The sequence below is a fragment of the Podarcis gaigeae genome (assembly GCF_964106915.1).
Source record: "Podarcis gaigeae genome assembly, chromosome: 7".
NCBI classification, from domain to species: domain Eukaryota; kingdom Metazoa; phylum Chordata; class Lepidosauria; order Squamata; family Lacertidae; genus Podarcis; species Podarcis gaigeae.
The window spans coordinates 46,012,647-46,217,199 of record NC_139683.1 but is presented as its reverse complement, the minus strand read 5'-3'; the positions used below and the strand labels follow the sequence as shown (position 1 = coordinate 46,217,199).

Genomic DNA, 204,553 nt, shown 5'->3' with positions numbered 1-204,553 from the left:
CTTTGTTTCATTTGCTGTGCACTGGTGTTTTTAATTATACTTGTTTGCTGTCTTTTAAAAATATAACACCTGCCTATATTAAGGTTTGTGATTTTTAATTACTGTTATCGTTATGTTTCATTAATATTTCATTCATCATCATGGATGCCAAAATGAGAGAAAGGTGATACATCAGTTTTATAAATAAGTAAATAAAGTTCTCTGTCTCAGCACCCTGCATGTTTCTTCCTCATAGAAATCGCTGATGCCGCAAAGGAAAGTGGTGCTGGTGTTTTTGAGTATGCGCTTTCATACTGTTTCTCTAACTCATGCTCTGCATTATAGACTGTTAAATTCTTAAGAAACAAAGCAGTCAGTGTGTCACTGTCAACAGGTTCAAGATTACAACCCATAGCTCATGTTCTCTCTCTGTCTCTCTCTCTCTTTATGTAGGAGTAGGAGTGGAGTGGGGTTTGCTGATAGGTATTTGCGTCTGGAGTCCTGAGTCTGCAAGGAAGAGAAGTACTACCAATATGCTCAATTCCTGATCTGTGCCCTGAGGCCGGGCTGTTTTTTTTGCAAAGTACCATTGTAGTTTATCGCCTCCAGAGTGTTCCTCCTAGGAGTGTGTGACCTGTTGCATCTCTGCCACATTATTTGGGGTGGCCCTGTGTGGAGTTTCTATACCAGGCATAGGCAAACTTGGCCCTCCAGATGTTTTGGGACTACAACTCCCACCATCCCTAGCTAACAGGACCAGTGGTCAGGGCTTATGGGAACTGTAGTCCCAAAACATCTGGAGGGCCGAGTTTGCCTATGCCTATTATTTACTGATGGTGGTGTGCTGTGATTGTGTACTGATTACACCACATCCTCTGCTCTGTCATGGTGAGATGGGCAGTGTGCTCATTTTCACAGAGGCACCTTTTAAAATACCGGTATATTCTCCCTTCCCCCTGAAGCCAATGAGAGGGAAATTCTTCTCAGTTGGAGTATATACAGGAATACAACTAGTGCTTTTTTTGGGGGGTACTCAAGGGTATACAGTATTGGCACCTTACCCCCCCCAATGGTAAAAGTGTGACACTTACTGTAATAGCTTCATGGTGAGTACCAGCACCTTTTTTCCCCTTCTTTTTTTTTTTAAAGCACTGCACACAACCACAATACAGCTTAGGATATGGCTTAAGTCTGCTCCTTCCTTGTGCTGTCTGTGTACCACCCATGACCGTTTTAGCCATTCTGCTGCCCTATCTCCAGCTGTAGTACAGCTCTGTCTACAGAGTGTTCTACCAGCATATTTTAGGTGTATGCGTTGCGATGGTAGATCTTCTGTTCCACCACCATAGCAGAGTTTCCATGAGACCCTATAACTCCTCAGTAAACAGATTTCCAGTCTATGGACAAATGTTGCCATGCAATCATCGTTCCCATATTCAAGAAAGGCTGTAAACTTGATCCAGCCAATTACAGACCAATCAGTCTCTTAAGCATTATTAGCAAACTTTACGCAACTCACTTACGTGAAAAGTTTGCGGACTGGCTGGAATGGGAGCACATCCTTAAGGAAGCCCAGGCTGGTTTCAGGGCACATAGATCAACTTTAGACCAAGGACTGGTATTGCAACATCTAGTGGAGAAATACACCTCAAAGAAAGGAGGCTCCCTCTATGTAGCCTTTATAGATTTCAAATCAGCTTTCGATTTGATACCCCGGCACAGACTTTGGGAAAAATTAAGTGCCACAAACATCGACAGACGTCTTTTGCTTCTTATCCGTAGACTACATGAAAACACTCGGATCCGTGTTAGATGTGACCGTTATGGGAACCTATCAAAGGAAATCCAAAGTTTCCATGGTGTCAAGCAAGGCTGTGTTCTTGCCCCTATTCTATTTAATTTCTACATAAACTCCTTAGTCAGAAAGATGGAGGATGCAAGTACTCATCCCCCAAACCTAAATAATATACCAATCCCAGTCCTTTTGTACGCAGATGATGCGGCACTTATTTCCTTCTCTTGTGTGGGTCTAAGAAAACTTTTACGAGCTCTTACAGAGTATTGCGAAGCTGAACACCTAATAATAAATTACACTAAATCAAAAATTATGGTGTTCTCCAAGAGAAAACTCCGACATAAATGGAAAATTAATAACCAACCTATTGAGCAAGTAACATCCTTTAGATATCTTGGAATAATCTTTGATGAGAAGGGATCCTGGTGCCATCAGATTAAGAATTCCATGGCAAATGCGCAAAGATCTTCCAGAGCTATCATAAGATTCTTCTATAGAAAAGGAGGTCAATATGTTCCTGCTGCCTCCCAGGTCTTTGTCGCAAAAATACTTCCACAACTGATGTATGGCACCCAGATATTTAACTGTCAAAAACTCAAGTCCCTGGAATCTGTACAAACTAAATTTTACCGCTCCCTACTAGGGTTACCTACCTGTGTTTCCAACACAGCCATTAGGCTGGAGGTAGGTCAACTCCCTATCAATGCCAGGATATGGATCCTGAAGATTCACTTCTGGCTAAAACTCATATTTTTCCCAGTGGGAGTGGCTCCATTGACTCTATTAGACCCGTTCCAGTCTAAATGGAGATTGTTGCTCTATGAAAAATTGAAGGGCCTGGGGCTTTCCCCACAAGAACTTATAGCCTCAGGTTTTGAAAAGGCTAAAAGGATGGTGAGCCAGCGAATAGGAGATGTAGAGCTTCAGGACCATATGAGCAAGATAGATAAATATCCAGCCATCCAAGATTATGGAAAAGGGTTCAATCTAACACCATATTTGCTGGATTTACAAATCGCAAAATACAGGCGGGCGTTTACCCTTACCAGATTTGATGTACTGCCATCTGCCTTACTAAAGGGCAGATACGTGGGCAAACCCTATGCTGAACGAGTCTGCCCATGTGGTCTGAAAGAGGTGGAAACGGTTTCACATGTGTTGCTACACTGCGACCTCTACGGGGATATCAGGTCACTGTTTATTTCCCCTATCGTTCAGAAATTTCCAGGTCGATCTGAATCTCAGCGGCTGAAAATCCTACTAGGAGATAAAAACCCAGAAGTAACACTGAAAGTGGCCAAATTTTCTGCAGCTGCGATCAAGCGGAGGGCTTTAGCTGTAAAAAAGTAAAAGACTTGACCCCTGGACAAGCCCCCTCATTTTTTAAGTCTATACATATATTGTAGTGCGTGTGTGTGTGTGTGTGTGTGTGTGTGCATATGTGTATTGCTTTTATGTATAATTTTACAATTTTTAATTGACACCATTACTCCCCTTGTAAACTATCGTTGTTTTTTCTGGTCTATGACCGTAATAAATTAATTAATTAATTCATTCATCATCAATGTTGCCATGCAGTTTTGAATGGCTGTCTGGACAAACTGCACATAATTTTTGTGATGCTGCACAAAAATTGAAAACTACTCCATTGTAGTTGTTCATATAAAGAAGTATATCCATAACAATAAAATTATCTTTTCCAGTGTTAAACAGCTTAGAAAATATATTTACTCAATAATTTAGTCTCAGTTTTTCTCTCATAATCCTATTAGTTCTGTGGCCATGCTCCTGGTCCCAGAAATATAAAAACACACTGTATTGCCATGAGCAGTTATTGAATCCAGCATTAGCATCTGTTAGTCTGATACACTTCAATGAAGGTTGTCTTGATAACAAATGAAATAGAAGAATGATATCAGGTAATACCATCTTAGAATCCCCTCCACACTTATTCTAGATTGCACTTCATACATATCTGTGTTAGACAGTCAATCTGACTCAACATTAATTCCAATTATCATCTTCCCAGCAACTCAGTTATCTACTGTGCTAATGTCTTTAGTCTTCTAAGAGCCTTTCTCTTGAACCATCATTAAGGGCTCCGATATTTTAAATTCAATTGCCTGGACCCTGGTGCCTAGCCTTTAAAACATCAAATGGTGGCCTTTGTTGCAAAGCAAATAGGTGCACGTTGCACAACCATTTTGATTCTCAGTTCAGAAACATGAGAAAGTTTCTAGCCTTTAGGCTCCAATCCTAAAGACGCTTTACTAAGTAGTAAAAAGTAAAAGTAAACGGTTAAGTCCAACCAAAGGTGACTATGGGGTGCGGCACTCATCTTGCTTCAGGCTGAGAGAGCCAGCATTTGTCCTCAGAAAGCTTTCCGAGTCATGTGGCCAGCATGACTATACCGCTACTGGTGCATGGAGGACTGTGACTAGTATCAGAGTGCACAGAAACGCCGTTTATCTTCCCGCCGCAGGAAGGGAAGCATCACTGGGCCAGGTGCAGTTTTCTTAATGATAAAAATATATAAGACTGTACATAGGGCCCTCCCCCCCCCATCAGGGAAGGTGAGGCAACCACCTCAGGGGGCAGGATCCACAGGGGCAGCAGATTCCAATGCAGGTCTTAATTCCCACCCACCCCCTTGTTCCCTGGCAAGGAGGTGAGGCACCATTTTGTGATTTGCCTCAGGTCCCAAAATGTCTTGGCCCGGCTCTCATTGTGCTGGTAGGGTTGCAGAGTACAACTGAAAAGATACTGCATGCCTATTTGCTAAAGACTTGGCAACTTGCAACTCTGTCAGCAAACAAAGGAGAGCTTTCATGGTCAAAGGATTGGATTTCATGTGCAATACATCTCCTAGGTCTTCCCTCTTCCACTCCCTCTTCTATTGCTGTATACATTGTATATAGCATGACCCTAAGCATATTTACTAGAGGGAAGTCCCAGTATATTGAGTGGGGCTTCCTCTCAGATAAGGATTGCAGCATTAATGTTTGTTGCATGTTACCATTAGGTAGGGTGAAGCAGCTGCCTGAAGCAGCAGATCTGTGATCTAATAAAAGGGCAGCAAGTTGTTGGTTATTCAATATAAAATTTTTATATATTTACTGCCTCAGAGTGGGAGGGATGCTTGTAAGATTTTCTGCCTCAGGTCCAGCCTTGAGTACTGTCTACTTTGAGTGAGGGGACTGCAGGAAGAGCCATTGACTGTTTTGCCTCAGGCATCAAGATGTCTTGATGCATACAAAAATATCAGGACAACCTATGCAAAAGTCTTCATTTGCATAATTTCACAGAAATTGCACGTTCTTATAATTTGGACTCCCTGCTTGTCAATGTTTTTCACAGGGACAAGCACAAAGTAAGAGAAGGGATTTTATTTTACTTTTTATTAAGCAGACTGAAAATAAAAGTCTCACTCTCCCCCCCCCCCCAATCTCTTGTAGTGGGATCTAAAAAGGTTCACAATATTTTTATGTTAACAAATATATAATCAGATAAGCACAGCACAGTGTGTAGACATAGGAAGATTTTAGACTGCTGAAAGGAAATGGAGAGGAACTTTCTTAATATGCAAAATGGTTGACTCATACGTGGCTCATAGCCATATAAGTGCTTGCAAAATCGTTTCCTGGCTCAGCCCATGGAGTGACCACAGAGAAGTCAAAGGATAGAGAAAACAGGGTGGCAAAGGAGGCTCTTACTAAATAACTAGCTACAGGTTTTTTTTTCTTTTCTTAAAAAGACCTGGCAGCAAGCACAGGATGTGATGTTTGAAATAAAATGTCTAAAAGCAATTATGTGTGAGTGTAGCTTTTGTTCTGATACATTTGCTCTTGTCATTAGTTGTTTTTCCTTCATCCTTTGAACCAGTAATATAAAAGAATCTTAGAATTAAAAGATTTTGTGTTGAGGGATTGAGCATATTTTCAAATCTCACATTGAGTAAAAGATTCCTGCAATGCAGGGAGTTGGACTAAATTATCCATGTAGTCCCTCCCAACTCTATGGTTTGATGAAAACAACATAAGGCGTATCTAAGACCATGAAAGGGATGCGGGTGGTGCTGTGGGTTAAACCACAGAGCCTAGGGCTTGCCGATCAGAAGGTCAGCGGTTCGAATACCCGCAACGGGGTGAGCTCCCATTGCTCGGTCCCTGCTCCTGCCAACCCAGCAGTTCGAAAGCACACAGTGCAAATAGATAAATAGATACTGCTCCAGCGTTTCCGCGTGCTGCTTTGGTTCTCCAGAAGCGGCTTAGTCATGCTGGCCACCTACTTGACCCAGAAGCTGTACGCCGGCTCCCTCGGCCAATAAAGCGATATGAGCGCCGCAACCCCGGAGTCGTCTGCAACTGGACCTAATGGTCAGGGGTCCCTTTACCTTTAAAACCATGAAACTGAAGCTGAAACATATTTTGCAACAATACTTTATGAAAATGGAAACTTATATTCTCAAATATATTTTAATTAAAGTGGTCATATGTGTGTGTGTGTGTACACACACTCTCTCTCTCATGGGTGTTATCAGGGTCTTCCTGTGTACAGTCTGATCCACCGCATGTTTCCTCAGTGTGTTAAATGGGCCTTCCTCTCCACAAGGCACCCTAAGTACTTTCGTCTCACTTCTATTAGGCTCATTTCATCATTTTCATGATGAAACCAGACAAATACCACAGGGCCAAAGTGATGCCCCATCATTTTCATTACGAAACCAACTCATTGCCAGAAGCAATGTCTAGTGAAAGTTAAGGACTTGTAATTCCCACTTTCAGTTGGACACTTAAGCTTGTGGTGAAATCTCTCTATTTAAATTTAATTGGTCTTTTAATAGTGTGAGCTTATAGGTGCCTACTGGAGCATGCCTGTTGTCTTTGTCCATGGAGTTTTCTTGGCAGGGATACTGGAGTGGCTTGCCGGTTCCTGTTCCAGGTGGATCACATTTGGTCAAAACTCTCCACTATGGCCTGTCCATCTTGGGTGGCCCTGCACGGCATAGCTCATAGCTTCTCTGAGTTATTCAAGCCCCTTCACCACGGCAAGGCAGTGATCGATGAAGGGGTAGACCCTGATGTTGGAAAAGATTGAGGGCACAAGGAGAAGGGAATGACAGAGGATGATATGGTTGGACAGTGTTCTCGAAGCTACCAGCATGAGTTTGACCAAACTGTGGGAGGCAGTGGAAGATAGGAGTACCTGGCGTGCTCTGGTCCATGGGGTCACAAAGAGTCGGAAGCCACTAAACAACAACTGGAGCATACTTCCAGTTAAGTCTGCGTTGGGTTGCAGTCTCAGAATTACTTGGGAGTAGACATATATAGGATTGTGATATAAAATGCTCAATTGAAGCTGAATGCAGATTTCAGTCAGCAGCTTCATATTTTCTGTAAAAAACAACAACAGCTTAATAAGTTAGAGTCTGAATTCCTGATCCCTTTGACACATCAAAAATAACTTCTGCTTTCCTGGAAACTATACTGGCATCTCTCTCTCTCTCTCTCTCTCTCTCTCTCTCTCTCTCTCTCTCCCTCTCCTTTTTCTTAAAAAGTGTGGCACTTACTGTAACAACTTCATGGTGAGTACCAGCACCTATTTTTCTAGAAAAAAGCACTGGGGTGTGTGTGTGTGTGTGTGTGTGTGTGTGCGCGCGCGCGCGTGCATGCACGCACGCATGCACACACACACACACCCCGCCTGATTGTTACAAAACAACAACCTCAAAGAAGTTAACTTGTACTGTACTTCTAAACCATATTTATTTTGAACATGACACTACACTGTTATATTTTTTTAAAAAAGGGAGGGAGACTGTCCCGGTGTGAATAACAATTTCTAAATAAAAAACAATGCATTGCTGTGTTAATTGTGTCAAAGCTAAATTAATTCCCACCTTACTTTAAGCTTGAAAAGATAAAATCCTACTGTACTGTACAAAATCGTGTAGACACGATATGGTGTATTCTGTGTTTGTTCAGTGTTTACTTTCATGGGGCAAGGTAAAAATGTCTCCTACAATGACAGATACAAAGATTGAGATTTGGAGGCTGTATCTCATATATCAGCTTTTTCTGTTTCATTCTGCTAAGTCCATAGGATTTGCTTAAATCTCTCTCAGAAAATAGAATTTGTCAGAATGGATCATTAATTCACAGAGACAAAAGGACACTAGAATGAATGACAGTGCAAAAACACAAAAATACACAAAATCCTGGTGTGGGTTTGCAGATATTTGCACTTATTTAGGACAGACCCCCTCATCGTGTGAGAACTGTGGTGGGGTATATAATCTCAGGGTGTATTTTGTGGTGATAACTCAGTGATTAATTGCATTTATCCACTGAGTATTATATCAGAGCCTGTAGTCAGAGCTACATTCCCACAGAGATCACTTGTTGCATTCCAGACTTCTACACAGTTTCTAAACAGCTGCTACATGACCATTTTTATGTGTCTAAAAATATACCTTGCTTCCTAGAAATAAAGATTCTATCTCAAGATTGTTACCAGGATGAGATGCAACCCTTGATCAGTAACAAGTTTAAGACTTGCATACTTACCTCATCTAACATAGTGGGTTTTACTTCCAAACAGATGCATGTTGCACTGCCAAGCATTGCAAGAACTAGAACTGAGCTACATACAGGCCTAGGTCATATCAAATTTTAATGAGATTATTGCAACCCCCTTTCTTCCTCTAGTAAAAATAATAATAAAAATCAGGAACTGTAATTCAATACAGTGGTACCTCAGGTTAAGAACTTAATTCGTTCTGTAGGCCTGAAACTGTTCTTAACCTGAAGCACCACTTTAGCTAATGGGGCCTCCTGCTACTGCTGTGCCGCAGGAGCACAATTTCTGTTCTAATCCTGAAGCAAAGTTCTTAACCTGAGGTAATATTTCTGGGTTAGCAGAGTATGTAACCTGAAGTGTAAGTAACCCGAGGTACCACTGTATCATGACCTCAGATGCAGCAGCCACTTCAAATCCCATCCATATAACTAAAGTCAAGATTATTTACCCCGGTGTGTATCATATTATTTAGCTAATTTGTGTTTATTTTGTCATCCATTAACCAAGTTTTAAAAACTCCTATTGAAGCTCTCCATAGTCTGGTTTCATCTTCACCATTCAGAATAATCTGGTGCCCAGAAACCATGGCAGGATTTATGAGATGACCTCTTTTACTGGGCGAGTCACTATTTCAAAGATGTTGTTGTAAGCTCTCAAGTTAAACAAAACTCTTATAGCATTTCTAACTACTTCGTCACTGGTCAGATACATATTTAATCACCTGCCCTTACCTGTTCATACTGCTGTTCATACTCAAAGCATCTGTTTCAATGATATTGTGAAACAAATTCAGATTTCTATTCAATACGCCTTTTTGCCATTCAAATTTATTACAAACCGTTGGTTTGATATGAAAGAACATGGCACCCAAAAACGACACAGTAATTTAACTTCCTTGCTCCCATGGCTGCACGATTCCATGGGTAACACCTAACACCCACCATGTTAGAGCACTGATATGAATTTAAGAAGCTGAGTTCAAACCCCTAGTGAGACAGAAGGCTGCTAGTTGCTTTTTGGGACATCACTATATCAGCAGTAACTCTGCATCTGTAAACCATAAATAGGTAAACATGTTTTGTTAGGGTTAAGGTTGTGAAGGTAAAATTCTTCTTCTTCTTCTTCTTCTTCTTCTTCTTCTTCAATTATTGTTATTTCAAATAATGGGCTATGAGGACTTGATTATAATTACTAAAACATAGATTGTCCACAGCTCAGTGATGGAGTCTCTGTTTGACATGCATAAGGTTTTAGATTCCATTTCTAGCATCTCAGATAAAGAACTGAGAGAGCTATTCCGGAAAAAATGCATTTGCAGGCAATGCATACAATACTGGGTAAATGATCCAATGCTTTCACTCAGATGTGCTCAGATGGAGTATTCGTCAAAGCAAGGTTAAATATAGTTCTGAACAAAACCAAAAGTATTTTCAAAAATAGGAATGTGAAGAGAGATATAATTCCAGAACATGGACCATAAAGGGCCTCCCCCTTCCCTCTGCTTTATTTTTTTAATCACTGATGGTGGATTTGGCTGACCTGACTGAAATGTGACCTAAGGCATTTCTTATTGCTTTGGAAACTGCATCAACATACTTGAACTGATGTCGTACTTACAGAGAAACTGGTGCTTCTATTTTTAAAATAAGAACTTTAACTTTTAAAAAATATAACCTTGAAGCACAAGCTTTTCTATGATTGGGGGGGGGGGTTGTTTGTTTCCAGGCTGAACAGAGTGCAGCAATTTCAAAAGTAGCAGAAAGAACAAGAGGTCAGATTGGGTCAGCCAGCAAAAATTAACCGCGTAGGGCTTTTCTTGGTAAGAACACATTAGTATTAAAAGCAGTTTTAAACTGTGTAACTTAAGAGACAAATGTAACCTATTTGCTTTTTAAAAACTTCTATGGCATAGGAAGTTAATAATTCTGGCAGTATAGAGAATTAAAGGCATGATCCAGCCAAAGCTTGGCATTTCTAAGATCTATTGATTTTATTATTTTTTTAAAGAGAGATTATCCAACCAGGTTGACACTTCCATTTAAACCGTGGGACTTATTAGGGCTCTTCCACACTTCTGTTTGTCCCATTATTTCTAGGCACAGGCCCTAGAGTGGTTTTTCTTTTGTCCCACCACTTTCCCTAGGGAAACCCACTGTTTATGGCTAAATCGGAAGAAACATCAACTGGGTTTTCTGCAGATTTATGTTTGTTCAGATTCAGATTCAGCCGTAAACAGTGGGCTTTCTCAGGGAAAGCAGAGGTACAAAAGAAAAACCTCTAGGATCCATGCCTAGAAATCACAGGCAAGCAGATGTTTGTTTGAGTCCTTATACAGTCGTTACTAGGGACGTGGGTGGCGCTGTGGTCTAAACCACAGAGCCTAGGACTTGCCAATCAGAAGGTTGGCGGTTTGAATTCCTGTGACGGGGTGAGCTCCCGTTGCTCAGTCCCTGCTCCTGCCAACCTAGCAGTTCAAAAGCACATCAAAGTGAAAATAGATAAATAGGTGCCGCTCTGGTGGGAAGGTAAATGGCATTTCCGTGCGCTGCTCTGGTTAGCCAGAAGCAGCTTAGTCATGCCGGCCACATGACCCGGAAGCTGTACGCCGGCTCCCTCGGCCAATAAAGCGAGATGAGGGCCACAACCCCAGAGTCGGTCACAAGAAGACCTAATGGTCAGGGGTCCCTTTGCCTTTACAGTCTTTACTGGCAGAATTGTGTCAACAACAACAACAACATTTGCTTAAGCCTCCCCCATTATAACTGTTTCAAAGAGGGAGATTTAAACTCATTAGATTCATCTGTTACCTATCTTCATATTCACAATAATTTGTGCCATATTTTTGATTTATACTGTCTGAAAGCACGAACAAAAACAGTTTAATATTGCCATACTTTAAGGCTAAATAATATAGCAGAATGATGTCTACTCTGTAAACTTAAATCTAGCAATGTCCTGTTTATGTTGCTACCAAATTGTTTAACCAGAGCAGGTAGGTTGCTCAAAAATAAAGTTGTGCAAAAGAATCCAGTCAAAGTACACCAAGGGACAGGGGAATTACATGCCCCTTTCAGTGCCACCTTTATGACTGTGCTTATTGGGAATAGTAGGAGCTAAAGGAAGATGGAAGACCTCTTGTTGAAAGAGGCAAGGGAGGTTGAGTCACCAAGCAAAGAATCCATCTGAAATTGGAGTATGAAGTTCAAGTGAAATGCTAGGATCTCCTTTGGTTTTGGTACTTAGTGTTCCATAGGACTGCATAAAATTTGGGGCCGTGGTGCTCTGTGGTACTTAACTCTTTTCTTCCATGCCCTTTCTCTGATGTAAATCATCCAATTATCTGGGGTTGAGGTAAAGCGGGGCAAGAGAAGACAGGTTCAAATGCCATTGTTGTCTCTCTCCCACCAGAGCTAAGGGGTGAAAAGGCTTGGGAGGCAAGGACTGAACACCCTTTCTCCAAGCACAACATTCCTGTTCTTCAAAAGAAAAGCCATAGGAGATCCTATTCATGAATCTCCCTTGACACACGTGTTCTGGCCCTGGGTAATTCACCACCTCTGAGATGAGGCATGAATGAACAACAAAGTCCATCAGGGTCCAATTACTTGGGCTCACCAAGGGAACAAGGGGCATCTCAAACTATTGACCCCATCAGGGTATTGCTAATGTGGCTCTGACAATGCAGTCCTAAGCATTCTTACTCAGAATAAAGTCCCGCTGAAGCTATGGAGTTTACACCCATGTAAGTGTGCACAGGAGGGCAGCCTGAGAAATTATATTTTGAAATGTAGGTGATGAAATCAACATGGCCAGACAGGGGACCTATCCCCTCAAAAATCCAAAGGGGAGAGGAGTATGAATCACATTCTGAGTAGCAGTGGTGAAAAGGTGAAGACACACTACAGCATATTTGAGGGTTTCACAACTAGCAACTTTGAGGAAGTTAAAATCTTACAAAAACCTGGTGGCATCCTGTTTTCCCTCTGCATAAACTATAGATCAAGTGAAAGGATGCATCGTCTACAGGTCCACACACGCTGCTCTCAGGAACACGCATTGAGAAAGGGAGAGATCCAAAAACATAGAAAACTGCTTAATACTGAGTCAGGTCATTGGTCCATATAGTTCAGTACTAGCTAGACTGACTGGCAGCAGTTCTGCAGAGTATGGGACAGGAATGTCTCCCACTTCTCCCTGGGACCTTTTGCATGCATATAATCTGCTCTACCACTGACCTGATCTTCTGGATGGAATAAATCAATTCAAGCCTCAGACAGAAACGTCCTTGCTTCGAATAATATTGTAAGCCAGTCACCTCATAGCCCCAAACCCTGGGTCTGCTCAACCGGGCCCTGGATGTCCTGTCCCTCCCTTGGTTAACCTTTTAAAAAAGAGCAGAAACAAAAACACTTTCCTTACAGGGTGGCTGGGCATGCTGCAAAGTGTGGTGCTTGTGAAACCCCAGCTACCACCCATCTTATTTCATCCAGAGACAATTTTATATCATGGGCCTCTGCCGCAAGTAAGTAGCAAGACCCCTGCTTGCTTCCCTAATGTCATGAGTACCATGGACAGCGGTAGCATGAATACCATATTTTTCCATGTATAAGATGACCCCAATTTTTTTGAACCCAGCATTAAGAAAACAATATTTTAAACATCAAACAGGGTGGCCGTGTGTGTGTGTGCCACCAACACCTGAGATGGCCCAAAGTTGTTGAGCATTTTATTTTTTTAGGAGATCACCAATGCTGGGCACCTGGGAGGCAGAGTGGGTCCGACGCTCCAGCTAATTCCCTTCTTTGCATTCACCAACCATACTGAAAATGACCCCCAATCTTTTTTGAAGCAAAAAATACCATTGTCTTATACCGTACACAGAGAAATACGGTACTACGCGTATAGCCTTTGATAAGTAAAATAAGACATACCGCTGATAGCAGCCATTCACTCAGGCTGCAATACTGGTGTCACCAACATTGTGCTCATGTTCTTGATAACTTCTTCTGGCATTTAGAAAGCTATCTTTTCCCTGTCTGTAGTGATTGGTTTCCAATCAGCTCAGTGGTCTTAAATTGTCTACTACTACAGAAGTCTCTGTGTCAAATACTTCCCACCTCCTCATTTGTGCACTTCAGGGGATGATATAGAAAGAATCAGTCTTCTTGTTTTTATTTTAAAGTGACCACAGCTGCCCATGACATCTAAACCAGGGGTAGTCAACATGGTGCCTTCAAGATGTTATTGGACTACAGGTTCCCATTAGCCTTGGGTAGCCAATGGTCAGGAATGATGGGATTTATAGTCCCACAATGCCTGGCAGGTACCACATTTGCTGTCAATGCTTTAAATTATGGTTATTGATTAAAGGTAGGCTCTAATCAACATTTCAGTTCCGAAGCCAGAGTTTAAACAAAGCATAATTTGCTGTGTTCAGATGTCACAGGGTTTGTTTAAAACCATGCAGAAGATTTCTGTATTGTCCTCTGAGATGCAAAACACATGAAGAGGAAGGTAGAAGCCTGAGGGTCACAATGACTCATGCATACAAGAAGCCATCATTTCCTATTATGTCTGAAATAAGATTATATCTCCAGTAGTTTTACATTTGCATCTGTTGTATACAGAATGTATGAAATTCACATCTATTCAAATCTATTATAAATATTTAATAAAAACTACTTTAGCCAAGAAGCATTTCATATACAAAATACAAAAAAAATTGCATGTATCTTTAATGTCTTTCCAAAATGAAAAAAATATAATAATGTCTATTTCTTAAAAGCTAGGAGAGCTTGTATTTATGTGTGCTTTAATTATGAGGATTTAAAAAGAGAGGAGAAGTAGAGCATCTTTAATATTTTTAAACTAATTTGTTTTGGGGCTAATAGCAGGCCCTTAATGGTTATCCCTTCTTGTCAACTGCTGGCATTGCAAAATCAGAAATAAAGCAAAACAAACAATAACAACACTTATTCATCCCTTCCAAGTAGGGTTTTGTTTTGTTTTGTTTGGTTTTGTTTAATCTTCAGGAAAGTTCCAGGTTTAAATAATGGAGACAGTTGCTTAACATATAAAGTTCGCTCTTAGGTCAACTAATAAAAGATCTCTTAAGAAAACTGGCAGAACAGTTAGGGAATAGGCATATGGAATCCTTGGGATTGTACCAAGGAATGCTAGTTCCACAAAGGACACGTGCAACTTTCAGTGCAAAGAAAATGTGTCTGAGGCAACTTTTTTTCACTACGTACTCCTTATACTCCTTATACTCTTTTTAACAATGGCCCTGGGAATAGATGAGACTGTTTCAGCACTGCTGTGGATCCTTTCATGATAGCCCTAGGTACTGTTATTCCAGTTAATACAGCTGCATCATAATTTCCAAAGCTCTCCACTGAGGTTTGAACTTTTATCCCCATTTTGAGGTATGGTTGGAGGCCTCTCCTCCCTTTCCTTCTCGCTGGCTCTTGGCCAAATTTCCACATTCTCCAGTTTTATCCTGCCGCTCCCTCCAAAATTCAGTAGATGGCACTAGCATGCCATATACTACATTGCTGAGGGCGGAGACAACCTGAACCATTGTCCCTTTGTAGGTTTTAGTGATATCTTTTCAGCTTTGCAGACCAAACTCCCTGTAAACTGCCTATTGGTCTGTGCAAACTAAACTACCTAAACACATAGGTTTTGCCACTGATTTAGCAGACTTTTATATACATGAAGTTGTCATCTTATGTTATTTTTACATAACAACTGCAAAGCCATTAACAGCTTTCTCCCTGTTCTGTGCATCCCTGTCTCCATTTTAAATGTTAATTACTTGACTGGCCTATTGTCCTTAAGTTTACAACTTTGGGAGAACATTCAGTTATCTTGAATCATTGCCATAATCAGGGCTTAATCTGAGTTGGGCATAAATGAGCCAACCTTCAGCCCTGGAGTCTATTTAAATTCTAGATAATTGGATATGTAATACTAAGGAAAAGACTACACTTCCCTCTTCACTGATTAGCCACAGCAAGCTCCCACAAATATTGAGCAGTGAGGATCTGGTGGTGCAACTTAGTGGCAGACCCTGGCACCTCAAATTTCAGTGGCACCCTGTGTGATGCCAAAATCCGGTGCCCCCGCTGCCTCTCACCTTCTGTTGGGTGGCATAGTTGCGGCGCCCCCTGTGGCACCCCAGAAGCTCTGCGCCTGGTGCAATGGCACCGGTTGTGCTTCCCTACATCTGCTTTTGCAACTTACTGCAGGCTCAGCTAGTAGTGTATCCCAAAATTCAGCTTATTTTTGAAGCTGCACCTTGCCAGGACAAGATTGGCTCTGAGGAGGGCATCAATGAGGAACTAAAAAATAAATAAGGAACATAAGAAAAATGCTGCCGGATAAGACTAGAGGCCCATTCAGTTCCCACAGTGGCTAACCAGATGCCTAAGAGATGCTCACAAGCAGGACATTTTATCCCCAGGGTCTCACAAATCCTTACTGTATCAACACAGGTCAAACAGATCTATGTCACTTGCTTCCACTGTAAATATTGAAGTATAGTAATGTCATTGTCATCCTGCTGAAGTGGAGTTCATCTGGCTACAGCACATGAATTGCCATGGTAAATATGCAAACAATTAAGGGGTTAGCTTCAGGCATTTTGCTGCCTGAGGCGCAGTAGCAAATGGCTCCTCCCAAGTCAAAGGGTTGTTGTTGCTGTTTTTTAGTCATTTAGTCGTGTCCGACTCTTCGTGACCCCATGGACCAGAGCACGCCAGGCACTCCTGTCTTCCACTGCCTCCCGCAGTTTAGTCAAATTCATGTTGGTAGCTTTAAGAACACTATCCAACCATCCAACCACTATCCAACATCAGGGTCTTTTCCAGGGAGTCTTCTCTTCTCGTGCGGTGGCCAAAGTATTGGAGCCTCAGCTTCAGGATCTGTCCTTCCAGTGAGCACTCAGGGCTGATTTCCTTATATATATTTTATATAAGGGTTATATTCAGCTAAATCCTACTCAGAGTACACCCACTGAAATTAATGAACCAAAGTTAGTCATATTACCGTATTTTTCGCTCTATAACACGCACCCGACCATAACACACACGTAGTTTTTAGAGGAGGAAAATCCGTAGGCATGCCACCCGTAGGCATTCCCTCCATAACACGCACAGACATTTCCCCTTACTTTTTAGGAGGAAAAAAGTGAGTGTTATAGTGCAAAAAATATGGTAATTACCTTCCATGGGTCTACGCACTGAGTACAGCTAGCATTGAATACCAGCCACTTCTGCCAATGTCTGCCATTTTCTCCTCAGTGTCTCTCCTTTCTTGCTCCAGTGCCATGACCATTACCGTTATGCAGCCTGCCTTCTCCTTTGCTCCACCACCCTGACCAAGATTGTGAAGAGGCACTACAAATCCCCAAAAGGGGCTTTGTATATATGAAGAAAGAAGACCCAAACTATTGTTGTTGAAAGATCTAGTAGGCTCAGATGTGCAGTATCCGAGAACTGCAGCTTATGTTTCTTGTTCGTCATTACTCTTCAAAATATGAGATCACCACAGCTCTATACTTGTAAACACTAACCATTTCAAAGGAGAGCATTTATTCTGGCTCGCTTTAACATGCTGCCTTCAGCACTGCTAAGTAGATGATTCAGTAAATCCTCAGTTAATGAACAGCTGTGTCTCTGTGGAGCGGGAGCATTGCAATCTTTTGAACATGTCCCTCTGTACTTAACCTGTATGGTGAGTCAAGAAAGAGGCTGATTCCCCCCTCTGCTAAAAATTGATCTGAGAATATCTTCTGAAAACTTGGCATTCTATTTACAGCATGTGTCCTCCTATATCACTGAGAGAATTGCCAAAGTTTTTTCTGATCTCAGTGCAGATTAGGAGAAATTCTTTTGCTGGCTTCTTCAGAAGAAGAAAATGTATATTTATATATGTTTTTATTGTTCTAATGTATCTTTTATTTTTGTACTAAAATTTATTGGTCTGTGACCATAATATACTATACTTTACCTGGTAGTAAGTCCCACTGAACCCAATGGGACTTAGGTTCATTTTTTTAATAGAATATTTTTATTGGGTTTTCTGCAAGTGTAACAAAATCACAAATAAACAAAAGAGGATAAATACTATAACAACAAACTAAAAAATAAGGAGAAAAAGAAAATAAAAAAGGTTTGCCTCAAAACAGTAACATATCCATAAAATGGGATTATCCTAATCCCATTACTTCCCTCCTCCCCTCTCCCCTGGTTCCTTACATTTCTTTTTTAACTACATATCATTTCTACTCCAAATTTCTATTTTATCCTCAAGTTTACTGTACCATCTCTAAAATTACAAGTGTTTTTAAAATCCTGCCAGTGTATTAAGATGTTTACAGTACTTTTGTAAATATATAATAAACATTTCCCATTCTTTTTTAAATTTCTCGTCATCTTGGTTTCTGAGCTTTCCAGTTAATTTTGCCGTTTCAGCATAGTCCATTAACTTGGTTTGCCAATCTTCTTTGGTTGGGACTGCTTCCTCTTTCCATCTTTGGGCTAGCAATATCCCAGCGGCCATCGTAGCATATGGGGACTTAACGTTCCTCATCATCCTAGAAAAAGATGACAAGTGGAGTACCACGGGGTTATTTTCCCGGGCCCCTTGTTGTTCAACAGCTTTATAAACGACATGAATAAGGGTATTGAGAAGATGCTCGTCAAATTTGACGATGACACCAAACTGGGAGGGGTAGACAAAATCAGGATTTAAGATGACCTCAACAGACTGGAGAACAGGGACCAAACCAACAAAATGAATTTCAATAGAGACAAACATAAGGCTCTGCACTTAGGCAGGAAGAACCAGCTGCACAAATATAAGATGAGGGACACGTACAATAGATTGCCAGTAGTACATATGAAAAGAATCTAGGGTCTTAGTGGACTACAAGCTTACAAAGAGTCAACAGTGTGATGCAGCAGCAAAACAACAACAACACTAATGCTATTCTGGGCTGCATCAACAGAAGTCTAGTGTCCTGATCGAGGGAAGTAATAGCACCACCCTATTCTGCCTTGGTCAGACCACACCTGGACCACACCATTCTGGACACCACAATTTAAGAAGGATAGTAACAAGCTAGAACATGTACAGAGGAGCATGACCAAGATTATCAAGAGTCTAGAATCCAAGCCTTATAAGGAATGCTTGAGGAAATTGGGTATGTTTAGCCTGGAAAAAAAGGAGACTGAGAGGAGATATGATAGCCATCTTCAAATATCTATAGAGTTGCCACATGGAGGATGGAGCAAGCTTACTTTCTCCTGCTCTGGAGGCTAAGACCCGAACCAATAGTGTCAAATTACAACAAATTAGATTCCAGCTAAGCATCAGGAAGATCTTTCTGACAGTAAGAGCTGTTAGACGATGGAACAGATTCCCTCGGAAGGTGGTGGGACTCTCCTTGCTTGGAGGTTATTAAGCAGAGCTTGGATAGGCACCTGCCATGCATCATTTAGTTGAGATTCCTGTATTGCAGAGGGTTGGACTAGATGACCCTGAGAGTCCCTTCCAGCTCTACAATTCTATGATTCTGAGTAGACATGTATAGGATTGTGGCACCATTGTTTTATCCTCGGTGGGAGCCTAACAGGGAATGTGGTGCCACTATTGTCAATTGCTGTAAGGTAAACTGAGAACCCATACGGGCAATCATTCTGCAATTCTTCAGGATAAGTCTATTTGAAATAAAATCCAGACAGACTTCATACTGCCCAGCAGACAGGGTAACCCAGCATGAGGATTCTCTGAGGTAAAGTTAAAGCCTGGATCATCAAATATGTTAAGGCCTAACAAAGAACAGAGACAGATGAGCGGGAAACATTTCCATAGCAGCCAATGCAAGGGATGCCAGGATGGGGCTCCTCATTTAAAAATAAAATTAATGTAGAAGCCATGAATGAGTTACATGGAACTCAGTAGCAGCTTGTAAAATTGGGAATTTTGCCTGAGGGTTCCTTTATTTTCCTTTCCTTACCTTTTTGTTTTTGGTGCCTTTCCATCCATGAGGACTCTCAGAAATAAAAACAATCAAATAAATAAAGATTTTTTAAAATGGTTAAGGGGACAGTGGGCAACCTTGTCTTCGTGGTGCCTCTCCGCCCAAGACATCCTGGACTCCCTTAACTAACAAGGAAGAGCTTGGTAGGTGTCTGAGGGCTGGGATTTGACCTTTTCTGTTCCTAATTATCACCATTCTAGAGAACATAATCAATGTATTTTATTTCCAAGCACTCCCTGCTGCACCGTGGCTCTGAAACAGCCTGTGTTTTATTGAAATGTTGTTATAGGCATGCTGGCCTTCCCCTTCTGTCATTATTACTGTTTTTCACCGGTTTATTTATTTTTCTGACACTTTTCTTCGTTCTGCATTTGGGCTAAATCCAGCATTAAGCCTTTCTGCAATGTGGGTTCATCGGCACTAGGTGTCACAATCCTTGCGTTTATTTTGTAGTGTGTGTTTTTCTAGAGCTGCCGATCAGTTTGTTTAATTAAGAAAGTACCAAGGTGCAAATTATCGGGGGGGGGGGGGGGAAGCTGCAACACACCATTTTAATTTGCCTGTTTGAATTAACCCTTTTCAGAACCACCACCCAAAACCTGTGTAAAGAAATTGAGAACTCAGGATGTATTTTAGGCCAACATCTATTAAAATGAATTGAATGTCATTTAAGGTATCCCATGGCAGGGTGGTATAGAAAATGGGGTAGGAAATGCATTGCATAGAAAATGCATTGTGAATTTTAGTAACTATACTTCATTATTACTGTTCATCTCAAATCAAACTTCTCTCAATATTTTCATGGGCCTGCATTTTCAATATAGCATACAATGGTTAGCTATGCAATGGAAGGATTATTTGGACCGAAAATTTTGTCTGAAAGATGGGCACCATTGTATCCTGCTCTGGCTAAATGCTTCATTAGCACAAAACTGCATATTATACTTATTTATTTTATTTATGTAAAACTTTAACACAAATGACTGCAGGACAGGTCACACTCACATATAAACAATACAATCACTGGGATCATTCAGGATTTGGAACTAAGTGTCATCAGTATATTGATGGCACCCATCTCTGTCTCTCTGTTCCATCAGTATCAGGAGAGGCAGAGACCTAAACTTAAGATTAGAGAAACCAAAATGGCCAGATTCAACCATTCCTGAGCTCAGTTGGATGCTACTTGCACAGGTAGTGTTGGCCAATTTTCTTCATCTGCAGGAGGTGTGGAATGGAAGAGAATTAAAAAATGTGTAATATAGGGGACAGGGGTCTGTCCTGTCCCTTGGTGCATGGCCTGTTCCCTGTGCTCCACACAGCTGCTTCCAAAGACCATGGAGGCTCTGCAGGTTCAGGGTGTGGGTTGGGAAAGGCTGGACACTTATGGCAGAAACCAATTGCTGCCTTGGACCTGGCCTGTTGATGTTCCAATATGGGGTCAGGGTTGTGGCCATGTAGCTTACACAATGAATACCTCTGTCTGGACCTGTTGTGGTACTGTTGAAAAGGTCTTCACTGCCTCCTTGGGCCACGATGATTAGATCCTGAGAGCCAGGAGTGACTTATGAGGCTGGTGATTTTTATGAGGCTGGTGACTTATGAGGCTTGTGATTTGCCATTTTAAAAAAAAGTGCAGTAAGGATTGTGGAAACTAGCATGCAGGCAATATGATAGCTGCTTGCTCCTGTTTATGAACCCATGGAGCCCAAAGATATTAAACTCACTGTTCAGTAAATGTCAAGGCTGAATTTCATAATGTTCTCCCAGAGCATTTCTGTCTTTTGATTACAATCTATGAAAAGCAAGCAAGGTTGAAGCCAGACTGTTGGGTGAGTTTAGTTCCTGTTTACATTAATTGTCAAGTCATGACTGTTGATTTCAGTGGGATTGATTTCAATGGGAAGGAACCAAGTTAAACTAATGCAGTCTGGATCCAAACCATTGTTTTGCTTTTTGTTGGGGGCAATTAAGCAGCAGCCACAAGTGTTGTGTATACACTTAGGTTATCCTGATATTTCCATGTGAAGAATGACTAAGATGCCAAAGGGTTCCTTCCAAGTTCGTTTTTCTGTGTCCATACGGAGTTCCCAGATGCATATGTTTAGATGTTTAAAGATCTTTGCACACAGCTATATGAAACCCACACTCTTAATGAAAACACGTGTACTCATAGCAATTGTGATGCTGTCCTAAATAAGCAACCTGCTCTCTCTCTCTCTCTCTCTCTCTCTCTCTCTCTCTCTCAAAAATGCCTCACAGGAGATGTATGCCTTTGAACTATCTGCAGAAGTGGTTGCATGCCAGTTGCTCAACTTAGGTCTGTTGGGAGAGTGACTCAGTGGGAGGAAAGATAAAGAAAGTATGTCAACACTGGTTGTAAGAAACCTTCTTTCAACTTTCATCTCCTTGAGAACCTTATCTCCTGGATCTACTTCTTTTCTCTGTGGCAGTGGTCTTGAATTATGAAACCCAAGAACTTGATGCACACTCCAGTACTATTATGAAGTGTGTATCTGTCAGATTATCCTCCGTCATCTCAGACACAATGAGATAAAAAGACAGACACAGCCATAAGGAACAGAATTCAGAGGGGGTTTTTTTTGTTGATCTTGCTGCAGAGGCTTCATGACCTTCAGTGAGCCTGCTAACTTCTGTATCTCAATCTTGCATCAACGAAAGAGTGATAGGAATACTTCCCTCCCCCCTGTCTTTGCTTTAACCTTCTGCTCTAGCTTCACTAGCACCACTGTTTCTGCAGAAAAAGGGGGAATTGCACTGCCAAAGTGGTTTAGGTTTTTCAACAAACTTTTGCGCAAATGTAACAGCTTAATTGCACTTCAAGGACCTTGTGGTGATCAGTGCTAGAACAGGTGAATGTATATGAAGTGGGTCTTTTTTTGTGAAAACTTCTACAAGCAACATTAGATTATTTACATCCATCATTTTTATCATGGGAGGGGAGTATGTTGAGATGGGAACAGTGTCTTCAGTTAAGGATGTTGCACACTCCTGCCTGAATCCCCCCAGTTTGAACCCAATTATCACTGTCTCCATCCTCTAGGGTCCCTGGAAGCCTGTGTAAGGCTATTATAATCTATTGCAATAAGAGGGGTGGTGGTGGTGGAATTGATGCTAATGTAATGGATGACATAAGATTTGCAAAGGCGAATTGAAAGCAGCATCAGCAGAGATGAACAAGCCACATTAATCTGAACAGTGAGCTGCTAGCTTGGGCCCTCCTCCAGAAAAGTACAAGCAGTCTGGTAGCCTCGCAATTGGGAATCGAGATCTCTCTAGGCCTTTGACTGTTTAGTGAAGTGTACTAGAGCTCTTTCATTCCCATGTATTAAAATCATCAGTACACTTAGAATTCCAGGGAGGGGGTGGTGGTCAAGCCTCCTCTCTAGGTCTCCTCCAACTGTAGACACCTATGCAGTTGTGGAACCCAGAACTGAGCCCAGTACTCTAGATGCAGTCTCATCTGTGGAGAATAGAGCAGAACTATAGCATGTGGGGGAGAGTGAGTGTACAAGCATCTCTGATGCAAGCCCATTGTTAATCTTCAAGATACTCATGATATATCAAACACACTGGAACTTAATTGTGACTGTAGAAGGAACCTGTGGGCATCTGGGAGGATTTATGTGGATACATGTGCACCCACAGGCACCACGTTGGCGACCCCTGGTGTGCAGGACAGCCTTAATTGACTTAATCCCTTCCAGTTGTTGTTGGGCTACATCATCCCAAGCACCACAACCAACGATCAGGAATGAAGAGATGGTCAGGGATGATGAGAGTTGTAGTCCAACAACATCTGTAGGCTGGGGTGTGATAAAATTGCAATGTGGTCAGCACTTCAGAGGGGGGGGGGAAGTGTCAGGATAAGATGGGTTTATACAATGAACTCTATTGTAGCTTGCAATCCAAATAATATAAAGTATACCAAGTGCATCAAGATTTTTCAAAAACGTACCAGACTGTAATTATGCGTTATTTTAGTTTACACCAACACAGCCTCTGAACTTTGGGTGCAAGGATGTCTCTGCTTTAGGTAATGGAATGTTTTAATTTGTTCTTCTTGACTCACCTCCCCAGCATCCTACTCTGCAACTGCCAGCAAAGTTGTTGCTCTATCATGTAAGAAAAAGAGCTACTTATGTCATTCTCAGCCCCAAGGAGAGAAACAAGCCAAGGGATCATTTCTGGCTAAGCTCTTGATATCTCAATCTCCAAGGATAGAGGCGCTCCCCTTCTGAAGGACAAGCAGGAAGGTGAGGGCGGGGGGGGGGGAGGAATGGGTATGAGGTGGGTGGTCCAACTGAACAAAAGCCCATCTCTGACATCTTTCCCTCCTTCCTTCCTCTTCAGCTTCAAATAAGCCTTCACGGCGGCCTCTTCTGACTCTCACTGCTTTGCTTTCTTCTATACTCCATCCCTGTCCTTTGACCCCCCCAGCTCTAGGCCAAGTCTATCTGTGATCCCGAGAGGAACTCTCCGGCAACATTCTCGGTTCAATTTCTAGCACTGTTGCGAAACCCTCAACAAATTTAACTAGGGAGTAATCCCTACTGAAGAAGGTAGGCCTATTTCCAAGAAAACGTTACAGCTATATCCTCTCATTTGTCCATCATGCCAACCTAAGACATGCAGAAGTGTGGTTTCCAGACCAGACCGAGGCCTACTTAGCTTCAGCAAAGGTAGGCTTGCCACACGCCAGGAAAATTACAGTGGTACCTCGGGTTAAGAACTTAATTCATTCTGGAGGTCCGTTCTTAACCTGAAACTGTTCTTAACCTGAACACCACTTTAGTTAATGGGGCCTCCCGCTGCCGCACGATTTCTGTTCTCATCCTGTAACCTGAAGCGTCTGTAACCTGAAGCGTATGTAACCCAAGGTACTACTGTACTCAGTGGCGTAGCTTGGGGGGTGCAGGGGGGCCGGACGCACCGGGCGCAACATCTGGGGGTTAGGGTTAGGGGGCACAAATCCACGGGTTAGGGGGCGCAAATCCACGGGTTAGAGGGTGCAAATTACTTGCCTTGCCCCGGGTGCTGACAACCCACGCTACGCCACTGACTGTACTGACATGTCCTGGTTTTCAGGTGCAAAAATGGTGTGGGGGGGATTTTGCCGAAGTGGCAAAACGTTTCCCCCCTAAAAGCTTAACAATTTTGGTGGTTTTCTTTAAAAAAAACCCAAAAACCCTGAGCTTTGCGGGTGTCAGGAATTTTACTTTTTGAAATATGGCAACCCTAAAAAGGGGTGGTGCCGTCCCATAGAATCGCACGGGAAAGCTGCAATCCTGGGCACGTTTATTTGGGAATAAGCCCATTGAAGTCAACATTTCCTGCTGAGTAAATATGCAGAGGGGATCCCACTGCACTGCATAGCAAAGCCTCTGCCCATTTTCCTAGGTGCGGAGCAAAGCAAACAAACGCAAGGAAGGTATTTGTTCTGTCCGTTTACAACATCAAATTCAACATCACTTCACGAGTGCCTTGTGGTCAGAAAGCCTCTCCTAATCTAAGTTAGGATTGTGGTCCGTGCGGAATCTGGTGGCGATAGCCCATTCCAGAGTACAAGGTTGCGCTATTGTGCTCGTGTCCGCGCCCCCCCTAACCCACACGCGCGCACAGCCACCCCTCAAACGTGGCCGGAATCCGCGCGAGAGCCACGACTCTTTGCCCTACTTCTTTCTCCCCCTCTCCGGGACTCTTCCTGAGGCGGAAAGGCCACGCGCTACCAAACCCCACTGAGGCGAGTGGGACGTTTTCGACCACGAGAGCCTCAAAACGCCCTTTCCTCGCCCCCAGTCAGCATGAGGCAAGGAAGACGCCTCTCCTGCCTCCCTCCCTCCCTGTCAGAGCCCCCTCGAAAGAGCTCGAAGGACCGAATGGACGCGGAGCCCGAGAGCGCGGCTCGGACGCCCCTGGGTCTCTGCCCCTCCCCCCCCGGCGAGCCAAGAGGGACGGCCCCGGCCATGCCAGCCCCCTGTCTCCGCCCCTCGGCTGGGCCGCTCCTCCTCCTCAGCGCCAGCGCCAGAGAGGCAGCCGGAGAGCGCCAAGCCGATCGCCTTCGGAGAGTTTCGCGGAGCAGCTGTGCGGGAGGGGGCGGGCGGCACGGAAGGCAGAGACGGGGGTCCGGCGAGACCCTCGAGACCCTGTGCTCCTTTTCCTGCTCCTCGCACGGTAAGGAAACACAAGCGACCCCACTTCCCGCAAGGGGGGGGGGCGCTTCGCTTGCCTTTGCTCTGGTGGGATGTTGCAATAATAACAGCGACAATAATTAATAAAAAGCGGCCGGGGCGGGGAAGGGAAGCAGGGGCGGGGAGGAGAGGGGGGTTCGCCGCTCGCTCGTCTCCCGGGAACGGCAGGCCGGGCCGGGCTGCACCAGGAGAGGAAGGGGCTGCGCTTGGAAGGGCTTGTTGAGGGCTGGGGGGGGGGGTCGCCGGTTCTACATTCCCAGTAAACGTCACTACTTTGGGTGCAAAATGCGCCTCCTTGGGCTGGGGTGGTCGGGCTGCTTTGGGCTGAGGGACCCAGCAAAGTCCACTTTTGACCCAGTTGGAGAGAAGGGAGATTGCAAAAGCGGGGGGCGGAGGGAGAGAGGACCCGGGCGGGAGATCGTGGCCTGCCCCGAGCCTTGGTCGTCGTCCCCCCCCCCCCGAAGAAGGCTGCATGTGGGTGTCAGATTCGCCAACAGACGGTGCGCCTAGCCCGAGCCCTTCGCTTCCCCCCAAACTTGCTAGGCCAGCCCTCTGCCAACAGGAGGCTTCCCGCGGAGCGACGAGCCTCTGGCCGCGAGAGACTGATCAACGCGCTCCGAGTGGGGCGAATCGATCCATCGGGGACGAATGAATTAAACCCACGCGGGAGGAAGTGGGTTGGAAACAATAGATAGTGACTCGCGCGTGTTTCTTTGGACTTGCCTTACCTCGCGCTCCCGGGTAGTCTTCTTCCGTGTCGCTAGAAAGTTTTGGGATCCCTTTCAGAGACACGCAGCTGTGGTGACAGTTGGAGGTGACAGGCGCTTCTCTCCGACGGGAGGCGGGCAGGGAGAATTAAAATATAAATAAAGGGAATCGGCAGGAGGGTATTCCTCCTCCGCCCCTTCCTGCAACATTTTTGCTCTTGGCGCTCTTTGGGGTTCATGGTTCTTTGGTGGGTGGGTGAATGAGGATGGCTTTTACGGTACCAATTGGGTTGCTTTCCCCCCAGATGCAAACTACCAAGTACAGATGCGAGGGAGAAAGAAATATATTTAGTGTAAAAAAAACAAAAACAAAAACAAAACCCAAAAAAACAGAACTATGCATAATATCGCTACTGGGTCCTAAATTTACGGGTGTAAATTTGAAGTAGGAGGAAGGTGGTTGCAGAAGTGCCAAAGTCTGTACAGTACTGTACTTGCCGGGAACTAGGGAATTGTTCCAGAACACTCAGGAAAACATTCCTATCCTGAATAGATACCCGGGCTCCACAAATTTTACTGGACTCAATAATGCATGCAGTACCCTGTTTGTTCTCTAGTAATATAGACAGATTCTATGCAGATTTACTCCGTTGATTTCAGTGGGACAAAATTCCAAGTAGTAGGGTTCCAGTCTCTAGGGCTGAATTAAGGACGGCTGGCTGAGAGCAATTATCCTGACAATGCCTTAATCAGTGCAATACTTTGCATATTTTCTTGGAAGTAAATTCCATCCACAGGGTTTAATGGTACTTGCTTCCAGGAAAACTTGTGTAGGTCTGCTGCCTTGGTCTGGAACTCATCCCTTCATAATGCTGATAGTGTAGGATAAAAACCAGAAGAGAGCTGCAGTTGAACTGATTTGCCTGCATCATTTTTTTGGTTTTTTTTTATACAGATGTGAAAAATGCAAAATAGAGCTGTAATCCTATGCATACTTATACAGGAGTGAATCTGCTTGAGCCCAATGGTTCTCAGTAACCATGCATCAATGCCCCTTAATAAAAACAGTCTCATGGAAAAAGTAATGGAGTTCAGATTATTTACTTTCTAGTAAATGACTTATATTTGTTTTGCCATCAAATTTATGTCTGCTGCTAATTTTAACAGCTGATATTTTTAAACATCCCATTTTTACTGCTTACTCACTGTTTGTCAATTCATGTTTTAAATATCACGGTTGTGCTTCCTTTTTATTTGTGTTTTAATGTGTTGTGCATGGGTTATAGGATGTAGGTAACCCGATTCCAATATTATGAGTAAGGACATATATTGTGGTTCAAGACAGATGGTCTGTTGAAGGAGTAAGGGTTAGATATTTAAGAGCTTTCCCATTATTTGTTCTGTTTCCCTCCCAAAGAAACCCAAATTGTGTTGTCAGCAAACCTTTATGTCTGGTGCTGCTGTTCTTGAATGCCACCCAGGACCTGAGCCTGGATGAGGCTGTTGATCTTGCTGGAAATTGGAGACCTCTCTCTTTTGTCTAGGATAGTCAACACAGCACTCTTCAGATGCTGTTGGAACCCAACTGTCATCAGCCCCATCCAGCATCGTACCACATTGACTCCCATTGCCATAGTCTATTTCTGATACCATCTCACCTAGCTGGACAGAATGGCAGTTTTTAGGGACCCTTTTTGGTGTATCATCTATCCTGCTGCCCAACAGTATCCCTGCCACAGGTGATAGAAATGGCCTTGGGGTCCTCCTGATAGCTATAGCTCAGGACTTCATTGTCACCAAGACAACCATGGGTTTGTTACAAGTCATCTGGGCCCTTTCACATGTAGTAGGGCACACACTCAGTGGTTGTGATCAGTTGTATAGTGTGTGTGTGTGTGTGTGTGTGTGTGCGCGCGCACACACACACACACACATACATTGTTTACTATTTCCTTGTCATGGTTATCTGGTAACACTGGAATGGGGAACATTGGGCCTTCCAGATGTTGTTAGACTCAGGGACATCTTGAGGGCCATAGGTCACTCCCCTCTGCAGTAATTTTTAGGCTATTGATGACATTAATGTTTTGGGAGCTGAAGGACTTGTTCAGATTACCTTTGGCATCTGATGGATCCAATGGTTTTCAAACTGCCCTGGGAGATTTTCTTGCTGACATGGCTTGCATTTTTGCTGATACCCTGGTCAGTCTCTGGAATTTGGATTTAATCTGGGTAATCAACCCAGGCTTTCCTAGGTGTTCTGTCCTACTGGTTAGAACCATATCAGCTCCCTTGTTTTCCAGGGAGCTTGGGAATCAGCTGGTGGATTAACTGGGATACAGATGGAGTAGAAGCTGATAACAAGTCTGATGAAACGCTGGCTAGAGCCATTTGAAGGCCTACTTTGGTGGTAAAGGTAGTGTGGAAAAAGAAATGCTTTTCTGTTCTCTGCTAATATTACACCTGTGCTGCCTTAGCCTAGTGGAGCTTTTCTAAATAATAAGACATTTTCTCCATCTCAACCCACGGGCAGATTATCTTCAACAACCAATTGCAGCACCCTTGATAGACATTTTTCAGATAAAATCATCTCCAGTTATTCGGTTACAGGAATAAGCCTATAGATCTAGCTGGTTGGTATTGTATGGATAAATTTACGTTATGGATGTACAAGGCATGCTTGAAGAGGTACTGGCTCTCACCTATCCCTCTAAGTCTTGCCCATTATGGCTTACAAAAAGTAGCTGAGAGGAAGCAGGTGGGGGGGGGGTCTGGGAGGTACCTTTGGAGGCTGGAGCAAGTTTTTCTCGCTTCGTTGAGTGGGGTGGCCATGGAGTTATTTCTGGAGAGCCCCTCCAGCTTCACTTTGTTTTGAGCAATTAAGGTCTTAGTCCAATACTTTTATCTGATACTTCCCCACCTTCTGAGACTAGGTGGATGGTTAATGTAGAGAGGTGCCTGAATTATGGAACATTCTTCTTTTTCAACTCATTGACTTGTCAGTTTTAATCTGCTACTTTACTTGTTTCTTTAGAAGTGTTTTACTATTTTATTTTTATGTGATTTGTTTTATTTCTGTGTGGTTTTCTTGGGAGCCTTAAGGCAAGTGTAAAATTCAGAATACAAATAATGGACTGCAACATAATACTCCAATTCTAAACACATTTCTTTAGTATTAAGTTCCAATGAATTTTGTGGAATGTACTGCCAACCGAGTATGCTTAGAGAGCACAGCTTGAGGCTCTAGTCATAAATAAGGGGTTTACTTGCGTTTAAATGTATAATCTCTAGTTAAATTGTGGTAAGACTAAGTCATGTGTGAAAATATGTAGGTAGTTTATTTGGATGATCTGATGAACAACTATGCTACGTCACTGACACTGGGATCTTGCACTTGACTTTAAAAGTAGCCTAGTGAAAAGTAATGCAATCTTAATGGGGTGAAGGGCAGGTAAACAGCTCATACAGTGTCTTTTTTTAAAAAAACAACAACACCCAGCCTGAAATTCTTTGTAGTTCAAGCTGCAGGTTGCACAATCTAGTTCTGTCCCATTGCATAGAGGTCAGTGGGACAAAATGGTTAAGTACATGTACTTCAAATAAGTGACTTGCATTTTACTTTTGCCATTAGTTCAGTTCAGAAGTGGGAGCACACGCTATTGTTTGCCAGCCAATTTAGCAACCAGAATTTTGGATTTATGGATTGAAAGGTTGATTGATTTAGCTTATATACTCCTTCATATTTCACCAGAAACCTCTAAGTGGTTTACATATCCCAACGACAACAAAAAAATATAAATGTAAATATAAAATACAATACTAATTCCACATTCATAATTCCACATACTACTACTCCCACATTTCAAGTAACACAATTAAGTAATGATAAGTATCTCAAACAATGTATAAATAAATAAATACGAACTACAATCACACTCTTCTTACACTCACCATATCACTTTAGGCACACAATTCTCACTTCAATTTTTAAAAAATAACTAACTAACTAACCAACCAACCAACCAACCAATAAGCAGGTGCAGAAAAACAAATCAACCAAATAAGAGCAATGCAACAACAACAACCCCTCATCCTGAAACCACTAACTTCCATCCAGTTCTTGGAATTAACTAGTTTATTTGAACAAAGTTCACTACATACTTCAAACATCTCTGAACTACACTTGAAAGTAGTTCCAATAATTGCTGGGTGAATGAAAGGTTCATTTTGGTGTAAAATTATGAACAATTCATATTTGTTCCCTCCCTCCAGTCCTAGATTTCATTTAAAACAAAAAGTAAGTCAATCAGACATATATAACAAAAGTTAGAAAGCAAACTGTGGAAGAAATGTTCTGAGGCTTATTAGGTTGATATGGAGGTGCTGCTGTTGCTAAGGTTGCTTAGCGACTTAATCACCATGGTTAAGCAACCAACAGGAAGGAACAAGAGGCATTTCCTGTATTTTCCTTGCTGAAGAATTTTGCTGTCCTCCAATACTGGCACAAAGTGCAGGAACCAAGTGCATGATGCCTTGTGCCATTAACAGCTGTGTGGCAAGCAAAAATTAAACAGGGTTGGCCTTTTCTGGGATGGAAATACAATTTTAGGGGAAGCATCACCTGTTAATATTCTGTCTGTCAAACATTTTCTTATATGATTATGGTCCCAATTTACTTTTAGATCCTTTACTTCATCACACAGCTTGTAACATTCTGAATGCGAAAGACCAACTTTTTATGAACTAAAAAGTTAATTTGGATAAACTTGAACTGAACTACCGTATATTTCAGTGTATAAGACTAGGGTTTTTTTGAGGTTTAAAATTGGGGCTTGTCTTATACATGGGTAGTGCTGAGGGGTGTTTTCTTAATTTGGAGTCCCCAAAAATAGGGCGCATCTTATACACGGGAGTTTCTTATACACAGAAAAATACAGTACTTCATTTTGTAGAAGGACAAACTTAATCTGGAACCAGCTCCTTTTAGACAGGATGAACTTGAACTCAAACTGTTTCCTTTTTGGAATGAACTTTCCAAGCATCGTTTCCACCCAGTTTTTCACCAAGGAAATGCTCCTCTTTTCACCTAGGGAGTTAAGGACCTTCCCCATAAACAGACTCTCTCCCTGCAGGGAGTCTGGCACAGCCACTAGCACACCTAATGCTTACCACCTTGCAGGGGGCATCCCTGTCAGATAAATATAAAAACAAACTCCCTTCAAGAGTAATAATACTCTAAGAACAACACAGAAGAGGATAGTGCCCTTGCTCTTATGACAACCCCAAAGTGAAAACCCAAAAGGAATTATTCCCTTTGGTGTCACCCTTTTGGATCTAATCCCTGCCCACTAGGGTTGCCCAACCACATTATGGTGCCTTGCTTTTTTATATCTATGTGCATCAAATGCATAGGTATAGCCAGAGGGTGCGGGGGGGGGGCAGCTGCCCACCTAAATCAAGTAAATAAATAAAAATACTTAACTAACTAACCAACCAACCAACAAGGTCACAGATAGCTCAGTTCTGCCCCCCCCAAACCAAAGTCCTGCCCCCTAACATAAATCCTGGAGCAAATGATGATCAGTTGCTTAAAATCTTGTCGACCACTGTCACACCTTCATGAGAGTATTAATAAATGAATTTTTTTTTATTAAAAAACATCAACATTAGAAATCAATGTATTCTACAACAAAAGCCTTTCAAGTAAGTGTTATGGCAATTTGAACACAGTCAAACTTATATCTGCTTCATCTGTTATCTTTTAGATGTCAGGTAAAGTCTGTGTGTTTCTATGGACTGCTGGTGGTTGATTAGTTTATAGCTTAGCCTGTTTGGTTCAATGTGTAGAGTTAATTTTACCACTTTTCTCATCATGGAATCGTAGTGAAAGGAAAAAAGTACCTAGTGGAATCCATGTCATTTTGCTCAGTGTCGTATATAATGATGGGTAGGAAACCTGTGACCCTCAGAGTATTGGTGGGCCACAGCTGGTGTTAGGTACATTGACTTAATGTTTCTGAAAGGAAAGCTTGGCAAGCAGTCATTAGCAGAGGAAAAGGAGTGCAGGGGGAGCACATGGCTACCGGCAGCGTGGTCCCGGTAGGGTGCCATCGCGGCTGCCCCCCGCCCTCACTGGGTGCCACATCCCTGCAGATGGCGTGCCCTGCCCCGCCCCTGCCTGCTCTCCGCCACTGCAAGCAGTTGGTAAATCTGGAAAACATCCAGCTACAGCCAGTATGCAGACTGAGTGTGCTGCTTCCCAAGACATCTGTCATAGTGGTTCCATGAATAAATCTCAACTGAGTTTAGCTATAGAAAGTGTTGTGTGAAAACTGTAACAATGCAATTGTAGGCATATTTATTCAAGTGTAAGTCCCACTGACTTCAGTGAATAAAAGTCCTCTGGGTTACAGCAGAGACCCTACAATGAGACCCTATATTTTCCTTTCAATGTTTTCTTTAGAAACATTTATATAAGCAATGCTTTAAATGTCAAACCATATTTTAACTTTTAAAAACCCCAAACTAGGAGTGCCATTTCGAATCCCTGCGACGGGGTGAGCTCCCGTTGCTCGGTCCCTGCTCCTGCCAACCTAGCAGTTCGAAAGCATGTCAAAGTGCAAGTAGATAAATAGGTACCACTCCGGCGGGCAGGTAAACGGCGTTTCCATGCACTGCTCTGGTTCGCCAGAAGCGGCTTAGTCTTGCTGGCTGTACGCCGGCTCCCTCAGCCAATAAAACGAGATGAGCGCCGCAACCCCAGAGTCGGTCACGACTTGACCTAATGGTCAGGGGTCCCTTTACCTTTACCTAAAACCAAAGATTCTTATGGAAATAGAACATACTTCCTGTTTTCTTCCTTTTAGCCTACCTAAACAAGCCATTGCCTTAAAAAAAGACAGAAAGAGTGGGCAGAGTACTGTTGCACTCAAGCTCTGCTTTCAGACTTCCCACAGGCATCTTGCTGGCCACTGTGAAGATGCTGGACTGGATGGGTCATTGGCTTGATTCAGTAGGCTTTCCTTTTCTTCTCAAGTAGAAAGCAGAGTGCAGTCAGATCGTGTTAGCATATTTGCCGAGTCCATGCTTTTGCTTATTCAGGGATCCTTCCCTTCTGAACCTTTGGAACTGCTTCTAGATGTTGGTGAAAAGAGGCAACAGATTCTGATCCCTACATGATGTGCATACTTCAAAGCTTCTGCAAGAAGGGCTTGCCCATTCCTGGCCCACTACTCTTCTCCCTCACTGCCCTAACTAGGGCTTCCTCTCCTTCCCTTGAGGAGCTTCTTCCATGAGGAAGAGATTAGAAGGCTGCCTGTCGTAGAGTGTGCCTTGGTGCGAAGGCAGTGTTACGTTAAGCCAGGCATCCCCAAACTCGTCCCTCCAAACTCCCATGATCCCTAGCTAACAGGACCAGTGATCAGGGATGATGGGAATTGTAGTCCCAAAACATCTGGAGGGCCGAGTTTGCCTATGCCTGTGCAAAGCCCTGCACTGCAATGATCCCCCCCCCCCCATTTTGACTGGCTGAAATGAACTAGGAACAGCACAGCTCCATAATACAGCATGGTTTAATTGAACATCTCTACTTTTTGCCTGGTTACCAGGCATTGTAGTGCCTGATTAATTGGGGCCATTAAAAACAAACAAACCGTATGGTGAAGATTAAAAAGAAAGAAGGGGGTCATAGCTTCATCTTAAAGCACTTGCCTTTAAAGGTACCAGATTCAATCCCCAGTCTCTCCTGGTAGAGGAGAGAAAAATCCTTGTTTAAAACCCTGGAGCTGCACCCAGCCAATGTAGACAATCCTGAGCTACGTGGACAAATGATCTGACTTGGTATAAATCAGTTGCCTAGGTAATACCAACCAAATGTTGTTGGCCCCAGTCAAAATGCATACTAAAAACATCCACACAGTTGTTGTTTTTTAACTTGGGTAGCTGTTGTCTCTCTCCATCAAAACAAGCATCAGGGATGAACATTGCTGGAGACCTGCCAAGGCCTGTGTCTCAGCAGAGAACCCCTTGACCCTCAATTGCTCTCAAAAGCCTGTTTATCTGTGCTCTGTAAGTGAGGGAGCCATGACAGCAGCAGCAGCACCAGGAGGAGCTTCTGCTTACATTATCCTCTTCCTTTGGACTGCTCTGCATATTGGACCCAGATGAAGAGTCCAAGAGAATAGGCAATGGAGATAGAGACAAGGTGGGTCCATTCAAGGTGGCGGGAACTGATGGGTCTTGCCTGGGGATACCCCACACAAGCTGGAATTGGCACTCCTCCCCTTGTTACATGGGATCTTGCTTTCTCCAATTCTCCATTTTTTTCCTGTTGTCATTTCCACTGAGTTCCCTAGTTAATGTTTTTAGGACTGTGCCCTTGACTGTCTGTTTACAGCTTTACGAGATACTTGTACCAACTGCTGGGGCTGCATGAGAAGTATGGCATGTAACTTTTCCCCACTGGAGACGATGTACTAGCTAGATTGCAAAATGATGCTATCAATCAGTCCCTCTAATAACAAACGCGAGTGTTGACTGCTGATGGAAGTGGAGCCAAAACAGGAAAACTGGGAAATAAGAAGGGTGATATCAGTATGTCCAGGGGAACTGCAGGGTTTGCAGAAGCACAAAGATGGTTTTAGGAACCCCCAAAACCTAAGAGAATTACAACTAAAAGGGAAAAGCCCATTGAGTACTGAGCAGACTTAATGGCCACAGATGGTTCAGTGTCGTAACAGTGGAAAAGAGAAAAGAAAGAATAAAAATATAAAATGAAGGGAGGGGGCATGGAATGGTCTCCTGGGGGAGGCCATGGCCAGCTGGAACCCCAGTAAGGACTACTCCTGCTAGGGGACAAGTAGACATTGCAACATTTGGTAGCAGATCTCACATAGGTATAATTTTAAAGCACAGTAGCGAAAGAAGGCATCTTCCCAACTCTGGAATGGGTTTGCTTCAGTGCCATGAAGATTGCATGCTACTCCAGTTGTGGAGCGAACTGTGTACTTACCTGGTGATAATTCGTTGAGTCTTTCTTTGATATGCATTGTACATCCATTTGATCTTTTTTTTAAAAAAAAATCACCCCAAATTCTTTCACATTAAGTGATCAGTCCACTGCTGTGAAATAATTCCCTTCCACCACCCCCGCCTGAGACTGATAGTGGAGAAAGCTGTTACAAAAGTCATTTTGATGGCTGGTTATTCTAGCTGCATACACTTTGAATAGAACGTTTTGTGTCTTGGAACAGAATCCAGCTGTCTGTCTACTTGGCACAGCTTGTGACCAGGAACACATTCTACCAGTTCTTTGAAAACCAGAACATTGGTTTCTGAGTGCAATTCAGGAATTTTGTTTCAGTTTCCCCTCCCCACCCTACCCGAAAGTTCTCTGTGATTGATCGTGACTCTTTAACAATTCCCCACCCCCCACCCCCAATGTTAAGGACAACCGAGAGAGCTGATTGAAATAGCATTATCTGGCTTGGGCTTTGTTTTGCTTTTGAGTCTGGAATCTGTTTAATCTATGTGGTACAGCAACAAAAGGCAGGCTTTGCTGAAATTTAGTACAATACCTTGCATTTAATACATAATCTACATAGAGCAATTGGGATCTAAGAAATTTTAAATAAAGGTTATCACTAGGGTCTCTTCCCTTCTGCAGGTGGAATCACCTGGAAAAAACACTTCTAATACAGATCTTAATGTATTCTTAGCCACTCTTATTCTTCTTCCTAGTGAACTTTTGCAAGCTAGAAGACAAGAGCAGCCTGCCTGTAAAGGTTTCCTTGTTTATTTAATTTGTCACCTCATCCCATCCTGAAGAGATCCAAATTCACAGATGGCTCCTGTCTCCCTTACAAACACTGTCTTGCACACCAGCTGATAAGTCTGTGTTCATAACCTCAGTGTGATTCGCAACTAGCTGTAGTGTTGCTACTGCCACTGATGCCAAATGGGGATAAGGGGAGGGGCCCGACTCTGGGAATAAAGGTAAGGGGTGAAAGGATAAAGCAACTTGGGAGCCAGCTGTTCTCCTGGAATGTCTGGCGAATGGTATTTACAACTTGCCTCGGGGTGATGATGGGCTACACAATGAACTTAATTTCTGAGTTTGGAATAAATATTTCATTCATGTAAAAGGATAAGCACTCAATCTTCACTGGGGTTAAGGAGACCCTTGAGGACGTGGAAGAGTTACTGGGGAGGAGGTCATGCATTGCTGGGATTCTGGTACCTCTGGTGGTTTGGGGTTTGGAGGGGTCAAAGACCTGCTATTATTTCTGCAGCAGAGTCCTGTCTCCAGCATTCTAGAGCTGCCTAATTAGCATGAAAGGGGAGCTTTTTAGCCACAGTATGCTCGAAAGATTGTAATAAAAATGAAAACACAAGGCACTTGAGTTTCAAGAGAATAGCACGAAGGCAGCAGTGTACCTATGGGTTGGCTAGGTTGGCCCCTGCCAAGGGTGCAAGCCCAGGGGGGTGCAAAAATCTCACCTCTCCACTCTGGCTCAGAGTTGCTTTGAGCCTGCCCACTCACCCGGGCAGAAGGATCAATGGAGGAGGAGGAGGAGGAGAAGGGGAAGGAGAGGCGGAGCAGAGCAGACGTGACCCCGATGGCTGCAGAGGAAAGGTGCCATAGCATAGCACAAACCTTTGGAATTTCTGGTCCATGGTCTCTCCAAGCTTTGGAGGAGCCAATGCAGCTCCTTGCCAAGGGTGCAAGGGATCCTAGGCATGCGTCTGCGTTCGGGTTCTGTTATGTACAATGGAACTTCATGGAAAACACAACTTAAGTCACTCTGAAATATGTTATTGGAGCACTCCAAGGAATTTACCCTTGTATGTGCACAGAAAATAGTAGATATTGCTGAAAGGCAACATTGATCACAGTGATGCATCCCTAATTGTTATTGTATAATTATCAGATGATTGTATAATCTTAGAATGGGTGTGACAGTCATGAAGGGACCCTGAACTTTGCATTTGCCTCCCTCTACACTACTGTCTGCTACACTCCTGTTGGGATGGAAACTCCCACCCACAGCTCCACTTTATCAGAAGATGGTAAGAAGCAGCTGTCCTCCTGATTCATGTGTAGTGAAGTGGTCTTGTTACCCAGTCTTCTGCTCAGGGAGTAGCATATAACAAATACAATCTATATAAAAGAAAATGCAAACTTAAAACCATGCAATCTAAAAGCAGCATTGTAGATAAAAATAGCACCAGAAATTTTTGTTTTATTTATTATGTGCACCTTCACCTGATGGTCCCAGGGCAGAGAATACATACATGTACTAAACCCAAAAATTCACAATATAAAACTAAACAGAGTGCATGCACATCATTAGTATTAGCCACACCCGCCAAGCACCTTTTGGTACTAATAGCCCCTTGTGATGAGGAACAAATGTGGCTTTAATGCTGTGGTCCTAGGAGCTGTTTTGTGATGCTATTATTGTGTAAGTTTGGTCACTGAAACTCCCCTTTCTGTCTTTCTTTCTGTTGGTACCTGCTGGCAGAGAGCTAGTAGAAAACAAGATACCTACCACTACCTATGTATGAAGGTCCCCACTACATATATCATCAGTAGGCATGCATGAAAGGATTGGAAAGGAAAAGAAGAAGAATTATTTTAAGGGATCTCATACTCCCGCCCCCTTCATTTGCCCGAATAGAAGCCGCACCTTTAAAATTCAAGGGGGAAAAAAGAAAAAAAGACAATACCTGAATATAAGCCGTTCCCTTAAAATTCCTCAGGCACTCACACCCATTCCGTTTTACCGTGTGTCTGTTTCAGCAGCGATATCATAAAAACCAGTTTCTGTAAGGTTGCAAATTTAAGCCACACTTTAACTTTTCACGGTTGGAATTTGGAAAAAAAGTGAGGCTTATATTCGGGCCAATACGGTAAGTTTCACCCTCATTTCCTGGTTCTGAGACTAGCAGCTGCTTTGGCACTCAGCTTTTTATTGTTGGGCACAGTCACATCAACCTTTTGATGGGTTCAGGATTGGGCATAGCTGTGATCTTGCCCTTTTGTGCTCTGTATTCTGCCATCAGACTGAGATCTGGTATCCATTATATTCCTTGCAAAGAGAAAGGTGCACGTTGTACTCCTCACACAAAGAAAAGGTGCAATTTCTAAAATATAGAAGGCTTGGATAAAGAGGATGGTCCCTCCACCACAACCAGTCACCACCAAGATCATCCAGCAGTTTCATGGAGATTTTCTTGATTATTGGTGTTAATCTAAGTGCTTGCTTAGATTACACCCATGAGAGGCAATGCCTGGGACCAATTTAAAGTGTTCTCTTTTTCCAATAGAGACCCTTTTTAAACAACAGCTGTGTGATTAAAAAAAAATTGACGGACATAGGTACCGTAATTTTGTATTTATCTTTTTGTAAATTGCTTTGAGGTTTTGTTTTGTTTGTTTTTTACAATCAAGCGGTATATAAATACATGTCAGTAAAGGGCTTAATAACTTGAACTAGGCATTTGTGAGAAGCATAGCCCAAAGTTAGGAAATAACTTTGACTCACTTTTATGGATAAATCCGCACCTATTGAATATCTGCCTGTTCCACATGTGTTAAAATCACAGTGGCTCCACCAGGGAAAAAGCAGCAATCCCAGGGTGCATAGTAAGTACCGTATTTTTCGCCGTATAGGACGCACCATCCCATAAGGCACATCTAGTTTTTTGGGGGGGGAAATAAAGGGGGAAAATTATTTTTCCCCCAGGCGCGGGGCTGGGGTGGGGGAGGCCCGCCCGAGCTTCCCCCAACCCCAGCCCCCAAACAGGCAGCTCTCTGCAAGCCGTGGGAGCCCAGCGCTGGCTCCCGCTGCTTGCTGAGAGGTCCGCCAAGCCTGGACGCGCTGAGCTCAGCGCGCACAGGCTTCAGCATGCAGGCAACTCTCCGCAAGCAGTGGGAGCGCTCCCGCTGCTTGCGGAGAGGTCCGCGAAGCCTGGAGAGCGAGAGGGGTCAGTGTGCACCGACCCCTCTGGCTCTCCAGGCTTCACCAAAAGCCTGCATTCGCCCCATAGGACGCACACACATTTCCCCTTCATATTTGGAGGGGAAAAGGTGCGTCCTATAGGGCGAAAAATACGGTAATAGCTATTGCAACAGCTCAGTGTTAGGACCTGTGTTTAGTGTCAGGTTGAGCTCTGCCTTATATAAGGTGAGTTATTTTAAGGTTACCAGATTTTTTTCAGTGAATCCGGGGACACTTTTCAAGTTCAATGGATTTTGTATGGGGACTGATTTGTAAATCCAGGGACTGTCCCCGGGAAATGGGGACGTCTGGTAACCTTAAGTTATTTGCACCAGTATTAAGCTTGCTAAAGAAAAATAATATCTAGTCTCATCATAATTCATGCAAAAAAACCTGAAACCCATAGATAACCATATCAAGTGACAGAAGTAATCCACAATACGGTAATATATTGGGACCGACAGAAATGTTACAAAAACTTGAAAGCTATTTTGTTATGCTTTGGTTAGTCCCAGTGATGATGTTTCCCTGTTGTGAATTTTCCATTTATTCAGACTGGGCTACCCCTAAATTTTGTGCATCAGTACTGTAAGTTCTGTATATTCCAGAGATCTAGGGTTTGCCAGCTTTGTTGCTGGGCCTCTTCCTTTAACAGAAGCTAGGGTTGGGGGAGAAATCGAATACAATTCACATTTAAAGGTGAACCTACCTAATCTGCACTTTCTGAAACAAATACGCAGTCTGAAACACAGGCATTCTTCTAAATTTGCACTTCTCTGAATTTTGCAATGCAGTTCTCCAGCCAAGTAAAGAGTACAAAAATCCATATGCCTCAACATGGGGTCCTTGATGTGTTTTGTACTCCCATCAGCTCCAGCCAGCTTGGAAAACTGGGAGTTGAAGTCCATAACTTGAGGACACCAGATAGGAGGGAGGTGACCTGGAGGACCTGGATGATAATTCCAGGTGTGGGTTGCAATGGAGAGAGAAAATGCAATACAGTTTGTACGTTTCATCAGCACTCATCTATTTTATGTTTTCCCTATTCTCATACTGAATTCCCTATTCTCTAGTACAGTGGTACATTGGGTTACATATGCTTCAGGTTACATACACTTCAGGTTACAGACTCCGCTAACCCAGAAATAGTATCTCGGGTTAAGAACTTTGCTTCAGGATGAGAACAGAAATCATGCGGTGACGCGGCAGCAGTGGGAGGCCCCATTAGCTAAAGTGCTGCTTCAGGTTAAGAACAGTTTCAGGTTAAGAAACGGACCTCCGGAACGAATTAAGTACGTAACCAGAGGTGCCACTTTTTATTAATGAAACAAAACCTCTTTTTATTATCTGCATATGTTTCTTGAGAAGGAGGAGTCGGCTGCATAGTTGGGGCATGTTCTGCTTACCGCAGTCTCCACACAGATCTGCAGTTGTCTTTAAACCAGGATCGTTGCCAAATTGCTATGGCAGTGAAGGGATTTCCAGATGCTCCATACTCTTTCCTTCCACGGTTCTTGGTTCTGTGCGTGGCTAATTCTTATCTGCTTACTGTGAACTGCATCCAAAACATGAATATATGTTCAGTTTTACAAGCTGATTCTGAAGGTTCTTGTGCGGAGGCCAGCCCCTTTTGATGTCAGCCGCACTTATCTCCAAGTAAGCATCCTTAAGACTGCAGCCTTAGCTGACTGTCTTGCTCCCTAACCTCAGTTCTGAGACTGACCTTCACCATTTCCGAGCGCAAATTGTGAGTTCTGAGTAACTCTGTATAATGTCAGGAAAGAGAACAGCTGCTTATCGGGAGAATTGGATTACATGTGCGACATTGAAATAGGTGAGTGGGAGGTTGCCTTCAGCCATTAATGACATAAAAAAGAGCATATGGAGGGAAAATTAGTGTAGTTTGCTGATGAGATTTGGGGAAATATATATAAAAGACTTCTAATTCCCCATCCAGGTTGTAACTGTTACAATACAAATGGTAATGGTGAGTGAATTACTGCTGTGGCAATTAAATGACGACATCTAAGGACGCATTGGATGGGATCCAAAGAGTCTTTATAACTCCAAGAATGCTTATTTTGTTTATTTAGCATTTCTGTACCATTTATCTGCAGTTTTCAAAGGAAAATCCAAGTGCTGCTCAAAATATGAAACCTGCAACAATAATTGGAAAAAAACCACTTTCAACAAGCAATAAAACTTCACAAGTAAACTGAAAAACAATGTTTTTTAAGAGCAGGTGTTGGTATTGAAAAGCACAGGAGATAAGGTCAAACCCTTGCTGTGCCACACAAGACAAAGACTAGTGGGGTGGAGCTGCCATCCTAAAGTGCTCTCTTTTGATAGCAGTCCAGCAATTGGGAACAGATGGACTGCCAGACAGTGCCACATACTCCTGAAGAATTTGATGATCAATTTCATTAGAAGCCACTGAAAGGTCCAGAAGAGTGCACAGTTTCTTTCCCTCTGTTTCTGTCTCCTCTCTCTCTCTCTCTCTCTCTCTCTCTCTCTCTCTCTCTCACACACACACACACACACACACACACCCCAGTTTGTGCATAGGGACAAAACAATGTGGCTTCTCACTTTAGCTCAGTTCTAAACCCTGACTGGACTGAGTCTAGAAAATCCATCCAATACGAGGATTGCTTGTACTGTCTGCTTGATCATTTTCTTCAAGAGAGAGGCAAACTTGACCCTAGCTTATAGTTTTCAGCAGCAGGCAGATTGCTGCAGACAAACCTGTCTCAACAGGTTACCTTCCGTTGTTGAAATCAGTGGTTTTCAACCCTTTTTTGTTGAGGGAACCAATTTAACAGGAAAACAAGTAACTTGGTGAAAGAAATTGGAGGTGGCATGACTTCTCAAGACACAGAGACAAAAAAGAATAAGTAACGATACATTTAATGAGAACAGCAGAACATTTTCTTACTGTGGTTTAGGAGCAAAGTAGAAGAAACATATAGAGTAAGTTTTGCATCATGAAGCTCTTAGGCACCAGCTCTTTTCCAAATGAAATAAGAAGATACAGTGGTACTGCGCAAGATGAATGCCTCGTAAGATGAAAACGTCTTGCAAGTTTGTTTCCTTTTTTCTTAAAACCGCTTGAAGAGATGCAGTTGCAACTGACCGTGCTTCGCAAGACGAAAAACCGCGCAAGACGAAAAGACTCGCAGAACGAATTAATTTCGTCTTGCGAGGCACCACTGTACACTGGTGATTTGGGTCATTAACTTGGAAATCCATGTAGGATGCCATATTTTGGATTTCCCAAAGACTAGCTAGATGGTACATAGGAAACCTTGAGTTGGCGAGGCTCATCTGACTGCAGCAGGAAACCAAGCCTTTAATGTTGTCGGCCTGGTCCTGGGGAATGTTGTGCCAGTAGAGATTCAGCAGTCACTTCCTGTTTTGGCCTTTAAATGTCTGCAGAAGACATTTGTATGCCACCTAGCTTCCACACTCAATTAAGGAATTCATAGGGGCCGACTCCATGGGGCCTGAGGGGGCCTGAGCCCCCTCAAAAATTCGTTTGGGGGGGCTCTGCCCCCCCAATAATTTAAGAAAATTATTAGTTATATTATGCTTTGTAAAATCACAAAATTATGTTGGTATTTTTTATTTTCCTTGTTTGACGATAGTTACCTTTTAAAATACATTCAGTAATGAGTTAAAACAAAGCCACTCCCGATCTAGAGAGGGGGTGGGGTTGCGGGCTCTCGACCCATCAACAATCTCGCGGGGCTGGCGTCAGCCCCGCGAGAAGCGGGGATTCCCCCTAGCTCATTAATATTCACTGCCCACGGCGGCAGCCAATCGGCTGCCGCAAAGGGCGGGCCCTCACAGGTTCACTTAAGGTCGGGGCAGCCCGGGGCTCGCCCCTTTCGTTCCCCCAGCAGCAGCGGTTTGGAGGTCTTGGGCCCCCCCAATATTTTTTATAAGTCGGTATGGGCCCCCCCAATATTTTTTATAAGTCGGCGCCCCTGAAGGAATTACTGTAATGCCAGCTGGTCTCAGATTTTAAATTTTACATGCTTTCTATTGTATATGTGTATGGTTGTTGCAAACTGTTTATATATTTTTTAATTAAAAGCAGTATGCAAATACTTTTAATGAATGAATGAATGAATGAATAAATAAATAAATAAATAGACAGTTCCCTGCCTCATAGGCCAGAACGTGGGTTAGACAAGCTTGAATAATGAGCTTGTTGTGCCTTTTAGGAACAAGAAAGGAGGAAGAGAGTTGTAGCAAAAAAAAAAAAAACATTCCTTGTGAGTGAGTGAGTGAGTGTTTTAAGAAAATAATATTTCTTAGGTTCAGATGTCTGTATCAGTTTGAGTGCAATTTCTTTCCTTAATATGTATGCAATCAGGGCCATATCACAATTACAATACACGTTTAGAATTGTGGTTTGTGCTTATGGTTTTAACTCTTATTTGGGATCAGTTCAAAGTGCTGGAGAACCTGTTTTGAGACAGCATGTGGTTCAGGGAAGCCATTACACAATTAAAAAGGAAGTAAGTCAGGTGGGTCTATAAATTAAATGCAGTAGTTCTAAATGGATTTAATGAAAAAATTAGAATGGACGTTTGTTATGTAGGAAACTGAAAATGTATGCTCATTGAGAATAACGTTAGCAAATGTCTTGCCATTGTTGATTTTATGCTGTATTAATACATATGTTTACTGAATACAAGTTAATGTAAGTTTTTTCAGAAGCCATGGAATGGCTAAGCAATGTAGTTGTACACCTGATTACAATTGTGAAATCAGGTGTGCATGTTGTGTTAGGTATAATAACCTCAGCAGAACCTTTGCATGATCTTACAGGACCTATCAAATTCCATGTTTGTACGTTGCTGAGTGTGTTGCGAATATGTGTGAATACAAAAAATCATTCTTTTAAATATGATTTTAATATACTTTTCTTAACTGGTGATACTGTAAATTATTGCAAGCTGAAGACACTGGCTATCTTGAGATAAATGGTAAGCAAATTATTATTTTAAGTTTTAGGTATTGTGAAGATAAATGGTCAATTTGTTCATTTTATTTTTTAATACAACTGCTTATTTTTGTATGTAGAACTTATGCATAAGGAACTGCTGTACAGGAATACATGCCACTGAGAGAAGCAGACCAAGCTGAAACACATCTGGCATTCCAGGTATTCAACAAACATCATTGAAGAATATTGAGAAAATTAGCAAACTATGCTGAGTTTTTCAGTTTTAGTCCTGTCATTATGTTTTTTGCACATACTGTGACTACATTATTATTATATTTTTAAAGTTCATCTTTTTAGCAATCTGAAATTTGTTTCCTATAGCTTTTGTTTAAAAGTTGTACATCCTTAGTTGTTTTTTTAATTGTATCCTTTTTATTTTTTTCATCATACAGTTTAACTTTTTTGAATTGTTTGTATTCCATAAACACTCATAGGCATTATAGCCACCAGGTTTAGTCTATAAATTGGTTGACACGATAGCATATTTACAGTTCATAGTTTGTTTGCTTTGCCTTTTGTTTCTGTTTCTCACCTTAAAAAGGGGGGCTGGCCACATGACCCAGAAAAACTGTCTGAGGACAAACATTGGCTCCCTCGGCCAGTAAAGTGAGATGAGCGCCGCAATCCCAGAGTCGTTCACAACTGGACTTAACTGTCAGGGGTCCTTTACCTTTAAGAAGCCCTAAATGAGTTGAGACCAGGCTGTTTAAAACACTGTCTCTTGTCATATGAACTCGCCCAAATGCTTCAATTGGCAGCAAAGACCCTCCCATCCCCAGCTGGGGCACAGTGAGTGGGCATACAAGAGGACCTTTTCAGTGCTGATACCATGGCTTTGGAAATCCCTGGAGAGGCAACTAATCTCCTTTTTGCCTTTCAATGAGAAGTGAAGATGCTGCTGTCCATGTGGGTATTGGTTCATTGTTTGTTTCTAAATGTAGAGCCTTCTTAGGAATTAGTTTAAATTTAATGACTTCTATGCTCTCTTTGTTGATTGGAGTGATAATTGCTCCTGCTTTGTTTTTAGCTGTGTTTTATTTATTTTTTTATATTGCTTTGTTGGGTGTCTTTTATGATTGCTCGGTGCTTTGAAGGTCCCATTTTTGGGATGTGAAAGAAGTTGCATTATATGATGATATAAAAGCCTTGTCAAACTGATTTTTTCATAATGACTTTCTTATATAGTGGTTTTGAATGTGTGACAGCTTCTCCCTGCCCCCTTCCCCCCTCCAGCTGTATCTGGTGCTGTTGCAATGTGTGGGAGGCAATGTGAACCAGTGGTTAGATTACATATTCCCTATAATATTTCTGTGGAGTCAAGATTATAGCTCGTTTTAAACGAAATTTCCTCTGCCACTTGCTGAATTGCAATTTGCACAGCTGCTGCAGATCAAAGTTGGCGGAGGAGTATGTGCTTGGAGTTGTTTTGGGAAATCACCCGTTTAAGTTGACATGAGGCTTGGAAACTATTCAAATGTGGTGAGAAGGCATCTCATGCTGCTTGCAGCATCATCAAACGCAGGAAGTCAGGAAGTGGGCTGGAGTAACATATAGAAAGAAAAGGAAAATAGTCTTATTGTGAAAGTTCCCTTCTGTACAGTTACTGGGAGAGCCAACAGGAAAGAGTCTGTTTCTACTACAGTGGTACCTTGGTTTAAGAACAGCTTAGTTTATGAACAACCTGGATTAAGAACGCTGCAAACCCGGAAGTAAGTGTTTTGATTTGTGAACTTTGCCTTGGAAGCAGAACATGTTCCGCTTTCTGTTGAGTTGTGTTCCATTTGTAAATTGAATCCCCCGCTGCTATGGGAAAGCACACCTTGGTTTAAGAACGCTTTGGTTTAAGAACGGACTTCCGGAACGGATTAAGTTCGTAAACCAAGGTACCACTGTACTACTCAGAACACAGAATGAAACAACCTGAGTATTCTCTTTTAGTGCAGAATTACCTCCCACTCTTGGACATAGTTGTAGCTGGTTAACTAAGGAAGGGGACCAACCCCTCCCAAATGAACAACAGTTTAGATCAAAACATACAACATGTGAATACGGGAATCCACAAGTGTACCGTGGCTAGTCCATCCTTAGTGGGGTACTGTGATAATGCCTCTTACACATCACAAAGAAACAGGTGGGTCTACAGCAGCCTCCCCCAACCTGGTGCCCTCCTGATGTTTTGGACTACAGTGCTGGCTGTGACTGATGGGAGATGTACTCCAAAACACCAGAGGGCACCAGACTGGGGGAGGCTGATCTGCAGGTTGCCTTACCAACTGCATAAGACAGTCAATGCTTGTGAAGCAAAGCTCACTTATTACTTTTATGCAGCCTGAACCTAGGCATGTGCATTGGCATAGTTAGCCGCCTGGGTGCCTGGGGTGATGTGTGCGCCCTGTGCCCGGAGCAAGCTGCCCATGGGGTGGGGTGACCTGGGCAGGGCACAATGCAGAGACTCCCCCTCAGCTGTAGGGCGGTTGAGGGGGAGGCAATGGGCAGACGCAAGCCCCACGCTGCCGTTTCGGGCAGAGCATGCAGGCACCCAAGCCACCATGTCAGTCCCAGAAGAGATGTGTGGCTAGGGCAAGCTGCAGGTCCTGCGGTAAGTGCTGCCCCCCGCGATGTGGCACCCAGTGCGCTCTGTCCCCCCCCCCCAAACTATGCCTTTGGTCATGTGTACTCAGGAGCAAGCCTTACTGGGCTTGGAGGAATTTAGTTCCAAATACGGAATGTATAGGAACCCAGTCATCGTGTTTGAACACATCGTTACTTAGGCTATGTTGTCATATTTGAGTCTTTTTCTGCATGCTGTTCTTATCTGGGATTTGGCTGTTTAGAAATAACCGTGGGTTTATTTAGATAGTTTATTTAAGAAGTAGAGTGGTTTGCTTTGCATAAAATGCTTTATTATTTGACAATAAACTGTTAGGAGTTGCTTGCTTAGCGTCTTCATTTCACTGGCACTTGCCAAAGTACGTTGCTGCAGCTGCTGTGTGCAAAAGTGGGTGTGTAACGATGTGGAAAAATCAGATTGCAAAGCAGTGCACATTGACTGCAGACAACTGATGAGAGGAGTGGTCTCTCTTAATAGTTATCTAATACCCTCAGTGAGAACTTTATTGTTTGATCAGACCAAGGTCCATCTAGTTCTGCATTGTGTGTTTCTACCAGGGGCCAGTCAGACCTGCAGGAAATTCACAGCCGGGACAGGAGGATGATAGCTATGCTCTGTTGTTTCTCCCCAGGAGCTGGCATGCAGAGTTATGCTACTCTATACCTGGAGGTTTCATTTAGCATTCATGGTGGGGGATGAACCTTGGGTAGAGTACAGTAGTGAACAATGTGTACATGTAGTATTTGCCACTTCAGCCATGAATCTACATGTATGTGTGTGTGCAAGCACGCGCGCACACAACGAGAGATGGAGGTTTTGTCCCATTTCTGGAACCCTAGAATATATGCACAAGTGACTTGTTGCCACACCCAGTACAGCGAAAGTACCGTTACCAGCTGTGCATGACTTGTCCTGCTCTTTGTCTGCTTGGAACTATACAAACCTCAATTAGTAAAGGCGCAGAAGGGCTCGATGGTCAAGCTGTGGATTTCTTTCATCATTTATTAGAATTGCATTTTAGCTTGTTTTGTTGCATTTTATCCTAGATATCTTTGACATTGAAAGGCAGGATATAAATATCGAAAATAAATGTCTGGGCTGAAATGAGACTGATTATAGAATCCTAGAGTCAGGGGCGGCCTTTCTAGTCCAGCCCTATAGTTGATGACTGAAATCTAGTGCTAGAGAGTCCCTAAAAGATGGGTATTCAACATCTGCTTAAAGACCTCTAGTGAGGGCTGGCCCACTACCCCTCTAGGCAAATACAGTGGTACCTCAGGTTAAGAACTTAATTCGTTCTGGAGGTCTGTTCTTAACCTGAAACTGTTCTTAACCTGAAGCACCACTTTAGCTAATGGGGCCTCCTGCTGCTGCCGCACCGCTGCCGCACGATTTCTGTTCTCATCCTGAAACAAAGTTCTTAACCTGAGGTACTATTTCTGGGTTAGCGGAGTCTGTAACCTGAAGCGTCTGTAACCTGAAGTGTCTGTAACCCGAGATACCACCGTAGTTCAATTATTGAACTGCCCTAGCATCAAGGCATTTCTCCTACTAGTCAGTCAACATCTTCATTCCTGTAACTTTCTTCCTAGTTGTAGTCCTTCCCTTTGGGGCAGCAGAGAATACATGGCCTGTCAAATGTTTTGAAGTAGAGTGCTCTAAAGACCTCTCACAAATTCTGTTTTCTAGCTGAAACATACCCAATATACTTCAACCTTTCCTTGTTTGCCATACCTTTGACCATCATCATTGCCCTTCCCAGAACCCTTTCCAATTTGTCATCCTCTGGGGTAGAGAACACCTTTGAGCCAAAGGGCTGCAATCCCTTGTGGTTGGATTCCAAAGAAGAGTGGTAGCCAGAGGCAAAACGTGGACAGAGCAAAGGATGCAACTCTTACCTTTGCAAGACTACATTCCAGGCATGTGAAACTCGGAGGTTTATACACCCCCACACCCTATCCACCCAGGCAAGCAAGAGGCATAATCACAGTTCAAGAACACATTCCGACTAGGAAAAAGCACTCAAGATGGGAACAGATCAGGGGCAGTGAAGGGTGGGGCCTGAGGAAGGGGGGGGGCTTGGCCTAGAGACAGTCCTGAGGGCTATAGATAGTCATGAGGAGGCTTCATTTCGCTCCTGGGCCTGAGGTTCTCCCCTCACCCCAAATATACTTTCTCCTCAAAGCAGAGTGCCCAGCACTGTATGTGGTCCAGATGAGGTCTGACTATTGTTGTTCTGAATCTCTCTCCCTCTCTCTTTGTGTGTGTGTGTGTGTGTGTGTGTGTGTGTGTGTGTGTGAGAGAGAGAGAGAGAGAGAGAGAGAGAGAGAGAGAGAGAGATCAACACCATACATTTAAAACACATTTTAAGTGCATGGCTCCCCTCAAAGAAGCCTGGGAACTTTTGTTTATTATTTGTGCTGGGAATAGTAGCTCTGTGAGGGGTAAACTATAGTTTCCTGCATTCTTCTTGGGAAGCCATGTGCTTTAAATGTATGGTGTGGTTGTGACCCAGGTCTTAAGCCAATTTACAGACATACCTTAAAAATAGATAAAAGATATATTTAAAACAATGCAAAATTGTTTGGCAGAGGTGTTTTCATCCAGAGGGGAATGCTTGTTGAAACAAAAATGTCTTCCATTTTTTCTGGAAGCATAGTTGGTTAGAGTGTGGTGCTGGCAACAGCGAGGTCGTAGGTTCGAACCCCAGATGGGACAGCTGCATATTCTTGCATTGCAGGGAGTTGGACTAGATGATCCTCAAGGTCCCTTCCAAATCTACAATTCTATGATTTTCAGTACTGGCTAGTCAAGAATAAAGTGAGACTAAACCTTGTTGTGTGACTACACCCATTCTGGCCTCTGATACGGCTTTATATTTTGGTTCGCATCACAGGGAGAAATGAGACAAGCATGGTCTACGCACACTTGGTTCTACTGGTGCCCGCTGCCGGTGCTTTTTTCCTAAAAAAAAAAAAAGTTTAGGGGTACTCTCATTTTCCTACTCATATCGAAATACTGCCCCTCAATGAGGCCAAACTTAGATTCACAAAATGTTTAGGGGCATGCGCACCCCTGCATCCCCCCAGAAAAAAACACTGCCTGCTGCCATTTTGCTCCTCCTTTTCCTCAGTTATTGCCCATTGTAGTGCCTGTATTTATTTGTTTTCCTGTGCTCTCCCCTCATCCAATTTGCTTCTTGCATCATGCCTATTTGATTATAAGTGCAGGGGACAAATGTAGCAACGCTTTAAGTGACAACATCATTGCAGAATAAGACAACCAGGACCTGGCTGCTTTCCCAATTGGTATTGGTTTTCTTTGGAGGTGAGGCTTGGTGGAAATGGACTCTTTAGTCAAGGTTGTTAGCTGAGTTTGGCATATCAGGGAGTCTATGGGGCTGTGTGTCCCAAAGCTTAGGAGTCAAACAGATGAGTCCTTTTTGGGAAAGGCACAGCACAGTCAGTAATGGACACACAAGCTAAATCATTTGCAGACCACATGCTGTGGACAGCTTTACCCCTCTTCCTTTTTTTATTTGACCATATGTTTTGTAGTCTACAGGGTTTTTTCCCCCCACCTAGTGCTGCTGACGCCTTTTCGTCTGGAATGTGTAAATGTTGTCAATGTGAGTTAGAAGGCAGAAGGTGGCCTCTTCTTTTCTTCTTTTTTTGTTTTTAAGTGCATGTACACTGTGTGGACTGAATTCAAGCACACACTGTAGGTACTGCATTGAGTTGGCGAAACAGGATGTGCAAAACCTATTTGGCATCCCTTGTGAAAACAGCTTAAGAATGTGTTGGTAACAGATCAAGGGGCCCCCTACTTTAAACAGATGATCAGCTACTGTCTTGAGAAGTTAGTATCTTTCCATCACATTTTTTGGGGTAAAGAAGATCATAACTGTAAATCTTGTTTTATTGCAGGTCACTCGTGTGGATAATTTTAACTCTGTCTCTTTGTAGCTAGGCCTCTGGTAACCCACTTGCATGAAATGGGGTCAAACAAACCTGTTTGTTCTTTCTTGATCCTAATCTGAATTGAGCCAAAGGGCTCCTTCCCTCTCCTCCCTGTACTTGTCTCATCCTTCATTCTTTCTTCCCCTTCTCCACAGCCAGGACAGTCCTTCACCAGATTTCCCTCTGGGATACAAATGTTGATAGCATTTTGGAATCCCTGTTAGATCTTCTCTCTCTCTACTCCTTGCATCCCCCCCCCCCCCCAGTTTCCAGTGTTTATTCTTGATTGGTGAAACTTGCAGACATTTTGGAGCCATTTAGGCTTTACTTAAATAAAGTAGAAATGTGAAGGATGCAAAGGAATACTCATCTTTGTTTGTTTGTTTGTTTGTTTGTTTGTTTGTTTGTTCTGGAGCTTTAAACACAAATATAATACAATTATACTGGTAAAGGGTGTGGGAGAATCACCCCCCCCCCTTTAATCAAGATACCTTCATTAACTGAGTTGCCTTTACTACTGTGTAAATAATCTAGCAGTATCTTCTAGTGTTTTGCAGGCTGGTTTAGATGGCTGTGTTGTAATCTTTGCAATCCTTGCAAAAAAGTAAACTTGCTAGGTGAGGTTGCAAGCTTTCTTGTGATGTTTATTACTGTTAATTCCCTATGTCAAAGTCTGTATTTCCCCCTCCTCCCTCTCCAAGGTCTCTTGGTATGCATATAGTTCTACTTATGTGCATAGATACCACACAGATAAAAACAGACCCTATGGTTGCAGCTTTACATTGTCATGGTTTTATGTTGCTGGGTTGTTGTTTTTTAAAGGCAGTGTATGTCAGGTTTGCGGTCTGGGGCTGAAGTACTTAGGAAAAATAAGGCAGAAAGCCTTGAACTCTGGCAGGTTCCAGGCACATGTGAATCTAATCATTTCCTTATGTGGCAAAGGAGAATTGCATTGCTGCTTTTGCTTTCTTTTTAAAAAAGAAATGGGGGAGTTAGGATCCCTCTCTGAGAGATCTAGATTACTTTTAAAGAGCTATGTGATCAAAGCTTGGAAAGCGTGATTTTTTTAAAGCTAGTAACTTTAACCATTTTAATCATGTGCTTTCAAGGTTTAAAATGCCAGCTTTAGCGGAAACATTCACAGCTGAGCTGATTTCAGCCCCTCTTTAAAACTCACCATTTTGGAGAACGACATTGTTTTCTTACATTAAATCAGAAATGAGCAGGGGAAATAACATGTAGTAAAAGACTTATGCCTTCTTCAGCTTGTTGCTTAGTAACAGAAAATACCTCCTAAGCTTATTTTTGTTGTGGGGAGGGATGAAACCTGAATCAGTGACCATCTGTCCTGAGATGGTTGGCTTCCTATTGAATTAGCTTTTGTCTCTCTCAAACAATTGGTTCTCTTTAGGGCCCATATACAATCCCAAATACCATTGGTGGCATCTCTTCCCTCTCGAATCCCGTCATTTGTAAACACTGGGTAGCTGTATTTTAACACTGTAGTTTAACTGATAGTAATAACAGACACTCTGGAATTACAGGAGGTAATATCACTGATTGAATAATTGTGCTAAAGCTTTAAGCGCTGATGCCTTTGTGTTTTTTTTTTAAAAAGAGCAGGGGAGCCAATTGGTGTTCTCTGTTTAAAAAAACCAAAACACTTATTACCATTTTAGTTTGTATACAGTATTTTCAAAACAATACAAGTAGAATGCATTGGCATTTCCAACATTTGGTTTCAGAAGTGGATTTAAATAATTTATATAAGGCAGCTGTTCTTTAAAAGTGACAAGCTAGAGATTGAAAATGGTCCTGAATTTATCTGTGCTCTGGCCTTGATTCAAGTTTATCTGTAGGTACAAGCACTCCGAATGGGTAAATGGGCATCTACATTCTATTTCAGCATTGAGGCATGTTGAATGTACTACTGCATGCATAGCCTAGTCATCAATATTTAAGTGGTTGTCACTATATTTTTCAACTCTTCAGTAAATTCAGTTGTCCACCACAGTCATAGATGGTGTGGTTCAGGACAATCTTAAACAATGTTCATAAGATATCCCAGTACTGACGAGGGCTAGATCTCATTAGCTTCAGAGACTGAACCACCTAATTTCTGCTAAGAAAAGAAACTGAGAGATCCCTGCTAAAACACAATACTTATTTGAAGGCGCACATTTTTAAGCATTAAACAAGTAGAGCTGTTCATAAGCATAATATTCTTTTTATTATTTTTTAATGGTAGATAGCAGCATATTCAAGGTGTGTTTTTTTTCTTACGTTGACAAGTTTTTCTGCTTCATGTAAGCAGAACAAATAAGTTATGCTCTTGAGCATAATAATACTTCCGGTTGAAACTAACATTTCAAGTAACATTTTGTATTGTGTCTAGTCTACCAAAACAATTCCTCTGATAATGTATATATTTGGGAGAATTGACAAAAATATTTCATTTGCTATCCTACTTGTATCCTAACCAGATACTTTGTGTTACTATGTTCTTCATAAAGAAGAAGGAAGCACTAGGTTTCCAAACTTTACTGTTGGAAGGTTTACTTTCCCTACTGCTCAGTTTAAAAGACAAAGAAGAAATACTTAGGATCAAGTGGCAACTCATAGATAAGGTTTTGTTTTTGTTTTTAAAAAAGAACATTCTGCCAAAAATAGTAGTATACCCAAAACAGAATAAAATTGGCCACTACTTTCCCACATTACAGTACCATGATCTATAACATTGTTTCTGCTTCTGACACAGATCACGAGTGGCATTGGCAGGTTTCTTTAAGCTTTCTGAGCCTCTACTTCTAGTCTCGTGTATTTCCCAGTCTGTAAAATAGTAATAAACATACAGTGGTGCCTCGGGTTAAGAACTTAAATTCGTTCTGGAGGTCTGTTCTTAACCTGAAACTGTTCTTAACCTGAAGCACCACTTTAACTAATGGGGCCTCCTGCTGCTGCCTCGCTGCTGGAACACGATTTCTGTTCTCATCCTGAAGCAAAGTTCTTAATCTGAGGTAATATTTCTGGGTTAGCAGAGTCTGTAAATTGAAGCGTATGTAACCTGAAGCGTATGTCACCTGAGGTACCACTGTGAAGCTTCATGTTCCCCTCCACCATTTATAAGGGTAGAGAGAGAGGGGGGGTTGTGGGTTTTTAAAAAAAGTTTTTTACCCTTTGTTGGTTAAAGGTTAACTTGGTATACCTACAAAAGTATGCCATTTTATTCCACACATGAGAGAGCACTAAATTACATGGATTATGATTTGGGGTTCAGGACTATAACTCACAATACCATTCAGGGCTAGCTCACTGTGGTTTGCTTGGGAAGTTTACACTGGAGAAAGCAGTCCTATTTGGCATGGGTAATCAAGAGTAAGGCTGGAATTGCTCTTAGCTGTCATTCAGGTTTCCTTTCAAAGTCCAAGGACCCACTGAGAAAAACAAAAAGCTAATGAAAGCTGACTGTATTCCAGCCTAAACCCCGTAGAATCTGAAATGAAGTCCTGACTGTTGGTGTATTCTTATTCTTCTACATTCTAATGGTTACTAAGGTAACTGGTTTTTAGAGGTTTCACATCTTCATTGTCAAGTATTTCCTACTCTTACTGTTACTGTTTTCAAATTAGGGCAATTTGAACAATGCTTTTTTTGAATGAGAACAAAAAGGGGAATCAAATGTTAATTGATGTAATGAATCAGTTGCATTCTCTTTTTATCAACTATAGTACTTTTTGTAGAAAAAGGTAAAAAAAAAAAAGAAGAAGCCCTGTGTCTTCCTTGTCTTTTTTCCTACAGGAGGCAATCAGGATGGAGTAGTAATTACTTTTGAAACGTGTATGCTGCAATAGTGCTGCTAGCTAATAACTCAATCCTCTGATATACCTATTGATAATTGCAGATTGAGAGGTGGATACTTCACATTAAGCATTTTTAAAAGAAGCTGAAAAATTATTGACTCTGTCTTAACCTATGTTGGTATGGTTTGTGCTCTCCTGAGCTCAGTTATTCCGTGAAGAGACAGGCATAATAAATAAAGCTTACTGGCATAAGTGTTACAGTTACTATAGTATGAATTTTAAAATTGAGTTTGATCCAGGATTTATACATTGTGTTAGAACAGACCCACTGACATTTAATGGGGCTGAAGTTAGTTGTGATTCATTTACATTTTATTCATTTCAATGGGTCTATATGTGAAGTATGATATGTCTGGATCCAGCCCACAATATTTATCAGTGAGAGATCCTGAGCTAGACATAATTTGGTAACCCCTGCTCAAACTGGGTGAAATCTAACAGAGTCTGATCTTCCCCTTCAGCCCTCTATGATCCTGAAAAATATGCTCCAGAGGATTGGTGAAACCTCTGGAGCGGATTAGGGGAATGTAAGAAAAGGGAGGAATAGTGGAAGCCCCATGGCATTAGCAATGAGCTATACATGCCATCTAAATCATTGGGATTCTGACCAACTACAGAGTTGTCCTATGAATTGTGGAATAAGGTACTGTACTCCCACAAAAATATTAATGGAGTCAACTTCTGAGGCAAAATTCTGAGGGTTTGGAAGGCTGCATTTGGTCCCAGGGTGCAAGGTTTCTCCACCACTGGTATAGACAATACTGTAATGGTCTGACTTAGGTCACAGCCACACCAGGTATTTGGAACAGCACTATACCACAGTCTTAGCTTCCCCTAAAGTATCCTGGGGAATGTAGTTTGTTAGGGGTGGTGAGATTTGTTAGGAGGCCCTTTATTCCCCTCAAAGAGATACAATTGCCATAGTTCCCTGGGAAGAATTGATTGAACTACAGGCAACCCACTCACCCTGAATTTACGTGGGGGTTACGTTCCAAGGCAATGTGTATTTACCGTATTTTTCCGCCTATAAGATGCCCCCTATTTTGGGGGATTCAGATTTAAGAAAACGGGGGGAGATATATCCATACAGAAGACGTCCCCTAATTTTTGACATTACTTTTTAGGGGGGAAAACGTAGTCTTATACAAGGAAAAATACGGTAAGTGAAATCGCATATATTTGAGACACTATCGAAAAAGCCTGTAAACATCGCATTCCGCCTCTGCCCCGCCCTGAACATTCAGAGCTGTCCAAATTGGCTTAGGTTGGCACCATCCCACCAAATTTGATAAAGTCCTGTCAGATGAGGTGGCAATATTTTCAGAGGTGTCCATCCTGCCCCAAATTGGATAAAGTCAAGTCAAAATCACTTTTCGCTCCATCATCTTGATTCAGAATGGCTGCTGGGTATCCAAACAACAATGAAGACTTTCACTCTCACTTTGGGAGCCCTTGTGCCAAATTTGGAGGTTATATCTCGAGAGGTGGTCGAACCTATAGAGAACACATGGGCATTGCTGTTGTTGGCATCCATCTGCCTTGAGAGACAGCGCATGGACAAATGGACAAACTCCTTTTCACAGTATGTAGTAGACAATGGCATTTATATGAAATACACACAGAGGTTTCTTATTACTTTCCTTTACAAATGACACTGTGAGGAAACATTTTACCACACCTTGATTTAAAATTTGGCAGGCTGCCAGCTAAAGTTGGCTCAGGGTCTGGATCTGGTCTTTGGGCTGCCAGTTTGCCCTTCGTAATATAAACCAGGGCTGTGACAAATAGGGATGGAATTTTCTGCAAATCTTGATGTCAAGCTTATTCACACACAATTGTTTTTTTCCCCTAATTCCTATCTCACTCCTTAATCTTGACAAGAAGCAATTTTCCTCCCTCCAGTTCTGCTAAAATGTGAACAATTCTTTCATTATTATACGTGCATTATTATTTGCAAATATAAGCTTCCTAAAGTAACCAGAGCTTAAACAGATACAAGCAGCAAATATATAACTGTGTAAAATTGTATAAAACTGCACATAACTGTATAAATATACTTACAAAACTATGCTGCAGAAACATTACCTCATGGGGCTTAACCTTTTTATACATATTAAATGTATAACAGGCAAATATATATTTCATATAATTAGTTGGGCTTAAAAAAAAAGAGTGCAACAACAACTCTGACATGAGAGGGCACGCGGTGCAAGAGGCAGTCTGGTGTGATGGGGTCACAAACATAATCTTTTCATAAACCCATCTAAAACAGAATTATTCTCTCTTCCTAGTGGCAACATACCTCTTCTCTCTCATATGCACACACACTCCTCTCACTTCTCACTCTCTCTCTCTCACATCATTCACAGGTGTAAAACTTAGGAGGCAATTTCAGAAATTTGGAGGACTGGCGGAAAGATTCTAGGACGGAGTCCTGCTACCACAGAGATGGCAGCAGAATAAGAGCAACTACTAAAGGAAGAGTGGCCACTGGTAAATTTCTCCCTCTGAACTTTTCACTTGGGTTATTAGTTCATTTATCAAATTTATTGAAGGACTTTATGAGCCACCACCCTTTCCCTCCCGAAAGTTGAGCCGGAACTTCTCATTTGAGAGCTTTTGACTCAGTTCTTAAATTCCAAACAAGATGCCACCACCTTCAGCAAATAAAAAAGTTATTAAACTTCTTTGTAACTGCAACCAAATAATAATCTGGGCTGCATTTTATAAATGCATGGCTTGTTTATGAGCTTGTAAAGTTCCAGTTCCAGTTTACAGGTTGATACCAAACCTGAACCCTTCTCTGACCCATACAAAGACTGTAACGTAGGTTTATAAACTGAAAGCTCTGATCATTGCTATGTTAGTCCTCCCCCTACCCATCAATGTCCTATAACTTTCATCCTGAAAGTAAACATTTGTTCTTCTAACATGCACGCCTGCACTACTGGAAAAGTATCATGGTTTATGAAAGTAGAACCAGTGCATGTCACTTGAAGCTTTTCACGCTGGCATGAAATTAATTTGTAAATGGCCCATACACTTACTATGAAAAGTCAGATTTTCACATGGAAATTTGATAAAAGTTTGTTTTTATCTCTTACTAAGTTTATTTTACTTGGGGAGAGAGGTGGCTACTAAAACTTGTCTGTTAGTTGTTAGGAGATAATTTTTATTGGTAGCTAAAATGATTGTGCCCAAGATCTGACTACTAACACCTCTTCCCCTTTTATAGTAAAGGGCTCCTGCCAACCTAGCAGTTCTAAAGCACGTCAAAGTGCAAGTAGATAAATATGTACCACTCGGGCGGGAAGGTAAACGGTGTTTCCGTGCTCTGCTCTGGTTCGCCAGAAGCGGCTTAGTCATGCTGGCCACATGACCCGGAAGCTGTCTGCAGACAAACGCCGGCTCCCTCGGCCAATAGAGCGAGATGAGCGCCGCAACCCCAGAGTCGGTCACGACTGGACCTAATGGTCAGGGGTCCTTTTACCTTTACCTATAGTAAAGGGAGCAGATTGAGACCATACCTTGGAAGGGACAGGGATCATTTATGATCATGATTTCTTAATTATTATTTTTTAAATTTATATATATTTATATACCACCCTTCATCTAAAGATCACAGGGCGATTCACAACATAAAAATCAAAATGAGAACACAAAATACATAACAAGAAAACCAATAACAAATCAATAACACCCTTCCTCCCACAAACACAATTAAAAAGCCATACGTTGTTTAATCAGCCAAAGGCCTGGATGTATAGAGAAACATTTTTGCCTGGTGCCTATAGATATGTAATGAAGGTGCCAGGTGAGCCACCTTGGGGAGAGCGTTCCACAAATGGGGCCTCACCGCAAAAAAGACCTCTTTCTTGTGTTGTCACTCTCTGAATCTCTCATGGAGGAGGCACACAAAGAAGTGCCTCAGATGACAGTCACAGGATCTGGGTCGGTTCATATGGGAGGAGGTGGTCCTTGAGATATTGTGGCCCTGAGCAGGTTTTATAGGTCAAAACCAGCACTTTGATTTGGGCCCGGAAACTGATTGGCAGGTAGTTCAGGATTGATGTTATATGTGCAAACAGTCTTGAGCTGGTGAGCAACATGGCTGCTGCAATGAAGATGTAGACTCAGGGGCCTATGGAGGCTATCTTGCCATCAGGCCTTTCAAAACATGGAGCCAGCACTAGTTCTGTGTAGATTAAGATGTCAGCCTGCTGATTTCTGTGGTCAGTGGAGGGTTATCTTTTGGATTGTGCCCCTTTATGTGGCAAATAGTGATCAAGCAAGAAACGGTAGACTCTTTCATAATGGGCACTCCTGCTCAAAGTAGAAGGGGGCAGAAAGACAATTGGTTTCCAGTATCTTGGTATGAATACTTATGCTCCTGCTGCGCTTGAGTTCGTTTCTGGTAGCAGGCACTTCAGATAGATCAAGATTGCCCACACAAAGATCCAAATCTAAGCTGAAAGAAGGTGGTCTTTGTGCAGTGGATAGAAGTGGAATAGATATGGAATTCTGATTGCTCTTCTGACTTAATCTGTCTTCTTAAGTAATGCCCTTACATTTTTCATGGTATTTACTTGAGAGTCATTTCTAGATCTTTTTTTGGTAAGAAAAAACTCTTCCAGCTTTTTTCATGTGATATTGTTTTAAAAACCTTGCAATTGGGAATGGCCTTACTTCCTCACATAAGCTGACATTTGAGACAGATGCATCTTGCAACTGTGCCAGCTTCTTTCCAAGGACTCATCAGAGTGAGCATCCTTGAAGCTCAGCATTAGGTACCAAAATTGTCAATGGTAGTCAAGTTGAACACAGTTCTGTGATAAAATTATATTGTTTTCCTGTTTGCTTTCAGTTATGTAACTTCTAACACCTGTTTGCTTTTCAGTTATGTAACTTCTAACAATTTCTAACAGCAATGTTATAACTGCCTTTATTACTTTGTAACTTTAGAAACTTTTAAATGTGTTAATGTCGTCTTCAAAGCTTTTCCATCAGGATATACTAAACATCCAAATTCTGGAAACAAAGAAGTGGCTTCTGTATTGGGAAGAAAGCACAGTTAATCTATTATGTTGTCTGTTTGCTATGCATTTGGACACTTCTTAAGCTATTGCAACCAAATTTTGCATGATATCAAGGAGATCAAGCAGCAGGTTTTCATGCACCGTATTTTTCGCCCTATAGGATGCACCGGCCCATAGGACGCACCTAGATTTTGGGGGGGGGGGAATAAAGGGGAAAAAAATTTATTCACCGCCCCCAGCTTCCCCCGACCCCAGCCCCCAGAACAGGCTGCCGCCCGCAAGTCTGGCGAGCCCGGCGGGACCTCCCGGGCTCGCAAGGCTTGTGGACATCTGCCCGAAGCACAGGGCGTGCTCCGCAGCGCGCCCCGTGCTTCGGGCTGCAGGCTGCCGCCCCAAGCCTTACGCGCAAGGCGGGACCTCCCGCCGGGGACGCAAGGCTTGTGGACATCTGCCCGAAGCATGGGGCGTGCTCCGCAGCGCACCCCGTGCTTCGGGCTGCAGGCTGCTGCCCGCAAGCCTTGGGAGCCTGGCGGGCACTCCCGCCAAGCTCGCTAGGCTTGCGGATAGCTTCCTGAAGCCTGGAGAGCGAGAGGGATCGGTGCGCACCGACGCCTCTCACTCTCCAGGCTTCAGCGAAAGCCTGCATTTGCCCCATAGGACGCACACACATTTCCCATTCATTTTTGGAGGGGGAAAAGTGTGTCCTATAGGGCGAAAAATACGGTACAATTGGATGCCAGTCTGAATCAAAGTGGCAGACTGAATCTTTCAAATGGCACTGGTTTTTTGGTTTCTTAAAATTTCTTAAATGCTGCGTAGAAGACTACTAGTAATGCTACCATCCTATCAAATTCGCAGCAGACATTCCTTCTCATAATGATCAATGTGGAGAGGATGGGAAGATTCATCCTCCTTTTTACTTAAAGAGAAGAGTGATGAGCCAATGTTCGTGCAGGGCTTTTTTTGTGATTTCCTAAATCAGGAGTGGGGAACCTCAGGCCCAAGGGCTGAATGCAGTCCTCTCCATTCAGCCCTCAGAACTAGTCCCAGGCCACATCCCTCAGCCACACACCCATCAGGTGCTTTTGTGTGGTTGGAATCTGTTGAGCTATGATAATGCCTCTTTCTTGGATGGATGGAGGATAAAGAGTTTTGTGTGTGTGTATAGAATCCTCTGACTTTTATGTGGTCAAAATGTAACTGTAGAAAGGTATGAGTAACATGCATTGCCCTGCCCACTTTTCTTTCTGACCCTACCCACCACTGGCAAGCAACTCCCAGAAGATGGTCCATGAGGAAATGGGATGGAGGAAGTTTCCCACTCCTAGGCTAAACCACAGTTAAGTTGGGGTGGGAAGGCTGCAGCCCTTCAGTTCCTTTTTGGACTACAGCTCCCATCATCCCTTACCACTGAAACAGTTCATAGATGCGAGTGCTATCTGTGCAAATGATCTCTTTCAAAGTTTAGCTTCAATTCCAAGTAATGAATAACCCCTTCAGAAGACAGTATTGACTTTCAACTCTCCTCCATACAGCTCTGACACATTTATTTATTCATTTTTAGCTTGCCTTGGCATTTCCCACTTTTGGCAATCAGCTCTAACTAGTTTGTGAGACAGGATGACACCACTGGGCCCAAATAGCACAAGCTGTGTGGGATGCTAACAACGTGTGTTTGCACTCAGTAGTGTTGCACAGATTGTGCTGGGGGGTTGCGTGAAAGGCAGACAGCATCTGACACATTGCCATATGTTGCCCGCCACAGAGGTGATGTTTATTTCCTTCAGCTGTATTGTTCTTCTGCCTGTGTTTGTCTGCATATCATCTTGCAGAATTAATCAGGGTGGTCTTGTGGTCTTAAGTGCTGAACTGATATTGGTTCCTGAATTCTTGCCAAGGTGGTAAATTTGCAGTGAGGATATCTGCATGTTGTCTGTAGTATTCTAGAAATCATTTTACATGCACTTCCAATTGTTGGTGAGAGCTATATTCTTCTCACTTCAGACCATAGTTTGTAGGAACAGAATTCAGAATCAGGAATGATTCTCTTCTCTGAAACTCCAGCTTGTGAGAAACATTGAAATTAATTGATAGCAGTGCAGTGGTACCTCAGGTTAAGAACTTAATTTGTTCTGGAGGTTCGTTCTTAACCTGAAACTATTCTTAACCTGAAGCACCACTTTAGCTAATGGGGCCTCCAGCTGCTGCTGCACTGTACAATTTCTGTTCTCATCCTGAAGCAAAGTTCTTAACCTGAGGTATTATTTCTGGGTTAGCGGAGTCTGTAACCTGAAGCGTCTGTAACCTGAAGTGTCTGCAACCCGAGGTACCACTGTATTTGGGATGAATTATTCCATTAACTTAAAAAATAAATAAATCTGGCTGCCTTATAAAAAATGGTTAATCTATTGCTTGTTCATTCGGAAAGTTTTCAGTGTGTAATAATTTTTAAATGTTATAAGCGTATTCTCCTGGTATTTAACTTTTGGCAGTAAAACACTCTGTGTAATCACATCTGGTTTTGCAACACCACCTATTTCATGCTGAGAAGGCCCATTTCAAATTCTGGATGTTCGTTTCCCTATTAACTTTTGTTCCATTAAGGGCTTATCCACACTTACCTTTCCTCCACTCTTTTTAGGCATGGTCTGTGATTTAAAGCTTCGTGTCCAAGTGCCCCTTCTGTTGTTGCTGCTCTGGAGCTTTCCTTGTGAAAACTCTGTCTTTAAAACCCATGGAAATCCCGAATTGACATTTGCTCCAATTCATCTTTAAAGAGCGGGTTTTCACAAGGAAAGCTTGGGGCAAAAACACACACACAAAAAAAACACTTGGAGCATTAAAGTGTGGACCTCTGCTGTCTGAAAGGAGCAGGGCAAAAGGTAAATGTGGATAAACCATATGAATTAGATGTTTTTAGATTTATTCATGTTGTTGTCACCTTGAACATTAATGAGAATGTCTAATGGTGTACCTTAGTTCCTACCAGTGGTTTGTGGTCAGTGGACTAAGGAGACTAGGCTAGTCCCCTAAATGTTCCTGGTAAATTAGAGTATTAAAGTATTTAAAGCCTGATGCCTCCTTTCCAAAGCCCAGGAAGCTTCTGCCTGGCTTAGGGAGGAAGGGCGATGCTCATGCACAGGACATTTGGACGTCCCGTCGTCCCCCCCCCCCCGCCGGAATCGCCTTTGCATACTCATGTCTCTGGCCCTAACTGTTCCCCTATGAAAAATTTCAATGCACATCACTGGTTTCTACCTTTACAGGGGTTGTACTTGAGACTAAAAATTAGCTTTGCATAATATACGGCTTTATAATTAGTGTGAACATGTAAGATCTAGAGTAGTAGTAGGATACTATACACGTGTTATTTTAACAAAAATGTAAACAGATACAGCGGAAGGGAAGGGCTGTAGCTCAGTAGTAGAGCGTTTGCTTTACACGCAGAAAGTCCCAGGTTCCATTTTTGCCCTTCTCCAGGTTGGGCTGGAAATGTCCCCTTTCTGAAAGTCAGTGTACACAGTAATGATTGTACACAATAATGTGAATCAACACAATGCACTTTCCTTGTGTTCCAGGCTGTGAGCATAGCACTGCAAAAATACAGTTTCCTAAATTTTTAGACTTTAGCTCTTATCAGCTGCCCAGTTTGCTACTTCTGGAAGAGAATGAGGTGTTTAGGAACTTCAGGACACGCTTATCAACCATTTCCTTTGTAACAGGTGAGTTGGAAAAAATTGTATATGTGGGGGAAATACATAGGAGCTTTCCATCAGAGCCTCGTAAATGAGGATAGGATAGAATGGCTCTGCAGTTGGCAAAGAAGGGCCTAGGCACTAGAGCTGTCAGCACCTCTAGAGCACTCAAGAATCATGCTAACATCTTGGCATAATTTGAAGTTGGGCCTTTGGCATGATTGCATTTTCCCTAAGACGTTGGCACTCCCAGTGCTTGGTGCTCCTTTGACATGGTTCTTTTGCTGCACTTTCTATAATTTATGAAGCCGTAAAAAAGTCCTTGTGTAGAGATACTCTGTGGAAGGTAAGAGAACCTCTTTGTGGAACAAATCAAGATTTATTTATTTATTTATTTATTTTTGGTCAGGGAAAAACTCTTTGCCATTGATACATTTGACTTCTCATAAGTACATTTGATTTCTCATAATAGAATGTATAAGATTCAGTAGCATTCCCACTGGGGAATTAATGTAATTCAATCGTTGTTGCAGATTAGGTATGGTTTTGAGAGTCTGTCTTCCTCTAAGCAATGTGCAGTACAGGAGTTTTCCCATCTGTTTACTTGGATTACTGCTGCAACATGCTGTGCTCTTTGTGATTACTAGGAACATGTGAATTGTGAGGGCAAAGAGTCTTAATTCATGATTATGGCCTGTGGTTGTAGAAATGCATGGGTCATGGCCGCTGAATTTTATTAAATTTTACTGGCATCGAACAAAACTAGCTGTGGCTTAGGCAAGCAGGTCTGCTAACTCGGTCTTGTGGTTGCCGATGGATTCTTTGCAGAGGAAACCAAACGTACTCTCTCATTTTTAAAATGTCCACAGCTAAGCTTTATTGACGATTTCTGTGTGGCTCCTCCATTGTGTTTGCACATATTTCAGAAACTTGACACTTTGCTAAACTCTTGGTTTGCAAATCCATAAGCATAAATTTTGCTGCAGGGACTATCTGTCCTTACGGGTGTGGAAATTAGCTATCCCATTCACAGTGAAAGTCTTTTGCCCTGCTAGTCCTTTAATGCAGAACAATGATCCTATGTTGTTTGAAGTGTCTTTGTCCCTGTACATTTTAATACAGGTATATTGGGGAAACTGCCAGTAGGCATAACGGGAAACTGCCACTGGACTCTTTTTCTGATTCTGTATCCAGGTTTACTGTGTGTTTTATAAAGGCTTTATTTTTTGCGGGGGTGCGGGGAACACCACTTGTGTCAAAGTGATTGATCCTTTGTTGTGTGAAATTGTGAAGTGTTTGTTCTTGTATTTCTCAGCAGGATTTGTCAAAAATCTCTCCCACTCCCCCCTCCCCAGAAAAATACAGGCCAAGAAGCTGAGTGTATATCACAAGATAACAGTGGCAGCCACAGCACACCTTTTCCAAGCAATTGCCAGGACAACATTTTAGCCAAAGGGGTTCCTTGGATCCCATTAGTGATCCTTCTACTGCTTATGTCACATGGGAGGGAGAGGAAATTGCTAATCCAGTTTCTTTGTTTGGACATAGCAGAAAACATCCCACCCCGTGTTTCATGAGTGCCACCTCTTACTCGTTGTGTAGAAGAGAGCTTTCAGCAGAAGCACATGCGCTGCTAGCAAAAAGTCCCAGGTTCAGTTCCTGGCATCTCAGAAAAGGCTCTGTCTCAGACCACTAAAAGCTATTGCTAGTCATTGTAGACAACAGCCAGCGAACCTTTTACAGCCTAAGGACTGCATTTCCTTGCGGTTAGCATCCTTGGGACCATATGCCAGTGGCAGGTGGGGCAGTGGATGTGGCTCTTATCTTTGTACATCAGGCTACAGTTAAGCCACACACAAGGTCTGTTTTTCCTATGCGTATCTCTCTCCATCTAGGCAAGCATGACGCATTGTTGCCATTCAAGGACGTATTCTAGCGAGGCAAAAGAATTGGAGGCGTTGCTATGGAGAGTTCCAAGGCCTAGAGAGGCCTGGCAGGCTGCTTTGGGCTCCTGGGCTTGAGGTTCTTTTCCATTGTTGCAGATAAGACTCAGCTGGATGGATTAATGTTTTGACTTGGCTGAAGGGAACATCCTACATTGTCACCACAGCATAACAATCTGTGATGGGAGACCTGTTCTCCTTTGCATCCAATTAATGTTAGCTTTGGGACTGCTTTCAACAATATGTTTTCTCATGTCAGATGCTTAAAACATGTAAAGGGAGCAGATAGAAAATGGCCATAGGCATTTTTTTTTATGAGGGACGCAGGTGGCGCTGTGGGTTAAAGCCTCAGCGCCTAGGACTTGCCGATCGAAAGGTCGGCGGTTCGAATCCCTGCGGCGGGGTGCGCTCCCGCTGCTCGGTCCCAGCGCCTGCCAACCTAGCAGTTCGAAAGCACCTCCGGGTGCAAGTAGATAAATAGGGACCGCTTACCAGCGGGAAGGTAAACGGCGTTTCCGTGTGCGGCTCTGGCTCGCCAGAGCAGCGATGTCACGCTGGCCACGTGACCCGGAAGTGTCTCCGGACAGCGCTGGCCCCTGGCCTCTTGAGTGAGATGGGCGCACAACCCCAGAGTCTGGCAAGACTGGCCCGTACGGGCAGGGGTACCTTTACCTTTTACCTTTATGCATTTTTATATTGCTGGGAATCACAGATGGGCAAAGTACTGTTGTGCTTGCAGGATTCCCACAGGCATCTGGTCGGCCACTATAAGAAGAGGATGCTGGACTACACAGGCCATTGGCCTGATCCAGCAGACTCTTCTTAAGTTGCCTCCAGCACCCTTTTCTGCCATCTTGTGCTCCTCTTCAGTTAGAGAGACAGATCTGCAGCTATTTCTTGGTCCCTTCCCTGCAATTCTTTTTCAGGATATATGTAGTAAAATATAATACCAGAAGAAGGAAAGTCCAGGGCTTTCTCTTCCTCTGCTTTACAGTAATCACAGTGGTACTTCCGGTTACAGACACTTCAGGTTACAGACGCTTCAGGTTACAGACTCCACTAATCCAGAAATATTACCTCGGGTTAAGAACTTTGCTTCAGGATGAGAACAGAAATCGTGCGGCGGCAGCAGGAGGCCCCATTAGCTAAAGTGGTACCTCAGGTTAAGAACAGTTTCAGGTTAAGAACGGACCTCCTGAACGAATTAAGTTCTTAACCCGAGGTACCACTGTACATGAAATTGTGCTATTTCTGTGTAATAGGGTGGGGTGCTATATAATTGTTATGAGCTTCAGAGGTTTTTTTCTTTTGTGTCTGCACTTTGAATTTTCCTGTATACTATACGTTCCTTTCTTCCTTGTGGATTTTTGTTGTTGTTGCAAACCCAGTAATTTTTAAAAAATAGGTGATGATGCTTTTCTTTTAAGGCGTTGCTATAATTTTAAAATACTTTGTTGCTCATTTCAATATCTTAAAACGGCAAGGGGGTAATGTGGTTTCCACACACAATGACAGGAGCCTCAAAATCCTGTCCCAAGACATTTTATAGCAGCAAAAAGAAATAAGTAATTTCCTAAACTTGCCCTTTTTACCTATGGAGGGTATAAAAATTGTTAATGCAAATGATGCTGCCTTCTGTTGTGTGATGGTAATTGGAAATGGATCACTGCGGTTTATGAGGCACTTACCCTTTCGGGTGCACAATAAATGGTTCACTTTGAGTGATGTTTCCTCATATGATTTCCTCTTCTTTCACACCAGAAAAAGTGGGTAGAAGAACCAAAGATAAACATGGAGTTGATTTTGAAGTTGACATAATTTTTGTAAGCTGTGAATTTATGTTTATCATGTGTTTGCTAGAGCAGAGGTAAAGATTATAGGAGGTCATCTTCTTTATACCTTAGTTTGTTTTCTTGGCTTTGTGCTACACCAAAGATGCTACACCATCTTTGATTTCCAACCTCCCACCCCGTTCTTTTATTTCAAACGGTTTCACTTTGTTCTGCAATGAAACCTTTCATTGTGATCCTTTATTTGTTACTCTATTGATGTTTTGGACAGCAGGAGACATTTGAGGATGTTACAATAATCACATCGTACTCTGTTTCATATTTCTCCACATTAACCTCTACAATCTTATTGCAATAATCAAGGAACTGATGAAATTCACGGTGTGAATTTACATATTCTTTACTCATTTCAAATGTTACTTTTAAATCTCCTATGACCCCTCCCCTCCAAAAAATCTGGGGTCACATCTGATTCTACATAGCAGGTCATTTAACACTTTTTGACAATGCTGTGCATAGTGTTAACATATTAACATGCTTACTGGGTTTAAATAATCTAGATATTGGTTTCTGGTGGAGCAGAGTTACTGAAAAATCTTTCAGTTTCTCTGTTGAAGTTCCTGTCCTGCAGCTCAAGTTTCCAAATGCAAGTGAAATGCATGGCAAAGTAAATGGTAGAGTAGGTCTGTTTGATTCTACTCACATAAGTGTAATTGGTTTCTAAGTTCTCACTGTACTTTAGCATGACTGTTTAATGATTTTTCTCTCATCAGTCACTTCTGTAAAGGTGTGATGTTGTTTTACTCAGTAGGCTGTCACTCGGCTTCTTTGCACTTCAAAAAGATCTAAGCTTGCGGATTATGACTTTGCTATTTCCTGTTTAATTGTTATATACTTAAAAGGATTCCTTGTTTTAAAACCGTATGGTAATGAACACAAGTATAAATCCTTCAGACCTGCAAGTCTATAAAGTTTTGATATCTCTTGTCATTCTTCCTCTTCTTTTGAAGATTCGTGTAATCAAATTCTGCATTCGCTTTTCATTTCTGTGGAACAGATCAGACTTGAAAAATCTCTCCACGTTGAGTGGCCTGAAGACTTAGTTGCATGGGGAAAGTAAATCTGGCCCAGAGCATCTTCAGCCATAGGAGCCACTATGTGCTGGCAATTCATGTGAGCATGCAGCACACTTTTCAGTTCATGCAGATTGCTTTCCAGACAAACATTTGCAATGTGGCTGCCTCTCTGAAGGTGCTGTGCTGATGGGCTGGCATGGACTCACTTCTTTGCCTTCTAGCATCTGTGGTAGCAGTGGCCAGCATGTGGCAGGTAATCCATGGCAGCAGCTGCACAGGAGTATGGCAGATGAGCCCTGAAAACTGTGTAGCTGGATGAGCAGCAGACAGGCCACAGTGGCAGGAGGATGGTGTCACCATCACCAGAGGGGTACTAGCTGAAGGATACCTGAAAGACCATCTCACTCTTGAGGGCCTCCTGCAGATACCATCTTACAGGAGGTCCATTCTACCGCAATATAGGAATCAGACCTTTAGTGTTGAAGCACCTACCCTTTGGAATTCCCCCCCCCCTTTAGGCAAGAAACAGATACTGTCTCAGTTGTCTTTTCAGCACCTACTGCAGACTTTCCTCTTCAAATTTTATAATGAATGATTTTAGAGTGTTGTTTGTGCTGTACTTTTGTACTGTTTTATTGTTGTTAGCTCCCTGAGCCCGGCTTCGGCTGGGGAGGGCGGGATATAAATAATAATAATAATAATAATAATAATAATTATTATTATTATTATTATTAATATTTATTTATTTATTTATTTATTTATTTATTTTAAGTAGGTATCTTACTCATTGTGCACTTGAATTGGAATTTTGGCAAACACGCAAACGTCAACACAGCTAATCACAATTCTAAGAATAAATTTAATAAATAATAATAATGCTTATAGACTTAAAAAATGGCACCAGTATTGAGACACACATTCAGTATGACTCTGGACACTGTGTCTGGCCTTTCTAAAACATAAAATGGCACCAGAGAACCTGGATAGCCACGGTTTAGATCAACAGTGGAAGGAAAAACTGTAGTCCTCTTAAAATTGTTCTGTGCTATAATCAAGATGCTATTTTCCACTCCCAGGCTATTGTGCATAATGAGTAATGCTATAGAACAAAGGTAGCCACTGTGGTGTCATCCCAGATGTTTCTGGATTATAACTCCCATAATTCCTTGGCCATGGTGGCTGTGGCTGATGGGAGTTATGATCTGTCCAGCAGCATTTTATTTACAACATTTCTATATATATATAATCTCTAAGTGATGTATAGAAAACTCAAGCAACATCAGACAACTTAAACAACAGATGTTACAGAAATACGCAGATATCATATAAAAATGTTACATTGGACAAAATTAATAATAAATATAAACCAGTATCATTTCTTTCACCTTTGGACACACCTTCCCTCTCAACCTCCTGGCTCTTATCCAGGGTCCAAACACACTCTGAGCTCGCCTGCAATCTGAAGGGTACTACATGGGTTATTCCTGTAGTAGAGCAAAATGATTTACATATTGAGGTGCTGTCAATAAATAAAATGGTCTCACATTCTGTTATGCATTAAGAAATGTGTTATGAAGTTTATTAAGCACTGTAAGTAATAAGGGAGCCAAGATACTCAGAAAGTAAATAATAAATGATTAGGTTCGATATGAAAGCAGATAAATACGTAGAAACAGACTTCCACTACTAAAGTGAATCTGCATAAAAATGTCCACAAATCTTTTCAGTATATTGGCATTTATTTGTAATTTATGATTTGGAGTACATGGTGGAACAACACTGAACAAAATGTACCCCTTGAAGATAAGAATTGTTGTAAATGTCTATGTTGGTGAGAACAGCATGCACTGAAGAAAAGTTATTCAGATTTTTAATCATTTTAATCATTTAATCATTTTAATCATTATCAGATTGAAGTCTTTTGCATTTGTATGTATGTGTTATATATACAAGTATTATTTACATATCTACAGTGGTACCTCAGGTTAAGTACTTAATTCGTTCCGGAGGTCCGTTCTTAACCTGAAACTGTTCTTAACCTGAAGCACGACTTTAGCTAATGGGGCCTCCTGCTGCTGCCTCACCGCTGGAACACGATTTCTGTTCTCATCCTGAAGCAAAGTTCTTAATCTGAGGTAATATTTCTGGGTTAGCGGAGTGTGTAACCTGAAGCAAATGTAACCTGAAGCGTATGTAACCCGAGGTACCACTGTACTATATCTGTAATTTTTTTTAATGGGAGGGAATATTTTCTAGGATTGATCCTGAGATAACTTCTGTTTTGCAGAAGTGCCCCTTCTGTCCATGGAAAGAGGTTTCATCCAGTGGAGGAGGCCTGCTGCAAATGGACAGGGAAGACAATTTTCACTCTGCCCTTTCCAACAGCCCCTTTTCCACCTCCCACATGGTTATAGAGGGTCTCCAAACACCCTGGACCAGATTTTCTAGGTGCTGCTGCTGATTCTGTTGCTATGTGCAACCTGATCCAGTCTGCCGGGTTGGAAATCATGGCAGCTTGAAAAGCAGATCAACCTGTTAAGATCGTGGTGGGTGGGAGAACGGAAATACTTCCTGTTTCAGCTGCTTGGTGGGTGGAAGAAGGGGGTCAGATAATCCATAGCAGCAATTCCAAAATGTATACAGTGGTACCTCGGGTTACATACGCTTCAGGTTACAGACTCCCCTAACCCTGAAATAGTGCTTCAGGTTAAGAACTTTGCTTCAGGATGACCCAGAAAGCGTGCTCCGGTGGCGCGGCAGCAGCAGGAGGCCCCATTAGCTAAAGTGGTGCTTCAGGTTAAGAACAGTTTCAGGTTAAGTACAGACCTCCAGAATGAATTAAGTACTTAACCTGAGGTACCACTGTACAGTACTTGGGAGTAAGTTCCATTGAGTACATCTGGACTTAGTCCCTGGGTAAGTAGGTGCAGGATTGCAGGCTAAAGCAAATATATTTTCTAAAAGAGCTACCCATACACTCAGTTTTCCAGGTGATACCAGTTAACTTATTTGAGAGACAAGTCCAAACTTTACAGGAATATTGGTAGCAACCACAAAGGTTGGATGAGGCTTTTGTTTGAGCCAACCTTACAAAATGGAGACAAAACTTCAGCTATGGGTGAGTAGGAAAGAGTAGAAAGTAGATCATAAAAAGTGAGTGTTTTGTTTTTCGCATATACGAAACACTTTGTCAAGATTAGAGTCTTAGACCTTTGTGAAATAAGAGAGACAGGACCTCAAGACAAGTATAAGAGTAGGCAAGTATCTAGATACGGTAGGCACAATTCTCTTCTCCCTCCCCAAATTTAAAAATTGAAGACCCAGTCCCATCTTTGAAGCAAAAACGTTTCCCTTTGAAGTGCAAGAGTAAGAACTGTCTACCCTCTACAGAAGAACCCTGATTCTTGTGGACTCCCAGTGTTTCCAAGTGTACCATGTACGTAATTGGAAGGAAGAAAATCCAGAACAGTGAGATGGAGACATGAAAAATGCAGTCTTCTCTGTGGGCTTAGCATTTTAGGCTCGCAGGATCTTTAATTTTCACAGGACATTAGTCTCCTGGCTTACCATTTTGAAATTAGTGTACAGTAGTAAGATGTGTGTTTCTAAATAGCATTCATTCAAAATGTCTCCAGGCAACTTACAATTAAAATTCCAAACATGGAATGCCACAAATTCAGATGTGTAAACATCATAAAACCAATACCAACCACAAAACCTGACTGTAAAAGTATAACAACAGAATCCCTGTTCAAGAAACAACCTCAATAAACCTTATTAAGCCACCAGCTGAGAAAATATGTAAAAACTCTTAAAATGGTAAAAGTGTTGCTACCATAAATGTTACCAAACTACTGGAACTAATACTTTAGAAGACATCTGAAGGCAGCCCTGTTTAGGGAAGCTTTTAATGTTTGATGTATTACAGTATTTTAATATTTTTTTGGAAGCTGCCCAGAGTGGCTGTGGAAGCACAGCCAGATGGGTGGGGTATAAATAAATTATTATTACTACTACTACTACTACTACTACTACTACTACTACTACTGGAAAACTGCTGAAAAGCAGGGTGGGTTGGTGGAGAAAAGCCTTTACCTGATGCCAAAATGTGGGCTCTAGGAAGAGCACTCCATTTTTATTTTTATTTGCTTTTTAATATGTTTCTTAAACAAATGACATGTACATGGGTATATATAAATTAATTTAAGCAAATCAAAGCTGTTAAATGGAATTTTTGGCAGGATGGAACTTTCCTCCTCAATATGGATTCCTCCTTCCTTTTCCCTCATGTAATAAGGGGTGGTTGAAGCTCCATTGTTTTTTTGTTTATCTTTATAACACGCACATAAACGGAAATGATTTTGTGGGATGTGGAAAATATGCTGAATTGCAATAATAGGAAAACAGCACTTTAATTGGCCACTAGTAATGATTTATTTTAATAGAGAGCTATATAACCCCGAATGGAGTGCTCCTCAAGTTAAGGACCCTCTAATGCTGGGAAATTATGTGAGATGTCTTCACTCCAAAAGAATGTCACTACTGTAAGAAGTATTTTGGAGAATACAAATACTTTTAAAATCTGTGTTGCTAATGTGCAGTTAAATTGGAGTTCTATTTTTTATCTTTGAAGAGTAGCTGCAGTTAGTCTAAGAGTCTTTTGCGATGATAGTACTTTGTTTTAGAGACATACTTTTGCTGTGAAGCAGCAGTGTAGAATAGCCATGAACTTCAGTGGCTGTGATTTATACTGTAGATATGACAGTGCTTCATTGCATTTTAGTTTTCTTTCACATGCCTCCATTGTCCTTCAGTTGCCCTCTCCTTTAGGGCCAGGGGAGCACTGTTTCTGGGAGAGAACAGGAGAAGGACACTTAACCCTTCTTCTGCCTGCTGCTTTCCCCTCAGCCCTTGTTCCAGATGGAAAGGGAACCCTTTTGTCTAAAGATGTGTTCTTTGGAGGCCAGCTGAATAAAGTTTGTGTGCCTGGGGCACACCACAAAACAATGCTTCTGTTCCCCTTCCCCAGTCAAGGTGCCAGTCTGGGGCAAAGCTGGTCCAGGGTTTTATGTTTTTCCACCAGAGCAAGAAAATTCCAGAAGGACCTCACCCGCCTCCCTGGGAGTAAAAATAGTAGTAATAAATTAAATAGTTCAGTCCTATACATATCTTCTCAGTAGTAAGTCTCACAGAGTTCAGAGGGATTTACTCCAGGTAAGAGTGCATAGGACTGCAATCTAAGTAACTAAAAATGTTCTGCCTTTTCAAGATACTGCAAACCTCACGCTGTCTAATGGTAGGACTGTATCTGAAAGGCCAGCCACTTACCGTAATGGTTCTGTATGCACAGCTGTCCATGGTGGCGCAGGTCAATTCTGTGTCCCGGGCAGCTGTCTACCAGCTTCATCTGGTATGCAGGCTGAGACCCTACCTGCCTGCAGACTGTCTCTCCAGAGTGGTGCATGCTCTGGTTATCTCCTGCTTATATTACTGCAATGCACTCTACATGGGGCTACCTTTGAAGGTGACCCGGAAACTGCAACTAATCCAGAATGCGGCAGCTAGACTAGTGACTGGGAGTGGCCGCCGAGACCATATAACACTGATCCTGAAAGACCTACATTGGCTCCCAGTAGGTTTCTGAGCACAATTCAAAGTGTTGGTGCTGACCTTTAAAGCCCTAAACTGCCTTGGCCCAGTATACCCGAAGGAGCGTCTCTACCTTCATCGTTCAGCCCGGACACGGAGGTCCAGTGCTGAGGGCCTTCTGGCGGTTCTCTAACTGCGAGATGTGAAGTTACAGGGAACCAGGCAGAGGGCCTTCCTGCCCTGTGGAACTCACCCCCCATGACATGTCAAGGAAATAAACAACTATCAGACATCTGAAAGCAGCCCTGTTTAGGGAAGTTTTTAATGTTTGAAGTTTTATTCTGTTTTAATGTTCTCTTGAAAGCTGCCCAGGGTGGCTGGGGAAAAACCAGGAATAATAATAATAATAATAATAATAATAATAATAATAATAATAATAAATGGGGGTGGAGGACTAGTTCCAATGGCAGTCCTCTCTCTTACACTTTACCACCTACTTCACCGGACACAATTTCTAATCCCAAAAGGGATTAAGGAATTTTGACCCTTCAGATGTGGTTGGACTCTGGAGTCCCTTTAGTCCCAGCCAGCATTTCCAGAGGTCAAGTTGTAGTCCAACAACATCTGAAGGGCTGCAGGTTGTCCGTCTCAGGCCTTCTTAAGGGGGCTCCTGATAGGAAGTGCAGTAAAGAGGTTCTGTTGTTAATTTCTCTCTCTTTTTTAAAACAATCTTCAGTAATATGTAAGTTTGGTTCTTAAAATCTTGTGGCAAAAGCTTTAGATTTCATTAGGGCATGTCTGTGGTCGTCTTTTGTTCTGACTGATTTTTAGTGTATAGGATTATATACCAAGATAAAACAGGTATTCATTTCATGGAATTTGCATATCTTTCAGTTGTATAAATTCTGCCATTGTTCTGACTCCACAGTTTCCCATGGTCTTCCCTGTGGACTATCATGAATTTTGCAGGGGGTGCCGTGCAGCTGGTGTGATGTAGACATGAAATCCTATTGTCTGTAGTCTTTAAAAAAAGGAGGCATGCAATTAGAATGTGTTGGGCAATGAGGAACAAGTGTGTCAATCATCTGGGGAGAATGGACATTTCAGAAGTTTGGGTCTGTGTTCAAGTATGTGAGGGAGGGTTTGAGTTGAGTAATCAACTCATTCGATTTTAAGTTGCTTACATTAATTGTTGCTTCATAAGGTTATGCAACCCTTCCCCCCCCTTTTTTGCCTGTTTTACCTATTGCATCATCACATATGTTCAAAAGTTCACTAAGATTTCAGAAAGAAATCCTTGTATAGTAGTACCGGGTCATGTGTTTTCCAAAATGTTTTCATCACTTCTTCTCTAGAGTGAAGAAGCATATGCAAAGGGCCAAAGCATATGTTCTGCATTTAACATAAATGTGAATGTAGCACCTTTTGAGGCAAATGTGAAATTATTAACCCTCCTGCACCTGTAGTCCTGATCTACCTCTGTCCACAGCTGCTATTTAAACATACACACAGTTTGATTTACATTAGTGGTGTGGTAGCCACCAAGTACTGATAGTGCTGAAAGCACTAAACTAGAGTTGGGAAACCCCTGCTCCCAACAGATTTTGTTGCACTCCCAGCTCCCATTAGCCCAAACCTGTGGCCAGTAGTCAGGAAGTTGTAGTCCAGCAACTTCTGGTGGGATGCAGGTTTCCCACACTTGGGATCATGTGGAAGGATCCCATAGCATGGATACTTCAGTTTTGGCTTTGCACAGTGAGAACTGCCTTGGGAGGGGTGATGGTGCTATGAGAAAAGGCCTAGTTTTCCCATCATTACCCACAGCAGTGCCATAGAGGAAGAAGAGATACAGTCATACCTTGGTTCTTGAATGGAATCCGTTCCGGAAGTCCATGCGACTTCTGAAAACATTCAAAAACCAAGGCGCGGCTTCCAATTGGCTGCAGGAGCTTCCTGCACTCAATCGGAAGCCGCGGAAGCCCCATCGGATGTTTGGCTTCCAAAAAACGTTCGCAAACCAGAACACTCACTTTCTGGTTAGCGGCGTTCGGGAGCCAAATCATTCGAGTTGCAAGGCGTTCAAGAACCAAGGTATGACTGTATTGAAGTTGTTTTCAGGCTGCTAAAGGAACATCAGAAGGAACATCAAGTGAGCAGTATGACTGCTTTATGCCCTTTGTTATCCCCAGAGCCTTAAATGTTAACTGTGTGTCATCACATAAATATGCTGCAGCGTTTCATATTTTGATTCTTTTAAATGCAGCGGTTGCCAAAGTGTACCATCCTGGGCCCTGGCAAACTCTTTTTTTAATTAACCGTTCTAAAACGAGTCTCCCCCTTCACACACATAAAGAACAGCTGAAGAGGGCTCTGGTTGCTTTCCTGTCTTGCCCCAGAGGGTTGGGAATAAGTCCAACCATAATTTCTAAATGCAATTAGACAGGAAAGTCTGAATGCAGATGTGGCACAATTCAAGGAGCATCGGTCACGCCTCTAGAAGATATGCATTAGCCGAGGCTCTTGCCCCACTTGCTGAAGTGCTGGCTCCCTTTGCAAACTGAGCGCTCTGCAATCATTCAGGATCCCTAGGGATGTACTCTTGGTTTTCTACGCTCTAGCTCTGCTTAGGAAAGAGAGCAGAGCACGTTAACCATGGGACGTTTGATAGGGACAGTTGAAACTTTTCAGGAAAACTGGTAGATAAACTGCTTAGTTCTGCTTTTTATGGGGTTTCATTAGCCTGCTTTTTTCTAGTTCTTGGAGAAGGCTAATCTTTAGAACATTCTACAGCAGACAGTGCAAACAAATATTTCTATGATGCAAGCCCAGAACCAAACAGTCAAGGTTATAGCGTACAGATAAACTTGAAAAGTTCGCTGAGTTCTCGTATCTTGTGTGTGGCTGCTTTTCTTGGCAGTCTCAACAAAAGGGTGTACAGGATGCCATAACCTTTTGCTGTTCTGGTACAGCTCTCTAAAGGCTCTGGTCTAGCTTCCTCCACAAGCAGGTCACCAAGAGAACTGAAACAAAGGTCACTAAGAGAACTGAAAGATGTTCATCCTGCCCTCCCTGTTCCTAGCAGCCTCTGTCCTGCTCTGATTGTGGTGATTTGGTTCAGGAAGAAATAATTGATGTAAATAAGAAATCCACACGAGTTATGTTTCTTTCCCTGCTTGTACATAGAGTATACCAAAGAACGAGGGGAACATAGAAGCATATATCTATATCATCAATATCTATATCATCTATATCTATCTCTACCTCTATCTCTATCTTTATCTCTATCTCTATATATCTTGTCAATTTGCATATGTGTAATAGCAGTCATCCTAATTGAACATGTATGCAATGCCTCACCAGTCAGCATGACAAGAATGAGTGATGCTTTATAGTATTAAAGTGTTGCAACATATTATATTTATTAGAAATAATTGTCTGTAGCCAGTGGATTTGGAGTACTCGTATCTACTTTCTCCACCCTGTACAAAATCTTATGTACCTCTATCAGGGATCTTCCTTACTCCCCTTTTCTCTAAACTAAGAAGTCCAAAGGTTGTAACCCTTCCACATAGAGGAATTTATCCAGCCTCGTGATCATTTTGTTTGACATTTTTTTAATCTTACCCACCTTTCCAATATCCCTTTTGAGGTGAGGCAGCCAGAACTGTGAACAGTTTTCCAAGTGCAATCACACCATAGATTTGTATGCAGGCATTTTTATTTTCAAGCCCATTCCTAATTATCCCTAACTTGGAATTAACCTTTTTATCAACTGCCACATTATGGGTCAGGTCAATGTTTTCATCAAGTTCATTTTTGTTCAGTAACTGCTATTTCCCCCCCTCTTTTACACTTGCTTATATTGAATCGCATGTGCCATTCCCCCCCCCCATCCACCCTGTTTAGACATATCCTTTTGCAGCTATTTGCAATCCATTTTTGTTTCAACCACACTGAGCAATTAGGTATCATCCGCAAACCTGACCGCTCACTCCTAACCCCTAACTCTAGATAGTTTATGAACAAGTTAAACAAATATACCGGTAATTTTAAGGAAGTTTTAAGGAACTATCTCATCACAGCCTGAAGAAGTAAGCTACAAAGTTCACCTCATCACTCAAGGCAGAATTCACAACCTTTTCTATCCAAATAATAATAATAATAATAATAATAATAATAATTTATTATTTATACCCCGCCCATCTGGCTGAGTTTTCCCCAGCCACTCTGGGCGGCTCCCAATCAGTGTTAAAAACCGTACAGCATTACATATTAAAAACTTCCCTGAACAGGGCTGCCTTAAGATGTCTTCTGAACGTCAGGTAATTCTTTATCTCTTTGACATCTGATGGGAGGGCGTTCCACAGGGCGGGCGCCGCTACTGAGAAGGCCCTCTGTCTGGTTCCCTGTAGCCTCACTTCTCGCAATGAGGGAACCGCCAGAAGGCCCTTGGCGCTGGATCTCAGAGTCCGGGCTGAACGATGGGGGTGGAGACGCTCCTTCAGGTATACAGGACCGAGGCCGTTTAGGGCTTTAAAGGTCAGCACCAACACTTTGAATCGTGCTCGGAAACGTACTGGGAGCCAATGCAGATCTCTCAGAACCGGTGTTATGTGGTCCCGGCGGCCACTCCCAGTCACCAGTCTCGCTGCCGCATTCTGGTTTAATTGCAGTTTCCGGGTCACCTTCAAAGGTAGCCCCACGTAGAGCGCGTTGCAGTAGTCCAAGCGTGAGATAACTAGAGCATGCACCACTCTGGCGAGACAGTCCGCGGGGAGGTAGGGTCTTAGCCTGCGTACCAGGTGGAGCTGGTAGACAGCTGCCCTGGACACAGAGTTAATCTGCGCCTCCATGGACAGCTGTGAGTCCAAAATGACTCCCAGGCTGCGCACCTGGTCCTTCAGGGGCACAGTTACCCCATTCAGGACCAGGGAATCCTCCACACCTGCCCGCCTCCTGTCCCCCAAAAACAGTACTTCTGTCTTGTCAGGATTCAACCTCAATCTGTTAGCCGCCATCCAACCTCCAACCGCCTCCAGGCACTCACACAGGACCTTCACCGCCTTCACTGGTTCTGATTTAAAGGAGAGGTAGAGCTGGGTGTCATCTGCATACTGATGAACACCCAGTCCAAACCCCCTGATGATCTTCTCCCAGCGGCTTCATATAGATATTAAAAAGCATGGGGGAGAGACAGAACCCTGAGGCACCCCACAAGTGAGAGCCCAGGGGTCTGAACACTCACCCCCCACCACCACTTTCTGGACACGGCCCAGGAGGAAGGAGCAGAACCACTGTATGACAGTGCCCCCAGCTCCCAGTCCCTCTAGACGGTCCAGAAGGATGTTATGGTCGATGGTGTCAAAGGCCGCTGAGAGATCCAGCAGAACTAGGAAACAGCTCTCACCTTTGTCCCTAGCCCGCCGGAGATCATCAACCAGCGCGACCAAGGCAGTTTCAGTCCCATGGTGAGGCCTGAATCCCGATTGGAAGGGATCCAAATGGTCCGTTTCCTCCAGGCGTGCTTGGAGTTGTTCAGCAACCACCCGCTCAATCACCTTGCCCAAGAATGGCAGATTTGAGACTGGGCGATAGTTGGCCAAATTGGCCGGGTCTAAAGATGTTTTTTTAAGAAGCGGTTTAATGACCGCCTCTTTCAGCGGGTCTGGGAAGGCTCCCTCACAGAGGGAAGCATTCACCACCCCGCAGAGCCCATCGCCCAGCCCTTCCCGGCTTGCTTTTATCAGCCAGGATGGGCAAGGATCAAGGAGACAGGTGGTCGGTTTCACTCGTCCAAGCAGCCTGTCCACATCCTCGGAGGTAACAGATTGGAATTGATCCCATGTAACAGGACCAGACAGAACTCTAGCACTCTCCCGCCCTGGCCCTGCTCCCACAGTGGAGTCTACCTCCTTCTGAATCTGAGCGATTTTATCTGCAAAAAACTTTGCAAAAGCATTGCAGGAGATCTTGGGGTCCCTACCAGGCCCCGGTGGTACAGGTGGTTCTGATAGATTGCGAACCACCTGAAAAAGTCTCCTGCTGCTGTTTTCTGCAGATGCAATGGAGGCGGCGAAGAAGGCCCTCTTCGCCGTCGCCATTGCCACTTGGTAGGCTCGACGTTGAGCTCTAACCCGTGTCCGGTCTGATTCAGAATGAGTTTTCCGCCACCGGCGCTCTAGCCGTCTCAACGATTGTTTCATCACCCTCAGCTCCGGGGAAAACCACGGAACCACAAATAGCCAGTCACTGTCAAGAAGAACAAGACAGTCAGCCTGATTCCATAGATTCATTTTCATAGATCAGTGAAAGCCACATTCTATCTCATTTAAGATGAAAACGGTTATTTTCATTTTTATAAAATGTGCCTAAAAACTCTTTTCACTTAATACCAGGGTAGTACTTAATTTGTATTTGAAAACTGCCTACCATACAGCTTCAACTGAACAAAGTACTATAGTTTTGAATACTTCATGATATAAAATGACAATTTTGACAGTCTTTCCGTTCCTGTAAATGCCTTTGCCAACCTGGTGCCCTCCAAATGTTTTGGACTACAAATCCCATTAGTTGGCTGAGGCTCCCATTAGCTGGCTGTGAATTTTAATTCAAAACATCTGGATAGTGCCATGCTGGCAAAGGCTGCTGAAAGCACTTGAACTTGAGAAATTTTAATATTGCTGAAGGGCCTGTACTATTTCCAAACAAAAATGAGATGTTGCTCATCAAGGTAATTATCTAGAGATAACTGTAATACAGTGGTACCTCGGGTTACATACGCTTCAGGTTATATACACTTCAGGTTATAGAATCCGCTAACCCAGAAATAGTGCTTCAGATTAAGAACTTTGCTTCAGGATAAAAACAGAAATTGTACTCTGGCGGCTCGGCAGCAGCAGGAGGCCCCATTAGCTAAAGTGGTGCTTCCAGTTAAGAACAGTTTCAGGTTAAGAACGGACCTCCAGAACGAAGTAAGTACTTAACCTGAGGTACCACTGTATAAGGCAGGATTTACAACTTCCAGGACCTGAACAACTGCTCAGATCTTATTTACTGCTCAGTAACTGCTCAGATCTTATTTACTAGGTTTTTATGGCTCTGGAATATTCTTCATTGTACACACAACAGACACCTGGTAATTTTTACCTGCATTGTATTTCTCCTGTTTCGTAGCTTAGTTCACCTTCTGGCATTCTTGCCTTATTTTCATTCTTTGGCTCATTTCTGTCAACTAAGCAAGGTATCTTGTATGCAATTATACAGAATGGGTGGTAGTAACTCCTCCTGATACTTAAAACATTTATGTTGTAAGTGAATATCTACTTTTCTCTCCCCCCCCCCCTTGCCGGTGAACACATTGGTACCAATGGCCCTTGGCATGACTATGCTTTCCAGCTTCGCAATTTCCACATTCTTGCAGAAATGTCCATCCTTTAGCACTTAAAAACTGTTCTACAGACTGCAGAACATTTTCTTTTATAGACTTAACGATATTTTTGTACTACCCATTAATTATATTTCCAGGATTGTTACAAGAAGGCAATGCAAGCATTGCACTGAGTAGGTGATGGAAGCACCAGTGTCAGTGGTGGTGAAGTCTATTTTGTTAGCTCTGGTATAATGTGTGTTCTAGCAAATACATCTGTGACACACGAAGAAATATTCTAGCAACACAAAATGTGCAGACCATAGTGGGGGTGGCACAGGGGTGGTTGTTGCAGGCGCAAAATTGTCAGGGGCACAACATTTCAATACCTGGTGTTGCCTGAATACAGCACTTCCATTGAAAATGTCTTCTCCAGGAAGTGACCTCTCCAGACAACAGAACAAATCTCTTTATTTTCTTATCAATGTGGCTGCACTCTCTTGGGTAATGAGGATGCTATTAGGCAATTGAATGCACATGCATACTCTGTTTCCCTCCGTCCCCCTCTATACGGCTCAGGGCACTATCAACCCATGCTACGCCACTGGCAGAGCAGGCTCAAAAAAGAAAGAAAGATGTGAAGGGCAGGGTGAACTCTCTAACAGCTGGGCATTGTGTTCATCCCTGCTTCTTCAGGGATCGGCTACACAATTGTGTTCCCCACAGGAAACTTGGCTGCATGGCAGATCCAGTTACATCTCTACCAGCACCACACATGTCATATATGATGCCAGAAGTGGGGCATTTGGGCATGGTTCAGGGCAAACTCCCTCATGAGCCCAACTGAGACCCATTCTAGGCTAAATTTGACCTGTTGGCAGAAATCCCCTCCCCTCCTCACAGCTCTATCGACTTGTTATGGCATGTGCTTCCAGATGTAGTTGAAGTTCAGTAGGCTGTTGTCTATGGAAGCATATTCTGTTAAGAAACAGGTGATGTCTAAGAAGTGGCACCACTCTCTAGCAGAGCAAGTCATGTTGAATTTATCTACCATTCCCTTTCATGGGGAGTTGCCTGAGTTAAAGAAAGCCAATTGAGCAAAGAATATGTGGAAGACAAACATACACATCTGTTGGTTTCCCTGCCTCTGTTTCTGCTTTAATATCCACTGCTGGTCCACAAATTTGCTATGTGGTGATAGGCGTGTTTGTTTTTAAGCCAAACTTAGTGGAGTTTTCAAGAGTGTTGTGTATGAATTAGTGCTGGGTATGCTACTTAAGTGGAAACAGGAGATCGCTGGCTATTTGCTTAAGTTTCTCTTGTGTGTATATCTAAAATATAAAATCCCCTTTCAACATGTGTATATTCAAAGTCCCTTGTCAATAAAACTCATCTGGGTTTAAGATCCGGTTTAGTGTAATTAGCTAACTTCTTCGTGGTGCTTTTAGGTTAACTCTAGCAACACAATGGTTGATCTGGTAACCATTATATTTGTTTAACTGCTGTAAAGTAAGTTCCTAACAATAGATTCTTACACTTAAATAGCAGTGGAAGAGGACTGGTGCCCCCATCCATCATTTAGGTCTTCCCCTCCTGCTGTCTCTACTGATAGGCAGTTCTGCTGATGTTGATAGTTGGCAAAAAGAGATAAGGAAGTGGGAATGATGGATCAAAACAATCTTCTGTCCTGCCCCCAAGGAAATAAGAAAACCTCCTCTCTCAAGGAACTTCTTTGTCAAGGGTGCCAAAGATTAATTGTGTTCATGTCACACAGCAGTGTTTCCTCCACTTTGATGGACTAGGATGTCTTCCTTCTGATCTGTGGCAGGACAGACTTTACAAGGGGAGGGGGACCTTAAAAGGCTTTACTGTCATTACCTTGCTGCCTTCAGTGCAAGCTTTGGAGTATACCGCTAGGTCAACCAGTGGCTGTTCAAAGTTGTTGCCCCATGGACCTGATTCCAAGGAGCACTCCTGAGCACTTGCTGTTCTAGGCTTCTTTAGAAGCACTGAGTTCTTTACTTCTTGAAAAGCAGAAAACATTACTCTTTGGAGTGTGTGATTATGATCCTGAAATATGGGCGGCTTTCTTGTAAAACAGTACTGTGCTCCAGGGAAATTCAGATTTTCTCCCTTATCAGCATTTGGCTGTGGCTGACCAAAGGACAGGGAGGAAATAACACCAAAGCAAAATCAGTTATGGAGCTGAGTTCAAGTTACCCAGGTTGCAATTGTATGACCTGGGGTAAATATAGGAAAGTTTGATATCAATTATAGCTGTAAAATAAATTAAAACTGAGATTATTTTTTTAAAAAAATAATAATTAGTTTTTTTTTCTCATCAGAAGTAGAGCTCAGCTAAAGTGCAGATTCTTCTTGGAAAACCACAAGAAATTGCTTCTGTTGAGGTGACCTCCCATTCACCTCCTGCTAGTTCTGAAACACATACAGTACTCCTGCACTCTTCATCCCAAGTACACTGTGTCTGTTTTCAACTGCACACTTCCCAATTTAATGAGAACAATCTCTAGGATGTGTCCAGTGTACGCTCTTCAGATATATACAAAAAGAACATTGATAACTTTGTTGTTGAATCTTGTGTTGCTGCAGGCCACTTGGAATCTTTCCCGAACACTCTCTTATTCTCGACATTTACGGTACTTTTTTAGAAGCAGGTTTGCTTTATATTGGTGAGAAGCCTGAAATCATGGAAATGTACCGGTTGAATCAAAAACATTTGAAAGTAGTTACAGATAGGTAGCCGTGCCATAGTCAAAACAAAAAAAAATCCTTCCAGTAGCACCTTAAAGACCAAGAACTGACTTAGTTGGTCTTTAAGGTGCTACTGGAAGGAATTTTTTTTTATTTGAAAGTAGCACATTTTAAATAAGCACTGTTTTCTTTAACAATTAAACTTTTAAAAAGTACTGTATATTCATTATGGAAATAGGAAAGGGTAGCATGATCTTGCTGTGCTTGATTTTCTCCACCTCTCAACTTCGATAGGCAAGCACTAAATGCCATGTGAGTTGGTTCAATTTGGTAGGCCCTTAATTGCATTTGAAGTACTGTATATTGGCTTGACCAACTTGTCTGAAAGCTTCAGATACAAATTTTGTCCTGTGAAGAATAAAACTATACCGTAAAATTATTTCAGTTTTTCTCTTCTATCTTATCCATCAACAACTAATCATATTGATTAAAAAAACTCTAGTTTCTAGTCCTGTTTTTGGGCTTAGACACAGAAACATAGTAACTGAATGAGCAGACATACAGATCCCCCAGTCTCTGGGTTCATCTATCAGCTGACTTTCTGTCTAGATGTCTAAAGGTAGAAGGTGATTACATCATTACTGTAACAACTGCTGCTTTTTTCTGTTGCTTCTCTTTCTCTGCCCCAGGTTCTAGACCCTGTTTCCATAACAAACATAAATCTGGAACCTGGGATGTAGGGGAAATGCACTGGTCCACATCTGCCATGGAATCTGGAGCCAGAAACAGAGCTAGAGCTGAAGCAGAAAGAGCTGGAGGTTAACAGCTCCCTTTGGAGCTTACTAACCCAGTGAAGGTCCAGAGGAGACTAAGGCTATGTACACATTACTGTTTACTCTGGCTTGAGTGAGCTCCCACCAACTGGCATTTGAAGTCATGCACACATGATGTTATCCGCAGTCCATATCTATCCTGTAGAATCTTGTTCGATACATTTCCCCACTAAACCAGCTGTGTTATCCCATTTGAAAACAGAAGGCACAGTTAATCTGAAGTGTAGACATTTCAGACAGCCATAGCACATGCGCAGCGGACAGCTTCATTGAATTGGGGTTTGAGGGATGCAGGGGCAGGAAAACAAACACATAATACAGATTGGGTGAAGATATCCCCCACTGTGTTTACAGCAATGTAAAAATGAGTATTGAGCCGTAGCACTGGGGGTGGGGTGGGGTGGGATGACCTCACTATGTCTTAGCCTCAGAGCCTCCTTTATATGGTCCTCGCCTGGATTGCTGGCTCAGGATGCAGTCAAGCGGGGTTTTTGTGCAATGCAGGAAGAGGATATGGAGTTTCCACCTACAAGATCCCTAAGTGAACCCTTCTTCCATATCTCAAGTTTGCTGGACACAAGGAAGGGTCTCTTCCACAGAAGTGCCCTGGTGTGGATTTTATATCTTTGAGATATAAAATCTGCTTGTTTCTTTTTAGGCACCAGGTTAAGATGGTGTTTTTTTTAAGTGAGCTGCTGACCTGAGTGGTGGCTGAAAGTTCTGGCTCTTTTATTCTTATTCCAGTTTATTGCTGCTCTTTTGTTCTCAGGTGCCGCTGTTTTTATTGACTACTGTTGTTGGCTAGTGTGCCATTTTATGTGTCTGCTATGTGCTTTTATATTCAAATTGTGAGCCACCAGGATTGCCTGTCATGGACAGAAAGCTGAGATAAATGTGTGAATAAATTTTCCCTGATCAGTGTCGCATATAAACCAACTCTTGGTTTAGCTTGCTTGTGTACAGAGCTGTCTCAACAGGGCCGGTCCTTCCGTAAGGCAAACTGGGGCAATTGCCTCATGTGGCAGGGGCTGAGCCCCAGAAAATTAGTGCTCCCCAAGACCCACATTTCCTTCCTGAAAGCTGCAGTTGCTGTGGATTCTGTGCAGGGCTGTTGCTATCTCAGAATTATTTAGGCAGAGGGATTGTGTGCTATGCAGAAGTTTATTTGTATGTGCTTTAAAGCAAACAAAAAACATTTGGATATGAGAAATTAAAAAATAGGTGGAAGGTTATTTCCTGTTGTCTTAAAAATGTTGTTTCGGACTTTAGCTGCTGCTGCTGCTACAATTTGTTCTTGTCGGTGTATGGTATGTGTTGTATTTATTTCATCATGCAGTACTGTACACCACTCTGAGCACCGAGGCTGAAAAGCAGCTAAGAAATGTATTAATAAGCAAACAGTAAATAAAAACCTGCTGTTTCAATAAATCTTGACCTGAATATCAGTGGTGTCACTGAATAAAGGGCCGTCATCTTAAAAATGGGCTAGAGTTTTAATGCATATGCATCTTTGAAAAAATCACTTGTGGCTGCTTCCTACAGGGAGAATGGTGATTGACTGTGATCTGCTGGCTACATTCTCCATTCATGGAGAACAAGTTACTGAACACACTACCGTTTTCCAAGCAAATACAGAGAGAATGCTGGCATGGGCAAGGTTGTGTTGACCTTACCTAGAGGTCTGTCCACTGACTGACATGTTTCAAAGGTTAAACTAACTGTGGTAGAAATGTAGTCAGTCGCACACTGGCATTTCCCCAAACCACACTGCAGCGTGCAATATCCAGGAGTGCTCTTTGGCAGGGGCCTCCTGCCATTGCCTTCCTGCTTTCTACTTTTTCACTTTAAAAAATGGGTGTCAGTTGTACCAGGGACAAATTGAGCAGAGAAAGAGAGAAGAGGGACCTGTGCTCACCAAAGGACACACAAATAGCATTTTTTAAATCTCCCTCCCCTTTCAATTTTATTATTATTATTTTATTGCACTAATCCCCTTGCCCCCCAATTTTTGTGTGTGCTGCCAGTGAAAGACTTTGGCATAAGGGCCCCCCGCGCCAAGCAGCTGCATCTGGATTCATTGACTGGGAAACCCTGTGGTTCTCCCAGAACTTTTAGTACTGAAGTGGCTCAGGAAGAGAACATGAGAGTTAGATTTGCAACAGTCTGGGATTTCCCATTGTGTAGTGGGGTTCATGTTTTCCGTTGGGGCGCCTATAAGCAGTCGTGTGTGTTTTCAGGAATGTTGAATTAAGAAAAAAATTGATGAGATTGTGACCCGATTTAGCACATTTATTAAGCTTATGTTCAGTCAACAAAAGCTAAAAAAAGAAGAGGTACACTATTAATATTCTTATTTATTTAAAAAATACCTTTCAAGGTTTGTCTTATCGTGAATGAAAATATTTATTTAGGGGGGGGGCACCAAAAAAGCAAACATAATGGGGTTTAAATACTGTATTTATGTTTCAACAAGTTCAAAGCTTTACGGGGGAAACATATTTATCCGAACACTTGTATATATATTCAGGCCTAACAACTTGATAGCATAAGTTTGCCTTGCCTTGTTTACATTTTAAAGCAGAAAAAAATGAAGATATTGGTAACTGTAAATGTCCTCACTTTAGTGTGGGTGTGTAGCTTTTTTTGAGGTAGTGCCTGAAAAAATTAAATGCTGCTTTGGGTAGCTTTCAATTTGGCTGGAGTTACGTTAATAATTAATTGTATAGAATGGTGCCTGCAAGCTTTCTGGGAAGGCAAGGGTTAACTATGTGCTGCTCTTATATTTGTTCTGAGCCCCTTTTTGTGCAAAGTGCCCTTTCTCCATCATGCTGCAGGTGTGCTGTGACTGACTGCAAAGTTAGTAAGAAGGCTATACTCCATGATGGAGATAAAGAGTTAGAACAGTTTTGGTGTCCATTGAGTTAAGAGGGAGAGAATTTTCACTCTTTTGCTAGAGTTAGAACAGTTTTGGTGTCCATTGAGTTAAGAGGGAGAGAATTTTCACTCTTTTGCTAGTGTAGTAATGATTTTTGTTTTATTATTTTCTGAATTTGTATTTCTTCCGAAGGAGCAGGTGCTTGGCTTGACTTCTTTGTTACTAGAAGTCCAAATGTCCTTTGTGGCTAGGAGTGCCTTTAATGAGCTTCATCTGGCTCTCTATTTACGGCCATTCCTAGATGGGGATATCCTGACCACTGTAGTCCACGCATTGGTCACTTGGAAGCTAGATTACTATAATGAGCTCTGGCCTCTATGACTGCCATTGAGTCTGTTTCAGAAACTCCAGCTGGTGCAAAATGAGGCAGTCAGACTGCTGATGGCAGCTTCTGGTCAAGAACATGTGACACCATTGTTAAAAACAGCTGTGCTGGCTGCCTAATAATAATAATACAGACCCAGGTTGAAGGTCCTTGTTAAATTTCTAAAGACCCGAACAACTTAGGTCCAGGGTACATCAGGAGCCTCCTGGTTCCTTATATTCCATCTGGATCCCTGAGATCATATGCAGGAGTGTCATTGGTCACCTGAGTTGGTGGGGCTCATTTGACAACAGCAAAAACTGAACCTTTGCTGTCATTGGCCCAGTCCTGTGGAATAGATTCAGAAGGTGCCTTCTGTGCCAACTTTTAAATGCCTGCTGAAAACTTTTCTATTCCAACAGGTCTACACAGGCAAGTATGAGTACATCCTTCCACAATAGTTAATTGATGCCTATTTTAAACCTTTTGCGGTTTTCATGGCATTTTTTCCGCGGTTTTCATGGCATTTTTGCCTTGGTTCAGTATATCTGAAGGAGCGTCTCCTCCCCCATCGTTCTGCCCGGACACTGAGGTCCAGCTCCGAGGGCCTTCTGGCGGTTCCCTCACTGCGAGAGGCCAAGTTACAGGGAACGAGGCAGAGGGCCTTCTCGGTAGTGGTGCCCGCCCTGTGGATCGCCCTCCCATCAGATGTCAAAGCGATAAACATCTACCTGACATTCAGAAGACATCTGAAGGCAGCTCTGTTCAGGGAAGTTTTTAATATGTGACATTTTAGTGTATCTTTCATCTTTGTTGGAAGACGCCCAGAGTGGCTGGGGAGACCCAGCCAGATTGGCGGGGTACAAATAATAAATTATCATCATCATCATCATTATTATTATTATTGTATTGCTTTACGTTTTGTGTTACTTATTTAAAAATATTGATATATTTTAATGATACAATATATAAACAAACCAACCAATCATGTGCAAAATTGTGTTTTATTGTAACTTTCAGTAGCTGATACCTTTTAAACAAGATACCTAAGGAGCGCTTAGGGCTTTTTAGCTTCAATGGTGCAATTAAAATATGAATGTGTGTCAAAGCAGGCATGTTAGGTCATGTTTACACAAACCGATGGTTGAGAAGCACTGTGAGCCACAGGAAGGCAGCAGCAGCAATTGGCTCTGGAGGCAGCTCTGTTTCATAAATCAAGCCTGAGGCAACCGGGATAGCACTTGGCTGCACCCACTTACTCCGCTGATAGACCTTTGGCAGTTCCTGAGTGCCAGATCTCTCCTGAGCACTGCCTGCTTTACTGTGTCAGCAGCTAAGGCCAGAGCCAGCTGTGCAAGTCTAGAGAGTCGGTAAACACTGGATGGTTATACAAAGCATAACAGTTGGCTCCTGTTGTCCAAACCTGAGATTGTGGTTAAAGAGCTTACATTCTTAAGCAAGATCTGAAACCATAGGATGAGCCTTGGGTTACAGAGTACAGGACTGACCTGCTGGGAAGGCCCTGCCCTACTTCTCTCCAACTGGCTTCTGGTGGGGTCTCACAGGCTCCATAAAGGACTGCTGCTGCTGGGCAGAGAGGGCTCCATTTTTGTTTCTTAAATTGCTTTTATTTTTTTATCTATGTCATTTTAAATTGTGATTGATATTAATGCTGTATTCTTAGTTTTAGATTTTATGATTTACGTATGTGGAAATTGTTTTCCATTTGGTTGTGTACTTTTTGATGTGTTTTAGTTATTGCTTTTGACTTTTGTTATGCTGGTAATTACGTAAATCTTGTAATGTTATAAGCTGCCTTGAGCATTGTTTTAAATATGGAAAGGCGATATACAAATAAAATGATGATGGTGAAAAATGATGATGATCTGGTTCAGACAACATGCTTAGGCAAACCTTGGTTTAGCTGCCGTGCATAAACCACCAGGGAGGCGCGCAAAGTAAGAGCTCCTATCTGGGGAAATGGCCCCTTTACACAGGCCCAGTAAGCCATAGTTTAGCTTACCGTGATGTGTTTACCAGGCCACAGAATGCAACAATTTTACAACAAAATAATGTCAAAAGCCATTTGCTGTCTGAGAGGAGAATGAATTGTTTTGAACCTTATTGATATTTCAGTAGCTGTAACAAGGCACTAAGGTACCCGGACTACGCAATAACAGCTTCTTAGAGGCCATACATGGTTGTCAAGTTAGATCAGGCTACAGCAAGAGCTTTCCAAACTGTCTGTTGTGACACATTAGTGTGCCGGCTGCAGTGTGTAGATGTGTCGGACGAACGTTCCCCACACTCTTCCTGGGGCTGGAAAGGGTTAGGTTAACTTCTGGTTTGCTAGTAAAGCTGAATTACTGTGTCGCTAAATGATGCAAAACTGAATTACTGTATCGTGACATGATGCATGTCCAAAAAGTGTGTCACCAACTTGAAAAGTTTGACTTTGAATTGAAGGAAGTTTCTCTTCCTTGCTTTAGATATGGAATACAGTATTTTTTCTTCACTACTTGCCCTCCCACCACCACCAGCCCAGCAAAAATTGCACTCTCAACACAGTGGATGGTTCTGCAGTTAAGGTTGATACTACTTTTGGAACAATTGCTTCCAAGCTAAGGTGAGTGCCAGCAAACATTGCCAGCAAACATCTGAAAGGGAAGGTTGCTGGTGCTAACAGCATAAACAATTATATTGTCTTGGCTTCCATTTCTGCCCCACAACCAGTTGCATCTCTGAATATTAGGACAGCTTGTATTTCATATTGTAAGGACAGACAGGATGTGTGTTGGATATATAGTATGGGTATAAAACAATATTCTGAAAACAGACAGTTAGTGTTCTTGCATTCCCATAAGCAAAACGCTGAAAAGGTCCACATGAATAGTGGTCTGAAGCAATTTTTTGCCATTAAAATGTATGAAACTGATGGCAGCCAAAGACCTAAGGTCTGCATTTCTAGTGACAATAACTCTTATGGGTCACACCACAACAAGCCATTCTGGTTATGTCAAAAAGGCTGGGAGCCACTGTACTGGAAGAAGCAAAGATCACCAGTGTTGAAGCAATGATTCTTCAACATCAACTTCGTTGGACTGGTCATGTTGTGCGGATGCATGATCGTCTTCCAAACCAACTACTCTATTTCAAACTTAAAAATGGAAAGCGTGATGCTGGTGGTCAACAAAAGAGGTTTAAAGACCAGGCAAATCTATACATATATATATATAAAGTAGTATAAACATCGACAACTGGGAAACACTGGCCTGTGAGCGCTCCAGTTGGAGAACAGTCTTTACCAAAGGTGTCATGGGCTTTGAAGACACTTGAACTCAGGACACAAGGGAGAAACATGCTAAGATGAAGGCACGCTTGACAAATCCACACCGTGATAAACTTCTGCCTGGAAACCAATGTCCCCACTGTGGATTGACGTGTGGATCCACAGTCACTTACAGACTCATTGTTAAAACCGTGTTTATGGAAGACAATCTTACTCGGCTATGAGTGATCACCAAATAAGACGAAGGCTTGGTTAAGCATGCTTGATTTCTGTAGGAGTCAAACATAAATGCCCCATGAATGGTAGAAGGATAATTTGCTTATATAACAACAACCAGTGTTATTAACTTATCCTGTAAGATGGCAAAAGGTTTATTTGTGAGACTTGTAAATCACCTCATTCTGGAACTGCACAGTTGAGTGTCAGACAGTAAATTGCAATGAGCTGGACAGCAAATCTTAAAATCATTACAGGTCTTTAAATTGTCACAAAGTTTAAAAGGGAAAGGGACCAAATTGCCTGGTAAATTGGATGCAGTAAAGAAAGTGTTACCTCCAGTAATGTCTCATGAGTCTTGGTGTCATCACAGTTTCATTGCTTCTAATGCTGCACAGTAAATGTGCGCTGGGTTAATGAAGATCATTTCTTGATGTGTCAGAATGACCCTTTTGTTCCCAATTTTATTCTTTTGTTGCCAGCACCTAATCTGTTTTTGTATTATCAGATTCAGGGATCTCACAATGCTAATTCTAGCAATGGTATTTATCTGGAATGTTGCCTTTTGTTTACTAGTTTTACCAGGCCCCCAGTGCTTTTCTTTGGTCATCTGGTATCTCCCACTAATGTGATTTGCGCTCCTGGGCTCTGCAGGTTGTCATGAGCTTTTATTAGGGAATTAGACCAGGGCCTGCCACCCTAGTCGCTGGTGAATCTGCAGGATAGCTTTTTGTGTGTTTTCTTTTCTTTGTCACCTTCATTTTGAAAACATGAACTTAAACGTTGTGTGTTCCTTCTCATTGTGTTTGATTCTTTAGAATTTATTAGCCAAAAGGCATCCCTCTAAAATTGAGGAAATTTCCACAGCACCAAAGTTTATGTGGTTCTGTCTCTGAGTTACTGTTCCTACAAGTTGGGGCACTTTTCCTGTATAGAGATTTGTCATTGTTTTGACAATCTTGTTTTATATGTAATTACACTGCACATTTGCAATCAATAGGATTTTTTCCCTTTCAAAAATTAGGACCCTTGTCAGGCTGTGGCTTGCTGAAATAAGGGACATTGGTTGTGAAATGTGGTCTTTTTAAAAGAAGGCGAATGTAGCAATCCAGTTTGAAAATAATCTTGAGAATGATCAGCCATTCAAAGCACTTTCACAGCAAGATGGGTAAAATGAATCATTTTACTCTTTTTATTGATGCCAGTTTGGTGTTTTTAGCAGTGGCAAACTTTGAATTTGACTCTTGTGACCTTTGGATCACATACTGAAGCTGCAATCCTGTGTACTAAGGAATAAGAGCACTGAACACACTGGGAATTACTTTTGTCTAACGCAAAACTGATTCAAACTGTGTTTACTTGAAAGCAAATTCTATTGAAATCAGCGGGTCTTACTTCCAGATTAAGGTGGTTCAAGAGTTTGGGGGGGAGGGTAATTACAGCAAAGTGGTGGCTTCAGTGAAAATAAACGTTAAGGTTTGCTGTTGCTTGTTTTAATTCTCAAATTGGAAAGAATGTAACTTTGATATTCACTGTATTTACTGGGCATCATCATTAATCACTAGAGCTAGATTTTGGTGAAACCACAGTGCTTTGCTTTGAAAACCACTCTAAAGAATGCAGTTACGGGATGTATCTGATAATATGGGTTAGACATATAAATAGAGTTGTTGTGCCCTGACAGTTGTTTAAGAAGATGCCTGTGGTGCATAAAATTTCCATTTCCCTTGAAATTGTATGTGCATCTTAGCAAAAATTTGAAATGCATTCTGTGCATTGCCTAGTATAGGGCATGTTGTTAGTTTAAGTGACTTTGTATGTACTAAAAATCAGATTCATTCTAGGGTATAATCAGTGCTTTTTTTCTTAAAGAAATGTTTAGGGGTACTCTCATTTTCCTACTCATATTGAAATACTGCCCCTCAATGAGGCCAAACTTAGATTCACAAAATGTTTAGGGATATGCATACCCCGAAAGCACTGGGGGTCACGAAGAGTCGGACACGACTAAATGACTAGACAAGAACAACATAATATGTAGGACATGGAAAGAATCTGTTCTCACGTATACAAATGTTACACAATTTTAATTCCATGGGTTTCCAGTGCTTAATTAGGAACATTCTGGTTTACAAATAGCTCTTAATTGTAGATTAGATTTAAAGAGACAAATTGTGCAAGACTCTAGTCTGGAACTTTTCTTTGAAACAAAATGGGTTATATACAAAGACTGTTGTTCTCTCTCTCTCTCTCTCTCTCTCTCTCTCTCTCTCTCTCTCTTTTTTTTTTTTTTTTTTACTTATCCAAAGTTGGCAGACTTTACAGCTCTGACCAGAGGCCAAAAGGAAGATAAATGACACCAAACCCTCTTGTATTTTTGCAATGTTTTAAACCCTGGGGTTTAGCTGAAGGGACTTAAGGAGTTTTTGAAGTGCAAATAGGTTGGTGAAGGGAAAGCCCTTTCAGAGTTTCATTTTGATGGATTTTTTTCCTGGGTGGATTTTTTGGCACTGACTGTGATCTGGAAAGCTACAGGGTGTTTTTATTTTGTTTTTGATCAACCATGCAATAAGAACTTGCCATGGGGTGTACTTTTTCTGCATTCATATTGATCCTATTGTGTTTAAAAGTAGTTAATTTAATGGGCTGTTGTTGGGTGTGTGGTTTTTTTTAAAAAAACAACCCACCGAATAAGACATCGGTTAATGGAAGTTGTCGTTTCAAGGTCATGTTCCAGTTCTGGCAACTTCTTTTTTGAATAAAAGGTTCCTGTAGAATAAAGAAATGAGTTTGGATCAGCCTGCTGATTGTGCCTTCTTTGGCTGTGGGGATAATTAATCAATATCCATGTTTTGAATATATGTGGAGAAGCTGTTGCAAATGCAATAAAATACTATGAACACCAGAAACAGGATGATACAGTGGGCACCAAAGAAATGGGAAACTTTAATCAGGACAAAACTAACTTTAAGCCGAGTTGTTTGTTAGAATAGCATAGTAAAATATCACGCCATTGTTGACCTTATAACAAAATAGATACTAACATCTTTCTTTTTTTAAAAAAAGATACCCATGTTAATTGTAGACTTCTGTGATATTGAGGAAAAGGCACTTGTGGATAGAGTAGTACATAATTTCTTAAAGGTTCATAAGTTAACATTATCCTTAATGTGGGACTTCAAAGGTGCACCCTGAACTATGTGCAAGGAACGGCTGACCCATTCTCTTCAATGTCAATGATTACTAAGACCTGTATAGTCTGCAGAGTATTCCTTGATATCGAAGGAAATGAGGAAGTCTCAGCTTTCCATAGAGCATCATGTGCACACCAAAGTCCCCCAGGAGCAATGAACAAATTTGTCCCTTTTCAGTTCTTGAAGTTGCTCATTTTTCAGTCTTAAATTTTGCAACAAGGTGGAATTTTTTTTTTAAATCATCATGAAAATTCATCAACATTTTAGTACAAATTTATCCATAAACATGTGCAAAAATCCGCACATTTTATATGCAGTTTTGACTAATATGCATTTTTAAAGTGATAAGTTAATGTATGTTGTTTTCACTAACATACACATTTGTATGCACACTTCACCCTGGACGTTGCTTTTTGTACACATTACATGGCTGGAAAGCTGCATTGCAAAGTTCAGAGAAATGTGAATTTCCAAGACTGGCTGTGTTTCAGTTCAAATATTCTTTCAAACAGTGTGAAATGTGAACTGAATCAAATTTCTTCTCCCCCCCCCCCCCGCCTGCAGAGGTAGTAGTGTATGACTTAACTGGAAAGCAATGGTAGTTTATGACGTAACTGCCAACTAAAATGCAAATAACATAATTTATGTTTTGAAGAATTCTGTGCACACTAATAGGGCGAATTCTGTGCACACTAATAGGGCACATAGGGGAAGCTACTTCCATGCAAATGTGCATAGGATTATGTTGTACAGTGTACGGTTTTAAATCTGTTTTAAAATATTAAACCACCATAGCTGGTCAAAGTTTTTTTTTTTGGGGGGGGGGTTCTGTTTCAGAACCTCTCCTGTTTCAAAGAGTGTCTAATTAAATATTTGTTGCCTGGGAAAGTTAATTTAAAGGCTTCTCACTTACCTGGAGAAACTAATTTAGCCTGGGTCTCTTGCTACTGATACTGAGTGTTTACTATGCGTCTGTTGTCATGAAACAACCCTAAAGTTTTCTACCTATGTTGGATCATGATAATACATAAAAGGTGGACTTTTTAGACCAAGAAGTGCTAATCTGCTGTGATTACTTTCAGAAGGAAGCTGAACCAGTCTCTCTACTTACCCATATAATTACTGGCAAACTTCAGCTTCAACCTAATCACATTTACTAGGGGGAAAATCTCATTGAACCTCATACTTACTTCTGAGTAAACTTGCTCTGCATGGCAGTCTAATCTGAACATGTCAGTAACTGGCCAGTGACCACTTAGTTTCTACAATTTCTCTGGATTAATCTAAAATGTTTGGATATTTGCATTCTGTCAACCAAAGGCTGCCTTGTTTATTTTAAGGGAACAAGTTCTTCTACCTCTGCTTTTGAAGGAGGCCATGCTATCTCTGCATGGGAAGCAGGCCTACAAAGGTCTATATAGCACATAATTGGACATAATTTGCTAATTCCTCTGTTGGTGCATATGTAAGGGGAGGGGAACTCGCTCAAAATACTTAGTGATATTTAACTCCCTAGTATTGCTTGAAGCCTTGATTGAAGCAGGGGCCCCTTCCTGATATCAATAGGCAGGAAATTGCAAAGTGTAGGTGCTGCCAGGCTAAAAGATGGAATATGGAGATCATGTCTTGCATGTCTTTCTTTGCTTATTTAGTCCTTACCTGGTTGGTCCAATTCCTTAGTGTTCAGTGTTCAATGACTCCATTAATGTAGTTGTATATGTTAGCATATGTTACTGATATATGCTTCCTTGGTGTGTTTTTTTTTGCTGATATTATTTTCTCTCTCTTTTGGAAAGTTTAATAAAAATTCATTTAAAAATTACAGTTTTCATAATACCCTCCACTCCTACTTTACTTTGCAATTCGCTTAAGTTGCAGATGTTTTTGATCCCCAAAACATTTATGAACGTGTAATTTGCTGTTATACTTGTTCTTTATAAGGCTTGGAATGAAAGAAATCTTTAAATTTAGTGGCTGCATTGAGATGTAATAAAAATTAGCATCAAGTGTGCCTCAGATTCATGCAAGCCACCCTTCCCTCTTCAGGATGCAAGGAGGAGACTGGAAGTTTCTGATTCTCTTTTAGATTAACCACAGTTTATCATATCATCTGGACCCTAAACTATGGTTAATCTTAACTATAGTTTGCTGAGACAAGACAGCTTCATAACTAATACTTTGAAGTTTGCTTACTTGAACACTCTGCATTTTGTTGAGCTCTGGATGTCATGATAAACTATGTGCAGCTAATCTACGTGGGGGGGGGGGACTTCCAAACTCCCTCATAGGAGCACTGGCAGGGGAGGAAGAGTTAACAAGCCTATGGTTTAGCTTTATGTTTGAAGAAGGCTAATATTTGACCATGTGTTTAGGGCTCTTACTTTGCTTTCTGTTTGTAACTCATTAGGGACTTAACTAATGCATATGGTGCCAAATGGTATGTTGGAATCACACAAATGTATAATTCATTAAAAATGTTGGACCAATTGATCCATTCCTTTCAACAATACTGTTTTCCCCTTGTTTCCTCATCATAATCAATATTGACTTTTTTCCCTTTGTTGTTTTGAGGAGTAAGTAACCCTGTTATCTAGCAAAGGTTGTTCTGCACTTATAATTTGATTGGGAGGAAATAAAATTTACCCTTTCCCTAGAAAGAAATGAGTACTTTCAGTCCATAGTTTTCTCTTAGTAGAGAGGAATGACTGTTTTCATATGTGGCGTCTCATTAGTTTGTTGCTGGGAGATCTTAATATGACCTTCCTTTGTTAGAGAAGTGATTTATAGCTATTCACAGCATCCTTTTCTTTCTTTTATCTTTCTTTTTTGCATCCCAAGCTACACATTGTGTAATGACTAATTGCACTTATGAGTAAACGTTTAAAGACTAGAGTAAATGTACATGGTATGATTATGTTCTGGGTCTGCTGATGTCCCTTTAATTTCAAACAAACAAACAAACAAAAACAAACAAATCTGCTCTAAAATGTCAGCTGAACCATACTGCAAATGTATTTAACAGTTCTAGCTCTTAAATAAAAATAAATTTTATTTTAAAGTTTGGTTTTTTTACTATTAATCTCCATACTTTGTGTGCATATTAGTAAATACACATCATTCTCCATTACTTCTTGCATTGAAACAAAGTGATTTCCTGAAAATGTGTATTTGGGTTCCTATTGAGGTTGTCCTCTGTTTTAAAGTGCAATTCACAGAGTGGATGAATTGCATGGGTCTCAGCCTTTAGCTTATAAACTGCACAACATAAGTGTATGAAAAATGCAAAGTTCGAAAGTGTCATTCAAATTATTACTAAATTGTTTTCTCTGTAACTGCTTTTCTTGTTTCACATCTGAGAGGTTTACGATGTGGCAACCCTCAGAAGAACGCAGTGTTAAGGTTGCTGTTGTATTTCTCCCTTGAGTTCCTAGAGGTGATGTTATCTTTTGTTCATGCAGCAGTATGGTCATTTCTAAGAGCATCTGTCACTTGAGGATGTATAAGATGGATGAGTCTCAAGTGGACTGCTAGTTGAAGCAAATGGTGAAAATAAGAAAAGACAAAGGGGCTGGAGGCTTTCAGAGCAGGCAGGCAACAAGGAAGCACAGTTAGGAAGGAAGGCAGTACCAAAAGAAAGCACCAAGATGGATCGTATGTTGTCATCAAGACTTTTTAGTAGGTGTAAGAATCAGAGCTGGTCATCAAAATCATGGTAAAAAACATCTCATCAGCTTTTTTATTTGTATTTTGCCATCAGCAGGAGAGTCAGAACGGTGATTGTCTCTCTGTATAGGAAAATAGCCTCTTTATTCTGTAGCACTGAAACAGCATGGTATTTTTTAATGTTGTGTTTTGTGCATGTGTGATAGGCATTAGGCCATACTCTTCAAGCCCTTTCCAAAAAAAAAAAAAGAAGGAAAGAAAGAGCCCAGACAGCTCTACTTCGTGGTTCAAACTGTTGTTGCCTGATTTTCTTCCTTCCTCGTGAAAAAAGCGATTGGGTTTTGTTAGTTGCTTAGTTTAATAGGAAGTTTTGCCTGATTATATCATTAGCACTCGTGCTTTCAGAAGAAAGAAAGCATTTAAATTGTAAACATTTGGAATTACTCCCTGTTGTTTCAATTCAAAAGCTAGCTCCATGATTTCTTAGTGAAGTTTAATTGTGTTTGATATGTCTTACGGAATGAAAATGACTTTATTTATTTTTTTAACTGCTGATGCTGAAGCTGTCTCATAAGAGCAGACTTATACAGATGAGAGTGCTCTTCTACTTTTGACAAGCTTTCAGAGGTGTCAAAACTGTTGGCTTGAATAAACGACTCTGTCAAATTGCTTGCTGTGTTGTGGGGTGGGGGAAGCAGGGGTAGAAAAGGCAAAGAAATTAAGATGATTAGAAGCTTTAAAGCTTCACAAATGGTAGAGTAGCTCCCTTCTCAATGGATGTAAATAATAGATGAAAGACTGAGAATGACAACAAAGGATCAGGGTGCTTAAGAGAATGTGTGCAGCTTGAATAGAGGTCTGTGGCCCAGGGCCAAAGGTCTTAGCTTTGAGTGTAATTAGAAGAAAATACAAAGATGTCATTACTAGCAGGTGAAATGTTCAGCACGTGGCCCCAAAAATAGTGATTTCTGCCCTGAAGGAACTGTATTGTGGACTTCAAAAATAGTAAATAATAAGAAGTAAAGTCTTTGCAGGGTTCTGCAGTTTGGTCAAAAACCATGTAGCTTGACTTTGATGTCCGTCTCGCGTTTGCAGTAGTTTTAAAAACTGGCAGTGTGGAAAGTTGGTCACCTTAGAAAGAGAAAGAGAGAGCAAGAGAGAGAGAGTGCTGCAAATGGGAAATGGGGCAAATAAAGAGTTTAGTGTGACTGACTTGATCCCAGGCTCTTTTGTGTGATAGTGGCAGACCTGTCTCCTACTCTACTGGGAAGCTAGACTCTTAAATTATTCTTAGCACCATACTTTTTGGGAAGCTGTGGAAAGCAGTTAAAGTCTCTGTTTCTACAGTATTCTGCTTCCAGTTCCTCAGCTATACTATTGGCATGATTTTTAAATTGTGTGCTGCTTGAAAATCAAGTTGTTCTGCTTATAGGACACAGTCCAACCGAAAATAATAATTATAGAAAACCTACCCAATAAGATATAATTAATGGAACTGCATATCAAGGTCATGTTCCATTGTCAGCAACTACTTTGAAAGACAAAAGGAAATGTGTTTGGACTCCTGGAGACAGCTGTACGTTGCTCGATTAGATAATAAATAGTGTTTATGGGAGGGTGTTATTGGTTGGTGTTTGCTTTATTATGTATTTTGTATTCTCATTTTGTACTTTTATGTTGTGAAACACCCTGTGATCTTTGGATGAAGGGCAGTATACAAATTTTAATAAATAATAATAATAATGATGATGATGATGATGATGATGATGATGTTCCCAATATGCCATGCTTCATGGAAAGGAGGGGGAAATTACATGACCACATGGTGATGGTGACTTAAAAAATGGATTGTTTAATGGCTTGGACCATGTAGTCTGGCCACACTTTTAAGCTGGGTTTTCCCACACTTCTGCAACCACTCAGAAATCTTGGCAAAGCTTTGCAGAGAGTGTAGCTGATTTCTACAGACAATTGGTTCTCCATGTGGTTAAAACCATCCACGCAGGGAGTTTCTATGTTACCACATGATAGATGGTTATGTGATATCCCACTCCCAAGGATTTAATTGGAATCATTTTAATGCAAGTACACTTACGTTTGTGTCGGCAGTCTATGAATGCAGATTAGTGATGGACTTCAATTTTTTTTCTTTCATTACTGAGTTTTCATCCAACCTTTTCTCCAAGAAGCACAAGGAGTAGCATTGACTCACCTCCTTTCCATTTCATTCTCTCAATAACACTGTGGGGTTGATTAGACAGAGAAAGAGTGACTGGTTGAAGGTCACCCAATGAGCTTCATAGCTGAGTGGGGATTTGAACTCTGGTCTCCCAGGTCCTGACACTTTAACCCCTACACCACACTGGCTTTTCCAAAGCAAGTTTCACTCTGTGGCACACTTCTTAGAACTTGTCACTGGTATTCAGCATTTGATTTCCAGGTTCTAGTATTCTCTCTTAAATGACAAGCTTCTCTTACGCAGAGTTTCTACTCATGGCATGTGAAAACAGTACAACAGTGGCATCAGTATGACAGCTGTATACAGATCTTGAATGTTGTGTTTTTTGACATTGTTTAAATTAGTGGTTGCCTTTTTATCACAAATAACAATATTCTTTCTGTAAAACTATGGGAGAAAATGGATGTCACAGTAAGGTCACTTAGCAGTATACTAGTTGCCCTAGAGAAGCCTCAGGAAGCCACCTCTATGGTTCTTGCTCTGGTTCCATAACAGATTGTTGCTGTAGTTCCAGTCTTTTCTGTTGCTCAACAAGCTTCTGGTACTACAACTGTGGTGCTATATTTGATATTGTGCAACCTTAATTTTTGCCCTTATGCTAGTGCAACAGCCCTTGCACTGGTGGACAGAGGGTGCTGAATCTGGGCCTATGCTCCCAAAATTTGGGTATTTTTATGAAGGGGAAATGTTGCCTGACAAATCTTTTGAGCGTACTAAAGTTAAAATATTTATAAAATTTCACTCTGCTCTTAATCATCCTAATATGCATATAATATGCACCTTAACCCAGGCATCTCTGCTAGTGGCACAGAACTTTAGTTCTATGAGTAAAATTAGGTGGTTTTATTTCAAGTAACAGATTTTGATGTAGCAAATGGAATTATAACTACAAATGTGTATTAGAAAGCAAAGTAACTCCTCAAATATTAAAACTGTTCTCCTGCTCATCAGTGTTAGAAAAAGTTTTAAGCAAATGTCTTCACTATAGCAAATCTGGAGAATGAAAACTTTTTATTTGATTCCAAAAGAAAACACACATTTCATATTTCTTAACTTTTGATTTAGAACCACTCACCCGTGTGTTAGGCCAAATTGACACAAGGGAGTATCCATATTGTATTCAATTGAAATACAAACTGCCTGGAGACTGCTTGATGATCCATTGTGTTACTATATGAAGTGGTTTATTTGATATTTGGTTTTTCAGTATTTTCAGTAGTTTTCAAACGTGAGAGATTGCAATATTTTATTATAGCAGCAGTTTCTGGAGTTTTGCTGTTTCTCAGAAATGTGTTTGATCTATACTATAATTAGATCTATAGCAAAAAATTGAGCAACTACTAAGTGGGTTTGCTATATGAGAATTTTGTTTTCAGGCTTGTTTGTTGCTACAAATAATATTATTGGTTCTCTGTCATTTTCAATGACTTTAAACTATTTTTATTTTATTTTACAGATCTTTAAAACTTTCGCCAATCTGGATCAAGTGGCAGAATACCTTTGAACAATCGTCCATCATGAATACATTTAGAAAAGGTTGAAAGGAATACAAAAAGGTAGTGTTATTTTCACATTCAGAATGCAGCTTGTATAATTATGCATTTATCATTGGTGACTTCCTCGTCTTCAGTAGCAGCGAGAGAAGTACAAAGATGTATTTTTCCTCAGCCTTCTAACATAGACATTTTCCTCAGAAGCATTCAATTACATTATCAATTTCAAAGTTTTAATTTGCACACGAATTCATACCTCTTAGGTTAGTGTGTGCCTCTGTGACATTATTGTAACATAAGCATAAACATCACGATTTATGACCTTGTGGAACCTTGTATCATTCCTAGTTACTTTACACTCTGGTAAAAACCATTAGTCATTGAATCAAGTTACTTATTTGTTGCAGTAAATGTCTTGAAACTTTGAATATGCTGGGTTGTTTTTTTTTTAAAAAAAGCATAAATATTTTTGCTGAAATGTCAAACTAAAAGGTGTTTTTTTTTGTCTTGCACACAAAACTTTCATTTTACATTTCAAAACTACTAGACAAAAGACAGTAAACATGGGCTTTGTATATTTTTAATCATGTGTAATACCAATACTAAGCAAGATACCAGTTTGTATCCATTGTTAGTTATAAAGCAGACCCACACAAATGAATGGATTTAAGGACCTAAGGCCATTGATTTCAGTGGGTCTCTGGTGAATATTCTGCGTATGAGTAATGTTGGATATCACATAATATACAGTCATACCTTGTGTTGTGTTCCGCTCTTGTTACGGACTTTCAGCTTACGAACATGGCAACCCCGGAAATGTTTACTTCCGGGTTTGTTGCCCGCACATGCGCAGACGCCATCTGCATGCTACGCGCAGAAGCGCTTAATTGCGCTGCGCACATGCGCAGAAGAGGCGCTCTAGTTGTGGACTTTTCGGAGTGTGAATGGCACCCCGAAATGGATTAAGTCCACAACTAGAGGTACCACTGTATATTATTAGTCTTTATCTTAATATTGGTTCAGTTATTTTGTATAAACATTTATATGCTGCCTTCCTAGTGCAAAAGGGGAACTATTACCACACATACATATATAAAAAACCCCAAACCATCATTACAGAAGCAAACTAAGAAAATAGTAACAAAATGGAGAACTAGCATTCAAAAAAAGTCCTGCCAAACTCAAAATGTTTTCAGCGGAGAGAGGTGCCATAAATGAGGGAGTATTAGAGTAAAATCGAGTTCTACAATTTGAATGCTGCCCTTGAGAATGCCCCCCTGTGCTTCAGATGGGAGCTGGGCAGCTAAGAGGGCATATCCTGATGCTCTCAGAATCTGGGCAGGAACATACAGGCCTGCTCTTCTATACAAGTCCAAAGGTATTTGTTTAAAAGTGTCAAGCTGAGTTTAGGGAAGATTAGATTTTGTCCAATTCTAGTCCTACTCAGAGTAGTCTCATTGAAATTAATAAACATGACTAACTTAGGTTGATTAATTTCAGTGCACCTACTCTGAGTAAAACTTAGTTGTACAACCCATTGTATTTATAGATCTCTTCATGCATCCAGAGGTGCCCCAAATTGATTTACAGGAATAAAATAAGATATATGTTCCAGTCCTTTGAACCAGGCCTGGGAACAAACTGACAGCCAGTGCACTTGATTTGCTCCGAAAAGATAGTCTCCATCAACAGTTCAGCCACCATCTTTGGTACCACCTACAGTTTTCAGAGGCAACCCTATGTAAAACACATTCCGGTAATCCAATTATGCTGCAACCAGGTCTTGTAAGACTATGGCTGGATCTGCCTTCCCCAGTAATGGGCATAGTTGGCACATCAGCTGAAGCGGGACAAAAACACTACCACTCCCTTAGTATCCAACACTATAGCTTTATCTGAGAGATGTCCTGAACTAACCTGCTTCTTCAAGGTGAGTGCAACTCCACCCAGAATGGTCTGAGCCTGAGTCAGCAAGCTTTCTGACTAGAAGCACTGCTCTCCTGTCTAGTTTAAGTTCCATTTTGTTTACTTATGTCTAGTCTGTTACACTACGAGAAAAGAATTAAAAACAGTTGGCATGGTATTTGAAAACTGTAACTGTGCATTTTTGCAAATTGAAATCAGATATATTCTTTCAACTGCAAACGCTACATTGGTAGGCTTTTTTTTTAGTGTATTAAGAGGATGGGAGATTCTGTGATAGAGATCACCGCTTGTTCCTTCTATCTAGAAATTCATGCTATAATCCATAAACTGTGGGTTCTTTCAGCCCAATGTTTAATGAAAACAAGATTTATGTTCTGCTCTCTTAGAAATATAAAATATGTAAAGATATGGGGAGCTGGGTAAAAAGCAGAAGGGAAAGTATGTGATTGATATTTTAATATGTGGAAGGAAAATAAAGAGGAATCCACTGACCTCTTCCTTGCTACGGGTCAGTTGAAGAGGCTTGATTTTGTTTATATGGAACATTGGACTCCTATTGTCTCTTGTTGTGCTTAAATACCCTAGTATTTCCAAGAGGCCAAAGATCTATTCCTGTTTTATGACCTGTTGTATCCTTAGGGGAGGAGGCCCAACAGAGTATTCAGGCCCAAATGAACAAGAGGGTCATTGCCATAGTCCAGGTCTTAATTGTTGCTTCTTGGTTACCACACAGACAGCAAGCCAACTCTCAGAAAGATTTTAGAAGCGAACATCTGGAGCATAGTAGCTGTAGTGTGGGGTGGGGGTTGGGGAGAAAGGCTCCCTGCATTTTGTTTCACCAGGTGCTAGGAGGAAGCAACATTAGCCTTTTTGGATATGGGAGGCAAGTTCTGTGGCCCCTGAAGTTAGGTTACAACAATTGAAGAGGTCAAAGGACAGCTGAGTGGGGTCAATGAGACACCATGGGGTGTATTTTGTTACTTAGTAAAAGGGGAGACATCCTAAAACCTTAAAGGGTTCTCTTGAAATCTGTGTCGTGAAAAGGTTTTATGGGTCTGATGGTGGAAAAGAAGAAGTGCTGATTTACCTAAGGAATGCTTGCTTTTGTCTAAATTAAAGGATAAGCCTTCCCAAATGTTTGCAGCTGTGGTAGTGCAGTCGATGTAGGAATGGAAGGCATGATTACAGAATTGAAGGACATTCACTTTCACTTCCTAAAGTTTTACTTTCAAGTTGGTTTTTCCCTCCTTCTCATAACGACTTGGGACACTCTGCAGTCCAGATTAATTAAGCACTTTAAACTCAATTGAGTTCAGTGGGAGAGTTGAGAATATGCTTGCTTCTCTCAGTTGAAATGAATGGAACTGGCTATGGCGAGATTGTGCTCATTGTGAAGATGTTGAAAGGAAGAGCTTGCATTTCTAAAAGGAAAATGCTCTTTTCCTCAGAGTGCTGCGTTTGGACCGCCAAATAGCCATTTTTTCTTCAATTACAACTCAGCTTTTGTATGTACAGTATATAAGCAAAGAGTGCTAAGACCAAGAGGAAGGCAAGGGGGTTAAGTTATTGACATTTGCCCCAAAAGGTCGAAATGTGCTCATCAATGAGAACGATAGCTTTATCTGGAATCAAACTATTTGCCTGATATGTTCACCACCTATAGCAGCCAAATAAGTCCTGTGCCTTGCTTGTCGTTTTGCACAAGTGCTCAGTTGCATTGGAAAATATTAACATTTAGAAAATAAGAGTGGTGGTTTTAAAACCAGCAGTTTCTGGTGGGTTTTATTTTGGTGCTGGAGGCAGATGAGAGAAAATTAAGAGATACATACATTTGGTTACAAAACATGGTTATCTAAAGAAGTTTTGACAACAGAACTCTGGAACACTGATTTTTAGTGCTGCCTCTATTAGGAATTTTGGCTAGCCATGGTATTTTTGTTATTCATATATTTTTAGTAATCTTTTGTCACTTATATTGATGTTATGTTGCAAACCACTTATTATTTTATGTGAAAGACAGCCTATAAATATTTGAATAAGATAAATAAGAGGGAACATCCTTCGTCTGTTTCGTGTCTCCCTTTAACCTAAGATATAGAGTTGTTCCATTCTTTCCTTTGTTCTACTTGAGCATATGGAGAGAAACTGGGAAACCCCTGCGGCTCCTCTGATCTTGTCAAGCCTAGGAGAATGGGATAAACTTTTCTCATACGCCTGGAAATTTATGAGGTCCCTTGTTAGCACCTTTAACCAATTCAGGCTGCAATCCTGTATAAATATGTGTTTCATTATTTTTAATTGAAGATTAAAAATGCCTTCTTTTTTTTTTTTTTTTTGCATGATTTTAAAATGTCCTTTTGAGTTCCCCTACCCCCCAGTGAAAATTCATTTTGAAATGGGCCTAGGACTTTTCCTAGCCCTCTGTTTACTAGGGCCTTTGTGGTAAAGCCCCAATAAGCTCAATTAGTAAGTTAAAGTATGGTAAGTTGACGTCATTATTTGACATGCAAGAGTAAGGCACTGCTCGATGCAAATGGTCAGTCTTTAAAGGTAAAGGGACCCCTGGCCGTTAGGACCAGTCATGGACGACTCTGGGGTTGCGGTGCTCATCTCGCTTTACTGGCTGAGATGTACAGCTTCCGGGTCATGTGGCCAGCATGACTAAGCCGCTTCTGGCAAACCAGAGCAGCACACGCAAATGCCGTTTACCTTCCCCCTGGAGCGGTTCCTATTTATCTACTTGCACTTTGCTTTTGAACATGCCTTTGAAATGCTAGGTTGGCAGGAGCAGGGACCGAACAACGGAAGCTCACCCCGTTGCGGGGATTCGAACTGCTGACCTTCTGTTCGGCAAGCCCTAGGCTCTGTTGTTTAGACCTCAGTGCCACCTGCGCCCGTCTTTACTACATTACAAAACGGCTACAGCATGTAAGCCAGAAATCCCTATGTTGATGATAGAGCAGCACTGATTTGCCTGCGATTTCTGTGAATAACTAAGAGTTTTCCGTAACTGAGGTAAATAAGTAGATTACAGTGGTGCCCCGCAAGATGAACGCCTCGCAAGACGGAAAACCCGCTAGACGAAAGGGTTTTCCGTTTTGGAGGCGCTTCACAAAACGAATTTCCCTATGGGGTTGCTTCGCAAGATGAAAAAATCTTGCGAGTTCCCGCGGGTTTTTTTTGCTTTCCCCCCCTTTTCCTAAGCCACTTAACAGTTGATCCGCTGATAAGCCGCTAGACCGCTAATAGCGCTAATCCGCTAAGCTGTCAATGGGCTTGCTTCACAAGACGAAAAAACCGCTAGACGAAGAGAATCGCGGAACGGATTCTTTTCGTCTTGCGAGGCACCACTGTACATGAATTAAATTAAGCATGACTTCCATGACTTTAAAATTTCTGTGCAACAAATAATTATCAAACGTTGTAGAAGGACAATCTCATTCTAGACTTCATTCTAGACTAATGGAAAACTAGGTTATGAGTGCTACATGTTTGTACATGTAAGGAGGATATGTTTGCAAAAATAGTTACATAATTGATGGGGCAGCCTATGGGGTAATTAATCACTATGCACGTGCAGTTACATGATCAGTTTATTATAATAAATTGGCTACAGTTTTGTATAGTGCAAGGGTATGTGTGAGTCTAAGGAAAATAATCATTTCCCATCATCTAGAGCAAGGATGGGGGAACATGTGGCTCTCCAAATGTTGTTGGACTATAACTTCCATAAACTCTGGCCAACATGGCCCAACGTCTGAAGGCCTGAAGCATCCCATTCCTGGTCTTAGGGAATAGCCATTGAATTGTCTGCTTTATTCTCTTTGTGAAGTAAGTTTCTCATCTACTAAGTGGTGTAGCGTGGAGGGCAGGGGAGCTGTGGCCCTGGGCAAAAATTCCGAGGGGGCGCAACCAAGCACCCCTATGCAGGTGCTCGCTCCCCCAGGGACCCCTGCTCTGCCCTGGTAGAGGTGGCAGAACAGCCTGTCAGGAGGCTGCTCCCATCGCCACACAGGCGTGTCCTGGCGGCCCCCATCTCGCCCCTTGCCTGCCTGCCACTGGGCGTCTTTGGACCCAGAGCTTGGCCTAGCCTTCCTGCCATGGCTATGACCCCAGCAGAGGTCAGCGACCACAGAGGCTCCATGCAGGCTGCGCAGAGGGCTTGGTCTGCCTTCCTTGTACTCTCAAGGGTACATTCCTGAGGCCAGGCTGCACTGAGCCCTCCCCCCTCGCTGAATGGCCACCAGGCCAGTGCTTGCTTGCTCCTTGCTCAGCATGCTGTGCTCCCCAGACAGCAGTGTGAGCAGCCCAGGCCCATGGTGAACAGCCACGGATGGAGGGAGGTGGGCAAGGGGTGACTCCAGAGTAGCCCGGCATAGCACAACATTCCTCTCCGCAAACTAAAACATATTTACGACATCCTGGAGCCTGTGGAACTAAAACCTGTGGCTTTTAACAGTTTTAATTTGCTTGATCTTGTTTTATTTAAAAACCTATTTATAAACCAAATTCCTTTTGGAGGAGTTCATTTTTTTTTTAGTTTTATCATAGTTGTTGAAACACGGTTTGCTAATGCAAGAAGTTGAAATGTCTTGCAATAGCCTTTTCAGGCCAAGCCACGTCCTTGAGAGCAAGACTGCATGATGAGCATGTTTAGATGCAATTTTAGGAGGAGCAACTACTACAAGAGCTGGCACTAGATCATTAGTATGCAAATTAAAAAGGCTCTGTGCCAGTATAGAGCCTTGTGCTGTGAGAAGCACTAACTGGGGTGGCCACACACCCATCTATGCCACAACAAACATGAAGTGAAGTTTCAGTATAAAGCTTTTTAATTAAAAGAAGAACTGCCTTTTATCCATGGTTGTAGATGCCAGTTGAGCCCACATTCACGGTGTATTGTAGCAAAGCAGATTTCAGGTCAATGAACCTTCTGCATAATTGGCTCCTAGTGTGTCTAGGACAGGGGTACCCAAACTGAGCTTAATACAGTGTGTTGCAAACTATAACATGCACATACAGACACATATATACTGTCTTTCCCCCAGCAATGGAGAGAGGGAAGAAAAAAGGGGAGACAAACACATACACACAAACACTTCCTTTCACCTTTTTTTGCTGGTTTGTTTACTACCCTCATCAAGAGGTTTGTGCCAACTTGGTGTTATGTTCCTGTTCATATTTTTTGAACTTAAAGGTTGACAGACAACCTTTATTACCACTAATATGTAATGTACTTTACAATGTTCCTGACGTATTTCAGCTTCCTGGATTCCCCCCCCCCCATCTTAATTTAATTTGCATTTAATTTAATTTGCATTCAACTTGCATTTAATTTTAATGGTTCAAAGAACATCAGGCAAAATAGTTGGCCCTCACGCATGTTCACTTCATCAAATCTGGCCCTTTTTGAAAAAGGTTTGGACACCACTGTCCTAAAACAAAGGCCCAGGGGAAGGAGGGGCGACTTCAGCATATGGTGAAAGCTGTGCAGTGAAGATGCCAGACATCTGAGGAGGGAGTTCCACAACTTAGGGACTGTCACAGAGAATGCCCTCTCTTGGCTGCTATTCCCCACTCTTCTGAAGGTTGTGGAACTATCAAGAGCAAGCCCTTTTAAGTGTTAGCTGTTTTAAAATTATATTATGCTGGTTTGATTAGGTCTTTTACTATGGCTCATTTTATCATTTATTTTTCTTGTACTGTAGGATGGTATTTTAATGTGTCTAATTTTTAAAAGTATATATATTAATACCGTATTAAAGCTTACTCCATGAGGACAGTTGCTCTTAAATGCAGTTTGTAAATCTTCTAAATCATTAAATCGAAAAAGTAATTTTCAAAATTTGTTACCAGAAACTGGCACATTACTGGTTGTTGTTTTTTTATAAAGTGGTTAGACAGAAGCATGGTGGAGAGCTTTATTGAGTTATCAGCATGTAATCTAAAAAAAATTGAACATTTATGTTGAGAGTCGCTATCCCTCTGAGTATCAGCTCCTGAGGACAAGCAAGACTAATACAATTATGGCCTGCTAGAGAACTCCCCAGAGCCTTCTGTCTGGATAATGCTGGAGATGGATATCTGGGCTAGAGGGACCTATGATGTGAGTCAGTAAAATGGTTCTTTTGTTTTTATTGGTAAAGTTTTCATACTCTCTGCAAAGTAGGGTTCACTGGGGTTTCTGAAAGGTTGGTGGATCTCTGTGTGATGCAAGCTCAGTTGCATACATTCAGGATGACTGCAATACATTGCACCCCCTGAACTGCTGTCCAATCTGCTGCCACCCCCGCTGCTTTTTATTGCCCCGAACTCTGTTTCCCCTCCTCAGAATTACTGCTGTGGTGGTAGCAGTTGCGGCACTCCTCTTTTTCTTCCTTGGCTTACATTTTAGCTTGTTGTTTCCTTTGCTGCTGCTTCAAAAGCAGGCAGAACCCAGCTTGCACTGTCCACATTCATACTGTACTTTTAAAGCATAGTGATACCACTTTAAACTGTGATAGCTTTCCCCAAAGAATTATGGGAATAGTAGTTTCAGGGTGCTGAGAGTTGTTAGGAGACCCCTATTCCCCTTCCAGAGCTACCCTTCCCATAATATTTTAACAATCAATCCTTCATGACGGGGAACTCTTAAAAATTGTAGCTTTGTGAAGGGAATAGGGGCCTCCTAACAACTCTCAGACCCTTAACAAACTACAGCTCCCAGAATTCTTTGGGGAAAGCCAATACAGTGGTACCTCGCGTTAAGTACTTAATCCGTTCCGGAGGTCTGTACTTAGCCTGAAACTGTTCTTAACCTAAAGCACCACTTTAGCTAATGGGGCCTCCTGCTGCCACCGCACTGCCGAAGCCCGATTTCTGTTCTTATCCTGGAGCAAAGTTCTTAACCTGAAGCACTATTTCTGGCTTAGTGGAGTGTGTAACCTGAAGCGTATGTAACCTGAAGCGTATGTAACCCGAGGTACCACTGTACTGTTTAAAGTAGCATCATAGAGCTTTCAGTGTTTTCTGTGAATGTGGCCATTATGTTGCAGTGTTGATGGTGAGGACCCTGTGTGTGTGTGTGTGTGTGTGTGTGTGTGTGTGTGTGTTTCTCCCTCAGAACAGGGCATTCCAGACACTCACACAGCCTGAAGCTTGGGCCTCAGTTTGCCAAATGGAAGGATTGAGCCTCAAGTTAGAGCTTAAATGGTGTGGGAGAAGCATGTGGGAATCATATCGAGGATTTAGGATCTGGGAAGCTGGGGAAGAACTAATTCTTCAGGTGTAGATGCCAGGCAGGTGGACCTGTAAGGTTTGTTGATTTTCACAAGGCATAGAAAATCCTCGTTAATTCTGATCACAGTTGCATTAAGCTGGATACAAGATTATTGTTGTCCATGATTAAAAATGTACTTTCTGTTATATTGAAGGCAAAGTCTAACCTACTGTAAATTTGCTGGGAGTGAAAAAAATGACCCACCCATGTTATCTAATAATCCTGTGTCTGATTAAAACAAATGGGTCTTGCCATGGCAGTCTGGCATAGCACTTGGGGGGAAAAACCTGCCTGAGGTTTACAGTTACAGTATTTTGCTGGAATACGTATAGTATATTTCAGTAGATGAATCGGATACTAATAAATTATTTTCAGTATGCTGTCATCTCTAGTAACATTGTGAAGACTTACTAGGCTTTACCTATTAATTATCACAGGAGGTGCAGTAGATCCTATCTTCAAAGTTGCCTACTGTATTTAGAAATACAAAGCAAGTTGTTTTGTAAAGGCGAAGCCTTCATTAGGTAAAGGTAAAGGTACCCCTGCCCGTACGGGCCAGTCTTGACAGACTCTGGGGTTGTGCGCCCATCTCACTTAAGAGGCCAGGGGCCAGCGCTGTCCGGAGACACTTCCGGGTCACGTGGCCAGCGTGACATCGCTGCTCTGGCGAGCCAGAGCCGCACACGGAAACGCCGTTTTACCTTCCCGCTGGTAAGCGGTCCCTATTTATCTACTTGCACCCAGAGGTGCTTTCGAACTGTTAGGTTGGCAGGCGCTGGGACCGAGCAGCGGGAGCGCACCCCGCCGCAGGGATTCAAACCGCCGACCTTTCGAACGGCAAGTCCTAGGCGCTGAGGCTTTAACCCACAGCGCCACCTGCGTCCCCGAAGCCTTCATTAGTGGAAGGCTAAAGGTACAAGTTATTGCATAAATTATTACATAAATCCTTTATGTGTGTATATACTGTATACACATCGAAATCCATAATTCATGTTGTTTCCTTAGTACCATGAAAGTATGATATGTATAGTTAAAAAAAATTCCTTGGGTTTAAATTTAGTTTTTTCTTATCAACCTGATACAGTTGTAGCCAAAACATTAACAGTTTGCATTCCACTTAGATCTTTGAAAAACAGCAGAAGCATTCCTGTTCCAAAGTTGCTGAATGTTTAATAATGTCAATTTGGGCAGAAAAGCCAGCCTAAACTAAGTTATTTTAAAATTTTCAAGTTAAGCAGGTGCTTGTAGCACTTCTGTTAAAATAAACTAAATTATCACGATCATATCCAGAATTACTAGCAAGCCAATGCCTTAACACAATTTTTCCTGACTATATGGAATTGGCGGAAATGACTGACAGAATCCGAGACCAGGGAGAAGAGTCAGTGGAAGAAGATTGGAAGAAATTTAAAGATTACCTACAGAAACATTGTAAAATTAATGAATGCTAAAATGATGTTGGGAATGAAATGAAGCGGTTTTAGCAACAATGTTAAAAAGGAGTATGTAAAAATGGATTGTTAATAGATGAAAATATAAAGTTATAATATGTTAAGATAAAGAATTAAGATAAAAACAAAGAGGGAAAGGATTTGCTGAAATAACCATTCGAACTGGAATACAAAAAAGGGAGGTGTGAGGAGGTCAGGGAAACAAGTAAATGAAAGGCAAGACATGGAAAGATGGATTTATTTTTAATTGTTTTTATTTCCTCTGTATTTTGTATCTTTTGTTTTCTTTTTTTCTACTTTTTTATTACTTTTGTAATTTCTTTTGAAATTTTAATAAATATCATTTTTAAAAAAATAACACCAATTTTCCTAAATTTAGATGAGAATTAGAGCAGTGCAGGAATCAGTATTAGGCCACTATCTATGTATTTCATTCTAATTCACTGATTGCCTCTGCTTCAAAACAGTAAGAACCCTGCCAGCACAATTTTGCTGCCTTCTGTGCTTAGACCTGATTTAGCTCACTTTGCATGACATTGAGCCTACCCTTAATGCATATTTTCAAAGTCGATCAGGTAATATTAATGGGGAGGAACTTCAAAAAATACAGATCTCTGGGTTAAGATATTGGCACTAGAAATTGGCTCTGCACTGGGAGTTGTCTGACTATCTATCCTAGGCACGTGCTTCATGGTTCCTGGCTTATTTGACATCTTCACCTTCCTCCGCTCATTTCTTTCTCTTTCGCATTTCTTTCTACTTCATAAGGAGGGAGGCAAGAGCACCTCCTACTTGGGCACATAAGTGAGGATGGAGAATTAAACAGGACCTATAGCTTGCACTTTGCCAGACACATCACCTGCTTAACCTCTCTCTCATAGATATATCTGCCGCGCTTCCTTTTGCATAGCCAGCCATTCCTGTCAAAACAGAATTCTAATCAAGTTTTGTTAGGCTATGGAAGGATAGAAAATAATAAAGCAAGAAGTGTTCCCGAAATACATTGTTTTCACTATTTAACCTTGAATATATCTACTGTATAAGCTTCCTATTCAGATAGGCCTTTGGAAACGAAAGGGCAGGTGTTGTTTACAACTGAGCTGCTATCAGGGCAAACTGTGTTTGGATGCTGGTTTTAAATGTGTGTGTCGTTGCATTTTAACTGTTGTTGTTAACTTATTTGGTTTTTGTTACTTTGTATTCTATAATTATGTTTTTAAAGGTTGAATCCCAGTTTGAGAGAAGGGCGGGATATAAATAAATAAATAAATAAAATTAATAAATAAGATAAAGCTGGCCTTGATCTTTTGCTGAACACTCCCTCTACCCCAGGTGAAATTGGAAATGGCAGTTTTCTTTTCTTTCTTTTTTTACATGGAGACTGATGTACAAGCCGATATATTGCAGCACTTTTCAGTGACAGGAAGAACTCTATCAGTGAAAGGCAGATTGGCCGGCTTGAACAAAAACAAGAACAGTCCGTGCTTTCCATTATGTTGTTTTTATGGTTTTCTTTGCCACTGCTAATATTTTATCCTTCATGTGTGCACTATGCAAAACATTTGTTCATCCATCACTTCTTGTTTCCTGTAATTCTGGGATGTGTGTCTGCATATTAACCCTAAATCTCTCTTACCAACCCTTTAAATTTGTTTTTCAGAACATGGGGAATTCGTATGCAGGGCAACTGAAATCTGCCCGTTTTGAAGAAGCCCTGCACAACTCGATAGAGGCCTCTCTAAGATGCAATAGTGTGGTTCCTCGCCCCATCTTCTCTCAGCTGTATCTTGACCCTGAGCAGCCTATTTTGCCGGAAGGTAATCAAGCAAGTATGGCATATTTTAGTTGCCCTTCTTATCCTGGATAAAACGTTGCATATTTTTCTTTGAAAATAACTGCCTAAATATCTTCTCCTACCGTCACTTAAATGCAGGCCTCTTGTCTTTTTTTAAATAATGCTTTCTAGACGTTAAACCAAAAGTGGAAGAGCTGGACAAAGAATTGATGCAACGTTACACCCAGAATGGAATTTTGGATTTTTCTACTAGCCAAATAATTAATGAAATGGAAGAAGATGAGGATGATGAAGACATGTCTGATTCCAATAGTCCACCAATCCCATATTCACAAAAACCTGCCCCAGAAGGGTCTTGCACTACTGATGGTTGGTTTCAGCCTTACTTATCTAAGACTTAACTTGAATTAGAATGTTTCTTTTGCAAAAGGCTACACATAGGCAGTTATGATAGCATTAATGTATAGCATTTTCCCGAAGGATAGCCATATTAGTCTGCTACAGCAAAAGCAACAGAGTTGTGTGTCATCTTGGAGTTAGCAATGCAATTATGTAAATGTCTACTTCAAAGTTCTACTAAGTTCAACAGGCTTACTCCTGAGTAAATAGATATAGGAGTTCCATCTTGCATAACAATTTTCTTAGTCTTCAAGTTGCCACAAAACTCTGAATTGCATTAATTTAATGTATGCAGCTGTGATTCTGTGCTCAGTTACATGTCCACGGCTTTCCATTCAGTCTGAATGAGCTTTTGTTGTATGTAAAGTAGATGCAAAATGTTTTGATCTTTTTGTAATTCATACGACTTTGAATTGCAAGCAATAGTTGTGACAGTTAACGTTGTATTGCTTGAGGATATTTTAGTGCCCATAGTAGCAGGGTCAGCCGGTCCATGAGGCAAGGTGAGGTGGCAGGATCTGCAGGTGGAGCAAATCAGTTTCCAAGTATTGCTATTTAAATCCAAAATTTTATATTAAAGCTGGGAAATGCTTTAACAAGAAGACTTTAGTAGGCTACAGTGAGCATTTGTAATATTCCTATAAAATTATAAACAAGGCTGCCTTAGTTTGTGATTTTCTGGAGTGTTGCAATAAGATGTGGGCAAATGTTGTTGTTTTTCCTTACCCACACACCTTTGTTCAGTTTCCCATCACCTTAATAGCTGCTGGTTTCATGATTAGTGTCCTTAACAGAGCATCCAGGATATGTGTCAAGCACAAATAATACCAGTCAAGTTGTTTGGTTGTAAACTGCCATTTTTCTGCACTGTGTGAGAGCTGACACCTTAATTTCAGCACCAATTAGGTAGCCAGGTATTTAATACCTGATCAGCTGCTGTGAAGTTGAAAGTGGAAGAGACTGTGAATTGCAATTCTTATGCAGATCTTGGTGGGTAATTTCTTATGCCTTATCTTAAAGCAGCACAATAACAGGTCTGTACCCCACAGAGGGGATGTTAATTGTTAGTGTTAAGAAAAGAGGAGTGGGGAGTGGAGAAAGAGATGCAATCTTTGCTTTACACAGCATCAGTGCTTTTGTTTTATTTTCACAGCTGTGTTGGCCAAACTCCTTTCCTTTTAGCATATGAGTTCTGTGAGGTTTTTAATTTATTTTAGATGAGGTGATTGTAGAATGCAGTCTCTCATTGGCTAAAAAAACAGTCACTGAAGTTTTTTGGAAAGACAGAAATATTTTAGCAATTTGTTCATACTTAATGTCTTTATCGTTTTGCTTTATCATTAACATGTTGCTTTGCATTATTGAAGTGTTCAGCAAACTTTTCCAGTGTGTTACTGGAGAAGTAACAGTCATGTTTCAAAGGCCTGGAAACGATGCCTTATGAGGAACGGCTAAGGGAGCTGGGCATGTTTAGCCTGGAGAAGAGGAGGTTAAGGGGTGATATGATAGCCATGTTCAAATATATAAAAGGATGTCACATAGAGGAGGGAGAAAGGTTGTTTTCTGCTGCTCCAGAGAAGCGGACACGGAGCAATGGATCCAAACTACAAGAAAGAAGATTCCACCTAAACATTAGGAAGAACTTCCTGACAGAAAGAGCTGTTCGACGGTGGAATTTGCTGCCAAGGAGTGTGGTGGAGTCTCCTTCTTTGGAGGTCTTTAAGCAGAGGCTTGACAACCATATGTCAGGATGGTGTTTCCTGCTTGGCAGGGGGTTGGACTCGATGGCCCTTGTAGTCTCTTCCAACTCTATGATTCTATGTTTGCAGAATGCACTGAGGGATTTAGTATTTCAGTGCTCCACACTGGAGGCAAAGATTCATACATTGAATGGTGACCCCTTGAAATTTACATAAAGTGCTCATTCACTTCATCATCCCTCCACAGACTTTTGTGTGTGTATCAAGTCCCCATGAAATAAGTGGCAAAGTTCAAGTACATTGTGTATTGTAAAGTATTTAAAATAATAATAATTCCCATTTGAATACATTTATTATAGAATTTATTAGTTGTTTTACGTTAGCGATGGCAAAGCAATATCCCAAAAGGTGGAGGAATCCTTTAAAACAAGAAAAAATAATAAAATCAATATAGATACCAGTAGTAAAATTCAAGGTATTTGACAATGGACATGGCTATATAATGGTAACTGTAACCATGTGGAAGTTTAATTATTCAGTTGCTTACAAGTTCATTTTAAATTCTATATTCCATGCCTTTAAAGTCGACCAACAAATGTAAACATTCAAAAACCAATGCTTGTCTTTTCAAAAGATGTTTGTTAAAGACAGTGAGGACCTTAGATTCTGGATATCATGATTGATCTGGTTCAGTGGGTCACAATTAGCTAAGTACTGCGACCCCCCCTGTTTTTCAAAAGTCAAGCCATGGACCCCCTACTTTTGAAAATTTCAATATCTCTATTGTAGTTTTTGTTATGTGAATGGTGGTTCAGACTCCCTGGGAAGGTTATGCAGACTTCCAGGGGTCCACGGACAACCAATTTGGAACCACTGGTCTAGATATGGTGTACATGCATTCAATGTAACCATGGATAGTATAAATGTGTATGCCCCTTGTGAATGTAAGCATGTTGCCATCAGTCAGTTATATTAGACAAAATAGGTAATAAACACCTGCTGTCGGTTACATTGTTTGCGATCTAGCAAAAGTTCACTCCAATAGCATACTCCTCAGGCCACTGGGATTCGAATCAAACTATGTCCCATCAACTTCAATAGGTTTTAAGCAAGAATTTTTTTTTAAGATACATGTTTTAATACAGTTTTTATTAAACTTTTTTGTGTTGCAAAACAAACAGGTAAACAGAGAAAAGTGCATCTACACTCTCCATTTTCAATTCATTGTCTTTTTCAAAGTTCAAAGTTTAGTGAGATACATTGTTGTCATAGATATCTTGCATTTGGGGGAAAGGGGGAGGGGCATTTTTTCAGATAATAATTTATAATAATAATAATTTATTATTTATACCCCGCCCATCTGGCTGAGCTTCCACTCTGGGTGGCTCCCAATTGAGTGCCAAAAACAATACAGCATTAAACATTAAAAACTTCCCTAAACAGGGCTGCCTTCAGATGTCTTAGATTAAATAATTTGTGAAACAGAAAGGAAAGTTGGTTGTGTTGATCCGTAAGGGAAAAAATCCATGTTCAGGCCTAATAAAGATAGATAGCCTGGCCATAGTTTTACACACAATTTGAGATTACTCTTGTTAAACTGTGGGGGATGTTGATTCAGTTGCTCTTGGGGCAACCCCATCTGCATTTCTTTAGAAGAAAATGTAAGATTTTTTTTACTTCAGAGAAGTAGATTTGCATTCCTTAATGATTTCTTGCTTTGAGCTAACACTGACATTCCTGGTCCAAAATGCTATTGTCTTTGCTGAGACAATACCAGAAGTGCAAACAAACTCTTGAGTACTTAAGGAAAATAACAATGAACTCTGCGTTAAAACAACAACCACTAATGGTTTGTATCGGCTAAAATGGAACAGGTTGCCTAGCTTCAGAACTTTTCAAATGTTAAGAATATCATTAAATGCTGTAACTCTTATATTCTTGGGAGTTCAGAGGCCAAGTTTAAGCTTCAGCTGTAGATACAAAATAAACAGCAGCTCACATATATTTAATCTTTAATTTCTAGTTATATAAATATATGTGAGCTTGTCTGGGAGCTTTTTATTGACCGCAGAGCAGAGTAAGAATGCTTTGCGTAAAGTAATAAATATATTTGGTGTATTTTCTCTTGGAATGATGCATTTAATTTGAACATGCTTATTTTTCTTTCTATTCCATATTTCCGCTCCCTCTTACCTAAAATGTCCCAAGTAGGAAGGGATATCTATCCATTGTAAAGAGTTGCGTCTGGCCCTCCAGATGTTTTGTGACTACAACTCCCATCATCCCTGACCACTGGTCCTGTTAGCTAGGGATGATGGGAATTGTAGTCACAAAACATCTGGAGGGCTGAGTTTGCCTATGCCTGTCATAAATCCTGGCTATGCCCATGGTGTATTGTCGACTGTTTTAAGTCCTGCGCTATTCTCTTTGCTGATTCTTCATGTGGAAGTTTTAATCTGCCTTTAGATAAAGTAAATCTACCAATGGGGATAAATCTACAGCTTCTTCTGACCAGGAAGACCAGAAGCTGTTTTTCAGTTGCTTCTACCTTCTAATGGGGTAGCAAAAAGCTACCCTTTAGCTGTTACTGGACTACAGCACCCATAATCCCTGACCATTAGCTTTTCTGATTGGAGCTGCTGAGAGTTGCAATGAAAATCTAGTATTAGTAGAGCTTACACAAGTAAACATGTATTACTATTATTTCCTAAATGGAGAAGAAATTGTTGACAAGGATGAGGTTTTTTGGGGGGTTTTAAACCACAAAATTAACAATACTTAACTGTTGTAGATGTAATAGAGCCGTGGAACTAGGAGCAGCTCTCCTCACCCCTACTGCTGATCATAATAGCCGAGAGAGTCTTTTGTGCTGATAAAAGCTTCTTGCAGACAGGTTCAAATACTGTGCTTAAAATTCACTCAAACCAGATGGCTTTAGTAATGTCAAATGCAATACAGTATTTGAACTTTCAAGAGTTAATATTCATTCAGGCACAACCCACATACTGTGGAATAATGATGATGGCAAATAAGACATCAAAGCTGCTTGCTTATCACTTGTGGTATTTGTTTCCCTTATCAGTCATCTCTGGGTAATTCTGGCCATGGCAATGCTCTTTATATAACACAGCAGTAATCACTACTGTAAGTCCCAGCAAGAACGCTGAGACAGTATCCTCAATAACAGCTGTCAAAGATAACTCTGAATGTGTGCATAACTTTATTTAACTTTAGATATTTATATCCCAACTCATCGCAAAACTTTGAGGCAACTTACAATATATAAAAACATAAGAGAATTAAATATAAACAACACAATAGTAGTCAGTTTGATTCCCTCCTCCAGAAAAATGGATTTTAAAAAATTGTGTCCTTCGGAAAGATGATAGTTGCAAATAATAAATATTCAGGATTATAATCCCAATTTATGGGAAATAAAAACCTGGGAAAATATTTCGATGTCACTAAAATTTCCAGTAGAAATATTGGTTTAAAAGGCAAAACAAGTCTGCTTCATTGCCAGTAGTGATCACCCTACAATTCAGTGGGCCAGACTGAATTGTAAAGGGAGAGAGAAACGGGCCTGTACTCCTTCTTTGCGCCTGCCTTGCCTTCCTCTGAGATACACTGAGAAAGCCTCACTGTTAATTTATCAACAGGTTTTTCACAAAAATGTGGAATAAAATTTAATAGCACAAATATTACTGTATTTCATGGTAGTTGCTTAACACATAAACTGCTATCTTCTGTCATAGGTCTACATTTGTTTTATAAATTACTAATTTGTCTAGTGCCCTTTGTCCATACACTTTAGAGGGCTTGGTGAAATATTGAACCAGGGCAGGAAATTGTTCCATGAGATCTTTTCCATGGAGGGCGTGGCAGTATTAGGCTTAGTTGTTCTCCTTAGTTGCTCCGAGTAAGTGGAACAAGACGACAGTAAATCACTTGTAGATATTTCATGATGCATTATTTCTTTTCAGGTTTTTGTCAAGCAGGCAAAGATTTGAGGTTAGTTTCGCTGTGTATGGAACAGATCGATATCCCAGCAGGATTCCTGTTAGTAGGAGCCAAGTCTCCAAACCTTCCCGAGCACATTCTAGTCTGTGCTGTTGACAAGAGGTTTTTGCCAGATGACCATGGAAAAAATGCACTTTTAGGTAAAAGGTTTTCATTAATTATTCTTCATGTTATGATAAATGTATAATTGACCAAAGGTTTGGGTTAATGGTAGGCTAGGCCAATTCAGTACATGAATTTCTCACCGGAATATGCAGACATTCATTTTTAAAGCTTTTTATAAACAAAGCATGAATCCAGTTTTTCAATTTTAATGTCATTAAAGCAAGGGTGGGGAGCCTCTAACTATCCAGATGTCATTAGACTAACTCCCATCAGCCCTAGCCAGCATGGCCAATGGTCACGTGTGATGAGAGTTGTAGTCCACCAACATCTGGAAGATAAGAGGTTTCTTACACTTCTGTAAGATTTACCAAATCCTCAAAATATCCTGCAGTCCTGTACCTACTTAACCTGGTTTTAAGCCCATGGAAATCAGTGGGACTGACTTTTGAGCACACATGTAAAAGATTGCCCTGATTGTTTCTCATACTTGCCATAGAAGTCCATGCCCCATTATGTGCAGCCCATTGTCTGTTGACCAGAGGTTTAAATAACCACTTTCTGCTTAATAGGGGCAGCAAGCAATTGCCCCAGATGAGTGTTTCAGCTCTTGGGTGGAGTTTCTCTAGGCTAGGATCAGGTTTATCAACTGAGGATAGGGGTGATTCAGTGGAGCCTATTTGTGACAGGAATGTAGAATCTGAGATAGTCCAAGGCCAGAGGCAGGAATTTGGTTTGCTGGACACAGAGGGAAGACAAGGGCTCTGGAGTCTGGAACACGCTGGACAAGTATTTTGACCCCTGGGAAAGATGATGCCTGGATCATAACATAGGAGCTCCAGGTCTTCATGACATGTTGCTCAGACTGGGACATCAGTTATACAGAGAAGAATTGCATGTTGTTGGAATCTGGGTGGTGGTGGTGCCTACTTTTTGCTGACTCAGAAATCACCAGCTTTTAATTTCTTATACCAGGGGTGAGGAAATATCTCTCCAGATATTGGTGGTCTGTAGCTCCCCACAAGGTGCCTACTTCAAACCATGGTTTGAAAATCACCAGCTTTTAATTTCTTATACCAGGGGTGAGGAAATATCTCTCCAGATATTGGTGGCCTGTAGCTCCCCACAAGGTGCCTACTTCAAACCATGGTTCATGAGGCTGCTTTGTTTACATAAACCATACAAATATTAACCACAGATCGGGGTTCAGATAACATGCTAGACTGAGTTTAGTGGAAATCAGAAGCAAATACCCTTGAGCTCCTTCGCAAAGCTGCAGTGGAGGAGACTTGGACTGTGTCAGACCAGCATGGCTACCACCTGAATACAAATACTTGTTTGCATACTCAGTTTGCCTTCCACAAATGAAGATATTTTCACATACCCTTTGCACCCTACATGCATTTTAAGCTGTCACTTGAGTTTCTCCCCTCACCAGCATCTTGAGGTTTTATTAAAACATGTAAAGACAAATTCCGCATGTGTGGCCTGTCCCATTTTCAGAACTACATTCTTGGTTCCCCCTACATCAGCTTGTCTGGGGGTGGTTTGGAAATCCTACAGCCCTAAATTCCATCCTATCTGTGCCTTGGCTTGCTCTGAGCTGGAGTGCTGGCTGTTCTTATAAGGCACTCCATGTCCAATCATTTTGAGGAATGGAGGCAAGAAATTGGCTGTTTCCAGAGTTTTCTTACATTTCATATGCACCAAGCTTCAATTTTCTATATTTAAACCCACAATGAATGTGTGAGCTGGTTTGGCAATGTTTTCCAAGTATCCTTACATAAATTATAAATATTACTTCTTGAATAGCTTATAGATAACAGGGCTGAGCAATTCATCAGACCCTTCTGATTGGGCTGTGGGGTTTTAGAAACCTCATAAATTTTCTGCTTAATTCAACAAAAAGTGAATTTCTAGTCTAGAATTACAGAAGAATTAGGTTTGACATGGTGGTGGTACAAATTCCCAAGGACTGGATGCAAGCAAGGCTGAAAGAGTATCCCCACACAAATGTGGTTCACGATTTCAAGTTCTGAACCAAATTTTTCTACATCTGGGAGCATAATAATGTAATATTTTCAAATAATAATGCTGCTGAATATATTAGTTGTGATCATTGTAGCTTGCCTTCTGTCAGATTCAAGAAATAAAAAATGAACTGTTGATTAGGCAGCTAAAACAACCCTCGCTGAGTCCCTAACTCATGGCTCATGTGTTGTGTGGCTCCTGCTGTTGAACACGTTGTCTAAACGCAGATTATAATCACCAGGGGACAATGTTTAGGAGATGGTTTTGTTACACCTCACTGGCCGATTGTCATTTGCCTTCTGTCGTCATGCAAAGTCCTCTTTGAAATCAGTAGGAAATCTACAATGGGTCAAGGATAATATATAGCCCTAACTTTATCCAGTAGAGCCCAATTAAAGATGTAATTTAGGCCACCTTGCGAAACTAGTTTGACCTTATGACCTTTCTTCCCAAGTCTTTTATGTTTAGAAGAGATTACAGTACTCTTTGGAGTGCTGAGCTTTCAACTTCTGTTTCAATGGTACTAAGTGCCTTGCCTCAAATATTTACTTATTTATGTCCTGTCAGAACCCCCTGTAAAAGGGAAAAGTCTGCTGTGAAAACATTACTTCTTACATCAGGGAATTATGTGGACTAGAGAATATTGATTTCTCTCTCCCATCCACTGTAACTACTTTAAATCCTTTTTCCACATAAAATAAATCCAAGGGAAACCAAGGCAGCATTAACAGAAAACTTGAGACGAACATTGGGTTCTGGGTAGAAAATACGATCTTTGCATTCTAAAGCTGGCAAAGAAATATTGTTTTGTGGAAGGATACTGAGGATCTTAATAGAACTATCTGCTCCTCCTAATACTGTAGTGTTATCTTCTAGAATGTACAAGAACAGGTGGAATCAAGGCTGGTGATACCTGGGGAGTAATGATGAAGCTAGATGTCTCTCTTATCTTTTGTTTGTTCTTCAAGCTATTTGTGTGCAACTGGGAATATATTTGTTTCCAAGCAGGAATCTGGTGCATACAATTAGTATAAGAAGCAAAATGAAGAGTTGGAATTGAATTGTTTTACTTCACAGAATATTTTGTGAAGGATTTGATCTGTATTTTCTTTCCCCACCGCTCCTCAGGTTTTTCTGGGAACTGTATAGGCTGTGGAGAAAGAGGATTTCGATATTTCACTGAATTTTCCAACCACATTAACTTGAAGCTCACCACTCAGCCAAAGAAGCAGAAGCACTTAAAGTACTACCTAGTAAGAAGCTCCCAAGGTGTGCTGTCAAAGGGACCTTTAATATGCTGGAAAGGTAACAAGCATCCTGTTAGATACATACCGTTTATTTTGGTTTAGAGAACTTTAAATGTAGCTTGACTAAATAGTAAGTTGCTGAAGACCCAGAAACATAATAAGATGCCCTGAAAGTTCGCTATCCCTGCATGATTGTTTGCATACGTCCATGAACAACTGCTGCAGAAATATTCAGAACAATTGATGACAATGTAGTAAGTGAAAGTATTGGATAGACTAGTTCAATATTTCCTAACCTGGAATGATCCAGATGTTTTGGAACGCAATTTCTATCACTCCCGGCCAGCATGGTCGATGGGGATCTATTGGCCAGAACATATGAGGGGTACCAAGTTGAGGAAGACTAGAGTTTAGAGCTCAGTTTAAAGGAAGTAGAGCATCATGTTAACAACAACACCTTTTCTGATACAGATAGGTAGCCGTGTTGGTCTGCCATAGTCAAAACAAAACAAAAAATTCCTTCCAGTAGCACCTTAAAGACCAACTAAGTCTTTAAGGTGCTACTGGAAGGACTTTTTTTTCTTTTGACCTTTTCTGATACCTGTTCATAAATATTTATTATGTTTTTATCTCACCCTTCCAACAAAGCATTCAAAGCAGCTAACGTAGTTTCCTTTCTTTATTCTCACAACAACCCTGTGTGGTAGGTTAGGCTGAGAGAGAGTAGCCACATTGACATGGTTTATTGTGATGTGCACATGCTGGAACAATGTTCTCCCTGGGCTCACATACTCCACGCGAGGACGAGGACTTTTGCAGCATCTGCTCTCAGTTTCCTTTAATCTCGGGGGGGGGGGGTTGTGTGTGTAGACAAGAGCTAGTGATAAGCCGCAGTCTGATAGACACAATAAACTGATTGAGATTAAAGGAAGCTTAAATTAGATGCTACCAATGTCCTCCTCCGAGCTGTGTGGGAGGAGAGAAGGAACCTGGGCTCGTTCTAGCTCATTCGTGTTATGCCAAACCATGTTTTAGTGTCATGTGCAACACAGTTGGTGTGTGCCTGAGACCATTCATTGTACTTCATGGCTGACTATAGTTAGGTTTTAAGACCCAGGCCCTCCCCATTTGCTGTTTCACACTCTTTTCAACAACACACACTGGCCTTCACTAAACGAACACTAAGAGCTTTGTGAAAACTGCGGAAATAAAAAATTTGGTCAATGTTAAAAGAAAGATCAGCTTCAGCACAAAGAGCCTGAAGTCAAATAATGTGTTTCAAGAACATTTGACAGTGATGGGCATAGATGGACCTATGCCAGAATTTAAACTTTTTCACTTTGCTTTGTGATTGCCTGAGAGATGAGATCAGAGAGAACAAGCACCCTGGGCAAATATTAGCCAGTCCTCTGGATGTTTACAAAAGGCATTCAACTAGCCAGCTATGCAGTGGAATTTCCTAGTTGTCATAATATTCCTGGTCATGTGCAATTGCACTTAGTGTTGCTACTCCCTCTCCTTCCTGCTCTGTCCCCACATGTGGCTTTCAAAAAGCCTTGAGTCTATAACTCTGTGCTTTATTGCATTGCTTCCCCGGTGCAACACCCTAGGTGTTTTTCTGCACACAAGTAAAACACTAGTTTTGCAGTTATGCAGAAGCCCTTTCTTTTGTTGCTATACATTTTTTAAAAATTACTTTTGACTTGCATAATATACCACGGAATGGTGGTGTTATTTGGATTGGTACTGAGCTCTCTTTGTGTGAAGATGTTCTCTCTCTTAAATCACTCTTGAGTTTCCCTAACAAAGCAGAAGGCTCATATTTGCTGCACGGAATTTAACAGCTTTCTTAGCTGAAAACGACCCTTTTCTGACAAAATTCCAAGTGTTGCTTTTGAATGAATTTTTATATCTAGCATTTCAAAAATGTTTAAAAAGATTTGTTGATGTTTTCAAACTTCCTATATTTGCTGAATTGTGAAACCTGGCTGCCTTAATATGTATTGTAGCTACTTCACTTGCAGAATGTAGAAGCAGGCCATCTTCTTCTGCTAGCCATTCTGCTAAACCTAGTTCTTCAGCGTCTCCATCTGTGACCCCTGAGAGTGGAACAGCTAATGGATACAAGCCAGGGTTCACTCAGACAGGTAAACACTATGAGTTAATTGTATCCTAAAGCTGACACTTGATGAAGCAGTGACTGTGCTGTCTGTTATGACTCACATCATATGGCTTGGGGTTTGCCGGAAGCCAAAGGCACGAGCCATCCAAGTGTGAGGAGTCTTCAGCACAGAATGCATCTCACTGTGGCTTGTGCAGAAGACCTTCTAAAGCCCCCCTGAAATGAATCAAGGTTGTGCTTGGGAGATTCCAGCTTATGTGTGTCTCATGCCAAAGACAGATCAACTGGGAAGAAATGTTTTTCCAGCATTTAAATGGTCCAGCGTTTAGGTAACACTACAGTTAGGATCTCAATGAACAGCTGTTTGGATGAAAACTCTTGTTTTATTTTTGGTTATGTTGTGTTTAATAAATTCACAGGCTCCTTTAAACTGCCACTGGTGTCTTAAAGGAAGTAAGTTGCAGGCTCTGTTTGGATGACAATCTGATGCTTCATAAACTGTTTTATAATGCTACAAATGAGCATTGGAGTTGAGTACTTACCCTCCTGGCCTGTCTCTCCTTGCTCCTGTCATGTGCTGGTTAACCAGCATTCAGCCTCTAATATTAAGCCTCTGGTTGTATTAAACTCTAGTTTAATAAAAAGCCAGGATCTTTGCACCAAAGTTGACATGTAGTGTGGGTCGAAAGAGACAGGACGAAGAAGGTGTGTCTGAGTCCAGTGTCTCATAAAAAATAGTATATGTAGCCTCAGTTATCCTAAAAAGACCACATATAGCCAATGCAGATAATTCATTTAACTTTGGTTAAAAGACTGAGAGCAGGCTAAGGGGTCACACACGTCATTCCCCCTCTCCATTATTGAGCTCAAATTTTACCCACCTGCTTTAATGGTACCTAAGTGTTTATCTGACAGCAACTGTTAGCCATAGTTAAGAGTTCTTTTGCACAGGATCATATTTTCAAATGGCATGCTTCAATAAATAAATATAAATGTTTTGTTTTTTTTTGGTACCTATAGTGCAACATTAAGTGGTAGAACAGAGTTGGTACGTTCTATTGAATTGTCTGAAGTCTATGTAGAATTTATATAAGCTCTCGAGGTAAATTGAATTCTTCATTGGCCAGAATCCTGATGAAGAGGGTGTTTTTTTATCACCGGAAAGTTTGTTTTCTCCTACTACACCATATGTCTTGGCCAAATAGGAGTTCTGGGACCACATGGCAGGAAACCAACCTGGTTCCCTCCAGATGTTTGGAACTACAACTCCCATCAGTCCCAGCCTGCTGACCTGGGAAGACTGGTTTGTGCCAATGACAACTCTGGCCATAAAGGTTTACATTGTAACTGTGCCTGTATCTAAGAAAAAGATCAGAAACCAAGACTTGGTTTTCAAACAGCTTAGTTCCTGAACATTTTGGCTTTCGAATGTCATAAGCCTGGAAGTGACTGTTCCGGTTTGCAAACTATTTTTGGAAGCCGAACATCTGACGGGCTTCCACAGCTTCTGATTGGCTGCAGGAACTTCCTGCAGCCAATCAGAAGCCGCAATTTGGTTTTCAAATGTTTTGGAAGTTGAACGGACTTCCGGAATGGATTCTGTTCAACTTCCGAGGTACGACTGTACTTCATTTGTTCTCCAGTGATGTCAACAACAAAAAAATACTGGGTTTCAAAAGTTTGTATTTCGACATATTTGAAGCACTGTAAATCATTCTTACATTGCGTTTGAAACTTCTAGACCAGATTATTAAGGCTACAGCCCTGTCCACACTTTTCTGGGAACAAGACCCATTGATTTCAGTGGGAATTATTTCTGGGTGACTCTACTGTAAGAAGCCCCAAACCCAATGCAAAGAAAGTTTTCTCTGTGTTTTCTGTGAGAGAAGAGAGAGCAGGGGGAAGGGAGAGAGAAATATTGGCTTTGAGGTTTCTTGGCATAGAAACATGTAGTCATAGGAGAAGCTATTCTACCTAGAACAGAGGTGGCCAACTGCCTAGAGACTGCGATCTATTCACAGAGTTAACAACTGGCAGTGATCTACCCCCCTTTTGCAGGGTTCAGGTCAAAGTTCAGCTTTTTTTAGGGAGGAGGAAAGCCCCGTTTTCTTGCGGTTCAGGTCGAAGCTGGTGAGATTTTTGGGGGGAGGAGGAAAGCCTATTTTAGGGGTTCAGGTCAAACTTGTTGAGCTTCTTTGGGGGGAGCCAATGATCTACCACTGATCTACCACAGATGTCCAGTGATCTACCAGTAGGTCACGATCTACCTGTTGGACGTGCCTGACCTAGAATAATGAGTAATCTTATTACACCTACCAAGTCAATAAGCGTACCTTCTATGTTCTCCTTTTGCCTTATCAGCTCATCATGATTTTCATTTGGTTTGTTCTTCCAGATCACTGTTTGTTTGTCAAGTCATAGCTGTCAAACCCTTTTTACCTCCTGCTAGAGTTATAATCTTTCAGTGAAGACACTTATCATGTTACCTTCATCAATAAATACAAATGCCACCTAATATAATAAAAATGCAAGTTTTATTACATACACCAATCCTGAGGAGCCACGGCTTTTGATAGGATATGAGATTTATATTTGTTTATTTAGAACATTTGTATGCTGATTTTCTCCCCAGTAAGCCACAGAAGGCAGCTAACAATAACTCGTTAAAATACCATTAAATCAATCGCAGAAATGAAACTGAAGGAAACAGACAGAAAAATGTTAACTCACAGTACATAACTGGAAAAAACAAGCTACAGCACATTTAAAAACAGTTCAGCCCACTTTTACCAGCACGCCAGGCCAGTCAGATCAAAGCTTCACCAAAAGCAGACCAGAAGAATAAGAAAGTTAAGTGACAAATGTTTGAGTTGTCTTTGCCTGGTGCCTAAAAGAGAATTTAGCAATGTCTCAGGCCAGTTCCTTGTCATTCAAAAAAATGGAGTGCAGAAACAAAAAAGGCCACTTGGAGGGTGACTAGTTCATAGATTCCATGTGTTGAAATCGATTCCCTTTTTCAGGTGCATTCTACTATGCTCATTGGAGACAAGGCCAGTGGGATTAGGAAATACACAAGATGAGTCTGTTAGGAAGGAGGAGGGGCTGGAGTACACAGAATAGCACTTGGCAACTTTCATTTTTGATAGGATATATTGCTGGCTGATATGAATTGTTGTCCAAAACATCTGAAGGGAACCAGGTTGGCAAATGATTCTATATGTAGGATGTACAAGATGACAAGGATCCTTTTCCTCCAACAGTTGGGGATTTCTGGAGGTGCAACTTGTTATGCAGGGGTAAGAAAACTATTCCTGTTGCCTCTTCTACATAACTATAAAATGCACAGGAGTCCTATGAAAACATCCGGTCTCTGAATCTGGATACCTTACTCATGTTTTCAAATGAAAACCGCCATTTTCTTTTGGGGTCCTCACACCCAGTGCTTGTGCATCATTGTGTGTGTTAGGGTTGTTTTTCTAACAAACTTCTAAGCATTGTATATTTTTAACATTGTTGTTCTTATTTATTTATTTTTATCACTTATATGTTAATGCTCCTAAAATTTACTAAATGCGGAAATTGAGAACAAGGCAGCCTCTGCCCAAAGGCTGGCACTCTAAAACGCATAGCAGAAAAGGAAATAGGGCAGGGCAGGGAGGTGAAAAATAAGGCGAGAGCTTCTGTTCTAGAAATGCTGCGTATTGGGCTTTATATTTACACATAATTCCTGTTGTGTTTCTTTGTAGCTACAGAGTTAAGACTGTTGCCTGAATATAACTAACCCGCAGAGATTATTGTTGTCGTTTTAGTCACTTTCACTATATAAGTCTGTACAGTATATGAAAAAATATGACCACTGGTTTGCCTTATATTGCAGCTTTCTAGCTACCTTGGTGACTGGAACCATGATATGTAGATCTTTGTCATGCTGCTGTTAGTTTTTCCAAGCAGAATGGGATATATCCACCCCATATTAGCCCACAATTGAGTGATTCTGGAAGATATGGTAGTGCAAGCGGGTGCTCTTCCAGATTTCTTTGCCATGCTTCCCTGCACTGATCGTTCTCAAAAAGCATCAGTGTTTTATAGCGCAGTCAGACTTTTGGCAAATGATATTAAATTCCTGTGTCTATTCCTCACCGTCATTATTCCAGCTGGCAAACAGCCCCCTTCTACCTCTCTTCCCCTCCCCAGCACTGCACTGGTTGTTCTCAGAGTGTTGTGTTATCTCTGGGGTATTTAATTTCTGCCTTCTGCTTTTTCTCAGTGGTTATTTTCACTGGGGCTGATGTAGGCTGAAACAAACAGGCCCTGTTTACTTTCCTTCATCTGCACAGTGAAATCCAGCATGCATTGTTTTCAAGGAAAAGTCCACTTCAATTAAATGCATGTTGCGTAATCTGTTTCGCTTCTGTTAATTATGGGGAGGCGATGGTCGTAATTATCCAGGGCTTTCCATGTGGAAATCATGATTAGACTGAATCATTCTGTTGCTGATGGCTTATGAGTCTGCCGAGGACTCAGAGGTCTGGAGAAGAATTATGGGCTATCACTGTGAAATGGGAGCATGTCTCAGTTTACCTGCTGTTAATGGGGCACCCCTCTGAATGATAACTAGGCATTATTGAGCTCATCACTTACTTTAAAAGGAGAAAATGGATATTGCCTGAGGTGCTTTATATCCACATGGGGCAGTGTGAAACTGCTTGGTGCAGGGGGTTCCTACACTTTGGGTGCCTATGGTAGCCAGCAAAACAGTAGTGGACGCCAGGATATTTCACCAGTGAAAGAGTCCTGGTATCAACTAATACACCTCTAAAATTGATCATGAAGCCAGGGGTGGCTCTCTGGGTTGGAGTCTGTTCTTGCAGTGACACTGTGCCTTGGAAATGAAGCCTGCCTAGGTGTGAAATCATCCTCACACTGTTGTGCTGCAACTTCGGTTTCCCAAGTGCCTCCAAATCTAGTGCAACCCTGGGAAGATCCCTCCTAAGTTCCTAGGTTGAAAGGAAGGGTGTGTTTATCATATCTGCCAGAAGGTGTTAGAGCCCTCTCCATGGCCAGCATAATTGTGGACTCTAACTTGGAGCTTTCCCAGTCCCCCAGAACCAACTTCGTGATTCTGAGCTTGATGACCCAAGAGGTCCCCTACGGCAAGTGAGGCAGCAACAACCACTAGTAATCTGGTACGTGCGTGATAGGGTTGCCATATTTCGAAGAGCAAAAAAGAGGACACATTTGCCAACTTCTACTTTTAACTATGGATCGCTATGCAGACTCTCATTTTACATACCCATGCAAAAGAGGACATGTCCTGGGAAAAGAAGACATATGGCAACCCTAGCTGGCAGCAGGGAAGAGAAGCTAAAAGGATCTTATCCTGGGATTAAATTGACGTTCAGAACTTGATGGAATGCACATGTCCCCAAAACCTGTTGAAATAACTTGGGTGAGCTAAGCTACTGGCCCTAGCAAATACTAATGAAAATCTTGCGTACTCTCCTGAATCAGGTTCTCTTTATCTTCTGTTCAGCTTTCATAGTTGATTTTCTGTGCTTATGCAGCAGGTGTTGAATTCTGGTAGCCCTAGTCTGGTCAAAGAGGCTTTCGAAACACCACCAACATCTATACTACCGAAGAATAAAGTATGTGGGATTAGCACCCATTCCCTGGGCAGTGCTCCTTCTCTATATCATACCGTATCTGACACCTGTGTCCAGTGTAATTTTTGGCAAATACCAGTAGTTATTTCTGAAATTCTCTGGTTTCTGGAAGCTATTATTTTCTTTCAGATGGTTAGTATATGCTATGGTCAAGTACAACAACAAATCTATAGGATCATGAGTCACTCAGTTCTGATCTTGGCTTTATTTAATTGGGCCGCTCGTGATTTATTTCTGCTTTGCATATCTGATAAATGGAAAGTGTACCTACTTGCAAGCTCTATAAGTTTAATTTACAGGCTTGTATCCACTTACTTAGGAGTAAACTCCATTTAACGCAATGGGACTTATTTTCGAGTAGAAATATACAGACTTGTATGTAAGTCTCGTAAAAGATGAAACTGCTTACTTGGAAGTAACCTTAGTTGAATACATGAGAGTATGTATTAGTAACTTGTTCCAGGATTTAAACCACTTTCATAGTAAGTATTAAAAAATATAAATGCCTTGAATGTGTTATAAGTGGTAAGTATATGATATGTTTGTAAATAATCAGCATTTGCAATGAGCTCATGTAAGTGACATCTTAGGAAAATTTAAAGATAATGTAGATTTTGTAAAGTAGTTTCAACAATCTCTTTGACAGACTCCTCAGTGTTCAGTCCAGCACCCTCTTTGTCTGCTAATTTAAGTGGAATTCAAGATTTGTCTCGGAATAAGAACATAGTGAAACCACTTGCTTTGCCGGTACAACTTGTAGGAAACACATTTGCAACAGGTAACATGTCTTCCCCTGAGTTCAGGAGGGCTGATATAAAGTTATCTGTGTGAGGAAAAGGAGTCAGCTTGCATTCACCTAAATTTATAAAGTTGTATGTTAATTTTCTCAAAACATAAATCCATTAGCTATGCAATTTTCTTTCTGAAACAAGATGCCACAACAATCAAATGTTTGATATCTCTCTAAAAGGTTGCTGTTATCCACACATTATTTTCATAATAATCATACTGATGTGTGTGAGATCTTTATTTATTCTGTTTATGTATTTGTTTACAAAAATAGTTATATACTGCATACAGATCACAGTGATTTACATTTCCTCCAAGGAGATGAAGGTGTCATATCACCCCTTTTAATCTTCATGTCCTATGATGTAGGTTGGGCTGAGAAAGTGGCCGGGTTTGCACATAACACTAAGCCATGGTTAACATTAGCCAATGTTTAGAAACTAACAACATATTGTGACTTAAAAACATGGTTTGTTCATGGTTAATACACCATGGCTAAGCTGCTGAACCAGAATCAGATAATCAAAATGTGGTTTAGCATGACATGCGAACCAGGTCATAGTGAATTGCCCACTGCCACTCAGTGAGCTTCATATCACAGTGGGAATTTGAACCTGGGTCTTCCCAGTTCTAGCCTGATAATCTGACTCTCATCATCAACAGATTAACAGTGCTGTGCACCAATTTATTCCTTTAGTAAATAAAAAATTAACTAAAACACAAAGTCAAAGCAGCATGGGCACTGCCCAAACATCTGGTTTCCACAATTGGTTTGTAGTAGTTGGTAATCAGGGACGCGGGTGGCGCTGTGGGTAAAACCTCAGTGGCTAGGACTTGCCGATCGTATGGTCGGCGGTTCGAATCCCCACGGCGGGGTGAGCTCCCATCTTTCGGTCCCAGCTCCTGCCCACCTAGCAGTTCGAAAGCACCCCTAAGTGCAAGTAGATAAATAGGTACCGCTTTATAGCAGGAAGGTAAACGACGTTTCCGTGTGCTGCGCTGGTGCCAGCTCACCAGAGCAGCTTCGCCACGCTGGCCACGTGACCCGGAAGTGTCTCCGGACAGCGCTGGCCCCTGGCCTCTTAAGTGAGATGGGCGCACAACCCTAGAGTCGGACACGACTGGCCCGTACGGGCAGGGGTACCATTACCTTTACCTTTAGTTGGTAATCAGGCTTGCTAATTCTTGTAATAGGGGACCCTTCCAGAATCCTATGACTGGAAGAATATTAGCACGTCGGGATCACCCCTCTTTCCAAAATGTTCAGTGGTTGGAAAACCTTCTGATTTAAGGTAAAGCCGTAGTTTCACATCCAACAACTGCTGTCATCCCAAAGAGGAGTGGGGAGATCAGACTCCCTCCATCAAGCCCTACTCCTACTAGAAACATGCAAGGCTACCATGGGTGTAGCCAGGATTTTTGTTGTGGGAGCAGAACCAATGTGATTGGTCAGTTAAGTACTTATATTGTTTTACTTGATCTAGGGGAGGGCGGCAGCTGCTTTGGCTATGCCCATGCTGTTTCCCCTTCGACATACCCCCCTCCCATGATAAAAATGATGGATATAAATAATCTCACGTAGGGCTTGTGAAAATTCCTCCTCCTAGGCAACTATTAAAGGTACAGGAGCGTTGTCCTCTTTTGCATCTAGTTGCTCAGGGCACTCTGACATGAACAAAGACTGTATAGAACTGTGCTTGATGAATTTCACCCCTTCCTAGTACATAGATTTCTTTTTTGTATCCAAATTCATATCTGAGCATTTTGTCCAGGTACTTAATGTACCTTCTGGGAAAATAGTGTTTCAGTCATTAAGGCTCTAAATATAGTTGTGTTTCATAAAATGAGACTAAAACACTTAAAAAAATAACAATTCTTGGGGGATCTAGTCAAGGCAAACTAAAATGATCAGATGCCTTTTTACTAGGACTGCCAACAGATTTACCTGAGAGTAAGCTCCACTGAACCGAGTGGGATTTAACTTTTGGGTAGACTTGCATAGGATTGTGCTGATCCCACTTTGTTCTTAACTTTATAGTTTATGCTAGAAAATATAGAAGCCCTACACAACGGTTCAAATGCATAGGGCGCAATTTGTGCACACATTGCTTTTATCAGCTTATTGTAGCCTTTCTAGGTTCTTCAATATGCATGTTCATTTGCCAACAGTCACCTAATGGGTACTCTGTATTTTGTTACATTCAGCTCCCCTGTCTCTGCGTGCCACTGATGTTGCTAGTGGAAACAACCATGGAGGAAGGACTAATGTGATAAGCTCTACAGTCTCCCGACCTGTGCCTCACTCGATGTCTCCTGGCCCTAGCAATGTGGCTGGGGAGCCAGGTAAACAGCAACAACACAAACCCTCTGAATTTGTAATTATTTCAATATAGCCTCAGAGGGTCTGCGGTTAACATTCAAATAATCAGAGTTTTGAATGAATTAGAGTGCTGCACCATATTGGAATGGAGTGCAAAAGAAACACTGTTTGGATGAAACAAGAGGCATTTCAGACACTTAGTGCCTGTAATAATGTTCTGGGCTGCCCCTCAATGTTCCCACTTACAGTGGCCACACCTCCCAGCCTTGCATGATCCAAAAAGAGGGTTGCTTTCCTTATAAGCCCAGCTGATCACTGCACTCTGCAGGAGTGGGCCTCCAGATGGTACCTGATCAGGAAGTCATTCAGCACAATACAGGAAGTGGCAACTGCCCTTTGGAATTCCCTCCTGCTAAATATTAGGCAGGCATCGTCTCTGCTTGTCCTTTTGGTGCCTACTGAGGGCCTTCCTTTTTCAACAAGCCTTTTAAGTTCAGATCATTCCCAGTCTGCACCTGTATTGGAATTGCTTCTTAAATGTTTTTGTGTTTGTAGATGCTTTGGTTGTTTTATCACTTTGGTATGTTTTTCATGGGGGGCTGCTTTTGAGTGGGAAGGCAGGATGTAAATTTAATACCGTAAATTAATGGTGATCCTAATCCCTGATCTGCAATGCTGAGGGAGTGGTGTGGAAGTGTCCCTCCTCTGGATACTGGTGCTGTGGCACAGCCCCTGCTGTACCTGCAGAAGACTTGAGCTGATTTGCATGACTTTTCTAGTGGTAACCAGTAAAAGGCCCTGAAATGGGAGCCTTTCAGAAGCAAAGTGTGTCATTCCAAGATCAGCCGGATTTTTAAGGCACCTCATTTTCTGAACAAGAGTTGAGGTCCCTCTGCTGTGCTAACCTACAGCTGACACAGCAAAATTTTTTAAAGGGAGCAAAAACTCTCCACTTCCTTCTTCCCTGACCAGAAATACATTCATATATGGCGGTGGTTCTGTTGCTTTGAGCAAACCCAGGTGAGAATTAGGATTGCTCTGTCTTTTCCTCCTTGCCTGATTGTGGGTTCCCTGTAACTGGAACACTTGCTCATTTCTGAGGCAATTAAAAGTGTTAAGGGATCACTGGACCTTACTGGGCAAATCACTTATTGTCAAGCTCCCGTTGCACATTTGTTTGGGTTTCTGTTTAAATTAGTGCAAGCTCTCATCTCTCTCTCTTCTTTGTTTCGTTTGTGCATTGTTTCAACCTAGCATCCATGTCCAGTTCTGGGCCCCCCAAGAAACGACACCGGGGATGGTCCCCTGGATCACCAGCCGCTCCTCCTCCTCCTCCGCCGCCTCCTCCTCCTCCTGGCTTAGTTGTGCCTGTTCCTGCCATTCGACCTCTTCCGAGATCAGGCAAGATCCTAAGATGTGCCTTTTGTCCACACTAGATTTGTCTCACTTCTCTGCAACCAAAAGAACTAATAGCACCGTGACCCACCAAAATAACTAATAGCACTGTGACCCACCACTAAGGCTTAAACCCATCACTAAGTGTTTTCAAATGCATTTACAAATACATTATTGAGTTAGATGAGATAATTGGGTACCCCCAATGTCCAGCTGTATGTCAGCATGTCCTCTTCTCCATGACGTGGAAAACTTTACTCCCAAATGTCAACACTTCATAATTGGCGAAGTTCAGTTGTCTTTTGCATTCAGAGTAGACCCACTGAAATCCATGGACACAATTAACTTAGCTCCATAGTGCAGTAGTAAAACTTTGCAAAGCTAAGCAGGGTCCAGTATGGTTTTAAATTGGATGGGGGACTGTGTGTTGAGATTCCTGCGTTGCAGGGGTTTGGACTAGATAACCCTCAGCGTCCCTTCCAACTCTATGATTCCATGAATTTGTTAGTTGGATGTAGCCCATTACTTTAAAATTGCATTCCTCTCTGTGTAGTTACTGCTTTACTGGGCTATCAATAAAGCTAAATGCATTTATCAGTCAAATACTCCATTTGAATCCAATGCAAAATTACATGCATATTTGCACACATCAGCTGTCTCATAGTCCTGTGTTCACAGTGCAGTCATTCACCCATCATTTGCCACTACTTATTACTAGTACTTTGTGCATTCCTTTCTTTTGAGTTTTTCTGATCTGCAGTATACCGGTATTTAAAATTATTAACCCCTATATGTATTCTGGAGCACAGTCGGATTTAACAAGAGCATTTTTGATAGCAGAACATTACAGTCACATTCTGGATGGAAATATGGGTTTAAGTTCCATGCTTCTCTTCCTAAGGGGCAACGTACAAATCCATTCACAACTCAGCAGCTCCAAAAACCAGTATGCATGTGCATCTATGACATGTGCTCCCTGTGCCATTTTTTGCTGGTAATTTTAAAGTCTGAATTTCTATAATGAAACTTCTCTTTATTAGAATATTAAAATTCAGATTGCACATAATTGACATGTACGTAAAATCACATATGTATTTTTCAAACCCATGTCTTGTGGTTTGGAAATATAGTGGGTGATAATCAGTGTTAGTTGTACTCCGAATGGATCCAGTGAAGTTAAGCAACATAGCTAACTTAGGTCCATTAATTGCAATGGGTCTACTCTGAGTAGGACTTAGTTGAGTATCATGCACCTTATGGGCACACATGGGATTTAAATTCTGCTACACAGAGAAAATGAGAAGGCATCTTTTGTGCTCAAGCCACTCCCTCATTTCTGCAGGATTACTTTGAAGTATGTTGTTAATGGATAACAGTAGTCCATACTAAGAGGGTATCAATTTTAAATACCGTAATCCAGTTCCTGGTTGATTAAAAACCCTTGTATAAATCAAGGAAGATACGTGTAGCTTCAAAACAGCAACCTTGTTTTACCTTTGAGCAACTTCGAGATTATTGCAGATCATGAGGGAAGTCTTACAATTACATAAAAGATGAGGATTATATCTAGCTCTTAAAATGCATTTGGGGTCTTCTTTTACTTTAAAAACCACCGTGGCTCCTTCATGATGAAAGCTTAATTTTAATGTTTGTGATTTCAGAAGCATGTAAACCAATGTTCAATTGGCAGACTGTGTTTAGTTCTCTAATCAGCATGTCATCGGTCATAGGTTAGCATGGACTCTCATCCTTTCTTTATGCTGACAGGTAGCCGTAAAAGGTGGCCCCAGTGAACAGCTCCTAGCCCAGCACCTGGCTTTGTAAGAAGATGCATATTCCTCTTTGGCCCCTTTAGTTTTTCCCTTCACCCTTAGCTACAAACAATACAGTAACTCCTTTTTTATATATATAGAAAAAGGTCATTTGTTTTATGGGGTGGAGTTAAGGAAGGGTATTTGGTTCTTTATTTAAATTTGTTATAGCTGCTAGAGGAAATGCAGAAGTGTTTTGAATTTTATTGTGATTAATGATCAGTGGAAATGGGAGGGGTTTTCTTTCCCCTTAAATTGTTCGTAGGGCCAAATCACAGTATGAGTCTTTTAGTAATGGGAGTTTTCTTTCCCCTTTCTGTATTTTATAGAGCCTCTTTTGTCAGTCCCAGTTCCTCAATCAATGTTAACTGGAATTTTACAGCCTCAGCCCATCCCTGCAGGGGAGACTGTAATAGTTCCTGAAAATCTGCTGAATAACTCAGGAGTCAGGCCAGTAATACTGATAGGTAAGCTCAGAATATCAAATAAAACCATCTGATGTTGTGTTTTGGGTTTGTTTTTTGTTTATTAAAAAAAAACACTTTTGAAATCTAAATATTGCAGCTATTCATCTGTGAAACACAGTAAGAATCCAGTTCACTCCTTTTTCTTGCTGGAGAGCAGCCAGACCATTTCCAAACATTCCAAATGTGTCATCCCAGGGATGTTCTGTGTTAACTGAAGAATGTTTTATCATTTGAAACCCATTGCTGAAGCCTAACATGAAAGAGGCTATCTGTGCGTCATATTTGGCTCTTGAGTGAGGAACTAAAGGAAATAAGCTCTTTGTGCAGCCTGTGAGATAATTTATCCTTGACATTAGAACTGTGCTTTAATTAGCAGAGAATTTAATCATTGAAAAGCAGCATTAAGCTGCAACGTAAGAATCAAAAGAGGAACTGTCTTCAACCCAACTCCTTTTGATGCCTATATCTTCAAACCTTAATTTGCTAAATGAAAAAATAGAAAACAACTAAATGAAACAATTGATATTTTTTAAAAAGTGTACTTGTATAAAATATTCCAGCTCCCTCTTATAGGATGTTGCCTAGTTAAATGTAGATGACTGCCATTAAGAGTTTAAGTATAAGACCTTTTACATTCATGCCATACATTTAAAGCATATGGTTTCCTACAAAGAATCCTTGGAACTGCAGTTTTTAAGGGTGCTGTAAATTGTAGTTATGCGTAAGGTTAATTACGTTCCCTAGAATTCTTTAGTGGAAGCCATGTACTTTATACATTGTGCATGTGACCCTATTGGGCCCACTTTGTTGTATTATTTAATTTGGAAATGTCAACTGCAAAGTGTCTTCGGCTCACTCACATCCCTCCCCTCCCCTCTTTACTTCAGGGGAAATGTAGTCCTTTTAAATGTGATTAGTTTAATGGCCCTGTTATTTTTCTGGTGGTGGTTTTTTCTTTCTCTTTTGCAGTTGTGAATTAGGTTGTTCAAAATTATGTCTAGGTTTCTCACTTGTTAAACATCTTAAAAGTGTGTCCATGCCAACTGTTTTTTTCTGGCATTCTGTTGCATGCATCCTGCATCACATTCCCACTGATATCCTTGATCAGAGCTCTGCTTCTGGGTTTTGCAAGCTAGAGAGGGAGCACCTCATTATAACTGATTTTCCCCTGGCAGTATGCCTGAGCAAACATTGCTTGGTCATTGCCCAAGCAAACGTCTCCCATGAAGTGGCGGGAGCTCTTCCAAGGCTAGGGTCCTTGGTTGCAAGCAGAACCTGGCTGGCAGCTTCTGTGTTTAGTCAGTTTCATTGCTAAATTGGGTGAGGGTGAAGATAAAAATTTCCTCTAGTTACTTATTTTCTTTAAGAGCCAAGTGGACAAACCAGTTGCTTGCTTCTTGCCTGTGGGGTTTCACTTTAACACATCCAATGGCAGACACGGGCAGCCCCTGTTAGGCTGGAACACTTATTGGCAAGCCATTGATGTTGACTTGGCCCTGTAGAGTGCAAAGAGAACTATAGAAACTTGCCAACACTGGAGGAGGCTATAAGTAAGCACCTGAGGGCTGCCTAAACTTTGTCTGAAACTTGCCATTCCAGCTTTCAGCTGAGCAATGCAGTGTTTTCCTTGAGCAAAATAGTCACAACAGGCGTACAGGAATAAAGGCGTACCCTATGTCAAAAATTATGGCCATTAACGGACCAAAGAAGCACACTCTGCACCAAGAAAAAAATATTCTAAAAAAGAATTATGTGTGGCATAGGAGTATAGGAAATTGTCTCACAGTGAATCAAATCATTACATGAAGCTCAGTGTTGAATCTATCTGGGGATGCTGGGGATCAAATCTGGGACCTTGTACAGAGAAATCATGGGTTCTACCACTGAGCTTGAAGCCTTCTGGGTGTGTCGTGACCCCTTAGACTGAGCTCTACTGTTAGCATGGGAAGTTTATGGAGCTAGGATTCCAGACTTGGGCATAGAAATAGTAACCAACAGAACAGTACCAATACTGCTGTTAGAATATTTTAACTCATGTTTTTAAATGAGGCAGGGATGCGGGTGGTGCTGTGGTCTAAACCACTGAGCCTCTTGGGCTTGCCGATCAGAAGGTCGTCAGTTTGAATCCCCGCGACGGGGTGAGCTCCCGTTGCTCGGTCCCTGCTCCTGCCAACCTAGCAGTTCGAAAGCACCCCAAAAAGTGCAAGTAGATAAATAGGTACCGCTCCGGCGGGAAGGTAAGTGGCGTTTCCATGCGCTGCTCTGGTTCGCCAGAAGCAGCTTAGTCATGCTGGCCACATGATTCGGAAAAACGGTCTGTGGACAAACGCCGGCTCCCTCGGCCTGTAAAGTGAGATGAGCACCGCAACCCCAGAGTCGTCTGCGACTGGACTTAACTGTCAGGGGTCCTTTTCCTTTACCTTTTAAATGAGGCAAACCTTCAGTTGTGTTGGGCCTGACCAGTCTCAGTAAGGCTGAGACTGGGGTCTTGTCATCTGGGCAGCCCAGAACCTCCAGACACACTGCCCAGGCTTGCTCCCCAAGGAGATCGCTTTGGTTCTGCTAATGCCGTGATTTGACTTCACCCTCAGAGGCGCATTCATTCCATTGCCTCTCATGACAGATGGATGCCAACATGTCTGAGTTTAAGGCCTTCCCTCATATTGCAGGGGTGGGAGACAGCTGCGAAAAGGTTAAACTGCACCTTCTCAAAGCTGCACTGAGGGGCTTCCTCACATATGCTGGCATATAAGGTGTAGTTTGTCCACTAGTTTGCTTCCTTTTTCTTAAAGCCGTTAATACCCAGCGAATCCGCGCTCCACAAGACGGAAAAATCGCTAGACGACACAACTCGCGGAACGAATTAATTTCGTCTTGCGAGGCACCACTGTATATTCATTTTTTTCCATACTGCATTTTTGGCAACATTCCCACAACACTTCTGGAAGAATTAGGCACATGTTAAAAGGCTTAAAAATGTGGTTTCAGAAGGTCTGTCAAGCACATGGGCATAGTCAAGGGTGGGCAGGGGGGCAGTTGCCCCCACAGATCAAGTAAAACAGTAGAAATACTTAACTAACTTGACCAATCACATCAGTTCTGCCCCCTCTATAACAAAAATTCTGGCCCTCCCTAACAAAAATACTGGCTATGCCTATGGTTAAGCACATTTTGTTTTGGGGCAAAATAATGATATGTGTCTCTCTTCCTGCGAGAAGTAGAGTGCTGTTGCTCTACTGGGTGTACCATGACATCTGATTGCCCAGTGGGGGGGGGGAGTGGATTAAATAGGCCTTTGGCTTATTCAGTAGGACACTGCATTCATTCTGCATATTCTAAGGGCTAAACTTCATATTACATTAGCTACATAGCTCCGCCTTTAAGTACAGGGTTGTTGTTTTTTACAAATTGCTAGCATGGGGCCCTTGATCTGAATTGGGACCTTCACATGCAGGGTAAGAGTGAACCCTTACTTCTTGCTGTAGACCCAATCCAAATCGGACTCTATGCCTGAAATTTGCATTGGGGGGAGGGATCCCAGTCACCTTGATGGAAGCGCTCCCCCCCCCCCATGCTAACCACAGACGTAAAAAGCTCATAACTCCCACACTGGCAAGTTGTGTTTAAAAACCCCAAAAACCTCCCACGCTTTATGGCTTATCTTACTTTAAAAAATGTGGAGTTTGGCCCTGAGATGCAAGGATTCAAAGACTTTTCTCACCAAGTTTAAAGCCTCTACGCCACATTGGAGGGATCCAGAGGGCCACTAGGCCATCATCCCATCTTTTATTAGTTATAATAATGTTGCTTTGAATAAATTTCCGTTATTGCATAATTGTTTTGAAACAACTTGATTAGAGTTTTTGTCTTTGTGTTGTTGTTTTTCTGAAGGTTATGGCACTTTACCTTATTTCTATGGGAATGTTGGAGATATTGTAGTAAGCCCCTTGCTAGTGAATTGCTACAAGATGCCTCAGCTGGAAAGCAAAGATTTGGAACTTTTTGGTTTGACTGGGAGTCAGTTACTAAGTGTGGAAAACATGATTATTTTAACAATACAGTATCTTGTCCGACTAGGTAAGTCATTACAAGTGTCTCTGTGTGTGTAACAAATCACTGTTTTTGTTAGTGATAAACCTTCTGCTACTTGTTTCTGTATGTAAATAGACTTCTATGCTCTGTGCTCCAAAAAGTAAATTTAAAATTGCTGGATCTTTAGAAGTTGGTCACTCTGCTACCCTTTTCAGAGTACCTCCCTTTTTTATCCTGCTATTAAAATCTTGCATTTGCTTTGGTTAAACCTACAGTTACAGCAAATCCTTTTCATTCAGAAAGGCTTATAGCTGTAGTTTGTAGCTATTGTTTTAGGAACAGCAAGCAACCGTTTATGTGAAAGCAACACCTATTGTGTAAATAGTAAGCAACGCACAATTAACTATGGGAAGATTAAGAATCTTCTCTATCTCCCTTGTGCTAGGCAGCAGTTCCATTACTTCTGCCATTCCGATGTAGTCACATAGGGATTTTGGAGAGAGGGAAGGTAGGAAAACAGGATGGACTAAGACAAGCACATGCTTCTCCTGTGTCAGTGCAACTTACTGTCCTTATGAAATGTTCAGAATTTGTAAGGTAAGAATCCAATACAGCTGCTTACTACCATGTTGCCCCAAATATAAGCCACACTTTCCCCCCAAATTCTGATTGTGAAAAGTTAAAGTGCGGTTTATGTTTGGAACCTACGGTATTGCTGCTGAAACAGCTGCCCAGGAGAACCATCGGGGGTGCGGGACAATGACGTGCTGTCCCCCCTCCCCACAAGACTCCCAAGCCTCCCTGAGCTGTCAAAACAAAAGGGGAAGTGGGGGAGGCTGCCAGCAAAGCGCTGTGGCTCCCCCCCCCCACAAGCAGCCCGAGAGCGTAGGACAATGGCGTGCAGCCTGCCTGCCGCTCCCAAGCTTTCCCTGAGCTGTCAAGGAAGGAGAGAGGCTGCCAGCAAAGCAGCACAGCTCCCCCCCCCCCCGAAGGAGCACATGACTTGGGACATGCCTGCTCTAATGGATCACCTCTGTCAGACAGGGGGAGTACAACTCTATTAATCCTTCTGCTTTCAATGCTATCAATCCTAATACCTTACTGGACCTCAGTTTTGTAAGAAGCTAATGAGCCAAACAACCCCTACATGAAGCACACTTGTATGAGTTACAGATAGGTAGCCGTGTTGGTCTGCCATAGTCAAAACAAAATTTTTTTTTCCTTCCAGTAGCACCTTAAAGACCAACTAAGTTAGTTCTTGGTATGAGCTTTCGTGTGCATGCACACTTCTTCAGATACCTGAAGAAGTGTGCATGCACACGAAAGCTCATACCAAGAACTAACTTAGTCACACTTGTATGAGTTTTGCCCAGTTCCACATGGAGGCTGTAATGGCTGTAATGTATGACTGTCAAGCATGAGGCAAGTCTCCTGACAGACAAACAGATCGGCTGAGGAAAGTGTGTCTTTCCCTCTTACATCTCTTGCTTTTCTTTTGAGTGAATGTTGAATGAGATGAAAAGAGAATGTGGTTGCCTCCTTCTCCATCCTTCAGCGCATCAGCAACAAAAATGTGAGCATTACAGAATCCCACTTCTGATTACTGCTAATGCTTTAGGCCTGTGGAACAGTTGCTTGCTTCCCTCACGATCTCCAACTGCCTTGTCTCTGGTGCCTAAAATAACATTGTCATAGAGTTGACAAAATTGAAGGAAGTGAAAGGCCTTCTGCTCTAACCATCCACCAAGCAATTCTGCACTCATTAGAGGTCGTTATCACCCCTTGCAACCCAAACTGCTTTGTGCCACCTGCTTAAAGGGGCTTGCATAAAAAGGTCCTTTTGAAACTGTTGCAATCAAGTTGCAATCAAAGCCCAAGCTACAGGTTGCAGCAGAGAAGTCTGCATATTTTTTTCCACTGAATTTCTCTCTCCGTGAGGTAATAATCTCTGCCAGCCACTTTTTGCCTTTTATTTCATTGTATCCATGTTCTTTAAAAAAGCAAAATAAAACTGGAGATGTTTGCTGTGGCCAACTTTGTGCTTTGAGTCCTGTGCTTTTAGATATCTCAGCACACTTCCCTAGTAATTGAATGAGACAGTCTGATGGAAGTGTGGGATGTATGATTACTAGAGCCGTCAAGTACAGCATTTTCCTGTTGCCTAGATTGGACACACAGGGGAATGTGGCTCCAGACAGGGAGGACTTCCTGTTATACCTGCTCTGGAGCTTCTTACCTCTGTGTGTGATGGACATGACCCAAGCTGACCAGATAAAAGGGCTGGCCCAGCAACCATCTTTCTCTTGGACTCTCTCTCTCTCCTGGCTCTTAGCCAACGCATAGCTCAATCTCTCAGACAAGCAGAAAGTCTGAGATGTAACTCAGACTTCTTTTCACTGTAACCACAAGATAAAGCCTGCCTTCAGATTACTGCTGTAAACTGAATGTGAGTAAAACTTTATTCTTACTTTTAAAGATGACTGTGTTGTGTTGCTATTGTTTTAAGAGGGAAATAAAAGGGGAAACTCACCAAGAACAATCTGGACAGGACAAGCCAGACTGGATTGCTTAATTAAAGGATTGTAATGAATAATCAACTTGCTTCCAATAAGTTGCAAAGGGAATGTGCTCTTCTGTTTCCTCACTAGCGTGAATGAGGAGGGATAATATCAAAACAATATATCCTCTCCTCCTACCACAGAAAGAGACTTTTTGATGACCTATTTTGATCGTTTAATTTATCAAAAATTACAGGTCCTGATAAAATACCACTCAGGGAAGAATTTGAACAGATCGTACTGAAAGCTATGCAAGAGTTTACTGTGAGAGAGCAGTCCCAACAAACGAGTGCTCAGGGCATCTTGTTGCCAGCTCAACTCCCGTGGCTTGCCAGGCTAATTGCCAGCGTCTCCCAGGAAATGGTGCATGTAGTGGTTACTCAGAATTCCCTGGCCGAAGGCATTTCAGAAACACTGCGATCTCTCAGTGAAATGAAACACCACCAAAGGCTGCCAGATTACGTTGTTGCCATCTGCGCGTCAAAGACCAGAGGGAACGAATTCTGTGTGGTAGTTTTAGGTGGGTACCTTTCCCCCATAAAACAATATAGATACAACTTTGGTAAGGTGGTGCCTTGCTAACAACCGGATTTCACTGGCAAAACAGAATGCAGGTGCTTCTTGGAGATCTCTTGAAGAGTGAAGACACAGGCACTATGTTAACATGGATAAACATGCACTGTTTGGCTTATTTATTCATTGATAGTATTTCTACCCAGCATTCTCAATTTCAGTATCCCTTTTGTTAGTGTATATCTCTCTAATCTTTGGATTTGGGGTGTTTCTCACCCTTGGGTTGTAACCACTTCCATTTTGAGCCAGATTAAGTTTGTCTTTAATTCATTTACGGTATATATTGATTTGTGCACAGCCACCCAAAAAACAGTATTAGTGATGTCATCAGCATATTGCACCTCTCAGGTGGGTGCCATTGCCATTATAAGAGAACAAGGGAGGTGTTAATGGTGAGTTTTGGCACCTCTTTTTCTAGAAAAATAGAGAAGGTACCAGCACATTTTGCCCCATAACCTTGTTTCTAGGAGGGCTAGAGACTTGCCTTTTTAAAAAATGAAAGCTGAGAGACTGGGGTATCTATGAAAATCTTTGTGGGTGTCGTGGCAGCAACCACTGGAATACAGTATCATTTTCCAGAACTTGGGAACATCCTACAGAATAGCCTTTAAATATTATAAGATTGGGCACCTTTTTTAGGAATGATACTTGCTGGGAAATTATGTAACACAATTTTAAAATCTATTTAAAATGTTGATGAAAATCAGAGGTGCTTTTTGGAAACAAAACAAAACAAAATCTAAACCAAAACTGGTTATAGAGTTTCAGCTCAGCTCTGATAATAGGTTAAGGTTATTTATTTCCTTGCATAATACTGAATGCCAGGCAAATATCTTCCATAAATGTCTTCTTTAAGAGAAATTCCAGTTTGAGAGAGATTAATTTGTACCCTTAAAAAAAGCCCACCTTTTTAATGCAGACAATTTTGTCTGACATTACGGTTATATACATAGTTATTCTTTTGTGTTTACTTGGCTTCTCTGCTCTTTCTGAGCAAGTTATTCCTCTGTGTGACTTCTTTTAACAAGAAGAGCACTCACAGGATTCAGGGGCCAGCCTGACCTTGAGGAACAGCAGGCAAATGATGTGCTGAATTGATGTGAAAATGCGCTCTCTTGTTGCTCCTTCTACTCTCAATGCAGGGAAGCACTTGCTCACACAATACTAAATTTGTGACGGGATATTGTGCTGTTATCTCTGGAACTTAAAATGCTGTTTTTGGCAGACATGCAGCCTTTTTCACATGGCATTAAATGCGCCTTTGAACCTCCCTTACACTAAATATGTGCATGTATGATTGCTGTTAATGTAGGGGTGAACTAATTTTTTAATTGACTGCATATTCCAGCCCTTGTTGCTATATTTGCATTCCAGACGTGGATATTCAGAAATGCACTTTTCTAATACTAATGTGAGTGCTCTTAACACTTGCAGTCTAATTCTTGCATGTACACATTCCAGCAATATTGGGAAAGAACACCCTATGTGCCTTTTTTTCTTTTTTCTTTTCTGTTTTAAAGACTCTGTGTTTTAGGGCTTGCAGAAGGGGTAGAATACCACGTCTGATTTTCAGGGCTTCTGTCCTCCTCAGCACTCTCATGCCAATCAAATTATTCCCACCCACTTCTGCAGACATTTCTATGGCTCCAACTCCAGAAATACAAATATTTCCTGAAATATATTCGGAGTCCTGAAGTGATTTCATGCTCTTTATTGCAGCTTGTAAAACAGTGATTGAATTTCCCCACAAACCTCAGGCTTTTATATACATTATTTACACAATGAGTCCCGTCTGATTGGCTGATTCTGCTTCCCTCCTGGAGCCTGATTGGTCTTCTCCTGCAAGCCAATCAGTTGTTGCATTCTAGGATCCTACCTGCCTATTGTTCTAGGAGCCAAGCTTAGTACATAACATTTCCAAAGCACAAAAAAGTACAAAGAAGAAGATCTGAATAAGTTGAGAGTAGTTATGGGACTGAGACCACCATTTGCACATCAGGAAATATTTCTTACTAATGAGATTTTTTCTGTTTCAGAATATGAACTACCATTAGATATGATGGATACCTGTTAAAAACAACATTTGCGTATCAGCTCCTGCCATTGAATAATAGAGTTGGAGGAGACCACAAGGGTCATCTAGTCCAGCACTCTGCAATGCAGGAATCTTTTCCCCAGGATGAGACTCAAACCCATGACCGTGAGATTAAGACTCTCATGCTGTACTGACTGAGTTACCCAGGTCACTTATTGTGTAGTAAAATGATGTACAACTGTTTTTATCCTTACGTACAGGGGCTTTTTAAATGCTTGGATAGAAGTTCAGACAGATGCACAAGGATCTAAATACATGAAGGGGAGTCATTGAAGGTTATGCATTTGGGGTTCTAGGCTAAAACGTTCTAGGCTAAAACTGCTTATAGATCATTAAGACTGGAGCTGTGACACACAATGTTCTTTATGAAGGCAGTATCATTGTATCAAACAACGTCCTGTGATTCTTTCCTTTCTGTTCTCTAGGTCAGTATCAGTCTAGAGCTCTAGCAGAGAGTATGCTTACTACCAGTGAGTTTCTAAAGGAAATCAGTTATGAGCTCATTACGGGAAAAGTTAGTTATCTGGCATCACATTTCAAAAACACATCTTTAGGTAAGTGAATTAAAATTCCTGTTGTTACTTCTTTGATTTAAAGATCTGTCCATTTCTCTCTCTCATATAAGATAATAATAGTAGAGTTTTTGAGATCTCTTGAGTCAGGAAAGCTCAACGTTTAGTATAGGAGGTAGATGTATAATATAGGAGGCCAACATACAAGGAAGCGAGCAGATAATATTATTCCCCATCCTCAGTTTAAAAGCATCTCTTGCCACCTAATGCTTGTTTTATGAAGTGAGGGCTCCCCCTCCTGTTTCATTTAACATTAATCATTGGCATTCACTGCCGCTTTCTAGACTGGAGAAACCACAACATTAGAGGGGTTGAGTTTCGTTTGTTTACCACATTTCTACATCGTATGTCCCCAAGGCAAATTTTAAAGCAATTAGAGCCATTTTAAGGCAATTTGAAATTTTAATATTATAAAATGGTTTAGTGGGGGTGGAGAGGCCAACATTAAAAGCATACTTCCAGGGAAATCCCAAGTGGCTGGAAGAAAAAAAACCACTTTCACTTTGTTTCAAAATGAGTCCAAGGAAGAACATATAGACAGGTCTCTCCAGGAAATATGTTCTACAGCTCAGGAGCCACAAACAAAAATGATTGCTCTTAGTGGAAGTAAGTCCCAGTCCTTGGAAATAAGGCATTTGGAGCAGAGCCTCATTGGCAGTTCTTAAAAATGCTAAATTGTGGGCTTCATATGGGAAACTAAATTTCCTGAGATAGCTGAGGCCCCAAGTCATGTTGGGTTTAACTGAGCAAAATCAGCACTTTGAATGGTGATTGGAAATAAACTGGTAGCAAATGGAAATTTTCCAGAGTTAGCGTGAGAAGTTCTCAATAGCTCACACCTATTAACAAATGGACATCGGTTGATGTTTCTGGACAGTTTTCAAAGAATGCCCTGTATAGAGTCTAGTCTGGTCTCCAAGGCCAATACCCAGGTCTCTCTCTTCTAGCACAACCGTCAGTCAACCAAAACTTATAAAAGGCATTCTGGGTCATGGAAGCTAACTGAGACACTTTACAGCAATGTCAAGCCCAATAGTTTGCTTAATTTGTTTTGTTTGATTTAAAAATATTTAACATTTTCAGAGCAACTCACAGTTTATAAGTAAAACCAATAGAAAAATCAGCAGCTACAAACAAGTACAACTAAAAGCCTAAATAGAAACAGCACTGAAACAAGTTAAAAGTCCTATACAGATAAAAGAAATTGATTCATTTCAGGATTTCTAAAAAGACCCTTTCTCCTGCTGTCACTTGCTTCAGTTCCAGAGGTGGGCAGTCCTTGGAGAAGTGCTCTTGAAGTTGATCTCAGCATTTAAGCAGGTTCATGTGGGAACAGACATCTTTAGAGAAGTGTAGAGAAGATTATTTTCCTTAGTGGAGAGAATGAGCCCGTCTACCACAAGGACTTCACCAGCTAGCCATTCTCTCAAGTCCTCCACTGTAAATAGCTTTCTCTTGTCTTGACTGAACCATCATTCAGCCCATTAGTGAAAAGGGAAAATAGAATTTAGCATAATCTGCATTTTTGTGATGCCTCCATCTAGATGAACTCTCCCAGTGGTTTTGTTGGGATTTTAAAAAGCATAGAATATAAGCTTGAACCTAGTGGAAATATGTAGGGTATAACTCAGAGTGGGAGCAGCCTTCTCAGCACTAATTCTGGAACCTGCTTGTTAGGAAGAAACAGAACCATCACAAAGCAATTCCATCAATTCCATTGCAAATGTTACTTATTATATGAAGTAACCACTGATGTTAAAAGAGCAGATTGGACAGCTCTGGTTGCCTTTTAACCTTTTTGTTAATCTTCATTTGTTCAGCAGTATTTGGATGGGAAATGCTGGATAGGTGTTCAATAGTGGCATGGTGTTTATTTGCACTGTTTCTTGGAAAGATTTCATAGGGATGTGGTATACCTTTTAATCTACCTTATTGTTCTAAAAGAAAGTTCTTTACTAGGCGATGAACTGGACAAGTTGTTAGAGACAATACAACAGAGACGAGGAGATAACGTCGTAATCCCATTCAATGGGGATGTCAATGAATGTGTGTCATCTCAAGAAGCAGCTGCCATGGTTTCCACCCAAGAATTAGGTAAGGGCTTCCATATGAAAAACAAAACACTTTATGTGGAAACCAAATGTTAGCCTTCACCTGGGAATTGGAGAATATAAAAGACTGCTCTATTAAGATTCTACCCTGCTCTCATTACACTGGCCCAGACTATGAAGCCACAGAAAACATGGTATTTGCTTGGCATAGAAATATTGCCACCGCGTCCTAATTCTGGGGGGAAGAACCAAGGGGAAGTGGTGTCAGTAGTTCTACAGTTGTAGTATCTTCTACCAGGTTTATACTGAATTTTTGAATAGTTGGCTGGCTGCACTAATGTGCAGGATGGTGTGTGTGTGTGTGTGTGTGTGTGTGTGTGTGTGTGTGACTGACTGGGCTCAATAATGCTGAGAGGGTCCAGACAACTACCAGGTCTTCTGCCCATTATTGGGGCCCTAGCGAGTAAAGCTAACAACTATTTTCTGTTAACTGTAAGCTCTTTCAAAGAATCACCAAAAAATGAAATAGCCCAAGTATGGCAAATAAATTCATAGCAGGCTGGTGATAACAAAATGCTATAACAGTAACCACCTATTATAATCTTAGAAAGGTGTTTCCGGTGTGGTATGAATGAAGCAAGAAGGGTGTTAAAAAAGTTTCCTGTGTGGTTTTTGGGTCCACGGAGGGTATTTAAAAAGTGATTCAGGATGTGTTACTGCCCACATCTACTGCGGTTTTATGCGTTAGCAACCAAAACACTTGTATGAAGCTGCTTTTTAAACAAGTCACACTCACTATGTAATATTGCTAATTTTTAAATATTTATTTATCTGCTGTTTCTGGATTGAAAAGTGCTGGGTCCCAAGGTCCATTTTGCTACACTTGTCCCTACACAGAAATGGAATTTCTCCTTCCAGAATATTTAAAAAATGATTTTTGTAATTAGCCTACTGCTTATCTACCAGGCATGAGGAGCCATCCACTTGTGGGTCCCAGTTTGACCTTGTGGGTCCCAGTTTGACCTGCAAGGCCTTTTCATCTACACCAACCCCACCTGTCATGTATATGACATCATATGTGAGGCTGTCAGTGCACAATTAGGAGCCTTAAAGTGCACTCCAGAGTGTTCAATGGCAAGGCAGATTTGCTGTCCCACCTGATCAGCTGAGAGCTTGCTTGAGTCAGCTCTGCTATCAGTTTCCCCATAGGGAATTTCATAGTGTAGCAAAATTCACAAAAAAGGGAGCTTAAAGTCAGCACTTACTGACTTAGGGGTGGTGACTTCAAGCCATGCTTGACTCAACATGGATTTTCCTTTGAGTCACCTGATGTCCTGGCAGTGCCAGGTGACTGACACGCCCCCTTGTCAAAGTGGTCTACTGAGGGTGGCAGAACCCAGTATCTGGCCTGCCTGCCAGATCCAAATCACTACTGATCTGCACACTTCACCTGAGACTAAGTTCCATTCACCTCTCTTCCATGTACTGACCAGGCCTGTTTAGCTTCAGAAACAGAAAATAATTAATGGGCATCTTTGGACTATTTTCTGGCACCCAGAAGCTAAATTGTAGTTCTTTTTTCTCCTAGATTTGGACACTGAAACATTCCAAATTTATCAGCCACAACTCACAATTGCCAGAAAGCTCTTGTCACAGGTATGCGCCATTGCAGACAGTGGCAACCAAAGCCTGGATCTGGGTCACTTCAGCAAAGTAGATTTCATTGTTGTAGTCCCTCGTTCAGAGGTGCTGGTCCAACAGACCATTCAACGGATTCGACAATCAGGTAAAAGAAAGCAAGTAGAAAAGCAGCATATTAAATCCAACAAAGCATTTTATATATGTCTGGACTGAATTCTTAATGAAATAAAACCAAAATACAAAAGATCATGATGTAATCTGTAGCTGTGCTCCTGTGAATTCTGCATCAAAGAAAAGATTATGTCCGTGTCTTATATATCTTACGCAAATCAGGCGTCTTGATAAGCATTTCCTTATTGTTTCATAATTCTGTTTCACCTAATCACTCACTGGCTGGAACATGGATTCTTAGGGAACTGATATAGTGCCCCAATGGAAACTTTGCTTCTGCTTATGGGATTTAAGATTTCGTCTTCCTTGTTAGCCTTTAGGAACTATAAATTTGATTATTTTTTTTAATGAACTAAACACTTTTAGGTTCCTGAATTTTGTGCACAGTATAATTTCTGACATTCATAGTTTTACAAAATACACACAGTGACATTGAACAAATCTGGCAATGAAATGTAGCCTAGGGCATTTGACAGAAGTTACACATATTTGATATATAGATAATATTGTTAGTGAAGAAAGTTTGTTCTGAAGCTGCAGTTAGGCTTGGCTTCCCGCCATGTGCAAACCCAGCATTCTGGCATCATGCTCCTAAACAAGGCAGGATCATAAAACAAATTTTCAATTACAAATCCTGGTTTGGGAGCAATAATCTAGTACACATCACAGGAAGCCAAGTTAATTGTTGCTTCCTGGTTTGATTTACTTGCTCACATGAAGGGAGGTTTGGACAAAATTATCTCTGTGTGACAGTGTGCTACTTAGTCACAATAACCCAGGCTAAACCAGGAATCTTAGCTTACCATGCATGGCATGTGAACACTAACAGAGTTTTTCCTATATGTTGAGTTTCATGGCTGAGTTGGCATTTGATCCCTTCTGTAGCCTGTTTTTGGCATCTCCAGAACTTGTTTGTTTGTTTATTGGGCAAAAGCAAAGTTCCTGTCTCTGCCGTTTCTTCCTCCAGGTGTTCTTGTAGACTTGGGACTTGAAGAAACTGGAGCAGCTTACCAACGAGCTGAAAAATACGTGGTGCGGCTAGACAATGATATTCAAACCAAGTTTGATGTTTTCATGAGACGGGTAAAGCAGAATCCGTATACCCTTTTTGTGCTGGTGCATGACAATGCCCATGTGGATTTAACAAGGTAATTCCTTCAAAGTAAAGCATATATTAACAGTTAATATTATACTGTAGGTTTTCATTCAAATCCTAGGTGTAAGTATGAGCTCTTAGGTTTTTAGTAAGTTGAAACATGTACACCTGTCACTGCAGTACAGAATGAACCATATCTGTCAGACACCTTCCTGCCACATGCTGCTGTTAAAGACACAGGAAAATACCCAAAATGATTATGGCTCTACATGGTGAAAGGCTTGTGTTATGGAATATTGTAGATAAATGGCAATTGGGCAGCCACTTGTGTTCATTGGATCACTTCCATAGCAGCTCCCTCATTTATACCGCCATGGGTTTCAAAAATCCTGCCCAGTGACAGTGGTATGCTCTGTTCTATCTGTACTATCTCGCCAGAGCAGCTTTGTCACGCTGGCCATGTGACCCGGAAGTGTCTCCGGACAGCGCTGGCCCCCAGCCTCTTAAGTGAGATGGGCACACAACCCTAGAGTCGGACATGACTCGCCTGTACGGGCAGGGGTACCTTTACCCTTATCTGCACTATGTCTTGTTGCGACTGACTGCCTTAAGACCAGATTTTGCAAAATGGGCAGAGTCATGGTGTTCATAGCATTAGGATGCTGACAATGGGTACCAGAGATTCAGAATAGGCCATATGATATGGCATGACCCACACTTTAAATTCCCCATTTTGGGGCCTGCATGCTGCTCACCTCTGCTTCAAACTTACTAGCTTTTTCTTTTCTTCCCCAACCTCCTGAAAAACACAAAACCACTTTTTATATAACGGTACCACTAATTAGTAATTTAATAAACAGGCACTGCACCACAAATATTTACATGAAACCTTAATTTGTAGAGTGGAGTAGGGGACATTAAGCCAATATTTGTACACCAACCCCATGTTTAAGTAGTTCCTGATTCTTTTGGCCTAAGTGACTTCTGTAGCTCCTGTTGTAATCTTTTTGTTTTTGTTTTGATCTACAGAACACGAAGCAGACATTAAAAATGAAATGTCTTGTTGCTTTTCCTAGTGCCATCTCAAGTTCTCTATCCCATGGGGAGCCTAGTCATGGACTGGCTGACAGAATGATAAATTGCAGAGAGGTACTTGAAGCTTTCAACCTCCTTGTCCTCCAAGTGAGTTCTTTCCCATACGCTCTTCAAACTCTGCAATCCAGAATCAGCTCTGCCAATGAGGTACACTGGATACAGTTAGGCAACATGGTAAGAGGTCTAAATGTTATAATAGCTTTTAGGAAGCTTTTATGTGCTTTTATGAGCATCTTTGGTCTTTGTCTCTGCTGTTATCATAAAGTGGGAATTGATTTTGTCTGCTGATCTAATCAAGTCTAAAGTCAAGCTCTGATGGCATCTAAGAAGGGATAGGATTCATATAATGCTCAACTTGGTCGCTGTCTTGCCTACCAGTTGCTTCATATGCTTTGGTAAATCCCAGAAATTGGTTGTTAGTGGTGTCAACTTCATTTATTTTCTGTGATGTATAGCCCATCTTTAAACAGCCAATTGACATCCACAGAGTGCTTACAAAAGACTTCAAAAATACAAATACTATAGAACAACTAAAACACCCCACCACTGCCCTATTTAAATTAAGGGCCTAATTCCTCTGTCTCTTTACCCCAGCTAGTACTCACAGAGTACAGTTGGTTTCTGGACTGAAGTCTTCTCTCTGGCCCAGCCCTTGCTTTGCTTCTCATGGACTTGATCGATCTTCAGCCACATCGCAGACTTCTTTCTGAAGAGAATCTTTCACTTTGGTCAGGACCACCACCCTGAAGGCTGGCTTTAGTTTTCTAGCTGCTTGCTTGTTGAAGTTTCTCTACTTTCTTAAGCACAACTCCTCTGGAACCTTCCACCCCTTATTGCACTTCTGGTCCTTCCCATTTTAAACTTTCTTCAGCCTCTCACACTCAGTTGCTTACCAGACTCCTCAGCTTCTGGCAGCTTCTGTCTCTTCAGTTATGTCTCTTCTTCTGTCTTTCCCCTTTAAGCTGTCCTCTGCCTGACTCCACCTCCAACAAATTATTTGGCGCTTCATCTGGCTTTCTATGCTTTGTTGTCCACAGCCTCTGTGGCCACCTCACAGGACCCCCTTGATTTTACCCAAGAACTCTCAGAACACCAATTGGATTAGCCCCTTCTAATGGCTCTGATCACCAGTGACATTCTCTTCCAGTACAGTACTGCTAGCTGCCAAAGGTGTTTCCCTCCTTCCCAGCTTTGGCCACATTCACACCTAACATTTAAAGTGCTAAGATACCACTTCAAACAGTCATGGCTTCCCCCAAAGAATTTGGGTAGTTTATTAAAGGTGCTGAGAGTTGTTAGGACGTCCCCTATTCTACTTACAGAGCTACATTTCTGAGTGCCCTGTGAGGAGATTGTTAAACCACACTGGAAGGGGAATAGGGCAACAAATAAACTGCAGCTACCAGAATTAAGGGACGCAGGTGGCGCTGTGGGTTAAAGCCTCAGCGCCTAGGACTTGCCGATCGAAAGGTCGGCGGTTCGAATCCCTGCGGCAGGGTGCGCTCCCGCTGCTCGGTCCCAGCGCCTGCCAACCTAGCAGTTCGAAAGCACCTCCGGGTGCAAGTAGATAAATAGGGACCGCTTACCAGCGGGAAGGTAAACGGCGTTTCCGTGTGCGGCTCTGGCTCGCCAGAGCAGCGATGTCATGCTGGCCATGTGACCCGGAAGTGTCTCCGGACAGCGCTGGCCCCTGGCCTCTTGAGTGAGATGGGCGCACAACCCCAGAGTCTGGCAAGACTGGCCCGTATGGGCAGGGGTACCTTTACCTTTACCTTTACCAGAATTAAGCATTTAACCATAGTACAAAGCATATCACCATTCATAAGACACTTAAATATTTGCATTAGAATAATAAATGGTTTTTTTTATACGTAGGATGAAAAAAACTCCAGCTCCAGCCAGTAAGAGCTCACAGCAACTTAAATGAATTAATAACTTTAAATGTTAGCAGTGTTTAAAAGCCAGGGGAGGGGGGAGGAGAGAGAAAGGTATTTGCCTTGCACCAAAAATGATAATGAAGTGGGGAGCAGCAATCCTCACTGGGAAAGCCTCACTTCACAGATAGGGTGCCATTTAAAGCTCTCTCCCTGGTTGCCACCTTCCTTACTGCTGATGTTGGGAGCCCCCAGAAAAGAGCCTCAGAGCTAGATCTCAGGTGAATTGTAAGAGGAGAAGATGGTCCAGCAGATACCTGTGTCCTAAGCCATGTAAGACTTTAGAAGTAAGCACCAGCACTTTGAATTGAGCCAAACAGGAAGCCAGTGAAGCTGTTACAAAAGAGGTGTGATGTGAGACCATCTCCTGGTCCATGTTAGCAGTCTACTTGCTGCATTCTGAAATCATTTGAGCTTTGGGTCTGTCTTTGAAGGCATCCCTACATTAAACTACTTCCCTCATAAAGGGATTTTAGGATAAACTAACTGATGTGGAGATCTATAATAAAGGTAAAGGTACCCCTGCCCGTACGGGCCAGTCGTGTCTGACTCTAGGGTTGTGCGCCCATCTCACTTAAGAGGCCGGGAGCCAGTGCTGTCCGGAGACACTTCTGGGTCACGTGGCCAGCGTGACGAAGCTGCTCTGGCGAGCCAGCACCAGCGCAGCACATGGAAACGCCGTTTACCTTCCCGCCGGAGCGGTACCTATTTATCTACTTGCACTTAAGAGTGCTTTCAAACTGCTAGGTGGGCAGGAGCTGGGACCGAACGATGGGAGCTCACCCCACCGCGGGGATTCAAACCACCAACCATACGATCGGCAAGTCCTAGGCGCTGAGGTTTTACCCACAGCGCCACCCGCGTCTGTGGAGTTCTATATAATCCATTATTTGGGACTATTTATAGTTCTTCATTCAGCTACAGAATCTGTGGGCAATATGGTGGTGGCTGTATTGAACAAATGTTATTTCATACCTTGTTTATGAAGGGAAAAGGCCATTTATAAGATGTATGAACATAATGATAATTTTCAAGGGGAAGCGAAAAACACATGTTTTGTATACAGGACAAGTATACACTCTTAAGAATCACATTATTTGCATTATCTCTGTTTGGAGCAGGAGGAACTGAGCCAAGATGAGAAGCTGTATTTTGGCTTGAATGAATACAGCAAATCTCTGCAGTGGGGAATCACAAGCCCTCTTCTGAGATGTGACGAAACCTTTGAAAAAATGGTGAATACACTGTTAGAGAGGTAAATGCTTTTGGAATAGTATTTAGCTAAGTCCATGAGTATGTGTGTCTAGAAAGAGGAATGTCTAATTCCCCATCCTAATGAGCAGTGAGCAGGAAAGGATATTCAGTCCTTAATAATAATAATAATAATAATAAATTATTATTTATACCCCGCCCATCTGGCTGGGCTTCCCCAGCCATTCTGGGAGGCTTCCAGCAAAATATTAAAATACAGTAATGCATCAGACATTATAAGCTTCCCTAAACAGGGCTGCCTTCAGATGTCTTCTAACAGTCTGGTAGTTGTTATTCTCTTTGACGTCTGGTGGGAGGGCGTTCCACAGGTGGGTGCCACTACCGAGAAGGCCCTCTGCCTGGTTCCCTGGAACTTGGCTTCTCGCAGTGAGGGAACTGCCAGAAGGCCCTCGGAGCTGGACCTCAGTGTCCAGGTAAAACGATGAGGGTGGAGACACTCCTTCAGATACATGCTATGGAATAATCTCCACTGAACATAGTGGGACTTAACCTCTGAATTGGATTGGATTGGATTAGACTGTGATGTTTAGGGTCTGTATATAATTCTGCTAGCAGTCTAGAAATGTATGCAAACACAGCGCTTATACGATTAATCATATAATTAAAATGAGAATACTTTTAAGAGTCCCAGGCTATGCCTCTTCCTTTTCTTTTGTCTGATGTTTGGACCCAGCACATACTAACTTGACTAATTAAAACTAAGCTGTGCTCTTTTCAAGGTACCCCAGGCTGCACAGCATGGTGATTCGCTGCTATCTGCTTATTCAGCAGTATTTGGAAGCACTGATGGCCCTCACCACCATGGCCTCCCTCAGGGACCACAGCACACCTGAGACTCTCAGCATAATGGATGACATCATCACTGCACCCGGCAAGGATAAGAATGGCCGTGGCCACATGCTTGTCATCAGGATTCCCTCTGTGCAGCTGGCAATGCTGGCAAAAGAGAGGCTGCAAGAAGCTCGAGATAAACTAGGCCTCCAGTATCGGTTTGAGATCATCTTGGGGAACCCAGCTTCAGAACTTACTGTTGCCAAGCACTTTGTGAAGCGATTAAAGGTTAGCTTAGGTGGCTTGTTTGCTTTTTTGTTACATATTACATAGAACTTACAGGTTTGCATGCAATAAGTGTACTCATGGTCATTTGTTGATGTGTGTTTAAATTTCCCATGGAGAAGAGACAATGTAATAAGCTACTTTTGACCGGATTCACTCATTCAGATACTGCCTTACTGTACCGTGCTTTACAATGTTCTGAGTAAGCAAAAACAGACCCGTTACCATTGAACTCATGTGAAAGTCATTGGTGAATGATTTCATACAGTCCACTTGCAAAGAAAAAAAATACATAGTTGCTGGTGTTTTCAGCTATTATGTCAAACATGGACTTGCTGAGACATCAAAACATTCAGGATTTTGCAAAATGAGACTGTGCTAGCAAAGGAGACCATGGAAAGTCTTGGGAGAAGTAACATGGGGAGAAAGGGGATATGGTGGACAAGAGTCAACAAATAGTGACAGAGTCAAGGATCTTCCCCTGCTGTGTACTCTTGCACAGTTGCAGACACAAAATCTAATGTTAACTTACAAACATGAAGACCCATTGTACAGATAGGGCACAGTATTGGGAATAGGATACTGACCCTATTTGCACATAACATTAAGCCAAACCATGGCTTAGTGCAGGCATAGGCAACCTCGACCCTGACCACTGGGCTAGGGATCATGGGAGTTGTAATCCCAAAAATCTGGAGGGCTGAGTTTGCCTCTGTCTGGCTTAGTGCAAACAGTGGCAGAGGAAGGGGTGTGTGGGCCGTGTGTATTATGTGGTTTTTATTATTTTGATTTTATTCTGTGAACTGCTGAGACCTCCGGGCATAGGGTGGTATATAAAGTCAATAAATAATAATGGAGCAGTAGCAACGAAGTCTGGAGAGGAAGTCAGTGACTGCAGTACTGGGAGCCTTCTCGTTTGTGCTATGTCATCACTTAGCTTAGTGCTATGTGCAAACTGGACTGCTAACTAGCTTGCATTGGTACGAGTGCTGGTGCTGTAACAGCTTTTTGTAGACATTCATTGGATCAAACTCTTAGTAGAACAGAATGCATCATGCAGCTTTCTGTTCATAACAAGTAGCATTATGCAACTTACTTTTTCTGTTAAAAACAAAATAATTCAGTGTTTAAAACACTGAAGAACAAAATGCTCTGTTCGCAAGTAATGAGGTACAAAGAGTGGATGGATTATCAATTTATCACTAGGGAAGAAGCCAGTTTGAAGATAATGTAGTCTGTGATTTGGCAGCCAAAACTCCTATTCATGTCTTTCCCTCTCATTTCAGTCTCAAGTGATGCATCAGCCTGCACTTGAGACAGATAACCTGCTGTTACATACATGCCCTTCAGGATGATTATGCAGTGGTACCTTGGGTTACAAACGCTTCGGGTTACAAACACTTCGGCTTACAGACTTCGCTAACCTGGAAGGAGTACCTCTGGTTAAGAACTTTACCTCAGGATGAGAACAGAAATTGCACAGCGGAGGCAGCGGCAGCGGCAGCAGTAGGAGGCCCCAATAGCGAAAGTGGTACCTCATGTTAAGAACTGTTTTGAGTTAAGAATGGACCTCTGGAACGAATTAAGTTTGAAACCCGAGGTACCACTGTATTTTAGTTCATACATCTGAGCACAGCCAATGGAGCAGAATAATAGAAGCTTGTGGTGTGCTCTTGAGCAGGGAGCTTTGTGAGTTCCCCCAGTGGGCACAGCCCAATTTGTATTATTTCCAGTTATGTGCTGCACATAACTATATTATTTCCAGTTATGCATAGCACCAGAGGCTGAATTGTGTGGAGAAAGGAAGTAGATCTCTAATAGAAGAAATGGCTTCTGCCCCAGGTCAGAGAAAGGAATTAGTCACAGGCCTTTTCACAGTGGAAACTACCAAAAAGCCGAGCCCCATATTGACTCACTTATCCACTGAAGTATTTTAATTTCTGACCTATTCTTTTGCATCGAACGAAAATACTCGTGTGCAGAATATGTATGAGGGAGGCAGAGGTAAAAAAAACATTGGATAGAGAGCAGCAAACAGTAGAGGGGAAGCTGTTGTGGAAAGTTTCTTCCTTACTGTGCACACATGTTCAAGACAGCTTTTCTTAAGATAAACACCCTTGATAGAGACTCCACCTCATTTTTAATGACCACTGGGTGTTGTTGGTTTGTGCTGTGTTTCTGCTTCTTATTTGAAAGTATATGTTCTGCTCAGAGCCGTAGCTACGGAGTGGGTTGGGGGGCTTGCCAGGTTTTTTGCCCCAGGTCAATGCTCCAGCGGGACACCATTGAGGCTCCAAGCCTGTGTGTGTGTGTGTGTGTGTGTGTGTGTGTATGTGTGTACACAAATGCATGTTGTGGGGGTGCCAAACTGGGTGAAATAAAGCCTAGTTTTCCCCCAACTTCTGCTCTTCATTCAGATGGTCATGGTTAGATTCTTTAGCTGCAAATGTTAGCCATTATAGTAGGGGAAGGGAAGCTGAGGGCCACCTTCTGGAGAAACCTTCTTGAGACCATATGCAGGCAGGGCCTGGAGTAAAGTGAATTGAATTTTACCTTTGCAGAATAGCCTGTTTCCTTCACAAGCACGCATCCCTCATCCTACTCTATCCTCTATCCAGGCAAGTAAGAAGCATGATCAGAATTCAAGGACACATTCCAGCCAGGCAAAACCACTCAAGGGTATAAATTAGGGATGGTGAGGGGTGTGTCTTGGGACAGAGTATGTGACAGAGAGAGTCCTGCATTTTGTTATTTCCTTGAAAATACTGTACAGTTCCAAAGCCACGTATACTTCAGCAAGCAGAGAAGGAGGAAATGCAGATATGGATTGTTTTAATCAGGAAATTTCAAAAATAAAAATGTACATTCTTGCAGCAAAATATCAAATAAAACTTGCCCAGTTATTTGGAACAGGTAATGAAGCACAATACAGCTTTAAACACATTGAATTGCAAGGAAAGAAAGTGGTCTACTGCTTAATTCATAGGCAGTGGTACCTTGGTACTCGAACAGCTTAGTTCTCGAACATATCAGCTCCCGAACGCCACAAACCCGGAAGTAAGTGTTCCAGTTTGTGAGCGTTTTTCGGAAGCCGAATGTCCGACGGGGCTTCCGCTTGAGTGCAGGAAGCTCCTGCAGCCATTCGGAAGCTGCGCCTTGGTTTTTGAACAGTTTCGGGAGTCAAACGGACTCCTGGAAAGGATTAAGTTCGAGAACCAAGGTACCACTGTAGTAAGAAAGTATGGTGAACATTTTAAGATGCAGTTGGAAAAGAATAATGATGGAAACCATGGAGAGGTGGAGGGAAGTCCAGTTATTCAGAGAATCATGTGTATGCATGATTATGATTTATTTGTGATGATAATTGTTAAAGATAAAAATGAATAATTTTTTTTAAAAGGAATTGCTCCTCACCCATGCCAGCTATTCATAAAATGAATAGCACACACAGCTTCCTCCCTCCCCCATTCCAGCTGGGACTGCAGCAAAGGGTTAACCTACACCACAAAGCCACAGTCCAATCTGGCTTGCTGTCATCCCAGAAAAAATGAGCTTTGCAAGTCTGGTGTCCTTCAGAGAGATGCAACAAACCTGTCAGCATTCAGCTAGCCTCTGAGAATGACTTAATTTGGATACGTATGCAATGGATCCCAAGCTTTCTTGTTCTTTTCTCACAGGCCTGGAGAGGAAATGAGCGAGAGGATTGGCTTCCTCATACTTACCAGGATTTAGAAGGTCTGCCTTGCATTGTTGTTTTAACTGGCAAGGATCCGCTAGGGGAAACGTTTCCCAGGTATGCTCCGAATTCTACAGTGCAAATGTTATTTCAAAAGCATCTTAAGATATATGCATAACTTCTAACCACTTATTTTACGTGACTATCTGCGAAGGTAACACTTTTTTAGTCTCTCGCACACCCTCATTGTAAAATGCACAATCTCATTGAGAAAATATGTGTTCTTGACTGAAATTAATATTTCAATTATTTATTTGCTTATTCATTTCAATGGTTTCACAATTATTTTATTTAAAAGCATTTATTCTGCTTTTCAGCAGAGTTATCAGGGCAGTATGCAATCATGGTAATAAAACACTGATATCAAAAGTAGAAAATCACACTTGATTAACAGGAGCAGAACAACGGTTTTAAAAAATTCAACAGGGGCATGCTAGCCTTAAGGCTTTAGATAACTCTCAGCCTGGGAAAAGACCAGGGTCCTGATTCACCTGGCCTGGCTGAGGCTCCACTATTCATTGCTACTTCTTCTGCAGGCCACAGGATACATGGATAGACACAGTCAGGCTTTTAAACACAGACTATAATGTATATGAAGGTTTTGACTCCATAGCCAAAGCTTTATGTTGAAGTTTTGCAAACCGTTGTTCTGCTCCTGTTAATTAAGTTTGGTTTTCTACTTTTGATATGAGGGTTTGATTACCATGATTGCATACTTTTATATTTGAAAAAGCTGCTGTTTTGGTCTTTTACATTCCGATTTGTGTGGTTGTGGAGCATGAGAAGCTGCAACGGAATCATTCCCAGACTCTGGGAATTATGGAAGAGCCACATCCTCAAGCTGGGGCAGTGTAGAAGGAGGGTGCTAAGGGCTCTTCCTCAAGTGGGGCTATTGGAGTGCCATCTGAATTGGAGTCCTCCTCAGGCCAACACTGGGGCCTTGAAGAAGAGTTTGGATTTGATATCCCGCTTTATCACTACCTGAAGGAGTCTCAAAGCGGCTCACAATCTCTTTTCCCTTCCTCCCCCACAACAAACACTCTGTGAGGTGAGTGAGGCTGAGAGACTTCAGAGGAGTGTGACTGGCCCAAGGTCACCCAGCAGCTGCATGTGGAGGAGCGGAGACGCAAACCCGATTCCCCAGATTACGAGTCTACCGCTCTTAACCACTACACCACACTGGCTTTCTTGAGGCCAGGGGGGTTGGTACCAAGAAAGGGGGAAACATTTTGCTGTGTCAAATCAGAAAGTAAAAGACCGAAACAGCAGCTTTTTCCAAATATAAAAGATCAAATGAAGACTCCATCCCATAGTTCTATGGATTCCCTCGTTCCCGCATTCCAGTCATCTGCTTTCTAGTGTAACTTGAGGAAGCAGTATGTTTCTTGTGAACTAAAAACTGCATCTCCTTTTTTCCAGTACAGGTTATTGATGCACTTCAGAGTGCATGCGTATTGCTTAAACCACAGCCCAAAATGTTTTATTGAAATAATAATAATGCAATAATGCACCCCTTGTTAAATCCTTATATATTGATTTTCCAGATCCCTGAAATATTGTGATCTTCGGCTGATTGACTCAAGCTATTTAACTCGCACTGCCTTAGAACAAGAAGTGGGCCTGGCATGCTGCTATGTTTCAAAGGAAGCAATCCGAGGACCCATTGTAGCTCTAGACCTTAGTGAAAAGGAGCAGGAAAAGGCCAGTGTCAGTGAGAATGATACGGATGAGCTGCTGATTGACTTGGAGAGACCTCAGAGTAACAGCAGTGCTGTGACTGGAACTTCAGGTTGGCTGTGTATTTACCATTCCATACGGTCCTTGCTTGGGAATGAGTGTCCTTTTTCTTAGACATTGGACTTTGTGGAGGTGCTGAATAGTCAGCAGTTAAGCAAGCAGGAATGTAAGAAGCAATTTCAGTTTTTATAAGAGAAAATAGAAGAATGGGAATGAGGCATAGATCTCAGAGTGGGAAGGAGGACAAGGGGAAGATGGTATAGAGGGGAAGTGGAAAGGAAGTGATGTAAAATCAGACCTTTATTTATTGATTGATTTGATTTGATTTGTATACCACCAATCATCTGTAGAGCTCAGGGGGGTTCACAACATTAAAAATACAAGCTAAAAACACAAACTACATAATAAAAACAAGAAGAAACAAAACACAAAATAATAACCCCCTTCTCCCCAACCCCTTCTGCAAACATATTTAAAAGGGCATAGGATGTTAAGTAGCCCAAGGCCTGGTTGAAGAGGAGCATGTTTGCTTGCTTCTGAAAGGTATTTAATGAAGGCACCAGCCACACCATCCTGGAGAGAGTATTCCACAGGTGGGGAGCCACTGCAGAAAAGGCCCATTCTCATGTTACGGGCCTCTGGTGGAGGAGGCACACAAAGAAGGGCCTCAGATTATGATCGCAGAGTCTGGTTAGGTTCATATGGAGAGAGGTGGTTGTTGAGGCATTATGGTCCTGAAACTGCTTAATGCTTTATAGGTCAAAACCAGTTTGGACTTGAAACAAATTGGCAGCCAGTGCAGTCGTACCAGGATTGATGTAATGGCTTTTCCCATCATAGTGCTATATAAAAACAGGAGAATCTGTGTGTGGTAGGATGCTCCTTTCTGGACTCATGGAGACATTTGAACCCTTTAACTATGGTCAGTTAATGACAAATGTGGGCTATCCCTTTAATCATAATCAGGAGCAGATTAAAGATACTTTGGACATATCGCCAAAGCATGGTTTAACACAGGGGTAGGGAGCCAGCATGCTTGGATTCTAATCTCCATGAGTTTGAGGGATGAGTTTGATAGGTGGATGGGGCATAGTAACGCCAGGTGGCCCGTTTTTACCTGTGTGGTTTTAAATCAGACAACGTGGGCAAAAAAAGTGTATGTTGCCTCAAGGCTTCCCAAGTGCCATCAGTCAGTCCTGCTCATCTGTCAGAGTTAGACCCTATAGGTTGTTGCCTGTGTCAAGACAGGCAGGAATACAGTGATAGGGCCAGCCACACCCGTTAACACTTCAGCCAGTCATCAGACTTTTAAATGAGAATTCTCAGATTTGTAGCAGAAGAAGGTCTGGCTGGTTAGATCTAATTCACTAACTCACCAACCGTTTCATCTCCTGCGTTTTTGTGGTGTCCATAAACAGAATGAAGTCATTTACAGTACACTGGACACTCGGGTTGCGAACGTGATCCGTGGGGGATGCACGTTCTCAACCCGCAGCAGTGTGTCTGTGCACGCGCGGGTTGCGATTAGGCGCTTCTGCACATGCGTGACCCCCGAAACCTGGAAGTAACCCGTTCTGGTACTTCTGGGTTTTGGCTGGTCCATAACCTGAAAAAACGCAACCTGAAGCATCTGTAAACAGAGGTATGACTGTATAAATCTTGTAAGGCAGAAAACGTGTGTGACATTCTGCACTCTAGCTTACTGAGTGTTTTTCAGTTTCTTTCTTTCTTTCAGGTTCTATAGCAGAAAATGGTGTGAGCTCCTCCAGTGCTACAGACAAGTCTCAGAAGCTGCCGCCACCCCTGAACTTCCAGAATGTGGCCCAGAGTTCAGTTGATGAAGGATTTGCTGCCGGGGAGACCTTGAAACAAGAATGTGACTCTCTTGGCAACCAGGTAGCAAGCAGCACCACTTCTAAACTGTCAGCAGCAACCTCCTCCGTCAGCCAGTCATTCCGGTGGCCGGGCCAGTCTGTGAAAGAAGGCAAGGCTTTGCGGGTGTCCTTGCCCCGGACTGTGATCTTATCCAAAGCCGCCTACTGCCTTCTTGGTGCACAGAAGAGTGGGCAGCATCCCTTCTCCTCTTCTCTCTTGCCTCATGCCGATGTGTCTTGGGTGAGCTCTCTGAGGCCTTTGATACACAAGGATATGGCCAGTGAAGAGCAGTCTTTGTACTACAGGCAGTGGACTGCAGCTCGGCAGCACCATGTAGACTACAATAATCATGGAGATACCACCAGCGGCAGGAACTTTCACCCACGGCGGCTGCTTCTAACGGGACCTCCGCAGGTAATGTCCTCTTTGGGACTGTTGTGGCAGCTCTCAAATTTCAGGGTCATTAGGGGTGGGTCAAAATGTTTTAGCAGCTCAGAAGGGCTAGGCTTTAGGGTATAGAAAGGTGTGTTAGGATACACACAAGCATGCCGGTAAGAGAAGTCAACTGTTTTTCTCCCATGCTTCCTTATTATGCTTGCATAATCCTGCAAACCACTGCATAGAACACTTTGGAAAGTGAGAGCAAATCTGGGGGTTGACTTGATATCAGTAGCATATGACCTTACTTTGCTCCTGAGCAAAGTAACTATTAGTGTGATCATTGCAGCAAAGGTTTGCTCTAGATTTACTTACAGTGGTTTGTTGGAGTGAAACAAACTATGATTCCTGGTTCAAATGTAATGCTAAGCCCCAAGCATCATGGCTTGTTTCCTCCTCAAGCAGGTGATAGCGAGACAAAACAGCCCAGTAAGCTTCCTTTATGGTAAGCCACCAACTGGTTTACTGTGAACTGGGCCAATATTGTATCACAGTATTGCTGTATCGGCGTTGCTGCAGAAGTACAGCCTTCTTGAATTAGATATCTATCTAATTCTAATTCTTTTCCCTTTGATCACAATAAGATGGTGTTGCATTATGTGACATAAGATCACATAATGCTCTCTCTGCAAAAGGACAAATACAAAAATGGGGACTTAAACTGCATAGTGACTGGTGATGGTTGTTGAGCCATGCTGGGCCACTTTAGCAGATCTTCAAATGAAAGTTCATAGCAGACAAAAATACTTCTCCGATTATACATTTTTCTGAGAGTTTCCTCCCCTCTTTGTTTAGGTTGGGAAAACTGGTTCTTACTTGCAGTTCCTACGAATTCTCTTTCGCATGCTGATCAGGTTGTTGGAAGTGGATGTGTATGATGAGGAAGATATTAATACTAGTAAGTACTAAGGTCCAATTAGAATTTCTTGTGTAAGGGGTGAAGCTTTCAGAGTGCCCTGGGAAGAGGGATTATTATTTTTTAAAATACTGCTATCAAAGTTTTGTGTACCTTTTGTAGGAAATGTATACTTTTCTGTGCATTCTGCAATTTGTACAAATGAGTGGAAATTGGACTAGAAATACATGAGTTTGTTAGACTTGCATTCTCCTTGATCATCATAATGATCATCATAATGTACATAATGTAACTTTAAAGAATATTTTTGACACAATTGCCTAGCTTTCAAAGTTGCTAAGTTGAACTGCCCAAACTCTGGGGTTTTTAAACTATTCTAACATCTTGGCCCTGTTTTACTCCTAGGAAAGCTACTATCTAGTTTGTTTAGGTTGCTGGGGATTATAACTCTGTGAGGGAAAGAATGTGCTTTGAATGTGCTGTAAAGATGGAATGTGCATGCAACCTCTTAGGACCAGACCTTCATCTGTAAAAATGGGAGCGAGTTTTAAGTTGTTGTTAGAGCAGTTGTGACAACAACATACTGAAATGTGTGTTGATGTGCCTGGAGAACTTAGGTAGTGTAAAAGTACTGTATAAATAGTAAGATTTTATTAGGTATCAGTATTCATAAAATTCCTTTTTCAGGTCATACAGAGGACAAAGAAATTGTCCAGCCTAGCAATGATCAGTGGCCTGATGTTGAAATAATCAGCAAAATGCCTTTTGACCTCAGTGTGCATGATCCTAAATATTTCCTCATGAGTCTGGTATATACAAACCAGCTACAAAGAATAAAACAAGGCAAGTGAAAACTGATTTTGCTGCTTTCTTCTTCCTAGCCATTTGAAACATTTTAGAAAGCAATTGATCTTTCAGTTCTGTTGTGAACATTTAAATAAATAGCAGGAATGTCATTGCCTTTGTTCCTTCATTGTCTCCGTCCACAGAACCAAGCAAAGAAACCAAAGCTGAGGAACACAGAAAGCGGGCTACTGTGTCTATGATGTTGACAAAGTATGCAGCTTACAATACTTTCCATCACTGTGAACAGTGCCATCAATATATGGACATAAACCCTTCAGCTCCGGTACGCAGGGCTTCAAGTCACACAACCACATTAACAATCGTTCATTTTATCTTGGGAACAAGTTAGAAACCTTTACAGATCTGCTGAAAAGCACCCAGAGATCTGCTGGTGGACCTTCTGATCTACCTTCTGCCAACCTTTGCTCCAGATCACTCTTTCAGAGTAGAAGACAATAATGCTTCTAGTACAAGGGGTGGGGAACCTTTTTCCAGCCTGAGGTCCACACCCCATTCTAAGGCAGCCTCCCAAGGGCCACATGCTCCAGGGGTAGGCAGAACCAGAGGCAAGTATAGGCAGCACAATAAATGTGGGTTTTTCCTTCGTCTGGTAGGCTAGTTCTGTGTCAGGGACTGACAACACAGACGAGTGTGCACCAGGGCTGAAGGAGGGCTGGAGTATGACTCGGAAGAGGGAGTCAGTGATTTATGGGGAACTGTTCCAGCCACAAGGCAAGGGTCGGAGGCAGGGGAAGCTCCAGAGCTGGAAGGTGGAGCACAGGTTGGGTCAGAAGAAGAGGAGAAAGAGGCAGGTCAGGCAAGTGAAGGGCCAGGTGCTTCCGCACCCTTTTCTGCACCACTGTCTCCCAGAACCAGGAGAGGATTGAAAAGGGGTGAGCAGAGGACATTGCCACGCAGGCAGTGTCTCTGGCTGCATGCACGCAGCCCATCAGGGGGAGGTACATAAACTGGTCGTGGGGGCGTGGTCCCCTCTTGCTGCAACTGCTTCATGGAACACAGGGCTGGGAATTGCTGCCCAGATGCTAGATTGGTGGTGGTGGGGAGTTCTAGAACTTTAGGAGCAACTGTATGTGTTATCTTGGACACTAAAGAGTTAACTATCTGCCATGTACATTCCTCTGGCTGGGAAGCACCCCTGACATTCCATCACACTCAAATCTTCCTCTGTCCTCCATCCAGGTAAGCAAGAAGCCTTATCAGGCACATTCCAGCAGGACTAAAGAGGGGTGTGACACAGGAGGGTAGCTCTGGGAGAGTTAAGAGGGCGAGATAAAGAGATCTGATCAAGCAGAAATGCCTTAATGCTTTACCAAATCCCAAATTGTGGGATTCTTTAGGAGAAGCTATGATGCATAATGGTTTAAAATCAACATAACATTGTAGATTTGCCCTTTAAAGGGCACGCAGTTTTGCTGAATTGTGTTCTGGGACCCGATCCATCTGTTCAGCTGTAAGATGTATTATTCTGCCATGGCACACATAACCGCACACATGCAGTGCAAGAGGTGTAAGGTGTACCTTGCCCATTGGCTTCCTTGCCCATCTGCTCTGCAACATTTACAAAAAACCTTCTTCAGTTCAGAAAACTTGGTGGTGCTTCTCTTTTTCCGTTAGTATTCAACAATGAGTAAAGACAATGTGTAAAGTAACCAACTTGTCCTAAACGACAGGAGTTTTAAAGCAGCCAGATGTAAGAAGTGAGAATGACAAATGCCCTATACTGTAACCTTGCAAATAATAAAACTGTAGAAGACTGAGCCACTGTAGCTGTGTTCGTAGACTTAGTAGATTACTTTCTGTGCAAGATTTATACAACTATGTTGCCCACACTTGTTGAAATGCATTGGCATGTGGCCTCTCTAGTGGGTTACAATTTCTTTCTCTTCCTTGCATGCAGATGTCTGACTCCACCCTACATGCATTTACATTCTCATCCTCAATGTTAGGAGAAGAGATCCAGCTTCATTTTATCATTCCCAAATCCAAAGAGAGCTATTTTGTCTTCAGCAAGCAGGGCAAGCATTTGGAAAGCATGCGGCTTCCTCTTGTATCTGATAAGGTGGGTGAAATCTGTCTTAGCTATGTAAAACACACCCTGTTGTAGCATAGCTCAGCTCTGAGAAACTGATCTAGAGTCTGAAGTTAGTTCTCCTCTACATTGCTCCTCACCCTCAAGAATCACAAGCTTCTCTGGCCATAAAGTAAGCCTTGAGTTACTATGGGCCATGGATGACTAGGTCTTCACATCAGTAGAGTTACCACAACCCAAGGAAGCTACAAGAAGTGCTCAAGTGAATCCACACCCCTCACTCTTGCTGCATATTGTTAGAAGCTTGCTGATCTTCTGCTTGTTGTTCTGCCGTGAATTGTATATTATATATATATTAACAATCTTTGGCTTCATGGATGAATTCATATGCCACATTCCCAATGCCCCAAACTGCGTTTTGGAAGATTAGGAATATGCTCTTAGCTCATGGACATTCTCTTACAATTTCTCATGCATGGATTCCATTTCATTTCCTAGTTTGCATGACCATAGTTTGTTGTGACATCCAAATTAGGAAAATTCTGGTTAATAGTAAACAAAATTGACCCCAAAGCCACTTTAAACTATACATCAATGTATGGAAGTAATTCCTGTTAGCTCTAAGCATAGCGTGTCTAATTTGGATTTCATTATGAGAAACCAGAGGATGCAAACCAGGAAAGGGAAGAGGAGGCCCATGTCTAGAAGGGATAAAGAGGACAGATAAGGGAGCTTGCAAGCCCAGCACCTGTTTCTAAGCTTCCAGACTGTGGTTTGGAGCACTGAGAACCTTACCTAGTCCAGCATGTGCCCAACTAGATGCCTGTGGGAAACCCATAAGCAGGATATGAGGGCAATAGCTCTCTCCTGCTGTTATTCCCCAGTGACTAGCAGTCAGTGGCATGCTGCCTCTGACTGGTGGTAGAACATGCTCATCATAACTAGTAGTCATTGACAACCTTAATCTCTATCTATTTCTCTAATCCCCTTTTAAAGCCACCACTACATCTTCCATAGTTCAACACTGGGCTTTGTAAAAAAACACTTCTTTTTGACGTAAGATGTCAGCTGCAAGTGAAAACTATTATTAATGTTAGCAAAGGCTTATCAGTATGACAATTTTCACACCCACACCTACACCCACACACGCCTCAAATGTTATTGATTGTCATTCCTTTACAGAATGCTGTGGTTCTCCTTAGTTGTCATTAAAGCAAGCTACTTCGTTTTAATTGAAAGCACGAAGTGAGAGCAAAACAACTTTCTCTCAGTTATGTTGCAGCCTGCAGAGTTTAGGGAACGGGCTAATTTTTTTTTTTTTACCCAGCCTTAGCAGACCCATCAATGTTTCCTATAGAAGTCAGTTGGAGTAATTAATTTCTGTAAATTTGGCAAAGTTTGGTCTAGCAGTGTGTATGTTCTCCCTACAAGAAAGTTGGGTATATCACCTCAGAAACAAAGAGAGACGTGTTGTGCCCAACATATATGAACTCTTCTTTTCTCCTGTGCTGCTAACAGAACATGAATGCAGTAAAGAGTCCTATTTTCACTCCTTCAAGTGGACGCCATGAGCATGGTCTCTTGAATCTATATCATGCTATGGATGGCATCAGCCACCTCCATCTGCTTGTGGTGAAGGAATATGAAATGCCACTTTACCGCAAATATTGGCCCAACCACATCATGCTGGTTCTGCCAGGAATGTTCAACAATGCTGGAGTTGGTAAGCATTTATATAGTCCTATAACTTTTTGATTCTAAACATACCAGTTAATGACATGGAAACATAATTATATGGAGCAGTATCCAGTTAGCATTAAATGTGTAAGTAGTGAAGAGATTTCTTTGTTGTTTATAATTCTTTTCTTATCTATGCACATGCAGGCACTTTCCCTCCCTCCCTCCCTCCCTTTATTCTCTTTGATTTCCACTACAATTTTACTTACATGTACTGTTCTCTATGGCATGTTAATGGACACATCTAAGATGGTCTTGCTCACATTGGGTATTTGGTGTTTGTTGACAGTACTTCTCCTCCTGCCCCCCACCCCAGCTTCTCCATTTTATCCCCACAACAACTCTGCGAGGTAGTTTAGGCTGAGAGATAGTGACTGACTAAAGCTCAGCTTGTGAGCTTCATTAGGAGAACTGAAATTGTGCAGAATGCTCATTCCAGAAATCTGGAAGTAAAATCCGGCCACTCTTCTAGGTTCATCTTGGGCCTCCCAGTTTCATTCATGACTACATGAAGAATAAGATCCCATAATTCAGCTTCACTGAATATTTTCAGAGATTCGAATACTGTTTAAATATATTAGTATAGCTAAAGCTTTGGCAATGCTTTAGAATTTAGTGGACCTAGCATGGTGACTTCCTCTTCAATGCCATGCCGTATGATGGTTCTTTGACCTTAGAAGACATGATTGACTGCAGCCAACACTCATTGGCCAGTTGGCCAGTTTCCAATTAGCCCTAGCTTCAAAGTCTGTCTTTGGACCATTTCATACAGCATAATTCCATTTGATTCCTACCCCTTAGCATTCATAAAAGCCATTCTCCATACTGTCTCTGAGGTCTCTGTTTCCCCCCAAATGGTAACGTTCTATGCTACATGTTTTCAGGTGCTGCCAGATTCCTTATTAAAGAGCTTTCTTACCATAACTTGGAGCTGGAGAGAAATCGCTTGGAGGAGCTAGGAGTCAAGCGTCAGTGTGTCTGGCCATTCATTGTGGTTATGGATGACTCTTGTGTCTTATGGAACAGCCATGTCATCCAAGAACAGTTCAGGTAAGTCAGTGTCTCAAAATTAGAGACTAGGAACTATAGCAGAATCTTGGATCACTACACTATTAGCCCCTTCACGCAGTATTCATGCTTTGACGGGGCAGCAGTGTTGGGTGATGTTGAGATAAGCCCAGCAGCAGCATGGCTAAGCTACCCCTTCTCACACGTGTAACTGGATAGCATGTGTGTTTCTTGCTGATTTGATTTGGAACACTGCTCTGTACTTTTAATATATCTAGTATTTCTACGTTCTAGACCTAGTTTTTTGAGCAATATGAAAAAGAGACAAAGAGTATGATAAGACTGATCATTCCATGCAGCCTAGTATCTCTTAAAGCAAGCACAATAATTTCCAAACAACCCTGTGTGAGGTACAAAGCTGCAGTAGAGTCAGATTGTTTGGTCATAATTTGTTCCTCTGAGTGGAGTTCTGATGCAGTACAATAAAAGATATTTTGCGTTTCATAGTCAGTCCATGGATCAAGGATCAACGAGTAAAAATGTGTCTCTGAAGAGCGTTCTACAGCACATTGAAGCCACACCAAAAATTGTCCATTATGGAATACTGGGCATTCAGAAATGGAACAGCAAACTGAATTTCAGAGCTCCCAAAGCTCCTTTCTCCAGGTGCCACATACATGACTTTATACTACTCAACGTAGACCTGACCCAAAATGTGCAATATGATCTAAACAGGTAGGAAAATGCAACCCTTTTGCTGTCAGATGCTACACTAGTTTTGAATGTACAGGTGTCAGTGAGGCTTAAAGGAAGCCAACCCAGTAAAGAAAATAAGCTAAGTTATTTCTGAGATTGTATTTCTGCCATATACAAGTTGGTGGCTTGAACACTAGATTGAAAATAATACAGGCGTCGACCATTTTAGGTGTGTACAATTGACATGAGATGAGCAGTGCGTGGAAGAAGGCAAAACGAGGTCAAAGCAAAGGCGGAACGGGGAAGGGAAGGGGAGAATGGGTTGGGGTGGCAGGAGGCAGGGATGGAAATGGCCACCACTTGTATATGAAACCAACAAGAAATGGAGGCGGCTGTGTGTGTGTGTGTGTGTGTGTGTGTGTGTTGTTTTGTTTCATTTAGGGCATTTTAGTGGGACTCCAGTTGGACCAGAGAGTACAGTCTTTGAGACCTTTCCCAGCACAATCCCCACTGAAATAGGAGTTTTCTAAGAGCACAGATAATGACATTTTAAAATACCATATCAAGGACAGTTTGCACATGTGCCTTAGGCTGATTAGCCAAGTGTCTTAATATGTTTGTTTGACCTATTTAGAACCTGAAGGTACAGAACAACTGGTAACTGAAAGAGCAGCCTCTGGCTGCTATGAATATGATTTTTTATTGATTTGGCCCTATACAGACACATTCAGAAATATGGTTACTCTAAAGCCTTGATTTAAGCTATTTCCCTGTAAATGGCAGGCTCACAGCATGGTCTGTGGGGAGCCATGGGGAGGCCCACTTTCAAATCCCCACTCAGCCATATAGGTAGTACCAGTCACTGTCTCTTGGCCTGAAGATAAAAGGGAAGGATAAAGAACTATGTATGTAGACTTGAGTTGAATGGAGGAAAATTGGGCTTTAGATGTAATACATTAAATATAAATATATTAGTGCAGAAATTCTATTTTTTCAAGAAAAGAGTGAATTTAACTCCTGCAGACATGCTTCTGTGGTGCTGTCCCTTTCTCCATTCTTCCCACTTTCCATATTGGGCAGCGTCCAGGTGGTAACCTGAGACAAAAGCGTGTTATTCCTTCCTCCTATAAAAATCCTCTCTTGTCTCAGGCTACCACCTGGTAGGGGAGGGGAATACATATAGTGTGTGCTGTTGCCTTTAAGAAATTCCAGGTCACTAGTCAGGTGAGCCATCTATATGTGTGACTGCAAAGGCCATTCATGAGGAACAACAATTGCAGATAAGTGTTTTTGTTGCAGAGAGTTGGTCTCAATATAATTTATGGTAATTAGAAGGTGCGTACCATGAACTAGAAATCAGTGACTTTAACAAATACATGGCCGGTTAAGTAAATCTGTATCCATTTTTTAGGTATTTCTGTGAAGATGTAGATTTTAATCTGAGAACAAACAGTAGCGGCCTGCTTATCTGTTGCTTTAACAACTTCAGCCTCATGAAGAAACACATCCAGGTTGGAGGTCAAAAGGACTTTGCCATTAAGCCTAAAATCATGGTGAGTAGCATCGTTGAACAACAAGAAGAAAACAAAACAGTGTCTTTGCTTTCTTCAGTGACAACAGTTTCATTTTACCTCATAAGAAGAACTCTGATGGATCAGGCACAGGCTCCATCTTGGTCAGTATCCTGTTTTCACAGTAGCCAACCAGATGCCTATGGGACGCCCACAAGCAGGAGGACCCAAGAGCAACATTGATTTCTCTCCACAAGTGAGAAATTCCCAACAACTGGCCTTCAGGGGCATACTACCTGCTTGTGGTGAAATCACTGATGAAGGGGGAAGATTTTTAATAGCTGAGTGATTAGCTATCTCAAGGGGAAGCTGTCTTGGCTATTAGGGCCTCCTAATAATGTACTCTTAGGAGTTTGCAGGGGAGCAAATATAACTTGCAAGAATTAAAATGCATTATTTGACTCCTGTGTATACTAATCTATTTGATATTTGAAACTGTAATCCAGGTCTGCGTGCAAATCCGGGCTTCCAGTCATAACCTTTTTTATCAGTTTTAGGTGAATGATAAAGGCAGGCACACACCTGTTTGGGGGAAACTTGATGATTCAAGGTGTTTCCTTTCATTTTGGCATATTGTTTTAAGAGCATGTTTCTGTCCTCCCAAACACTGATTCCTGACTGCTTGTGCTCTGTCTGTGAGCTCATTGGTGGTGCTGGAAGCTAATGGGAAGGACCTTTGTAGGGCGGTGGGGGGGAGGTGTCTTTATAGCATGTCATGAGCCCATATAACCCTAAATCGGGGTGGCAAACAATATCTGGAGAACCTAGGTTTTTCACCCCTTTCCTACATATTAGGGGCACGGGTGGTGCTGTGGTCTAAACCACTGAGCCTCTTGGGCTTGCTAATCGGAAGGTACAGTGAGCTCCCGTTGCTCTGTTCCAGCTCCTGCCAACCTAGCAGTTTGAAAGCATGCCAGCGCAAGTAGATAAGTAGGTACTGCTGCGGCAGGAAGGTAAATGGCATTTCCAAGCGCTCTGGTTTCCGTCACGGTGTTTTGTTGCGCCAGAAGCGGTTTAGTCATGCTGGCTACATGACCCGGAAAGCTGCCTGTGGAGAAATGCCAGCTCCCTTGGCCTGAAAGTGAGATGAGCGCCCCAACCCCATAGTCACCTTTGACTGGACTTAACCATCCAGGGGTTCTTTACCTTTCTTTACATATTTCCATTGGCCTTAGTTTGTGATGTTTCATTCTGAAACTAAATTTGTTCATTTTTGTATTTTCTCTCTTTTTAATTAATAGTGGCATTCCCAGTAGGACTCTGGGAATAATATAACAGTGAGGCATCTCTTATTTTGTAGTCTGTTAATTTAAAAATGCTAAGCAAATGGCTTAAAAGACAACAAAGGCCCTGTCAACAGGGTTAAGCTACTAAAGATGGGATATATCAAGGGGGTATGAGCCTTTGAGGACCTTTATGTGTGCATACTAGACCTCTGTTCCCCATACATCCTAAACCAGGCATGGCCAAGCTTGTCCCTCCAGATGTTTTGGGACTACAACTCCCATCATCCCTAGCTAACAGGACCAGTGGTCAGGGATGATGAAAATTGTAGCCCCAAAACATCTGGTAGGCCAAGTTTGGCCATGCCTGTTAAACCATTGCTTCTTGAGCCTCCTTTTTGCTCTCCAAGGCTGTCCTCACTCACTTCCTGACTACTCCCCAATAGCACACAGCTTACTGGTGTCTTCCCATCTGTGTAGTCGTCATACGTAGCAGAATATCCATTGCGCAGCAGGGCAACAAGAGAAGTTAAGAAATCTCTTCAGAATGGACTCTGGCCTTTTCTACCTTGCCTGGTCTCAAATGACATGGCCACAGTCTTCCCACCCTGGCACCCAAGTACTATCTTAACCATTGCTCTGCTGCCAGTTGTTGGGCACATAAATGCGAAAATATCCAACTAGTTATATTTAGTGTATACTGTAGCTGTGTATATTTTGTGTGCTGCTTTCGCACCTGTTCACAGCAAGTCAGTACATGCTTCTGAGGAGCATAATGTAGCTGCATGGAGGCCTCTAGTATTAGCTAGAAGTAATGAAAAACTTATTAAAACTTCAGAGAGTAAGTGTTCTTCAAGTCTTATGATTCTTCTCAAGTTTGGCATTGGCACACATTATCCTCAGGCCTGGTGATTGAGATGCTGCTCATTACATTTCACTTTTACATATATATATATATATATATATTTCCTTCACAGGTATCTGAGAGCTTGACTCCCATAATGCCTCTTCAGTATGTCTGTGCTCCAGACAGTGAGCACACACTCTTGGCAGCTCCAGCTCAGTTCCTCCTGGAAAAGTTTCTTCAACACGCCACATACAAGCTTTTCCCAAAGGCTATCCACAACTTCAGAAACCCTGTATTAGCGATTGACTGCTATCTGAACATTGGGCCTGAAGTATGTATCTATGAATCTTACCAATAATCAACTTTGGAAGGGGGGATTCCAGTCATTTAAAAAACAGAAGATGGCAAGGCAACTGTGCCGTGATTTTCTTAGGCCATTAGCTTCCGTTTATGTTGCTGATATACTGATATTGTTGTATTCAGTTGCTACAAGCGGGGACCCATGAAAACTGACATTACATTGCTCATACATTTCTACTCCTGCCCTTTCGTAGGCAGGATGATGCTTTTACATTATTTGTGGATTCATTCAATATTTTATTTTATTTTATGCAGTTACTCCTGAGTTGACTGTTTAGATGTTGGGGGTAGTAACTGCAATTTATTCAGAGTGTTAGTCCACCACTGTTGTGGTGATGTCCCTGTTGGTAAGTTAGAGCATAAAACTTTAAAGAAAAAACAACAACTCAAACATATATAACCATTTTTTCTCATTTCTGATTTAGGTAGCTCTTTGCTATGTCAGTTCACGGCCGCACTCTGTCAATGTCAACTGTGAAGGGGTATTTTTCAGTGGACTACTTCTGTATCTTTGCGACTCCTTTGTAGGAGCAGATTTTCTTAAGAGGTTCAAGTTCCTGAAAGGTAATGTGATTTCTGTTCTGACCTTTTGTGTCTAGTGCTTGCTTAATGGTTTTCTAGCAGAGTAGATTGGGATGGCATTGTCATTACATGCAGGAACTATAAAGCTCGTCCCAGTGTAATGGCAGGTGATATCACCATCCATGCCTGCTTCCTTTTTCTCTGGGGCCTTTTAGAACTGGGAACCATGGTAGTTGGCAGGAGCCTAAAAGACTGGTGGGAATATTGAGGCTCTGCAAGCCAAATCCATTGCAGACACATCCAGGGAAGTACAATCTCCTGGCAACTCAGAAGAGTTTGGATTTGATATCCCGCCTTTCACTCCCCTTCAGGAGTCTCAAAGCGGCTAACAACCTCCTTTCCCTTCCTCCCCCACAACAAACACTCTGTGAGGTGAGTGGGGCTCACCTAGCAGCTGCATGTGGAGGAGCGGAGACACGAACCCGGTTCCCCAGATTATGTGACTGCCGCTCTTAACCACTACACCACACTGGCTCTCAAGGAAGTATCCCTTTTGTGAGTTAGTTAATTTGAGTTGCTTCGTTACTTGTAACTACCTTTTTGTACTTTTTTCTAAGGGTAGAAAAAACATTTGATTGTTCCACTTGCTTTTGACGCCTGGTTAAAGGTGAAGTGGGAATTCTTCTTACAAATATGGTAAAATATTAGTAAAAAAGCATGTTAGGCCTTTTAATGTTAGGTATAATATGGTTACTTAACTCCCATTTAAGACTTGGCATTACAGTTGCAACTGGAAAAGCAGTTCCACCTTGTGGGAGCTTGATCGTTTCACAGGTTACGATGACAGACCGTGTTTGAAGAAACATCACATTATCACTAGTGGCATATTATGGGCAATCTTATGATTAACAGTGTGGTGGCTTTTGGCTTTCTTAGGAAGTAGAACCTGAAAGCTGTTTCCTGAAGGGGATAGTGGAAATCTGAAAAACGTGGGTTGAAGGAGTGCTGTGTACTGTATACAGTGAAATTAGGCTGGGAAAGGTGCATACCTTGTGTATATGTAATATTTCCAAGTAGGAGGGAGAGATATCAGAAAATTAACAAAACCAACAAACATGGAAATGAAATGGTGGTATAAACTGTCCTTTGTTTTTTAACCTAAGGTGCAACCCTGTGTGTCATTTGCCAAGACAGGAGCTCCTTGCGGCAAACAATAGTCCGTCTAGAGCTGGAAGATGAATGGCAGTTTCGTCTAAGAGATGAATTTCAGACTGCTAATAGTAGTGATGATAAGCCACTCTATTTTCTGACTGGGCGCCATATATAAGTTTGAGAGGAAACAAATGGCAAAGGAAAAGAACAGAACCTGACAAGTCGGATTGTGTCTTTTCCCCCCTTTCTTTGAAAGTACAATCACTGTGGAGCAAAGTGCAACCAATATTTATGTTCACTACTCTTAAGGATCCCCCAAATTTCTAACCCAGACTTTATTTTTTATGACTGAAAAGTGAATTGATTCAAGTTGATTCCTCGTGGGTCACTGTTACGTAATGGCATACCCATGATGACCCATGATGTGGAGAATAACATTTTGGTGGATGGCAAGTTCTCCTGATCGCTTTATACTATGCTAAAGGAGGAGAATTAAACAGACTTTTGGCATCTGTCAGCTTGAATGTGTTACATGCGGTTCGCAGTAAGAATGTGGAATTATTTGAAGATAATATGCTGAGGAATGCTGTCCATTTCTCTTCATATCTGTACTTTTGGTACGGTATAACTCAGGGGTTTGAAAAGACAAAAAGTAACCTAGAATTGTGTGTTTGAAAGATTATTTTTTGTTCACTTTCTGTGCAGTGTTAGCTTAAGGTTTGTAATTTTATATGTATTGAAACTTTTGGCAAAATTTCCACAAAAGTTAAAGTTTACTACATAAGCCTGAACAAATTGATGAATGTAAGGCAGGCTTTGTGTGCACATGCTGGTTTGTCAGAGCAGCTGTTATTTCACCTTTTGGGATATCCATTATTGGTCTGAATGGAAAGATCTTCAACTCAGTAGGTGATCAGCCTTTTCTCTCTGGTAGCATGCCAAGCCATGTGCAGGAACCTATTTTTGCACATGGATCAATCTTGACAACCAGCCTGCTTATGCATATTGTCTCATCGGTGTGCTTAAACTTCCCCCAAAATGATGTAATCCTCAGTACTATCAGAAATCATTTTGAGGTGACAAATCAGCCTTCTTGCTTGTTCTCACACAGCAGAAGTTCCTTTATTTCTTTTTGCAGTCGGTGTCTCGCTTGCTTCAACTTTCTCTATAGTTTGTTGGGTAGAGAATGCTATATGTGTGCTTTTATGGAGAGCATTTACTAACCCACGAAAAACAGACGAACCATAGGCCAGAAGCGTGAAGTATTTAATGGCTGAAGCAAGCTGAGCCACAAGTTCTGAGAGCCATAAAGTCCATTAAAATAACTTCTAACTGAATTGGGACCAACAGCAGGAGCTGTGTGTTTATATACATACATACACACACAGAGAGAAATAAATAAATATATATATAAAGGTCTTAAGCACACCTGGAAAAGTTGGCCAGGTCATTTTAACTATTTAGGGCTTGATCTAATGGAGCACAACTCCAGCACCTGTGTTCCACTGAGTTCAATATAGCTGTTTTTCCAACTCCCCAATGCAAGCACATGGGCATAAACAGGTAGCATGAAAAGACAGTGGAAGGAATGGAAAGTCTGAGAGCACTTTCCATATTCTTACTGTTGCACCATACAAGTTCCTTTTGGTATGTAGCATACAAGGCACAGAAATAGGGTGGTGGTACGGGAGGTGGGCACAGATCTCCTGTCGCTGCAAGTGCCCTTGTAATGCCTCAGTACATGCTTGTTTTGATGGAAACAGGTACAGCAGAACTCAGCTGGGGCCCGTAGACTTCTTTCATTTGTAGGTACTGAATGCGTGTGCTTAACTGGATCAAGCTCTGTGCTTTGTTTGAATTAGAGAGGTGTTAAAATAACACTATTTTAAAATAGGCTGTGAATTGTTTTAAGAGTAGGTTTCTTTATACCAGCACTTTGTGCTGTGAAATATGCTGAGAGTTTAAATGAGTACGGTACAATCAGGGCTTCATAATGCAGTTAACATTTATAGATAGAATTCACTTCCTTTGTCCTACTCTGCTTTTTCCAGCTTTTCCTACTGTTACGCTTTGTGGTGGTTCTTCCTTCACTGCCATTCTTACACTTTTCTTGTCACACCAATATTTTATATGCAGCCCGTTTTCATCTTGTTAGTGAGAATTTCATTCTGTGCATTACACTTATTATGATCTAAATATAATTAAGAACACAAAAATTCGATTAAGAAGCACCTGCCAAACTGCATTTAGAACAAAAGTGTTAATTGTACAACTTTTTAACCTTGTGAAAAAGCTGTTTACAAATAATGAAAAGCATAATATATTGATTGAAGTTGAAAAGGAAAATAATGGTTTTCATACCTGTTCATTTTATTATAGCTTTATGTAAATGTAGCATGTTTCAAATGATCGATTGTTTACTTTAGTGTAGGTTATTTGGGATTTTTTGTACCCATAAAAAATCTGCCTTATACTTAATGAGTACCTTAATTTTTATTTGGTAGGAGGTTATGTAAGAACTGCAGTTAGGAACTACAAGGCTGGTGTATTCACTGTGTAGCCTATTAAGACACATGTAGAATTACTGGCATTTTAGGGTCTTGTTCTGGTTTCGTTGGCTGAACCTAATACCCGCATAAGGTGAATTTGTGAAAGTTTCCATTTTAATGCAAACTTTGCAGATAAAAAATCTTTGTATATATGATGTTTGCACTAAGTTCTTAAAATTCCATGTGCTGAGAGTGATTAGACCCTTGGTAAAGAGGTACAAGAATATGTGTAAGTTGAGAACTTGGAGGCTAAGCGCCTTTTCACACAATCAGGGTTTTTTGGCCATATTTGTAGCAGACTGTCTACATACCATCTCAGAACAGTTTGTGTTTATGGGTATCAGTTTCTAAGCACTATATTCTCTACCTAGAAAAATGTACTATCTCCTTGACAGCATATTCTTATCCTTACTTGATACACTGCTTTCTGAACATGGTTTTCAGTAGTATTAGTTCAAAGTAACTGCCTGAAGCTCTTGCCCCTCACATTGCTACCCCACTTATGCAGTTTTTGGTTAGGGTTTTTACTAGTGCACTCCACTGACCAACACGTGCAGAAATATTTTAAATCATTGTTGGAAGTAAAGAAGCTCAACTACTCTGTTATATTGGGGAATGCTTTGTGTAGAAAGATTCTGGTTATATCTATTTTCTTTCTGTATTGGACAAGAGCACATTCAAAGCATTGTCACTTAGGCAAAGAAATAAGAGTTTTGGTTGAATTCCAGCTGAAATGTATTCGGATATTAATTACTGACATCCATATGCTTTAATAATGCAAGCTCTCTAAATGATTTTACGGGACAGTACATCAGAAAAAGATACCAGATGCTACAATCTAATATTTTGGTTACAAGCCTTGCCAGCAAGGCAGTGACATGAATGTATTAAAGAGGCCAGCATTATTTTACCGGTAGACTTGTCAAATATAAGTAGTTAAGACACCGGTTAATATTGAATGTAATCTGTAATTATAAAACAAATCACTCATATCTGTAATTTATGCAGCTGTTTTGTGTTACCTCTGAAAAGGGTTTAAATATTTTTCTTAGGACTGCTTCACTCCTGACCAATTTCCTATACTGGTAATTTTTATTTCTAGGGTGAAAGGTATGCAAACTGTAAATCCATAAGTGTGATTATCCCATGTCAGATTTGTTAAAATATATGTATATATAACAAATCTGTGTTGTAGGCATCATATATGTTGCTCTGCATTGTCTGCCTGCTTTTTCTCTATGTAGGGGTACATAGTCTCTCTGTGTAAGAAGTTCATCAGGTCTGAAGCAATCCTTGATGTAAAATTCTCTTAACCAAAGCTTGGTGAATTTAGCTTCACTAGCCAGTCTACCTCACATTTTATTGTTTGAATTGAAATTGTCTGCAATTGTGGCTATAGTGTGTTTATAATGTTCTTTCATTAAATTCAATTAATGTTATCACATTACCATTCAAGAGTCTGTCTTATTCTTAAAATTGTGGAAAATCTCCTGCCATCAAACTTTTATTTGGTGAAAAAGCAGCACTTTTTAAATCTGTGTTTCCAGTGTTACACTAACAATGTAAAGGTAAGTGGTGTTTTGAGCTGCGACACCTACATGTTGTAGGGCTTCCTAGAGGTAGTTCACCAGCTACTATTGGAAATGAGATAGACTCTTGTCAATCAGGCAGTCTCATTTTAGACTGAAAATTTCCATAGTGACACTAGGAACCTGATATATTAGGTCTTCAAAATTTAGCTAGCATAGTTGGTAATCACCCCATCATTTTGATATAATAATCAGACAAGCGTTTCAGTCAACTTTTAATATTCAACCATATCAAAGGCATTGATTAAATTTACTGAGCATTAGTACATTATTTTAAAATTATCAAATACTTTACTTTTAATCTACATTATATACAGGTCAAGAAAGGCCACAGTTTTTCAACATATGCACCCTCTGAAATTGGAGGGATTTTGGATAAAGTATCAAAGTGAAGTTCACAAAAAAAGTATGCTATTGCTGAAAAAAGTCAGGGCTTCCTTCTTCTCAGGCTAATCTATTCAACACTGTCTTTTTTTAAACATTGTTTTCCATTCAAAGTGTATATGGAAACTAAACAATTCCATGCTGTAGAACATCTTTTAGCAATGATATGTATGTATAGGCTCTTATTGAAAAGAAATACTGTCACTGCCCTGGTATATTACTTCATTGTGAACTTCAAAATGTACTTTAAAGGTGACCACAGTTCTTGCACTAGTTGACAGTCCACTATGAACAATTATATACTGCATGTAAACATGACTAAGTTACTATAGATATAATACATTCTTTATATAAAAATAGCCTTTAAAAAAATTACCCTACTTTTTGTACTGTTTACAGTTAACAAAATACAGCAACCACATTTTGGTTGTTACTACTCCTGAGTTAACTGCTAGGAAGTGCCCCATTCTCTGTCTGCAGCTGGGCAATAATTTTGCTATAAAATTTCCACTCTAAGCAGGTTGTTGTCCACTGAGAAAGTTATATACCAGGAACTGACTAGTACCAAAGTACCGTGTTGCAAACAGTTTTCCATCAGGGGTCGGATCAGAAAAGGCGATTTCTTCTTTACTCAAATATGAGCCATATATAAAGTTACTCCTGTTTAAAGATATTTTAAAAAGGAATAGTGTTAACATAACATATACGGGTACCATGCTATTTGATCAAATACCGTAATCCCCATCAATCAAGTGAAACAACTGGCACCATCAAATGCTACCCTATTCCATGTTTTTGAAAAAGCAGTTTTAAAGACCAGAGGAGAGGGTAAGAAGAGAAATTACAGCAGTTCACACAACTTTTGAAATATGACTATCTACTCTCTGGACTCATAGTTACGATAAAACAGAAGGCTTCCAATAATAGCAAATAAAGTGAAAGATGTGACTGGCTGACTAAGCATGCTTGCAAACATAAAAAGTAAATAGATTAATATTATAATTTGTGAAGCACTTTAGAGTATTCAGATGGCTGTATAAAATGCTAAATATTTTGGGCACTATTCAACTGTGTCCTGCCCAAGAGTGGAATGAGATTCCCCCTTTCCTTCTCCAAAATCTACCCCTTGCAGCACCTGCCAAGTTCCACAAATCTGGTGGACGTCAATGCGATCTGTGATTTGATGCTGGCTTTCAGCTGGTACCTTGTGAAAATCATGAGGAACTGGGCTTTGGGTCCATTAACTGCTCTGTAAAAATAGTCTATCCAATACTATAAGATATGCCCACCCAATTGGGAAAGCCACAGCTGTGGGGTGCTGTTGAGGCCTGTGGCTTATTTGGATGGAGAGAACTACAGAATTGCTCCCCAGTCATTCAGCCCTCTCTCATGGGACTTTTTTTTGGGAGGAGATCCAAAAAGCTCCCACTCCCTTCCCACAGAAAGGGGGGGAAACCCTGTGGTTATTGCTGCTAAAAATGTGCCTTGCCACTTCCCTTTCACAAAGACTCTATCTTTTTGTTCCTTATTGACACATCCATCGCAGCACATTCTCTCCATACCTCTGGCTAGAATTGAGAAGCGAAGGGCAAAGATTGTAGGGCATTTTAAAACTCTGTACAGAGGCCAAAGAAAGTGGAACTATTCTTAACAGACAGCAGAGGTGGAAAAAGCCTTCAACAAACTAGTTTTTGTTTGTTTCTAAGGACTGAGATCCTCTCGTGGGTATCAGGGATGGTGTATGTGTGGCTGCAGGCACCATGATGGGGACTCCAGTCCTATACTTAACACATTTCATACTAAAATACAATATAAATGTTTACCTCAAACATTCTAACATCCGAGAAGCAATTTTCTTCCGACGCATCATGCTAAACACCCAGATGCGACTAATTCCACAGATAGCAGGCTCAGGAGACGTTGAGCAGCACCAAGCCTTTTGCCTTTCAAATGTGACTTTCTCGTTTTCTGAACTAACTTCTGGTATCTTTTCTTCGATAACTCTGTATCCCTAGAGAACAAACCTAGCTTCAGCATACTTTACCAATGCAAAGTGCACTAAAACAGCTAATGTAAGGTGAACTTGTCTATTATAGATGTTTTCATCACTACCTCCTTTCAGAATTTTGTTCAGTCACACCGTTGCCATTTTTATTGCAAGGAAAAGAACAAAAAGCAGGCAGCTTTCGTGTTTCAAACTGAGAAATCGTCTGCTAGAGTCAACAGTCACTCCCTACAATGTGGAACTTTAGAAGTTAATTAGGGTATATGGTCTGCACCAGTCCCCTTCAGGGTGTGTCTGTCCTCTGACCAGCTGGGCCAGCATACAATTCATCTTGACAGTATCCCTCATTCGGACATATTTTTTGGGGGTAGAAGGAAATACCTCATTAAAAAAACACCCCCCAGCTATGTTCTTTATGATATCTGAGCAGAACTAGAGAACATTGTCTTCAGGCAGCTTGGAGCTTGCAACAGACAGACAGAATTATGAGTAAACCCACTTACAGAAGATATTCCAGATTGCTTCAGGCATAAAGCTAACAGCTCATTTTATAAAGGAAAACAGTTCACATATGCTACTCCTTCCCTCCGCAAACAGTTCACATTGCCCATTACAGAAAGGGTTACTGCCAGCTATGTCAAGAAGCATATGGAAGTTTAAAAACAGAACAAAAGCCAAAAACCAGCCTTCAACATAACTCAGAAGACTGGGCCACTTGCAAATAATGCTCTTTATAGTATGGCCTACCCACAGAAAATACTACAAAAATGAAGAGAGCTTAAAAAAAACACCCAATGAATGAAGAAGAAACTTGTTCTGGACAGAGTCTTACTCACCCATTGGATATGTTCGGCGATTAAGCATCCTGTTACTTTTTTATCATTAGAAATAAATAACAGTGTCTTAGTTCTGGAGCATGTAAGAGGAGCTTGTTGAAATCCCAGATCATTATCTACCATCTCTCTGATTTCGTCAACCTGCCAAAAATTGCATAATATAATTATACCCAGTATATTCACAAGTAAGAAAAAGGTTTTTAAAAAATAAGTTCTAGGTCTACTGAAGAATCTGTAAAGAAATAAAGGAAAGTGCAACAATGAATATCTTGGAAAAGAACAATGATTGTTTCTGTTACTGCGCAAAAAAATCAATTTGTGTCTTTGTTGAAATATTAAAAGGGACTATGGAAACTTTTTATTTTAAAAATAACCACCCACAGTTGGCCATATGAACAACAGTAATTCTTCCTTGTTCCCTGTTACAGTAACTCAACAGAACTCCAAAGCAAGTTGTTCATTGTTCTGGGAATTTGAGTTTCAGCCCTGCCACATACTTATATTTATCAAGTGATTATATGCTATATTGAACTCAGAAATGCCATGAAATGCCATTAAAAAAATGAAAATGAGCCACACTAGTCAAGCAATCAGCTTTAGCTGATTAATATAGTGAATAACATCATCTAGGAAAAAAGTTCCAAAACATAACAACTTCAACTACAGGTTTAGGAAGAATCTAAACATTTTAAAAGGAAATAGCTTCAATGTACTCCACCAGGAATGCTGTCTTTTCACAGTCAGTCAGCTATAAGCCACAGGATCCCTGTTTTCCCACTCCTTTCTTTGGCATGCATGCCCATGGATACTTAGACACATGTTCCCACCCAATCTGCTCAGTCAAGGAAAGCAATATTGATGCTTCCTCTTCCTTGATTTGGCAAATGAGGTGGGCTAGATGGGGATATGGCAGATGTGCCTTCTATTTCCTGACATGGCCTGGTACAGTTCCTGTGTGTACACCACTTCACACACACCAGTGAGAAAGATGGTTTAGATTCAGCCTGTGGGTCCCCAGATGTTGTTGGACTACAACTCCCATCATCCCTGAGCTCTGGCTTTGCTAGCTAGGGGTGATGGGAGTTAGTTCCAACAACATCTGGGGACCCCCAGGTTGAGAAAGGCTGGTTTAGAAGAACAGGGTTCAGTTATGCTCAATAGAGATCCTGTTACATTCAGGCACTGTGCTTGCACAAACCCTGCATATTTCCTATGAGGCAATTTTAATCTGTTTTAGTATTTTCACTTTTGTAGGTTTCAAAGTATGGTTGTGATTTTATTGTTTCATCTCTTAGGAAACCTCCTGCTTGCAAAAAATTCAGGAAATAAATAACTGCCTATGACAAGGCTGTTTAATATGCTTTCCTACCTAGTTCCTTAGAATCAGTACTAAGAGTGGTTATATTTCAGGTGTCTATTTCTCATTCAGATCTTCTCTGCAAGTTCTGGCATGTTTTTCTTCCATGGAGGAAAAACACACCTCAATTGCAGGTTTTTGCTTTCTTTGATCAAAAAAGTAGCCTCTACAGTAGAGTACAGTAAGTTCCAGCTTGGCCTTGTAAGCTAGAATTTTTTTCCTACATTTTTTCCTTCCAGAGCTCAGCAGTGGCCTGTCAGGATAATTATCTACTTCTATTCAATAACAAGCTCTGGCCTGGCACTTTAGCAAACATGATGTTATCAAAAATAACTGGACCATTCATATCTATTATATCTGTACCTTTACATGCCACAGGTCCATGTGGATAGTCAAAGGCAACAGATATTTAATCTCGGGGAGAGGTTTACAAACAGTCAGCCCCTATGCATTCACTTTATTTTCAAGTTTCTTTAATCTACATATAGACCCAAAAAGAGAACACTAAAATAACACTACTAGTAACAGGTATTTCTGGTTGATGATTTGTGTGCTGATTAGGAGACAGACAGCCAATGTTAACACAGGAACCAACCTGTTAAATGCACCTGAAATTATGAGCCAAGTTCATACAAATGCTTAACTATTTGCTCATGTGAAAAAACAAAGAAGAGAATAGAGGTTTTTTAAAGGTTTGTTCTACCTTTCTTAGTGCATATTTTGGATCATCAGGAAGTACCATTATTATCTTGCCATCAGGATACTCAGCCAAAATTCTCTCTTTTTTCCAGCCCTAAAAAAGCACATAATAAATACTTGACTAAATAGACACTTTTACATTGCTTAACCCAATGTTCGCAACTATTATTCCTTGTAAAGGTAAAGGTACCCCTGCCCGTACAGGCCAGTCGTGTCCGACTCTAGGGTTGCGCGCTCATCTCGCTCAAGGGGCCGTGAGCCGGCGCCATCCGAAGACACTTCTGGGTCACGTGGCCAGCGTGACGAAGCTGCAGCTGGCGAACCAGCACTATTCACTATTCCTTGTAGCACTACGCAAAATGATCTATACGTAAGAGGAATGGATTTCTGCTTGTACAACAGGACTTCACCTTCCCCTACCGCAGCGCTCAGCACACCCTTAAAATCTGCATCTTGTTTAGTAGGCAACAAGCCCAATTGGGTTGTTGTTTAATTTATTCATATTAACACCATCAAAGTGTTTTAATACTTCAGAATTTTTCTCGTTTTTTCTGTGGTTGCCCCAAACAACTCTAAGCCAAATTAGCTGAGAACTGGTACATCTACTTGGTTATCGGAGCCAATACCCCAAACACCAAAGCAGAGCAACTATATGTACAGGTGGATGCATTCTAGTCTCTAGTGAGCAGAAATGAGCAGATTTTAAAAACTGAGTTTCTTTAACAAACATTGTTACCTCCATAAATACAAAACATTACATTTTAACATCTTGGCATGCAAAAGACCTCCAGGAGGTTTTCCATGAACTGAGTGGCATGCAATGGTTCAAATACGGAATCATTCATTTTGTAACTGGTCATAACGATCATAGTCACAAAAATGAGGCTATAAAAAGAATAACTACCTTCTAAGAACCTAAAGGGATAAGTTGCTATGCTGTGTGTATCTGAAGTTAAACATACTCAAAAATTAGGTAATTAAGTCTTCTTCAGATCCACACTGATGGTGATTAATGAGCAGTACCTGCATGGAAAAACAAAACAAAAAGCCACTTAAGTCTATTAAGATGGGACTTAGCCAGAAATTAGAGTTTATGTTGCTCAGAAAGGATGCAGAAAGTTATGGTATATTTCACTAGCCTAAGTGACGTATATCTGAGACACAAAACACTTTGAAGGAGGGAGAAAGGGGAACTCCCTGGAAGATATGCTGTCTTCTAAATTTAAAACATTACTTAAAAATAATAATCTAGAACTGTTGTTCCAAACAAATAATAATAATAATGTACTAAAGCAACTAACTACTGCTACCAGATGAAGATCCTTTTCAGCACTAGCAGTAAGAATTCATTTCATCAAGGTATTTAGATTTCTATCCCACCCTATTCAAAAGGTAGGTTTCAGTTTTAGAAACCCAGAAATATTCAAAAAAACTTCCTCAAAGTCTACTAATATGCATTCTCATCTCCATTTTTGGATTTATTTCTCCCTTACTAATAGCGATACAGGGCATCATAAAATGAGGGTAGAATTTGTAAAGGATTAGACTATGGAATGCATCACATATTGGGCTACCTCCAAAGAGAGTTTGGGAACTGCAGTTAGTTCAAAATGTGGCTAGCTGTGACCAGACATTATGAGCACAGAAGCCAGTGCTTTGCCAACTTCAGGAGCTATTGCTCCATTTCTGGGTCACAAAACCTCCAGCATGCACCCTTAATTTAGCTTTCAGTTTATATCAGTCATTAAAAAAACTAATTTAGTCCTGTACTTTCATACAATCAAAGAGTCTAGAAACAAGAGCCTTATTAGTAATATCAATTGCTATGCTGTGGTCATTTTGAAGGCAACCCTGGAGAGCAGAAGTTTTAAAAAAGCTAAAATGGCTTAACTACCTTGTGTAGGCAACAAATACTGGTCCGATCATTTGCAGATAGCCTCTTTTTTAACTATAAATGTTGTGATATATCTGTGGATGATTACTTCTTTTAAAAATTATATCACTGCGAATTGTACAACTATAATGATATACAAAAGATTCTTATATCCCAAGCTAGATTTGAACCAAAGATTGAATTTGTGTCATATATAAATTAAGTAGCTTGGTGAATTCAGTTCAGTTGTCCTGGAGGTCTTATCAATGTCAATGTACAGAAGGTAACATGTATGATAAAGAAAACAAACTTCCCTGACTTTAATGGAAGTTACAGGGACATATTATGTTTAGACTAACAGCAATTTTGTTTGGTGTGCAATTTTTGAAATTAAAAGTCAGACTATGCAAAGTTTAGCATTTTCTATTAGCCAAGTTACTTGAAAATATGACCATACCTAATTTACACATATTTACAGTTTTATGCAAATAGAGAAACTACTGACTAAATTAGTCCATTTTTGAGTGCTAAGTCATATACTGTAATACTGTATTGATGCACAGGAAAAAATACCAGGACCAGAAAAAAGCACTTGAAAAAGTATGATGAATTAGCATTGATAACTGACTAGCATTCAAAAACACATTTAAATGGATCTAACACTTGCCTACACTTTTTAAGGGTAATTATTAAATAGTCTATATCCAGCAGTAAATGCTGTTCTGGTTAATCTATAGCAAAAGCTCAAAAGCATACAAGGTTATATTAAAGAAATGTTCTTACCACATATTTTACAGCACTTATGAACTGGTTGTGGAAGAGTAGATGTTGAGTTTCATCCTCAGGATTTGAAGCACTATAGAGCATTCCACAAATGTTGCAGGAAATGGCTCCAAATCGCTTTTGTCCTGCATCCTATATTATAAAGTAAATATAGTGCTCATTCAGGAGCAGTAATATGCACATTAAACAAAGTTTCCTAACACAAGAGGCAGTTTACAAAAACATGAACCCCTGCTGACTTCATGTTGCTCAAATTTACACTACTTTCCATTAGTATGAGAACAAGATTTTCTCAATCAAGTGATCTGTTTGAATTCTGTTTTTCATACACAAACCAGCGAAATGCTAATGTGAGAGAGAGTAGGGAGGTGAGTTTCTATCTTGTTCACTCATGGAACAATACCTGTCAGTAGTGATCTGGGCACCCAGAGTCAGTAGTACAAGGCACGATTTTCCTCTCTGTGACCAAACCCCCAAATTTGCACATTGCATTTCCTTATATAATTAAATAATAACCATCAACGTATTTAGGAGGAATAAAAGTGGGTGCCATCCATGACATTGGTGGGTGGGTGGGTGGGTGAGTGGGTGGTAGCCAACACTAGTCCTACGCAAAGTAGACTTAGGTTCATTAATTTCAATGGGTCTACTCTGCGTGAAACTTAGTTGGACGTGATGTACTTTGATTAAAATTATGCACAAGAACAACATAACATACTTACAATGCACAATACTTACTATGATCAGCTGCTTATCGCTATCTTTTGCTACATCTTTTGGTTTTCGAATATGTTCTTCAGATGAAAGGATACCACCACATTTTGATGCTAATGCAATCTTTGGCAAACATGTCCTTTAAGTATAAAAACAGTTCAAATGAACAAAATGTTGCCTATTTCTCTCTATATTTTAATATGAACTTAAATTCAGCTAAAAATGCAAATATTAAACCAAAGTAACGGGAACCTATTTTAATGCAAAAAAAATCTTTAATTGTTCAAAATTCTTTAGCTATGCTTTGTTGAAAAATATGGTTCATATTAAAGAACAAGCAAAACCGACAAGTGCAAATCCTACACTCATCTGATAGACCAGGGTTGTAAATAACTACTTGCTTGGCCAACTAAGAATTGCTTCCAGGTGACCACACACAACTGACCAACCCCATCATGATTCTCCCTTGAGCCTTAAGGAACTTACTGGCTTTCTAAAAGTTCAGCAAGAGAAGCCAGCCTGCTGGGTTTGGGAGGCTGCACTAGTGTCTGTTACTACCATGCTATGATTCTCAGTGGGTTGTGCAAGCAGTACAACATTAATGGAGGTTGTTCTATGTAGTTTCCCATTTGTCCTCAAGGGTGGCGGAAAATGTAGCCTTAGGAAAAAAGACATGGACAAAGGGTGGGGTTGGGATGAAACTCAGGCAAGGAGGAATGATTTCTCTTTAATATGTCATTTGCTTGGCAGACTATCAGAAATATCTATGGGAAATGGGGGGGGGGGGGGTTCCTTACTATGAATGATGAAGAAGTATAGTAGAGCCTATTTAGACAGGGCTCCGTTCAGCATGTCCTGCTTATCCTAACAATATGGTTGCATACAGTTATGAACATTTGAATTCTCAATAGCAATCTTTTAATTATATCATCACTCGGGACTTCAGTCAATACAAATTGCATACAACTCCCACAAGGAATAACTGCATTTATATTCAATAAGCTAACAAGCTAATTGGAAGCCATAACTAAGTCTATAAAAGTTTAATACTTCAATAATAAAAAGATAGCAACCTCTAACATTTGAAACCTCTAATTACTTGATATACAGAATAGCGTATGGCAAGAACCAAGGCTTGCATAAGAAAAAGTATGGGGAGCAGCAATATTTGTTTCAGAGTCTTCATAGGAATGTCAGGGGGAAGTACTAGTTTTGGCAGAGCCTGATCATACCAGGAGGAAAGAATACCCATGAGTTTAGAGGCCTGAAAACAGGCTCTGCAGCCACTTAAAAGTTTCTTTTTCCAAAACCAAGGGCAATACGAAAAGGAAGGTATTCTTGCATCAACAGCTTCTGTCGGTAGAGCATGAGAATCTTAATCTCAGGGTTGTGGGTCGAAGACCCACGCTGGGCAAAAAGATTCCTGCATCGCAGGGGGTTGGATGCGATGACTCTTATGATCCCCGGTAACTCAACTATTCTACAATTCTATGATTCTATTTCAGTAGTTGTGGTGAGAAGGGCTTAATGCACGCTTTAAATGGTTCACTGCAGGTACAAAGGCAACAAGCAATGCAACTAACTGATACCTGCTCTCATTTGTCTCGGAGGTTTTATTTGTGAACAGGGTCCGAACCAACTGCTTGGGAGCTGCATCTATAAAGGAATAAATGTGTTACTTTACTTACATGAACACACATACATATATATATAATTTCCCATGTATACCCAGTATTTGAGATTTTATCTGTTTGATGGCAGAGAATGACAGACATGCAGAAATAAAACACAAATATTAATCTGAAATAAATCGATTTTCTGTGTAACTTTGCCTTACAATATACAGTTTTATATTATTGAAGGTTTATATCTGGCCACTTTTGTAACCAAATGCAATTTTGGATTCAGAATAGTCAAATCCCTTGAACTGTACACTGAACACAATAGGAACCATTACAGCTGCTATGTGTGGTCTGCATATGGAAAAAAATGGAAGAGGGCACAACTCAGTGGGAGAGATTTCATGCAGAGGATGCCAAATTCAATCCCTGGCATTTCCAATCTTAAGACTCCCAGGCAACATGACTAAGAAAGACCTAATCCGAAGCTTCACCAAGATAGCTCTCGTGAAAGTAGAGAACACTAAGCTAGTCAGAACTATTGTATGACTCAAACGTTAAGATAAGGAACAACTGCCAACACAGTAGCACTTCTAATAATGATTCAACAATTGCAGTATATAGTATGTAGCTAAAGAGCTTAGTACTTAGTACAAAAACCAGCATTGTACTTAAGGTGATATACTAAGGTAAAAACAGTAGTCTAGTCAGCAATTTTGAACATACAAGCGCGTCCATTCAAAGAAATGTGAACTTGGTTAATAAAAACAATGGGATAAACTGCTGCATGTCATTATTTGGAAGGGTGGGCAACCCTTTTCTTCCCAAGGACATGTAGCAGTGGATGGGCAGTTGGCAGTCATATGCTAGTCAGCATGGTCAAAGCCAGTGATGGTTAGGGCCTGGACTAGTGGTTGGTGGGGCCATTCACACATACATTCATACTTTCTCTCACACACAGCACATATCAAAACAAAAAAAATCCTTCCAGTAGCACCTTAAAGACCAACTAAGTCAGTTCTTGGTATGAGCTTTCGTGTGCATGCACACTTCTTCAGATACACACAGCACATGATTGTGTTTAGGCTTGCTCTTCTGCGTACAAATGGCTTAAGTTTCAGTCGGTATGACACCAATCTCATTTTGCCTCCAAGCGAGTCATTATCACTTAGCTACACAGTTCTGAGCTCCTTTCTGGACTAGATTAACTCCACCTCTTTATTTTCAACAGCAACTGGGAGCCAAAAGGCCAGAGGGTCTTGCTGACCAAGAGGTCTCTCTCTGCAACACCCACTGTGGCCCTCCAGTTGCCCTGAAAATGTGAAGCCAACTGGAGCTTATTGGGTTGTTTTTATTTTATTACCTAATTTGTTTTTTTTATATTGTGATTTTATGCTGTAACAACCCTGAGACCTGCGGGTGTAGGGCAGTACAGAAATTTAATAAATAATAATAATCTGGTGCTGCTACAGCCCTCCTTCCTAGTTGAGGCCAGATGCGCTGCTCCTTGCCATCTCTGCACCACCACCACAAAGTCACAGCTGCAGGCTCAAACAGTGCCTGGATCATGTTGATGGTCCAGCCCTAAAGATCTGGGGCACTTGCCTCCCTTGCAGGACATATGGAGCAATTTACATGGAAATTTGCATGTAATTCCTGCAAGGAGAGCCTGAGACCCATGAGCTGTGGTCTAGCTAGTCAGCTGCCATGATACTTTCAGCTTAGCCTGTCAAGGGCATAGTGCTGGAATGGATGATACACGGTGCCTTTTCCAATTCCTGCTTCTACAGTTTTATGAACAAATCCATCAAGAGCTTCCTGTAATTCAGCTACTGATAATTCACACAAATAAGATGTTATAAAGTTGTGAAAATGTATGGAACTTGTATTTTAAGATTCACCTTGAGGTTTTATTTCTGCTCTTTCTTTTTTTACTTCCTTCACTGGTGACTGTGCTGTAATTATTTTCCTTGGCGTACTTTCTGGACTTGAGTCCAAATGTAAATTGAAGCCCTAAAGAAAATATTGAAACATAGCATTTTAGACAAATTATTCCACTATGTGTCATGTGTCTTACCAAACCAGACTTTGAAAAACCTGTATGAATTGACCATATTAGATAAATCCATATAAATTTACTATATTAGCAATCTGACAATAGATCCAATACTGACAAAAAAAGTACAGCACTTGGGAAGCAACAATCATTCACATTATTTATTCCTGTTTAATTTAGTAACTGAATTACACAAATTAGCTTTAAAAAGTCTAGTGGCAAAAATATTGTGGACCACTTTTTGCACTTGGTGCTGCCCTGCACATGATTCTATTGACCACAGAAAGCAATTATGCTGTGGTACACTGCAGAGATGCCTGGTTTTGCTGTTGAAGGGAAGCTTTGGAAAGCTTCTGTTGTACTGTAAAACAACAATGGATGTGCTAGAAGATTTTATGGGCAGCCAACCATGCACACCTGCTTAAAGTGAAATTGGCCAGAATAGCTTTTTCACATGAATTAGAAAAAGTAGCAGTAATGGGATGAAATGACCCATTTTAAGCAGATTGCACCATGGTATATTAAAGTAACTGCACAAAGTGCCTCACAAAACATTTCTAATCCGACACTGAAAATGTGTGCAATCATCATACAATAATATTAAAAACTGATTACCTCATCTGGGGCTGGCTCAGGGCCATGGTGCTGGCTTAGGGTAGAGAGACCATTTTCTATAGCCACCCTATCTTTAGCCTGGATTCGTTTAGAGCAAGGTATATTTAACTTCTGCTCATGTGCTGTGTTGCCATTGTCCTCTGATTGTACCTGTTTCCTTTGGGCTTCTGGAAGGTGCATTTCTACAACTGCTTCTTGTTGTTTCTCTGGAATATTGCACTTTAACAAACCAAGTGCTGGAGTACTTGAGGAATTTGAAGGACTTTGGTTCACATGATTAACCTTTGCTAATTTTATTTTGGTCCATTTAGAGTTTTTGTTTGCAGTACTATGTCTGCCATTCACAGTACATTTGACAGACATTCCTTTTTTGCTGGGGAAAAATCGCTTACACTGAGAGTTCTGATTAGTTTCCTCTTCAGTAGATACTGCAGTCTGAGGCAACTCCACTACAGTATCTCTCTCTTCCTCTTTGCCATATTCAGCATTAGGATGATCTCTTTTTACTTCCACAGTGTCTGACTCAATCTCACCTGCAATTTCCTCACATAGCTCAAGAATGCTAATCTTTTTTGACTTCATCACATCCTCTGGTTGATAAGCAGGTTTTTGACTCAGAGAGTCTGAAAAACCTCTCTTTGCTTTTACACTGATTTTTCCATTTCTGTGCACGGATTCCTTTTCTTTACTTATTACCCTGCATGTTGATGTCACAGAGCAGGAAGTTGTGTTGACAGATCCATTAGTAGACCCTTGAAGGCTACAGTCAGGATTATTTCTTGATTCTCTTACCTTCTCTTCAGATGTGGTCAAATCACTGATTTTAGAACCCACCTCATGTTTTTTCTGTTTCAGAGAATCAATTTCCTCAAAACTTGTTATTTCTATTTCTCCATTATTATATTCATCGCTTTTCATGATTTTTTGTTCCATTATTGGCTGGACAGAGTCCAGCTTTTCATTTTTAATACATGGAACCTGTTTTTTCATCTGGGTGCATTGCTTTCGAGTAGAAGCACGTCCCCCTTCAATTTTTCTGCTGCGCAAAGATATGGTAGGCACATTAGATGCTTGCTGCAATCTTGGTGATCTTCGAGTTTGATGCTCATCATGTGAAACAGCAGGTTGTGACTGAGGAACATCCTGCACAGTCTCCTTCCAAGACACATCTTTAGCTTTTGTGACATGCAACTGCTCTTCTGTATTTCTAACAGTACTTTTTTTAGAATTGGTATCTGTTGACCTTGTAGTTTTTTTTCCTTTGTCAGATTCACAAGCTTTTTTATCACTGAAAGTTTTAGTCCGCATCTGTTCAATGCTTTGAGAAGCTGATTTTTTTGCACAAGATTTTTTGGAATTCTGAACCTCAAAGTTAACCTTGTTACTTTTAAGGAATTTAGTGGCTTTAGTAGTTCTACCCTTTTTGGAATTTTCTACCCTCGATTTTGATTCAGAGGACAAGTTCTTATGAGTAGATCTATTGTGCAATGCTGAACGTCTATTACACAGAGCTTCAGTAGAACACTTTTTAATATCTGCAGATGAATTCTTTTGCTTCTTGGTTTCACGAGAAGTCTTACTTTTGACGGCACTGGATTTTTCCTTCCCTGTAGAAGTGCGTTTGGAGGATGGCTTTGTACAGCTCAGATGGTTACCATGGTTTATTTTGGAAGATTTTAGGGATGCTTTCGTAGAAGATAATTTTCCTATAGGCTTTAGGGAAGTTTGTTTCACACGTACTGCTTTACAACTTTTCTTCTTTAATTCATTTGAAGTCTGTCTGGAATACTTCTGTGCTCGTTTAGTTTGGGAGGATGGTTTAGAGGATCTGTTTATGGAGTTATTGACAGCTGTCCTGTTAGTTTTTGTAGAGACTTTGTGCATTTCTTTCTTCAACACAATATTTTTATTTGATTTGGCATGAAGCACTTTTTTTCCTTTGCTAGTTGATACTGATTTACTATTCTTATCCAGTTTCTGCCGCTTAGCAGGGGGTTCTACCAGCACAGATTTTCTTTTCTGTGCTGCCATTTCTGAAAAAGACAAGTATTAAGTCATTTATACAGTATTTCCAACTATTTCTGCAAAAAATAGAACTTAAATGCAAAGTTTAACATGATGACTTGGCTTACTCACAGGTACTGCTTTATAAATAAACTCTGTCTCAGCTGAAGAAATGTGCTGATCTGTGAAAAACACATTCCTTATAAATTTGCATCCAAGGAGAGCATTACATATCTCCTATAAACACAGAAACAACAAAATATTATTGGAAATGACAGTGTTTTACAATTATCCCTCAGTCGTATTTCATTACAGTAGCGAAACTTATTTCCAAGAACATGCGTTCAAATTTTCAACTAGTTTCCTAATTCTATAGGAAGCTGCAGATATTTTGTGAACCATATATCAAATAAGCAAGAGTTTCAGGTAATAAATAATATACACATTTTATGCAAATTAAATAGGGCACAAAATTATTCCAGGGATGGTGAGCTGTTGTCCTTCCAGCTGTTGTTAAACTACAGTTCCAACATCCCTGACCCACTGGTCATGCTGGCTGAGGCTGATGGGAGTTGGAGATCACAGGTTCCTTTCCCCTGCCTGACTCAGCTTCAAGCTGCTCTGTGTGTTGCACTCTTGATTTGATTCTAAATATTCTAAAGTAAATGAAATTTTAACAGGATTTGTCTTGAAGAGCACAGCATCAACATTTAAGAATAAGCATTCCTTCTAACCATCTCAGACTCCTCCAGGCCTTATTCTACTTCAGATTCTAATAATGCCATTTTACCGTGCACAAGTTATTTTGAAATTTCTATTATTTTTGCCATTTCGCATGCTTGGGGGGGGAATACTGTGTGTTATCAAGTCTCCTTTTGAAACCTATGTTTTTCTTACCACTGATTGATCAGGAACAAATCTATAGACTCAAACTATTAGTGTCACCATATTTAAGAGGAAAAATTGATAATTTGTCTCCTGTGTAAGTTTCTCTTAATTACAATAGCAAGAAATGAGAACAAGTACAAACTTTTTTTTTTATTTAAAAAAAGGATGTGTGAGAGGTATATGTACTACTGAGGGGAAACCTAATTGGTTATCTCTAATATCTTTAGAGCTACTTTAGCTATCTGGCAGCATGGTTGATCAAGATAGACAGATAACAATATGTATCTGGTTTTTTCTCATAGCAAGTATTTATTTGATAGTTGAAACAAATAGTTCCTGTAAGTGCACAGAGCAATGGCAAACAGGTATGTGCTGGGAGCAACAAGAAGAAGAAGAAGAAGAAGTAATGTTTTTGTTGTGTAATTAAATCTGTAGCATATCTCAGATTGAACTGAAAAGTAAGTCTCATAAAGCTTCCTTCTCAAGTCCTGGATCAAGCTATCTCTGGAGCATTAGCGATTCCAATATTGCCTATGGCTACAGGGACGTGGGTGGCGCTGTGGGTTAAGCCACAGAGCCTAGGATCTTGACTTGCCGATCAGAAGGTCGGCGGTTCAAATCCCCACGACGGGGTGAGCTCCCGTTGCTCGGTCCTTGCTCTTGCCAACCTAGCAGTTCGAAAGCACGTCAAAGTGCAAGTAGATAAATAGGTACCACTCTGGCAGGAAGGTAAACGGCGTTTCCGTGCACTGCTCTGGTTTGCCAGAAGTGGCTTTGTCATGCTGGCCACATGACCTGGAAGCTGTACGCCGGCTCCCTCGGCCAATAAAGCGAGATGAGTGCCACAACCCCAGAGTCAGCCATGAACAGACCTAATGGTCAGGGGTCCCTTTACCTTTACCTGTTATCACAAAAGCCCACACTACCCCAACTGTGAGACCACCTGACCTGTACCAAAGGCCAGGTTTTGTACACAAGGCCATAGATTTATGCCCATTATAAACATTTTCATCATCAAGTGCCTCATATGGACATTATGTTGGGCAAAGAGACCCCTGCATTGCAGGGGGTTGGACTAGATGAACCTTCTGGTCCCTTTCAACTCTACAATTCTATGATTTCTCCCTCATCTCCCCACAAACCCTTAAAATCTGATCCAGAGGGATGGGGGGAGGAGGCTGCGAGAAGAGGAAGGCAAACTCTTGTGTGAAGTAAGTGCCACTTACACAACATCAGATACTGTTTGTGGTCAGTTCAGGTGATATCCTACAAAATCTTGGGTTGTGCTGTCTTATGATGGTAGACCGTAAAGAGGAGCTTGCCAAACCAGTTCCTTTATCAATGCAATGGGTACGATTTAGCACATCCAAAGAAGTTTAACACATCCAAAGAAGTGGCTTTGTGTCACTTCCCTTCTCCCCCTCCCCCTCACCTGGCTAGCACCTAGCAGAACAATAGCCAGATTTTCCCGTGAGAGGGAGAGAAGTGGGGACCTGGAGGGAGGCCATGTTACCTGCGAGCGAACCCCACTGAACTGAATGGGGCTCCCTTCTAAGTCCGTAGTTAGACTGCAGCCCAAGCCCATGTTGCCTATTGACACCAGAAATCCCTACTCCGCTATGCACCGATTCGGAGCTCCACGGGAAAAAGAAAGGGGAGTCGAGCTTGCAAATACAAAGAATGTGAGGGGTGTTTTGAGGCGCGGGTGGAGGAGGATAAGTGGGGGGAGGCGTTGCTCCTCTTCCTCAAGGCGCTGCCAACAAAGCCAAAATTCCCAGAGTCGAGAAACGGGCGAACCCCCGTCGGTTTCCTTCTCTCTCGGGGTCCCGGTAGCCGAACTGGGGTTCGGGGGGGGGAGGGAGACTCCGGCGGGGAAAGGCCACAGCCTCCGTATATTTCTTTCTGGTTTTATCCCCGCCCCTCCCCCCGGCTGCTTGAGGAAGGGCAGGAGGATTGTCATTTACCTCTTGAGGAGAAGGAGGAGGAGGTCGGCCAAGTTGCCCCCTCACAGGACGAGGCGCTTTGGGGCCGTGGCGCCGTGTGGGCGAGCGAGGCGGCGGCGCGCGCGAACAAAGTGGCGCGGGGAGGGGGATGGCTCCGCTCGAGGCAGCGTCGGTGTCACCCGCGCAGGTTCCTCATGTCACCCTGCCGGCGCCGAATAACACTGAGCAAGAGAGAAAAGAGAAGCGACTAGAACGCCTCCTCATATCCGGGTATCACGCCAGCCCAAGGGCACTCGTAGAATGGCTTTCCAGGAGGATCTCCGGTTCCCGATTACAGCGCTCACAATCCTCCATGTGCGGGGCAAGGAAGCGAAACTTCTATTTACTTATGAAAAACCCATTCAAGAGTGAAAGGTTACGAGCCCTCCTTTCGCTGCACTGCTTTGAAATAATTCTGTCTTTGAATCCCGGGAATGATTACATGCTTGCCTAAAAGCAACAACTGAAGGGCACCGGGTTAGAGGAAGGCCGGGCGAAAGTGTTCCACTGATTTCCGCCAACTGCCTCACAAGAACCAGGCGCACTGAGTGTTTTTGTTTTTGTTTTTTTGAAAAAAGTAAAATGTTTATTTCTTTTGAAATAACCACCCAGCTGCATTCATGCAAAAGCCATTTCTCTGCCTTCTACTGCACCCGACAAGAATCAGTTCTATTTCCAAACCCCAGAGTTCTGTTCCAGTAACCAATTAAGAAAAAGTATTGTTTGTTGTGGAGGAGTGGGTTATGGCTGCCTGAGTACAAACATCCGCTACCCAGTGTACCTCCATCATTCTTACCCTAGCCAGTGCCGGATTTAGGTATAAGCTAAACAAGCTATAGCTTAGGGCCCCACTCACTTGGAGGCCCCTAAAAATGTAAAGGAAAAAAACCCTGGATGTACATTTCCAAAATATAAGGTAAAAAATAAACCTACATACAGCAACAGTGTTTTGTGTTGTGTAGTATGATGTAAGTAATGGCCCCTGCCTGCTAGCCTGCTTCCTAAAATATCACTGATTTGCTCATTTCTATATATATATTCTGCATGTGCAAATGGCTTTAGATACCTATTAGGTCCATAAATTACCATATAGCATATATTCAACACAAAATAGAACGACAATTTGTTGTTGACAAAAGGCAACTGGACATATAAAGGGTCCCATTACCTTCAGTAAGCTTAGGGCCTCGTCAAACCTAAATCCGGCCCCGCCTACTGCCGAAGGAGTCGAAAGACTGCGTTGAGAAACCAGAAGTATGATGGCGGCGGGAAAATCTTGTTGCTTTAGCCTCCCTTTGCGAAGACACCGTTTTAGTCCCGCCCCCAAAGCGCTGCCAGCTGACACCTGACAGTCACGCTTACTGCTGCCCGAAAAGCCTCGTAGCGTCTGGGCCGGATATCCGGCGACGAGCTTTCTAAGAAGCACCTGCGCATGAGCAGTTGAAGGCTGTTGTCTTGTTCGGGTGGTTGTTCGTTCCTTTTCATCTCCCTCCTAAGCTCGGTGTTCCAAATACACTGTGCACACTCGGACTGTTCCTGGGGTCCTGGTGTACATATGTATAATGTATATGCATATAAATCTGCAAACCTCATATATACACACACACTTCTGCAAACCCTGAGTCTTCCCACGCCTTTCTCTTTTGTAGCTTCGGCTTCATACGGGCAGGCACTAGAGATAATTAAATTCGCAATTATATACTGTAAGTCTTTTTATATAACGGAATTGTACCAATTCCTTCCTCCATCCACTGATAAGAGACTGCGGCACTACAGCGACCTCTTACTGCTCCCGTCAAGAAAATGTAGTGCTTAAAGGGGCTTACTCGAGGAAAGCGTGTGTAAGGAGTGTTGTATACGAAAAGATTTGTCATTATTTTCTGGTTAGTGTTAAAATCACTTAGCAATTTATTGTGCCCTGAGGAAAAAGAGGTCAAACGAATGGCATAGCAGTGCTCTTAGTCCTACAAAGTACATAGGACTGAAAAGAGGTTGGGGATTGTAGTACAGTATTTAAATAGTAAGAATTAAGAACACACTACATTAATAGAATTATAAACACAAGTAACTTCATAAACAAAACAAGTAGTTTAGGAACAGTTCTAGTTTTAGAAAGTATTTTTTATAATAGAAAACTACTGAATTTCTTGATTTGGCAATACTGGGAAGAGAACTGAATTTGTACTGTATTTCAATGCTAATGTCCCCATAACACACAACTCTGTTCTAATCCCATACAGTTAGTAATTCCACCAATTTCACTTAGACTTCTAACCCAAGAAAGGATTGAATGGATTTTCCCTGGAGAAAAGTCCCAATTAAGCCAATGTACTTCACGTTTAGGGACGTGGGTGGTGCTGTGGGTTAAACCAGAGCCTAGGACTTGCTAATCAGAAGGTTAGCGGCGGGGTGAGCTCCCGTTGCTCGGTCCCTGCTCCTGCCAACCTAGCAGTTCGAAAGCACGTCAAAAGTGCGAGTAGATAAATAGGTACCGCTCTGGCGGGAAGGTAAATGGCGTTTCCGTGCGTTGCTCTGGTTCACCAGAAGCGGCTTAGTCATGCTGGCCACATGACCCAGAAGCTGTATGCTGGCTCCCTCGGCCAATAAAGTGAGATGAGCGCTGCAACCCCAGAGTCGGCCACGACTGGACCTAATGGTCAGGGGTCCCTTTACCTTTTTTACTTTACTTTTGCTTCTATAGAAATGAATAGCAACAGTCTGCTTTATTTGTTTCAAGGCTCAAACTGAAAGCAAGTCTTGCTGTAGTCAGTGCATGTAGGATGGAAATCTTCATCCAAAATATGTCATAATCAATTTAAGAATTAAGCAGTATGACTCAGTTTCAAAGTATCTTATATGAAAGGCTTTTGGAGCATATGTTTTCTGGCTTTAAATTCTTCATTGTCATCGTATTAACAATACATTTTCAGACTCTTTTTTTGAGGTCTTGTTTCTAAAGCACTTTTCAGGGAGACAGTGAATGAAAACTTCCAGCAGCTGATGGTTTATGAGGACTATTTTAGTAAGAGGTTTATTTGCTAACTTGTTTTAGAGAATAATTGATAACTCTCCCACATGCTGCTTGATTTTGCAACCAGTGCATTCCGCGCCCTCCCCCACCCCACCTAACTTGTGTTTTTCTGCTGCGGAGAAGAAGCAGGTTTAAA

At 41.5% G+C, this 204,553-nt stretch overlaps 2 protein-coding genes across 38 annotated transcripts; one reads left to right on the top strand and one right to left on the bottom strand.

Annotated features, from left to right (window-relative positions):
• The first annotated feature begins 25,392 nt into the window (after positions 1-25,392).
• Positions 25,393-183,429, top strand: GREB1L (GREB1 like retinoic acid receptor coactivator). Of its 32 annotated transcripts, none has more exons than XM_083748168.1 (37): positions 25,459-25,595; positions 38,647-38,698; positions 44,412-44,493; positions 57,134-57,257; positions 102,101-102,200; positions 114,433-114,589; positions 114,739-114,936; positions 120,650-120,826; positions 123,948-124,124; positions 126,076-126,213; positions 132,498-132,629; positions 134,846-134,983; positions 136,215-136,361; positions 138,496-138,633; positions 142,525-142,710; positions 145,420-145,743; positions 148,317-148,445; positions 150,423-150,557; positions 152,103-152,300; positions 153,294-153,474; positions 154,499-154,691; positions 157,570-157,706; positions 158,443-158,782; positions 162,457-162,572; positions 164,060-164,304; positions 165,988-166,541; positions 167,361-167,463; positions 168,109-168,264; positions 168,411-168,550; positions 170,186-170,347; positions 171,836-172,040; positions 172,939-173,104; positions 173,570-173,797; positions 175,170-175,311; positions 177,530-177,730; positions 178,185-178,323; positions 179,445-183,429. In XM_083748168.1, the coding sequence occupies exons 6-37, from the start codon at positions 114,436-114,438 to the stop codon at positions 179,606-179,608; spliced, it is 5,943 nt and encodes a 1,980-aa protein (XP_083604294.1). In that variant the 5' UTR covers positions 25,459-25,595; positions 38,647-38,698; positions 44,412-44,493; positions 57,134-57,257; positions 102,101-102,200; positions 114,433-114,435; the 3' UTR covers positions 179,609-183,429. The 32 variants fall into 32 exon arrangements, with proteins under 32 accessions (XP_083604314.1, XP_083604295.1, XP_083604292.1 ...); XM_083748191.1 differs by having other exon boundaries at positions 114,433-114,601; XM_083748170.1 differs by lacking the exon at positions 38,647-38,698 and having other exon boundaries at positions 25,442-25,595; positions 157,573-157,706.
• A 343-nt stretch (positions 183,430-183,772) lies between these two features.
• ESCO1 (establishment of sister chromatid cohesion N-acetyltransferase 1) lies at positions 183,773-202,660 on the bottom strand. Of its 6 annotated transcripts, none has more exons than XR_014566602.1 (12): positions 201,369-201,834; positions 198,649-198,753; positions 196,513-198,545; positions 195,743-195,854; positions 193,812-193,878; positions 192,247-192,361; positions 191,509-191,640; positions 189,757-189,875; positions 188,857-188,946; positions 186,797-186,937; positions 185,779-185,966; positions 183,773-184,615 (listed from the first exon to the last, which is right to left on the bottom strand). XR_014566602.1 is itself a non-coding variant. In XM_083748226.1 (12 exons), exons 4-12 carry the CDS (start codon positions 198,541-198,543, stop codon positions 184,468-184,470), a joined length of 3,024 nt encoding a protein of 1,007 aa, XP_083604352.1. In that variant the 5' UTR covers positions 198,544-198,545; positions 198,649-198,753; positions 201,369-201,568; positions 202,583-202,660; the 3' UTR covers positions 183,773-184,467. The 6 variants fall into 6 exon arrangements, 5 of the variants coding, with proteins under 5 accessions (XP_083604352.1, XP_083604353.1, XP_083604351.1 ...); XM_083748226.1 differs by lacking the exon at positions 189,757-189,875 and adding an exon at positions 202,583-202,660 and having other exon boundaries at positions 201,369-201,568; XM_083748227.1 differs by lacking the exon at positions 189,757-189,875 and adding an exon at positions 200,636-200,737 and having other exon boundaries at positions 198,649-198,750; positions 201,369-201,690.
• Positions 202,661-204,553: the final 1,893 nt, after the last annotated feature.

What these genes read in the sequence shown, in the direction of transcription:
- ESCO1 (XM_083748226.1), bottom strand. Translation starts at nt 198,543, where the DNA reads ATGGCAGCACAGAAAAGAAAATCTGTGCTGGTAGAACCCCCTGCTAAG. An exon ending in TCCGAGACAAATGAGAGCAG is followed by an intron (nt 192,362 to 193,811) that starts GTATCAGTTAGT and finishes TTATACTTAAAG; the next exon opens with GACATGTTTGCCAAAGATTG. An exon ending in CAAAATATGCACTAAGAAAG is followed by an intron (nt 186,938 to 188,856) that starts GTAGAACAAACC and finishes AATTTTTGGCAG; the next exon opens with GTTGACGAAATCAGAGAGAT.
- GREB1L (XM_083748165.1), top strand. Translation starts at nt 114,436, where the DNA reads ATGGGGAATTCGTATGCAGGGCAACTGAAATCTGCCCGTTTTGAAGAA. An exon ending in ATTCTGTGTGGTAGTTTTAG is followed by an intron (nt 145,744 to 148,316) that starts GTGGGTACCTTT and finishes TCTGTTCTCTAG; the next exon opens with GTCAGTATCAGTCTAGAGCT. An exon ending in GCCCATGTGGATTTAACAAG is followed by an intron (nt 153,475 to 154,498) that starts GTAATTCCTTCA and finishes TGCTTTTCCTAG; the next exon opens with TGCCATCTCAAGTTCTCTAT.